Here is a 288,358-nt window from a genome sequence, read left to right on the forward strand (position 1 = left end):
TAGGATAAGGTACATGATACTAAAAAAAAAAACTTTAAGTAGACCACCTAGAAACTTTGTAATCTAGACAGTTGGCTGTACCTTGCTCTTATTCATTTAAGAATAAATTTTAGAGATCTGTTGCTTTTTTATAGCTGCACACTATACCAGTGAATGGATCTGTCATGTTTTATTTAGCCTGTCTTCTATTGATGGGCATTTGGATTGTTTCTAACCATTTATTACAAAGAATACTGCAATGAACATGCTTATATAATTATTTCACACATGCAAGTACTACATAGCCAATAGTGAGACTGTTCAGTAAGAGATTATATGCCTTTGTGATTTTGATAGCTATTATCTAATTGTCCTTTCCGGGAGTTGTACCAATTTACTTTCCCACCAGCAGTTAACAAATATAGTTTTCTCATGCTTTGTACAACAGTCACAGAAATTTTGGATAGTTACAGATTTATTTTAATTTGTCCTTTTCTTTTGTAACATTATCACAGTAAGTACCAGAGCTAGAGTAACTTTATACTTATCATTTTTTGGTAGTCATATCAATAATATTGGAAGCCATGGGAAATTTTTATCATTCAGAACTATTGACATACTATTTCTTTGAAGCAGAGAATACCTAAAATGGGACTCAAATACAGAACTAATTTCTTTAGCTGATTTTTAGTTACTTTGTTTGAAGAAGTAACTTACTGGCAGTATTATTTTAGACACTAGAAGTAAAGTATGAGGCAGAAGGATCACTTGAGCCTAGGAGTTTGAAGTTGCAGTGAGCTATAGCCAAAATAGACATAGAATTTGTTTCTCTGGTAAGCTTGACTAATGGAATGAATGTACCTGTAGGCACTAACCATTGGGGCAAGCTTGGAGGAATGGGATTCAGAGATCAGACAGATGACAGATAAGATGGTCTAACAGAAAGAATACAAAATTAGGATTCCAATACTAGGATTTTAGTTGTGTTAATAAATTGCTATGTGACATTAGACAGCAAATCTTAATTCTCTTACTAACACTTACTAGATAATATATACCTTAAGTACCTTGGTTCTTCTGGAGTTTTTATTGTTCAATCTGTCAGATAAAATTGTCTTATCTACCTAAATACAAGAGTATGCACCAGAGGCTTTCTTAAGGTGTTTTCTAGCTCTAGATCCTTTAATTCTACTGTTTGCCCTATCTCTAAACTGACTGTACTGAGTTGGCTAGATTTCTACCCTGACTTGTTATTAACGTTATAGCTACTTTTAAGTGTTATTTTAGATTTAACTATTCTTTTTATTACATATGTACATATATAATTATACATTATATAACATTATATATACCTTCATATACACAAAATACATACATATATAAGGAATATAGTAAAATACTAAAAATGAACAGCTATTACTCACCACTAGCTTAAGAAATAGAACATCTAATATTGCTGAATCTTCTGGTGTGCCTCTCCCTAATTACATCCTCCTAAAGCTGATTTTTATAAGTACATTCATCCTGCAGTATCCATGGAAGATTGGCTCCAGAACCCCAACCCCATACCCAAATCTGTGGATGCTCCTGATATAAAATGGTGTAGTATTTGCATATAACCTATGTACATCTTCCCCAAAACTTTAAATCATCTGTAGATTACTTGCAATATCTAATAAAAATGCCTACATGTCGCTTCATGGATTTAACATAGTACTTGGCACATAGTAAGTTAACATTTTGCTTTTTTGGAACTTTATGGAATTTGTTTTTTTCCCCAAATATTTTCAATCTGCAGTTAGTTGAGTCCACAGATGTGGAACCCATGGACTCACATACAGAATGCTGACTGTAATATTAGTATTTTAATATAATTTTTAGAACTTTTGTTAAGTATTAATCATCTTCTATGAAAACATTAGGTAACTGACACAGAATGGGCATCTAATAAGCTATCAAAGTAGAGAAAGATTCAAAACCAACTACAGACTGAAACCATTATTGTGACTTTATTACAATAGTTACAAACAATATTTTAGTGGTATACAATCATATCACAATTACTCAAATTATATACAAATAGGTATTTATACAAGTCTACATTAAAAAAAAAGCAATTAATGACCCTCCAAAAATCACATTATCAACAAGATTTTTTCTAGAAGTTATGGCCAATAACAAAAAAATTCACAGTTACTCTGCAAATACTTTAAAGATGCAGGAATCATATTGCACATAATACAATTAATTATAAACCCTAAAATGCAGATTTATACATTTTAATCTAGTTTTTTCACAAAATTTACATTATCATGCAGTACTTCAATGTACAAGGATGGTGGAACAAGAATAAACAGGTTAACTTAAAACTTACAATGGCCACAAAATTAGAATTATTTTAAAGTTATATTTAAAATTATTATACTAAAAAAACCCTCCAGTGTAATAAAACTTAACGGACACAATCATAATTTGTTCACAGATAAAGTTACTCTTTTAGTGTTCTTCTTTGTCTTTTCCTTTCTTTTCCTTTTCATCCTGTAGTGCAGTACCGAGCTTTTTGATAAGAACTGACAGAACCTTGTCCAGTGGGTCCATAACTCCTCTCTGAAGCCATTTCGGAATAGTAGTCCTGGCATGATGAAAGCCCAATTTTTGAAGAATATAATCAACACCTACTGGATCAATCTTTCTTCCAGTCCAAGAAATTAATCTAAAATAATAATTGTAGTTATTAAGGAGTATAATGTCCTAGTACAGTCCTAAAGGTAGGTCAAGAACATCACTAAGCCTCCATAATATACTCAAGACAAAATATTTTCAGTAGGATATTTGAATAATTAAGCCTATAATTCCTGGATTCACTATAATAATAGCATTGAAAAAATAATATATGTGTGATTCTAAGTATCCTTGACAGCCTACACGGCAATAGTGTTTACTGAATTTCATCCTGTTTATTTTAAGCCTTTTACATGGTGATCTTATATAAAAAGACATCTGGTTAATTTAAAAATATTCCACAAGCATGTGACACCATAGGGGGAATAAAAGTTAAAGTTTATTGAATGCTGTGTGCTAAACATATTTGATGGGAGATCCATTTTCTCCCTATTTCTGATATGTCCTTCCATATGGAAGGAACAACTATCAGTGAATTACTGCTGGATGTCTTCTGCCCCTGCATCAATGATTTATCTGATTGTTAGCGTTAACAGAGGAACTATATAGTATAGTTCAGTACCCACCTGTCTCCCTATTTTCTCTTGGGAGCCACTCATTTTGGTCTGTTCCTCTGTGCCATAGGTTTTTCAAGGGCAGGCCCCTAAATAAGTTAATCTGAGGGCACTGTGCTATTTGTGGCTGAGTACACAGGGCTTCGATTATAAAACTCCAGGGCCTCCCCTTAAGTTCTGCATTATTCCGGCCCTGTAGGTAAGACCAAACCTGGACTTTGTAGTTGAAAGCAATTGTTGCCATACATCCAAACCACATTCTCTGTTATCAGCATTAAAACTATAATTCTGATTTCCAGTTGCTTCTCTCCCACTATTTCAGTTAGTCTTGAACTCAGGTTGGAAGGGGGTGTTTAACCACTGATCTCAAACTCAAATAGTTATAAGCATTTGGCATTAATTAACTCATTTAATCAATGTAACAACCCTATGTTGTTACATTGGAAGGGGGTGTTTAACCACTGATCTCAAACTCAAATAGTTATAAGCATTTGGCATTAATTAACTCATTTAATCAATGTAACAACCCTATACTTTCCAGATTTTTCATGAAGTACCTGAGGCAGACAGAGGAGTTGGCCTAGCTCAATCAGCTACTGTGCAATGAAGCTGGGCTTAGAGCCAGAGCTCTTAACCACGCTTTCACTATACTATACTACTTAACTAGTTATTCTCATTAGTTTTCTAAAAATTGAATATGGTATTATTTACTTGAACCTAAATTCATTTTATATTCAATTTAAATGTATTCATTCTAAAAGATACTCAATTACATTATAATTAGACTTACAAATACAAAAAAGATTTTACAAAAAGTTTTCTGCATTAGAACCTTTGTAATATTTTAATATTGTTCCTGAGTATTCACGCTGTCAACATTTCTCATGAGTATATGTACTTATTAACCCCAAAATGTTTTGTTGATTGGTTATAACAGATTTCACTGAATACAAATTATTTACTAACACACAAAGTCACTACTTTCTGCTTATACAAGGGTCCACTATATAATGGAAATTTTATTTTGGAATTATTTTGTGGCATAACAATGTCAGAATAACAACCTTATCTAAATAAAATCTATATCAGTTATCAGAATGTTGTACTGGGGTGCAGTAGACATTTTTTGACACTATTTAAGGATTTGGACAGTTATAATTTGATTAGCAAAGCAGATGGAAGGAAAGGGAAAAAATAGGAAGGCTTGAGTGTTTATCACAAACAAGGACACACAAAGGCAGTATATTAGTTATAGCAACTATTATAACTAAGACTAGAAAATACTTTTGAAATTTTGATATGAAAAGTTTATATAATTAGGATCATGATTGTAGATCATGACTCAGCAAGGCAACCTGAGTCTGACAGTATTAAATTGAAGATTTAGGAATGGTTTTATATTACTTAGTATGCAGACAGGAGGACACTATGACACTGCAGGTTCTATTACATTGTCATAACATATATCCAGTGAGAAATTATAATGGTTCCTTAATGATGATGTCTGACTTCTACTGCATCTTCCCAAATTAAGTAACAAAACAGTTTACTGTAGCTACTTCAAACACCTGAAAATAACATCCAAGCGGGAAGGTGCAAAAAAATGGCAACAGAGGAAGCTGATCAGCACCAAGCTATTCTGTGTATGTACTTCTTTCACCTTACCTAGAAGCACTTACAAAAGCAGAGAGGAGGAGCAAAAATAGCAGTCGGAAGCTGTAGAAGTTACAAGTGACAAACTTCTGAATATAATTTTTGGTATCATATTTAATTTGCATTATTCATAATCACCTTTTTCTCATAGTAATCCCTTAGGATATGGGTAAAATGTGTACATCCATTACTTACCTAAGAGTGGGTTCTAGATGCCATGTATTGCACATAAAATCTCTCCAGTCCACAGTAGTATAAGTGATGCTATCTTCTCTGTCTTTGTCAGAGGAATTGTCATCATGTATAATAATTGGACTTTTCTGTCCTGGTCGAGTGGATAAAATCCGAGGTGGAAAAATGGCTATAATGAAAATGATGGATTAATTAAATAAATATATATCTTACAAATTTATTTTAAGTCATGAGAACAGAAAATTGGCTCCATCTCTCATTTTATCTATGTCCTGGCCAAAGCCTCATTTAATTACATTTCTTAAAAAGTAATATTTTAAAATAAGCCATAAATAAGTACTAATTATTGGTATTTCTTGGAGAAAAACAATGTCAACACTAATGATAAAAAATGCTGAGGTCATTTATTTGATAGCAGGCATAAGGCACTGAAATTGATAGTTGTAGTTTTCCTAAAGAATGACTATAGGTAAATAACTTTTTTGAAACAGCTTTATTGAGATATAATCCACATACCATACAATTCATTATTTAAAGTATATAATTCAATGGATTTTATATGTTAATCACTACGAATTTAGGAGCTCTTTATGTTAAGCAGCCTTGTTACTCTTTACAGTGAATGCCCAAGTAAATGTTTTATAAAAGACAAGTATAGCAGGGCTGTCCGGAAAGTATTCACCCATGGATACAATGGATACAATGACTGGATACTCTCTGGACAGCACTCCTATATATAAAATTGAATCTAAAATTGAACCTGAGACATAAGTAACTTTCATATTCTCTTATTTAATAAATATAGCATTTCTCTTAGGCAGAAGTTTCAAGAAAAACTGAACATAAAATAACTGATTAATTGGGTGATATGATATACATCATGTAGCTTTGGTTATAAGTTGATTGGGAATGAGCCTAGGAATGAAGATGCAGTACCATACTGCATAAGAACACAGTTCCTGCCTTTAATTACAGCCTTCTCAGATGCTTTGCTTTTATATATTATTGATGCTAGTTAAAGCATATAATCTATCTTGATATTTCACAAATTTGTTGATTCTAGTCTAGTCTTACATGCTGTTAAGAATTTTCTTAGGGATGTTTGAGTATTTTGGCCAAAACTAATTACTTCTAGTTTATAATAAAATATTCTTACAGCTATTAAAATATCTTTATTTAAAACTGAAATCCTCACAGATAATAATACTTTGTTATTATAAATCCACTCTTCTTTTTCCCATTGAATAATGTTTCACAACAGTTAATATTAAAACTTTTTTGTTGTTTTAGAAATATACATAATTCATGGCTGGCCAAAACCAAAATAATATTTTATAAAATGACAAAGGTTTCACATAAATAAATAAATACAATAAATCTGACAGGTTTTCAAAGCTGGGTGGACCAGAAAATCATTCTGAATTTTACAAGTTTATCTAGAGTCTGTTTTTCTCTACATTTAAATATTAAGGCAAAGGAAAAAACAAAAGGTTACCAGTGACTGGTATATGTTGGTGCTGTATGTGAAGAATGGATTTACTTTTACATAACATTGCCTTTTATATGGTTTCAGTCATTTTACTTGAAATTTCAACTAAGGTGTGACAGATTTCTACCTGTCATCATTACTGATTTTATTCTCTCACTGAATTTTTGGCACATCTTGATTGAATGGTAATATAAGAGCAATTCCTTCTATGTTATACTACTTTTGTACTCTTTCAACATAGTCTTTTAATGATCTTTTATTTTTGAAATAATTACAAGACAAATGTTATATTTTTTCTTCATGAAAAAAATGAAACAATACTTTAGTGTGGCCTGAACAAATTAATTACATTTATTCCAAGCAATTTTTTAAGAATGACATCTGTGGTTTTACCATTGTATATTTATACTTGAATAATTATTCAAAAATTGTGCAATATTTATTGAATAAATAAGTGGACATATATTTTGAAGCATTCCAAATTACAGCATTCTTTTAAACAGCTACAGAGTACTATAATGCATTCAACTAATTCCAGATAGATATTAAGGTTATCATACAATTCTTAATGGGCAAACATTTAAGTTTCTAGTGAATAAAGCAATGTTAGCTATCTCATGAAAACAAAATACCACCACTGAGGCCTAAATAATTTATTTATAAAAAGAAAATGTTCTCTGCATACCAAGTAGATTTATCTTCTTATTCCATTCAGTTTTCCCAATTATGCATATAACTCATGCTTCATTATGTAGCTGTTCCTTTAATCACTTCACTTAGACTTATAGTATTTCCTCATATTTTCCTACTTTGCAAGAATCTCCTACAAAACCTAACTGAAAATATACATAATGTATATAGAAATACTCTTTAAAGCATAAAACACCATTCAGTATGAGTTATGATTAGAAAAAGAGTGCTATCTAGCAAATACTCAGAAAGTCTGTCACATAATATATTTACTGATATTTGCAACTCACAGGAGACATATTCCACTCATTTTCTCACTAGACCATAAAAATCCATGTAAATGGCATTAACAGCTGCCCTTCCTGTAGCTTGAAAGAAAAAAAAATTCTACCCACCTTTTTCTTTTTCTTTAAGATAAGCTGACACTAAATCATGAAGAAACATGATGAGCTCAGCATCCATAGTCACACAAATGTGGTCAGTGAACTCTGTCACCACACTACATTCTACTTTTGGCTTCAGGTTGGCATCTGCAATGACAAAGTTCTTTAACAGTAAAAAATTTAATGAAATGAATCCTTCTCTTCCTATTAATAAGGAAGAGGTCCATGTAAATGTAACCATTTGAAATGAAACTATAGAGAAATGAATAATTTTTGTATGTAATTATAGAATGATGATAGTTTATTAAGTACTTTCCTAGTATAGGCTGAGTATCCCTTATGTGAAATTTTTGGGACCAGAAGTATTTCAGATTTTGGAATATTTTGCATTATACTTACTGGTTCAGTATCCCTAATCCAAAATCTGAAATCCAAAATGTTCCAATGAGCATTTCTTTTGAGCACTATTGGTCCTTAAAAAGTTTTGGATTTTGGTGCATTCAGATTTGGGAAGTTTGGATTTGGGAAGCTCAACCTGAATATGCCATTTATTCCTCATAATAGCTCTATACATGAAGTCCATCATTCTTAATTTTACTGAGGAGAAAGGGGCACAAATGCATTAAATAATTTGCCAGAGGTCATATAGCTGGTAAGAAAATCAATATGACCAAAAAAGTGAAATGATTTCATTAGATTATATTAACATTACAGAGATAACATGTGGGAAGGCAGTAGTAGTTTGAAGTTACTTTAGTATTTTCTTAGTAATTTTAGGTTGTTTTTTCACATACCCTGTAATGAAGGTTCTTGTGGTTCTTGAACATGAATGGATTTAAAGTCAAGCTGCATCCTTGGTAATGCAAAGATAGTCTCTGTTTCATGGTTGTAGCTAGAACCTCCTCTGAATCCACTCAGTAAACTAGAATTCTTCACAGTAGTGCTATTCTCTGTGTTATTAGCATCAACATTACGAAGTAGGTTTAGCTCTACATGCATAACAATAAAGACAATAAAAGTCAAATTAAACCAACAGTTATTAATAAGTCTATAGCTGTCAGGAAAACTATGATACACAAAACTATTATCATTTCAAAAGTTGAAAAGAATCACATTAAAAAATACACACACACATACAAAATTAATCACTGCTGTCAAGACCAAAGTTTTATAATGGGGTTTGGGTAAATCTAATATATTAGTACATTCTAGTTTTGGCTTCTTGGATATTAAAATGAATACTATTCTCAACTGCATTCATGTCTGAACTTAAGTGTTTCATTAAACCCAGAGGTTTCCATAGATTGAACACTTCACTTTTAAAGAATTTGGGATTAAATAGGATCCTAACCTTGAAATTAGGTAGAAGTCCTAATTTTCTCCAACATATGTGCTATGATTACACTATAGATGTCTTATAAAAATCAGTATTTTTCTAGGTGCACAGACTGCAGTTCATTATATTAATAGGCCTTCCAAAGTATCTCAGTCAAAAACACCCCTTCCTCCAAATCCCTATTTGGAAGGTAGAATAGTCAATACAGGCATCATATTCTAATTTACTTTCTTATCCTCCTCTGTTCTCAGAACATTTTTAACAATTCTTATTTAATTCCTGAGGTCACCTATTCCATGGTAACTATTCTCCATGAGGCCCAAGTCCATTTTGATGGGCAGCAAAGCACTTACTTTAAACTTATGATGTGATGGAATAATATGACTTAGTTTTATTTTGTTTTAGCCATCCTGAACTTTAAGTTTGTGGCATTCATTATTTAGTTGTGTAATAACTTCCCCAAACCTCCACTTTTTAGCATTACCACAAAAATATTTTTCCAATGTTATTTTCCAAAAATTTCCTAAATATTTCCCAATAAACTTAATTTTATTTATTTAAAAGCAATTTTATTTTGAATATTTTTAGTTACACCTAAAATAATTTGCGTCTATGAGATGTAGCACTACCAGGGTGGTTGAATCATGTACTAAACAATAGTTACTTGTGTCAGCAAGAGTAAAATGAAAATTGTTTAAAGAAATGAAAACTCCACCTTTACTTAATCTCTCAACACAGTCAACAGGACCCAAAATAGAAAACAAACAAATTTCTCCAAAGACTAAAAATTTTAACCTTCATTCCTTGTGGCTGTAACATAATTGAACCATTCTTTCACACTTGCTACTCCATGGGGTGGATTTTCATGGCGGCGCCTTGTTATCTTGGTTATTGTCGCCATAGGACTTTCCAAAGCACCACATGGTTTGGTAACCATGGTGTTATGACCCAGATGAAAATCTAGGGTTTGTACAATGTATGTAGAATGTTCACTAGAGCCTAGAGCAAAAGAAAAAAAAGACGTTTTTTAAAGTAAGAAACTATATTTAGATTTAAGAAAATAGTTGTGACCTCAGAGCAGTAGATTTAGCTAAGTCATACACAGATAGGCTATAGTCATATGTAGATAGAAAGGCTATAAAAATGAAGAATAAATGAGCAAAACTATAAATAATTTACAAATAATTCTTCTTTCTTTTAGTCATAATTGGATTTGTCCCAGTAAGATGAAGAGCATCAACCATGTTTTCCTTCATCAGTAAGAAACTACTGAGTAGGAAATTAAAGCTCAAAGGAACTGAGTTCATCACTGTAATAGAGGTAAGAGCTCAACTTTGCCTATAAGTTTTATAATATAGTCATGATGGGCAAATAATTTCCTCACATTGCCACTCTATGTCTTTGTGTTTACAATAACTATCATCATGATTAGGGCCAGCCACAGCAGTAGGAACTTTAACTGCCCAAGTAAGAAACAGGGAGTAGGATAGAAAGTTCAGAAATAAGCCCTTTAACATGTTCCAGATATTATAGATACTGACTCATTGGCAGTGAACTCCTTAACATGTCAGATACATGAGAACAAATAGAGATGGACTTCAGAAATATCATAATAAAAACAGACAAAAGATATGAGAAGGGAAAATTACTTTCTTAAACAATCATAACAGAAGATAGGAAAAAGTAGAAGCTGGAAATGTGTCAGTTTACCATCTTCCCAGATTTTCTGAGCTTCAGTCCAAAAAGCAATATTTGGTTCTTCTAAATGAAAAAGGGCCCAGGATTTTGAACGGAAATTTGGACCATGAAAACATGCCAGTGTCATATGATTTCCATGTAAGCTCATTGATCCTCCAAATTGCATTCCATCTTCTGGTAATGGAATCTGAAATAAGGATATGTGGCATCCTGATACCACCTTCAATACTCCAGGCCAATGTCGATGATGAGCTGCGTCAAGCACTGCAAGAAAATCAACAAACATATTTCCTGAAGTGCATCATGAGTATCCTAAATGGGGCAGGAAGGCAGGAGGTAGCTACTTTCTGCAGCTGAAAGTGACTCATGTAGGGGACGAAAACAATGTCCGGCACCTGGTTAACACTAAGTACTAGCTAATAAAGAGATGGTCTGGGGAAAGATGCTGCATGAGGATGGACAGAGCTAAGCAAAGCAGGAACTTACTAATAAAAATAACAACTAACACTTCTGCAATGATTAATGATTCGCAAAGTGTTTGCATGAAATTTTACATAATTCTCACAATAACTCTGTAAACTAGGTATGTCATCTTGACTGATTTCAAGTGAAGAAGGAGAACAAAGAGGTTAAGTGGACCAGTGAATGGAAGACAGAGAAATCAAATGCAGACCCCCTGATTTTAAGTAATGCTTTTTACTATATACCCTTGCTACTCAAAATGAGGTCACACAACTAGAAGCATTAGCATCACCTGGTAGCATGTTAGAAATGCAGACTCTTAAGTCCTCCCGTATCTACTGTATCAGAATCTGCATTTTAATAAGATCCACAGGTGGTTCAGATGCACATTAAAGTTTGAGAAGCATTAATCAAACATACAATTTATATTTCCCACTTATTCCAATAATGTCCTTTTTGGCTTATCTCCACATCTCTCATCCCAGATCCAAACAAGGATCCATGCATTGTATTTAGCTGGCATGTCTCCTTCAATCTAAAACAATTTCCTAAGCCTGTTTGTTTTTCATGACAAGGACTTTTTTGAAGAATCCAGGCCAGGTGTTTTGCAGAACATTACCTCAATTTGTATATGCCTGATATCAATTCTACTTTAAAGGAAATACATGGACTAGAGGAACAAGGCAAATGACACCACAAGGAAGCAACTAAAATCTAGAAGGTAGGACATTCTATAGGACAATTGGCCAGGTCTCTTCAACAAGTCAGGTCATACAAAAAAAGGAACTATGCTAAATTAAAAAAGAATAAAGGAACATAACCAGATTAAATCTGTGATCTTGGATTGTATATACTGGTTCGGACAAACCAGTTATAAAGGATATTTTTAGGTCAATATGGAAATCTGAATGTGCTCTGAAAACTAATGGAAATAAACATGAGCAAAATGGAAAATTGGAGATTGTTGGCTGGAAAAGTATATCAAAACAATATGATGAAAAAAGTACACATATATGTTTAGATGCATAGAAAAATATCTGGAAAAATTAATATATGCTCTATGGTGTTCAGAGTTATGATTTCTGGGTGGAATGTGATGTTTTTATTTTTTGCTTGTATGTATTTTCTAGATTTTTCAAATGTACACATATATTGCTTCTGTGATAATAAAAAGTTATTAAAAAGTTATTTTCATTCTGAATACTTCTCAACACTTTTACCTCTATCACCCTAGCCACCATCATCTTTTGCCTGGACTCTTCCTATGGCTTCCTAGTATCCATACGTCGCAACTATGTATGTAATAATGGTAATGGTAACTATTGCAATGGTTTCCTTATTTCCATTATTAACTGCCTGTAGTCTTTTCTCCACACAGTAGCCAGAGTAATGCTTTAAAAAGGAGTATTTTAAGAAAAGGTAAATCAGATATCAAATCTATTCAAAACTCTCCAATAGCTGCCCATAATATTAAAAATCTTATCTGTGGCGAACCTCTCTGAATTCATGTCTAACATTTTCCTCCTTGCTTATTCTGCTCTGGCCACAGTGGCCACGTTAATGTTCCCCAAAAGCCAAGTTTGTTTCTACTGCAGGAGCCCTGCACCCTTCAGTGGCCCCCTATGTCCAGAACTCTCTAGCCCTAGATCTTAGCCTAGTTCTTTAACTCAAATTTCCACTAAAGTCACTTTAGAAAAGGCTTGTCTGATCACCCTTTCTAAAACAGCTATCCTCACACCTATCATTCTCTGTATCCTTCCCCTGCTTTGTTCTTTTGATCAGTACCTCTAACTGAAATGATCTATTTAGTTAGTAAATTAATTATGGTCTGTCTCTTCCATTGGAATGTAAGTTTCATGAGGTAGTGACTTTGTCCACCACTAGATCTCCTGTGCCTAAGCAAATGGCTACTGCTTAATAAATATTTGCCAATTGAACCACTGAGTGAAAATAATGCCTAATATCACACAAATAATAATGAATCCAAAGTCAGCTATTCTAACTCCATAGCCTATGCTCTAAATCTACAATACAGTACTGTCATAAATTGTATTCAAGAGCATGAAGCTAGAATAGTTATAGATGCACTGTAGCAGGGGAATAGATGATAAGTAATAAATTCCCAAATGATGGCCTCTAATTCCACTGGTAGGTAGGAAATATGGTCCTTTGCTGAGTGAATTGGATAAAGAGCCTACAGCCTGTTTTGTAAGTATAGCATATAGATTATTATTTTTACTATTATTTTTAATTAAGAACACATATTTAATGAAAGTTAAAGTATATATAAAGATTTAATTCTAATTCTTACTTTGTTCTTGTGAACTTTTCTCTAGGTTGTTAGTCATTGTCTTTGGTGGAAGATACGGAACTGGTCCCCAGGTAGACAGAGCTCGTTTGCTGGTGTCAAACTGTTGTGTGAAAAATTCCTGGAGCTTCATTCCTATTTTTATTAGGTCTGGCGTTGTTGATCTTGATATCATGACTTGGAAAATATCCCACTTCAAATCTCCATGGACAAAAATCTCACTAGAGCATAAAACAGAATTTTTATCATATGTTTTACAGAATATACTTAAAAAATACATGAAAAATTCTCTTCCCCACCCAGCTTTTTTATTTGCATTAATTGCATAATATAAAAATATTTTGCAGGAAAAGTGAATTGCTTGTGTTTTCTTACTGGAAAATATGTTGAGAGCAGTCATGTAAAGTATCCAAAAAGTAATGTCTTAATAAATACCTTTTATCAGTTATGCTTGAATCCAGTGTATTATACAGGTTTACTTTCCATTCATCCTGAAGCTTAAGATCAGCATTACTGAAGATACCCATGAGGATACTTGAGCCCATGTAATCAACACGAGCTTCAGTAGAACCCATAGTAATCTGAATTTTGTGATTGGGTTGCTGATTTGGATGTTCAGAAATATGAGCTAAAATAGAAACAATAATTTTCACAGAAATGTCCATGGGAAAAACTCATCACAATCAATTTCTAAAATCTTTTTCTTAAGATTTCTGTTTTGCAGATATATTAGATCAGCTGTAAAATTTCAACATACCAACCATCTCCAAAGCATTGACATCTATGGTGCCTCCAACTACTCCTCCTTTTGAATCTAATTGTGATCTTCCCAGACCAACAGACATGCTAATCTCTCGATCACGGTTACTTCCTACTGAGAGACGGCCCTGGCTCTTCAAACCACTAGTTGTCCAACTTAAAAAAGGAAAAAGGGTTATTAATTAGATATATGACTTCTAATGTCATGAATTAAAACAGGATTTAAATTAAAAAGAAGTTAAACCATATTATTTAAGTAAAAGGTCGAGTTTGACAATGAAACAACACACTTCTTACAAAAACAATGTGGTAAATATTCAAATGGTAACATCAATGATGAAGCTTTCTTCTTAGCTAGAAAATTAATTTCCTTATAATTTTTACTCTTTTTAGAACATATATGCTTTTATATTATAATATCCTTAGGATCGAGCCATTTTCAGGATAAAATAATTTATATCTTTTATCTACTATCTTTAATTTCTCAAAAATTTCAGCTTTAAGAAAAGGTTTTGAATTGCTTTACTACGATATAAGAAAAGTTACAAATAATAATTATATTTTCTTTGGATAAGAATAGCTTACGTTGTATTGCCCATGACATTACTCATATTCATTTGAACGTTTAATTGCTTCAAGTTGATAGCAAAAACGACAAGTGTTTCCCATGGGGTCCCTTGTTGGCTTGCTGCTTTGTTTGATTTGTTAAAAGGAGTTGATGTTTTTGAAAGTGAATCTAAAAATAGAAAAATCAAATATATGTTCATTTGCATAAATGTCAAGCCAATTATAAAGCAAAAACAACTTTTATCACTATAATCCACAAAGTGGAAATATGATATTCTTGTATTAGAACCTAATGTTTAGTGGTTGTCATATTGCCACTAAATAATAGTTACCATTTACTGAATGGTTAGTACGTGCTGGCAGCCTTATTTCTTGAAAGTTCATAAAATCTGTATGGTCCCCATTTTATATGAGGAAATTCTGAGGTGCCTGGGATATAGTAGCAGAGATCATTCATCACCCTAAGATTTTCATCATAAATGAGAAAATCATAAGATGCTGCTGCCAAATAGAAGCCTCAAAGGCAGGGACTATTCTGAAATGCAGAGGCCAGCTGAGGTGCCTGTTGTTTATGTTGTTACGGACTCAGTGTATATCCTGATACCTCACTAGCTCATTATGCTTTAATCTTGCCACAAGAAATATATCATTCATTGTTATAAATTTGGGCACAAGTACAGAGCCAAGGCTAAGTATAAAACGTTCAGAAAAACACTAAGTAAAAGAATGACTGAAATGAATACAAACTTTTGTATTAACTTTAACTTTTTCAATATCAAAGTACCTTCTGGGACTTTTACAATGCTGTAGGTTTATTTCTAAATATAACTGTACTATATGGAGCACACTAACAATATGCTAATTCCTCTTTCTCTATCCCTTTGCAAAGCTACTAGCTATCTAGCTGTCTCTTCTGCTGGCAATACTTTGAAGTGTTTGTTATTTCTTATTTTATCTGTTTTTCGGCTTTTCCTCCCCTAATATCACAAAAAAACAAAATGTGTATCTTCTTACAATTGGGGCTAAAATCTGGGAATAACTAAGATTTTTTATCATGGGAACACTGGAGGGCTATTGATAACAAAAAGAGCAGTGTTACCTCTTTGAGGAACTGAAGAATCAGATACACTTCTTGATCTTACGGAAGCTGGAGATTTTAGGCTCTGTGCTGCTGTCCCTGGTGACATTGTGCTGTTTGTCATATGCTCATTGAACACATTAGGTGACTGAGGCATGTGAGTGAAGGAGGCTGACTGACTTGGCTGCTCCCAGGTCTTGCAGTAAGCTTTTCTTGATGATTCAGGGGAAAGATGCTGGCTTACCCCTTCGATGGAATCAGGTGTCCCTGGACCAGATGCTAGTAGGAAAGTAGAAAACAGAAACAAAAACAAAATCCAAACTAACTGGGTAAAAATCATGATATAAAATAATTGCACCCATCCACCATTTATTATCATATTAAATATTTCCTCTAGTTCTATATTTAGCAACTGTATGGCAATATACAGTGGGCAAAAAATTATTCCAGTATTTTATTTAATTCTCACAGAAACTTCATGTGGAGGGCAAAACAGGTATTCTGGTCCCAGTTTACAGGTGAGGGAACAGACTTATACCTAGGACTTCTAATATTTTCCACTAAATGATGCTGACTCTACTTTTCACTTCCATAACTGTCTCTTTATCCAAGTCTGAGAGACAAATACAGGAAGATGGTAGCATGTCCCCAATACTTTCTGTTTTCCATGCTTATCTAACCATGATTAACTTGGATGGTTAAATGTATTTCTGCATTTCTAGATTTTACAAAGATTACAGAGTAATCATTATAGAATGAAATGTAGCTAGAATGTAATCTCCAAGAGAGTAAGACTTTGGTCTGTTTGGTTCTGCGATACATTGCCGGTATTAATGTCTCCCCGCAGTGCTTGGCATATTAGAGGGGCCCAATAGACATTTCTTCGAGAAGCAGACAAATTGCATGGTACAACTTATCAAATAAGACCAAGTTTGTGTTCTCAATCATAGATTTTGCTACTACTGAAACCAAAATTTAAAGCAATCTGATTATAATTACATAACAAGCTTACTTGGCAAATTTATAGTTTGGTCTCCGAGGAACAGACGTCTTGCAATACTTCTCCTATACCAGGCTCTTGGAAATGCCAGAATTTCACTGAGTCGACGCATATCATATTTAAAGGAGGCAGATCCTATATCACAAACAGCTGATAACACAAATAAAATTTGTTAGAACAAGTTTCCAAAACCCTTAATGTTTTCACATAGTAAGTATAAGACAGAATATTATACAGCTGAATTACATTTATATTATAATTCATGAAATACCAAAGTAAGTTATATATTATGATAAGCAAGTGATGCTATGTCCTTTCACAAATTACAGAAATAGCATATTCTAACATTAGGTTCATTTTCTTTTTTTGAGGTGATGGCAAGTTGGAATTCTATTATCACTTTATCCTGAAACTCTCAGAGAGGTTCCAAAGATCAGTTGTAGTGTCAGCTCTCAATTTTAACACAGGGCTCTTCTGAAATATGGAAAATGAATCAACAGGATGAGTTGGGATACAAGCTTTTTCAAAAGGAGTTGCAAACCAAATAGCTGTGTGTCAGGGACTACTATTTTCCTTTTAGACAAAGAGCAGTAACTTTTACAAAGACAAAAAGCATCCTGATGGCCAGGCTTGTGCTCTGAGCATTCTTCTACTCCTGCTTTATGTGCTCTTCTGTTCTTCTACCATAGCTTCTGCAGGATTTACATCCCAATGATTCCCAAAGCTAAAGTTTCTGTTTTTGCCTGAGACCTTACCTACATAGCACATCAGCCAACTGCCTACCAGACCCTTCATCTAAATGTCCTAGAGGCACTTCCTTCTTTATTTTCTACATTAATGGTTTCACTGGTTTTTCAGTCATCTAAGCTAAAAGTTTGAGGCATTCTTGTCTCTTCTACTGCCCCTTATGCAACTTAGCCTTAACCTTGTGGATTCTCTTATCTTTCTCTTGAAATCACTCCTTTTTCTCCTTTTTTACTGTTGTAATTCAGGCCTTTACCCACTATCGCTTGATCTATTTCAATAGCCTCCTCAAACAACTTTTCTCTCCCTCTTTTCAAACTCTCTTTCTAAAACACTAATCTGAAGCCTCACCCCATTTCTTAAAAATCTCTAATGGCTTCTTACTGCCCACAGGATCAGTACCTGATTCTTGTGCCTGGCATATTGAGTCCCTCCACAATCTGGTCCTGATCTATTTTATCAGCTATATCTCTAACCATTCCTGTCTCCGGGTCCCACCTACTTTGTACAACCAATTAAATATTCAGTTATACCCTATGCTTCAGCCACAGCAAAACAAAGTATGACCCAAAAGCATATTTTGATGCTTCTGTGCCACTGAATGCCACGTTACTATCTCCAAAAATATTCCTATTCAATTTGCAACATCTGGCCAAAATATTATTTCCTTTGTGAGGCCTTCTCTGATCTCCCAAAATAAAACATAATTTATTATTTCCTCCTCTTTATATAAACCTCCATTATATTATAGCATTTCATTTTTAATCCTGTACTCATTTATTTTCTATACATAAGACCTTGACTTATTCATGTTTACTAACCTCAATCACCTAGCAATTTCTGACAAAAGGTCACTGTGAAACACAGGCTTAATATTTGTTTGCTGAATGAATACTGGGTTAATGAACATACCATATTTATTTGATTATTATAAAATTTTCACTCATTTAGTACTCTGAATTCTTTAAAATGTTCCATATGCATTTAACTTTAAGTACTCAAACCACAATGCAAAGAAAACAAGTAATTTGCCCATAGTTATATAGCTACTTATAAAGCCAGCAATACATATGCATACAACTCAAGATCTTCTGACACCAAGTAAAAACTTTTTAATGTCACTCACCCCTATTTAGTACTATAAGCATTTACAATTAGAAAAACAAAACCAAAAAGTCAGAAATTTTACCCATTCATGGTAGAGAAAAAGTGAAGAAAAGCAACTTTTAGTGATTTAATTGGGCATATTTTGGCCCTTGGGTAAACTGTCTATCCATTTACCTAGAAATCATATTTCTAACACTGGACTGGACTGAGATAGTACAGTAGGCTGGAATGTTATTCCTCTCTTTTAAATTAACTTTATAACTGAAAGCTTAAGATTAAATATACTTAATACTTAAACACTGTTAAAACAGAAGCCATTAATTAATTCTGGAAAATATTTTAATTAAAAAACTATAAAATTGAATACCAGATATATTTATTAATGTAGTGTCCATTTTGCTTGCAGTCTTGCTTACAGACGGACTTTCGAAAAATGAGGCACCTCCTGAACGCCTTATCCGAGACAGGCTCACTTTTACAAATTCTAGATTTATGCTGAGTGAATCTTTTCGACCAGTGACTGAAGTGGGTTCCTCATCCACATTCCCTTAAAAAGAAAGCAAACAAAAACTCCCACATCTATATACACATACATATACACAGCTAATTATCCAATACAGTGTAATATGCCATCAATTAAAATCATTTGAGGTAAAAATTTAAGCAGAATGATCTAATGAGCATTAGCATTCCTAGTTTAATAGGTTCAAGCCCATAAATATAATTGGTGATTTTTACAACCCTTTTCCAACAACAAAAACTCACACTGACATGGAGTATGTGCCATCATTATTTGTCTAAATACAAGTCAAGAGATATTCACTAATAACAAGATTTGTGCATTTTTAGTGGTTCATTTGCACTTTAAAATGCCAAAAAATTTAATTTCACTAAATAACTAACTTAAATAATAGTCTCATTTAAATTAACAAACATAACCCACACACTTTAAAATTTTATTTTTTAGATTATCTTGTATAAATAGGTGATGATTTGGTGAGACATTTAAACAGATAAGTAACATAAGTAACTTCTGATATCTAAAGAGATTACTGTGCTGTTTCTATCATTTAGAAAATATTCTGAATTTTTAAATTCTTGAATAATTAATATATCTGAATTGCTTATTGCATATTTCTACTTATGTAGGGACAGGATAGATATTATCAAAAGGGAAAAATATAAAAAGGTTATGATCTTAGATTATATCCCTTATTAAAAATATTATGATTTATGAAAAGAAAGCTTGCTTGAAAAGCTTGAAAAAGCTTTAAAAGATGCTAAAAACTTTCAAAAGACACAAATATGCAAAGTATACCTAATCCTCCTGATCCAGATGTTAGGCCAGAAACAGCAGTTTTTTGTTTTCCTGCTCCATATGGATGAAATACATAAAGGGAAAAGTCAGACATGCATGCAGTGAAGCTCAAGCCAGATGAACTACTGCTGGAATTGGTCAGATCTGACTGACTACTACTGTGTCGACTTCTGCCAAGAGGGCTGCCTAATCCTGATGAACCTGTAGTGAACACAAGAAATTCACAATATTTATAAGCAGCAAGAAAAAAAACAAAGCAGTCATAATATGTTCTCAAGAACCAACTATAATTTCAGAATAAAACAGAAACACTCAAATATTAACAGATCAGTAGATTTAAATCCTAAAGTTGAAATGAGGACTTAGATGTATTTTCTAATTAATTTATGTTATAAACTAGGGTTGAATACTCTGTTCATCTTTAAAACAATCCTTTATACGTATATTGGCCTACTGCATGTTTTCCTATTTCTATTCTCCTTTGTTCCACTGGAAGCAGGCAGTGGAAGAGGCCCAAAAGAGTTGGGGTTTATGCAAAGGGGAAGGAGAACAAACTAAAAAAAATCATGCATATACCTGGATTCCACCTTTCACTAAGTAGCAGTGGAAACAGAGCAAGGTATGCAAATGCAGAAAGTAAAAGATCTTTTTCTCTTAGAGCAAACTGTCCTTACTGGCAACATTTACCAGGGATGGACAAACAAATTCCAAATACACTTTAAGCATAAAAAAAGAGAGAACATCTGAAAAGAGCATTATAGAATTTTGCTGCTGATTCCAAAATTTATCTCAAGACCTCCACTGGAATTATATATTACAACTGTCTACTTAACTTCCTACTAGAATAGGTCAGAGGCATTTAAAGTTTATCATGTCCCAAACTGAACTCTTATCTTTTTCCTTGAATCCGCTTTTCTTCCACTATTCCCCATCTCAAGTGAACACTTCCATGCAAATAGCTCAACCAGAAGCCTGGGAGTTACTTTTACCTGTCATCCTTCCTACGCCTGACTATCATATAATTTATCACCATGTCATTTCTATATCTCATATAAAATAAAGTTCTATCCTTTTCCCTCCATCTCACCGCTGCCACTCTAATTTAAGTTATCAACTCTGCCTGAACTACTAAAATGGCAAACTGCTCTCCTGGCTTCTTTCCACTCTAACTGACTGTCACACTACAGCTGGACTGGTGGTCTCAAAGTGTAAATGTGAATCATGCCCATCCACTTCCCTGCTTAACCTATCTGTCAATGACTTCCCCACATGATCTGTCTGGCTCTTTCCTCTCTCTCTAACCCTTTCTAATGCCAATCTCCACTTATAATAGTTTTCTTTTACTTTTTGTTTTAAAAGTTGCCGAAGTTTTTCCCATTTCATGGTTTTTGTATTCTCTATCAGGAATGTTCATTCCCCCAACTCTCTGCTTAACTAACTTATACTCACCAGCTTCACATTTCCATTTAAAATAAGGTTGTTTGCTTGGTTATTATTATTTGTTTCTCCAAATCTGGTTTAGGTTCCACATTAGCCAGGACCCTGTCTATTAACTCAGTTCACTATACTATAACTCACCCCTAGCACTGACCCAGACCACACAGACATTCAGTAAAGATCATTTGAAAGAATGGATATTGTTACAACCTATATATTTCTTATATATTTATTTCCATCATCATTCCTTGAATGTTTTATGATGATAAAATGAGGGGTGCTATTCATTTTTGTTATTTTCTAAAGAATCACAATATGTGGGCATAAAGCAGAGTTCCTAATTTTATATTGCTTTCACTGCCTACTCTTAGCGTAGTGCATATATACTGCTATAATAATTTAAGTGCTAATAAGTTATGTGACTTTTATCATTAAGAAAAAGATGAACATTCCAAAAGAGAAATGAGCATGGCATATATTTATCCCCTCTCCCCCCAAAATAGGCAATAAAGTAATAAAATACAAATTAAAATAAATAATAAGAGTCTCATTTTAATCCATCACATTGACAATGATTAAAAATAAATTTAAAGCTGCTTTGGTAAGAATACAATGAAACGCTGTACATACACACTGTGGTGAGAGTATAGAAATCTTACAGTCTTACCAGAGAGTAAAAGTATAAACCATTTTAAAAATGGTCATACTCTTTAACCTAAAAATTCCACTTTTAAGAATTTATCCTGGGATTATGTTTTTGTTTATAAATATTTACATATGAAGATGTTCATTTTAATATTACTTAAAAAATAAAAAACATTTTTTGTTCCCTGGGTTTTTCCCAGGGAATCTCAAGTATATGATTGAAATGATGAACTATCATACAGCCATTAAAGTTATTTTAGAAATGCATATTTAATAATTTGGGAAAATATCTATGATATTTTACATTTTAAAAAGTTACAATTTTGTCTGGGAAAAAGATCATACCACTACAAAAATGCTAGAGAGTAAGAACTGATAACACTGGGTACCTATGATAAAGGGACATTATTTCTTATAGTTTATTTCATCTTTAGTAGTTTTCTGCATTTTCGATAATGAACAGTGAGCTACTTTTATAATCAGAAAATGTGTTTATAAAAACCAATACTACCATTACAATACTTTGTTCACAACACAACTCCAGCAACAATATTTTGGAGCTAAGAGCTGGATGATAGGTGACCATAGCAGCAAAAACTTTATTGCTAAGAAATCAATCTTCTTGCTTTAAATTACCATTTAAAAATATATACATACTACTCGACACAATTTTATTTCAGTTTGATGAGAAATCCTTGTGAGATAACACTATGTCCCTTATTTTCCATATGCAATGCTAATTACACCTACATGTAAAATATAACTTAATGTAAAACATTCAAAAGTACTTGAATGTGTGGATTATTACACAACAGTTACATCATAGTGCTTGGAGTGTGTACATTCGAGCCAACACCAACATGCTGTCTAAATGCCATTCAGTTAAAAATAAAAACTAAAGGGCACTCAAGTTCAGTAACATATGAAATATACTCAAAACTTTGGTCTACTACAGATTTTTTTCTTATAAATACTCTAATTCTCAAATATTCCAATTTTCTACATGTATTTAAAAATATCTATTAATTACTATCAAAATATCTATTTAAAAATAGTATTTGGCTTTATACCAGAGGAATAAAAGGATGTTTCAAACCTGGTATTCCAGTTTTGCTAGCAGAGGTCTTTGTTCCACTCTGAGTAGCATTACCTCCAGGGGATAAAGTCTCTGCAGGATATGTACTCCCTAAAGTCTCCAGTTCTCCTCGGTTTGAAGAAAACACCAAGTCCAGGGATGGCAGCTTTAGCATGCATTCTACTCTTGATACTGGTAAACAGCTAAACTTGATCTGTGAGGGCTAAAAATAACAGCCAAAAATAAGTTTTCTAGGAACTGGATGGTTAAAAATTTTCATACTGGATTCCAAGTTACATTTAATTTTCATCTTGGTTCAATATACTAAATCTTTTATTTTTTTATCATTTGACATCTGTTTTATTTTGGTGATAGGGTCTCACTCTGTTGCCCAAGCTAAAGTGCACTGGTGTTATCATAGCTAACTAACTACAACCTGAAACTTCTGGGCACTAGAGATCCTCCTGCCTCAGCCTACCGAGTAGCTGGACTACAGGCACGAGCCACCATGCCTGTCTAATTTTTCTATTTTTGTAGAGACAGGGTCTTACTCTTACTCAGGCAGGTCTTGAACTCCTGGCCTCAAGTGATCCTCCTGCCTTGGCCTCCCAAAGTGTTAGGATTACAGGTGTGAGCCACTGAATCCAGCCTTCATTTGACACTTAAAGCTTTATTTTGTGTTTAATGGCTTAGTGTTTTCAAATAGAAGCATGATATATAAATCAAAATGTATTATCAAAATGGTATCATTTTGAAAAAGGTAAGTATTTGAGGAACTGTCTCTGAGCAATAAATCCAGTTGACCCTTGAATATGGGTTTGTTCTGGTCCACTTATACACAGACTTTTCCAACCAGAGGTGGATTAAAAATACAGTATCCTAGGATGTGAAACCCACATATACCTAAGGCTGATTTTTTGTATATGGACCATGTGACTTTAGTATGCATGGATTTAGGTATATGTGGGAGGGGGAGTGGTTCTGGAGCCAATCCCCCAAGTATACCAAGGAATAACTAGACATCTAGATAATTCAGAACCTTAAAAATATTTATGCTTATATAAACTTGTTCATAATCATGTCTTTTAAGGGAAGTAATTTCACTTATCTTAAAATTTAAAAACATTATTGTATTAATAACAAAGGTTTTATAAACCCTTAAGTCCTCCTCCATTATATGTTCTCAGCAGACCTTCCAAAAAGCTAATGCAAAACTCCAGAATATCAAACTGAAGCTCTTTTGGCCAAATTGCTATTACAGAAAATAGTTGGAACAGTTGACCATTAGTGTTTCTTTTATTCTTAAGACTGATTATTAGATTTTAATTGAGAGTAAACTAAACCCTGAAGTTTGGATACAAGTAATTTTTAAATATTCCTTAATAAACAGATTTAATCACATGTTAATAGATATTCCCAAAAGCCTATTGATAGGACTGGATTTTAGAATAAAATATTAAATGAAAACTACATAACTCTCTGCAAAACTTTTAACAAAGGTACTACTGTGACTTTATATTTCAATTACACTTTATATTTGCTCAGAAGGAATCCTAATAGCAAGAAATGAAGGTGCCATAATAAAAATGGCATGAAATGCTTACAAAAGGGCTTTAACTTATACATTTTTATTTTTGCCACAAAAGCATGAGATCTAAAATTTAAAAACCCAAATATCCACAAAACTTCTCAGTAGAAAAGTGAATATATGAAGTTTGTCTGGAAAGTATCCAGCCAAGTACTATAAAAATAGAGACATTTATTGAAGGAGATACAAGAAACACTGTGCATAGGACAATGACGCCTCAGTCCCCTTCAAAGTAGGCACCTTGGGACCTCACATAGTTCTCCCAGCATCTCTTCACTGTTCAAAATGCTCTGCAAAATCCTTTGTTGGAATTGCCATCAGCTGCCTCATCATATTTTCCTGAATCTCCTGGATGGTTTGAAATCTCTTCTTTTCAAAGGTGATTTTAAGTTTTGGGAAAAGCCAGAAGTCACAGGGTGCCAAATCTGGGATGTAGGGGGGTGAGTCACCCAGGTAATTCGATGTTTTGCCAAAAACCTCTGCACCAGACGTGATGCATGGGTGGACGTGCTGTCATGATGAAGCTGCCCATCACCAGTTGCCCATAGTTGCGGCTATTTTCGTTGCATTGCATCTCAACCAATGAAGATCACTGAAGTAGTGCTCCTTATTAATTGTTTGGCCTGGAGGAGTTAACTCATAATGAAACAACACCTTCTCAGTCAAGAAACACAGTTAACATGGTATTGATCTTGCTGTGACTTTGCTATGCCTTCTTTGCACATGGAGAACCAGGTGACTTCCGCTGGAATGACCACCTTCGTTTCTGGATCATAGCCATATACCCACAATTCATCTCCGGTTATGATATTCTTGAGGAAATCTGGTTCATTGGTAGCAGTCTGAAGCAAGTCATTAGCAAATGCAGCACGACGTTCCTTCTGCTCTGGTAGCAGAAGCCATGGAATGCATTTTGCCACAACACATTTTATGCCAAAACACATTTTATGCCTGCATCAAAATCTTGGACACTGTAGTTTTTGGAATCCCCAGATCAGCTTCTAGTTCTCACACTGTCAGTCGCTGATCTTTGTTGATTGCGGCCTGTACACTTCAACATTCTCAGTCGTTCTGCTTGTTGCAGGCCTTCCAGAATGTGGATCACTTTCAACAGGTTCAACCTTTGAAGCCTTTGTGTCACAGTTTTATATGCGCTGTACTCATTGCATCGTCCCCAAAAGCCTTCTGAATCATCTGAATAGTTTTGGTGAAGGAATGTTCAAGCTTAACTCAAAATTTGATGCAGATTCATTGCTCTACTCGCCCAGTCATTTTGAATACAATGGCCACACGATACACACCACTGACAAGTATAGTGAAGTCATTGTTCACATATGTGCATTACTCTCCTTGGCTGCCAGGTTATATCAATGTCACTCAAACAGTTCTTGTTATATTAACAATGGCTGGATACTTTCTGGACAGACCTCACAGATGATCACTGAGAGGATAGTTTGACTTGCGTTTTCTATTAATATTTCACAAACGTGTAAAATTGATACTCATTCAATAGCAACTATATTTCAAGTACCCATAAAACCATTCTGTTTTCACTTTCAGGACAGTATTCAATAAATTACATGAAATATTCAACATTTTATTATAAAGTAGTCTTTGTGTTAAAAGATTTTGTCCAACTGTAGGCTAACGTGTTCAGAACACATTTAAAGTTTGCTAGGCTTAGGTTAGGTATACTTAAATGCATTTTTGACTTACCATATTTTCAGAAAGTAACACTATCATAAGCTGAGGAGCATTTGTATATTTTACATGTTTTTACATGTAAAATTTTAAAATTTTACATATACTTCAGGCAACCTCCAACCCATCAAAGACATACTAAATAAAGGTCCATAAACCCCAGATTAAGAAAATTTTAAAGGGAAGTAACATTGAAATGTTCAAATAAACTTAAGAAAAACATTTTTCTTAAAAAAAAAAAAGGAATAAATGAGGTATATCACCTGAACTCGAACATAAACCACAACATCTACAGGGAAGGAAGAGTAAGCAGATGTTGAAGATGATACTAGTGATGTTGTTGATTCTTCCAACGGATCTGGTATTTCAAAATGTCCCATATCTTCATCTTGTGAGCTTACAGCTGTTAAAATGTTTAAAGTTTCACTATTAGGTCATGGACAAATTAGTTATTAAAAGATTCTCATCTCTTATACTAGTGAGATTAGAGGTATGAACACCCAGAAACATTTGCTTCTGTAGCCCATCTTGCTACAATTCTTCCCCTATTCAAATCTCTCATTTATTTCCCCAAATTCAAATTTGCCTGCTGCTATACTAAACACTGTACAAAGAAAACAGTGATTATGTTCTTGCCCTCAAGAAGATTTCAGTCTAAGATACACATCTTTAATGTAGGACCTAAGGAAGATAATTTTGTCTTTAACTAGCTATGGCTATGGGAAAATTATATAACCTCACTAGGACTTAGTTTCTTCATTTGTGAATGAGTATTAGATGATCTCAAGTTCTTTTTCAGTTCCATTAATTCCTTTATATTTATAATTGAATATGTTATATAATAATGTAGAATAGCATTAAGAAAACTATCTAAGTAATAAGAGCTCAAAATATATGTGATGGGGAAGTAAGTATATAAGGAGGATGCTTACCTGTGTAATTCCTTTCAATTGGTGTAATTGGGATAGTTTCCAGAGCCTTTTCCAGAAAGTCTAACAGGCAGGGACTAATAACCATTTCTTCTGGCAATGACTGAAGTGCTACCCAGGCATATAACTTAGCTGTTTTGACTCCTCCACTTCCTTTTCCTTTGGCTAGAACATTTATAAATGTGAGGTACATTTAATGGAATTTAATACAAAGTTCCAATTAAACATAATTTTGTGAGAAGTTAGAATTGTATGACAATTTAATCAGATAAAGCACCTCATACTTAAGACCATACAAGAAAGCAAAAAATAGCAGGTTGATAGAAATGATATAGTAATGTTAGAATACAAAGATGATGAATGACGTATAAGATGATTATACCTACTTGCTCCAGGTCACAAATTTTGGTTCAAATTTTTCAACTTTATACTTTGCTAACTCTCATTGGCATTAGTCCTTTTTTTCATTTAAGAAGATACAGAGAACTTTAACAATTACTTAATGGCAAGTGAGGGAAAAGAAAGTGATTGTTTTCAGGCTTTCCAGACTATCCTTAGCTTATTTACAATGCTTCTCTACATGGTATGCCATCTTTCTTTACTTCTACCTAACTAAATATTTCTGCTTCAGTAAAATGAATAGAATATCTAACAAAGACTTAGCTAACTTTGGCTTAGGTTTCCAACCCTAACATTTATTAGTTGTGTAACTCTAAGAAAGACATTCAACTTCTATGAGCCTTAACTTTCCTCATTTATAAAATAGGGTAATAAAATCTGCGATGCACTTAATGGACACAGATGTGCCTTGTCAATTGAAAAGTGACATAAAAATATCAGGCATTACCATCATGGTTACTATTTTAGAACGTTCATATATCAAGTTCTGTTTCCCAAATGAAACTTTTTCAAATTATCCCCCCCCTTTATTTTTTTGGAAATTCTACCATGTATGTATCATTCATGTGCTGTGGTAGCCAGACTTCAAGATGGCTTCCAATGATGTTTGCTTCCCAGTATTCATGTTCTTGTATGGTTCCCTCCCACACTGACCTGATGATCATCAATAAGATACCGTGGAAGTGGTGGTATGTGACAGTATATGGCTTTTGAGGTTAAGGCATAAAAGATATTGCTGCTTCAGCCATGTTCTCCTTTGGGTCACTCCTTTCAAGGGAAGTCAAATGCCTGGTCAGGAGAACACTCAAGCAGTCACGTGGGGAGGAACTGAGGCACCAGTTAGCCAGTCATGTGGCACATGATGGAAGCTGATTTTCTAGCTCTAGTCAAATATTCAGATGACTGCAGCCCTAGCCAACCCAATCTCATAAAAGACCACAAGTTAGATCCACTGAGCCAAACCGCTCCTGCATTTCTGGTCAACAGAAACTGTATTTGACATTATAAGCCATTAAATTTTGGGTGATCTGTTATGCAACCACAGATAATTAATAAATGTGGTTAACCCAATGTAGTCTGTCTTAAATGTATAAGTTTGATATTTCCATCTGAAAATAAGCTCCCAAATTTGAACTACATAAAACTACCCTTTTCTAAATATACATAGACTTCAAGTTTAATAAAGCAAACTATTTGGCATTATTAAGTTTATTTTACCACAGATACTCTAAAAGTAATATCAATTTGAAAAATGGCCAAAAGTAGGTGGCCCCACATATCTATATATGAATTTTATATAGTCATTATTTACAAGTCTATGTCCTTTTTTCTTAAACATATGAATTTGAAAGTCTTGATAGAGCAAGTAGGTGATAACTAAAAATTAAGTTAATAAAAAAATGACAAAAAATGGAGTATATTCGCCTTAAATACCTGAGGGAATAGGTGGGGGCTGGGGAGGAAGTAAGGTGTTAGTCTTGCCCTGGACAGTGCAAGGTAAAGGAGGAGAAGGAGGAGATGTTGCACTATCTTTCATACCATACAGCTTGGACTCTTTGGAGAGTGTTCTTGGCAAAGAAGATCCCCTGGAAGCATTAGGTGATTCCATCTTTAGCGTCTTGGAATTGTAATGCAACTGAAACAAACAAACTTTCACAATTAAAATTATGCAGATGAAGAAAACCAAGAACTGTAGAAAAATGTAGTAGAAAGATCACTGGTCCAGGAGTCTGATGACTGACTCAGTTCTGATTTTTACAAGTTAGCTTTGTGATCCTGGTAAGATTCTTTGCTTTTTTCATTTTTTAAATTAAAAAGGTCATTCCAGATAATCTTTAAAGTTCTTTCCAGCTCAGTAGTCTTGAGTCTATAATTTTGGAATCTAAAAAATAATTCTTTAATGAAGTTGCATAAGGTAAGGTTTAGCAAGTATGTTATGAATATCAATCTATAAAAAAGAAAACTAACTTCTTTATGCCAAATGTTCATGGAAAAAGCTATATAAATGAAGTGGCAACATGCAATTTGGATATTCTGTGGAATGTATTCGACAAAAAAGTCACAAAGTCTCATTTTAATATAATGAGCAAAAGATATTAACATATATGATAGAAAATAAGCATTGTTACTAATAATCTAACCTCTTATCCTAGCAACTAGGCTTTTACCTTTACATCAACTCCAGGAATATAAAATACTGTTGTTTCTAAGTCACTAGGCTTTGTCTGTAGAGATGATGGCACTTTTTTGCCAGTCATTAAATGGGTGGTAGAGGCATAATTTGTTTGGAATTTCTTCTTTTTTGAAGGAGAATCTTGGTCTAAGCTCCTGGAACTCCGATCATAACTCCTATGAATAGAAAAATGTTTAATCTTTTTTTAAAAAAGAATACATTTAATCTCTTTTTTTGCTTAAAAGCAGAGTGTTATTTACATAGTAAATAGAATGTAATCTTTCCTTTAAAAAGGTGAAAAAGTAAAGCTCATCAGTATCTCTGGCTAGACTGGTACATGCCTGGCACGAGTGATGTAAATGCTGTACGTTCCATAACTACAAAGGGCAGTTATCTTTATTTTTTCCTAAGTTCGTGACTATTAGGCTGAACCCAATGAACTTGCCTTTTATATAAGTAAAAAAACCCACTTAAATATTAGCCATTTATTATGGATTATTGTGATTATGGTTCAAACAAAACTAAACAGTCATTCTTTTTTTTAAATCATCACTACTATATTTGTAAGAGATTTTAACTGTTTAAATTGCCTTTTTATTTTCTCTCTCATTTTATAAAAGCCTCAGACAGACCATTTAAAAAATCTTTTATTATGGAAAATTTCAAACATATAAAAAGTAAACACAATACTATTATTAGTGATCCCTATGAACCTATTACCCAGCTTCAACAATTGTCAGTATTCTGCCATTCTTCTTTTATCTATATCTCCACCCATCCACTCAATTATAAATATTATTAATTTTTATAGTTAATTTTTAGATGAGGAAAGAAAAGCAAAACAAAAATTCAAATAAAAAATAACTTATTGTTAAGGCTGTTTATATCATGATTTAGTTAACGATGGAAGCAAATTGTAAAGCTGCAATTATATCCTCAACATTTAGTCTACGGAGGCCCCTCTATGCAACTGTCTCCCAACCTTTCTTATTTATGAAGTCATCAAAACTCTCAATCACAATATGTCTAAGCATCACATTATTATTTAAAACAAAAATGTGGACAATATCAGGTCAGAGATTGATAAATTCATGCTTATTGAAAGAAAACTTCCAAAGATATAACTATTTTAATTAACAAATTTGCCAGACTCTAAATCAGACATCTATTTCTAGTTGCCAGAAAATACTATGTACTTGTTTAAGGAAATTGTATGCTATGGAATATCAACTTGACCATTACAACCATAATTAAATCTACTCTTTAAAGTTGCATTTTGGGGATGGGGAGGAAGTTTGTTATAATTCAGTGATATAAGAATACTATCTCTAAAAGACAAAGTTACAAGTACTCTTTTTCAACCAATTTCATACCTTCTCAAACTTATATCATCATGTTCTTGTAAAAGGGTGGTTGGATGGAGTACACATTTTCCACTATCAATTTCAACCCGTATGTCAAGTTCAAAGTCAATATTTCTCTCTGTAGCTGTGCCACTAAGACTTCGGTTGACTGGTGTTGTTGGCCAGCGTTCTGTAAATAGCTGATGAACAGCAGCAAAACCTGTTGCTTTTTTACGAGAGGTATGTCTAGAAAAAGAAGGATTGATTATTATGTTGGAGTAAACTAGAAAGTCTTTTTAACAAATTATTTTCCAATGTGTTATGTGAACAATAGTTTGTGAATAATTTTACTATTTTACAAATTCACATAAATTACTCAACTAGCTCATACTAATTGAAGTTTTTCCTAAGTTTTGAGTCACATTTCATTCAACATGTACGTTCTGAGTAACTATTATATGCCAGGCAATGTGCTAGGTGATGGGGACACAGGTATAATCATGGCTATTAAGGAGTTTGATACCAGTGTATGAAGTATATCCTGTATGTGGGAGAAGATTTCATTTTCTCAAATTATAAAACTTAAATGCTACTTTCCAGATTGTATTAAAAGACAGAAGAACAGGAAAGAAAACTAGTCCCATATACTTTTCACCAAATGGTGTTGGGAAAACTGAATATCCACATGCAAAAGAATGAAATTGGACCGCTATGCTATACCTTACAAAAAAATCAACTCAAAATGGATTAAAGACTTAAACATAAGACCTGAAACTATAAAACTGTTTGAAGAAAACATAGGAAAAAAAATTCATGGCATTGTTCTTCACAATGATTTCACGAATATGACACCCAAAACACAGAAAACAAAAGCAAAAATAGACAAGTTGGACAACAAACTAAAAAAGCTTCTGCAGAGCAAAGGAAACAATACAGTGAAAAGGCAGCCCATGGAATGAAAGAAAATGTTTGTAAACTATATATCTGATAAAAGGTTAATTTCTAAAATATATTAAAAACTCTTGGCCGGGCGCGGTGGCTCACGCCTGTAATCCTAGCTCTCTGGGAGGCCGAGGCGGGCGGATTGCTCGAGGTCAGGAGTTCGAAACCAGCCTGAGCAAGAGCGAGACCCCGTCTCTACTACAAATAGAAAGAAATTAATTGGCCAACTAATATATACAAAAAATTAGCCGGGCATGGTGGCACATGCCTGTAGTCCCAGCTACTTGGGAGGCTGAGGCAGGAGGATCCCTTGAGCCCAGTAGTTTGAGGTTGCTGTGAGCTAGGCTGACGCCACGGCACTCACTCTAGCCTGGGCAACAAAGCGAGACTCTGTCTCAAAAAAAAAAAAAAAACAAACTCTTATAACTAAGAAGCAAAACCTCCTAATAACCCAATTAAAAATGGGCTAATGACTTAAATAAACATTTCTCCAAAGAATCAGTCAGGGAAATGCAAATCAAAATCACAATGAGATAACATCTTACACATGTTAGGATGACTATCATTTAAATAAAGACAAAAGGCAACATGTATTGGCATGATGCAGAGAAAATGGAACCCTTGTACACTATTGGCAGGAATGCAAAATGGTGCAGCTGCTAAGGAAAACAGTATGGAGATTCTTTAGAAAATTACAAATAGAACTAAAATAGGATCTGGCAATCCCACTGCTGGTTATTTATCCAAAAGAACTGAAATCAGGATCTCAAAGAGACATTAGCACTCACGTGTTAATTACAGCATTTTTCACAATAGCCAAGATGTGAAAACACCCTAATTGTCTACTGACAGATAAACAGATTTTAAAAAGTATATATATATATACACACACACACACACAATGAAATATTATTCAGCCTTAAAAAAAAGAATGAAATAATGCAATATATGACAACATGGATGAACTTGACATTATACTGAATGAAATAAGCCAGTCACATACAAATTCTGTATGATTCTACTTATATGAAATAGCTAAAATAGTCAAACTCATAGAAGAACAGAATGGTAGTTGCCAGGGGTTAGGGAGAGGGAGGTTGGGAGTTGCTAATTAATCAGGTATGAAGTTTCATACCTGATTATTCATCTTATGCAAGATGAGTAAGTTATAGAGATCTGCTGTACAACATTGTGCCTACAGATAACAATACTGTATTGTACACTTAAAAATCTGTTTAGAGGGTAGATCTCATGCTACGAGTTCTTACTAAAATAATTTTTTTCAAAAACTTATCCAATTATATGCCTGGAAAATATGATTAAACTAATATAAATTATATCTCAACAAACTTGACTAAAAATATTTTTTAAAAAGGCAATGTAAAGCATGAAAGAAAAGCAAAGAGATATAGAACATTTGTCCAGGAATACAAATGTCTGACTTTCAGGATTACTACCAAAAGAGAAAACTCAAAGGGAAGTATTTATCCACGCAACTATAAAATAATTTTCCTAAAACTAAATTCAAAATTTATGTTTTAAGAAATACCAAAATACCTAGAAAAACTGTTTATAAGAGACTCAAACCTGGACCACTGTGAAATTAAATGTAAAGATAATAAAAAGACCCTAAAAATTTCCAGAGAGAAAACAGATATTAAAACATCAAACAAACAAAACCAAGTCACATTTACAAAACCAAAAAGGATACCAGCATATGCTAAATGTTGATAGTGAAGATAATGGAGGAATTTTTTTACTTAGGAAAAGACATAATTACCAGACTAGAATTCTGTACCCAACCCAATAATCAATCAAATATAAAACAGAAAAATTATTTTAGGCATGAAAAAAGGTAGATCTGCATACATAACAGCTTTCCTTATAAGTTATTTAAAGATTCCCTCAAGAAAAATGAGCAAATAAACCAAAAGATGATGATATATGGGATTTAGGAGTCAGTGGCATCAGTCTAGGCAAAGGAGGAAAGAATTCCTACAGCTCAGAATGGAGACTGAAGATGGGGAAGTTTCTTAAAGACTAACTTTCAATTATTATTTTTGGGCTCAGCCAATTTCTCATTATTATCATTACCTGAAACTCTTAATATTATTGTCACAACCTTACTTGAAGGTGGTTTAAGTAAATCAGTTCCAAAGATTGTTATAGCTCCTTTTGAGAGCATATTCAGAGCAAGGTTTTGTATTAATATATGTCCTTTATTTCATTAACACCTTCTCTTCTTATTTCTTTCTTCCAAGAATTTATTGAAATCTTCCATTCAATGCCAACCATTTCCCTTTACTACTTTTCTTAACTATACCTCGCTATTAAGTGTATCCTTATAATGTATTACTTTTTAATGCCAGGAATAATATAGCCCTCTCCTTTATTTAACTCGTAATCACATTTTTATTTCCATTTTCTTGACAAGGATTATCTTAGATGAATAAAGTTAGCTATTTGATGAAATCCATTTAAATTTTTAAAATGCCAGACAGAACCAAATTAAATTAATAAACTAGGGATATGTCTCTTAGTCTCTCTTGAGCTAGGCATATTAAGAGATTTTTTTTTTTTATAAAAATTAAGTCTTATATATAACACTTTAAGCTCATTTCTAAATTCTGAAATGTTACCTAAAGATCTTAAAAAGGGTACTCACGAGGGTTTCCTGTAAATGTAAAACCTTTCCCTCTCATGGTCTTCATCCTTTTCATCCTTCTCAGAATCTTCACTTGAAGAAGACAAACTGTCATCCCGTCGGCCCTCTTCAGGTTGGAAAGGAATGCCTGGTGAAAAGCCTCCTGGAGTTTTGGGAGAACTGAACACGGAACATGATCCTTCACTGTTTGATGAGTAATGGGATGGACCTTCAATGGTTACTGACAAAAGGTCCAGTTCTGTCTCCTCTGGAAACTGATTTGTAAAAACAAAAAACATGAATCAGATTTGTATTTCAAGTTCCTTCTCAACTAAAAAAAGAAACAGAGAAACTAAATAAGTTTAAACATTTAAAAATTCTCTCAGAGTTGAATTTCCTCACTCTGAACTGAAAGAAAGGTCAGATATATGAACATATAAAATGGTACACTGAAGAAGGAAGCAGAAGGTCAAACCACAGAAAGTTACATCACTGACACACTAAAAATCACAGTGAAATTTTAGTTTATATAAACATACATTATCATATTAATTAGTACACATTATAATTCTTTAAAGCAGAAATTAAATGTGGAAACAAACGTGATCAACTGTAAATCAGAATGGCAAGAGCAATTAGTGATCAAAAAGCATGCAGTGTCAGTACAAAATGTATTATTAGTAATATCTCATCATGCTAGATTTTTTTTGGTATATCTTTTTAAAATGAGCCCTTCATGGATTGAAGAATTATGTATAAATATTAATAGTTGAGTAATAAAATATGTATCAATCAATGACTTAAGAATGCTGTATTTTAAGGTAAATACAATCAGCTCTCTGTATCTACCCATGGATTCAATCAACTACAGATTAAAATATTTTGGGGAAAAAACAATAAAAAATAACAATACAAGAATAAAAAAATACAAATAAAAATGTAGTATAACAACTCTTTAGGTAGCATTTATATTGTATTAGGTATTATAAGTAATTTACAGATGATTGAACATACATGAGAAGATGTGCATTGGTTATATGCAAATACTATGCTATTTTATATAAGAGACTTGACCATTTGTGGATATTGGCATCTATGGGTATCCTGGAACCAATCCCCCAGAGATACCAAAGGACAACTATAGTTTGTATTAAACACCATGTCAATAACTGACAATTTCACCAGGAGGTCACTGTATTTAAGTAGGTTAAAAAAAAACAAACCCCAAAACAAAAAAATAAAACCAAACAAAAAAAAAAATCAAAAACCCCTCAAAACTTTGTACAACTTGATTTTGATCCCTAGCTTCATAGAGTTGCTTGAGTATTGTTTGAGAATAAGGCTCTGTAAAGTATAATGTGCAAGGTAATTTATGTGCGATATATTACTGAAAACTATTGGATGCTATTAGATACATAGTGAAATCCTGCAATCAAAATTTCAAACATTTGCAGAATCCAAGTGTTATTTTATATAGTATACATGTTATTAAGTAAACAAGTAAATCAGATTTTGTTAGAACATTTTCCAATTTTTAAAACTGTGGTAAGAGTTTATATAGATTACTATCTCTTTGTTTTTATATTTATTTCATATTTAACCATACCTTAATTACCTATTTTCTAATTTATGATTAGAAATATCTAATATATTAACTCATATCTATTATCTAATTTATAATTTTTAATGCCATTGTTTTAGAAGCAGGATATGCTATTTAAAAATAGGACCTGAATCATTTCAAATATTAATTCCTTTAAGAATCACCTAATTAGCAAAATCCATTCAATTCGTGTAAATGATTTCTTTCCATGATTTTTTTAATAAGAAAAAAGATGTCCTAAATAGTTCTAAAATAAAATCCAGTTTTGACTGAATTCAGTAGAACTATAGGGTATGTGTTCAGACTCATGCTTAAAAAGAGTGAGGAAAAGGGAACAAAATATATTAGAGTAAGTGCCTTTTTAAGTATAAATTGACAGAAAAATTCTAGACAAAGATTTATATATCTGGTATAAAATATGTTAAAAGTTAATTGTAACTTTTTATGGTTTATATTCAAAGAAAATATTTGGCTTATAAAAATGATAAGTGATTGTATAGCACATTTTCTACAGTGTTGAACATGAGAATAATTTTTAAAATGAATAGTTTTATAAATGCTTTTATACTAGTGGCTCAAAAGAAATAATATTCAGTGATTAATATGTTCTGAATTAAGTTTGATTCTAATTTGAAATAAATAACTAATCTTTGTTTTTGAAAAGATTCATTTTGTAGTTGAATGTAAGGAAAACCTGATTCACTTAGGGATTAGCAAATAGCTAATAAATTGCAGTTTTTTGTTTATGATTTGGTTGAACTGATTTGATAAGCTGATTTAGACTTAATTATGAAGATTAAAATAATATTAAACTGTATAGAAGCATAACACTAAAGTAAATGCATGCAAGACCTTATGAAATATACATGATCAAAAAGAATTCAAACAATCTTAAACTTTTGAGCTCTGAGTTTAGTTTGAAATGAGAGGAAGACATTTTGAAAGCAGATTTTCAGGGTGGTTAATTAGTTTTAAAGCAAATTTATGTTGTTCTTAACAAGTACCTGAAAATACCCTTCCCCAGGACAGCTGGATTGTGGTGTACTTCCCCATACTGTATTTTTCAACTTAATTAAAATAATAAGAAAATTAAAAAAAACTTATGAAAAATAAAAAACAAGCAATGGTTTAAAAGCAAACAAACATACAAAAACTAAAAACATTCTAATATAAATTTTAACATGCTATGAATTAGAATACAACTTTGATTCTGGTTTCTGCTATTATATATATATATATATGTTGAACTAAAAGACATGAATAAGTACAAATATTCTATGTTTATATTGTGTGGATCCCCACTTGAAAGAAAAATTATTCAATAAAAACAATTCTACCTAACAGAAAGCAGTTATAGAGACTTTATTGTGCATGTAAAACACTAACACCTGATACATGGCTCTCAGATGATGACACGAGGCAGGACCCCAGTGGTTGGTAACAAATAGCTTAACCATGACAATCTACTATTTCATTGTAGGCAACATTTAGGATTTTGAAACTGTATAATATCATAATTTTGTAATTTGTAAAAACTATTTAGTAATGCATATCTCTAATAAATGATATCTTACTGTGTCCTGGATATTAAAAGTTACTCTGGGTCCAGGAGATGCTGCATCCACACGGATTTCTGGGAGCTCTTCAGTTTCTCCTACTCGAGAACTATAAGTAAAATATAAAGTTATAAAACATTAATATTCTCATTTAAAAAATATTCATGGACTTTACAAAAGTCTGATTAATGGCATTAACATTCTGTTTATAAATATTTACTGTAACAAAGGATTGAACTTTGTGCATTCCATTTCTTAACTTTTAGCATCCCATAAAAAAGACTTAATGTTTTGATTAACTCAAGATTTTTCTAAAACTAAGCCACACAAAAAAATTTATGCATCTTACTTTGTAGTGCTAATTTACTAATAAGACAGTGTTTTACTTCAACAATATGTTAAATTTCCATATGTTAAATGTGTGTGCAATCATACCTTTTCTAAATTGACAAATTTAGAGCAGTTGCTACCAGTATGCATATTTTCATTTCTTTGAATAGTCTGTACATTTACACACAAAACTTGTCTAAACAGCAGTGTACTTCATTACTAAAAAGAACACACTCCATTGTGGTATAAATGTGATAAAGAAATTTCTCAAATAAATTTCTAAGTTTGATAATATTCATTATTATTGTTATTTTACTAATAAGGTCCATTTTTATTTTCTGAATTTTATAATTAGAACACAATAAAAAATGTAGTGTACCTTGGTAAAAGAGTCAGCAGTTTTATTACTTGTTTCATTGACTGAAATATACATTACCTTGCCCTTTCCATTCGTTTAAGAGGTGGTCTTCCAGAAGCAGAAATGGTTTTTGATCGGCTATAACTTGGTTTGTAACCCAAACCCCACTTATCCTTTAGTGAAGCAGCCTAACGAAATGGGAGAGAAAAAAGGTGACTGTGGTAGATTGTTTACTATTGTAATATTTGACTTTAGATAAAAGAAAATTCTACTACTAAGTTATTTAGTTCTTTGCTAATTTCTTTTGTCAAAGTTTTGTAGTTTTTTTGGTTTGTTTTTTCAGTCTCTGTTCTCTTTGCTCTTCTGTTTTTGGGGTTTCTATGATACATTCTCAAGCTCAGCGATTCTTTCTTCAGCTGTGTCGAGTCTACTAATAAGCTCAAGTCATTCATTTCTGTCAGTGTTTTTGATCTCTAGCATTTCTTTTGGATTTCCATCTCTCTACTTACATTACCCAACCATTCTTGCATGCTATGTACTTTATCTATTAGAACCCTTAGCATATTAATCATATGATCCAATAATTCCAACATCCCTGCTATGTCTAGTTCTGATGCTTGTTCTGTCTCTTCAGATTGTGTATTTTGCCTTTTGTATGCCTGGTAATCTTTTCTTGATGGACAGAAATGACTTATCAGATCAAAGGAACTGCGGTAAATAAATCATACCAATCTACATATGATTGGTATGATTCTAACTGTATGACATTATGGAAAGGGAAAACTTATGGAGATAATAAAAAAAATCAGTAATTGCCAGGGGAATGGGGATGGAAGGGATGAGTGGGCAGAGCACAAAGAATTTTTAGGGCAGTGAAACTATTCTGTTTGGTATTATAATAGGAGATACATGTCATTGTACATTTGTCCAAACTCAATGTACAACACCAACAGTGAACCCTAATATAAATTATGGTCTTTGGATGATGATGTATTAGCGTAGGACAGGAGTAGTAATAAATGTACCACTCTGGTAGAGGATATTGATAATGAGGGAGGCTATACATGTGTACTGGCAGAGGTTATATGGGAAATCTCTGTCCTGTTAATTTTGCTGTGAATCTAAAACTGCTCTAAAAATTGATTTTTACTAAAAAAAATGGGGAAAATGGTTTAAAAAAAAGTTTTCCACTACTAGACTCAAACTTTAGTGAGGGCAACTAAACCTGTAAAACATAAAGATAAGAATAAAGTGCTAAGTGTATACAGTGGCTGAAAGGTAAATTCTGACCACGGAGAATGGGATAAGGGAAGAATGGACATCTCAAAAGATTTCAGAGTTCACATTTTTTTTCTGAGTTCACATTAGAGACTAAAAAGCAAGTGTGATTTCATGAAAGGCAGACAAAACACAGTGACTAAGGGCATAGACTACAGAGTCCCACTACCTGGGTTTGAATCTTGGCTCCCCCAGGATTACTGGCCATAAAATCTTGGTCAAATTACCTGACCTCTCTGTGTGTCTGTTTCCTCATCTTTAAAATGGGAAAATAATACAAGCTGCCTCATAGGGGCATTGTGAGGATTTAATGGGCTGTTAAATGCAAAGTGCTTTAAACAGTGCCTGGTAAGTAGATACGGTATGAAAAAAATTAGATGGTATTATCACCAACTTTGGAAGAAAAAAGAGAACAAGATAAGCATCATCATAGGTAAGTTTCATAAAGAAAAACAATTTTTAAAAGTCTACTTTAATAAAATTCTTAAATGTTTACTCACTCGCATACTGGATCTCCGTAATTTTTTACGAACATCTCTACGAATGTCATTCACAGCCACAGATTCTAACTGTTGGTAACGTTGAATTTCCTGGTTTATGGTTCCTTCACTTGCACCTAATTTTCTGGATGCAAAACAAATTATTGTAAAGAAGTAATGAAATAAGATTGATTTTTATTTGCTCCTTTTTAATTCTTTGACTCGTTAGAATACCAAAGATTATATATGGACAGGCCAAAATCCTCTATAAGTTTAACCTTCATATCTGGCAAATTTAAAAACCTCTCTCTAACGTTTGAGGAAATGTTTCTTGCCCATTGCTGCATCAAGAGTTTCTTTGGCAATCTTATGAAAACCAAAGACCCACTCTGCAGAAAAATGTCTATATGTAAAATTCTACATATAATAAAAGCCTCAGGTAAGATTTTGGAGGAAGAGTATATTTTGCTACAAGTCACTTTTTCCCTGGAGAACAAAACTCAAATTATAATATAACTCAATAGGAAAATGTGAATCACAGTATGATAATTTACAGACAAGGTTTAGGCAAAATTAAAGCCTAAAAAGTTCTAGGCAAGTTTTACTGTACAAAATGTGCATATCTGTGTTATAGTCCATGAATGTAAACACATACACATACACACACACACACAAAGGTGTACATGTATACAGATTAGAAAAGATGAGGCATGACCATTATCTTTTGGAAAAACAAAAATTTCTAAGTTTAGGAAGAAGAATGTTTATTCTTAGGAAGTATCAGTACTATCCAATGGGCAACAAATATAGAAAAAAAATTACTACCACCTACTATCCCCTCATGACTCACCCTACTCCCACACCTCAGTCTTCAGAAATACTAATATAGGTGACAAATAAATAAATAAAAAGCATAAACTTTTAATTCAGACACAAGTTTAAACTGCAATTCTTTAACTTCTCTCAGCCAATTTTCTTATCAATAAAGTTTGGATAATGCCTTCTAACCTCACAGAAATGTTATAAGGATCCAATTGAGATAACATATGTCAAACTCACACACACAATAGATAGTTAATGCTGTTTTCTCCCTCTAAAAAACTGCCTTCTGGAAATACTAATGTTAGAAAAAGAATAATGCATATATTTATAAATGCATGTGAAGATATGTGTAAGTATACATATACATGTAGAGATAAATATTTGTGATGTAAAATCAGTCATAAAGTTCTCAGAAATAAAGAGTTGTGAAAAGAACTAGATGAAGATCTCAGGTCTAACTTTATCACTAATGAAATATATGATCTCAAACCAATTACTAAACTTCGCTGGACCCCGGTGATTATCACTGAAAAACTAAAGGGTTTGTATTAGTCCAAATCATTTCCTCCACATTTAACATCCATGATTCCATTATTAGGGAACATTATATTAAATTAAAATCACTATACATACTTAAGATCATCTATTACTTTGGCCTGTTCATTCAGTTCTCTGATATCCACTATGCGCTTCATAATTTTTCTTCCTCTAAGTTCTCCTGACTGGCTAGAAGATGCTCCTTGTCTTCGATAATCTACAGCTTCCTGAAAAAATTGAAATCATATCTGTCAATACCATCATCACCCTCAGGTAACCCAGCAAATCTATACTATCACAAAATTAGTACCTTAAATCAAAGTAAGCATGCAAGAATCAAGGTCATCTATATTAAGTAATATGATTGGAATTCCCCATTGATTCAAATCTCTTCATTTTCATAAGGAATCTATTGAGTTGCTACATACATTTCCCCATGAGTGTGCTCTGCATGCTTTCAAATGAGACTGGCTAGACTGAGGGGAGCCCCACATCTCTGGGTCACACAGATACTCTGCAGGAACAGAATAGCGCTGATTTGGGGGCTTCAGGCCTAGTAGATGATTTACAATTCGCTGCCCAAAGGTGAGCTTGTGGCCATCTCCACTTACTGAACTTCCATCTGAGTTCTAAATAATAAATGGTGATATTAATTTTTTAAAACCTTCTTTCCAAGAAAAAAACTATTTCATGGTACAATAGTTAAAAGAGGTTTAAAATAATTAAAAAAATCAATATCAGAATGAAAGCAAAACTTTCTTCTTGGCTACTAAATAACTTTATATCATAGAATGTATAGATGTATAATATAGCTGGAAATAAATACTTTAAAAATGTATACTTTCATTTTGTGTGTACTTTTCTTTTTTTGAGATTCATTTTTTAGCATCTTATTGAGATTTAATTCACATGCCATAAAATTCAACCATTTAAAATGTACAATTCAAGTCATTTTTAGTATATTCACAAAGTTATACAACCTTCATCACAATCTCATTTGGGAACATTTTCATCGCCCTCAAAGAAACCTCATACCTATTAACAGTCTCTTGCCACTCTCCTCTCCTGCCCTACTCCTTACTCTCCCAGTCCTAGGCAACCACTAGTCTACTTTCTGTCTCTCTACATTTGCCTGTACTTCACTTTTAATATTATTACATTACCTACAGGTTAAGGCACAAGTTGGAAAACAGGCACTATGAAACACAGAACCTGATTAAAAGATAATATTATGAAATGTAGACACAGGGAACCACTACTCCCTTCTCCTTCCTCCACAAATAGCAAGTGTAATATATTAAATAACACTGAATTAATAATAACCCTGTCTTGGGGTAAAAGCCAGTCCTGAAAAATTTTAACAATGAGTTTACTTACAGTATGGATAGTGGGAGACATAGTATCAACTTCATCCTCATCTGACAGGTCAGCTATGTTCACTGAATTTAAGTCAGCAATGTCATCTATGTCCTCCTCTCCTGTTAGTGTTGTAAGGGTATTGCCCAGAGCATTGAGCCTTTTGCCAATGTTAGGATCCATGTGGACGTCAATCCCACACATTTTCCACAATACATTGAGTGTCCAGGTTCCAGCACTACTACTTTCTGTTTAAATACAGAAATGGCATATTTGGTAAGTCCTGAGTATAGGAATTTAAATAATTCTGCAATTAAGTGATAAAGTGGATAATGGGCATATATATAAACTAATGTCTTTCACAGCTAGATTTGTCAGAAACATTAGAATACGGGATTGATTTTCCTATACGTATAGTGTACATCTATTGTTTTCTCTGTTTAGAACCCTTCTTTTTCCTTCAGATTCCTTCCCCTATCCCCAAGCTGATATACCATCCCACAGCTATAGTAGGAATTGCCATGACCCTAGCTCATTAGACAGAATTAATTAAGTAACTGGTCCAGGTAAAAGTCAAAGCTAGAAAAATAAGAATCTTTCCCTGGACTTCAGAAAAGGTTGGTCCATCTCTAATGACTGAGGATGGGGAAATGAAGCTCATGAGCTCAAGGCAACCACGCTTCCTGCCATGTGTAAGGAAGAGGTCATCAGTTTTTTTTAAAAAAAAATGAAGCGGCCATCGAGGAGCAAAGACAAGAGCTGGAAAGATCCTGGTGACAGTTGGGATCTTGATCCCAGCAGTTCCAAAGGTCTCTGAATTGACTAGTTCTTTCTCTTCCCTGAAATAGCCATTCCTAAGTTTAATTTTAATCTTCAAATATCATTTAACCCTTTGGTTAAGCTGACTTGAGTGGGTTGTTGTTACTTATAAACAAGAGTCTGGACAAAGACTTTTATGTGACCTCTCTCCCAATATGTTTGTTTGCTTCAGTCATCACCCTTTCCTTCTAAAATTGCTGCTGGAAATTTTCTAACTTTTTCAGTTCTCTGTCAATGGGGACTATCGGCCTTGGTGCTTTCTGAGATAACTTACTTAGGATCAGCACTGAGGCTAGGAAGATAACATGGAATAGTAGAGAGAGCCTGTAAATCTACTAACCTTAATCAGTTTCTACTACTCTCAACATTTTAAGAGCCCTTAAATAAGTATCTCTCTTTAGCTCACCCTGTCCAATTTTATAAGAGTGAAATAAAAATTTACATTCCACTATCATTTTAGTCAAGACAAGTTACTACTTCCATAGTTATGTTCTAACTAGTTTCCTCGGTTTTTTTTATCCTCTAAACATTGAAAGTGTCCCTTTGATAGTGTCACCATCTGCCTTCAAAATCATGCAGTGGCCTTCCCACTGCCTACCAAATCAAGTTTAAACTCCTTAATTTAGCATTTAACATTTTCCCATCTTACTTTTCACATAACTCTCTGTTTCAGCCCAATTGGAAAACTCTAAGTAGACGCTGTGCTTTAACATCATGGTTGATGTTATTCTCTCTGCCTGAATTTTCTTTTTATTATTATTATTTATTATTATTTATTTTATTGTACATAATACTTACTTTAATGTAATTTTGCTGCATAAACTTTATATAATCAAAATTTAAATGTATGGAAGATAGAAAGTATATTTTACTCACCTTCATCTTTCCCAAAACATTTTGCAGTGTACACATTAGGTGTCTAATTTAATAATTGTTAACTATTACAAAACAGTTTTTTATTTTAATAGATTTTGGAGGTACAAGTTGAATTCTGTTACATGTATATATTGTATAGTGGTGGAGTCTGGGCTTTTGGTGTACCCATCATTTGAGTAGTATACATTGTACCCCATCATCCCTCAACACCTCCCAGCCTCTCCCTTTGTAAGTTTCCATCACTCTGCGTGCAAAATAATTTTTTAAAATATTAGTGAACACCAGAATTAGCTTAGCTAAAAGATTATTTTGCCACTAAGATAAAGGCAGAAGTCTATCTGATACATGTAACAAAAGTAATACTGAATGTGAACCTACCAGCTGCTGCTTGTCCTGTAGTTCGTGAACATACTTCATAGGTGCCATCTGGAACTACACCTGCACAAAGATAACCCCAGCAATAGTTTTCAATAAAAATATTCTTGTGACTAAATATTGTACTCTAAAAGAAATGATTCTGACCTTCCTGTGAAGGAGAGGTGCCCTACCTATCTAAATCCAGGGAAAAGGAGTATTCTTATCTCTGAAAGGAAGGGATGCTGAACAATGGCCTGAACAAATAGGCCTTGCTAAGTTTCTCCCAGTTTACTGCCCTTGACTAAAACCCCTTTTTGTTCTCTTGAAGTTTTCTACAACTGTTCATTCTTCATCAAACCCAGTATAAAAACACTCAAGTTTAACCATTTGTTTGGGACTTCACTGTCTTATAAAAGTTCCCATGTCACATAAAACTTGTATTAAGTCAGTCGGTTTGCTTTTCTCCCATTAAGCTGTTTTTTGTAAGAGGGGTCCCACAGAGAACCTAAAAAGGTAGAAGGCAAAGATATTTTTCCTTCTCTACACATCAAAATCAAGAATTTCACCTATAATTTTAGCTAAACATTGAATGTTAAAACTTCAGTTTTTGGTATAAAAACAATGAAAAGGTTTCTGGTTCTTCAAAGAAAACCCAGATGGAAAGATTTCCCTCTAGTGGAGAGAGGGAAAAAAATTGCATAAACAATGGCATAGCACCTTCTAAGATGTAATTAAGTATGACTTAATTTACAAGATTGGCTGAGGAATTTTAGTTCACAACCTTTTAATTCCCCAATTATAATTTTTATTCTTTTTAAAGATTAATGATGCTTTAGCAATTATGCTATTAATATTTAAAATATTAAAACAGAAACAAATAAATCCCTATACCTTCAAAATAGCATGTAAACACAGCTTTAGCTATACCTCTAACACTGAGTATAATGGAATTGGAAGAATTCACATGTTACACGCTGTATTCCTACAAATTTGGACATGTGGATTTTTTCATGTCAGTATTAATTAAGGATGGAGTTTCTGGTCCTAGCTATTATACAACCTTTTCTGTGTTTTATAAGGAATTAGATCTTAAGCAATTATCACTTTCTTTCAAGATCCCCATGGAACCAAGATGTTTTATCTTGTCATTCATGGATCAATCACAGGAAAAATCAGGGAGTGAGCAAATCTTTAAATGTTAAAGAATGCTTGGTTTACTTCCCAAAATTACTGAAAGCTGCAGTTTTTCACAAACATGTTTTGTTACCTTTAACTAGAAATAGCCCTTCTTTCTCAAAGTCTAAAAACCCTCCTATATCTGAACATCCTTTAGTTTTACAAATGTAGACTTACTATATTACTTTTTAAAGTTCTAACCTCATATAGAAAATAATGGATACTCACAGGCATTCATCACTAAATCTCCACGAATTTCTGGTTTCCAGTCATCCCATGATGTCTCAAATCCATCAGCAAACCGGATACAAAAATTTTTGAAATGCCCTTTGCTAACCAGAGACTCTGAAGAGCAAGCAGTGATGAGAGTACTTTCAATGGTCAATACTAAAGCAGAACCAGTGTCAAGGTCTCCAGTGTGATTAGACTGCAAAATACATTAAAGAAGACATAAGATAAAAGGTGACAAGTTTTGAAATTTAGAAATCCTCACTGGATTTATAGGAACAAAAATCTAGAAAAGGTCAAGCCTAGAAATCTTCATTAAAAAGCAGCTTAGAAAGATAACTTTTAAAAATTGAATCACTCAAGTGAAATGCACTTGCCATGTGCATTTTTTCTTACTTAATTTGCAAAGGGCTAATTACCTACTTTTCTCAAGCCTCTCTTTTAGTGATGGGGAGCACTCTCACTACGACAAACCCTTGGTGTGTACAGCCTTCCTAAGCCCTGTCTGGCACACTATTAAAAATTACCATATTTCATTTCCTGAAAAACAAACATACCAATGTTGCCCATCCTCAACCCAAAGTTTTTCTTAACACCATCTTACCAAACAGGATTCTAAAAGATAAATTCATTCAGTAATGGATTACAGGTTATTTAAAGTAAATTCTAACAGTAAAATATAGACCTCTTGTATTTGACTATTGTAACTGTTGCTTCTTGGCCTGACAGGTATTCATAGTACTTTTCTCTCTTGTACGCCCATATACATGCAAATATATATTTCTGAGACTTGCTTCTAAATTATGAAGAGAAAATGCTTAATTTACCCAGGTGTATTCATAACTTTGAAGTTTCATTAGCATTAAATACTATAGTTTAAAAGCATTTTGGAATTCCCTACTCTACTATAGATGAGTTTATTAAATAGTATTTTTAAATATCTTTTTATTTCCATTTTATAAACAAGTCTATACCAAAGATTTATTTCCTAAAAAACAAAGATTTTGAAAACTAAGCTTATTTATTAAAGTAAAAAATAAGTGTTATCAAATGGGTGTTAATTTTATCACTGTTCTGAAGCATATCAGAGTGCTTCAGAGAAAAGTCTCATGCAATTCAGATTTAACACACTAGAGATGAATAATAGTTGAAGGAGTTCAATCTTACTTGCTATCTACTAAAGTCTACTAAGCTTCCTATCTATTATACCATTATAAGCTGTCATCCTGAAAAAATTATTGTGATACTCTATATACTTAGAAATGGTCAAGTAGAAATGCTTGGCTCTTAATTCTGGAATATGACTTGATTTTTTGTACCTGTGCAGTATTTGTGATAGGTAGGCAAATTCCCAGATCATTGACAGTGAGCTGGAGGAAAAGAGTCCCAAAGGCCTGGGCTGATGTTTGCTGGATGCCAGGTAGCATATCTACTACTTCCTTTGTAGCCATATGAATATCCTTATGTAAAGCCATTCGTTGTTCATTCCAATTGTCATAGGCAGCCTTATAATTCAGCCAAAACAGCACAGCTTTTGATAATTAAGGCAGGGCAGAAAAAAATTAAAATCAACACTGTAAATCTTTATGGTAAGTAAATTCAACAGCTGCAAAATCCTGTTGATTAATACAAATTACTCTCAGAAAACCATCACATTAGAATTAGAAAGGATCTAAGAGGATATATAGTCAACAGTTTTCATTAACAAATGAAAAAGAAAGCAGGCAACTGAAAGATGAAAATCCAGATCCATTTCTTCATTCATTGACTTCTTTGTGAAATGCCTATTATATGCTAGGCATTGGGATGGAATACCAAACAAAAACAGTACGGTAATTGACCTTATCTGTAGAGCTTACTCTTTCTACTTTTAAAAATTCTTGAAGGAGAGGTACATAATGCTAGGGATATACATTAAAAGGATTTGATATAAAGAGAAAGATCAAGGATGTCTGAGCTTGTCAACAATAAATAAATCTGAAGGAAAACCTTCATTTCATAGCACTGTGTAGACAGAGAAGCCTAAAAGAAATAAAGATGATGGGGCCACAGAAGCAGAAGGAAAAGCAAGTACAAGTTGAGCAGCCCCATTTTGAAAATGTGAAATCCAAAATGCTCCCAAATCCAAAACTTTTTGAGTGCTAACATGATGACTCCACAAGTGGAGAATTCCACACTTGACCTCATGTGACAGACAGCAGTCAAAAAGCAGTCAAAACTCTGTTTCATGCACAAAATTATTAAAAATGTTGTATAAAATTATCTTGAGGCTATGTGTATAAGGTGTATATGAAACATAAATTAATTTCATGTTTAGACTTGAGTCTCATCCCCAATATATCTCATTATATATATATATATATGTAAATATATATATGAGTATATATATATATATTCAGATTCTAAAATCTGAAAAAAATCCAAAATCTGAAACACTTCTAGTCCTGAGAATTTTGGATAATTGATACTCTATCTGTACTGTGTCAAGGACACCAAAGGTAGAAAGTACTTTAAAGAGCTGGTGAAAGCTGATGAGAAGTCAGTAAAATGAGAAATGAAAAACATGTGCACAGGACTTGGCAAAATAAACCGTCATCTGTAACATTCCCAAATGGGCAATTTTCTAACAAACAGATCTTATTATTAATACCAGCTTATGCTCTCACAGATTGGAATCTTAAATGGTTTCATAAATGGCTCATTACCTTTACAGTACAATTCAAACATATTTGCCCAATCTACATTAATTAGACCCTGTCTACCTCTTCAGCCTGCTTTTCCATTATTTTCTTTTATGAAAGCTACTACTATATTTTCTAAGACCTGTGTGCTCACAGACACATTCACATCTCTCTCATTTTGCAAATGTTTATTTAGTTCTTACTGTACGCCAGGGATTATTCTAGGCTCTAGGATACAAAGGTAAACTAGAGAAACTTTCATTTCCTTGTCTACCTGGTGAACTCCTAACTAAAAGTCGAATCTGAAGAATTAGTTTCTCCTTTGAAAAGCACAGGCAAAGTTAGAGACTTCCTCAGATGCTAGAACATACATCTCTAACTCCACTTTCTATTCTACTTTGGTCTCTTTTCCACTGGACTGAAAGTTCCTTGATCCTTTTGTCCATCTTTTAATTCTACTTTTTAATATTTACATTATAAATATGTATTGAACAAATAAATAAACATAGTGCAAAAACATAAATAGGTGCATTAGTTATCAAAACAAAAAATTATAATTAAAAATTTTGAATCAGAAACTCTTATGCATTAGTTATCAAAAAAATTATAATTAAAAATTTTGAATCAGAAACTCTTATGTATCTATATAGAAAGCAAAATAACTTTAAAATATAAAAAATTTTTAAAAATTGAAGGGAATAAGCAAAAAACTTTTTTTTTGAATGTCCACATTTTAGATTTAGGAGACATTCAGCTGTCAAGCATTTGCACTTGTAAACTAGAGATGATTTTTATCTAGCATTACCAAAACATTTCTAAATCCTATAAGATAGTTTAATCTTACCTCTATCAAAGGCCACAGGCTGTGCATAAACAATTGGTCTATTCAAAGTAATAAGCACAGCTTCCCTATCTGAAGAACCACTGATTTCTTCCCGGAGGGCATTTCTTAATCCAATTCTGGTTTTAAAATAGGCAACTTGATGAAAATCAGAACCAGCTTCCTCATAAACCTAAAATAAAATTTAAAGCTCAATAAAATCAAATAATGGAAAATATTTTAATAAAAAACTAAATACCATTAATGATATTGCTCACCAAAAAAACTAAAATATATTCTTCTCAATTTTAATTGTTAATGATATATTCCTTATACTCAATACTTGAAATTAATATATAATATAAATATCCACATAAAAGGTAAATATGAAGTCATAAATAAAGTTTATATAAAAGCTAGGAGGAGATTGAATGGCAATGTGTTAAATGTTTTAAAACAATTAGAACTTCTCAAAATGTGTTTCCATTAGAAGAAATTACTTTTTCTAGAAATGATAAGAAATTTTAGTTCATTTTTTCCCCCACATAATATTTACTGTAGCAATTCAATTTTGAAACTATGACTGGCATTATTGCATTTTGGCCTCCAATCAAAGAGGGAAAAAGGTTAAAATCTATGTAATAATTTTTAGCAAAATAAAAATGAAACAAACTCCAATGAGCTGCAAAATTTTTATAAAATAGAGAATTTGACTAACTGCTATTTCTTTAACTTTATATATGTAACATTATCATATGCAAAACTTGCCAATATTCTATAGAGAAAGTATAAATTTAACATTTTAAGAACTGAGTAATGTTAGTACAAGGCATTGAAATAAAAAATAATGTTTAATAACATAAAACAATTACAAGTAAAATATTTATAAAGATACTAAACTATAACAATATGCTGCCATAATATTCAATGAACTGCCAAGGTAAAATTATAAAAGCTTTCTTAAATGAGTTTTCATTAGAATTTACAATCAGAAACTTTAGGAACTTAAACTAAATATTTTTGTAGATATAGCAATGCATAATTGATATACAAAATTTAAAACCACAGTTCTAATATCAATATATTCTGTACTCACTTGATGTTTGACAATTTGTCCTAAAGCCAGATTTAAATCCACTTGGCATTTACCAAATAGTTTCAGATAGCTACTACTTCCTGGTGAAGCTTTGGTTTGAAGTCGGTTAGAAAGTTCCAGTTCAATCAATCCAGTTTCAAATCTCACAGCTCTCATTGATGGAGTAGTGGCCGTTACTTGAATACCCTAGCAGATTATACATCAGGAAGAAAAAATAATCATAAATCAATATACACCTACTCAAATGCAATCTTTCAATATACTATAAATAAAATAGCTATGTTTTAAAACACATAGGCATACTTCAGAGATGAATGCAGGTTCAGTTGCAGACAACTGTAGTGAAGTGAGTATTGTAAAAAAGCAAGTCACACAACTTTTTGGTTTCCTAGTGCATATAAAATGCTATGGTTACACTGTACTATTGTCTATTGCATTGCCTATTAAGTATGCAGTAGCATTATGTCTAAAAAAACCAACTTATCTTAATTAAAAAATGCTAACAGTCATCTGAGCTTTTAGTGATTTGTAATCATTCATTTATTCATTCATTTATTTATTTTTAGAGATAAGGTCTTACTCTGTCCCCCAGGGTGAAGCACAATGACACAATCACATTTCACTGTAACCTCAAACTGCTAGGCTCAAGGAATCCTCTTGTGTCAGGCTTCACAGTAGCTGGGACTACAGGCATGGGTCACCAAGCCCAGCTAATGTTTTTTATATATATTTCATAGAGACCGAGTCTTGCTATGCTGCTCAGGCTGGTCTTGAACTCCTGGCTTCAAGAAATCCTCCTGCCTTGGCCTCCCAAAGTGCTGGGGTTACAGGTGTGAGCCACCATGCCCAGCCACGAGTTACAATTTTTTTGCTGATAGAGGGTCTTGCCTTGTTGTTGATGGCTGCTTACTGGTCAAGGTGATGGCTACTAAAGAGTAGGATGGCTGTGGCAAGTTCTTAAAATAAGACAATAATGAAGTTCGCCATATTGACTGACTCTTCCTTTCATGAAAGATTTCTCCGTCACATGCTATGCTGTTTGATAGCATTTTACCCACAGAACTTCTTTCAAATTGCAGTCAGTCCTTTCAAACCCTGTTGCTGCTTTATCAATTAGGTTTATGGAACATTCATTTCAACAATGTTCACAGCATCTTCAACAGGAGTAGATTCTATCTCAAGAAACCACTTTCTTTGCTTATCCATAAAAAGTAACACCTTATAAATTCAAGTTTTATCATGAGATTACAGCAATTAAGTCCCATCTTCAGGCTCCTCTTCTAATTCTAGTTCTCTTGCTATTTCTACCACATCTGCATTTACTTCCTCCACTGAAGTCCCGAACCCCTCAAAGTTATCCACGAGAGTTAGAATCAACTTCTTCCAAACTCCTGGTAATGTTGTTATTTTTACCTTCTCCCATGCATCTTAATGACATTTAGAATGGTGACTCTTTTTTAGGTTTCCAATTTATTTTGTGCAGATCCATCAATCACTATTTATGGCTGCTATAGTCTTATGAAATGTATTTTTTAAATAATAAAACTTCAAAGTCAAAAGTACTCCTTGATCCATGGGCTGCAGAATATATATTGTGTTAGCAGGCATAAAAACATTAATCTCCTTGTATATCTCCATCAGAGCTCTTGGGTGATCAGTGCATTGTCAATGAGTAATATTTTAATGAGTAATATTAATGAGTCAATGAGTAATATTTTAAAAGAAACCTTTTCTTATGGGTAGGTTTCAACAGTAGGGTTTGAATATTCAGTAAACCATGCTGTAAACACATGTGCTGTCATCCAGGCTTAGTGTCCATTTATACAGCACAGGCAGAGTGGGTTTAGTATAATTCTTAAAGACCCTAGGATTTTCAAAATAGCATATGAGCATTGGTTTAAACCTAAAGTCACTAGCTAAGGTACTCCCCAGCAAGAGAGTTAGCCTGTCCTTTGAAGCTCTGAATCTAGGTATCAACTTCTCTTCTCTAGTTATGAAAGTCTTAAACGGTATCTTCTTTCAGTAAAAGGCTGTTTCGTTTACATTGAAAATCTACTGTTTAGTGTAGCCACCTTCATCAATGATCTTAGCTAGATCTTCTGGATAACTTGATGCAGCTTCTCCATCAGCACTTGCTGCTTCACCTTGTACTATGTTAGGGAGATGGCTTCTTTCCTTAAACCTCAGGAACCAACTTCTGCAAGTTTCTTACTTTTCTTTTGCAGCTACCTTCCTCACCTCTCTCAGCCTATTTGACTATAGAATAGAATTGAAGAGACTTGTTAGGGCCTTGCTCTAGATGAGGCTTTGGCTTAAGGGAATGTTGTGGCTGGTCTGATCTTCTATCCAAGCCAGCAAACTTTCTCCATATCAGCAATAAGGTTGTCTTGCTTTGTTATCATTTGTGTGTTCACTGGAGTGGCACTTTTAATTTTCTTCATGAACTTTTCCTTTGCATTCACAATTTGGCTAACTGGTGCAAAAGACCTACATTTCTGCCTACCTCAGCTTTTGACATACTTCCTCAGTAAGCTCATCATTTCTATTAAGTAGCTTTTGATTTAAAATGTGACATGTGACAATATCTACTGATTAAATTCCCCATCTTCTATGAGTGTAGTTCCTGGCACACCAAAACAATTATGACAGTAACATCAAAGATGACTGATCACAGATCATCATAACAAATATAATAATATTGAAAAAGTTGGAAATATTGTGAGAATTACAAAAATGTGACACAGAGACACAAAAGAAGCACAAGCTGTTGGAAAAATGGTGCCAATAGACTTGTTTGATGAAGGGTTGCCATAAACTTTCAATTCGTAAAAAACTCAATACCTGTGAAGTGCAATAAAGCAAAGCATGATAAAACGAAGTATGCCTATATAGGACATATCTAATGAACTGATAAAACTGGCAACATTCTTTAATTTCTTATGTTAGTATGACTTTCTTAGCTACTAAATTTCATTTCAGTATTTCGTATTTAAAATTTACAGTGTTCTATGGGTTGAATGCAATAGTTATAATTAAATAACTAGTTGGTAAGAATGATTTTTACTTTTATGAACGCTAATGTCTTAACTATTGAAAGTATTAAGGTTTCTTTAAAGTATTGTTAATTAGACAAGTACAAAATATTTCTTGCAGAGTAAATTATAATAGCAATAATTGGAAAAAACCAAAATTTCATAAGAAGGGAGTCATTAAACTGTTATAAGTGTGTAACATATAACACAGAGATGTTCAATAAGATGATCTAAATATTCTGATATGGAGAGGTATCTATAGATTTTTGAAATGCATAAATATATGCATAAATAAAAATACTAATATAAAAAGTCCTAAAAAGGCCAGGCATGGTGGCTCATGCCTGTGATCCTAGCATGTTGCGAGGCTGAGGGTGAGAGGATCACCTGAGGCCAGGAGTTTGAGACCAGCCTGGGCAATAGTGGGACCCCATCTCTACAAAAAATTAAAAAAAAAAAAAAATTAGCTAGGTGTGGTGGCGCATGCTTGTAGTCCCAGCTACTCAGAAGGCTGAGACAAGAGGATGCTAGAGCCCATGATTTTGAGGTTGCTGTTAGCTATGATCATGCCACTGTATTCCAGCTCGAGCAACAGAGTAAGAAACCTGTCTCAAAAAAAACCCCCAAAAAACGGAAGGAAGGAAGGAAGGAAGGAAGGAAGGAAGGAAGGAAGGAAGGAAGGGAGGGAGGGAGGGAGGGAGGGAGGGAGGGAGGGAGGGAGGGAGGGAAGGTAGAAAGGAAAGGAAGGAAAGGAAGGAAAGGAAGAAAAGGAAGAAAAGGAAGAAAGAAAAAGTCCTAAAACAGTCAAACAATTTTTAAAGCTTTTTCTCTGGGTAGATGGAATTGTAGTCCATTTTTACTTTCTGTTTGGTAATTTATGTATTATTAATATATAAATTTTCTATGACAAACATATTAATTGATTAGGAAAATACTTCTATAAGTATCAATTATTATTTATGTTACCTTAAACTGCAAGTTTAGGGAATAGAGGAGAATTTTAGGCTTATCTCCATCTGCTGTTCCATCATGTTCATTCCAGAGAGGAATAGGCTGCTCCCCACCTAAAAAAAGTTAAATAATTGAGGGTTTGGGGCAATTTCTCTAAAAGAAAAAAAAATAACTATTTTTTTGTATTAAAAAAATCCTCACAACATACATATTTTCTTTTTACTGACCTTTAACTCAGTCTTTAACAGAGCTCTTTAGCCAAGTTACATTACAATGAGGCAGATGTATTTAAGACATTGTCTGCATGTATAGACATTAGGAATAATTTAATAAGACTTAATTAAAACATTCTACACATAATTGAACCAAATGTGACTGTACATGTCAGAAAATATATATGAAGGAAAATAAACCAGATTAATTTCTTCAACTAACAATGTGAACTTTGTTTATCTTTAGATGTGCTGCAAACAAAAAGAATGAACAAAAAATAAAGGTGGGGAAATGAAAAATAAGGTAATACATGCCTAATAATAAAGAGTGTGACAATAAATGTTTGTCCTACAAATTAAAAAATATTAAGGGTAGGGAGCCATGATAGTAACGTTCCTATTAACAGAGCATTTTTTGCCCAGGCAATATGGCATTTGGAAAATAATGTTCTGATATTTTAATATCTAACTTCTATTTGTACTTTTCTTTATGTTGATTTGAAAATTTTTCTGTATGTTTATCTTTCAAATATTCTATCTTAAAATGATTAATTTTTTTGTAAATATGTGGAGTTTAGCATTACCCCAGGGAGTCTGTATAGGTGGGATGGGAATTTTCTTTTTTCTATTAGGGACTACTGATGTATTAAAAGAACTAAGAACCAAACAAATAAAAAGTAGCTTTTATTTGTTTTGACATAAAAATTAATCTTTTATGAGTTTTTGAAATGTATACTAGAAGTCAAAATCTATTCAATTAGTATTATGATAGAAATGTATTTTGGTTTTCTACTAGAATAGAAAAAATAGGATGAAAGATACAGAATGAAGCAGTGATCAACAGAAGGCACATACCTTACCTGTAAGGTAAGACACAGGAAATGTAGACAAGGATATATAACTTGGCCCAAAGAAAGAAAAAAGACATTTGTACATAAAGATGAATAAATACACAGGAAAGAGAAAGAAAGAATGATATGGATGAAGAGATAGGGAGCAAAGTATTCAAGGTGTGTGGATCAAATTCCAGAACACATTACTAGTCTCTATGTTTTCCAAAGATACAGTGACATAATTTCTACTCTGAAATACACACTGAATTATATTCAAGAAAAAAATATCATACAAAATAATGTCTACATTTTGAGGATTTGTTAGAATACTGTTACTCAAAATTGTTTATGACTCTATGCCTATCATGACACTTTCTAACAGGATAGATGAAATTAAGTCAGGAGAGTTCTTAGTTTCTCCCCTGGTTCTACAGGCAAGAGCATGAGATACAACAAACACATCATTATATGTGATCAAATGAGATCATATAAGATAAGAACTCCATTGATTCTTATTTTGAAAGTTGGCTGTCTCTTCTGTTTGAGACAGAAGAATGAAATAATAACTAGTTATTTTTTATAAATAATAAGAACAAAAAATAAATCTGAGGAAATTCTGAATCTGCTTATATGGTCTATCTAGCTATCTAATCTTGGCTGTTTTTGTGTCAATCAAGTTTTATTTCAGATTATGGCATAAATACATCATTTTAAGTGCATCTTATCCCTTACACTTGGTTAAGCTATTAACTTGTTTAGGCTATTTGGAAACTATAACTAGCCTGACAATTTTCTGAAAAATATTAGCATGACTTAACAAAGCCTGTGTTTAAGAAGTGTTGTTACACAGAATCTTTCCCCAAGAGTTAAAGACTATATTAAGGTGTTTCTCTGGATTAACCATCAGGCTTGGTACTTCTTTCCTACCCTTCTTAATAAAATATGTTTCTGGCCCAATTCTAAGAAGGTAATTTCCTTTTATGCTTTTCTCTAAGATGGCTGTACATACTCAAAAATATGTCTTTTCTGTTTGCTTCGTCAGTGATTACCTACATCTCTCTGAAACTCAAGCACTCCTATAAATCCTCCATGGACAAATAAATGATTCTTTAGAAAAGCATTTTCCTGACAAACTTGATGACTGCTGTGAACATATGTCTTCCTATACAATAGAAAATGTCCTAACACTAAATGTAACATGAAGGAAAACCATGAATAAGAATAGAAGAAAAAATAAGAAAAATAACTATGAAGATTATGGGAGAGTAGAGAAGCAATACAGAGATCAGAGTACTGAGAAATTTGAGCTACAAGGGCTCAAAGCATTCCCTCTTAACATTCTGTTATGTTCTCCAGTCTTGAAAGAGTAACAGAACACCTCTGCTCCATCAGGCCCTGTGGCCAGCTAAATGATAGGTAACTTACATTTCAGCCATTTTCTCAGGGTTCATGGCTGTCTCTGCAGTCAAGAAGAAATACTTCAAGGAGCAGACCTAGCCACTAAATGACTTTGGCACTATAATCTGATCTCTTTGTTCTTCATAGTGATTAAAAATCTTCATGTTTAGAATATTTATTTCCAGTCCTCCTTTTCCATTTCATTCTCAAAGAACTTGGGATATACTTGTATCTCCTGCCTGCAATCTAAAGGTTAAAAAAAGCCTTTCTCTTTCATCAGGAGCACCTTAAGGAAGGCTTACGGTGACAATCTGATACTAAGAACTCTACCATATGCCAGCTTTTTACCATGAGAAATACAAGATTAATGTAACATTCTATTTTTTAATTATACATATACAATAATGAAATATTCCTTAGAAATCATAAAAACTTACCAACTTGATATATTCTTAACAATTTTCCTATCACAGATAATATACTAATGTGATTTTAATCAGGTAAATGGGCCACACCAAAATTTGTATATGTTTTACAAGTAGAGGCATCTTCAGCTGCAGAAAGGAGTAAAGGAGTTTTGCTACATATTTATCTCTTCCTCAATGGTTTCTAGTAAACCATTTTCAAAAAATTTCCATGGCTACCAATGATCTGACCTTCTATGACCTGACTTGTTAAATTTTACAGTTCTGCTGGACTTCTTCAATATGGTCATTAAGTAGCTTCCTGACCTCAGAAGCAGCTCAGGAAAACTAGGGAAGTCTGTTGCTCACTTAGTGGCTACATAATTCCCTCATCCAACAAGCACTGTCTTCCTTCAGAGTCTTATCAAATACTGGTCCATATATTCTGCCTACATCCTTGCTACCTCACCTTCTCTCCTGCCACACTAGTCTTCATTCTTAAGGTTTTGGATACAAATTCCTCTGAGAAGCCTTTCTGATTCCTTAGACTAGTTTTTCCTATGACACAGAATCACAGCACCCCATTCTTGTTGTTCACAGAACTCATCAAAATTGTAACTGAAAAACAAGATACTAAATAAATTTGTGAAATGGATACATTAACCCATGAGCATAAAGGAAACTCCTCTTTATGTCATTTGACTTAAAACATTCTTTTAACACAATAACACTCACACTGGAAATACTCAGCATTAAGAATTGTCATATAGAACTTGTTTTTCACACTAGTTCCTCTTAATACTTTATCTCATGAATTAAAAATCCATTAAATATTTTTAAATCATACACATATTTCCTGCTGAAATGTATAAATGAGTAATTAGGAATCTCAATTGCAATCTATTCTTGAGGCATAGCAAAAATATAATGAAGGTTGCTATAGACAATTTACCATGCAGCCGGCATAGTCACCATGGTTGAAACATGGTACAAAGGTTGGAATCTTAACAGTTACCTAAATGTTGTTCCCAAATGAATAAGATTAGTTTGTTAACAGACATACTTTAAGCTATTCTTTGTTGAGGGAAAAACACAAAGGAGCCTTTTGAAGTTTATGAATCTTAAATGTGTATATTACACATAAGAAAAATAAAGCAAAGATTATAGATGGGAAAGCCAGAAAAGGAATGCAGTTTTGCAGGAGTTACCTGACAACTATATCTAAATACTATAATCAGTACTCGTACCACAGACACATGGGATGTGATGGAGTCAATGAGGATAAAAACCTATACCTATACTATAAGGTAACAGATCATCTTACCAGAAACTTTTTGTATTACTTCATTGACTTCCTTCATGAACACTTTCTGTACAAATACCAAGTGGTTTAGAAGATCAGTTGTGAGATTATGTTCAAAGGAACCAACCTGTCAAACAAAATTATATTAGATTAATACTACTGATTATATTAGTTTTACATCTTTTTCCTCACATAGATCATCCAAAACTCTGAGGAAAAAGAGATAATTATCTACATATTATTTGAAGTCAATATACTGAAAAAAGGTTAAAAATACTCAGAATTCCTAATACTTTACTGGCCTGACTCTGTTATGGGCCATTCCCAAATTTTTTTTTTTACATAATATGTCCAAGAAGGTATGAGAAATCTTTCAAAGACAAATGAAAAATATACACATAACTTGCTAATTTTGAAACTAAAATTTTGCCTAGATTAAAATTTATTTTTTAATGATGACTTTTGTGGTCTTAGAAGCATAGACAAGTATCATTATAAGTAAAAATAAATTTATTTACTCATTAAAATATATATTGATCATCTATTCTATGTACCACGCTAGGTGCTAAGGACACAGCTATGAATAAAAACAATAATCCCCAATCCCTAAGCCACAGCCTGGTACCAGTGCATGGGCTGTTAGGAATAGCGGCATGCATCACTGCCTGAGCTCTGACCCCACACCCACCCCAGCCCACCCCTGTCCATGGAAAAATTGTCTTCCATGAAACCGGTCCCTGGTACCAAAAAGGTTGGGGACTGCTGCTCTATATAGATCTTTAGATTATCATTAATAATTATGTATACCTGTATGAATTATGTAAACTTGTAAAGAAAGGCTCAGTTTCCCTACTTATAAAATGAGAACAAATATTTCTACTCATAGGGTTGATTTAAGGACTGCAGAAGTCAATGCATGTAAAGCACTTGACAAAAGTTAGCTGCTATTCGCTTTTTATAATTAAATGAACCATGAAAATATTGCAGAGATGGATGCTAAATACAGTGTAAGAAATGTTAATTAAAAGATGACTAATATATATTTTAAAAAGCATGTTTAAATAAAACTACAGGGAGAAGGATAGGCAGGCAGGAAGATAGACAGACAGACAGACAGACAGACAGACACATGCGCAGACACACACCCTGATTTGGTATAGAGTTCTTCTGTGGGAATAAATGACTTAATGTTTTTCCTTAAAAGTTCAGATCGGTACTTCTTTTAGTAAACCTAAATCTTGAAGACTCCTAAATTACAAATAATAAGAAAATTTAAAAGACTTACTTCTGCCACACAACGGAGATAATTTCCCTGTAAATAGTAACCTTGTTTAGAAGGCAGTTCATCTATACTCCACACTTGATCTGAATAACTATCATGTTCTTCCATTATATATTTCCCCGACATAGTAACAGGAGGAAGGTTAAGACTGGCAGAAGGAGGAATGGTTGACATATCTGTGGCAGAAACTTTTGAAGTAAAACGCAGTCTGTGATTTGGCAGCTCAAATGTAAATCTTGTCTGTGCACCTGTAAGAAATAAAAAACGTTACTGTCTGTGCAGATAGATGCTCATTCATTCCTCACTTTTTCCAAAAATGGTATGTAAGAAAGATGTATGGATATCCCAAAACTTACCTTAAACTATATTAAAGGATAGTTTAAATTTGCTTATAAAATGTTCTCTATCTTTAAGTATATAAGTCAATCAGCAAGTATAATTAAGCCAGTAAGTTTTATTTATTAAGCCTACTAGATGCTTGGCATTGTGCTAAAAAAACACCTATGAATGTTCTTTATTTCACAGAAGGCAAAACAGAAAAAATTTGCCCTTATTATAGACTATTTATAACAAGAGAATTAGTCAAATTCAAAAAACAATTTCCCTAATCCACACAGTGCTTCTTTCACAGAGAACAGTTAGCAGTTAACAACTTGTCTCCTGGTCCTAATTTAGTGTGAAAGGAAGTAGTGAAAATTGTCAAATTAATTCAATTGTACTCACTGAAACATTCACAAAGTATAAAGTTAACTACCATATGTATCTTTAACCTTAACAATAATTATTAATGAGACTACATATACCAAACAAGAATACGTTATGAATTTTACTCTACTGTTGGCCTTAAACACTTAAATCAACAATCTGGCACACAGTTGCTCTAACGAATAGAAATATACAACCTATACTATTATTCAGCCCATATTTCTCCAACTGTCCATGACAGCACAAAGGAGTAGAAGCCTTATTAAAATCAAGAGCCACTATTGTCCATTACCTATATAATATATGTGCACATGCTCCTCTCAAACTAACAAAATCTACTGTTATTCTTCTGCATGTTACCAATTCTCTCCACCCAAACATTATTAAATAGTCTATTTTGCCTACACATAAAATTTATTATATACTCCTAGTGCTCTCAACTGAGCCAGAAATAATTCTCTTTTTTCAAAATACTAATCAAAGGTCACTTCCTGTATGTCACATTCACTAGATTCAACTAACTATAAAATATGTTTACAATTAAAATCTGTTACCCATAAACGGAAAAATGCTCACTCACCAACTGGGGTATCTGTGAATAGCCAGATAGGTCACAACTACCCACTACTCCAACCAGTGAAATCATTGACTATCACTTCCAAGCTGCAAGGAGTGGGGACTGTCTACCACTGTTGCTACTGTTACCATTACTGCCAACCCATCACCAAATAAAAACACCAAGATTGAAGTAATCCTAGGCCTCAGTTAGGGTCATCCCTTATCACTTGTACAGTCATTCTTTTACTGTTTTTGTCTCTTTGTTTCAAATTTCAAGAAGAATTTTGGGTTCTTAGCTTTCTAGATCATTTATTTACTATTCTCTGAAATATTTCTATCTTTCTAGTTCTAAACTGTCTATATGGCTTTTGACTTCCTGCTTCTGTTGACCCTTTTATTTCATGGGTGCTATGAAAAAATGACCAAAATTAGTCTAATTTATTGTCAGCCCTGACCTATAATATCTGAAAGCCTAAGACTTCTGACTCTGCCAACTCTGGAAGCTCACTCTGTTTCTGGTAATATAAAGGTCTAAATGTTCAGGAAAAAAACATTCTTAATAAAGAAAGCCTAAAATGCTACAGGTGGGAATCCATATAGATCTCCAGTGGATACCTGAAACCATGGACAGTACCAAACTCTATGTATACTATGTTTATTCCTGTACATACATATCTACAATAAAGTTTAATTTATAAATTAGGCACAGTGAGAGATTAATAATAATAAAATAGAATGATATACTGTAAAAAAGTTATGTGAATGTGGTCTCTCTCTCAAAATATCTTACTGTATATAATATTTTCAGACCACAATTGACCAAATGTAACTGAAACTGAAAAGAAAATCCATGAATAAGGGGGGGCTACTGTATACACATACGTATATAAATACATGCATGTATGTATGTATTCATATATATGTACATGAGTGTTTTTAAAAATTAGTGTAATTTATCATGTTAACAGAATAAAGGAGAAATACAATTTCATTTCAATTAATACAGAAGAAAGAATCTGATTATATTCACCCATAATTCTTTACAGAAAAACTCTTAGCACACTAGGAAAAGTAGTACATTTTCTTAACATGATAAAGAGAAACTAGCAAAAATCTACAACAAACATCAGATTCACTGGTGAAATGTTGATTCCCTTAAAAAATGGGACAAGGCAAGCATAATAAGGCAAGAAAAAGAAATAAAAAGTATAAAAACTGAAAATAAGAAACAAAAGTATCATTATTTGCTGTTTAAACAGTATGACTATCTACAGATAAAACTCCAAAGAATCTACAACTTATCAGCAATAATAAAATAGTTTATATTGCTGGTGAGTATAAGATTAACATAAAAGCATAAAGCATATCTGCACATAGTACAAAAGAGCCATTTTACAAAAGATAACAGTAGTAGCTACAACAATACAATAAAGTATCTATATATCTAAATAAATATATCTTGCAAAAAATACACAAAAATCGTTAAGTAGAATTTCATATAGTATCTATAAAACCAAATTTACTTTTTCATCAAAATATTATTAATTTCTCAAACAAATCATACATTTTAGGAGAGTGAATTCAAAATTCAAGCTTACCTGTCATTCCATGACTTCTCATTCTTCCCATCTTGTATTCTGCTTTCAGAGATGGTAAAAGTGCTGCTCCAATGGCTATACCATCTAACATGGCACTGAATTTAAGAACAATAGGTTTTTTTTCTAAGCCTTCTGGCAGCTGAGGAAATTCATTTGTTTCGATAGGAGTTTGATTAACACTTGTTGGGGTTTTTTCAGAAGGTAGTGGCGTTGCAATATCTTCTTTTACAGGCTGAGGGCTATAAAGCAAAAAATTAATTAAAAAATAAACACAATTAAGAGCTACCATTTTATTGTATAAAATAATTGGATTTAGTGAAAAATAGCAAATAAATACTGTGAACAATGATTTCTTTCCAATATCAGATCATATCAAGACTTCCTAAAAACAGCCCTTGAACAAATGATCTATATAAAAGTTGACAAGAAGTTATAACAATATAAACTCCTGCCAAGGCAATTCATACAATTCACGTAAAACTAGGATTTAAACTCAGATTTCTCTGATTTTGAACTCTATGACTTAATTATTACGCACTCTACTGCTGACTGTAATACTATTAATACTACTGCCACTACTATGATTGCCATTGATAAGAATAATAATGCCAACACTAACAATAACTATTTGAGTGCCAGGTACTATTCTTAGTGCTTTGTGTATTTTATCTCATTTACCTCTCAAAACCATTTAAGTAGGTACCTCACTTTGTAAATGAGGAAGCATAGCTAGAAAGTAGCGAAACTAGAATTTGAACCCAGTCCATCTGACCTCAGATGGGTCTGATTTTTATCTACTACACTACTGATAATAAGGAAAAATTTCTTAGAGAATTTTAAAATAAGACTCATGTACACATTCTAGATTCCATATTCTATCCACAACATATTTAAATTTTTACTACTTAGGTCAACGTCAGCCATGATTTAATATTACATCAAAATTAAAGATTGATAGAACAATTGGAAAAATCACTATTTAAGGACACCATAAAAAGACTCATTAATGTTTTCCCACTTTATAGGATGGGGAAAAGAAGACATAATATGACAATATTTTTACCTTTTACATATACTTTTATTAGGTATAACTTTTGCAGACCAAGAATAAGGCTCTGCAGTGCAGACACATGAATAAAGGTTGTAGACATAAGGAATAAAGATTAATATGCAAAGGTCTGATTTACTGCCCTTTGAAATATTTATGTCATGATTGAATGCTGGCTTGAATCACATACTATACTTTTATACAAAGGACAGCACAAGACCATGCATGGGACATAAAGACATAAATGACTATTGCTATTTCTTAAATGTATGCAGTCATAAATTTCAGTGAATTCAGAGTAAACAAAGATTAATATAGTCCTAGAATTCATTAATTTGCTTTTTATTATTACCTCTTATTATGTCCACAGATCTCTAGGATCTCTTAAGCATTGTTTATGCAATACAGAAGACTGACAATTGCATTTATGACATAGTACTTTGATGATATCCAATATGACTCTCCCATGACCACGTCTGGCTACTCTTTACCTGCCCCACTGTCCATAAGTAACCCTTCATCTTCCTCCAAACTTTTGTTAACATAGCAAAGAATATCCTAAGGTATCATATGGAATTGTAGAATGTGAACAAATAAAATAACTTACGCTGTAGAAGGTTGTCTGATGAGGTCTGAGATTTGTTTAGACAGTTGGTGAGAACTTCGAACCATCATGCTGTGTAAGGTGGCAGGGTGCTGAGGAATGTTGATGCTGATAGCTCCTACTTTGAACACAGCAGCATTGTTTGTCTTCAACCCTCTCTGGGCACTATAGAGGGCTTGGGATTTGGCAATACTACATTTCACTACAGTTCTATCAATAGAAAAGGACGATCATTAAAATATAGCCAAATAAGGAGAAATTTTGACAAAGTGTTAAAAGCAAGATATTTTTAAATAATTTAAGGAACTAAAACAACTTAAGATTTTTCATGTGTTTAAATCATATATTGAAGAAATACTCTTTTCTAAAAATATTAAAATATATTTTACATTGTCTGCACTGAATAGTATTCTATTTCTTTAATAGAATTTATAGAAGAAAATAACTATGTGTTCACATGTAAGTAAAAGCATGAACACTAACACATTACACATATACATACACACACAAAATTCTGTTTCGACTTTTTTGCCTATTCAGAACTTTTCTTCTCCAACTTATTTTAGGATCTATACAACCACTATAAGGAACAGACGCTGAATATAAAAAGAAAAAAAATACACTGTAGTTCTTGAAATCTAATCAAGAAGTCAAAGAAATCTTACCAACAATCACCCACTATGTTAAAAGAAATTGACAGGAAGGAAGGAATAAAGTAACTTGCATTTTCTGCTTTTTATTTTCAGTTTATATTTTCAATGAGTGGCAAAGAAATCACAGAAGTCTGATTCATAATGAGCAAGGCCACTATTCTTAGTTAAGCATTAGTATACTTTACTAGTGTAGACATAAAGCAAAGATATTATCTTTCTTCTCTTTCCAATGCCTACAACAGTACCTGGAAGATGATAGGTACTCATAAAATATTTTTGAAATGAAAAAGCAGAAAGAAGTAAAGCAGAAGAATGATTCTTAACACTACAACTGTGGAATTCCACAGATAGTATACAATAAGACATGTATGTAGAAGCCATGATACAGCAGTCTTTGACATACAATAGAAAGGTGATGAACTGCGCCATTAAAGACCTACATAATAAAAGGATAGCTTCTAATATAAATGTCCTTTAAATGGGCAAAAGATTTTTGACAAATAGATTTGGCAAAATACACAAAATGCAAATTTCATATTAACTATAAGTTAGTTTACAAATTTTAATCTCTGCTTTGGTTGTAGCAGATTCACTAATGATTTATTTATAGTCTCAATGACAGAAAGAATCAATTCATCACATTTAACTTCTTTTAGAATAAGTCTTGAGAGGCATAAAAGTAGCTCTATCAGAGGTCTTGATTATTAACTGACAGTGTAATCCAGATCTTATATAAAATTAAAAAAAATGATTACTAGATAACTATACTCCCTTCTTCTACAAGACACTATTTTCAGAGATGATCACTGAAAGGGATGGGGTGGGGGGAGTAGTCTATGGAATTGGTCTAGTCAGCATGAGGGCAGGCTCAGGAATCCTAACTACTTAACTGAATTTTGAATCTTTTATAACATTATAATAATTAAAACCACTGTTTATCAACAATGATATTTCAAGTTCAGTTTCAACATGAGCCATGACATACCCAGATAGTGCTTAAATGCAAATGGCTCTTTAGTTGTGAATAGCATCCATCTATTGAATAAAACTAAACACACATTTACAAAAAAAAAATCTGTATTGCTACCATGGCAGTCCAAACATTCTACACCTATCTTGCTACATACCCTTATAACCTGTAGAAGTCTTCCTAAATATTGCTTTTGATAATATAAGCACATATGCAACACTGAATTCTCAATTACATACCAAAAGTCTAGAATGGAAAGCTAATGGGGCTGAAAACTCCTCCACTATAGATCTTACTGTGGTATTTCCAGTGAAATTTTGATATTAAGGACTTCAAGGGCTCCGTGTTGCCCAACTTGAGAGAGCCCCATTCACACTGTAGTCCATGTAAATGATGCCTACCACTACTATGTGATTGCTGCTGGACAACATGGTGGTCCTACACTGATTGCATTAAACCAGAAACTGTAGAGCTACAGATTTGCCAACAGAGCAGCAACTCTCCCCATGTTAAAAACAGAATTGTATGGCTGAGTTGTGCAGATGCTTTCTTCTTTTTTTTTTTTTTTTTTTTTTTTTTGAGACAGAGTCTCGCTTTGTTATCCAGGCTAGAGTGAGTGCCGTGGCGTCAGCCTGGCTCACAGCAACCTCAAACTCCTGGGCTCAAGCAATCCTCCTGCCTCAGCCTCCCATGTAGCTGGGACTACAGGCATGTGCCACCATGCCCGGCTAATTTTTTTATATATATATCAGTTGGCCAATTAATTTCTTTCTATTTATAGTAGAGACGGAGTCTCGCTCTTGCTCAGGCTGGTTTTGAACTCCTGACCTTGAGCAATCCGCCCGCCTCGGCCTCCCAAGAGCTAGGATTACAGGCGTGAGCCACAGCGCCCGGCCAGATGCTTTCTTCTTAATGTTTTAATAATCATTTTTGCAATTAGTGAAAACTCATTGGCAAAATGAAATTTTTTAGCTTTATATTATCATATCAAAAATTAACAAATAATTGTGATAATAGAAATTTTAGCAGTAATTTCTCTAAAAAAGCAACTATAGCATTACATACCTGTCGACAACAACAAAACAAGGCATGAATTACAAAGGTAGCCCTTACCTGTGTTTTCCTTGAATACCAGTAAACTTCAATCTATAAAGGGTCTATATTAAAGCTACAAAACAATAACTACATACATTCATAGCAATGAAGATAATTTAAATATCTAAAACTACTCAAAACTATGTTAATCACAAAGCCAGGAAAAAGAATGACATACAGAAACTCTTGTTTGGCTGTACTTGTAGGAGATGTAGGAAAATCCTCCAGTCTACAGATGAAGATTCAAGAGAAAGCAAGAAAACAAAAAGGAAGCATAAACATTCATGCACAAATTGGTTATAATATGACCAATTATCTGGAAAGCTTTTCTAATTTCGCACTCTTAACATTTATTTTCCTTCAAAGTATGTTTTGAACCATTTTATTTTTTTCCATTCCATTTCCTTTTAATTGTAACTGGAAATGAAATACCAAAGAACACATCCAAAATATCTTAACAGGAGGAGTTTGGCAGTGACTAATGAATAACTTATTTTTCAAATAAAACAGTTAAGGCATCTTTAATTGGGGAAAGAAAAGGCAAGAAATACCAACTATATAGTGATTTTTTAAAAATCTATTAATATTTCATAAATACTACATTTTGCAAGTTTAGAGACCACTTGAAGCCCTTCTCTTAAGAGATAATAGATAAAGGAGATAAGAGATCCAAGAGGATAGAATAAATAAAACATAGGGAACATCTAAAGAAATTTAGTTTACTTTCTGAATAGTTTAAAGTAGCCACAGTACTACAAATTTAGAGTCAACAAGGAATCATGGAATCCATGGTCTGTGAAGACTTCCTGCAGGAGCATCATGCTGAGGTGGAAGGAGTGCAGGTTCAGGCACCTCTTCTTACTGACTATATGATTTTAAGCATTTTAGGCAAATATATTGATCTTTCTGAACCTCAATTTATTGTCCTGTAAAGTGGGAATAAAATTACCCCAGTTCACAGGATTGTGGTGAGAATTAAATGATCTAGGTGAGGCTTCTGGCAGAGAGTAGGCACTTATAATACTGCCATTAACATATAATAATGCCCCTTCCCCCCACATTGAATGAACAGAGAAACATCACATCTCTCACAGCCACTGCAATTTCCTGGTCTTTCTTTCTTTCTTTTTTTTTTTTTTTTGAGACACAGTCTCACTTTGTTGCCGAGGCTAGAGTGAGTGCCATGGCGTCAGCCTAGCTCACAGCAACCTCAAACTCCTGGGCTCAAGGGATCCTTCTGCCTCAGCCTCTCGAGTAGCTGGGACTACAGTCATGTGCCACCATGCCCGGCTAATTTTTTCTGTATATATTAGTTGGCCAATTAATTTCTTTCTATTTATAGTAAAGACGGGATCTCGCTCTTGCTCAGGTTGGTTTCGAACTCCTGAACTCAAACGATCCGCCCGCCTAGGCCTCCCAGAGAGCTAGGATTACAGGCGTGAGCCACCGCGCCTGGCCTCCTGGTCTTTCTTGAAAAGACTGTTTAGGAAATGTGACGGACACTAGGCAGCTGTAATGAAATGAATACAGAGTCTTTGGTTCTAGACTTAGAAGTTCGAACTACTCCAGCAAGACTTAAACCTGAGAGGGTCTCCAGGAAGTCTTGAGACTGGGCTCAGGAGTTGCTGATTTTAACTAAAACTCATTGCATAAAGCTATGACCCATTTATAAACATCCATTTCAGGAAATGTTCCCCTAGATAGCTATCACATTATTCAGATTCTTAAAATATTATGAGTAGAGCTGTAACGTATCATACTTCTTAGTCAATCTATGACTAGTAATTTTTACAGCACTGAATCAGATCTATTTAGTCAGTATTTAGCATGATGGATGCATTACAGTACAAAAGTAGCACAACATTAACTGGTTATAATATCAAGAAAGAACAAATTCTCAAAATCTGACCTAAATTATCAAAACCAATTTTGTAGTTACAACATAAAACTGTTCCATTGAAAAGAAGTTAGGAAGGAAGGTTATACTACAAAAGGTATGAATAAAGTCAAATGGTTAAATATATTGATAACCAATTAATCATATGAATATCATGTATAAAGGTAATCATTATCAGAGCAATTTTTAGCAGACCCAGAAACAGAACTTATAAGGAAAGGGTAAGAATAAAGTATCAAAAGTATATGATATACTCACTATAAAAGGCTTACCTATACTATTACAAAGATTTCATAGGCTTTACTGTTAAATACATTAAATGCAAAAATGACAAGTGAGAGTTTTGAAATCCAGTGTGAATATGGGTAATGCTTACTTAATATAAAATTAAGTGAGTCTACATTCTTTGCCTGTAATTTTATTTTAACTGTTTGAATTATGTGAATATTGGCCTCTTGTATGTTAAACTGAAATTATTATTGTGATCATTTTTCTTGCTAAATAATCTTAATATACTAGGAGTCTGTTTTTGTCTTTTTGTGGGGGATAACAAGTAAAACAAATTTTAGAAAGAAAAAAGTTATTTTTCTAAAAACATTTTATCTGGTTATATTCTTAATGACAGTCAGAATCTAAGTATTTGGGAACTGAGATTGTGCGTATAAACCTCAAAACTCAGCAGGCATGGGTTCATCCAAAGACTTTTAAGTTTTTTCTAAAACTCTAACAATTATAAGAAAATAATAAAAATGAACACTTACTGTATATTTGGTGTAATCCCCTCAAGCAGCACAATATTAACCCCACCAATATGAGCAGTGGCACATGTCTCAGTCATCTTTTGATGTAAAACATCTTAAAAATAAGAAAAAATAATTATTTAAATTCTGGAAATAAGATAACTGTACTTTATAATAAAATTGCATTTTATTTATAAAATATTGTGACAAAAGATAACTTTAAAGTTATGATAAAATTTGTTCAACTATTTCAAGCCTACTTTTTAAAAAAATTTTCTTTACAGTTTATTTCCTTGCATTCATATATATATACATATTACATGTCAAAATTGGAATAATACAAAATACATATCTTAATATGCTATTCATGCATTAAATAGTCTACTGGCATTAAATAGCCTAATGGCATTTTAAATCTCAGAAATAATACTTGGTGCAGAAAACTTGGAAAATCAAAAAAAAAAAGTAGGAAGAAAGAAACTACATAAACTAGCATTCTTGGTCTATATAATTCCTGTGATTTTAATGGATGGCATAAACATTTTTATTACTTAACAAAACCAAATGAAATGACACATACCATTTTGGCTACTTTTTTCATTCAGCATATTTTCACATCACTAACTTCTGAAATATAATCTTAATGGGTAAGTTGTAAACTGTCATATGTCTATAAAAATAACTACCAATTCTTTAATGCCAGACTGGCTACTTCTTTGTACAGACAACTTTTCACACAATTCTGATTAGTTCGTCTACCTAGTTTTGCAAATGTAGAGTTGCTGAGTTGAAGGATAAATGTGCTTTAAAGACTACTGATAAAAACTATTAACCTTCAGGAAGATTAAACCAATTTATATCCATTCATTCATTCATTCATTCATTTATTTTGTGTTGGATTTTTTTCTTTTCTTTTCTTTTAGCGTATTATGGGGGTACAAGTGTTAAGGTTACATATATTGCCCATACCCCCCTGCCCCCACGAGTAAGAGCTTCAAGCGTGTCCATCCCCCAAATGTTGCACATCTTACTCGTCTGGTTGTATATACCCATCCCCTCTCCCCTCCCACTCGCCCGACACCTGATAAATGTTACTCCTATATGTCCACTTAGGTGTTGATCCGTTAATACCAATTTTCTGGTGAGTACATGTGGTGCTGATTTTTCCATTCTTGAGATACTTCACTTAGTAGAATGGGTTCCAGCTTATCCAGGAATATACAAGAGGTGCTATATCAACATTGTTTCTTAAAGCTGAATAGTACTCCATGGTATACGTATGCCACATTTTATGAATCCACTCATGAATTGATGGGCACTTGGGTTGTTTCCATAGCTTTGCAATTGTGAATTGTGCTGCTATAAACATTTGAGTGCAGGTGTCTTTTTCATAAAGTGATTTTTGATCTTTTGGGTAGATGCCCAGTAGTGGAATTGCTGGATCAAATGGTAGATCTACTTGTACCACTTTGAGTTATCTCCATATTGCTTTCCACAGAGGTTGAACTAGTTTGCACTCCCACCAGCAGTGTAGGAGTGTTCCTCTCTCTCCGCATCCACGCCAAAATTTGTTGTTCGGGGACTTTTGGATAAAGGCCATTCTCACTGGAGTTAAGTGATATCTCACTGTGGTTTTGATTTGCATTTCTCTGATGATTACAGATGTTGAACATTTTTTCATATGTTTGTTGGCCATTATTCTGCCTTCTTTTGAGAAGTTTCTGTTCATGTCCTTTGCCTATCTTTTGATAGGGTTGTTTGATTTTTTTCATGCTGATTTTCCTGAGTTCTAAATAGATTCTAGTTATCAGCCCTTTATCAGATGTGTAGCTTGCAAAAATTCTCTCCCATTCTGTGGGTTGTCTATTTGCACTCTTGACAGTTTCTTTGGTTGTGCAGAAGCTTTTTAATTTGATCAGGTCCCATTTGTTTATTTTTGTTGCTGTTGTGATTGCCTTTGGGGTCTTGTTCATAAATTCTTTCCCTAGGCCAATGTCTACAAGGATATTTCCAACATTTTTCTCTAGAATTCTAATAGTTTCACACCTAAGGTTCAAGTCTATTACCCAGTGTGAGTTGATTTTTGTGAGAGGTGAAAGGTGTGGGTCTTGTTTCAGTCTTCTACACATGGCTATCCAGTTTTCCCAGCACCATTTATTGAATAAGGATTCTTTTCCTCAGTGTATGTTTTTGTCTGCTTTGTTGAAGATTAGTTGGCTATATGAGGATGGTTTTATATCTGGGTTCTCTGTTCTGTTCCACTGGTCAATGTCCCTGTTCTTGTGCCAATAAAAAGCTGTTTTAATCACTATAGCCTTGTAGTATATTTTAAAGTCTGATAAATTTGATACCTCCTATTTTGTTTTTGTTGCCTAGGATTGATTTTGCTATACGGGGTCTTCTCTGGTTCCATACAAAGCATAAAATTGTTTTTTCTATATCTGTGAAAAATGATGATGGTATTTTGATAGGGATTGCGCTGACTCTGTAGGTCACTTTCGGTAGTATAGACATTTTAACAATGTTGATTCTGCCAACCCATGAGCATGGTATATTCTTCCATCTGTTTACATCTTCTGCTATTTCCTTCTTCAGTGTTTCACAGTTTTCCCTGTAGAGGTCTTTTACCTCCTTAAATATATTCCAAGGTACTTTATTTTCTTTGTTGCTATTTTGAAGGGAATTGAGTCTTTGATTTGGTTCTCACTTTTACTGTTGTTGGCGTATATGAATATCTCTGATTTCTGTGTATTGATTTTGTATCCTGAGACTTTACCAAATTCATTTATCAGATCAAGGAGTCTCATGGTTGAATCCTTGGGGTTTTCTAGGTATAATATCATGTCATCAGCAAAGAGTGAGAGTTTGATTTCTTCTGCTCCCATTTGGATGCCCTTATTTCCACTCTCATGTCTGATTGCTGTAGCGAGGACTTCCTGCACTATGTTGAACAGAAGTGGAGATAGTGGGCAACCTTGTCTTAATCCAGTTCTAAGTGGGAATGCTTTCAATTTTTCCCCATTCAGTATGATATTGGCTGTGGGTTTGTCATATATAGCTTATATCATTTTTAGGTAAGCCCTGTCTATGCCTATTTTGTTGAGCGTTCTTATCATAAAAGGGTATTGAATTTTGTCAAATGCTTTCTCTGCATCTATTGAGAGGATCATATGGTCTTTGTTTTTGCTTCTGTTTATACGGTAAATTACATTTATAGATTTGCATATGTTGAACTATCCCTGTATTCCTGGGATGAAGCCCACTTGATTGTGATGAATTATTTTCTTGATTTGATTGGCTAGGATTTTGAGAATTTTTGCATCTATACTCATAAGGGATATTGGTCTGTAGTTTTCTTTTTTTGTTGCATCCTTTCCTGGTTTTGGTATCAGGGTTATGTTCACTTCATAAAATGTGTTGGGGGGATTCCATCCTTCTTGAAGATGTGGAATAATCTCTGTAGAATAGGCACCAGTTCTTCTTTGTAGGTGTGGTAAAATTTGGGTGTGAAATCATCTGGTCCAGGACTTTTCTTTTTAGGAAGGTTTTTTTATTGCTGTTTCAATTTCAGTACTTGATATTGGTCTGTTCAGGAATTCTATTTCTTCCTGGTTGAGCCTAGGGAGGCTGTGTGTTTTTAAGAAATTGTCCATTTCCTCCACATTTTCCAGTTTGTGTGCATAGAGGTTTTTGTAGTATTCATAAATTATATCTTGTATCTCCGTGGCATCAGTTGTAATTTCTCCTTTACTGTTCCTGATAGAGCTTATTAGAGATTTTTCTTTTCTGCTTTTCGTTAGTCTAGCCAATGGTGTGTCAATTTTGTATATCTTTTCAAAGAACCAACTTTTTGTTTTATTAATCTTCTGTATAGTTTCCCTGTTGTCTATTTCGTTTAGTTCTGATTTGATCTTAATGATTTCACTTCTTCTGCTGGGTTTGGGGTTGGTCTGTTCTTCTTTTTCCAGCTCTTTGAGATGATTCATTAGGTTGTCTATTTGTGATCTTTTAGACTTTTGGATATAGGCATTTATGAAAATAAACTTTCCTCTCAGGACTGCTTTAGCTGTGTCCCACAGGTTTTGGTAACTTGCATCACCTTTGCCATTTAGTTCAAAGACTCTTTTGATTTCCATCTTGATTTCCTCATTTATGAAGTGATCATTCAGCAGAAGGCTGTTTAGTTTCCATGACTTTGTGTAGAAATGAGGAGTCCTGTTAGGATCGATTTCTACATTTATTCCATTGTGGTCTGAAAAGATACATGGTATAATTTCTATTTTTTAAAATTGTTTGAGACGTGCTTTGTGTCCTAGGATATGGTCAATCTTAGAGAATGACCCATGAGCTGATGAGAAGAATGTATATTCGGTGGTTTGGGGGTAGAATGTCCTGTAAATGTTAGTCAGGCCCATTTGTTCTAGAGTTCTATTTAAGTCCATTATTTCTTTGTTGATTTTCTGTTTGGAGGATCTGTCCTGTGCTGTCAGTGGGGCGTTAAAGTCTCCGACTATTATGGTATTGCTGTTTATCCATTTGTTTAGATCAAGTAGAGTTTGATTTATGAATCTGGGTGCACCAAGGTTGAGTGCATATATATTTAGAATTGTTATGTCTTCTTGTTGAACTGTACCCTTCACCATTATATAGTGACCACTTTTGTCTTCTATTACTTTTGTTGATTTAAAAACTAAGTTATCTGTAATCAGCACCACCACGTCAGCTTTCTTTTGGCTTCTGTTTGCTTGAAATACTGTTCTCCACCCCTTTACCTTTAGTCTATATGCGTCCTTGCAGGTTAGATGTGTTTCCTGAAGGCAGCAGATACTTGGCTTGTGTTTTTTTATCCATTCGGCCAGCCTATGTCTCTTGAGTGGGGAGTTCAAGTCATTCACATTGATTGAGATAACTGATAGGTGGGGCAGATTTCTGTTCATTATGTTGGGTGGAACTTTGTTGCTTTGTTTTCTCTCTTCAGCCATTGTGGTATCTGGGCTTTGATCTTTAGCTTTGAGTAGATTTACATTCGTGAGTGTTTACTGTGCTGATCCGTGGGTAACACTGTTTTGAGTACTTCTTGTAGGGCTGGTCTTGTCTTGGTGAATTCCCTCAGTCTTTGCTTATCTGAGAATGTCTTGATTTCTCCCTCATATACAAAACTTAGTTTTGCAGGGAATAAGATTCTAGGCTGGGTATTGTTCTGTTTCAGAAGAGTGACAATGGGGCCCCAGTCTCTCCTTGCTTGTAAAGTCTCAGTAGAGAAGTCTGGTGCTAGATTGGCTTTCCTTTGTATGTTACTTGCTTCTTTCATCTTACAGCTCTTAGAAGGGCCTCTTTAGTTGATATTTTGGCCAGTCTGATAACTGCATGTTGTGACATCTTCCTGTTTGCATTGAATCTCCCAGGGGTCCTCTGAGCTTCTTGAACTTGTATATTGAGATTTTGAGCAAGGCCTGGGAAATTTTCCTCTATTATATCTTCAAATAGCTTGTCCAACCCTTGAGTGTTGTCTTCTTCCCCTTCTGGTAATCCCATGACTCTCACATTAGGTTTCTTCACATAATCCCACATCTCTTATAGGCTTTGCTCTTTTCTCTTGTTTCTCTGCTCTATCTCTGTGACTGATTTATTTAATTGGAAGGTATTGTCTTCAATCTCTGAGATTCTTTCTTCTGTTTGATCTACCCTGTACTTGAGGCTTTCCACTGTATTTTGTACTTCTCTGAATTGATTCTTCATTTCCAGGAGTTAGGTTAAATTTTTCTTCATTGTATTGATTTCTTTAGTGAATTTTTGTTCCAGGTCCTGGACAATTTATATCCATTTAGAAAAGAAGGAAAACATCCATTTCCTTGATTCTCACCCAAACTGGGTATTGTCATTCTTAACTTTTGCTAAAGCAATGAAAAATGAAAAAACTCATAACTCTTTTTTTTTAACCAGTATAGTTGAAAAAAATTTTTATGTCAACTTAGTCATCTGAATTTGTGTGTGTATTGCCAATATCCTTTGCCTATATTTTCCTAAGGAGGGCTGACATGTTTGTATTGTTCTTATCAATTTACAATACATCTAATTTCTTCAGAGAATTTTCTTTAATAATACATAATTTTTAATTTAAAATTAGTTTTTGAGTAAATAATAAATGTTCAGAATACAAAACAGGTGAAGGGCATATAATGAAAAGTAGGTTCAAAATAACTTTTCATTGGACCTTATATATTTGGTAATCATAAAATTAACAATAAAAACACATTGTGATTCATAATTTTCTTTTCTTGTGTAATATAACCTGTCAGGTAATTTTTACAATCAGAAAGAAAAGACACTGGTAATACAGAGTCATCGCTGCAAGGGAATTCCTGCAACATCAGTTTCATGTTGCCATATCCACTGATTCTGAGAAGCCTTTTTGTTTTTTTAATTTTAGAATCACTGAAATTGGGATGCATTTTAGAATCAGTGGCATCTTGCCATATCTGGCATCATTATTTTCTTTCTTTGTGAAATATAAAATAATGGTGTACCTTCAAATTGATGGTCTCCTAGATTTGATAAAATGTCATCCCTTGTTATCTGTCTCAAGATGAATGATATGTTTTCATTAACATAGAAAATATTGTATCAGCTACAGGGACTTCTTTTTATAGATGTACTAAAATGAGTACTGGAGTATAAGATTTCTTTAGAAGTAAGCAAAGAAAAGAAAATTTTTCACAAATTTCATTATTTTGGTAAAATTTTCAGCCATCACAGACATCTTACTAGTTAGTATTAAAAGACAGTAAAAGAACACATGCTACTGGGTATTAGGTACATTAGCTTGATATCTATGTGCCCAAATATTTTCATTAGATATCAAAACTGCCTCAATTCAATGATCTTCAATTGCATTCAAAGTTCTTGGTACTATTCTCCTGAAGAATTTGGGAAATCCTGTTTTCTGAGGAAAAACTGCCAAGTAGGAATTTCAGAGACATTGCATAGTGCAGAAAAGTAGCCCTACGGTATTAAAAAATTGTCATACCTTTCATTTTTTCCTTAAGAGTAAAACTGCCATGGATCCTCTTCAGTTCTGATTCCATTGTTAGTCCACCAATATCTGCCTCTAAGTGTGTGCGATTCACCATGCCAATCCCAAACACTATTAGAGTAACATGCTGAGGTTCAGAAGTTACCAAGCTACGTTTCCTCTGTGTCTTAGTCAAACTGTTGCTGTCTTGTTCATTCTCAAACACAACTTTACATGTTGGCTCTGTAGGGCTCCGAACTCCTTTATAAGTAAATGGAAACATACAGTTTTAGATATGAAAACTGCAAAATGGATAGACAGTCCAAACATCATCTTACCTTTCTTCCCTTCATTCCCAACCAGTCCTCTTCCTCCTCTTCCCCATCAAAATGATTTAAAATTATTTTCAACATTTTCCCAAGTTCCTACCAAAACTAAATAGTAGAACTAGATATTTTAAATCATGTCTGTCTGAATTTTTTAAGAACATACGATGTAAAGGCTAGAAAGGATGGGAAATGAGGTGGCAGGATATCCGAATGCCATTACTATTTTCTCTCCTTGGTGATTGCGAGTTTCTCCGCATTTCAATTATCCACTTATAACATTAAGGAAACAATGCACAACCTGATGTCTTTTTTTGAATTACTGCTATTCTAAACAAAAATTTTAAAAACATGAAAATGTCTATTACCTGCTGGTCCAAATGTTTCTGAAGATTTTTCCAATATTCCTGTTGGATCAGAAATAAGTGAATAGAAGTTCAGCAATTTATACATATTCTGCCAGCACTCAGCTGAAGGCTCACTTTGTTCTGATACTGTAATTGAATCCGAGTCATCCATATGAATAGTCATGTGATCTACCACATCTTTGGAACCTTTCCTAGATACTTTTGAAGTTCTTCTTTCAGATCTTCCTAATGAATTTTTGTTTCGAGATTCCTTTTTGTTATTCTCATTGTTGGTCCGTTTGTTCTTTGCATTATTTACTCTATTGCCACCATTAAGACTTCCTCTAGAACTGCGGCTGAAGTCAGATGAACGAAAATCCCGATGTTTTCTGGTTTTGAAGGTGGGTGTTGGGGAGGCAGATCCAGCTGTATATCTGCTAAGTTTAATGTCAGTCTGAGTCGCTTTGATGTCATCTATCATTGTACTAAACTGATGAATGAGACGAACCAAAGCCATATCTACATGTTGGCTTATTGACTGACAGGAAATAGTAAAGTTGCAGTGAAAGGTATTGTAATAACGCTTGTTGAGATCATGAAAAGAAAAGGCACTGGTAGAGTTCTGAGGGGTGCACACTGATTTTTCCATTACAACAGCACTGATGCTAAAGGTTTCCAACATTAATGCTGGTTTGAACTCAAGGGGAGGAAGATTCACGTGCCCTTGCCTAAAAATGGAAAACAAAAAAAAAAAAAGAAAAAAAGAAAGAAAAGGACAAGGTTTTACTTCCTTTTTTCCAGAACCATGCATCGTTATTAATTTATGAGCTAAATAATCTCTAAGGTGAAATGTAAGTCATTTAAATAATTTGGAGCAAGAGAACCAGTAGAATATACTTTTTCACTAGGTTAGTCTTTATACAAGTTGGAAGATGGGCCTTAAGTCTTCCTTCTTGATCTTACTCTAAAACTGAATAAGTCAAAATCATTTTATGTTAAGAAATCATTTCAGTGAAGTGATAAAACACCTTTTCTTGCCATCTGATGATATAGCCCTACAGTACTGAACCAATTAGGATACTAGACCAATTAGGATACCTACATTAATCATCCCATCCCCTCTATAACCACATATTTAATTTCTTCATATTTAATATAATTGTATTTGCTATTAAAAAGGAGACCAGGACAGGCATGGTGGCTCATGCCTATAATCCTAGCACTCCTCCCAAGGCAGGAAGACTGCTTGAGGCCAAGAGTTGAGACCAGCCTGAGGAAGAGTGAGACCCTATCTCTACAAAAAATAGAAAAATTAGCCAGGTGTTGCGGCACATGCCTGTAGTCTCAGCTACTTGGGAGGCTGAGGGCAAGAGGATCACTCAAGCCCAGGATTTGAGGCTATGATGATGCCAATGCATTCTAGCCTGGGTAACAGAGAAAGCAAGACTCTGTCTCAAAACAACAAACAAAAGAAACCACAAAGGAAACCCTCATGGTATACTTTGCCATGTTCAAGGTATAGAGGAAAAGCAACTGAAACAAAAACAAGAAACATACCAAAAAAATCCTTAAAATCTTATATAAAAATCATTTTGGCAAATTCTCCTGTTTATCTAAAGATTTTCATGTAAGAATATTATAGTCAATTTAATTAATAAAAAACCAAAAATTTCTCAAATTTCCCTAAACCGACTACCAACAATAAGAATAAACCTCAAACAGCAAAACTGTAAAAAGGTATTTTTTCCCCTCTTTTTCTAGGTACACTATGAATGTATAGCTATATAGGTCAAACTAAACCTAGGAGTTTTTTCTGTAAAAAAAGAAAAAAATCAGAATCTGCTTTGATATTTTCAATCTAAAGAATTTATAATTACAGAATAGTAATACCTTTTTTTTAGACAGAGTCTCACTCTGCTGCCCAGGCTACAGTGCTGCAGTCAAGCTCACAGCAACCTCAAACTCCTGGGCTCAGGTGATCCTCTTACCTCAGCTTCCCGAGTAGCTGGCACTACAGGCATAAACCATCATATCCGGCTAATTTTTTCTATATGCTTTTAGTTGGCTAATTAATTTATTTCTATTTTTAGTAGAGGCAGGGTCTCGCTTTTGCTCAGGCTGGTTTTGAGCTCCTGACCTTGAGCGATCTGCCTGCCTCGGCATCCCAGAGTGCTGAGATTATAGGCGTGAGCCACCACACTGGCCAGAATAGTAATATCTTAATGAATACTAGTTTTTATTTAATAAGAAAAATGCTATATTGTAGTATGATTTATTTGAATGCATAAACTCACAGGAAGCATATAATCAATGTGGTCAGTGAAAGAAAAACTGGATTTTGAGAATTAGAGCAGATAGGAGACAGAAGACTCAAAAGAGATGAAAATAATCCACAACAGCAAAAATAAGAATCTAAAGCATGTATGGGTGGCAAGAAAAGTCTTAAAGAGGGGAGATTCAAGTAACAGAGAAAAAAATTGGGATATGAGAAGCAGTTATTCAAGGCAAAAGCAGCCAGACAAGTAAAGTTCTGACATAGGCACTGTAGAGAAACAGTTATAATTAAAATTTGAAAATATTTAACAAGTCCTGGATATATGCAGCTATGTTCACTGAAGACAGTAAAGACACAAATAAACTAATATTTATAAGAACTTATTACATGCCAGATTCTATGCTAAATGGTTTAATAACTGCCTTGGCTTTACATTCTAGCAGGAGAGTTATACACATTTATGTAAGAAACTATAACCCAAAAGTAATACATAACAGTTAGCAGAATGAACAATGTGCTACAAAAATAAATAAACAAACAAAAAATCCAGACAAGACTGAAAAGACTAGGAAAAGCATAGTGTGGAGAAGCTCTCCAAATAAATAAGAGTTAGAGGAGGAATTATAAGAGATCTGGAAAATAAAATCTAACCATGAGTTAGTTGTAAGAATGTGGAGCATTCTTACCACAGAGCTGATGTGATAGTAGGAAACTTAAAAGGAGTATTAAGTTTGGCTAGCTAGACCAAAAGCAATTAAGTTCAGAGAATCACCCAAATAACCTCTCTAGGAACAAAAAAGAGAAGTGGGGTTAGATGATGGTCTAGTCTGTGGCAGGACTGCATGGCATTTACTATGCCAATAAGCAAGGTTATAATTACATATATAATATATATATTATATAATCTATATCTCTATATTTAATCTATTATATATAAATTATACTGTATATAATTATAGATACTCTAATTATAGAATGAAGAGTATACACTGTATGTGTACATATACATTTATATATAAATATATTTATATTTATATATAATATATAAATATATTTATATTTATATGAAAGCCAGCTATTACAAATAGAAATATGAGTTTATCTCAGATATTTTAACCCTAAATAGGGAGTATATGTAGGTTTTAATGTTTTGAGTTTAGATTTGATGGTTCCAATACAAAAAAATTTCAGATATGTGGTTTAGTTAAGTAATAGTTTCCCAATAATATGATTAAAATTTTTAACTAAAATTTACTGTGAATAATTGCATAAAGTACAAACTTGCTGCTAGCTCTTCAGTCACTAAACAGGTGTACACCATGATGACTGACCAATCATATCACTTCTTGCAAAGTTTGTCAGTGATAGTGATTGGTTAAAGTACATTTGTTATTCAGTTCCCTCACAGACACATAGTTATTTGTGTTGCCTCCTTATCTCCCAGTGATAAATCCCCATGATATTTTACAAAAATGAATAATCAAAAAGAAGGAATTAGACAACAAAGATGAACATTAGCAAAAAAACAAAAAATGATAATACTGGTAGTGAAAATCCATTGTAAATGGAATTACTGAAGAAACAGCTGATTGTGGAAATGTCGACGCTTCTACTATTTAAGACTCTAGATATGCAGTCAGAAAAATTCAGTGAAGCCTTATTGACATAGAGGAAAATGGCTATGACAAAAGGGATGAAGATATCCCAGTGGAAATGATGCTGACAAAAAACTCCATAGTGAAAGGAACTCCAAGTGTTTCATGATGTTGAAAGTGCAAAGGACAAAACATTCAAAACCGAACCATGCTTACAAAGGAGTATGACATTTTGCCAAGCACAGAAAAAATGCTTGTTCTTTATTGTGAGTTATATCTTAAGAAGAAGAAAAGGACAGTTTAAACTACCCTTTGGTAAGTTTTTACAAAGAAATAAAAAAGTTTAATTCTCAATGTTTCTAATGTTTTAAATACAGTATACTAAATATTTGTTTTACTATTTTTTAATAGTACATTTATTCACTGTACATTTATAATAAACAGTATGTTTTGATGAACACTGTCAAGGTTACAAAATAAAAGTAATTTTCCCACTGATGATTAAAATCACTTTGCACTGTTTCAGCTTGCATGGTCATTATTATGATACCACACTGTTGTGAAATGCAAGGACACCCTGTATTTAATAGAAAAAACAATGTGATCTCCATGTTCCCATGTCATTAGAAATTCCTTAGACATTTTGACCTGAAACAAAATTTAAGAGAACTATATTTTTCTATACGTGATTCCATGAAATTTTATAAAAACTAATTTTGTTAAATTTAAATTTTTAAATAGAATATTTCAAGTGAAAAATATAATTTACCTAGCTATATATTTAATATAAGTATTTTAGTTTTAATTTACCACCTTGCAGCAGCACAAAAAAGATTAAAGCAAGAATGTTGCAAACACCTCTTGTCATAAATGCCATCTATCTCCATATTCTACTATTCTGTCCACTAAAGACCCATTCAAGGTAAAATTCCAAATTCTCAAAAGATTAGTTGAATCCTATTAGTGGGTATATAATTACCTATGTAAGCAGTGAAAACACCTGAAAAAACATCCATGGCACTAAGCATCAAAAGATGGTTCTTAATCTTCACTCTCTACACTTAGTATTCCAGTTTGTTTTTCATGGGTATACTCTCAATATAATTTCTACCCTGTTCCTAATACAAAATACTACCTGACTCAAGTCAACTGACAAAGAAGGTTAGGAACAAATTCTAAATAAAAAAATACTAAATTAGAATGCTTAGGATCATAAGAATTCCACTCTTGTCAAATAAATAAATGCTGAGTGTGTATACCAACATATGTGTTTCAGATGACCCTCATGTATGTCTTAACATGTTACAAAAATATGACTAAAAATAGGCCTCATAAATCTGTTGATAAAAATCAACTGGTTATTAAGAAAATGTGGCTACCACTTCTATTAAATGGTAATTATCTTCTCAGTAAGAAATCAAAATTATTTGCTCATTAGAAACAGAAGAAACCAAAGTTAAAAAAAAAAAAAAACAGGTACTATAATTCTTGCACAAAATTTTAAACAAAAATGCAAAAGCCACCTTCTTGCTCTTTTGCCTTTTCTTTCTTTGGCTGTGTCTGAGTCCACAATATCTGCTCTGAGGCAGTCCAAAGTCCCTGAAAATGAAAGGTGTTCTCCAAAGTACATTCGGTAGCAGAGTGGCATTGTATCCTGTGACTGGATCCCTGTATGACTCAGAAGAGGTTTGAAAACAACCTAAAAGACATAAACATCCATATTAGCTCAACTTATAGTTCATCATTTACTGCAGTAATTATATATAGAAAAATACAGCTTTTTTTCTTATCCTATTACATACATATCATTACCATAATGTGAAGCAAAAAAAAAAAAATGGTCTCATATAATTGGTTCTAATTTTTACTAGAAACTTAACTTTTTTGAGCACCTATTATGTGTCACTTATCCTCACTTTAATCCTAAGGACAAAGATTTCTTGACCTGCCTAGTTGTGTGAAAGTACAGGGAAAATTATGAATTAGTATAAATCATTCTACCTCTTGCTTTCAAAAAAGGCATGAATATCCACTGTGTTTCTGTTTTTTTGTTTTTTTAAAAAAAATAGCTTGTATATTTGGTTCACAGGAAGTTGTTATCAACTTCCTGTGTTAATATAAAAACATTTCAAATGTTATGGCTATCTGACTTATTTTAAAATGATATTCCTTGGTTTTAATAGTCATTTTACATTTATTTTCTGACAAAAAACTTCTTTTACATTTTAAGTATCATACATGCTTACACAAATACGTTACTCTGGTTAAATCTCTACTTAACTGAATTTCATAATCACTGAGAGCTAACCCAAACAGAAGCAACTACAGGTGTTCAATGCTAGAGCACTATATTCACTCTGACTACTCGTCCTCTACTGCATAGTTCCTTTTCTTCCTCCTCCATATTAAACATAGGTGCTAACCAGTGCTTTCCTCAGCCTTCTTTTAACTCTTTCACTATATATTCTCTCTTAGTGATATTTTCCTGAAGCTTAAAAAACCCCATCTCAGTGGACAAGTGTCATTTATGCAATGAGATCCAAGTCTGCATTTTCAACTGTCCTAGGTCACCTTATGTTTTCTGTGCTCGGGAAGAGAGGCCACTCTTTTGACAGTCTGAAGGGCTAAAATGAGAGAATTCTAACAATTTTACTGTAGACTGGAAACATAGGGAGAAATTTTTGCTCCCTTGCACACTTGCTTGGCATATTCTTTCTTGGCATCACTCTTCCTTAGGTTTGCTCTTTCATCCCAATGGAAAAACTCTTTCCTCTGCAAAATTCAAATCATCCTCCACCTTCCAAAATTTGTCATCAACTTATGTTCCCTGATTAGTCTTTCATACCTATTAGGGACTTTCATTTCTGACTTTCTTTCTTTTCTTTTCCATCCCAGTTGAGCATCTTGGATGACTTCAACAGCCATGCAGATGACTCAATCAACATTTCAGTTCCAAAGTTATGTGACTTCCTTGTCACCCACAACCTTGGCTTAAATTCCACCTCAGCAACTTCCTAGACTCTATATTATATCTCTTCACATCATTTTTCTTGCTATATTTACTTTGGATCACTCCTCTTCTATTCTTACACCTGAGCTGCTAAGGACAATAAGAGAAAATTACATAACTGCATTCACTATCACTTTAACACTTATATAAACCCTTAACATGAGCCCAGAAGTTAGATCCTCAGCACTATTAAGCAATCCTTATGCAGGTCTGTGGTAAGCTCTCTTTCCCACTCAGTCCAACCTTTATACATGTCTAAATCATCTTACATAATTTTTATCATATTATTTAATATTCACGTTCCTGGTGATTTTAGAGTCTTATCTGTAAAATAGAATAGTTATCTCTAAAAGTGTATATTGAATGCTAATAAATATGAACTTATACAAGCCAAAACATTAAAATTCTTTCTTTTCCCACTCTTCCTTTTTTAAAAAAAATAAAGGAGTCCCTAAAAACTACTCTAGAGCTAGGCACAGTGGCAGGTGTCTATAGTCCCAGCTACCTGGGAGGCTGAGGCAGGAGGATCAAGAATTTGAGCCAAGCCTGGGCAACACAGTGAGACTCAATCTCCAAAAATAAAATAAAAACTACTCCAATGTATTGAGGAAGTATACCTCATGAAAATTTAAAAACACCTGATACATTTCTTAACATAAATTATAAATTTCCTCCTTTTGTAAGACAATTGAAACAATTTGAAAACTTATCTCTATATTATAGTTGTAAACTATCCTTATTAACTTCCAAAAAACTCTTAGAGGAAAAAGCACCTTTTATATCTAAAGCATTTCTTTCTATAATTGACTCTCAATTCTAATACTTCTCATTTCTCTACAAATATTGCTCTAACCATTAACCCTTTTTGCCTCTTTTTTTTTGTGACCTTCCTAACTCCTTACAAATTCATACAGTCTGCCCTTCATACCCATGAGTTCCACATTCAAGGATTCAACCAACTATGGCTCAAAAATATTAAAGGGGAAAAAAACAATAAAAAATAAGCCAAGTGTGGTGGCACACATCTGTAATCCAGCTACTTAGGAGACTGAGGCAGCAAGATCACTTGAGCCCAGAAGTTAGACACCAGCCTAGGTAACATAGCGAGACACCATCTTGCAAAAAAGAAAAACAAGTCAAGACAGTTAACAACTATTTACATAGCATTTACATTATATTAGGTATTATAACTAATCTAGAGAAGATTTAAAGTGTATGGGAAGATGTGCACATGTTACATGCAAATACTACACCATTTTATAAAAGGGACTTGAGCATTTGCAAATTTGGAGATCCTTCGGGGGTTCTGGAACCAAGCCCCTGTGCATACAGAGGGACAATTGCCTGTAAATATGTTTGAGACTCTTTCATCCTGAAAAGAATGACACTTCCTCTCACTCATGTCCCACTCTACCACTTGCCTTCTGGTCACTCACACTAAAAAGTATGTTTCAAAGGATTTTACTCTTCACTCTCCACATTTAATCAATTAAATAAGACCTCCACAATAGTCTCCTTTACTTTTGCAAAGCCACAACCATCTAAGCTTATAGTCTCATTATCACTTGTGTGAACTATTTCAATAACTCATCTTTTCACCTCTAGTTTTTCCACTTCCATTCATTTAACACATTGCCACTTGTATACTATTTCTACAGGTACAGTTTTAGTTACTTTATTACTCTGTTCTAAAATCATCAATGCCTCCCCATTGCTCACTCAATAAAGTATTAAGGTAGCATTAAGGACTACAGGATATGACTAAATTTGATTAACATGATTAAATATGATTAATATGATTAAATTTAACTTTAACACATTAGTTGGCCAATTTGTTACAAATAACAAAAATGTTACTATATGAGACTGTTCTGTTTAATGATCATCTATAGATGCTTAATTTGCATTTATAATTAATCTATGTACTTTTTGCATGAAGACTAGAGACAGGCACAGAATAAAGACTTTTGCTGGAATTCTAAGATGCATACTGTTTGATGGTTTTATAACAGTTACTAAGTACTGCCTTAAGGAGGCATTATTATAATTAGGGGAAAACAGGCTGGCTCACCTGTGCATCAGCAAGTTGAACAGCAGGAAACCCTTGGTTTGCTTCTTCTACACCTGCCACATCATCCTGACTAGTGCTATGCTGAGAATGTGTCCCATCCAAAGTATTCTGGTCACTAGACAAGACAGTGTTGAAATCTGAGGCTGAGGGTATTGTAGGAAGATTGGGTGCAACACCTAACAATAAATTTTCAAAAATAAAATGTAAATTATTAGAAAATAAACACATAAAAGCATATACAAGGTAAACTTTTGAAGTCTATACTGTTGCATCAATATTAGACTCTAAAATGAAAAGAAAAAAATTAGTACTTTTAGGTTATTTTACAGATATGATTTCTTAATGAAAAATGAAATTAAACTAAATATTCATAAAATTAGTCATCCTTATATATAGTCTATATTAAAGCCAGTTAGTCCAAAACATAGAATTTTATGGCTGAAAGATCTCTGAAAAGCATTTAATGCCCCATCAGCTTTGCACTGAGGTAGAGAATTACAGGAAGCAGCAGGTCAAAAGCCACAGGTAGCACAGAATAACCCACATGCTTTCCTGAGGCAGAACAAAAATGAAATGGCACTATTTATTTCCTCTCCGCTCCCACTATCCTTTAGTTCCCCAGGCAAAGGACCCATGACAGAGGGCAATTGTTCCTTTCTGGTTCCCCTGAAATTTAAACCGTATGTACCCTGTGTCATATTATGAGAAGAGTACCAGAAAGTTGCCAAGAGCTGGTGGAAGCACCATCTTTCTATCTTCTTCAGCCAAGGGCCCATGCTAAGAACCAGTATGTGGTTAGAATTAGAATCAGTACCAGATTCAAAGTGGTCCACACAACAGCAAAAAAAAAGAACTAAGTAGTTACATATCAACCATTTTTCATACTTTCATAGTCTCTGTCTGAAATAATTTAAATAGCTGTCCAAACTATAATAGCTGTTACACAGATTAATTTTGGCTGCTTTCAGTAACCATCACCAAAGGCTACTTCACATACCCATTTTTTAAAAATATACATAAGAAAATAATATATATGTTTAGTAAACTTGGAAAAATACAAAACAATAAAAAAACACAACAGAAAACAAATGGTGTGTCCACTTATATTTGTGGATATAACCACCATTACTTCTTTTGAAAACTTCCTGCCAGTCTTATTCATATTCCTTTAAAATTAATAAATGGCCCTCCTTTGTCTCCCTCCCTAAGAAAAGGAATCTTATTCTTAGTACTTCTTTAGATTTAATTAAATATTTATTAAGTAACTGTAAAGAGTATAAAATGATAGCTATTATGCCTCAGAGGGATCTGGGGAAACTAAATATACTTTCCATAACTTACGTACATGACGTCATATTGTGCATTTTTTCATTTACCACCTTTTGTTGTTTTGAAAATTAAATCAGCTATATTAAAAGGAAGTTTTAAACTCTTTACATATCATCTCATATTTGATAGATTTGCCTTTTCACAAGAAAAATGAGTGACTGATTACTCTCTCAATTGCAAAACTGTTAAAGGCATTTACAAATGGGCCAATTTCAACCAAGTAGTACTTAAATGTTTGAGATTGTTTAGCCATCCTCTGAAAAATAGGATTTTGCTATATGTGTCCTTAGATAGTTAAGCAAAATAATGAGATAACTTAATACCTGTTGGAAGACTATTGTGTCCTGATTTTGTAATAGGAGATTCTTGTACCACACTTCCTCGATTACCCACAGCATTTGACATCCAATTATAGAAACTCACAGATGATGGCTCAGATAGCAAGGGATGTTCAGATAGCATATCAGTGGCTACTGTATTTCCTGAAAATAAAATTTTACTGAGTATAGTGTTACTTATGTACTAAGGAGCAGAAAATGTAATTCATATAATTATTTTTAAAAAGTCAGATTAAAATGTTTGTCTTTACAGAGGTTTTTAAACTCTCTTTGCATGATGCTGATGTTTGAATAATAAGGTAGTAATAAATAATTTATTTTTATTATAATGGGGGAGAATTCTATGTTGGCTGGTCTGGACAGCACAGCACACTAAATGCCTAGATTAAATTAGTCAGTGCTGCAATGTAAAAATGCAAACTAAGGGCACAAAGACACCATAAAGTTACAAACAGAACAACTGTTTCCTAAAACATTTTCTCAAAGATAAGGCATAATATGAAAGGTTATGCAACCAAAATATGTATCTAACTAAAGTCCCGTTTTTTTAATTCCCCCATGAAAGCAAACATGTAATTGTCAAATCTAGAGGATATACCTGTTCTTGTTAGAGAGCTGCTTTTCACAGCTGCACTACTTCTCTGAGGTGTCCCTTCTAGGAGGTTGTGCAAGCTTGGGAAGCTTCCAGTCAAGTAGCTGAGTAGGCTCTCCTTCCTCGGACTTTCCTTTACTGGCATCCCAGTACGTCCAACGTGTACTGGAGAATCTGTGGCAGTGTCTCCACTGGTGTAGCTCAGAGAATGATACGGGTGAATGCCCTACAGGGAAAAAACAACTTAGGGTTCTTTCTTATGCATATGAAAATGACTGCTGGTAACTACCACTACTACCACTATTGCTATTACTGCTAGCTATTCTGCACATTAATACCCAAACTGATTGCGTCTCCTAGGATTGTGGTGGATCTCAATTGTACCTAAAAATGTTTTATAACTATATAACACAAAGGCCCATTTTTATTATCATTATTATATTGAAACACATTCACTTATTTTAACCACGGATCACTAATTCCTTTCTAAATCTGATGAGGGAGTCTGGTGGAAAGACATAGAACACAGCAGAGCATATCAAACAGATGGTGAGAAATAAAGCACTATTAATACCTAAGGATCAGACAGAGCATCGTAACTATGGATAGGGTATTTCTACAGGGACTAAGGAACGATCTCTATGGGTACCGAAGAAAAAAGCCTGAAATAATTCTTTATATCACTGCTTATTTATTGAACCAGCAAACTGATACTCCGATACTATCTCCCTTATACAAAATGTTCCTTAAAAAAACTAATTAAAAAATTTATACCGTGAAAACGATCTGTAACATGAGCGTAGGGAACCTGAGGCCTCAAGGCCACATGTGGCTTCCAGACCCCCAAGTGCGGCCCTTCAACTGAATCCAAACTTACTTCACAGAACAAATCCCCTTATTAAAAGGATTTATTCTGTAAAATGTGGATTCAGTCAAAAGGCCACACTCAAGGATCCAGAAGGCCACGAGTGGCCCCAAGACTGCAGGTCGAGCCTATGATCCTAGCTACTCAGGAGACTGAGGCAGGAGGATTGCTTGAGGCCAAGGAGTTTGAGAACAGCCTGGGAAACATAATGAGATCTCTCTTAAAAAAAAAAAAAAGAAAAAAAAGAAACAAAATGAAACTAGAGAAAAGAAAGTTGTCTACCTTCTGCAACCTTCCCTTCAGTTTCTTAATGAAGTCAGCATAGACATCTACGTGGGAGGAAACTAGAGGCTTTATGATGAGAGCATAAAATGTAGGGGCAAAGGCCATCAGTGCTGTGAAGCCCTCTAAAGTCTCAGCCCTCTTTGGAAAGCAGAAAGGTCTGCACTCTTTCCATGCCCTACCAGTCATCCTCACTTAGGTGAGGAAAGGTGGAAAAAGGATGCCAACATAAGAGGTCAAAGAAGATTTACAAAATATTAAACACTTGCTAAGCACATTTCATATATTATCTTCTTTAATCCTTAACAAGTTCTCCAAGGTAAGAGATTATTTCTATTTTATGAATAAAGAAAACTCACTTATATACCCACTAAGAAAAAAAACAGATATTTAACCTATCTGCTTAACTTCTATCCCAAAATTCTTAACACTATACTATCCTTCCTAGTACCCTAATAATAAAATCTGTATTAAGATTTAATTCTCTGGAGAACTCTAAAATGCCAAAAATACCTTTTATCTATTCTTTAATGAAAAACAAAAAATCAAAAATTATAGAATTTTTCAATTTCTATCTTCTGTCACATGTAAGATTCGAATTTTGGATCAATTTAAAACATAGTAAAAAAAAAAAAAGGACTACACTGACAAAAAGATCTTGAAAAGCAAAGATCTGAAACAAAGCATTTGTAATTTCAAATTTTTGGAGGAATTTTATAACTTATAAGCAAAAAAATGTTTTAAAAAAATTCTGAAAAAGAACAGCATTAACAGCAAAGTACCTAAATTTGATCAGAAGGTTTTCTTAAAACATAATTAAAATCATAAAATAGTCTAACCCAAACTATACATTGATCACACATTGCCTAAAAGGCTTAAGATTGATGATTACAAGATTATCAGTATTTTCAGTATTAGATTTTATTGAATAGTCAATTGAAGGGATCCCTAAGGCTTGGTAGTTAAAGTGGTATAAATTACTAATGATATAATTTTCAAAAAAATATGTACATTAAGTTACAAATCAAGTTAATTTCAACATAAAAATGCTATCTGAATATTTAAGGTAGATAACTAATACTTAAATAATTATTTTAGGTCTTCTAAATCTGAATAACTCTAACCAAAAATAGCAATAATATACCTTTATTTTTAATGCAGAGTCACTATGGGTATGTGTTTTAGAAAGTTTCCTCATTATCTCAGCTCCAGTTACAGGTCCAGAGCTACCAGGTGGGGGCCGGTTAGCTGTTCCTTCTAGTAGCATTGTATGTTCACTAACAGTGGCTGAAACAGTTCAAAAGAATATGTAAGAAACATATTTATCACATTTTCTTCAAACATCAACCTCAGTGTTCCTGGTTGTATAACCATACTTAACTTTCATATTCCTTGACAAACTATTTGTGGAATTTGATATAATATTTACTCTTTTTCTCTTTTCCTACCCAACCACCAATCCTTAGGCTCAAGAAAGGACCAATAGCTACTATTCGATTGCCATGCAAATGATATACATAGTAAAAGCCAATTCCACTAAACTCAAGAAAGTACTGAATGCTCACAGATTAACATAGGTATTTACAGATAAATGGAAGGGATATTCAATGCATTGTTTTTTCAATTTTGGTGTAGACTTGAAATTTTTCAAAATAAATAATAAAATCCAGCCTATTCCTCATAATACATTTATTAAATATAAAGTTATTTTAAAAACTAAGCTGGGTAAAATATTATATATCAATATTCTGAAATCCCTTACTTTAAAACTACTATATTTCCCATGGTACTTTAATATTTTGCTAAAAACATGGTAAGATAAATGCTTCCTGAATATTCATGTCATGATAATAATAACCTTTGGTAAAGAATTAAAGTATGCATGTACATTTCAGAAATGCATATCCACTGTCTTTGTTCTAACATAGCCATTTTGTTGACAGAATTATAGGCTGAGTGCAGGTCCCCAAATTTACATAAATTCAGGATCTAACAGGCACCAAGTAAAAAGACAATGGCCCCTTTAAAAGATTGTGGCATATAGAAGATTATAAACAGACAAACACAAAATTTAAAAGGAGGTTTATATGTTTCATTCAAAACATTCTAGTTATATAAAGATGTCTTTGTACTGGGTAGATCAGAAGTCTACTATATTTCAAAGAATTAAACTTATAAAATCAGGTCAGTATAAAGATTCCAACATTATTACCACTTACTTAGACTAATAAAATCATACTACTTATATAATTAAGCCATAACATTTCCAAATTTGGCACACAAATTATTAAAATGGTCACAAGTATCATGTTAACAAGTATGTAATACTCAGCTAAAATGCTGGCTTGTATTAGCAATTTGTTAATAACAGTGGGGAAAATCAAAGGGTCCTGGTGTTTTTTAAAGAGGTATAATAGTATTATTAATAGAAGATACACATATCTAAGCAAAAAACAAACAGCAACTGTGCAGAGTAAGAAAACATTCAACAGAGGCTTACAAAATTACCTGCATCAAATTCAAATTCTGCTCCATCAGCACTGGTATCACTTTGAAGACCACCCCCATTGTCCAGCCCCAGTCCATCCTCATGTTCGGGGTCCATAGCTACTTGAGGTTTCATGGGCTGAGCTGGTCTGTGTAAGCTAACTCCTTTAAAAGCTGGTGTCACCACAATGAACTTCATCCACTGCCTTGCCAGTGCAACTAAACCTTTCTTTAACGTTACCAAAGCAGGAAGTCCATCACTCTGTAACAACAATGATGTGGTTAGAAGTAACCTAATGTAATAGTAACAGGTACCAAGTAAGTGCTTTGCATATATTTGTTTATTTAAGTATCATAATCCCCATTTAGAAATGAAGCAACTAAAACTTAGATGTTAAGTAATTTATCCAAAGTTACCCAAGAGAGTTAGGATTTCAGTTATAAGCTGACTGTAGAATCCAGTCTCTCAACACAACAACACTTCATCTTTCTGTCATAAAACAATACTGCAGCACCAGTCAGTATGATATTACATATGGGATGAAAAAGTGGGATTCTCCTTAAGAAGCATTCAATCCACTTTACTTTTTTGGCCAAATAATAAGTCAAAATGTATTTTGAGGTACTTAGATTATTCACTAAGCAAAGATGAAATAAAATTATTTTCTTCAAATATTAGGTAACTACCATTATTTTAACATTTAAAAAATTAAATTACTATAAGTTAACTGCTAAACACAGATGAATTTGTAAGTGCCTTGAAAGTTAAAGGAATTATTAGTACCAATTATATAATTTAAAATATATTTTATTCTACGTGGTGATATAAGAAAGAAGCTTTTGGCTGGTTTTCTAACAGAACCTTAGCCTAAAGAGAAAATACCTAGCTAATTTGATTGAAGAATACTATTTATTAGAGGACAGGAATCACTCCCATTTAGTTTCGGAGGAACATCAAGTCCATTAGCCTGTCCTTTCATTCCTAGACTCAAGTAAGAAAAGCCATCTTGTGCTTCCTCCTCTTACAAGGAAAGCACATCTGACAAAGCGTCCATTCATGAGAAATATCTGTCATTCTCTCTGTTCTATCTTCTGTAACTAGATGAGCAAGTAGGCTTGTACTGTGGATCTTCCAGTCTTCGATTCACAGGGAGGGAGTAGAAAGCACTACACCAGCCTTAAGTCCAAGTATCTTAATCAAATACATCACAAGATTTTTGACTTGCCTGGCCAATGGCTTGGCTGGCCATTAATAATACTGATACACTGGTCCTTAATTTGACTTAAAATTCTCATGTATGCCCAATTGGCCAGAAGCTTAGAGAAGAGAAGGGAGATAATTAAAGCTTTAAACACCTAATCTTGATGTGTTATCTGCTTTTCTAGGGCAGAGATGAATTGTATTTATTTTGTACAGTTATATATTCTTCTCTCCATCATTAAGTAGTCCTTATTTTATTAAATCATATGTGAAATTTGACTCTAGTGATTACTCTTCCTTGAAAACTCTTTATACCTTTAGCTTACAAGACATCACTCTTTTCTGATTTTTCTACCTCTTCCTTCCTACTCTGTGTACCTCTATCCAACCTCTCTACCCTCCTTTAATTTTGGCATTCTTCAAGATTCCATTTTGACCAGTTTCTCACTCAACATATCATCTCTAGAAATTTCCTTTATGTTCACAGCTTCTACTAACACCTTTATGCTCGCAACTCCCAAATCATTCATCTGAACACAATCTTGTCTATTGACCTGTATTTCTAACCAGATTTCTCCTTTGGACTCCCCACATGCATCTCAAACACTGTGTGTCAGTGGTCTGCAACAGAACAGAGGCTTCTTTAAAGCTAACACAGTTTCAGTAACTCACCATTGTAGCATCATCAATGATAGAGTAATTTGCCTGGTGCAGGTAGTGGTGCAGTATATTACACAGCAAACATGAAGGATTTTCTTGGAGAAAGCGGGCAACTTTTGTAAGTCTGTTGTATTTACTTCTTAGGGGAAAATGCATACTTTTATTCTGAAACCAAGCCACAATAGATTTAGAATGGTATTCATAAAAGATTCTACAAATAAAAGATATCTGGTAATTAAGAACTTGCAAGTCTGATATCATCCAATGATGATTAATAATAAGGGATCATTTTCAATATGAAAGTTTGTCTGATACTTGTAATATTTAAAGACATACCTCTAATGCTTCTGTCATTATGCATCCCATAACAGCACAAATTCTCAAGGTTCCTTCGGTTTCTAACTTGTTTAAGGATGACTTGAGTTGATCAATGGGAACAAGCCAGGCACCAACAGCTGGAGTTGCAGTACTTAAAAGGTTCAGCTGTCTTTTTAAAAAAATAAGAAATTATAAAAATAAGTGTCAAAATTTGTATTTTAATTTCTATACCTACTGTACTCAGTGGCTATTTCACTGAGGCAAAACTACTTTCTTTTCCTTTGACCACTGATAAATTATGGAAACATAACTAAGAAATGTAAAAAATGGACAATAGAAAACAATTTTTTAAAAGCCTGTCAGACGTAAAAAGAGTAAACAAAAATCTAAGGCAGAGAAACATGTAAACATAAAACTAAAGTACTGGGAAAGAAATTGCCATCAAACAAGGTAAGAATAATGTCCACAGAAAATATAAGTAGGAATGATAGAAAAGGTGGCAACTATGATACTAGAAATAACCCAAAATTTAAAATACATATTAAAAAGAATTGTATGCTATTTGAAATAAAGAAGAAACATCAAGGGATAGCACTACATTTCAAAAACTTTTTACCTAGAAAATGTATGTGTAGCAGATCTAACATTGGTGGGAGCTGCAAAACTAAACCAAATTTCCTTAATGGTCAATTTCATGCTACATGAATCTGGAGGTGGAGGCATTAGAGGTAGATCTTTTTTCAAATCATCAGATTCAACTCCTTCATCCTATAGAAAACACCAAAAAAATGATTAACATACAGTCTCTTAAAACTACTAACACAGAGGTTTACTAATGTCCTAGGTGCAAAACCTATCAAATCAAGTCCTACAGATAACACTCTCACATAAAACAGATAATATGAACCTTGCTCAGCTTAAACTTCCCAATTGTGAGAAATATCTATGGATCCTTGAATCTCCAAAGAGCATAGGCTGAAAAACCACTGCACTAGATCTTACAACTAAAGGGTTTCAATTGATCACTTCATGTGATCATTTTTCTTTAAGGATGCTGAATATTACTTTTTCCAGATGAAGTAAGAGATAAAGAGGTCTTTGACTAGCCAGAGCTCATATAACTATTAATATTATATATTTGTATAAGTTATATTAATATTATAAGTTGCAGAATGGGAGACAGAATTAAGGTCTTCTGCTTCCTACTGCCATCTGCTTTCCACTAAATTTTAACTGAATATTTCAAACTTCCAAAGAGAGTGTCATAAAAAATACTACTGTAGCATATGTTCAAATAAATAACACTTTATAATAAAAAAATCTTACTTATCTTACATGCTACTTATTGAGAAACAGGAATAATATTTTTGAAATATGCAATCACCACTCTTCAAAATGCAGAAAGGTAAGAAGCATACTATTATTTTTTAAGATTATAAACCAAGTTTTCTCTTATTTCAAATCTAAAATATGTGCTACAACACCACATTGGTTTCTTTGGACATTTTTTTCTTTCCTTTTCAGTTAATCTAATTTTCAAAATGATCACAAGTGTATGTATATATGTGTGTTTAAGAACAACATTTACTAAGTTCTTTTTATGTGCTAAGTACTGAATCAAGCCTTTCATATGTATCCTCTGCTTCAATCTTCTTCATAACTCTGTAAGGTCAATATTATTACCATACTCCTGCTACAGGTGAAGAAACCTAGGAAAAGGTAAATAACCTGCCCAATACCACCAATCAGTAACACAACTTTTATGCAATCCAGAATTCTAAATATTTTTGTTGTCACTCTTACTGTACTCATCACCATGAAATTCTACCATAACAAAATTAAAAAGTGAGTTAAATATAAGGTATTATTCAGAACTCTAGTCGAAATAAGCAGATACTGACAATAATATTTAAAACTTACATAAAATACTACCAATAACAAAACTAATTATTTAAAAAAATGACCTCTGCTAAAATCCTTCAAAGCATACAAGGCCTGCCTTTCTTAAATTCTACTAATTCATTAATTCAACAAATATTTATTAAGTGCCTAATATGAGCAAGTTATAATGGTAAGTACCAAGATGGTTATAAATACACTAATACTTATGATACCTTTGAGAAATTATATTCTAGTAGTATATTCACCAACATTCTTTGACTAACATTTAAACAAATATCATAAATCCAAAATAGGGAAAGATAAGCAAATATACTCCAGAAAGTAATTTTGAATTGAGTGTGTAGTTTTCTAAATTATTTTTTACAAAACATTATTATTATTAAAGATTCACCAACTTGTTCATCTGAAACTGAATTTCCATTTAAGTCTGAAGAAGGGCTTGTCCGGTCACATGGAAGATTGTCATCAGAGACATCAGTATTATAGCCACTGCCAGTTGGAGAATCAGAAGAATTATTGGATGTCAGCACTCCGCCCCTTTCTGTGACATTAGCTTTACCCATAATTCCAAAACTATTATATAAAACAGCACCAGACTGTCTTCCTCCTATAAAAATAAAGGAATTTATTAACAACAGTGGATGAGTGTCTCACTACTGTACTCTAGAGTATCCGTATAAAATTTCATAAAGAACATTTTTTCTCAAGACTTTGGCCTTATCTATAAAAGTGATGTATAACTGAACTATCAGCTAAATAATCATAGGCATATGCAATTACTATTAGTATAGTAGCTACTACATTATAAATGACCAAACCTAAAAAACGTCTTATGTACATTTCAATTTTCCTATTATAAACATTATTCAGTAACGTAAGAAAGCAAATACACTTCTTAAGTCGGTATTTTTCACTGAAAAAAGGATTTACAATGTTTAAATCCTATATGGCAAATCTCTGCTAATAAAAGATCCAGTTGTCAAAGATGCAAACTTTCAAAAAACTAAGTGACTTTATATTTTATTTGGGAATTTTTTCTGAATCACAGATAGTGTTCTTCAAGCACCAAGGTTTGGTCTGCATGCTTTGCCTAGTTTTGAATCACAAAATGGAAGAAAAGCTCCACTTAAGCAATTGGGACAAGGTACCCTTCATAAATAATCCCAGATAGCACATTTTCTGTTTTATTATGTTGATTCAGGTTATTGAAAGTTAAAATTTTCAAAACATTTCAGTAATATAAGGCCAATTAGTCCCCCATTTGAGGAGAATTCAACAAAAAAATGCTTACCTTTTATGGTTAAATTTTCAAGTCCACATTCAAACATTATCCAACCCCATTTTTCTTGGCTAGGACCTATTCGAGTTACATCTGGAACAGCTTGCTGATCAGTTTCATCCACAAAAGTAAATTCATCCAACTCCTCTAGAGTAAATAAAACTTTGGACTTCTCAAAAGGAATAGCAGTGATGGCACAGGTCCCAATGTCTATTATCAAAAGAAAGCAAAATGACCATTTTTAAAGACAGAAGTTTATATTTAAAAAAAAACAATTTAAATACTTGGCATACTAGTTGTCTTAAAAAGATATCTTAGTACTGTCAAAAAGAAAAATAAACAAATGAACCAACTTTTAGAATAATGATGCCTAAGACAGAGAAAAGAAGATTCCATAATTACCAAATAATTGCTCAAGGGTAGCATGTATTCGTTTCTGAAAGACTGTAAGATACTCTAAAATATATAAAGTTAAAAAGCTTTTAAATAATTCAGCTGTACAGCAGTTTTAAATACTTTCATCATTTTACAAAATAAAGATTATTTTAATTAATTACTCAGCTTTAGGAAAAATATTTTTTATAGGAAAATCACTACCTTTACTAAAAGACTGCTTTATGCTAACATATTTTATCCAACTATAATTTATCATAGACACTGTTATAATTCCATTGCTTATAGATACAATATGGAAATTAACAACATCCTGAGTGCCTGGAAGTTTTATTTTATCTTACTTTTCATTTCTTTCTCCGATTACAGAAAATGAATACAGAAAAAAATATATACAAAACGTAAACTTACCACCCAGAGATAACTTGTTTACATTTGAAGTAAATTGCCTTCTCTAGCCCTTTAGAGATTATTTTGCAAACCCGGCTTTGGTTCTCATTTTTCATGTGACAGTAAACCATAATAATTTCCTCGGATCATTAACAATTTTTCAAAGATATCATTTTAATAGCTATATAATTTTCTACCATATGGAAATACCATTCTTTCCATTTATGATTAGTATTTCCTGCTGAGGCAGTAAATATTCACCTGCATTTCTTATAATTTTCTCATTATTTAATTTTTTTATATTGTCTCTAATCCCATGAACTTATTCTGATATATTGGTATAATGTGAGGATTTCTTTCTTTTTTTTTTTTTTAGAGACAGGGTCTCACTCTGTCACCAGTGGTATCATCATAGCTCACTGCAGCCTCTAACTCCCAGGCTCAAGTGATCCTCCTGCCTAATTCTCCCAAAGTGCTAGAATTACAGGCATGAGGCACCACGCCTAGCCAAGGTGAGGATTTAACTTGAATTTTACCTAAATTTCTTGTTTAAGTAATATTCTCACATAGATCAAAGTTCCAAAAATTATGAAAAAATATACCACAAAAAGTCTCTAACACCACCATCCAGATACCTACACTTCCCTTTCCTATGTGGGTAACAAATGTCATAAGATTATTACTTAATAATCTTTTGACAGCTATAATGTACATATAAGCAAAGACATTTACATTTTTTCCACATTTTTACACAAACATCCACCTTGGAATTTCATTGGGAGTTTTGTCTTTGATGATAGTTTTTTCTGGACAATACACCTTTCAAAATTATACAAGGTACTGCCTTGTCTGTACCCACGTGCAAGCTGATTACCAGTGCAAACTACAGAGATGAGAAGTCTTTTTTTTTCACTCAAGCCACTATATTTTGCACAAGTTTTAGGACTACAGATCTCAGCTAGTCATGAAAAGTCTCTTGAAAATCTCTGGTCAAATATCTTTGGCTTCATAAACAGAATGGTAAAATAAGCCTTGAGAAAGTCACAACAGTTATATAGACCCAGAATGCAGACTGAAACCTGGAACCTTCAGAACCTATACAATACAGTGAGCAAACTCAAGGAATTCATTTATTCATTCAGCATTAGTCACCTGTCCACATAAAGATTTCAGCAGAGTAATCATGTCAAATATAATTGACAAACCCAATATTTTTCTGGATTGAATACCTTACAATCTGAGATGATTTAAGCCTCTAAATGACAAAATGTACTAGAGTCAAAAACATTGAAATGGTATGCAACATCTCTACTTTTCTGTTTTATCTCACTGGGGACTTTAAGAGGAATGTCTATCACTGTTATTGTTGCTATATTTTACAGATTAGGCTGTCTGGTTTTGATTAATGTTACAATTAATTCTTTTTAATAAAATGTTACAAACAGAATAATTTTAAAAATAAGACTATAAAGATCATACTCTCTCTGTTCTATAATGAGCAAGCAGATAACATGAAGAAAACACATAGCAGATAGAAGCAGTTCTTAATCTGAGGCCATGCCACTTACTTTCTTACCAAAGTTTACCCTCCATTCTGCACAGGACGTAGTTAGTAGTTAGATATCACGTGTTTGATATATGTAGAAATATCTTTCTCTTTCTTATAAAATACTTAAACTACAGCAATATTCAAAGGAAAAAAATCATGTTCCCTTTTGCAAAATCCTCTACCATGCTTTGCCATACATGCCAAGGAAAAACATGTTTGTTGTAGAGTCCTACCTGTTGTATCAAGACCCCTAAGTTGCCCATGAACTCGATGAATGTTTAACTTGGCTGCAATTTCTTTGCCTTTTTCTGCTCCAGCATTTGATCTGAGAGATCCAGATGACTGAGGCTGCATCTTAGTGGTATGAACATACCTATCAAAATTTGATGTTCTACCTGGTTCTGCATTGTTTGAAGTCTCTTCAACCACACCTCTTTATGAAAAAAGAAAGCAAACTGGTTAACAATTAAATAATACAGTTCCGTGAAAACATTTACCTGAATGAATTTTACTATTGCATAAAGGCAACAATTCATATACTCTGTTATTTTACATTAGAAATTAGCAATGAATTTAAGCTCTTCATTTCAGCTTAGTTTAGACTAGATTACAAAAGCAGCAGACTTTGATTTCAGAGTTATAAAAACACTAAGGTTCAAGTTATTTAGTAGGACTATAGCTTTGGACAAGTTACTTAACTCTAATACTCAGTTTTATATCTGTAAAATGAGGTTAATGAATAGGATCTGATGAGCGAAGGCAGATTCCAATGAGTTGTTTATCATAAAATTACATATTGGAAATGATGATGTAATCTAGCAAAAGGGGTCAAATGTATCACTTATTTCCTGGTCTGGGCATGCATGATATTTTGATCCTTAGGCTGCAAGTTACAGAAACCCAATTCAAACTTGCTTAAACAATAAGAAACACTTTTTGGCCACAAGCATTAAGGTCAACTTATTCCAAAGGATTGAGGTCTACTTTCTTGCCAATATTTGGCCTGGCTTTCCTCTGTATTGGGATGTTGTATCCTAAGGCAGGTAGCAAGATAGTTGTAGCAGTTAGTTCTGGACTTCAACCGTTTTAACATTATAAGCTTCAGAAATGTATTTAAAAGATGATCAAGGCTTGCTTTTACATCCAGCAAGATAATCATAGCTCAAATTAACAAAAGCTTTATTACCTGTTCATACGCACTTGTGTAGCAATTCTGTCAAAACACAATGCCACTAGGGAAACATGAGTCACACTCCTACTAGGAGCTGTAGTTGGAGATTCTTCCACTGAGGCTTGTAACAAACATAAGTTTACCTAACACAAGAAAAGGTCGTAAATTTCAGAATTGAAAAGTGAAAACATATTACTTAAAGATAAAATATACAAAGAAATGAAAAACTACTGTTAAGATGGCATATTTATGCAACTGAGAGTGATGAAGACAAGGATTATAAATACAGGCTCATAAAATAATCATAATTAAATTTTTACTGGATGGATATGGGATATTTGACTATTATCTAATATTGTGCTTAAGTAAATTATATTACATTAACTCCACATTAGATCATTAAATGAATAAAATGTATTCTTTTGATATTACACACTGTTCTACTATCATTCACTTTGGTAGATACAAAGGATAAAAGACCATCAAAATGCTCTCCTCTTTCAGGAAAAAATTTTTAAGATATTAAATTGTTACCTTTGGTATGCTAACATTAGTCTGAAGACCTTTAATTGTTACATTATCTTGCTTCATTATAAGATTTGTCTGTGCTTGTCCTTGGTTAGTTGTTCCTATTACAGGGTGCTCAGTTTTTGTTCCTCGAACATCTTGTTTGGAAGATAACTAAAATGATTGAAAGTGGAATTATTTCACAGAATTTTCATAATTTCCACATCATCCACAACAGCACCTTGTTTATTCACTATGCCCCTCTATGCTTCGGTATGTGCCAGCTGCCACTGGTTTAATACCCCATTTAAAATCTAAACTTTTGGGGGGATGGTCACACTTGAAGCTCTGACTCGAGATAGGGGGGGACATGGGCAATATACATAACCTTAACATTTGTACCCCCATAATACGCTGAAATAAAAAATAAATAAATAAATAAATAATAAAATCCAAGCCTTAAAAAAGCTAGGAAATAGCTTCAGAATTGAGAAAAGTAATACATATTAAAGTGAAATCAGCCTATAGAGAAGCAGACAGAAAAAATGGTAATAGTAATTATAAGCTTTTTTTTAGGATCACTAAACTCTGACTTAAAGGCAGACTTGGTCTCTGATAATTGGCTCCTTATTGGCTGGAAATATTTTCAAATTTCATTTTGTTTTGTTTTGTTTTTTTAATCTCAACTACCCTAACTCCCTATTCACATGAAATGTCAATATATATTCAATAATTGGTTCACTAAAAATAATCAGCCTCACTTTCACTTCTCCTCTAGTCCCTGGTATAAATACGATCCAAATAAATTTGAAAATCAAATAGAGAATCACCAGAAGAGCAAGAGGATGTGACTGCAAAGCACCTGGCTTTGTGGCTAGAACCACAGCATCAGTAGAATATCACATAATAGGAGGTAGTGATTTGATTCAATAAAATTAACAATAATGATCTCAAAAGTAATATTAAGAGACAAGTCATCTAATTGCAGAGGAAAGTCAAAAAGTAAGCAGCTTTGCTTTCTTAGAAAGGTAAAGTACTAGTCCTAAAGAATGTTCATTCACTCATGGCCAAAGCTCTTTAGAAAAAGCTTCAAACTAAGCTACTTTCGAAATAAAAGAAAAAATAAAGCTATTTTTTAAATAAATATTTTTACTACTTTTCAATCCATAGTACAATTATATATGCTAGGTTTTATGGAGCCAATACATATAAAGGCTTTTGGAAGATGTCTATATATTTTGATTTAACTTGCAAATAAAATTTTGATACATTCAAGTTTTTTCAGCTTTGGATATTCTGTATACATGATACTAAATTTGCTATGCTCATGGAATAAAAAATTCTTACATTTTCTGAAAAGGTGGTCTTGCTATTTTGGACAGCTTCCCTAAGGACTTTGGCATGAAGATCATCTACAATTGCAGCTGGATGTCGGGTACTAGCACAGTGAACCATTGCTTCAATGTATCTGAGGGGGGAAAACAGTAAATGAAAAATTGCAATATCACTAATCCTATGACCTAGTTTATCTAACTATATCAGTGAAATTGAGCACATTTGAACATAGATAATAATTCTTCAACATTAAAATGAGAATTTCTAAGCTGCATTTTCAGAAATTATACAAGGGAAACAGTGCTGAGATTTTATTCCTACTGTCACTATCCCTACCCCAAGATGAAGTGTTCCAGATTGGGCAATGGTATTTTCTTTTACAATCTCCTAAAGATGATTTCCTATATTCTTCATTTGTATGACATCTCATAAGAATTTTAACAATATAAGTTATCGCAGAAAACTATACACCTTTGTAATGAAAGAAGACTTTTCATGAAAATTGGTCCCCACTGAACCCCTTCTTTTCTCACCTCATTCAGCACTTTGTGTTTTCCACACAACTTCCATTATGTTCCATTCTCATTTTTATTCATGTTAGTTTTGTCTCCCTCGATAGACCATAAGCACCTTGCAAGACAGAGCCTCTATTATTTCCCCCTTTATCCCTTCATTAACTAGATAATAGTGAGAATATGAAACATAAAAAATAGTTCCTAAGTATTTGATCATTTTATTCTCATTAGCCCAAAAGCAAAAATTAGAAATATATTGTAATATAATTATTATAATATTATACAGTCAGTCTTCTGTATCCATGGGTTCCACATCCACATATTCAACCAATTGCAGATTGAAAATATATTATTCAAAATACAATATTCATGGGATACAGATCCCACAGATATGGAGGGCCAACTTTTTGTATTCACAAATTCCTCAGGGCCAACTTTTTGTATCCACAAATTCCTACTTGAGCATCATTAGATTTTAGTATTCATAAGTGTCCTGGAAACAACCTCCCACAGATACCAAGGGACAAATGTAATTATTTAGGCCAAGAAAAAAACATGATAACTAACTAAAACAAAGAATTCTTTGAATACATTTTCATTTTTAATCAACCAAAATGGCTATCATCAACAATCTTCTATATGAATATATCATATTATGTATACTTATATCACATACAGTTGTCATTTTATAAAGTAATAATTACATTTTTTAGACAAAGTCAATACCTGTCTAAAGCTTCAGCAACCAGGGGAGTCAGAACAATATCAACGGTTCCTTTTACTTCAACTATGGCCGTTGTCCTGGTCTGGGAGACTGGTTGATCCAGGGTCCACTCTTCTGTTAATGTTTCATCATCTGTGTTATCGACTTTCTTATCCAGTGGGGTATATGGTGTACTACACAATTTAACAAGCAAAGCGTATAATTAAAAAGACCATGAACAAGAATAGAAGTTGGAGCTTCCTTAAGATGAGTAAACACATACATTTATTTCAACTAAATATTTCATGGAATTGGATTTGATATTTTATGTCTCAAAGACAGGCCAAAAGAAGCACTAAAATGAAAACTAACCAAAGTTAGTTATGGTTAATATATCAAATGAGAAAACTTTTTGATATATTTACTGGATCTTTTCTAAAATGTAAAAAATACAATACTGAATTCTTATTAGTCCCCAATTTTGATATGTCAAGTTATGGCTTACACAGTATGTTTCATAGAAATGCTACCGATTACTTATTAAAAGTAGCCAAAGCCATGACAGACAGAAGAACTGAATTATTTAAGCTAATTTATTCTTAAAATACAGTCCATACTCAAGTAAAGAATAGTTATTATTCAGAATAAACTCTACCTATCTCAGAATCAAGGAAGATTGACTTTAAATGTTAAAAGTATATTATTCTTTACTTACTTTGAAGTTGATCCTGAAAGTTGCATGCCTCTGTCTAGCAAAGAATTAGCTGTAAGTCCCTGCTTGATAACCTAGAATATAAAATATTATAGTCTAGGATTTTTATATTATTTCTCCAATTTTATATAGCAACTGATATTTGTGAATATCCAAATTTCTTATTAATATGATTTTGGTATATTTGATATAAATACTTAGATAAATTGAGAAGAATCACAGAAAATATTCAATTGGTAATTTCATTTTGTTTATTCAATAAATAGCAGAGCAGGGTTGTGAGGGATGAGCAGTAAGAGTAGTAAAGGACTACAACTAAGACTTAAAAGCAAGTATTTCAAATGTCTTTCCTCCAGAGTTCCTTTTTGAATTGAGCTTTTTACTCAAGCTAATTTTAGTCTAATTTAGCTAATTTCTCCTACTACAATCTTTTTAATTGGAAAAGAGACTCACAGAAATATTAAACTATAGGAAAACCTAGACTTGTATTTTACATCCATAAAAGATAATAAAATAAACAAATGAACCTGACTAACAAACTGAACCTTTATAAATGCTAGTCAGTTATCAGATTTAATGGAGAAAAATAACTTTCTCACTTCCTATATTCTGTTTCTTTTTTCCTAACAGCTCAGCCTCTGGTAACTAACTACCCTCTACTCTCTACTTCTATGAGATCAACCTGCTCAGATCCCACATGAGTGAGACCATGAGGCTTTTGTTTTTTGTTTGGCTTATTTCACTTAATATAACACCTTCCGGGTTCATCCATATTGTTGTGAATGACAGGATTTCCTTCTTTTTCATGGCTGAGTAGTATTCCACTGTGTATAATACCACATTTTCTTTATCTATTCATTCACTGATGGACACTGAGGTTGATTCCACATCTTGGCTACTGACAATAGTACTGCAATGAACTGGGAGTACAGATATCTTTTCAACCTACTGAATTGTCTTTGGATATATACCTAACAGTGGAATTGCTGGATCATACGATAATTCTATTTTTAATTCTTTGAGGAACCTCCATACTGTTTTTCATAATGGCTATACTAATTCATTCCTACCAGCAGAGTGTAAGGGTTCATTTTCTTCACATCCTTGCCAATACTTGTTATCATTTGTCTTTTTGGTAACAACCATTCTATCTTATATTCTATTTTTGAAGTTGTCTAAATATATTAATCCCTTGACTTTTCTTCTCCAGAGATTTGACTCCCTAATTAAACTAAAAAGAGTTACTGAAAATACTGAGAAATTTCTATCTTCTCAGGTACTGCTCTACACAGCAAGTACCATTCAGTTTTATCCTGGAAAACTCATATACCAACATATTTCCACATGGAATAAAGAGAACATTTTGAAATCTTAGCCTGGGCAATTTCTTGGGCAAGATAAGAAATGAACACAACCTTAAAAGTTAAAACCACAACTTTGAAACTGTTACTAATGTTTCTTCATCCTTCAATACATATTACTCAAATGCCTGCATATATCTGTGAGGATATTCAACTACATTTGTCACATTTCCATCGTTACTAATACATCTTAAATCCAAGCCCCTGTCATCTCTTACACAGACTACTGCAACAGCGTCCTAAATGATCACCTCATTTCCTCTCTTATTTAATGACAATTCAGTTCCTCTTAGTAGCCAAAGTACATATGATCACATCACATTGCCTTAAAGTTCTCACATGTTAAATAAATAAATAAATGAAAAAATAAAATTCAAACTCCTGATGCCAAGGTCTTATTAAGGTCTCAAACTTCATCATGAGCAAGTCTCCTCACTCACTATTTCTCAGGCACACTGACCCCTTTTGCTCCTCAGGACTTCAGGAAGACTGTAGCCTCTGCCTGGAATGCAGTGCTCCTAGGTCCTCCCATCCTCAATTCCTCCTCATCCTTCAAGTTCCAGTTGAAATATTACCTCCTCAGATAGACCTTCCACATCAATACAATCTAGGTAGCTCCACCCTGCTATTATTCTCTATTCCAGCATCCTCTGATTACCTTTTTAAGACTCTTCTCAATTTGTAATCATATATCTATCTGTTTACCTATTGTCTGTCTTCCTCCTCTAAACTATAAGCTCCATGTCCACTTCCCTCACTACTGTACATCAAATGCCTGGCACACAGCCGTGTATAATAAATACCCAAATTAAGAAATAATTAAATAAATTAACATTTAGTCACTTCAAATAAGTATGGTATATGAATATACACACATATATGCATATGTATATAAACTATATACTAAGATTCCTGAGAATTATTCATCAGCTCCATAAGACATTATACACTTAATTTTTGTCTCTAACAACATAAAAATTTTTCTTATAATTTTAAAAATAGTTTTCATGTTAGCTATTATTGCTAAATTCATTTTGAGGTGCTTTTAGCTTACCTAAGAAAGCCATTTTCAGAACACATTACAGAAATGCACAATAACCACATTCATACTAAATTATAAGCACTCACATGTCAAGTGAATGGAACTGGCTTTGCATGGAAGCAGTTATGGATTAGGGAAAAGAACTATTAAGAACTCCAAAATTTTATTTTTAAGACACAGAAAATATGAATTCAGAGACTTGATCCTAACCTTAAGAGTATAATGTCGACACAGAATATGTGTTAATTGATTAGATTAATTAGTGACAATCTAATCTTAGATCATTCTTCAATTTAATTTGCTTAAATTTATAATAACCCTGAGATCTGTCATATATAAAACTATGACTTCAGAAAGTCTATCTTTCAGAAAAGTAGCTAAAATACATGAGAAAGTAATTTTGAAAACAATTTCTTAGAAGTCTATTTTTCTAAATAAATATAGCAGTGAAAACTAATGATTTGGTTTATACCTTGAAAGTTGGAACAGAAAGCTGTTCAAATGATGAGGAACTTTCTTCACTGGTTGGTGTATCCAGATCAAGGGGACGATGCAATGAGGACTTAGAGGTTCTTTTGTTGGTTGGATGCTTAACTGACCAATTAATAACCTGGAACTGAGTAAGGTAAGTCTGATAACAATTCATCACAGGTTGTTGAGAAGTAATCTGTTCACTCTCTACTGTTTTCTCACCTTCTACAATATATAAATGTTCTATAACATCATCTTCTCCACCTAATGCAGAAACAAATGAAGCCTGGGAAGGATGAGTTTTGAATGGCAGAGTTCGGGAATCCTGAATGCTTTCTCCGTGGCCAATAAGTGGTCCTTCTACACTGTGATATATGGAACCCCTACTGTAGTCGATCTGCTGGGTTTGCTTTTTCTTCTTTTTTCTACCTGGATAAGTTCCAGGGCCTTCATCACTGCTAATAGGCTCAAATTCCTCAGCTGCAGAAAAGTAGGCTTCACTATCAGCCATTGACATGCTGGAATCCATTGATCGATATTGATGAAATGAATTAGAGTCTGCTGATGGTGTATACGGGAATGAACCAAAACTTCTCCTCTGCTTTGGTGAGTCTAGTACATTCTCATCACTTCGAGAGACATCACTACTAAACTGAACTCCAACTGTAACAGGCTGCTTGTCCCCATAGAAAGCAGCAGTAAGACTCTTAGTACTTCCAAGTCGGGTAGAACAGATAGAGGCTTGTCGTTTTAAAGGAGATCTAAGAGGAGACTGACCTACTGATTTATCCTGAGTATTAGGAGACACGGGGCTGTTTCCTGAAATTTCTGTAGGAACACTAAAACAGAAAGGAAAGCTATTACTATTTTCTACACATCAAATAATTTACTCTAAGCATAAACATAAGTATGTATAAAAATCCTTTTAGTAATTTTAATCATTCTATAAATAAAAGAAAATCTAAAATTTTACAGTATAATATCCATTCAAAGTAGCACATATAATGTGTTCATGCCCCACAAATAGCTAAAAAAAAAAAAAAAAAAAGACTGAGGCAGCTTAAAAAACAATAAAAACTTAAACCCAGAGTATAATCTTCTATCCATAATCCATGGACACTGATGCGTTTATAAGTTTGTTTTTGACAGAGTCTCATTCTTTCACTTGGGCCAGAGTGCAATGGTGTGATCATGGCTCACTGCAATTTCAAACTGCTAGATTCAATCAATTCTCCTGGTTCTGCTTACTAAATAGCTAGAACTACAGGCACACACTACCATACCAGGCTTTTTTTTTTCCTAAAGTTTTTTGTGGAGACAGGATTTATGTTACATTGCCCAGGCTGGTCTTAAACTCCTGGACACAAGCAATCCTCCTGCTTCAGCCTCAGGATGATATACTAGAGCCATGGCACCTGGTCAAGAGTTTTGTTTTGTTTGTTTTTTCCACATCCTTTAAAAGCTTGTACAACAAAAAATATCAGGAGCCTTGTAGAGGGATTGAAAGAGAGGAAGAAATTATGAATAACTCCTATATTTCTGACTTTAACAACGGACATAGTAGCATCATTTACTGAAACAGAACAAGCTGAGAATGATAGAAATAAGGCCATTTTTAATATGTTGAGTTTGAAGTCTCCATGAGACATCAAGTAGAAATATCAAGAAGGTAGCTAGGCTGGTAGGGACAAAGTTTCGGCTGGAATTTTACATTTAAAAAGTGTTAGTTAAAGATCATGGTTGAAGCTAAACAGTTATTGAGGTTGTCTAGGGAAATAGTACAGAATAAATGGACGAAGTGATGCAGAACAGAGTCCAAATAATTAACAATAGTCAGTAAGTGGCAGGATATGAGAGGAAGAGAAAGAAGGAAGCAAAAGTGGAGGACATAGCAATCGAGATTAAAAACACCAAGAAGGTGGGAGGAAATTTTTAAATGTGCCATCAAGTCAAAAGGAAAATGTTCTTCAAGAAAGGAGTGGTCAACCATTAAGGTGCCAAGAGGGGAACCAAAAAATACCCACTGTAAAGATAATATCCAAATGTTAACAGTGATTCATTCTGAGAGGTAGGATATCAAGAAACATTTATTTTCATTATACTTTTCTGCATTTTCCTCATATTTACAATAAATATATATGTATTCTATAATCAGCAAGGCAACAGTAAACTGACATTTCAAAATATGTTCATGTACATGAAAAATTTTTCTAAAATGGAGGAACAAAGAGGGAAGAAGTTTTTCTTGCCACAATTTTAAACAACTATAATCCTATTATGATCAAGTTTCTAAATCTAACTGAATACTGACCTTACTTGACAATCATCTCTTTTTGTACCATGCAAGAACTCTTTTTGAACCAAATGGTCATCAGCAACAGAAGAGGGACTTTCCTTTTCACCAGCCAATAAAGGTTGTGCGGCACTAGAACTACTATTCTCTTCTGAGGAAGAGGATGAGCTGTGAGATCGTAATGGTACTTGAAGACTAAGGTGTTGAGTTTTTCTCTCTACTTCTATTCCCACTGGTTTGTTTTCCCATTCTTTCCTCTTCATGCCATTCACATTACCTAAAACAAAAAGGTGGGTAAGTGAACATAAAAAATTCAAAACAAATTTATGAAAAACATGACAATTTAATTCCCTGTTTTTAAGTATAATCTTTTTTTTTTTTTTTTTTTTTTTGAGACAGAGTCTCGCTTGTTGCCCAGGCTAGAGTGAGTGCCGTGGCGTCAGCCTAGCTCACAGCAACCTCAAACTCCTGGGCTCAAGCAATCCTGCTGCCTCAGCCTCCCGAGTAGCTGGGACTACAGGCATGCGCCACCATGCCTGGCTAATTTTATATATATATTAGTTGGCCAATTAATTTCTTTCTATTTATAGTAGAGATGGGGTCTCGCTCTTGCTCAGGCTGCTTTCGAACTCCTGACCTTGAGCAATCCGCTCGCCTCAGCCTCCCAGAGTGCTAGGATTACAGGCGTGAGCCACCGCGCCCGGCTAAGTATAATCATTTTTAAAAAGCAAAAGTATCTCATTTCACATAGCAATATGTTAAACACTATAGAAATACCTATAAAGACCATGAACAGTGAATTTTTTCTTTTTCTTAACCTTTTATTTGAAAATTTTTCATGCCTGTAATCCTAGCACTCTAGGAGGCTGAGGCAGGAGGATCACTTGAGGTCAGGAGTTCAAGACCAGCCTGAGCAAGAGCAAGATCCCATCTCTAATAAAAATAGAGGCCGGGCACAGTGGCTCACGCCTGTAATCCTAGCTCTCTGGGAGGCTGAGGCGGGCGGATTGCTCAAGGTCAGGAGTTCGAAAGCAGCCTGAGCAAGAGCAAGACCCCGTCTCTACTATATATAGAAAGAAATTAATTGGCCAACTAATACATATACAAAAACTTAGCCGGGCATGGTGGCGAATGCCTGTAGTTCCAGCTACTTGGGAGGCTGAGGCAGGAGGATTGCTTGAGCCAGGAGTTTGAGGTTGCTGTGAGCTAGGCTGACGCCACGGCACTCACTCTAGCCTGGGCAACAAAGCGAGACTCTGTCTCAAAAAAAAAAAAAAATAGAAAAAGTAGCCGGGCACAGTGGTGCACACCGATAGTCCCCGCTACTCAGGAGGCGGAAACAGGAAGATTACATGAGCTGAGGAGTTTGAGGTTGCTGTGAGCTAGGTTGATGCCATGCACCATGAAACTCTAGCCTGGGCAACAGAGTAAGACTCTGTCTCACAAAAGGAAAAAATAAAAAAAAAAAGAAAGAAATTTTTTAAATTTACAGAAATTCTTCAAGAATAGTATGAAGGACATCACATATCTTTACTAAGATTTACTTATTTTAAACATTCTTCCCTATTTGTTCTAAAAGTTCAATGAAAACAGGGATTGTATCATTTTTCAGTACATTTTTATTGATGTACTTCCAGTACTTAGAACAGTGCCTCAAACACAGAAAACGATAAACGGTTTTGTAAATGAATAAATAATGACTTCACAGCCAGAGTGAAGCACCACTGTTTCAAAGTTTCATAAAGGACCATGTGATGTGAAATTAGGGGTGGCTGGGGGAGGAATATAAGGAGAGTCCCATTGCTGCCTACATCCAAAAAATAACTCTTGCTCATCTTCCCCTCTCCTCCAGCCATCCCTGTGTTACTCATGTTAAAGGAAAACCTGCTAGCAGAACTAGCAGACTGAGAAGGAATAAACAAGAAGGTGGGAGGAAATTCTGAAACGTGCTATCAAGTCAATAGGAAAATGTGCTTCAAGAAGGGAGTGGCCACTGATTAAGATGCCAAGCAAAGGACCCAATCATAATACAAGCATCTCCCTGAACAGAATGTAGTTCTTGATGGAATTCAAGGGGTAAGAAGACTTATGAACTTACAATATAATACTATTTACCTCTACTGCCACAAACGTAAAACAGAAGTAAAAGAAAAATAGTATTAATTCATTTCTAAGTGATATACTAACCTAGTGTTCACTGACCTCCAAATAGATCCTTAATTATACCAATATGCCCTCCTCGATTCTATCAGACACTGTACAACTGTACTCAGTTTCTTAAAGACTCAACAATCAGAAACTCACTCACACACGTAGGTGCTAATTCCAATCTTCCCTGGACAAGAAACTTAATGCAATTTAGCATTTATTACTCACTACAGAGCGAATCATCAGGAGGTATAAACATTGTCTATTAAACATTATAAGAATTATATTTAGCTTTGATTTGTTCAATGTTAGAAAGGGAATTTACTATTTTTCCCCTTTCACACCATGTAAAAATTCCCTGTAAATTTTCTTCCTTGAGTTTGTTATAGTTAAGGTTTGATATGCAGACTAGAAAATCAAGCAGTCTTTATAATTACTGCCAGCTGTACTACAATAGAAAGAACACCAAAGTCACTTCAATGGCCCTGATTCTACAGGGTTTCCCCAAAGTTGCCATACATAGGGAAAATGGGAAATTGTACCTAAATGTACCTTTATTTACAAAATATTCATTACCAAATTTTACAAAATTTTTACTTTGTATGGAGACATACTTGCTATATAACTTTGTGCAACTCAGTCTCAGTGATAAGCCTCAGTTTCCTCACTATAAAACAGGGATAATATCTACCTCACGTGGTAGCTTGGGGGTTAAATGAGAAAATGTCAGTGTAAACCTTTAAAAATGAACTGTATTCAAATGTAAAAAAGTAATATAAGAATACAGCTAAATTATTAGCATCTACCTTATCCTTTAAATGCCAACAAGTTTGGTGTTTGCTGTTTTTATAGGATAATCTACCCTTGTTCTGGCAAAACTGCTAAAGTTAAATGACCTTAAAATAACATGTACACACTTTTGTATTACTATTCAGGAAAAAAATCATTTAAACAGGAATTGAGCATGTGTGTCCATCTATTTCCTCTAAGAGCTCCTACACATGGGAAATCAAACTGGGAAATTCTTAAAGTTAAAACTACTTCTTTCCTATCTTTCTTTGTCTACTGACAAAAGGCAGAGCTAAGTTAATGTTATTAATTGGATCGAGGTAAAAAGGCTAAATATTGGTGAAATATCAACACTTTTCTACATTTCACATCTCTGCAGCATGGTAACTTAAGCAGTAAATATTGCACTTAATCGTGGAAACACACAAGAAGAAAACCCAAGGGAAAAATCCATTTCTGAAGTCTTTGAAAGAAAGACACTAGATAAATCTAAATCTATCAATAATACACTCAAAGCCACCTTCCACTGCTCATACCAAACTAATGTATTTACAAAGTCATCCTAAAGACTAAGAAAAGACCAGATTTCTCTTGGCATGTTTAATTTTAGTGATAAAATATTTTATGAACGTAGCTGGTAACATGGGGCCAACAGTATAAATATTATTATTGGTAAGTTTTCCTATAAATGTAAAACAACTGTTACTTGGAAGCACAGCTACTCCTAAGTATATCTCTGTAAGCTGAGTTACAGGAAAATAATGATATATTAGGAAATATTTAGAATAAAGCCTTGTGAGGAATGCGACCCATGTCAATAAGAGGAAATCTAAATAGCAGACCTCCTGCCCTGTGTTACTTTGAAAAAAAATCACTGGTCTTTTCTGGCTTCAGTTAAGTCCTCTGCAAAACAAAAGTGGACTGATTATACCAAACCATACCCATAAGATGACAAAAAATTAATTGAGTAAAAAAAGTAACATTGAACTTCTCTCAGAATGCAGTAGGGCTAAAGATAATAAAAGATGAGCACATAAGACAAAACAACACATTTTCTTACCATCTATAATTTTGGGAATTTCTTTAGTAATAATCCATTCTCCAGGCTGTAGCAGAGACTGTCCATAATACATATCAGACTCTGCACTCGTGCTTGAAAATGCAGAGCTACTGGAAGGTGTCAACTCCTCAAGTTTGAAGAAATCTAGGCCAGTTACTGTGCCACCAAAGAACTTGCAACCACCAAGACAACCACACTTGTTTCTACACCTCTTATTCTTCAGGGTATCATCTGGCCACAAAAACCACAACCTAAATAGAACCCAAAACAAAACAAACAAAAAACAACATTTAAAACAATGCATTAACAAATGAAAAACTTTTTGGCAAATAATTAAATATAAATTAATCTTTAATATTTTTAAAAGACAAAGTAAATACAAGGGTTTATTCCTACTGTAGTTATGTCTTTTTAATCATTTTACCTTTCTAAAGAAAAAAAAAGAGTATTACCACAGTAAATGAGATGGAAGTAAGTAGGGAGCAACGACGAAAGAAATATAGCATACATTTAAAAAAAAGAGTTAAAAAGGAGCAAATATAAAAATCAGACATTGAGGCTGGGCACGGTGCCTCACAACTGTAATCCTAGCACTCTGGGAGGCCAAGGCAGGAGGATTGCTCAAGGTCAGGAGTTGAAGACCAGCCTGAGCAAGAGCAGGAGTTGAAGACCAGCCTGAGCAAGAGCAAGATCCCATCTCTACTAAAAATGAAAAGAAATTAATTGGCCAACTAAAAATATACAGAAAAAATTAGCCGGGCATGGTGGTGCATGCCTGTAGTCCCAGCTACTGGGGAGGCTGAGGCAGAAGAATCGCTTGAGCCCAGGAGTTTGAGGTTGCTGTGAGCTAGACTGACGCCACGGCACTCTAGCCCAGGCAACAGAGTGAGACTCTGTCCCCCCCCCCAAAAAAAATCAGACATTTAAATTCAGTTTTAAAACAGTAGTATACATTCTCAAAAAGACTAAAGTTTTAAAATAATCTAAAAATGGACAGAACTATTACTATAGATTATGCTTATCTAGTCATTACTCTTAAAATTTCAGAAATTATTTCACATTGCAAATTTAACACACCAAAAAATCATAAATATGTGGCAAGTAGGAAACTATTTCTCAATAAAACTAAAATAATGAACTATTCTATACTGTAGAGAAAAACAGTTATCCAGTTCTACTCTCTTTTAATAACATCTACAAATAAAGTATTAAGAATATATGTAAACATCTTTGGGTTCTGGTAAAGTGACTCACAAATCTGTCAGTATTAACTCTTCTTCTTTCTTAAAAATATTATACAATATAAATCTATGCGATATATCTTTATTCTCTTTTTTTATCTTATATAATAAAATCATCTTATACTTATAGTCCATTTTTCTAAGTATTTTCACATGTATTATCTCCTTGAATTTTTAGGACCCTCACAGACAGAATAGGTATCATCATCTTCATTTTACATTCTTTAATTTTTTATTTCTTAAATATATTTATTAAGTACCTAGTATCATGCTAAGTAAAACTGATACAGTCCTTATCCATATGGTTTATAATACAGAGACAAAGCTAGGCCATAAACGATATCTAATCAGAAATTGTAGTAAGTGCTATGAAGTAAACAGGGTGTTGTGACAAGGGAAACCTTTAAAAAAGTAATATTTAAGATGTGAAATATAAGGTGGAATGAATAGATCAAGTTAGAAGGAGAACATGAGTCTAGAGAAGACAGAAGGAAAAATGTACTTCAATTAGATGTTATCAATTTCAAATCACTTCTGTATTGTCATTCAGCAAAAATTTCTTGAAGCACTATCAAAATTAAAAAATCTTATAAACACAATAGACATTTTTACTTAATTTATGCAGCAAAATCTTAATAGAATGAATGCCTTCAGAGTCCTATAGAAGAACTGAGTTCAAATTCTAGCTGTGCTGCTTACTAACTCTAGAAATTTAAGCAAGTTAGTTAACATCTTTGACATTTCCTCATGTGTAAAATGATGGTATGATATATCTAAAAAGATTGTTCTGAGAATTAAACAGTGTAACACACATAAAGCACCTGATGCAAAATCTGGAATACACAAGTTACACAACAAATGTTAGCTTCTTTCCCCTACTGTTGTATAATCAAAGCATTAGTTCTCAAACTTTAGCTTATGTTAGAACACCTTAAGGACTTCTTAAAATAAGGGTAGCTGGGCTCCACTCCCAGAGTTTCTGACTGAGGTCTTGGTAGGCTTGATTATGTAAATTTCTAGCAAGTTCCAAGGAGAAGTTGATGATGGTGGTCTAGGAACTACACGTTTAAGAAACATTGTTCTATTAATAATGAAACTAATGGCCTATATAATCTGGTAGCTTTTCCAGTCATATCAGGATTTATAAGATGTCAAGCCACCCTAAATTAATTTAAAAGATTAATGTAATCTCAATATAAATCTCAACAGGTTTTTCTTTAACTAGAAAAACAGTCTTCAAGTTCTTCTGGGAAAGTTAAGAGATAAAAATAACTAATTATTAAAATAGAGAAATGAATATGTATTGGGTGTAAATTTTTTTCTCTATATTTGAAAAGCTATTTGAGGAAGAATCTATTTACCACCTTACCTAGATTAATACACACACACACACACACACACAACTCTTATTAAATCCAGATGGATTCAAGTTTTATGTTACTTCAAAAAGTGAAAGAAAAAAAGAAGAAAATACAGTTGCTCTTTGATTACTAGCAAAAAAAGAGTTTTCTCAACTACAAGAAATCACAAAGGGAAAGACTGACATATTTAAACACATAAATTTAAAATCTGTATATGAGAATAAAAACAAAATTAAAAAAGGAAACTGCAAAATACTAGCAACAGGGATCACAAAAGGGTGATAACCTATAAAGAGCTTTTAAAAATTGGTAAGAAAAACACAAAACCCCAATAAATAAATGTGCATAGAATATAAACAGGCAATTCACAAATGAGGAAATCAAAAGAGCTAACAAATATATTTTTTAAAAGTATTAATCTCAGAAAGAAATAAATGCAAAATAAAATAGAAATACCACTTTTCTGTTATCATAAAATGCTTAAAAGTTAGCAAAGGTGCAGTGAGACAAGGACTGTCCTAAAAAGCCATTGTGGATATAAACTGAAGTAGTATTTCTGGGAAATTTGGGAATGCATATCAGAAGTCTCAATATTTAACTCATTCATACTTCCTTCTGGGAAACTATTTAAAGGAAATAGCCAGAAAGTGTTGAAAAAGATTTTACATGTGAAAATGTTCCTCTCCCTATTATTTATAATGGGATATTTAGAAACTAAATATTTAAAATAAGGACAATGGCTAAGTAAAGCATGGTGTATTTTTTTGATGGTGTATTAAAAGAATCTTTATAAAACTACCAATCATGAGGGAAAATGCTTAGGATATATGTTTAACACAAAAATACAGAGTTTAAAAGTGTAAATACAGGATGATTTCAAGTGTAAAAAAACATAGCAAAAATCCTGGAAAGAAGTATCACAAAATTCCATGTGTTGGGGTTATGATCATTATTGACCTTTGTTTCTTAATAGTTTCCTATATTTTTAGAATAAGCATATATTAACTATATAATGGCAGAGATGAGGATGGAAAAAATCATACTGTTATTTAAAAAAGAAGTGATTCAGCAAGAGGCTCTGACAACCTTTTAAAAGACAGATAAAATCATTTCTTAAAGACCAGTGGAGTTTGTTTTTCCATTCCTGTGACACTACACTTAGAAGAATGGGCTCCAACTCCATCCAGGATAATGTAAGTATCATAAAAATAGAAAAACAAATATCACATGTACTCACCATTAAATTGGCACTAATTGATCAACACTAATGTGTACATATGGGAAGTAACATTCACAGGGTATTGGGCAGGTAGGAGGGGGAGGGTAGATTGGGTAAATCCACACTTAACAGATCCAATGCTTGCTGTCTGGGATTATGGGCATGCTTGTTGGGCAATTCATGTAACCAAAGCACTTGTACCCCTGTAACACTTCAAAATAAAAAAAAAGTTTTTAATGTACACTTTATTGTCAACTATCTCGTAATAAAGCTATAAAAAGTAAAACAAAACAAAACAAAATAGAAATACACACATTTAGTCTTCCCTGTAGAGTTTGGAAGGCCCATAAAAGGAAGAGTTTTGTACAGTATGTGATGATAGAATGGTAGTTTCTAGGAATGATGAATTGGAATGAAGTGTTGGGGTGAGAAAGAGTTATTTGGGGACCAGTAATTTAAACTTGTTTCACTGTTGAGATACATAGCATGGACTTAGAAACATATCAAAAAATAATGTTATTACCAGCAACCACATCATTGTTAGAGATGAGATATTTGATATATTTGCTTAAATATCAGGTCCTTATATATTCATTGAGGTACACCAGCACAACTATATTAGGTCTTTATTTAAAATGTTCTTATTCCATTCCCACAGAATTTCCTCTATAATTATCTAGCAATATTCACCTGAACCTGAGACTACTGCCCTTCTTAAAATTTTCGCTTACCTCTTAGTTCTGGCATCATGAGTTTCTAAGAAATGTCTTTGTGCCTCATGTTTGGAATGATGATCAGCAGCTAATGCAATATCAACGGTAATGAGTCCTAAATTGGCTGACCCAGCTTCAAGCCAATAGGCCCTTCGCAGCACTGCCGGCTGAAGTCCAACTCTGCAATTATTTAATTGCTCAATGTACTGTCTCACTTGGAAATCCTGAATTGCAGCACTTATTCCTTCCCCAACCGATTGATTATGGAGATTACAGTTTGCAACCCGAATTGCGCCCATCTAAAGTCAAATGAAGAAAATGAAACAAAACTGTAATTTCTGTATGTTTAGGTAGCTTAGCCTAAGCTACAGAATAGGTGATCATTTCAAATAGACTAAAACATAGGCAGAAAAAGAATGGAAAAAAAAAGAAATAGGAAAGAAAAAAGAAAAGGAAAAAATGAAAAACAGAAAAAAGGGAAAATCGAAAAGTTAAATACAGTAACAGAATAAAAAGACATTCAATAAAAAACAAAAAAAGGAAAAGGAAAATGAGAAGTAATGAAATCACAGAAACTTCACAAGGCTTGATGTTAAATTGCAATCCATAAAACAGAGTGGCAAACAAATGTTTTCAGGAGCCAGGAAGGATATACAAATGTATTAATACAAAACTTAAAAACATTTAAAACCAAATCTTTTAAAACTACTACCGGTTTATATCCCTGCCATAAAACAATGTTTTAATAATTCAATTAGGGTAAAAAAGTGGTGAAAGTATGCTTTAAAAAATATAACAATGGAAGAAAACATGGATGAGTAAAAAGTAGAAAGCTGTGTTTTAAAATTTTGTGGTAGTTTATGAGCTAAAACATAAATGAGTATTGTATTTCAAGAAATGGAGGTTTGGTTTAGTAAAGAGGAAAAAGAACTACACTGGCCTAGAAAAACACTTACCTTTACATTTGTAGCACAACCATGCTCCACAATATAAATATCAGCTCCATCTACTGCTAAACGAGTCATTGTATATTTCAGATCATCTGAAGTTGGACAAGGCCCAGGAATACAACTCAACTAAAATAAAAAAGGATTATATACTTAATTCATCACAAAAAACTCATTATTTTGCTACTTAAGTAAATTTCCTTATTTAAATAAAAAATTTGGTTATATGTGTATTTTTAAAAAATCAAATTTCATTCTTTTATAATAAATGAAATCATTAGCAGTTAAAATGTTACCAATTAGAAAACTAATAAGAAAGCATATACCATTTTCATTCAAAAGGAACAAGCAAGTCTCTAATTGATAGAATACATATATAACTTGTTATTGAAACTCACAAAGAATAAAGTAAACTGATAAAAAGACAATGTCACAGGTCTATAAGAATTACATAAGAGTTTAGAGTTGTAAGATTTTCTTATGAGCACCACACCCAAGTACATTTGTTTTCATACATACCCACAAATATTAATATATCAACTGTAAATTTTATGATGATATCCAGACAATCTACACCAATTTAGTTTTATTTATAAAACATATATTTGGTAATGTTTAGGTTGGAAGAAAATGTGCATATCACCTACTTCAATGGATTTCTTGAGGAAATGGCAGCCCTGAGTAAATTACTGGCCCAATAGCATATAAATGCTCATTAGTGGCACAGTCAGAACTAGAAACAGGTGTCTTGCAGTATAGTCAATGTTTTATACTGATATATTTTCTCCAGGCAAAAACAGATTTTAACAGACAGGAGATCACTGGTTGCCTACAGCAGAAGCTGACTACAAAGCAACACAAAGGACTTTTCTATGATGATAGAAATGTTCTATATCTTCACTGGTGGTATTGGTCACACAGGTATATACAGCATTTGTCAAAACTCAAACTGTACAACTTAAAAGGGGTGAATTTGCTGTATGTATATAATGCCTCAATAAAGTTTATTTTAAAAATTTTAATGCAACATAAAAGCTTTGAGTTAAAAAAAAAAAAAGATGAAGAAGGTGGAGGCATCTAAGAGCATGTTTGAATTACCCATAAGAATCAATTGCCTGACATATATAACTAAGAAACTAATTCTGAGGAGCCTGGCAATATGTTTATAACAAGAAAAAAATAACTTTTTTATCACCAATTATATCTGTTTCCTTTACTGTCAGTAAACAAGCATAGGTTACACATTTTATTTTTGGACATAAAATTAAAAGCAGGATTAGTTACTTTCAATTCACAGTAATATAATAGCAAACAAATATAGCTTGATTAGTAAAAGAACAACAACAAAAAAGGAAAGACACAAACAGGAAAGAACTAGAAAGAAAAACTAAGCTGTTAACAAAACTTATGTCTGTGTTGTAGAGTAAGTTATTTTTCCTTTTTGAAACTGCCAAGTTTTCCAAGATTTCTGAAATGAGCATACTTCCAGAATCAGGGGAAAAATGTGTTCTTCATAGTTAAGTACATTTGATTTAAGCTGACACCTCAATTTTTTATTTTTAAAAAATGCATAAATGTTTATAATATTGCTAATGTATTTTAACATACCTTGGATTCACAGAACCGACGATCAATTCCATGCTGACATATTATTATTGATTTCGGTCTTTCCAGTTCATACTCCCGACATACCACATGAAAAACAAATGTCTGTCCCCACTCCAAGAGGCATGCCAGCTACAGATATCAGTGACAGGTTGACATATTATTAGCATTCTAAATAAGCATTCAGAGTTCAAAAGCTTATAAAGAATATTAACATGGCTCAAAAAACCCTAAATGCTGCCTTAAAACTGCTGCTAAATAATCCACTTGGTTAGCCAATGATTTTTCTACCTTCACATCATTTATAAGTTTGTGTTACCTTTGATTTGTGAATGACAAAATGCATTATCAAAATGAAAACTCATTTCAACTGAAAATTTTCACTGAGCAACTCTGAAAGCAAATAATTTTATTCAAGGTTGTATCTTTCCTCTTATACAGCTAACAAAATTCCTCCACATAGAAAAGCACCTAAAATTCTCTAATAATAAACCAAACTTTATTATGAAATTTGAGTATCTAATTATCATATTGAGTTGTAATTTTTTAAAAACTAGGTATTTTGAAGATTAAAGTACTTTTGTTTATGTAAAGCTTAATATATTAATTCTTCAAATCTTGAATTTAAAAAAAATCTTAATTTTATAATTAGAGTTGTTAAAAATAAAAACATTGAGGGACAGGTATACAAGACATTATCCCTCCAAAGAAGCATACAATTTAAACTCTTGAAAAACAAATTTCACTTTGAAAACATACAAAAAAAATAGAATAAACATAAAAGTACCTATGGATTCAGGCACCACATAGAAAACAGTGATACCAAGATTCTATGCAGAAGAAAGAAATGTGTCATCTTATCAAGACAATTTATAAACATATGAGATTCTAGCTGTCCTTAGAATAAAGGAATTGTGTCCAGTCTTGCAAGATCAGCATGGCTTTATTCCCTTGTTAGGAAACAAGCTGCTTTGTTATATGCTTAAGTTTTTACTTGTATACTTAGGGACAGGCAATGGGAGATAAGGAGAGGACTTACTACAAGTTACAAGCCCAGTTGAGCAATTATTCCATTGCTTTTCTATTCTTTTCATCCATTTTTATACATTTCATTATACATTTATTTTCACCCATTTTCAAACTAATAATTATACATTCTAATATTATATTGAGATGCTATTCATCTCCTTAATATCCTTTTTCAATTCCATTCATTTTCCTAGAATATTAATTTTTGCTGCCCTCTGATAATTTCTTCCAGGTATACAAGGTACCTGGATTCTTCATTTACCTTCTTGTTGCTACTACCCAATCTAAATTGTATGTTTCATATCCATTCTGTAACTTTTTGTCAAAATTGAATATATACATTTCTAAAACCACATTTCAGTCTTCTGAAATGCCTAGATAAGCACTGATATTATAATAAATATATGACTCAACAGATGAAATGTTATAATAATATGGCAATTCAACTAAACTTCAATGGTCAATTAGAACTAAATAATCCTTAAGGCCTCTGAGCCTTCTAAGGAGTATATGGAACAGGGAGCCTGGGAGAAATTTATCTAAAGCATCACACTCTTAGCACTCTAGACCAGATTTACTTACCAGTAAATTCACTTTTATTTTTTTAAAACAGCCTCCACATCTCTAAATAGCAGGTACAAATCATGTTATCTTGCTTTAGGACATGATAAGTAAAGAACTGTGCTACTCAATTATTAGCATCATTAAGGGCTGCTTTTAAATTCAACTTAAGAAATATACAAGAAAGCAAAGTTCTCAAAAAATTATTCCATATACTAGAAAAAGAAGATTATTTCAACAGTGGAAGGCCAACTAATATAATTTTAATAATACATTAACTTGATTTCTAGAACAGTTCTTTCCCCAAAGAAAGTCTTGGATTCTTATAAGTACTATAAAGAACTACATAACAGTACACCCATCAATTATATGTGGTTCAGAAAAGTAAAACTTCTCTGATTCATCTATAGCTAAGAAAATTTCAAACTGCAAGAATGACTTCCATAACAATGTCATCAGTGGAAAGGCACCAAACATTCAAACATGCATACAAGTTATTCTTGGGAAGGTGGGTAAAGAAAGGAAAAAGAAAGTCAGTCAGGAGATAGTACTCTGAAAATCATACCTGTGGTGTTGTGACCTTAGCTGTAAGGCTCCCAGCCTGCACATCAATTAGCCACGCATATTCTAAGGAATCACTTCCTAAAGGAAGACCTTCTGCTGAGAACATAGCATGTGCTCTCAGCTGGAGACCTGACAAATTGATGTGACCTTCCCTGAGAACTTCATCCACAGGGGGTCGCTGCTGAAAACAATAACAATTAGACTGTAAGAAGCACAAGAAAATCGCATTATAATTTCTAGTTGCTTATCTCCCCCCCCCCCACACACACACCGAGATGAATAATAAAGTCATGCTATCTGGAAAATAAGACTTCAGAATCCATAAGCTCTGAACACAACCTTGGACCCACAGAAGGGTATATCCAAAAACATTAAGCTTCTTTAGTGACAATATCTATGAAAGCCCAACTACAATGCAAGATAGCTAAGTCCTAAAAAGTATACAGATCTCTAATTGGTAACTACCTCTATGAATAAAAAGAAACTACAGTAGCACTATGACAGGGAATATGAGAGGCCAGTCTTTTGTAGGAAAGCTAGGAATCATGAGATTAAAATATTAAAAAGAAAAGAGAATAACAAAGATCCTTATAAGACCATAAAATGAAGAACTGGGGGTAGAGGGGAATCAACATCTACATAGATTCTGAGGACTATGTAAATAAAAGAAGGATAGTTTTCTCTTATAGAGAATAATTACACACTCACTACTAAAAAGTAGCATACATTTGAAAGAGAAAATTTCTAACACATATTCAGAGAAATAAAGGGGATGGAACACTAGTTCCATAGAACATTAAGAATACAGCATCAAATAAGTTTGGAAATGCCCTATCCATCAGTCACCACTTTCTGTTGAATCTACCTCCCAATCTCTCACAAATGCACTGACTTTCTTCCATCTTCGCTGCTGTCATCCTGGTCCAAATGTCATTACCCCTTGCCAGGACCACTGCAAGGCTTCCGAGCATTTACTTTTTACATCTCTCTGCTTCATACTCTACCACCAACCAGAGATCTTTTAAAACTGCAAATCTAAACATGTCCTTCCCTCTAGAACATTGCATGCTACCAAAGCACTGCCTATTTCTCCTTGCAGCACCTTTTACACTTGAATTTATCTTAACTTTAATTTCCTCAATATTTAATTTTTCCATCAGGTTCATTGTGGTAAGGACCATTTCTGTCTTGTTCACCAAGTATCTCACTGCACCTAATAAGAGTGACCACAAAAAAGAGATGGTGCTAACTAGACAGATTTCCTTATAGCAAATGTTCTCAGAGCCTCTAATACATAAGTATCCACTAAGACAGTTCACAGATATTTCCCAACCTAATATTACCATGGTAGTCCTCTTCATGTGTAGGCCATCTCACAGGGTTAGTGTTCCCTGCTTTCAACTCATCTTTGGACAAATATTCTTTATTTTTGAGGATAAGCAGTGAATCTAATTTATAAGGAGCTTTTAAAAAGAAATTTCAAGTAGTGACAACAATAATAGTTCTAGAAGCTCTTTGATAGATTTTTTTTATTGTCATCCAAGCTGAGTGACTTTATATAAAATCACCTAACTGTCCCAAGCATTAGTTCCCTTACCCTTTATCTGAGGGAATTGGAAAGGATCGTCAATAAAGGTCTCTTCTGGCATTGAGATTGCATAACTCTCAGTATAAAATTTTTATGAATTTTTTTTTAGTTCAAAAATACATGTGGACCTTGGCCTGTCCTCCTAAGATGTAGCCTACATAGCACACCAATAAGGATTACACTCTGAAGTTTTCTTATGGTTTCCATCATGTTGTGGGTTGAATTGCGTCCCCTCAAAAGGTGTATTCAAGTTCGAAGCCCTGGAATCTGTGAATGTGATCTTTTATGGAAACAGGGTTTTTGCAGATATTATATAATCAAGTTACAATGACGTTACAATGAATTAGGGTGGGCCCTAATCCAATATGACTGGCATCCTTATAAAAAGAGAAAAACTGGGACACACAGACACACAGAGAGAATTGCATTAAAGATGGAGGCAGCAATTTGAGTCATGTATCTGCAAGCCAAAAACAACAAGGATTGCTGGCAACCACCAGAAGCTAAAAAGCAGCAAGGAAGGATCTTTCCCTACAGCCTTCAGAGAGCAAATAGCCCTGCTAACACCTTGATTTAGAACTCTGAGCTTCCAGAACAGAGAGAGAATAAATTTCTGTTAAGCTACCCAGTATATGATACTTTGCTATAGCACTTCTATAAAACTAATACATAAGATGACCACAAAGTAAAAAGTGTGTGGTTTCATAAGTAGGACACCATAATCCATCCTTTACCTTAGATCCTTCACCTTGAAGCCCTGAGTTAAGACTAATGTTACCAGGAATAAGCAGCTACAGGTGTGTGACCCAGATTTGAGCCTTGGGAGTAGTCACAGTGTGAAGCCTCCTACCATGTAAGAACATTAGAAAAAATTGGGGGGGAACAGTCACATCAACACTATAAAATGTAAGCAAGTTAAGTAAATAAGCAAATTTCAAGAGGATATATACACTGTCTTTGGGGTAAATTATACAGTGCTAATGACCTAGGAAACAAAATATCACCAGACTCCTACCAACACCTTGATATCTCCACCCCATGAACTCCTTCTCTAATTCCCAAATAAATCTTACTTTATAATTCAGTCTCTCCAGAAGTTTGTCATACCTCTTTAATAAGCATTAATGTGAACCTTCATAAGGAGCTCAATAAAAATGTTTTTTTATGTCTGGTAAAGCCTTTTGAAAGTGTAATGATTAAAATAAAAGTTGAAGTTCGACCAGGTAATCATAAGAAACCAGGGATACTCATCTACAATTCTCAGAACTCACCCATAAGAAGAGATTTTTCCCTTTTACCTTTATTAATTTTCTCAATAGACTGAAAAAAGGAGATGAGTTCCCCCTCTACACACCTGGCTCCCAGAATAAAAAACAACCAATTCTAATGACCCACTAATTACAGAGAGAAAGACAAGTGTTATTTTTAAGATTTCTATGGCAAGTTAAAGTATTATGCAAATAAAATCTTTGTGATGACAGAATAGTTCTGTATCTCCATTTTGGTGGTGGTTACATGAATCTACACATGTGATAAAATGACCCAGAATTATGAACACACATTATACCAAAGTCAATTACTTTGTTTTTATACTGTACTGTAATTACGTAAAATATTTACACCGTAGAGACAACTAGGTGAAGGGTGCACATAGGATTTTTCTGTACTATCTTTGAAACTTCCTGTGAATCTATATATATTTCCAAATAAAAGTTTAAAACAGGAAACACATTCTGTGTCAAAACAAAAACAATGCCTCATTCATATTAAGTTTTACCTATTACTTTCTCAGCTATGCCAAATATACATATATGAAAAAGAAGTCTATGAAGAAAAATATAATCAGCTATGATAAAAGAGTGAAAAGAGAGTATGCTATTTTAAATTAGATAATCAGTTACTACTATAATCCATACTAAATGGATCATCCATTAATGATTTTTGAGTGTCAGATACATCTTCCTGGTTATAATTTTACTCTGCCTTATATTGGCGCAAAAGTAATTGCAGTTTTAGCATTGTTGAAATTTGCTGTTTGATGTTGTAATACATTCTTAAATAAATGTGGTTCTGTTACACATCATTTTAATGTGCATTTCTCACTTTACGTTTTTTTGTTAATAACATTGCTTGCTGTTTATATTTATTTTAGACTATGGAAATCATGTTAGACAAAAAGCAAATCTGAGCAATTTTCTTATTTGAGTTCAAAATGGGTTATAAAGCAGAAACTTCTTAATACAGTTAAATTAAAAGTCTCTAATTTAAGAAGCTATTTATTCCAAGCACAGAAGCTAACACATTGTTTTGACTCCACAAATCTGAACAGTAAGTCTCTTAAGTCTCTATTACATCTCACTTTCACATTACCTGATAGTTATCACTGACAAACACATTGAGGGGTGACAGGATAAGTTGCAGCATGGTCTCCCTAAATCCTTTTTTCATTTCAAAACACAGTCTTTCCAAGAAAGCTGTAGGGCATTCAGGACCATCAGTAGTTCCATGCTAAAGTCAAACAAAATACCATAATCAAGATATAGAAAAAGTGGAGAGTTAAGGAAGTATAGGACACTAAAGATTACACTTATTATGATTAAGAGAATTTGATTTTCAAAAGGAAAAACAGTGCTTGCTGACAAAAATAACTATTCCGTACCCCAGTATGGACATTAGCTGCACTAAGCAGCCAGAGTGACTCTTCTCTGTACAACACTAGGTACCTGACATGGAGTCAGTATGCAGCCCAATGCTCTAGGGTCACTACGCCCCAACCAGTCTGGCCCTGCTCCACAGTCCCTGCGTTCTTCATTCCAGGTCAGCCCCAATAGGCCCAACAGGCATTGTTAGAGTGAACCAGGGTACTGTGCTGGATCCAAATCACACAATTCAACCTTCAGGGTCAAGCCTAAAACTTTTCTGTAATAGGTCTACGGTAAGGCCCCAGACTGGTCTGGGGTCTGTAGATAAAAAGCTAAGAAAATATGAAGTCCTGAAATATCCATCAGGCTCATTACAACTCAATGCAACAACTCAATGTCATGATACAACATCCTGGTAGTTACACAGAACAACAAAGAAGGAACTAAAGTGAAAGAAGAAAAATAGTAAGTAAAATTATCAATGATCAATTAATCATATTATGAGGGAAAATAAGTTAGAATTAAAACAATAAAAGAGCACAAAAACTTTTTAAGCTGAATTTTTTTTCTTTTTTAAGTGTGTACTGTATGCATGCACACATACACACAGAGTTTCCTGTGCTAGGTAAATGATATAATATATTGCAGATTATTTTGATATGTAAACACTTACAACGGGAAGACGCCCATGAACTTTGTATAAATTAACAAGTACAGTAATATCCCAAGGACGCAAGGTAAGTGGATGAATTGACTTGGCTGAATTTTCATTTTCCTTCTTGTCATTTTCCATTCCAACAGCAGTCCACCCAGAGCTGGATGATGTTGACAATGACAGAACAGGACTTGAAATAACCTCTTCAAAATCCATATACATGTCATCTTCTCCAAAGTAGTTTTCCTATAAATATTAAGAAAAAACAAACTGCTATCAAGAGATATGTAATAGGTTTACACCATAAGTCCAAAATTTGTAAACTATGTATTTCCCTAACCTATTGAATTTGATAAATAGTACCAGGTCTATTTCCTTAAAATAAAAAAAAAATTACATATATATTTAAGGCACACACATAGCTGCTTAGCAAATAAATATTGTGTAACAAAAAACACAAAGTGTTACAGAAGTTTGTAGTAAAGCTTCACACTACCACCCCAATTACAGCAAAAACTCATAAGTTAGGTCCTCAAAGAAACCTTTGACAGTTTGTATGATTCAACAGTTTCAATCTTTGCCTCTCAGAGTTTTGATGCAATACCCAAGGACATTCTTTGGGGAAAACAGATCAATTCATAGAAAATCAATTTGGCTAAATCCAATTCGGTATATACTATGATTCACATATTCCTGTTGTAATATTTGTAAGGACTGTTGTAACAGCTTTAATAAAAATATCCAGTTTTGGTTATTAATGAGATAAAAGCATGTGCTATGAACAGTTATGAAAAAAAACTTACTTTTAATAGCTTGTCTTGTTTTTTAATGCAAAAGTATTTCAACTGTTTTTTTTTTAATATTTTTTATTTCAGCATATTATGGGGGTACAAATGTTAAGGTTACATATATTGCCCATGCCCCCTCCCCCACCCCAAGTCAGAGCTTCAAGCATGACCATCCCCCAAACATTGCACATCTCATTCATTATGTTTGTATATACCCACCCCCTCCTCCCGCCTACCACCTGCCTAACACCCAATAAATGTTATTCCTATATGTCCACTTAGGTGTTGATTGGTTAATACCGATTTGCTGTTGAGTACATGTGGTGTTTGTTTTTCCATTCTTGGGATACTTCACTTAGTAGAATGGGTTCCAGCTCTATCCAGAAAAATACAAGAGGTGCTATATCACCATTGTTTCTTAAAGCTGAATAGTACTCCGTGGTATACATATAACATATTTTATTAATCCACTCATGTATTGATGGGCACTTGAGTTGTTTCCATTCAAATTTTTTTTGCATCAGAATTTCAATTTACTTTTAATTTAAATTCTTCTGCTTTCATATTAATTCTGAATTTAAATTTTACCTATTTGATCTCTCAGTAGTAAACAAAAGTTGTTAAATATTCCTGTTAACATTGTTACTATCTGTGAAATATTTGAATCAAGTATTCTGGTAAATTCTGCAGTTTGTTTATCAACAAATCTCTTTTCTGGCTAGGTTTATGAACATCAGACCATAATATCTTTTCATAGGAAGGGATGGTGAAGGGCTTAAAGTCACACTATTAGTGGGAGGACTAATACTAAAATCCCAAATCTACAGACTCACAAAACCAGTGCTTTTCCTTCTATTCTCTACTGCTGTCTACTTCTAAATATTAAATAATGCAGATGCAACATTAAATTTGCCTGAAATCTTGATAACTGTCCTTATAATCCAGAATCCATAAACAAATTTTAGTGTAAAGGTAAATGAATAACATAAAAATAAATAAATAAAAAGTAAATGCTAAATTCCAACATTAAATTTTTAAAACTAAACATAAATGTCTACTTGAGCTTGATATAATTAAAAACCTAAAGTTATTCACAGCAATAGTACTTTCTTAGATCATCTGAGAAGCCTTTTCAAAGTATACATGCCATCCCAGTCCTGGAGACTGTTTCAGTAGGTTTGCACTAGGCATGGAGTTCAGAGTTAGGTGTAAAATGGAAAATTTCTTCGTGATTTTATCTGCAAATAGCCTCCAGACACAATCACCTCTGTCCCATGTTCCCTCTAAACAGCACATCTAAGGAGTCAATGTATACTGATTATGTTTCAACACACTAACATTTACCACAAAACATTTACCAGCACTTATTTTAGCTAATTGTTTTACAATCCTAGCCTACAGATCTCTTATTTTTTTTTTTTTTTTTTTTTTTGAGACAGAGTCTCGCTTTGTTGCCCAGGCTAGAGTGAGTGCCGTGGCGTCAGCCTAGCTCACAGCAACCTCAAACTCCTGGGCTCGAGTGATCCTTCTGCCTCAGCCTCCCGGGAAGCTGGGACTACAGGCATGCGCCACCATGCCCGGCTAATTTTTTATATATATATCAGTTGGCCAATTAATTTCTTTCTATTTATAGTAGAGACGGGGTCTCGCTCTTGCTCAGGCTGGTTTTGAACTCCTGACCTTGAGCAATCCGCCCGCCTCGGCCTCCCAAGAGCTAGGATTACAGGCGTGAGCCACAGCGCCCGGCCAGATCTCTTATTTTTTAAAAATTCTCTTGTAGTCTCTTACAATTTTAAATCTAAAAAAAAAAAAAAATGCATATTCCTGTAGATTATTACAATTAAAAGAGAAAAGATTCTCTTAGGTCCAATGTTAAATTTGCTACTAAATCAATCTCCATTTAATTATCTGAAACAGAAAACAATTCACATCAAATCCTTTAGTAAACACTGACTGACCAACATAGTAAGGGATATTTACTAATTTTTATTAAATATGTCAGTGACTATGTTTTTAAGTAGTTTTAAAACACTAGGAGTCTTTTATGAGTTAACACGTTCACACCTATTGAATATTATCAACAAAATGTACTTTTAAAATGGTAACTCCTTTAAAAATATAGTCTCATGTTAAATGTTTAATGCTGGGTGTGTGATTTTTTTTTTTTTTCAAATATGTGAATTCCAAATCTTTAAGAGTTAGTTTCTTAAGAAGTCACTAAAAAAAAGAAAATTCCAAACAGTTGACCAAAGTATAAAGCAAGTGGTAATACATTATGGCAAACTTTTATGGTACTTTAAGACTAATGAATGTACACAAATATTTACAAATATAAATAAAACTTCCATTTCCATTTTATGGTAGGTGGAAGGCAAAATTAAATTATCTTTAAAATAAATTCTAAGCGACCCCAGAAAAAAATTATTGTATGATAGAACAGGGAAAATGTGTTCCTTTGTCAAGGTTGCAGCATGCTTGAATTTAGGAATGATAAAGTATATTTTCAATTTATTTACTTAAAAATGATCTTAAATTTTATTTTCATAAAGATATTTTGTTATGTGAGTGCCAAGTAACCTTCCTCAAGTAAGAGGAGGCTGCCATGTTTTCCCAGGTAAAAATTTGTAGTTATTCAGTGACACTCATTTATCAAAAAAAAAAAAGAAAAAATTAGTAATAGTTTACAAGATGATAGCTAATAAAATCACAGAAGCAGGTAAAAAAGCCTACAAGTACTGTTTTCAAAATTACTTTTAAAAAAAAAAAAGGAAAATAGTCAGATTTCTGTCCAAGACTATTAAAACTATTTTTTAGTAAGAAAGGCACATATGCCACGTATACCTTTAATCCACAATTACTATTTGTTACCACTGACATGCTGTCACTGTGAAGAGTAAGATTTCTTTTCTTCCATTAACAAAAAAAGTAATAAGACTAAAAGAAGTCAATTCAGAAAAGTAATATACATGGTATTGTTATTCAACCTTATATCCATGACAAAAGAAATGACAAAGTTTTTTAATATAACTGAGATGACTTAGGGGTAATATTTAGAGTTGCTATGTTGTTTAAATTGGCAGAAAACCTCTCATTTCCATAAATTGTCCTAATAAATTTTAATGCATATTCAGTACATTTTCTTCTTAGAATCCGTTACAGTGAAAATGCCAGGCCCAGTTTCTCTTGTGGATTTTGAAAATCAGTTTTTCATATAGTCAAACAAATATGCAGTGACTTTTTTTCCAAGTTTATCCTTTATAATTTCTTAATGTTTAATTTTTATGTCTAAGGAAACACAATCTCAGGTACATGAACTTTCACATTCCCTTAATTTTTTTTTCACATATACAGTCATCATGTATGTGACGTTATATGATATGACCTTTCCTTTTTGGGTCCTGCAGCAGAGTGAGGGGTGCTCATACTGTACAATCCCTAACTGCAGGCCCTCCCTAGTGCTGCCTACCCAGTGACTCCAACAGAGCAGGACACACCCTAACGTAGATGGACACTGAATCTTCATGAGATGGAATGAGAGAGACTTGGGACCAATATCCTTCTCCCTGGCATGGTCAGGGTTTGACCTCTGGGGCCCAGGGGGCAGACTCGCAGGCCAGATCCTATACACCCAAATCTTGATCAAACTGCCTGGGGGTATAGAAGGGATATTTGTGAATTAGTCTTGCGACTAATTCCTGCAGGGGCAGATTGGGGTGATAGTGTAGAGTGGGTCCTTGCTGCAGCACACTTGTGGGGAATCCCTCCTACCATGGGAGGGCCACACTCCCAGCTCAGGCCAGGATCCTGAGCAAGGAACTTTTCAGCCTGCATCATAGACTTTGGGGAGCTTGGCTGGCCTGAAGTCCTCCCTGCTAGCAGAGGCCAGGGAGAAACTGTGGAATAGAGGAGGGTGGAAAGGAGCAAAGCCTGCTCCAGACTGTGTCTCAAACAGCCCCACTTCCACATGCAGACTTTTTGGTTGAGTAGGGCCACTTCAGCTCCTCCCTGGCAGCTTTTCCCAGAGTAAGAAATAGACATTTGACCACTGCTAAAAGCATTTGTGGAGCTTGAGGGCAGGCTCACCCAACCCAGACCCACCCAGCCTCACTCCCCCACCCATCCCTGCTGAGGTGGAGAATAAGGACATATCTGGAAATTCCAGGGCCCCACACACCACCCAGGGCAGTAGAGTGCTTCTCCAGAGGAACCAGAGCTGGTCACAGAACTCCAAAACAACACTGTAGCTTGTTCTTCCTGGCAAACACTATCTTCTGATGGGGAGGTCAATTAGCACACCCTTTTAATGCATTTACTGATTCATCATAGAGCCTGGGGTTGATTCTCACCCACACCACCTAGTGCCTCAGACATTAAACTGGGCGTGTTATCTAAACAAAAGAAAATCCAAAGGTAAGAAGAGCTGCTCGAGATGGGAAGGAATCAGTAAAGAATTCCAGAAGTATGAAGAATCACATGAAAGGACATCCCCAAATGGGGACAAAAGCTCTCTAGCAATGCATACCAACCGAAATCTGAATATCAAAATGATAGATGAAGATTTATGAACATGGATTGGAAGGAAGCTCAATGACATGCAAGATTAAATGGAAACCCAACACAAAGAAACCACAAAAGGAATGCAAGAAATGAATGAAAAATTCACTAAAGACATTGAAATATTATAGAAAAATAAAATAGAAGTTCAAGAAATGAACAATTCATTCAAAGAATTACAAAACACAGTGGAAACCCTTAAGAATAGGTTAGAGCCAGCCGAGCACGGAGGCTCACGCCTGTAATCCTCTCACCTTGGGAGGCCGAGATGGGCAGATTGCTTGAGGTCAGGAGTTCGAAACCAGCCTGAGAAAGAGTGAGACCCTGTTTCTACTATAAATAGAAAGAAATTAATTGGCCAACTGATATATACAGAAAAAATTAGCCAGGCATGGTGGTGCATGCCTGTAGTCCCAGCTACTCAGGAGGCTGAGGCAGTAGGAATGCTTGAGCCCAGGAGTTTGAGGTTGCTGTGAGCTAGGCTGACGCCATGGCACTCACTCTAGCCTGGGCAACAAAGTGAGACCCTGTCTCAAAAAAAAAAAAAAAAAAAAAAAAAAAGACTAGTTTATATCAAGTAGAAGGAAGAATCTCAGAACTTAAAGACAACACATTTCAAGTCAACAAGTTAGTTGCAAATACTAGAGAAATAAAAGAACAAAGCCTATAAGAAATATGGGATTACGTGAAGAGGCCTAACATAAGAATTACAGGAATCCATGAAAGTGAAGAAGAAAACACACAAGGGTTGGATAATTTATTTGAGGAAATAAATTAAGGAAAATTTCCCTGGCCCTGCTAGAAATCTAGATATCCAGGTACAAGAAGCTCAAAGGACTCCTTGGAGATGCACCATAAAGAGGAAAACACAATGACACATAGTCATAAGACTGGCTGAAATAAGCACAAAAGAGGCCCTCCTATGAGATGTAAGATGACAGCAGCAGGTAGCATACAAAGCAAAACCCATCAGACTAACTGCAGACCTCTCAACTGAGACCTCAGATACCAGAAAGAACTAGGGCTCCATTCTCAGTCTTCTGAAACAAAATAATGTCCAGCCTAGAATTCTGTCCCTGAAAAACTAAGTTTTATTTATGAGGGGGAAATAAAGTCTTTCTCAGACAAACAAGCACTGAGGGAATTTGTCAAAACAAGACTTGCCCTTCAGGAAGTACTCAGAACAGCATTACACACAGATCAGCACAACAGACACTTACCAGTGTAAAATCATCCAAAAGCTAAAGTTCAAAGGCCAGATACCACAATGGCTCAAGACATAAAACTAGGCAACAACGTTCTACTCAACAGGATAAACAAAAATCCACCCCACTTATCAATTCCTTCAATAAATGTGAATGGCTTGAACTGCCCACTGAAGAGACATACACTAGCAGAATGGATAAATACAAACAAGCCAAGAATCTGCTGTTTTCAGGAAACACATCTAACCCATAAGGACTCAATTAGACTCAAGGTGAAGGGATGGAAAAAAATATTCCATGGAAATAGAAACCAAAAGAGAGCTGGTGGAGCAGTTCTCATATCAGATAACTTAGTCCTCAAATCAACAAAAGTAATGACACAACAATTCTACATATCTATGCACTGAACACGAGAGCACCCAGATTCATAAAGCAATTCCTACTTGAACTAAACAAAATGATAAACAGCAGCACCGTAATAGCCAGGGGCTTCAACATGCCTCTGACAGAACAGAACAGATCCTCCGAACAGAAAATAAACAAAGAAACAATGGATTTAAACAGAACTCTAGAACAAATGGGCCTGACTTAACATTTACAGAACGTTATACCCCAAAACCACTAAATATACCTTTTTCTCATCACCTCATGGGACATTCTCTAAGATTGACCATATCATAGGCCACAAAGCATGTCTCAACAAATTTTTAAAAAATAGAATTTATTCCATGCATCTTCACAGACCACAGTGGAATAAAATTAGAAATCGACTCCAACAGAAACTCTTAACTTTACACAAAGTCATGGAAACTAGACAACCTTCTGCTGAAAGATTATTACATTAAGGAAGAAATTAAGATGGAAATCAATTGTTTAAATAAAACTACAAACAAATCTTTGTCCATTATTTATCATAAAATTTTCCTGTTTTTAATGGGTTCACTTGAAATATACTTTTCCTGGTACCAATTATTCTCAGATAACAAGTACTTCTATTGCTGCATTAATTAAAATGTGCTAAAATTGTACATATTCTTCTAGCAATTACTCTAGCTTATCTACTTGAGAATAGATGCTATATCATCTTTATCTCCAGCAGGGCTAGCACCATTCCTAGATATAATAAATGCTGGGAAAAAATGAACTGAAAAGTACTATTTTTAATATAAAATTTTGTAATTGAATCTAGCACCCCAAGTCTCATCGCCATACATAATATGTCCTCAACCCTTCAAATCATCCAACTAGCTATTTCAAATGGTCTCAATTTTTAATTAACTTCTTTGCCTATGTTTAAATGTGTAAGTTCTCTTTAAAGTCATACCTTTATACACAAAAAGGCATTCAATAGAGGTCCATAGAGAGTTATCTGAGAATCTGGGGAAAGCTCCATTTCTACATGAAGTTTATCTGGTGGAAGTTCTGAAGGATCAATAGGTGGGCGTGAAGAAGTAGAGGGAGAAGAAACAACTCTGTCTGATGTTTTCTGGGATGGCCTTAATACAGATAGCATTGTTTCTTCCATTTCTGACACTAGAATAAATTGAGGGAAAGAAAACATTAATGTTTGAGAGGGTGAGCAAATGACTTCTTAGATGTTCTTCAAAGAAATATTCACTAAAAAATTTTATCTTGCAAATAAGAAATCAATTAATCTTTAACATAAATGTATAAAGCAAAAGCAAATCTGAAAGATCAATAATTAAGAAAGCAAAGAATAGACTTCATTGAAATATGGAGAGATATACATAAATCAGACTGCATAGAATCAGTGAAAAGTTCCTGTTAACATAAGTAACACTCTCATTGAGTCTCTACAATATAAATTTGGGTCACAACTAAACCTTAACTCTACTTGGGCATTTAAGCAACAAAGTTGTTATCATATAAATAGCTATTCAAATACAGTGTGACATTATCAAGCCACCATACAGATAAACAACTATAGAAACTATTCTTTGAAACTTAACCCACTGGAAAAATACCAAATAAAAAAAACCAAACACTTGACTTTAATTCCTTTTAAGACACAGGTAATAAGGCAGATTACCTTCAGGAAACTATAAATTATGTGATAGTTGTCTAATGCATTAAAGAAACTAACATTTCATATAATCAGGCCCCTTAAATTTACAGATTCACATACAACCTGTTTCATATTTAAACTTTGCTGCTTTTAGTTTAGCAGACCTTTAGAAAACTATCTACCTTCTCTGAACATATTTTCTCAACTCTAAAATGAGAATAATATCTATCCATAGAGCTGTTGTTAGGATTAAATGATATAAAATAAACCAGGAAATTGCTTGGCCCAGTACTGATACATAGTAAATGCTCAAAAGTTAGCTATAACTATTCCAAAATATTTAAAAGATTATAAATTTATATTATTATGTCATAAGAATAAATGCATTTCTAAAATTGTTTTTATTTCCTTCTTTGTATCTTTGGTGATTATCAATCAAAACAGCAGTTGTTTGAAAGTACATATTATATAAAAACACTTACATGACTGTTTCAGTTGTTCATCTGCTTTTTGTGGATAAATTGGATGCCATGTATAATCAATTGTAAGCATGACACTTGGGACAGTCCAGCATTCAACCCAACCAGCCCTTTGAAGAATAAAAAACAAAGTTTCTAATCAGACACTTATTCCTATAATTATATACAGATACAAGTTTCAGACAATAAAATTAGTTTTTGAAAGAACAATAATTTATTCACTCATAAACACAAAACACTTAGGATACTAATTTTATGTACTCACTTTTCCTGGGTAATGTTGCGCCATTTTGGTTTAACTGTTTTCTGGCCACTTTGACACTCAGCAGGAATACCAGCATCGTGAATCATCTTATTTGGGTGGCAATTCTTTACCAGCATAAATAAGGAATATTTACTAGGGTGGCAATCTGGTAGAAACAAATGAAGATCAACATCTTCTCCCTAAAAAATAATTTATAATGATCCAAAGTAATAAAATTGATGTATAAATATGTTAGGTTACTTTTTACAGCCAAACCTATCTACACCAACGTTGAAAATAAGTTTAAGAGAAAATAAGCAAATTTTACATTGAATAGTCAGTTAAGTAACTGGAGTAAGATGTTACACAGACTAAAACTAAATTTGGATTGAAAAATAAAGGAAAAAAAATCAGGAAAAGAAACAGCATAGTTTTCACATAGCAGTGAAAAGATTATGTTCCATGGGTATCTATGGAAATTTCATATGAAAGTCAATTTAAAACAAAAATTGAGTATAAGTTCAGGTGAAATGTATTCTGTGTTTTTATTAATTTCTAATATAGTATTGTTTCCTTTGATTCCAGTATGTCTCGTTTCCTCAACTGGCTTTTAATAATTCAGAATTGGCATATCAAAGGGTCTTCATTTGCTTTCATGTTTTTCCTTACAGGCCTTCTATTCTTTGTTCATCTTGATGCCTAAGGCAGCATAGTAGAGTTAAAAGAATGGAGCCCTAAGCTCTACTGTCCAGCAACTCACTATCTACATGACAAGTTACATAAACTCTCTTCCTCAGTTTTTTAATCTATTAATACAATTCTAACTACCTCAAGAAGGTTGTTCTGAGAAATAAATGAATTACTACACAGAATGCACACAGAACAGTGATTATCTAGCATACAAAAATTGTTTAATAGGTGTTAGCTGCTCCTATTATTGTTGCTGTTTTACCGCCATAACCACCATTAATACTACAATTACTACGGATTGCCCATACCCTACAATTAGGTGTTCTGCAGAATTTTGAGCTTAGAAGTACATAAGAACTGGCTTTCAGAGGGGGAAAAAAAAGATGTTTGTGATTATTCCTTGAATCAAATATAGGAAAGTGTAAAATTAGTTCATAGACATAGTACATATTAGAGCTAGAAAAGGTTCTTAGCATATAGACCAGCCACAGAGATCAGAAATAAGCTCTAGGAAAATAATCAGCTCAGGGTTTTATTTGAAGTTGCCCAATTTCATAGGGATATTTAATTACACCATGGACACGGCAAGAACTTTTGGAGGAAAGAAAAAATAACTTTGGGTGGCAATGGGCTAGCCAGAGAAGAGCAAAGATAAGCTTTGGGAAATCAAACTTAATACTAATAAACCTTGTGGAATAAACAACGCATCCAATTATACATACTCTTAAAGAGAACCTGGTATTACATGTAGCTGGAACAAAGTCCGTAAAAGGCAAAGAAAAATCAATGTTTAATGTTTCCCCACAGGCAGCCAGATATACTACAAAAAAAAAAGAAGAAAAAGTAAATTAACTTTCATGCCAGTAAGTTTAAATCATAAAATTGTCTAGAATGCACACCTACACAAAATTAAATTGAAGGCAACGTGTTTAGTCCAATAAAACTGAAATAGTCTTCTAAGAGTCTCACAAGATAATGAGGTTAAAAAAAAATCACTACTAGTATCTATTAAAACTAAAAAAATTAATATTAATTTTCCTTGTTGGTATTTGTTTTAATGAGACTACTTAAACTAATTTTTAAAAATTTCTTACCATTTTCCTGTTGTTTAGTAGAACAGTCAATCCAATTATGTTGATTAGCAGCCCATATCATTTCAAATTGATGAAACATGATTTTAAAATTCCATGTATATGGAACAAATGAAAAAATGTCTGGAGCACTATCACTAGACCAGTCTTGAATTAAATCTAAAATTGTTGGGGTAGGGCAGAGAAAGTAAAGTTAACTGAAATTCAGAAAACAAAATAAACAGATTCTAATATCAGTCAGGAATTAATTTTTCTTTTGTAAATAAAAATTTTATACTGAAATATTTAAAGATGATTGAGATGTAGCTAAATAATCTGGCAGTAAACAGAAGCTTACCAAAGTTCAAAACCAAAAAAAAATTATATATTTAACATATCTGTTATTTTTTTCATGAAATTTAAGAAGACAAAGAGAAAATAATCACCTGATATTCTACTACACATACAACCAAGATTGTGGATACATTTCCCCAGTTATTTTTCTATGTAGACTTTGATACTATCCCATATGTACATGTTTTATGTGCTGCTTTTTCATTGAACTCAAATATAATATTTTTCCATGTTATTTCATACATATTTACATAAATTTTGTAAAATAGTTCATTTAAAAGATTTCCAGGATTTACTTGTTTTCCTTCCTTTTTCTTCATACTATACTAACAAGGATATCTAACCATTTGCTATAGTTGGATATGTAGACTCTTTCCCAATTTTTGTGTTATATATAATATTACTTTGTAATGTATATTTTTGTACAAGATATTTTACATATTCAAGACTACTTTGTTAGTAGAGATTCCTGAAGCAGAATTGTTGGGTTCAAATTTAGAAATTTTTTCCAGTCTATTATAAATTACAGAATTGCTTTCCAGGAGAGCTGAATCTATTTCCATTCCAACCAGAAAAGTATGCTTGCCTATTTATTTCATTATACCCTCTCCTGCATTATATTTATTTCTACCTATCTCTCTGGCTTTGCTTTGTTTAGATATTTAATAAATAAAATATGGTATCTTTCACTGAATTTTCTTTTTAAGTTATGTGTGTCCATGACCCAGGTAGTGTACACTGTATAGGTTAGGTATGGTTTCACCCATCCTCACCTCTCCCCTCCCACCTGCATGATTTCTGTTGAGTTTAACTTCCATCTGTGCTCATGAGTGCTGACTGGTTAGTTCTAACTTAATAGTGAGTATATGTAGCAGTTGTTTTTACATTCATGAAATACTTCACTTAGGAGGATGGCTCCGGGTCCCATCCAGATTGTTGCAAAAGGTATTAATTCATTTTTTATGGCTGAGTACTACTCCATGCTATACATATACCACATTTTATTGATCCAATCATGAATTGATGTGCACCTGGGTTGATTCCACATCTTTGCAATTGTGAATTGTACTGCAATAAACATTCTACAGCAAGTGTCCTTTTCAGAAAATTGCTTTTTTTTCTTTTGGGTAAACATCAAGTAATGGGATTGTGAGATCAAATGGTAGGTCTACTTTTAATTCTTCGGGGACTCTCCATACTATTTTCCATAGAAGTTGCACTAGTCTGTAGTTCCACCAACAGTGTATAAGTGTTAGTTTCTCTCTGCATCTATGCCAGCATCTATTGTTTTGGGACATTTTGGTAAGAGTCATTCTCACTGGGTTTAGGTGATATTGCATTGTGGTTTTGATTTGCATTTCTCTGATGATTAGTGATACTGAGCATTTTTTCATATATTTATTGGTCATTAATGAGTATATCTTCATTTGAAAAGCTTCTGTTCATATCTTCTGCCTACTTTTTAATGGGGCTGTTTGATCTTTTCTTGCTGATTTGTTCAAGTTCTTTGTAGATTCTGGTTATCAGCCCTTTATCACATGTACAGTATTAAATATTTTCTCACATTCTGCAGGTTGTCTATTTGCTCTGCTGATTGTTTCCTTGGCTGTGCAGAAGCTTTTTAACTTAATCAAGTCCCATTTCTTTATTTATGTTGCTGCTGTGATTGCCCTTGGGGTTTTCTTCATAATTTTTTTTGCCTAGGTCTTTATCTAGAAGAGTTTTTCCAATGTTTTCTTCTAGAATTCTTATAGTTTGATGCCTTAGGTTTAAGTCTGCTATCCATCTTGAATTAATTTATGTGAGTGGTGAGAGATATAGATCCTGTTTCAATCTTCTACATGTGGCTATGCAATTTTCCCACACCACTTACTGAATACGGATTCTTTTCCCCAATGTATACTACTATCTACTTTGTCAAAGATCAGATGGCAATACATGGATGATTTTAGATCTGGGATTTCTGTTCTGTTCCATTGGTCTATGTCTCTATTTTTGTGCCAGTATCATGCTGTTTTGGTTACTATAGCTCAAAGTCTGGTAAAGTGAGGCCTCCAGATTTGTTTCTTCTGCTTAAGGTTGCTTTAGCTATTCAGGCTCTTTGCTGGTTCCAAACAAAGCACAGAATTATTTTTTCTAGACTTACGAAAAATGGCATTGCTATTTTGATAGAGACTGCATTGAAACTGTAAGTCACTTTGGGAAACACGGACATTTGAACAAGTTTGATTCTGTCAACCCATAAGCATGATGTTTTTCCATTTGTTTACATAATCTACAATTTCCTTACTTAGTAATTAATAGCTCTCTTTGTACAGATTGTTCACCTCCTAGGCTAAATATATTCCTAGGTATTTTATTTTCTTTGTAGCTATTGTAAAAGGAACTGAATCTTTGATTTGATTCTCAGTTTGACTGTTGGTGTATAGGAATCTTACTCATTTGTGTATATTGATTTTGAAACCTCAGCCTTTGCTGAATTTATTTATCAATTCCAGGAGTCTCTTGGTGGAATCACTAGGGTTTTCTAGATATAAGATCATATCATCAACAAAGAGCAATAATTTGACCTCCTCTTTACCCGTTTATATACCCTTAATTTCCTTCTCTTGCCTGACTGCTCAGGCTAGGACTTTCAGCACTATGTTGAATAGAAGTAGTGACAGTGAGCATCCTTGTCTTGTTCCTGTTCTGAGTGGGAATGCTTACTTTCAACTTGTCTCATTCAGTATGATGTTGGCTGTGGGTTTGTGATATATGGCTATTATAATTTTGAGATATGTTCCAACTATGCCTATTCTGTTAAAGAGTTTTTATCATAAAAAGGTGCTGAATTTGGGCAAATGCATTTTCTTCATGTATAGAGATGATCATATGATCTTTATTTTGCTTCTGTTTGTGTGGTAAATTACATTTATAGATTTACATATGTTGAACCATACTTGCATCCCTAGGAGGAAGCCCACTTGGTCATGGTGGATTATTATTATTTTTTTTTATGTGATACTAAATACACACTGTTAAGTTTTAGCTATTATTTTTTCCCATAAATTTCAAGTTAGAAGTGCTCAATCAAAGCTCAGCTTCACTAGCAAAAGCTTAACTTGCCAGGGACTCTGTTAAAATTTCTATTACTGGGACACTGACTCAAGTCTTGAAGTTTACAACTCTAGGAAAGCAGAAACACTGTATCTAATCCCCAAGATAAGGCTCCTAATCAAACAAGAAAACAAATACAAAACAATATGATCGAACATATTGCAGTAAAAGGCATTTTAAAAGGCAAAAACTCTAGCAATAGCAAAATTAGGGTAGAAAATTTTTCCCTATTTCAACAATAAAAATTAAGCTTAAACAGTGAGGTAATTTACCCAATATTATACTAATAGTATTACCAGAATAGGACTATCCATGCATACCTAATCACCACTATACCCCTAAATATCTAATAACAGTCAGCACAGACTAGATGCTTGTAAATGACTGTTGCACAGATTGATGGATGGAGAGATAAATGTAGCAAGCAGTCAAGCAAAGATTAGGTTTCTGTTGAGGTAGCCACTGACACTGGAGAATCAGATAAACTCTATGGGGCTAAACTTTTTAGAGGAAGGCTCAATAAATGCCACTTATTTTTATGTAGTAATATTTGTGCTATTCACAGACCAATAATACAAGTTCTTACATCCACAAAATATGCACAGCCATCACAACATGCTGCAAGAAATAAAGGAATTTTTTTTCAACTAGTGATAGCACCAATCAACCATCCATGCCAACGGAAAAGATTAAATAGGAACTCCGAATATAAAAATAACATTTAGCTATTTAAATATAGTGTTGTGGATTACAATAATTAAAACAAAATAATGAAGCCATGTTGATGCCTAATTCAAGAAGAGAGAGGAATTGATTCATCATCCCCATCTTATCCCCCACTAGACTGATATAAAGCACTGGCCTAAATCAATTCTTTCATTTCCTTCTAAGTCCAACTTGGGGTTTATATTTTCCTTGTTTGGCTTAGAACATAAAATACCTATATTTAAATTTTCTCTTTGATATCCTCATCCCAAAATGAAGTATAAAAGAAGGTATAAATCATGTCATCAAATCCTTTGTTGAATTTAAAAGCAAAATTTATTGAATATAAGTTCACTGTAATAAATCGCACTATATTTATATTCATTAGAAAATTACCTGTAAAGAAGTTCTTCTGTGCAAAGATGAAATGATAAGTGGCTTTATATACCTCTAATTCACACTGCCATGTCTGCGGCATGTTCCATATTCGGGGGTAGCTGGCATTGATGTGGAACTTGCAAAACAAATGGTAAGTAACAATGTTAGAGCTTAAAATATGACATTGTGTGAACAGCATTAGAAATTAAGTCACACACACTGGTGAGTAATTAAAACTTATTTTCCTACTGAGCTGAACAGGTCTCTTTGAGATTTCAATATGTGGCTGAAGGTCAACAGCCATGGCTACATCCAGCTCCTTGAAATATTAAGCCATGATGTAGTCAAAAGACTCTGAGAACAACAAATTAGGCTACAGTTTTGACTCTGCACTCCAGCTAAACTAATGGAGTAAAAACTAACATCCTGAATTTCTCCTTAAGCCTCATCTGTTAAGTGAGAGGCTCAGAATAAGGGAAGATAGATTGCAATGTATACTGTCACACAAAGTGGCATTAGTATTTCTGCAAAGCTTGGCATTTCTGCAAAGGCAAGAGCTGCCTGCCCAAGAACAGCACTGTTGCACAGCACTATTTATCAGCAATAGCTCAAGAATTCACTAAAATGCTGAATATGCCAGCTTAATATATATTTATGGTATTCTATGTATTCTTGGTAATTGAAAAATTTTCCTAATTTTCATATATGTGTAAGATGTGTAAAATGTTTCACGTGTAAGATGTGTGCTTAAGGCAAGTAATTCAGGACCTTCTGGCACCATCTTACATAAAAGAATCTTCTCTAAATATCAACCGTTCTATACAGTGGCTTTTGTTATTATTATTGTTGTCCCTGATAAAAATAATAATAATAATAATCTGCCTGATTATAGCCATGAGATTATAGCCATAAGACTGAGTCCTCAATCTGCAATTTCAATCATGGGCATTTCCATATTGCTTTTGTTTCAAATATGGAGCAATCCAGGATATCAATAAGATTTTCTTTCTTTTACCTTATTCATCAAGTTAAAGGCACAATAAATCACATTATTTAAGCCCTGAGAAAGAATCCAATGGGGCTAGAAAACATAGAGTAAAGAATTATCTTATTTACAACTTAGAAGAGATTTAGTCTAGCTATATAATGAAGTTTAAAAACAACTTCTTAAAGGCCAAAAACATATGTATCATTGCCTTTTATTCACTTCCCCCATACTAGACGTAGAGCAACAGAGAGATGCCAAAAGGAGTCCATACACACTGGGAATGCACTCCTCTTCCAAACATAGGGTCAAGGGCATTTACTGGTCCTTGAACTAGAAGATGGACCATTCAATGATTTCATGCTTAGTAAAATTTTATGTTAGAAAATTAAAACCAGATTTGTATTTCATACAAGTATGCTTATCATCATATTCTACGCACTTACTGCTAACATTTCTGCTTCTAAAAGGGTCCGATATTGCATGCTGGTAGTGGCATCAACATGTAAGAGCTGTCCTTTAATTGCAGGGGTGTAACCTAATAAATAAAAACATAAAAATTAAGAACCAGAACACAATTACATAATTTAAAAATCTTTGAACTGGAACCAACTCCTACCACCACCCAAACAAGGAATCTTTGGAAAATGATCAGTCACTATTTATATGTACCCCAATGATAGAGAGCTTGCTAACATCATAAGTGATCCTTCTCATTCTGGATACCTCTGAAGGAAGAAAGTTTCAACTCCACATGACATATATCCTGATTTTTCTTTTCCATATGAAACTACAAGCCTATTCTCTAAGTGCCAGAGACATTTAGGACAACTCCCATATCTTTTCTTCTTCCTCTGACTCAAGGGTACATATTTTCATCATTTTCAACTACCCCTACATCATAACAGTTTCTAAACAGTATCTAGCCCTCATATAATGACAGTTTCCCAACAATATAGCCCATTGTCAGCAAAAGCAGAAAAGTTTACAGTATTACACTTCCCTTCCTGATGAGGCCCCCTTCCATCAACACTACTTCTATGGTCATTATTACAGGGTAGTTCCACAGGCATCCTGCTGTGGGAATTTTTTCCCAAATACATGAATATCTAAAAAAAGTTTTATATTTATTTGTTTAGAGTTATATATTGTTCTTGCCTGAGACCCAAGTCCATTTTTCCCTTCAGACAATCACCTTAAAAGCCACATAAACCTTTATCTCCAAGAACCTGAAAAGGCGCCGGTCATGGGGGCTTATGCTTGTAATCCCAGTACTTTGGGAAGCTAAGGGAAAGGATCACTTGAGGCCAGGAGTTCAAAACCAGCCTGGGCAACATAGTGAGACCCCGTTTCTACTTAAAAAAAAAAAAAAAAAAAAAAAAAAAAAAAAAACTCAGAAAAATTAGCCAGGCATGGTGGCATGTGCCTATAGTTCTAGCTTTGCGGGAGGCTGCAGTGAGAGAATGGCTTGAGCCCAGGAGTTGAAGGTTGCAGTAAACTATGATTATGCCACCGCATTACAGCCTGGGTGACAGAGTGAGACCCCATCTCTAAAAAATAAAATAAAATAAATAAAAAATGAAACAGGTAAAACCACTTCCTTAATTGAACTATTATCAATTTTGTGCAACCCCTGATCCATTATATACCTGTAATTAATACTTTTCTAAAAGATGCTTTTTTTTAACTGCCTACTCTGAATTAGCAGTCCTAGAGAATCTCAAGCATCTGCTTCAAGATTTAGCATGGTGGCGCATGCCTGTAGTCCCAGCTGCTCGGGAGGCTGAGGCAGAAGGATTGCTAGAGCACAGGAGTTGGAGGTTGCTGTGAGCTAGGCTGACGCCATGGCACTCTAGCCCGGGCAACAGAGTGAGACTCTGTCTCAAAAAAAAAGAAAAAAAAAAGACTTGGCATGATTATTCTTTTAAAGGTAGATAAGGTTTAGTTCTTCACTAAAATAGCCCCAATTTTATGGCACACCGTGCATTCTCAGTCACTTTTTCAATTGATTATCTAATCAGGCAGGACCAAATGCTACCACTTTAAGCAAGCTAATGAACCTTATCAACCCCTCTCTGCCTGTTTTCTCCTTATAGTAGCACCAAAATAAGTGACAGAACCATAAACAATGGCTAAGAATTACACACAAAAAATAATTATACTCAGAAGCATTAACATTGCTAATTAGTGATTTTAAAATGTGGGTGAGTTATTATTCTGTTACTTTCAAGAAAGTGAATAAGTAAAGCAGAATTTTATCTTAACTGCTATCAATTACAAATGTAATAACATGGGAATAAGGTGGCAAAATTAAGAAGTTTATATAATAATTTAATAAGTTTAACAAAATGTGTCTATTCATGTTACTGATTAACTTGCATTTTATTTTTCCCCACATTTCAAATGCATAATGAACTTAGATTATCATAGCTCAGGTGAAACTATAGGTATAAGGGCATTATTTAATATTTTCATTGTGAAATGTTCTGATTTCAAAAACTTATGCTGTTCAAAGTACTCAATTTACTCTCTAACAAAATCTACTAACAATATCCAAGGGTACAGGTTCCCCGCTGCTGAAAACTGTTAGTCATTCAATCAAGTACTGCCCACATGACAGGTACTGGGTTCAGCCTAAAAATATACTAGAGAAAAGACAGACAGAACCTGCTTTCATGGTGCAACAATCTCACAGGAAAAACATACATTAAGCAAACTGTGCTCAGTCCTATAAAAGAGATGTATAAGGTATGATAAAAGCATAGAATTATAAGACTGAACTTGATTAGAAAATTTTTCTCTTCACTCTAAGTGCTCAAATAACTTAATTATGCAATATTTACCCTTAATAATCACAGGCACATCAAATAAGAAAATGAAAAAAAAGCCTTATTAATGTTAGTCTAAAAGGACTAACAAACTATATTGTTTATATTTCTCTAATCATTTAAAACAGAAAGGTTATATTATAGCTTACCATTTTCTTCAACTGTCATTGGAATATTAATTTCTAAATATGAGCCAGCTCCTACATTGACATGTACAGCATTTGTTTCCTACCAAAAGAAAAAAATTAACTCATATAAAACATTCATTATAATTATACTCTTATCTTTACTTTTCAGTTACTATCACAAAAGAAACATAATTAATAATGATATTAAATATTAAAAGTTTCTAAGAACAAAATTTCAAATTTTTACCAAAAATACACTAAAACAGTTTAGCCAGATATAAAAGAGAAAATGAACCAGAACACAGAGTGAAGATCTATTATTAATTTCTTTCCATTAAGTAAAGTATGACGACAGTAACATACATATAATTATTTGGAGGGGGAAAAGCTCATAGAAATGAATCTAAGTATAGGACTAATCACCAGAAAAAAACTCTGGAAAATAATGTTCAAATTTTAAACACTATTTTCTACTATATTATTACAATAATTACCCTATTTTTGGTAAACAGCAAGTCAATCGTAGCATCTGCAATAATATTCATTCGTAGTTCAAAAGCAAGGATCTGTCTTGGTCTCCCAGGCTGTGCAATTTCAGAAACTTTCAGAACTTGATAATCAGGTGGAAAGAAAAATTTCCATAAACAATCTCTGTAGAAGGAAGTAGAAAGAATATTCACATGTCATTCAAACAAAATTGCCTCTGATAAGGGACCAAAATCATTATTCTGACTTTATATTATCATTGCTATCTCATTTGACCACTGGACTATTCTCTCCAATGCTTTACACTTCCAGAAATCAAAAACTTTGAGCACTTAAGAGATATAGTATTATAAAATGAAACATAGCTAAGACCTAATTTGCATTATTCAAGTGTACTATGAGAAATTAAAGACTGTCTACAAGAATATCAATTGTCCAAATGGCAAACAAAAGAACTACAGAGGATAGCTTAATTAGAATCCACATTCCACCCTGGGCAAGTTACTTGACCTTCTGAGAAAACTTGACCTGCTTCCTCTTCTGGAACAGAGGAATAACATAACTTGTCTTATAGAGTGGTTCTGAAGATTATATGGCAGCACACATGGAAAAGATTTAGCAGTATATTGCCAATGGAAGAAGTGGCTATTATTAATATTTCTACTATTTTCATAATCACAATTTTTAATCAATATTGTATCAATAAGAAGTTAAAGAGCAACAGATTTATAAGAAGTAAATAGGTATTTGGAGACTAAGGCTTTAACTTATTTGCTTCCCCTTATCATTTGACAAAGATGAACAAACTCAAGAAATTTTCAATTCAGTCTTCTATGTGAGCCAACATTAGTACTATATTTTGTTACTTGTATATTCAGAGAAGGTGCCAGTTTGTGGCTTTTAAGCAGCAAGGGCAGAGGAAGGAGTCAACAGTGACAGAAAATGCTTAGAATAAATAAGACTGGAAAAATTAGATGAACAGAAAAACATCTGCAAACTGAGTATCAGAGACTGTAACTTGCTATCATTAAACTCTATGAAAGAAAAATTGTGCAAATATTTTGACTAAGACATACAAATATATAAAATTAAGAATATTAAAGACAGAGAATCCAATATGGTCATTAGATGATCATGGACCACAAGGGTGGTAGGTAGCAGGATATAATGTAAAGAGCAGTGGACTTGAAGGGCTGGTTTGAATCCCAGCTCTTGATGCTATAGCTTCAGTACCTTGACCAAATTACTGAACCTGTCTGCATCTCCATTTTTCTCACAAGTATAATGAGATCACTACACCTATCCAAAGTACCTCACTGGGTTATGAGGATCAAATGAAACAACACAAATGAAAGCACTTTAAGTGAAAGCAATAAAATGCCAGACAATGTCAGGAATGTCTGTATTATAATTATCATCTAAAGACTAAGTTTCATTGTAATAGTTATTATTTCAACTCTACCATGAAAACTCGTAAAAAAAAAAAAATCAAGAAGGAAAAGCTGAAAAATGTCTTAAAGATTCAGACAATCGTAAAAAGTTAGAACATCAAAATCATAACCTAAAATAATGCTGTGATTTTAAAAATCTGTAAGCTAAAAATCTTAAATGCTCTCAGAGATCAGTAACACCTTACAATGCTGAGTGAACTATCCAATAACAAAACAGCTGAGATTTCTGCATATATTTCTTATATTAATAGATGGCTGCTAAGAAAACTGACCTTACTGCTCAGAGCTGATTGCAGTTCATATCTGTGCAGAAACTCAATATGGGTAAGGAGAAAAGGAGATGACTACATCAGACCATTTGTACATGTGAGGAGATAAATATTACTTATATTAGTGAACTAAAAACATTGGAAAAATAAATTTCTTTCCTTTTAATTAACCTGAGTAGGCTTTTTTTAAGTCCAAATAAAGAAATGTATTGCTATTCTCTGGTAGAAGAATCTAAGGAAAGGAGTTGTTAAAGCAAATTCTATTTCACATTAACTTCAATGTCATATCTCTATACAACACAAAGACTGCTCTCAAAGTAAATACAACTAAGAATTTTAGTTTGGGTTTTTGTGTAAATATACCCTAATACTTTTGAAAAATATATTAAAAACTGAATATAGTTTAAGAAGAATTACACTTTATATAAGTGCTAAAAACACAAAAATATTGGCTAGGAAGAGGCAAGATAGCTGACTAGAGACAGCACTTCTCGGACTGTCCCAGCTGGAGAGTGAAAGGCTAGACTGAGGAGAGATGAGAGCAGTTGCAGCTGGGTTGTAGATCTCCCTGAGAGACAACAGATGTGTCTGAGGATCCCACTGAGAAGGGCTGTGAAGATGAGAACAAGGAAGAAAGAAAGGAGAGGACAGTGTCGGCGCAGAACAAATCCAGAGAAGGCAGGAGCCAGGTGAAAGGGTAAGGGTGTTCCCCTCCCCAGTGTAGGTGCCTTCGGCAAGCAGCAGGGCACAGAAGTTCTCACCCAGCCAGAGAGTGACACAAGGGACTAGAGAGCTGGCTTTCTTATTCCTGAATGTTTCTGCCTCTGCATCTCCCCCATTTCTGATACCCCAGAAAGCAATTATGGATTGAGCCAGCTTATAGCCATGGCCCTCCACCTCCCACCCCCTGCAATAGCAACTGCAAGAGTGCTCAGCACTGAGAGAACTGTTTCTCCCTATGCTGGTGACCTGAAGGATCTCCCCTTGGCGGCTTGGTCAGGTGGGCCAGACCAGTGTCCCCCAGATACAAGAGTGCTACAGGAGACCATAGCTCCTCCCTCCAGTAACAACTAGTGAGTGCTCAGTGCTGAAAGGCCTGTTTCCATGCAGCATGGGATCACCCACTGGAGGCTTGGACAGTGGGGCTGGACCAGTGCCTCTAAGACATGAGAGCAGTGCAGGAAGACAGACTGGGGCCCCTCCTCCCATGGCAACTGTGAGAGTGCTCTGTGCTGAGAGGCTTGTTTCTCTGAGGCAGGGCATGTGCCTGGCTGTGACTGCCACTGAGAGCAGAGAACAGGCCAGCGAGTCAGACACATGGACCATGAGGTGGCTGGAGAGCTGGTTTTGGGGAGCAAGGGAACACAAGCACTGAGACTAATCTGAGGGGAGAGGGCTGTGGAGTTCCACGGAGCAAATAGGGAGAGAGCTCGCCTCACCCCTACAGAGAAATTGGGCAAGTGGACAGAGATCAAAAGAGCCTGGCCTGGGGCCTCTGCAATCACAGAGATAAGCTCCTCCCCCAGGGACAGCCCTCCTGACTTGGAGAGATTACTCTAACCCCTATATCAGTGGCTCCCCCTAGCTCCCGGATAAGCAACATCTGAGACCCACTGAGGCTTAGCAAAGCTCCTCAGGCTTTCACATTCTAGCCAGGATCTGTCTTGCTCCTCCCTTGTGTCAGGGGGAGTAGGGATAAGCAACCCCCTGGGAGCTACAGGGTCCTCCTAAAGCTTGGGGCATTTATGCACCCCACTTGGGGAACCAGAGCATACCACAGGCACAAAAGATCACCTCAGCAGCTGACTCCTCCATGCAAACTATATTCAATGATGGGGAAACAACCCCATAGCTAAACATAGTGCCTTCCAACTCAAGCAATTAGGGAACAGGGGATTCATACCCACAAGTATAAGCTACCAACTCCAAGATTAAGCTGGGGGACCAAACTCACTACATTCCACTGGGAAGAGGTGAAGACAACAGGTCAGAGGTAACCTGAGAGGTTCATCAAACCTGCTAAAACACCCCAAAGGCAACTCAGGACCAGCACTCCTCTACCCAGCACAGTCAGGGATCAAGTGTTGGGGACTTGGAGACAGGGCCAGAAACCAGCCCTAGCACCCTCAGCTCTTAAGAGGCCAGATGAAAAGGAATCAGTGAAAGAACTCTGGAAACACAAAAAATCAGAGTGATAGGACGCCCCAAAAAGAAATTGATAACTCCTTACCAATGGATACCAACCTAAACGAAATGGTTAAAATGACAGATGAAGAATTTCGAATATGGATTGTAAGAAAGCTCAGTAAATACAAGAGAAATAGAAAAACCCAACACAAAGAAGCCACAAAAAGAATGCAGGAAATGAATGAAAGTTCTCTAATGAAATCGAAGAATTAAAGAAAAATCAAATAGAAATTCTGAAAAATTCATTCAAGGAATTACAAACACAGTAGAAATAAGAATAGGCTACATCATGCAGAATAGAGAAACTCAGAGCTTGAAGATAACAGCCTATGAGCTAAAGAAATCAGTCAAAGAGAAAGAACAGAGAAATAAGAGGAACAAACAAAGCCTACAAGACACATGGATCATGTAAAAGGCCAAATACAGGAATCACAGGCATTCCTAAGGGTGAAGAAAATACACAAGGGTTGGATAATTTACCTTAAGGAATAATTAAGGAAAATTTCCTTGACCTTGCTAGAAATCCAGATATCCAAGTACAAGAAGCACATAGGATTCCTGGGAGATTCATGGCAAGGAGACAATCACCATCACAAGTAGTCATTAGGCTAGCCAAAAGAGGCACTCCTACAAGCAGTAAGGTGAAAATAGCAGGTAACTTACAAAGGAAAATCAACCAGACTAATTGCAGATTTCTCAACTGAAACCTTACAAGCCAGAAGGGACTGGGGTCCCATCCTCAGTCTTCTAAAACAGAACAAAGGCCAGCCTATAATTTTGTAGGCCACAAAACTAAGTTTCTCATATGAGACAGAAATAGTTTCTCAGACAAGCAATCACTGAGGAAATTTGTGAAGACCAGATCTGCCCTGCATGAAGTGCTCAGACCTACATTACACTCTGATCAACACAATAGACACCCACGAGTGTAAAATCATGCAAAAGCTAAAGTTCAGTGCCCAGATGCCACAATGGCTCAAGACATAAAACAAAGCAACAAGGGTCTACCTGACAGGATGAACAGAAATGCATCCCACATATCAATTCTTTCAATAAATGTGAATGGCTTGAGCTGCCTACTGAAGAGACATAGGCTAGATGAAAAGACGAAAAATTACAAGCCAAGTATCTGTTGTCTTCAGGAAACACATATAACCCATAAGGAATCATTTAGACTCAAGGTGAAAGTATGAAAAACAATATACCAAGCAAATGGAAACCAAAAGGAAGCTGGTGTTGCCATTTTCACATCAGATAATATAGGATTCAAATTAACAAAAGTAAAGACAGACAAAGATGGTCACTATATAATGGTGAAGGGAACAATTCAACAAGAATACTTAACAATTCTAAATATTTATGCACCTAACACAGGAGCACCCAGATTCATAAAGCAAATACTACTCAGTGCAAACAAAATGATAAACAGCAGTGTCACAATAGTTAGGGGCTGTAACTGGTTCCATAAGCAAGAAAATATTTTCTCAATGCTTTTAGTTTCTTCACATTTCAAATGAGTTTTCAGTGTTCACATTATGGCTGGAGCTGGCAGCTCTAAGTGGTCTTGTCAACAAGATTTACCGCAGCACTGGTGACTTAGCAGCTACAGTCTCAAATTTAGGGAGAAAATAGAGAACTATTTACTAAAAGTTATTGACAAGAACTTTAAAACTTTCTGTTCTACTGATGCATTCTCTCTTGAATTTGTTTCCCAGGAACAGCAGAACCTCTTACAAGGTCTCACACCACCTGTTTGTCTGGAGAAAATACTTGATCTCCACCACAGACCATGCCCAAAGACACACTGAGCTTGCGCACAAAGGTGAAAGAACAACCAATATTAACCCCTAGTTCATTATAATACTAAAATCTCTGCCCTCAGAGGAACTTATCCATTTTTTGATCATGGGACATATGTATTAGCATGACTTCTCACTACACTTGCAAGCCCTGCATTCCACTTCAAACACCCAACAATGCTCACACCCCTCATGCATGATTCATTTCGCCTACAAAAAAAAAAAACCCAACCCTGTTGATCAGGGAGGCGGATTTGAGGCAATTCATAAAGTCCCCTTCCCTTCGACGCATCCACAGAAATAAATCCTTTCCTCCTTAACAATCCTTGCTGTCTCAGTAATTGGCTTTCTGTGCAGTGGGCAACACAGAACCCCTACTTGCCTCTAGTATAGCACTTAACAGCACTCTTGTTTTATTCTCTCCCACTAAAACTGAACTATATATGTCTTTTATTTCTGAATTCCCAGAGCCCCAACAATCCCTGACATATAGTAGGGATTAGAAATCACTGTTGATTAAATGCAAAAAAAAAAAAAAAAAAAAGAACCAATAAATATGCTGCTCATTCACTATCTTTTTAATGAATTAGCTTCTCCTTTGGAACAAATTTGTTTGTAGTTTCTCCACAAGTAAGTTATTATTTGGATCCAAGTATTTAGTGATATCTTACTCTGCCATAATAGAATAATTTGTGAAACATATTAAGCTAATTTTTAATAAAAGTTATAGTACTACATCGATGCATTTGAAAGACTTATTAGAAATATAATTTAGTCAATTACCTCTGCCTATCGGCCCATGGTCCATAATTAAAATCTGTTCCTTTACCACAAACTATATCCAGTCCCCAACATGGAGGCAAGTCTTGTAATTTGCAATCCTCGCTGCTCATTTCTCCTTCAATATTTTCTTCTGTTTCTTCTGGAACAAGTCCTATATTCCAGAACACACAATATAAAGGTAGTTAGTCAACCATTAAAAAATTTCCTTAGATCAGCAGTTCTATACTCTTCAAAATTACTGAGAACTCCAACAGGTGTTTTTTTTTTTATTATATCTTTCAAACCTTACTGTGTTTGAAATTAAAATTCAGCAATTTTTAAAATTATTTTTATTTTTAAAATAAACTCACTACATGTTGACATAATGAAATATTTAATAAAATGTAATGAAAATATAAAATGAAAAATACAAAAATTAAAAATGACTACATTTTGATAAAAATTAAACAAAATTTAATTTCATTTTTAGTGAATAACTATATTTTCTAAAACAAAATAATTTAGTGAGAAATGTTGGTATTGCTTTATTTTGGCAAATCTCTTTAATATCTAGCTAGCTTAATAGAAAACAAGTGGATTCCGATAGCTGCTTTAGCATTCAATCCATTATTGAAGGATTAATGACAGTCTGGCCTCATATAGACATATAGATAGAAAAGGGAAGAGTACTTTAGTAGCTTTTTCAGATAATTTTGGATATTATTCTTTGATACTATACCAAAATTCAACAAGTGGCAGTTTCTTAAATGTCAGTTCCAATGACCATATCGCTGAACTGTTCATATATATTATGCTAAAATCTACCCATCTCTCTTATTATTTTGAATAAATCTTTATGCATGCATGGCTTTGTAAGATCATGCATTGGTCATTTGAACCATCAGTTCAAATGAATAATGCAGATTTTTTTCCAAATGTTGACCAATTTTACTATTAAACATTTTAAAAATCACATTTATCATATCACTAGTAGTCTCATCAGAAAAGCTGTTAATTATTGTGATGCTATAAAGCTCACGGTGACAGACCCAAATTTTCCAAAATTCTAATTTTCACATGAAAGCTCATAACTATAGTTTGTCTCTACTCTTTGAAGTAACTGGTGCTTCATGAAAAAGCAAATAATTCAGCTTACAACTCAATAACACAAGTGCTTTTTGTCAAGACACCAGAATACCTTGATACAGAGCAGAAATAACTTTATGCATACTTCCCATTTTGTCACACAAAATATTCAAAACACTTCATACAAGGGTCAATATTTTATAAAATTAATAAGTTTTACAGTTAATCAAGGAAATTTTTGTTATACTGACATTTTTTGTTTCACTGTGAATGTGTGGCAGTGAAAAGATTTATAATGACTACTAGTATAGTTAGGAGCCGCTGCCTTGATTAGTGTTAAAGCACCAGCAGTTTTACCCACCACTGCTTTTCTACCATGCATGCAAACATCAACATGGTGAAAACGAAAATAACATCTTAGTTTTACTTTCAAAATACTTTGACCTTGCAAACTCCCTGAAAGGTATAACAACATCAGAAGTATGAAAAAAGAGCTAAAAAGTCTATGTTTAGATACTTTCATAAAATGGAAGCCACCTTTCAAGCATTGTAACAAGCTGGATTTTAATCTTTAAGCCTCAAATAGAACATACTGTCATCTTTTTATTCCTAAGCTAAGATGAACTACCTTAACTAAAACCACGTTCTCTAAAGGTTTTCACTCATGGTCATTTGCATTCTGAACTTTTTAGGTATATCTGTGAAAATGAAATTTGAGGGAAAGATTACTATATTATTCTCTTTTAGTCTAACATACTAAAGTAATATTCAAGTTTTGAGAAATTTATTTTTCACTCTCATATCCACATTTAACATTTGCTGATGCTTATTCATATCCTATTATTAGATATCAGCATTTCATAAAAGGAACAGAATTGCAGCTGTGAAACATACATTCAAAAACACAATACCTGGCTCATCCATGTAGTAGTAGATGTCAACATCATTTGACTGCATCACCACAAAACCTTCTCCCATTAATCTTGGTGGTCTGTAAGAAGATGGGAGGAAAGCAAACTAAACACCTCTCCAGAATATAAAATGTTCTGTATCCTAGTTAATAGAACAGGTGAAAACAAAAAGGAAAAAAACTAAAAAAGCACATCACAAGTAGCATCTTGAAAAGGGAAAAAACATCTTTCACATAAACAATCATCCTAACAAATTGTTCCATAGTGATATTCTATAGTATATTACACTAACTAATAAAATTGTACTAAAAATTGATCATTAAATTAGTTCAGGAAGAAAAATAATTTTAGTTTTATATTTTTCATTTTCAGTGCTAAAGCAACAGAAATCAATTTTTTTTTCTTTTAATTTCTGTATATTTTGAGCATCTGCGTATAGATAGGTGGAGGCTGAAAACGGTGTCCACCAAGAAATCAATTTAAAACAATGTTTAAATACAACAGAACAATGATCATTGGCATAGAATAATCATATTCTGCATTTATGACAAAATTAAAATTCAGCCATTTTATATAAATAACACGTAAAAGTAAATAATAAATATAATTTTATCTATCTGTATAATAAAGTATAATCATTCAGAAACATTAAATAAGAAAAAATATTTCATTTTTATCTTTAACAACTTTATTTTACCTATTTCAAAGAATATTTAATCAACTTGAAATAAATTTAGAGCAAATACCTTGAACTCTAACTCTGGAATGGGTTTTCTAACATCAATTAATTTCCCATAAGCTACTAATCTTTACTTACTTTAACAATTTTTCTTTGTCATACACCACGATATCTTCTTACACATCAAAATTAACTTCTCAATCATTAGATAATAATATAGCGAACACAAACTCAGCAATTTTTAAAATCATATTTTAAATCACAAAGACTAATGTTTAATCTCATCATTTAATCTCCATACTTTTGAAGAATGGAAAATAACAATTTTATATCTTTTTACACAAATTAGCAGCAAGACACTTTTTCATCTTACTCTCTAGTAATTTTCAAAAAATTCCATATTCAGTATTATCCCTTTACCCATATATACAGAATTATGTGCACAGTCCACATTCCAGAAGATGCTTAATGAAGTCCATGATCTTAAAGAGTGAGGCCTGGTAGACCCACAGCCACTATGGTAATCAAGAAGGAAAAACTCTATCATTCTAGCCAAGCTGTGGAATAACTAATAGCAAGCCAACCAAGAATTAGAACTAAAAAGGAATAATCTTGCTTCTCATAACTCATAAGACTTTATATTGCCTAAGCAATATAAAGGTTGAGATATTATACTGAAAACTCCCCATATGAAAACTTAAATTACATAAATTCAACCTTAGTGTCCTTCACAAAGAGAAAAAAAAGATTGAGAAAAAACATAAAGATCACAAGGGCAATCATCTCACTCATGAATGTGTGTCCTGGTGTTGGATAGGAGTTACGCATCTGCTGGTCCCTCAGGGTCCCAGTCTACTCCTGTGTGACCATCCCAACACACGAAGGTGAGTCTAATGTGCATCATTTCTACAACATGTTTTCTAAATACAAGCAGCTACTTCACTGAAGGAAAAAAAATCTGGAAACCTAAACAGAAAACTGACAGTTTGTGACTTGAAATGTCAAGCGGGTTTCCAAAGTGTACCATCCTAACTTTACCAATTTTCCAAGAGTAATTTTTACTCAGTTTTCAACTTTCATTGACTCAAAATGGTACTCTACTATAGCGAATCTGTTCAATTTACTATTTATTCATGCCTTCCAGAAACAAAAACCCACCTGTGATGTGTATCTCTTAACATATAAATATCAGGGCCTAATTGCCCAAAATAAATTTCCAAAGTAAAAGGAGAAGAAGATAGAAATATTATAGTTACAATCATACAGAAAAATACTTGGTTTATCACTAGACAGCATGTCCATTTATACTATAAAGCACTACTATGCCATTAATTGCTTTAATAGAGACATATACCTAATTATTACACAACTTGTAGCAAAGAAATTGAAAGGATGATAAAGATTCTAGTTGATATCTATATTACCTCTAAAGAAGTTATTTATTATTTTTATAAGACTTTCTTACTCATCATTTTGAAGACCAACATATCTTGGACTAGGAACAAGCATGACTCGAACATTTTCAAGCTTTCCTTTCACAATATGCATGAATTGGTCAAGATGACTTGAAGGTGGTTTGGTAGTGTAAGTTAAGAAAGCATCATCAAAGTTGATGCACAGAGTTTGAGGTTGGTAATGATTCCCAAAAGCCAAACGTCCCTAAAAAAAAAAAAAAACAGATGAAAGAGATATTATACTGTGTTATTCTGGCCATATTTTTTTCCTTAGCTGACCCAATAACAAACCTTTTCAAGCAACAACTAAATGACTCCACTTTAGCACTACATGTTATTTAAATTATTCTGCCAGTCAATTTAGACTAGTATTTAAGGAAATTTAAAGTATTTACAGAAATTTAAACACTTATGAATAAAAAGTCTTTATGGTCTAATAAATTTGCCTTAAAATAGTATCGATTTTAAAATAATTCTTTCACACTTTACAGAAATAGAAACTAAAAAACTGCACAAAATTTCTTTCTTTTCTTACATGAAAATTATATTTACAAAAATTAAAAAGTTCCATATTAGTAATCCACCAAACAGTAATTGTAGTAGAATTTACTTACTGTGCTCACATTGACCTTTATGACTGGAATAAGTGATCTCCAAGAAGACGTGGGGTCTTGAGATTCTGTTTTTACTTTAACTCTGACAAGAAAAAATAAAACTGACATGAATAAAAAATTTAACTTCAATACCAGAAGGCACAATTTACTTCCTTATAATAAACATTATTAATACCAGCTGTACCTTTCCAAATACATCTAGTGGCTACTCCAGTAAACAAAACAATGATCATCTGAGCGAATACTAATATTTCTAAATATGTCTTTTGGAATGCACTCTACGATATCAACTTTTTGATGGACAAGCTATAACAAAACTATGTTTTTAGAATTTCAAGTTTAAATGAGAAAACCATAAAAGTATGATACGCTGTCATTACGTCTACCATCACACCTATTACATTACCACACGACATTTTACAAGACAGCCAAAGTTATTATTAAAACACAAATGATCAAGGTACAGCTCACTTTGATGTTTTCTATTGTTTTATGCACTTCTGAAAACAAGCCAGTTGATATCCTTCCTTCCCACCCCCTACCACCTTGAGCCAAACTAATTTCCTCTCAAAAAAATGGAAATGTTAGGCCAAAAGTAAGAAAATTGGCCATACACAAAGTACACAAATTTTAAAAAATGAAAATATCATAGCAATTTACTAAATATTTCAGATGAAAAGCAAGGCATATTTCTTCAATAACCAGATGCCTCCTAAATCACACTTCTGAGGCCATCTCCACTAAGGTGTACCTCACTACTTTTCTACTTACCCTTCTTTCTCCAAAGTTTCCTGACTCAGTATGATCACTACTACAGTTAGAAATTTGGTTTTTTCCTCCTTATTTTTTTATGAAATGGCTAAATTGAGCTAATTAACATATACATTAACTCATATACTTATTTTTGTGAGGTGAACATACTTAAAAATATACTTTATTAGCAATTTTCAAGAAAGATACTGTTATTAACTAGAGTCGCCATGTTGTACAATGGATCTCTCATTCCTCCTGTCCAACTGAAATAATTCTAACTAAATAATTTGATATATTTTGACCAACATCTCCCTAACCACCTCCCGCCATCTCTAGTCCTTCGTAACCACCATTTTACTCTAATTCTATGAGTTCAACTTTTTGTACATTCCACATAAAAGTGAGAACATGTGGTATTCTCTTTCTGTGTCTGGCTTATTTTACTTCATTCATGTTATTGTAAATGACAAAATTTTCTTCTTTTTAAAGGCTAAATAGTATTTTGTTATGTATATATACATTTTCTTTATCCATTCATCTGTTGATGGGCACTTAGGTTGATTCCATATCTTGGCTACTGTGAATAGTGCTGTAATGAATATGGAGTGCAGATATCTCTTTGACATAATGATTTCATTTCCTAGGATTTCTAGGTCATATGGTAGTTCTATTTTTAATTTTTTGAAGAAACTCCATACTGTTTTTCATAATGGCTGTACTAATTAACATTGCCACCAACAGTATGTAAGGGTTCTCCTTTATCTACATCTAACACTTGTTAGTTCATTACTTCGATGTATTTCTATGCCAGCATTCTCTTCTCTCTTAAAAACAGGTATCCTCTTCAACCTCTGCTTGCTTCCTTTGCCTCAAAATCCTTCCTCCATCAATCAATATGAACAGCCCTACCCTTCACGTTAACAAGCACACACATGAAGAACAAACCACTTCCTTGGTTTACTAACTCCTAGAGTAAACATTTCAATTTCATTTTTCTATAAATGATGGGGCTAAGCAAAGTGGGAAAAGGAATTAAAACTATGACCTACGATTTCCTCAGCACTGACTTATTCCTAAGTCATTTTATTTAAGCATTCTTCCCTACCACTCTACAAAAGTATTCTCCAAGGATCTCCTAATAGTCAAATCTAATTGCCTTAAGATTTGGTCTTCTCTGCATTCTATAATAAAGGACATTACTTTATCACTGCCTTCTTGAAACTTTTTCTTTGGTTTTTTGATAGTTATTATTTTATTTCTCTGTCTGCCCATTCTCTCTTGCACTGTCACACTGTCAACCATATATGCCAGAGATGTGCCACAGTGCATCATTATTTTGGGGGGAAACAAAACTTTCTTTCCTTTTTGTCTCTTGTAAAGTTTTTTATAATCAAGTTACTTTTATTGATTATATTTAAGGTGTAGGATATGATGTTTTGATATACATTTACATAGTGAAATGATTACTATAGTAAAGCAAATTAAGATATCCATCGCCTTCTACTGTTCATTTTTTTTCCTTTTTGGTGGTAAGAGCACCTAAAATCTACTGTTTCAGGCATCCACTGGGGGTCCTGGAACATATCTCCTGCAAATAATGGGGGACTACTGTATTATTAACTATAGTATTCATGCTGTACATTGGATCTTTAGACCTGTTCATCCTACACTGTAAGTTTTTACCCACTGACCCATGCTACATCATTTTTAAGCATAAAATACAGTCATCAAGGTCAGAATAGTTATTTAAACTTTGGTGAATCACTTGATGAATGTTACCTAACCATTAAAAATATCGTTATCTGAAACAGATGTTTGGTATGTTAAAAAAAATAAATAAATAAAATAAATAAATAAATAAAAATATCGTTATCAACACTACAAAACATGTCAGAATGCTTACACTACTTATTAAGTTCTAAGAGTAAAATGCATGGTTCCAGTGTTATTAAAAGTTCAAAAAAGATAACTTCCAAGTCAGTATCTAAAATTTTGACCTCTTTTCCTCTCTTTTCCTGAGAGCTTCACATCTTTAACTGAGAGCAAAACAGTTTCATTTGGATATCTTTTAGTTACTCCAAGTTCACTGCAAACTCTAAAACTCAACTTATCTTTACCTTCAGAAGAGTTTCCCTCTAGCCCTACTATAATTTCTTTTGTTTATCCTTTCTCCACCCAACCACTACAGATAATCTCTATCAATAAGCCCATCTTCTTCATAGCATCTCTTATACTTTCCCTCACAGTCCTTTCTCAACTCCCTTGGGTCACACTTTGGCCACCAGCATTGTATCTCAACAAACTGTCTTCAGCTCTTTCTCATTTATTCTATACCAGTAGTCAGCAAACATTTTCTATAAAGGACTAGACAGCACATTTTTTAGGCTTTATTGTCCATATGGCTTCTGTTTCAACTATTCAACTTTGCCACTATAGCCAAAAGCAACCATAAACAATATATTAATATAAAGAAATGGGTGTGGCTATATCGCAATAAAACTTTATTTACAAAACAGGCAGTAGACTATTAATAGATTTATCCCATAGGTCCAAGTTTGCTGACCCTGTTACAGAATATTTTTAAAAATGAGAAAGACCTATATATACAGATATTTAAAGATCTTAAAGACATATTGCTGCATAAAAAGCAAACATGAGACCATACACATTGTTTAGAAACATACAAAATAAAATCTTACATTTGTATATGCACCTTAAATATGTGTATATATGTATACATGCATTCAACAGGATAAAAACAAAACTGCTGACAATAGTTATTATATTAATATGGAAGGAAGTAGGACTGATGACTGGGGGAGTGGGACTTTTTTTAGAATACATATTCTATATTATTTGAATTTTTAAAAACTATATATTTTATACAGAATATATTTTATACAGAATTTTTATAAAGAATATAATTATTTTATAGTTAAAAGGTTTTAGTTAATTTATAAAGAATTATTAGTGTGCATTTAGCTGAATAGTCCCAATGATATTCTAAGAAAGGCAAATGTTTAAATGCTAGAGATTAATAAAATTCAAGTATGCCATGGAACCTTTCAATTTTGGACTGGGTTCTTGTTCTTCCATTTTCCCGTGTTTTATCATCCTCTTTCTTGGGTGGAATTATTGTTGGCTCCAAACCAAACAATTCTTGAAGGCGTCCATAAAGATCCGAACGATTATATACATGAAATTCAAAGTCATTGACTGTGATGTATAACCTGGTTTCTGCCTTTGGATCTAAAGACACCAATTACAAAAAAAGTTTTTAGTCAACTTTTTAAGAACTTTAGTCAAAACTTTTTCCACAGTTAAATAATTCAAATGATGTATTTTAAAAGAGAATTCTATGATATAGAGAAGTATATTAAAATAAATACAAAACACTGGCAAAAGAAAGAAAAAGCTGAAGTCACTGTTATATTTCAAGTTAGCACTCTAAAAACAATCTGAATTTCTAGATTCTAGTTATATAGTGACAAAATTTAAAGATTTTCATGCTAAGAACAGTAAAGTAACATTTAAAGAGTAAAAGTAAAACTTTAATATAACTATAATTTTATACTGAAATATACATATTAAAGTGTTTAAAGTATGATGCATTTAAATATCACATTAGCATTAAAGTTCTGCATCATATAAACTAAAATTTCTCATAAACACTAATTTTTGGTTAAAACTATATAATACTACAAAGTTTTTATGAACTGTAGACTTCAAACGATCTTCTAAAATAAAAGACATAATTATATTACATATAAATATCAACAGTAATTAATGACTCCATCTATGAAGTGATGGGTAAGGCACTTGTTTCTATTGAGGAAGTAATCTAAATCAGTGCATCACATGTCAACCAAAGAGTGTTAGAAGAAAGGTACCATAGCAAACGCTTTCCTTCTGTTATCAAATGAAATCATGCATGCATTTTCTTTCTTTTTTATTTTCCAATAAGACTAAATTTATTCAATACCCTAGTAAAAGTTTTGATTATAGGCATCTAACAGTATAAAAAGTACAAAATAGATCTGTAGATTTCTAATATATTAATACAAAGTGCATGACTACATACAGTATATCCTACAGGCAAAGAGACATGGAAGGGAAAAAAGATGATTGTGGTTGAGGTCTAGTAATAAATAAATAAATAAATAAATACAGAAGCAGAGATGATCCATATTATAGTATATTCTACTACCAATACTGTAGCCAAAATGTACAAAAAAAATTTCAAAATAATTCAGGAGCATGATAATGGCTAGACTCTTATAATTCACCTCAAAGGCTGTAAGAGAGCCGAGCCAACTGTGTAGCCTGTGCATATCGTGGCTTGTAGCATGCAGATTTTTTCCAAAAGGAGGAAATATAAATTGCTTAGATTAAGAACTATAAAACTTAGGGTGTCCATAAAAAGTGGCTCACTCCTTATTATTATACTATCCAATTTTTAAAATCCAGTTTAAAAAATAAGCACTATGACATTAGAAGGCAGGCACATGCTCCCCCCTCATTATGAAAATAAGTATGTACTGGTGATATTTTTCTCCTGAACTTTTAGAAAAGAGGCAAGAAGAGTACTTTGGAACTACCCTCCTCTCCACTCCATATCTGTCTGACATAATCTTACTCACTATCATCAATGCATGCTGCTTAAGGAAGGGGGCACTCGAAACAGCCCTCCATGTACCATTCTGCCTCCTGACAAATGGGCAAAACCGTAAACATCATCAAACCATGACTCTGCTGGAACCATACCAAGTGGTCCATATGAAAGTTAGAAATTTTGAGGATGGTTTTTAGTATTTTTCCTCAACCTACCTCACTGCTCCTTCTATCCTTTAACTGTGGTTGTTTAAATGCATCTATTACACCAAATAGGTTTAGTAGCACCCATTTCCCTCTTTTTGTTTTAATCCCAGCTTAACACAATGATCAGTAAAGTGAATGCCAAAGAAATATCTGTTAAATAAAAATTCTTATCAAAAACTACTTTCATAAAACACTTAGGTCAATTACTCTAGACTTCATGTATGTATGTATTCTAGTGATGTGCAGTTCACTTTAAGCAGATGTAATAATATTTCATGACAAAATGAAGTAAATACTTCTCTCAAAAAAAAAAGTTACAAACAATTTAAGATTCTAGTCTGCAAGTCCACATTTCTAAGAAAATTCCAAAGGGGCAATCCCATTAAGCTTAGCTTTAAAACTTTCAGTTGCCTCTGAATATTGCAAATGTCTTCATTCCTCCCATAAGCTGCAATCAGTATTTATGGTAAGAATTTCCAAGGACCCATTTGGGCCACATTTGACAAGTCTGTTTTATAACATACAGAGCACTAGATGGGAAGTTAGCAGATCTAGGTTTTTGTTCTGGCTCTACAAATTACAGTCACGGGAATTTTTGTTTCATCATCTGCAAAATGAGGGGTTTTGAAAGCATTAGTTATTTCCAAATTGATGAGAGGTTTTGAGAAGATCAATTGTTTCCAAATTTTGTCCCTTGGAATTCTGGGGTAAATAGCATGGCGTAGGGGGTATTAGGTCAAATGGGCCTCCTCTACTTCCCAACCTCACTACCCCCACTACAGCTTCATCTGTTCACATGAACATCCCAAACACTAAAAATAATTTAGAATAAAATTTCTAACATAAATGTACAAAAAGGGATATTTTTCTTTTAAATCATAAACCAGCTCTATAAAAAAAGAAGATTTTTGTTTCAGCTCCACTGCAATCTTGTTAACAATATAGCTTATGTTAACTAAACATGTAAGAAAAAATAGAGCAAATCATTTAACAAATAGATTGCAAGATTAATAGAAATATCACATGTAGGGGAAAATATGCTCCTAAAGTAAATTTCTCTAAGGAACAAACTAGATAGACCTTACAAATGAAATTAAAGGTAGAAATATTGGGCCTTCTCAAAGTTGAGTGAATATGTAAAATGTTAGGAACAGAAAAGGACTTGGCTCTTAGGTATGACTTTTAGCCATGTCTGCAGTATAAGCAAGTAAGGTGTCATTATTTAAATGCCAGCTTTAAGGCTTACAGCCAAATAAAATATAAAAAATATAAAAGAATATTTCCCCCACAAATTTAACATTAGATAATAGTGTGAGTAGTGTAGATAATAGTGTAGATAATAGTGTTACTAAAATTTATAATTTATTCATATTTATGAAAAGGCAAAACTTAAAAGATTCTCAATGCACTAACATACTGAATACCTAAGAACAATTTTTTCCCTTGGTAATGCTTATAGCGGTGTTAAGAAAAGATGCTGGTTTAACAACTAATATTCAAAAATCACAAACTGGAGACGATTCATAACATGCTGCCATTCTAAATCACGGATGAGAAACTGCAAAAGGTCTATTTCAAACTCCCTCTGAATATTCTATTATATGATAAAACTTAGCCTCTGCTCAAACTTATCTAATGAATAATTCTAGCTGTTGGAATACTTTTTCTAAGACATGAAATTTGCCTGTTATTTTAATTTCTAATCATTCTGATTTCCTTAATTCTATAAACACCAAATACTAACCCATTCATGCCAGTCTCCTCAAGGAAGAGTATATCATGTATTGCATAAGAAAGGGAAAAGTTATGGGGGACAACGGAATGATAGCAAAAAGAAACAACACTAAATAACAGTTGAGTCCATAAAAAAATTGATTTTCAACCAAGCAATGATAAAAATCACAATTTTATAAACTCTGGAACTTTTAAAAAGTAAAATGTGAAACATTTAAACATCCATAAATGAAAATTCTGATTATATGAACATTTTAAACACATGAAAAAATGAAAACTCACCATGTTGCTTCTGCTTTGGGTTATACATTTTCCACCACCGAAAAATTATAAATCCATCTTGAATTCTAACAAGGTAGATTACAAAATGAGAACTTAAGTAATAATTTACTTAACTCATCTCTTAGTTATTATAAAAGGCAGGCAATTGATAATAAGGAAATACAGAAAACTGTGAAAAGGATACTAGTATACACAAACGCACATTTTTTGAGAACAAAGAATTAAAAAGTATGTTTCACAATCTTGGGAAAGATACTTTGCTTAGCTTTAAATTAGATTTTTTAGTTTATTTTTTAATTGACAAAGATTGTATATAGTTATCATGTACAACATATTTACTTGAAAGATTAGATTTGTCTAATTAGGTAAAATGTAAAGCTAAAAGACATTTAACAGGAAAATGAAGTCCTAACAGAGAAATTTTTTCCTTTGTAAATTATATTTTTTAAAACATAAAAATTATATAAACAATAAACCAAATCTTGAAAAGGGAATGTTAGCATACTAAACGAAAATTTTAAGATATTCTGGTCAGACAGAGTGGATCATGCCTGTAATCCCAGTACTCTGGAAGACCAAGGCAAGAGGACACTTGAGGCCAGTTCAAGACCCTGAGTAACAGAGTAAGATTCTGTCTCAAAAAAAAAGAAAAACATATTCCTTCATTTCTGTAAATGCTCTATCACCTCATATCCCAGAAAGAGGGATTTATAGTCTAATTTTTTACTTTTGATTTGGAAATAATTTTAGACTAGTATAGAAGTTGTCTCCTACTTAATGAGGTTTTAAATGAGGTATAAGTATTGCCAAACCTTAACATCTCTCAATTAATTCAAACTGAAATTCTATCTAAGTCACAAGTTTTAAGAAAAGCACAAAAGTAGAGTAAGCTTTTCTTTCATGGCTTACAGAAGAAGAAACACTTGAAACATCATTTCTTGTTATATTAAGATTTGTTTTTCCTTCTTAGAGTAAAATTAGAGTTGCTAACAGATGGTAAACAATTCCATAAACTTACTATGTCTAATAAGTCCTCTAATGGATCCTCATCCTCTAATGGATGAGGGCTATCAACAAACCTGAACCTTGTTGTATATAACAAATGACCACCATAAACTCTATGACAGAAATGGTCAGGTAATTTAATGGTTCAATTTCCCAACCAGAAATGAAATGAGATTATTCATTTCCATAAATTGCTATTTGATAAACTTTTTACCAATCTAATCCTTAGCTAAATTAATCCACTTACAAAAACATTTTAAAACATCAAATCACCAAGTATGCTTTGCTGGAAAAAAAAAAAACAATCCTTTTTATTTATGGCTTTATTTGAAGAAGCAAGTCATATTACATAAAATGTCATAACCAGAACATTTTTACAATATTTCAAAAGTGTGTTTAAGAGAAGTCCTTTTTTATTTATTTATTTTGTCACCTGATAGACATGTCTTCTGTAATATAATAGATTTCACGAACCATGACTTTTCCAGAAAGAACAGAGAAAGAGAAGGAACCTATTATAGGAAAACAAAACAAAACAATTGTTTTAATATATAGTAGAGCCCTTAAAGCTTAAAATAATCTTAGCATTCAATTTATTCAATAATTAAATTATCTCTTCCTGATATCCTTATTGCCTAATTTTCCATCATTCTTTCCCCAAAATAACAACAACAACAAAAAAAAGCTCGTATGGACTGAGCTTCTAAATAACTATATGAGGACATTAGTTTAAGTAGCCACTTCATATGGATAATTCCTTCATTTATGCATAGTGACTAATTCACCACTTTCCTCCATTAATTTTGGTGACTACAAAAACTAGCCATTGCCTCAAATTAATAGAAGACTACTTATGTCTGAGAGAAATTTTATTATGTCCACTAAGAGGTATTCAACTATAAAGCAGATTAGAATGGTTCTAATCTCTCACCTCTCCCCTGCTTTTTCCCACTGGTTTAGGGTTTTCCAAAGCACAGAGCTAACTAATACACTCTCCTATCTTCCTGCAAACCTCCCAGTTATAAGTAATATTATAACTTACTTATAAGTGGATGGGAAATCTGACTATGGTATTTAAGAGGTGAGACCTTTGGAAGTAATTAGAATTAAATGAGGTCATGAAGGTGGGCATTAATGGCTTTATAAAAGGAGAAAGAGATCTGAGCAAGCATGCTTAGCCCCCTCACCACACAATGCCCTGTGCCAACTCAGGACTCTGTAGACAATCCTCACCAGCAAGAAGGCAATCACCAGATGTGCCCCCTCAACCTTGGACTTCCTAGCTTCCAGAACTATAAGAAATAAGTTCCTTTTCTTTATAAATTACCTAGTCTCAGGTATTCAGTTATAGCATCAGAATATGGACTAAGACAACATGTCAAGATTATGTTGAAGAAACAATACAGTGTAACTCTTACCAATATGGATATAGCCATGCTTGTATAATCTGTTAAGAACCAGTGTTAAAATAAGACCAACATTCCGAGAATTATAATATGTGAGATAAATAATCCATCCACAGGACAAAATGGTAGCTGTTGGGAGAAAATGAATTCAGAAATGACAGGATTTATTTCTATATGGTAATCTGTCCTCTCCTAATATAATACCTGGAATTTTAAAACCAGAGGTGAACTATGCTATATCCAACTTTCTTCCTTTTCTTCACTCATTATCCAGAAAACCATAAATTCCAATCAGATCAATTAGAGCAATGTTTCAAGTATGTCTGCTTTCCTTTTTTTGGTTTCCTTTGTCACTACTTTGCACTGTTTTAGTTACTAAACAATGTAAACACAGTCCTGGAAGAGAAAGCCTATATTTTTCTAAATATTGTGAAACATATCCACCTTTATTAGGTCAAAAACTCATACACAAGTTCATCCCCAAGCTGTTTGCTGAAACAGGCTACAGCCACTTGAAAAAAAAACAAAAGTGATGATTTTTTAAATCAGAGAAAAGTCATTGCTTGTTAAATCAGCAATCTTTGCTTTAAAAAAGTAATAGAAAGGCCGGGCGCGGTGGCTCACGCCTGTAATCCTAGCACTCTGGGAGGCCGAGGCGGGCGGATTGCTCAAGGTCAGGAGTTCAAAACCAGCCTGAGCGAGACCCCGTCTCTACCATAAAAATAGAAAGAAATTAATTGGCCAATTAATATATATAATATAAAAATCAGCCGGGCATGGTGGCTCGTGCCTGTAGTCCCAGCTACTCGGGAGGCTGAGGCAGCAGGATCACTTGAGCCCAGGAGTTTGAGGTTGCTGTGAGCTAGGCTGACGCCACGGCACTCACTCTAGCCTAGGCAAGAAAGCGAGACTCTGTCTCAAAAAAAAAAAAAAAAAAAAAGTAATAGAAAGGAAGTTGGAATTTTAGTCTAAAGGCATATTAGATAGGCTACCTGATACTAGATATTTTGCTGTAATTAATAAGACAATAACTTACTTCTGAGCATCAATGAATATGCTCCAGTAAATTATATTCTAAATTTAACTATTTTCCATGAAAAGTTTATAGTCACCTATAAAATTAATATTCTAAAAAAACCCAGTTCATAAATATACATGATGCAAAACACAAGAAGGAAAACATTGTTTTTACAATAAATTTTCTCTTACTGATCCTTTTTAAAAGTATAGCTACTTCTAAATTATGAAAAATGTGAAAAAACTAAACGTGTAACCTTTTAGCAACATCACATTAAGTCCTTAACTTTTGAAAAAATTATGTAATACAGATAAAACAAAGAAGTCACTAAGAACCAAAATAAAATACATTTCTCAGGATAGCTTAGATTTATGATAAGAGCTCTGATGTAGCAAGTGCTATGATTTACCCACAAAAATTATTTCTAGGGCAGGTGCAGTGGCTCATGTGGTGGCTCACGTCTAGCACTCTGAGAGGCTGAGGCAGGAGGATCACTTGAGGTCAAGAGTTTAAGACCAGCCTGAGAAGGACAAGACACTGTCTCTACTAGAAAAAATTAGCCAGGCCAACTAAAAACAGAAAAAATTAGCTGGGCATCATGGCGCATGCCCATAGCCCCAGCTACTCAAGAGGCTGAGGCAAGAGGATCTCTTAAGCCCAGGAGTTTGAGGTTGCTGTGAGCTAGGCTGACATCACAGCACTCTAAACCAGGTGACAGAGTGAGATAGATAAAAAAAAAAAAAATTATTTCTACAAAAATTCTTTTGAAAAGTTATTTTGATGATAAGTCATTGTGTTTTAAGTTTAAAGTCTCACCTCCCCTAAGTCAGATAAGAAGGCAGCCTAAGAAAAAGTAAACAGCATTCCAAAACAGTTTCTAGAACAAATATTCAAGAAACATACATTAAAATGTTCTTGCCTAAAAATAAATAAATGGTACTATAAGTGTTCCAACTTCAGTCAACTACTGCTTAAAATCTCACAGTTGTTAATCCATACATAAAACACAATAAAGTTGTGGCGGCACCTGCCTGTAGTCCCAGCCACAGGGAAGGCTGAGGCAGGAGGATCACTTGAACTCAGGAGTTTGAAACAAGTCTGGGCAACACAGCAAGACCCTAGCTCTTAAAAAAGAAAGAAAAATACCCCACAACCACAATAAAGTAGAAGAAAATTTTTCTATTAATACTTACCAACAAGGAGCCAAACAACATTGGAATTGTGTTCTGTAAGAAAATCTTCTAATTGAGTGATACTGGGGACAATACTGTCATTCTTCCTTTGATCCATTGCTAAAGGTTTTCTAGAAAAGCTTCTGTTAGCTTCTAAAGACCTGAAAGAAGTCAAAGGTTAAATTCATAATCATAAATTTATAAAATTGCAAGAGAAATCATGTGAGAGGGGAAAAAGGTAAATTTAATTTTTAAAAAAAGTATAAATCACTTTCTGTTTCCTTCTATGACAAGAATGCAAAACCACAACAAACAACAAGAAAATACGTCTGCAATTCTACAAAAATGTTAAGACAATGGATCACATCTATAATGTCCTGATTTCACCATTATAAATATAAATACAGACTAAGGTTCAGTTACTATACTCTGGCTCAAAAGAAGGGGAATGTGATTATTCTTTAATCAAAAACATCTATCTCAACAATGAGAAGTAAGTATTAACCATCAACATTAAACAAATTCATCCAGACTTGTTCCAAAAATTACCACTTAATACTATTATATTTGTATATTAAATTTGATAAATCCCTTTTAACCTCTATCACTCTTATATATTTCCCATCATTCCATGGGGAAATAATCTTCCTAGTTCAGATGCACGCTAGGCAGAGTTTGGACAGTAAGCACATCTCCTACTATCAGATGCTCAAGATAAAGTACAATACACCATTGAACTGTGGCCAGACATGTGACAAATGTATGTATGTGCATATATATGTGTGTGTGTATAAACACACACTAGCAGAATGAGTATGAATATTTATATATACCAAGAATGAATAAAAAGGAACAAAAGTTTGCATTTTATGATCCAAGAAACAATAAAAATATTCCTCTGATAATACAGTAGTATCATATGACTAGCCCAACCTACCTAAAACAAAAGTATCTCATAATAAATTAGAAAGAGGAAAAGAGCTAGACTTAAGCACAAAGAGAGCTACATAGTTAATAATACTTTAAGACCAAATAGCATAGGTAATTTTTATAGAAAACTAGGAAAACAGTGAATTTTTTTCTAAATGTAAGAAGAATCTGTGAGGACAACTTTCTATTATAGTTGAAATTCAGTATATATGACTTGTCAACTATTTAAATATGTTTTCTGTTTACTCACAACTCTTATCTTTGAAGACCACAAAACAAGTTTAAAAACTGGATGAGACAACATTGCCAAAAACCATTTACAACAGATTACAATGTTTCATATTTTTACATTGTTGAAATCTTAGTACAGTTTAAGAGGCAAATTAAACAAACATCTGTTTAAAAAAATGAAGAGCTTAATAACAAAAAGTTTATTATTAATAATGATATGAAACCTAAAGGCAAAAGAGCTAGAGAAGATTACAAAAATTTTATTTTTTAATAATCATTTTATCACTTTTTTCTATAGTTTAAAAACTGAATAAAAAAATGTTCCCATATTTTTCAAAACTTTGAAAAATCTCTGCCAACCAGCAACTTAAAGTGTGGGGGCTAACTTTACAACATGAGCATCTTCTTTCTTCCATTTTTAGGTTTTAAATTAAAAAAATAAAATTTTAAAAAAAGAACAAACAACCCCATTAAAAAGTGGGCAAAAGACATGAACAGAAGTTTTTCAAAAAAAGATAGACAAATGGCCAAAAATCGCATGGAAAAAATAGTCAACATCACTACAACATCAAGGAAACATCAAGGAAATGCAAATTAAAATGAGATATCAATGAGATATCACATTACCCTGTCAGAATAGCTCTCATTAAAAAGCAAAAAAACAGAAGATTCTGACATGGATGCAGAGAGAAAGGTATGTTTATACACTGTTGGTGGGACTGCAGATTAGCACAATCTTTATGAAAAAACAGTATGGAGATTTCTCAAAGAAATAAAAATAGACATACCATTTGAGCCAGCAATCCTACTACTGGGTATCTACGCAAAGGAAAAGAAGTATTTTTATCGAAAAGACACTTGCACTCAAATGTTCACTGCAGCACAATTCACAATTGCAAGATGTGGAATCAACCTAAGCATCCATCAATTCATGAGTGGATTAACAAAACTTAGTATATATTATATATACCATGGAGTACTACTGAGCCACAAAAAGAAATGAATTAATGTCTTTTGCAGCAAGATGGATGGAACTAGAGACCTTTACCCTAAGTGAAGTATCTCAGGAATGAAAAAACAAACACCAGATGTACTTTCTAATAATTTGGAACTAATCAGTGGGCACACATGGGCACAGAGAGAAGTGATCAGAAATTGAAAAGGGACAGGGATAAAAACCTACCTAGCAGGTACAATGAACACTATTCATGTGATGGGCACACTAATAGCCCTCACTTAAGCATTATAAAAGCTATCCATGTAACAAAAACATGTGTATCCTCTTAATATTTTGAAATTAAAAAAAAGAAAAAATACTTCAAAGATAAAGGCACACCTATAAAAAGAAAGAAATTCTACCATTTGCAACATGGATGGGCCTGGAGGACATTATGCTAAGTGAAATAAGTCAGACACAGAAAGATAAATACTGCATGATATCATTTATCTGTGGAATCTAAAGTAGTCAAACAGAGAGAGTAGAAAGATGGCTGCCAGAGGCTGGGGCGAGGGGGAAATAAGGTAGTATTGATCAAAAGCTGCAAAGTTTCACTTATGCAAAATAAATAAGTTCTGGGGATCGACTGTAAAACATAGGGCTTATAATTAATAATAACGTATTATACACTTAAAACTTTGCTAAGAGGATAGATCTTAGCAAAAGACAGGGGAAACACAATGGGCAGGTGGAAAGTTTTTGAGGTGATGGATAAGTTTATGACATTGGTAGTGATGATCTGATGGTTTCACAGGTGTGTACTTATCTCCAACCACATCGAATTATATACATTAAATATCTACAGGTTTTTGCATGTCAATCATATCTCAGTAAAGTGGGTTTAAAAAAAGAATAAGTGCAGAATAAAGACATTTTTATATAAAAATAAAAAGATTGTCACCAGAAAATCTGTAAACATAAGAAATGTTAAGGGAAGTTTTTTTTTTAAGCTGAAAGAAAATGATACTATATGGAAACTCAAATGTGAGAAAAGAATGAAGGACAGGAAATATTAAGTATCTGGGTTAATAAAAATAAGTTTGTTTTCCTTTATTTCTCTTCATTTGTTTGTAATATATATAAATTGTTTAAAGCAAAAAAATAAAAAGAGAAAAATATTAATACTTTGAAAAAAACCTATAATCTAAAACCAAATATTCACATATTATATAATGGCTGTCATATTAAAAAATAACATGTGTACCTATTTTGTATTATTTTTTACCAATTAACAGATGTCTAGCCAGCACACCACTGAGGATAAAAAGACCGTGTGATTCCTAGGTTCCTAGGTGGTTCAATGAGGGATGTATTCTGGCATTCAGGTCTCCACATAAAAAGGGAATCTGTTTCTAACAAAACCCAACAGGAAGTGATCTATCCACCAAAATAGACCTCATCCAAAATCACCACCACCTACCACCATAACATCCCATAGTCAAAGATGACATAGAAAGAGGGTATTCATGCTATAAAGACAAAAAACTACAGTACCACACAGTTTTAACTAACATTTTCCCAAATACTAGATTAATGCAATGCCTTTAGGAGAAATCAACAAATAAAAGCTCAATATTTAAAAGAACATATTTTGAGCAAGCACAGAAGTAAAGGTCAAGACTTAATAAAGCCCCCAAAGTGGATATTCTATATAAAGAAAGCAAATCAAGGCAATGCTGGACACAGAGAACCCAAATGGAACCATGGCTTTATGCTCAGCCACATTAAGTGGTACATCGCTAATTCCTTAAGAGTGAGAAAGTGAAGACTGATATAACAATCTACTGCATAATCTTCATGGAGCAAATGATGGAATAAAAACAAATTGGTTGTTTCCTCTTCCTTACCCTTCCCGAACAGTTCAGGCATGCATCTGCAAGTGGAGAAGAGAGGGACAAGAGTCTCAGTGGCCTAGAACAGATATCAGAGCCTGCTATGGATAAATTAAGTATCACATGTGATGGAGAGGCTTGTGGAGCAGTGGCAGTACCTCAGGGTGCCAAAGCCAGAGTGAGATGAGGAGAGTACACTTGCAGAGAAGCCAGGCACAGGACGCTGAAGCCTGGGTGGAAGGAGAAGGGCATGTGCAGCAAGGGGAGAAGAAGCATCCAGCTTAAGGTCTCAGAGGCTGAGAGAAATGAGAGCCTGAGGAGCAAGAAGAGCATCTACACAGGAAGGCCAACTGGCACAGAGTGTCAGAACCCAAGAAGGTAGCACTAAACCCAAAAGTGGTAAGTAGAGCTTCCATGCAGGAGAGCAAGCTGAGTAGTGTGTTGTAGCGGGAGCAGGATAAGGAGGGAGATGACCCATGCAGAGTATGAGGGAGTGGGGTTAATCGCGTAAGTAAATATATTAAGGATAATGGGAGCCAAGTTTCTCACTGTTGGAGGATATATAAGGGAAGAAAATTAGAATGAACCCTGTGCTGATGGATAAGAACTGGAGGTATGGTTTTCAATATAAATGGATGCCGAAATAAACATAACTTGCCAGGCACGGTGGCTCACACCTATAATCCTAGCACTCTGGGAGGCCGAGGTGGGAGGATCGCTCAAGCTCAGGAGTTCAAAACCAGTCTGAGCAAGAGCGAGACCCCATCTCTACTAAAAATAGAAAGAAATTAATGGGCCAACTAAAATATATAGAAAAAATTAGCCAGGCATGGTGGCACATGCCTGTAGTCCCAGCTACTCGGGAAGCTGAGGCAGGGGGATCACCTAAGCCCAGGAGTCTGAGGTTGCTGTGAGCTAGGCTGACACCATGGCACTCTAGCCCGAGCAATAGGGTGAGAATCTGTCTCAGAAAAAAAAAAAAAAAAGAAAGAAACATAACTGTAAATGTGTATATATATGTACTATACAGTACGCATATGCCCATGTTCACTAACTGGTCCCGAGAGCAGCAATATCTCAATAAAAATGAGAAAACTTTGATTCTAAAAACCATTTTCAACTAAGAGGAACAGAGCCCCTTCAAGAAACGGCTGATTTGATAACTTTGGCAGAGAAAGTAAAGATGAGCCTTGTTTCCAGAAAGGAAAGAAGTACTCTAAGAATGATGAGAACATGTCAAAAGGACACACACCAGCTCCAATAGGCTCCTGCTAGCAAAATCTAAGACAGGCTAAGCATAAAAATAGGTGATAGTAATGGATCATAACCCATTTAATAAAGCAGCACTCTATGTGTCCATATCAATATAATTAATTAAATTTTGATGAGCAACAGAATAGTCATATCATCTCAAAATAATGCCCCCCTGAAATACTTATTTTAATGACAAAACGGGAAAAAGGGAACTTTCAGAAAGCTAAGTTAATTAAGTGGTCAAAGTAAAGACCATTAGTAATAGGATAAATCAAAACTGTGCGCCTCTTAACAGAAGAACATAGCCTCACTTCTGTGATATTTGTGCCAATGATGCACATAGCTTGAATCTAATCTAGCTTCTCTCTGATAGATGATCAAAATAGATTGTTTTATTCATCTTTTATCCACAATATCAATGACAGTGCCTTGAACACAGCCACTGTATACAAATGTATCATTTTTACATGGTATTTTTATCTATTATATAGGAAAGTACTGTATTCAAATGTATCATTTTACATGATATTTTTATCTATTCTATGGGAAAATAACAACTGAGTTGCGTGTTATCTTCATATACATCTTCATTCTTCCTTAAATCCATGGTATTCATTTCAAAGCTGCTATCTATCATTAGAAAAGAAATTGTGGCACTTATTTTAGTGAGGTATAAAGAAAAGCAAGAAAATATTAAGTAGCTTAATCAAACACAACACAAACCAGAGATTTATCAAAGTTCCTAATTTACCACCACTACTACTACCACCATTTTAAGAAACATCTTTCCATAAAAAGATTATTTTTCAAAATGAATTATCCATAAAATCTTATAAAATACTACATTCAAGCTATTTTATTTCTCCTCCCACTGGCATAAAGAAAATAAAATTATCTAATACCTAAGTCTGCATCAACAAACTTTTAGAAACAAAATTCCAAATCTTTATTTGGTCTTTCAAAAATGGAGGAAATCCTACAAATCAATATGAAAAATACAAATAATCTAACCGAAAAATGAGTAAAATGTATACACAGGCAATTCGCAAAGATGATAATTCACATCACCAGCAATTAGGAACAAACACCATTTGTCACACATCAGCGAAATAAATGGAAATTAAGACTCCAAACAACTATGTTGGCAGAGGTATGGGAAAACGGGTACACATACACAGTTGATAGGAGTAAAATGCTAGGCTCTGAGAGGAACAATTTACCAGATACTATTAGGTCATTAAAAATGAAATGTCCTATTTCGAATCAAACATGTACTTTATTGTATCCCAAACAAGAAGCAGTACAATTAATTAAAATATGCCCCTAAACTAGTAGCTTATTTATGCCAGCAGCAAAGAAGCCTAGAGAGTGAGTGGCAATGAAATCATGAAAGGCGTTTTCCACAGCTTGTTGAGAATTGAATATTTCTCCTTGCAAGAAGTGGTCCTAAGCCTGGAAGAAGTGGTAATCAGTTGGTGCAATGTCTAGTGAATATGGTGGACGACAGAGTTTTCAAGTCCAGCCTCCATAGTTTGAGCAGCACTGTTTTTTGTGTCATGTGGTCTTATAAGAGGATTGGCCTATCTCTACTGACCAATCTCAGCTGCTTATCACAAGCATCCTCCTCATTTCATCCAACTGGTTGCAGCAGACATCCACTGTCATCAATTGACCAGGCTTCATGAAGCTGCAGTGGATAATACCAGCACTGAACCACCAGACGCCTTTTCTTGATGAATATATAGTTTTGGACTGTATGTATTTTGGCACTTCATCTTTATCCAACCATTGTGCCAAATGCAATTGCAAAAAAGAATCCATTTTTCATTACACATAATAATACAGTGTAGAAATGATTTGCCTTTATGTCATGACAGCAAAGAAAGGCAAGCTTCAAGATTATTTCTCTTCTGACACTTGTTTAATTCATGCAGAACCCATCTATCCAGCTTCTTTACTTCGCCGATTTGTTTCAAATGGTCCGATATTGTTGGAATAATAACATCAAACCTTGTTGCCAATTCACACGTAGGTCGAGATAGATTTGCTTCCACTACGGTTTTCAGCTCATCATTATCCACGGTGGTCTCATTGGTCTCACGTTGCACACGAGGCTCATTTTCAAGATTAAAATCACCAGAACGGAACTTCTCAAAGCATCAATGCACTGTGCGTACATTAGCCACATCCTTTCCAAACACATCATTTATATTTGGAGCTGTCTGCTCCACATGGGTTCCACGATAGAACTCATATTTGAAAATAACATGAATTTTTGACTTATCCTTGATTTCACAAAAATTGCTCTACCAAAAAATTTGAAAGATAATCACAAGCCAAAACATGCATTTGAAAGACTGAAGGTATACCTTCGCAAGAAAAATAAAACTAGAAGCGTCAAAGTGAAATGTTAGAAATATCTATCAACTGTCAAATATAGTACTTAAGGAAATCAGACATTTCATACTTAATAGCCTAAATATAAAAACAATAAACGTGTATGTATATCTTCTGTCTTGGACGTTTCAATTCTAGAACTCTATTCCTCAAAAATACTTTTTCAGGCACAAAGATGTTTTTGTTTTTCTTTTTAATTTTTTGTTTCATATTATGGGGATACAAATATTGTTAGGGTTACATATATTGCCTCTATCATTCCTCCCCATGTCCCCCCACCCCCCCACCCCCCGCCTTACCAAAACATCAAGCATATCCTACTCTCAGGTGGTGCTCATCGCACCTATTTTGTAAGTGTAAATTCTTCCCCTCCTTCCCCCTCCCATTTGCCCACCACCTGATAAAAGTTTGTTTGTTTGTTTGTTTGTTTTTTCCCTTTTTTTGACCTTTGGGTTACACTGTATATCTTAGCCTTTCCCTTGGAAGGTTTAGATGTATTCCCTCTCCCCCCTCCCACTATGCTCACCACAACCCTAAGATGTGTATCTCTCCCTCCCCCAAACCCTAGTGGGCACTATCCCCATTTGAGCATCATAGTTTTAATCAGTCGGTACCAATTTGATGGAGAGTGGATGTGGAGCCCGTTTTCTTGATCTTGTGTCACCTCACTTTGGATAACGGGTTTAAGCTTAGTGCAGGATAGCATAAATGGTGCTAATTCACTGTCATTTCTTAGAATTGAATAGTATTCCATTGTGAGCATATACCAAATTTTAGTTATCCACTCGTGAACTGACGGACACTTGGGTTGTTTCTATGATCTTGCAATAGTGCATTGTGCTGCCATAAACATTCAGGTGCAGATGTCTTTATAGCAGAATGTCTTATGCTCTTTCGGGTAGATGCCCAACAATGCTATTGCTGGGTCGAATGGTATTTCTATATCTAGCTGTTTGAGGTATCTCCATATTCTTTTCCACAGAGGTTGTACTAATTTGCAGTCCCACCAGCAGTGTAGGAGTGTTCCTGTCTCTCCACATCCTTGCCAGCATTTGTTGTTTTGGGATTTCTTGATACAAGCCATTCTCACTGGTGTTAGATGGTATCTCACTGTGGTTTTGATTTGCATTTCTCTGATGATTAGAGAAGTTGAGCATTTTTTTATATGTTTGCAGGCCATTATTCTGTCTTCTTTGGAGAAATTTCTGTTCATTTCCATTGCCCATTCACAAAGATGTTTTTTTCAAGGACAATTACTGCCGCATTGTATACTGTATTTTGAGAAACTGGAAAAAATGTCAATTAATAGGAAAATAGTTAAATTATGGTATACTCTTACTATAAAATATATAGCCTTTTTAAAAGAATGAGATAGCTCTAATAGGCTGACATAGGACATGTCTAGGCTGTATGTAATATTAGCAGGAAAAAGGCAAGTTGAGAAGCAAAATGTATAATATTCCACTTATGTTTTTAAAAAATCCACTATTCTAGTACGTATAATGTATGTATTATATATCATTTACTATCTATATTTTTTTATTCTTCGAAAACATTAGCAAAGCCTCAAGAGTGCTTACCTCTGGGGAGGGCAGGGGGAGACTTCGGAGGAAGGAGAGAAGCAGTGAAGCAGGACTTTCATTTTTACACTTGACACTTAGGTACTATTTAAATGTTTTATAGCTGGAATGTATACTTCAACAATTTAAAAAGCAAAAACGGAAATTGATGGCTGGAGGATAGAAAACAGCAGGCAGGAAAGGAGCTTTTCTTACCCAAGCACACATCTCTTGGCCTGTCCTTATAACCCTGGCCAAGGAATAGGTGACTCCCAATGCAAAACTACCAATCTGGTCATCTGTCATTCTACCATGATATCTTTCTTTCTATGGTTCTTAAATACTTGTATTTAAAAAAATTAAAATGCAAATACTTACTGAGCAACATCAGACTCAGAAGCCTTCATCACATACCCTCAGAAAAATCAATTAACACATTTTAGCAAGAATTATTTAATATGACAGACTTGAGTGTAAAATGGAAGGAGGAATGTCTATAATGTTCTAGAATTGGGAGAGGGATAGCTAAATAAGGAAGAAGATAAAGAACACTAAAACAAAAGAGACTGGGGAGGGAGAAAGAGAAGGTAGTTATCAAGGAAAAACAGTACAATCAAAAAGTACTGCTTCAGACTATATTGTTCCAGAAGCAGGCCACTATATGGATTAAAAAGATAGACTCTGTACAGAGTCCAAATGTCAGTTCTGAGATTATAGAACTATGTAATTGTGAGCAAAATACTGTGCCCTGTTTCCTCATGTGTAAAATGTGGGCACTAATACTACCTGTATCATAGAGTAGTATTATGGGAATTGATGAGTTCATATAAGTAAAACATTTAGAATATCTGGTACATCATAGATATTACACTGTATAAACATTTGCTATTAGCAGCCAATGCTATTGGTATTTCACTCATCTACTGTTGGCATTCACCTCTACACAGGAAGACTGCTCATTATGAACATCTGTGACACTCGGCTGAAGGCTGCTTTCTGACTGCAGGGACATACATGCTCAGCTTGCATTCTAAGGACAAGCCAGAAATGCCAGAGTGTCAATGTCAACGATGGCTAGAAAGCTGGTGGATAAACACTCAAATCTTCCTTGCTTTTGGCTTAGAATATTTTCCCAGTAACCCAAAAGGATGATTTTTATTTGGTTTCCGAGACTTCCCCAATATAAGTGAGCTTTAGATGTCCACAGTGGTAACTGCCAGGACAATGTCCTTTATTGGCTTTCATCCTTTTTCTTTCTTACTTCCCCATTCTCCAACCAGAGTTTCCTATGATTGTTTCCCAAATAAACTACCTGTCCTTGAATCCTTATATCCAGGGTTTGCTTCCAGGGAAACCCAAACCAAGGCTCAACTTTGTTATTGTTTATAACTAGTCCTGTCTAATCTGAGGACAATTTTCTTTACAAGAAAGATGGCTCGCAGCATGGTGGCTCACATCTGTAATCCCAAAGCTTTGGGAGACCCAGGTGGGAGGATTGCTTGAGGCAGGACCTTGAGGCTTCAGTGAGCTGTGATCATGCCACTGCACTCCAGCCTGGCTGACAGAATGAGTCCATAAAAAAAAAAAAAAAATAAAAGTGAAAAATAAAAATAGAAAGATGGCCCAAGATGGACCCATTCTTTGTAAGAGACCATGAAACCATACAATCTAAAGCACACAAAATTTAAGATTTTAAAAATCTCACTTCAATCCAGAGCATATATATGTGCAAGAACTAGATTTTGACAGAAAGAGGAACATTTCCTTTATCTGCACAGGAAGAACAAAGAAAGGAAAGAATAAACTCAGATGCAGGGAGATTCTGTGATGGAAAGATGAAGGAATGTAATTGCTTCTATATACTTTTAAAGTATGAGTCAAGTTTATATTTATTTAAAACCTCTTCTATTTAATCTTTTTTTTTTTTCTTATGATCCCCAGGTTTTTTTGGTTCTATCCTCATTACCTTCTACTGTCCCTTTTCCTCTTCTATTTTTCTTAATGTTTAAATTGTGTCAATAACAGCTAGTAGAAAGATGGCCACAGGGTGGTAGCTGAAAGGAAATATAGATACGAGGTCCTTCATCACCACCGCTTATCCCAAATCCCCAACTCTACTTCACCTCAGAGAGAATTATTTGATTAACTCAAAAAGGGGATTTGGAAGGAACTGGTTGATAATGATTCCACCCACACTCATCTAAATCCGCCCCACAGCTCCTCAAGAGAGTTCAGACCTCTGGTTAATCCCCTCCCAGGGCTACACTGCTCCTCTAAAACAATTATCACCCCATAAATTGAATAGAATTGCAGAAAATGAGGTTTTCCTTTATCAGGCTTAAACTGGAATACGTCTGTATAACACTACTTATGACTTGAGAAGACCTAGCTATGAAGAGCCATAGCTTACCCTGGCATTGTCACGGAAAAGTATGTATTTGATTTTGATTACTTGGAGCAACACAGTAAGACCGTGCAAACATACAAACTTTTTTTTTTGTTTATTCATTCAATAAATATTTATTGAGCTTAAAAATTCTACCACCCAGCTAAGAAATTCTGAGTATTAATATTTGGAATATTTGTAATGATCTTTAATAGAACGTTTGACAATATAGAAGATGCTGAATAATGCTATTTGAATGACTACCCATATCTTAGCACTTATCACACTGTATTATAATTATCAGTTTAGAAATCTATCTTCCCTACTTAACAGCTACTTCTTAAGGACAGGCTTGTCCTTTTCACTTAAATGTGCAATATCCAGCAAAGTTCCCAGCATACAGTAGTTTCTCAATAAACATTTGTTCCATAAAATGAATGAAATAAATGCATCATTATAAAAAGTACATAACTATGAGCTATTGTCAAAGATAAGCAAGTATTTCCAATGTAGTCAGGACCAAAGAGACTCTTCAATGATCTTTTTACCCTCAAGAAAATTTGGTTCTCATTTGCTGGAATTTAAGAAGTAAAAAAATCTCAACACAGTATTCCTAGCCAACAACAATCACCAAAAAAAGTAAAGAGGATATTCAACATTTTAATAACCGAATTCCAAACATAATAAAATGAAAGAAAAAAATTTTAACATACTCAAATCTCTCCTGCAAGAATGAACTCACAAATCTTTGTGTAAAAGCTAGTCACATATCTTCAGATCATTATATTAAAGTTTTCTGGATTTACACACAGCTCCTTTTCCATAAAGGAAACTCCAAGAGTTTTAAGAGTTGGAAAATAAATCAACTTTAGCGCTCTCCTTTGAACTCAACATACATTCTCTTCATCATCAAGTAAGATTAAGCACTATGAGCACACAGTACCATTGTTGTATGCTAGAAATTCTGTGAATTATATACTTTGGACAATCACATTTGTACATTGCTTACTCATAGGCCAAACTTTACTGATCTATATTAACTATCATGGAACATATACTTACTTGGAAACTTTTCAGCTGCATGGTTTCTGAATACATGTAACAAATTACCTTGAGATATTTTTTGTAGGATTCCCAATTTCAAAATCCTTTATCTCTTCCTTAACAATTAAGAAGCCAGGTAATTGACCCAAAGATCTCAGTAAATATCAACACAAAAGAACTGCCCAAACAAATTGCTTATCCTCTCTATGGCATAAGGACATCCCCAAACAAAAGCAAAACACAAATCAAATCATAGAACATTTTCATCCAAAATGAAGTTTCAAGGAGTGTTTAATTCTTGTAAACTGCTTCTAAAGTGACACAACTAGTCTGAGTACTCACTAATCTAAAGACATTAAATAGAAACAAATGACTTTGTGATGTCCCAACTCTATGATGCTACACAAAGAATACAAAATACAGAAGTGTCTACTGTAATTGACCATCTTACATAAAATAAATATATAAATGTATACATTTAAGATTTCATCAGAATGTATAAAAACGCTGGCATTACCCATCGAATGTATAGTCATTTGAAGGGCCCTTTCAACCCAAAAACTTTTTCCCAACATGATACAACACGGCCTAAAATTCCACCACCATTCCTTTAAGTAGAATACTAATATTCTCTTTTAAAATGCAAAGATATAGTTATGGTATTGCCATTAATTATTATTGCCATTAATTACTGCCCTGTGTTATTAGTATAAATTTTATTAGAATACGTTTCCCATTAGCATGCAGGACCTATAAATATCACAAAAAGCCTCAGATCCCTGAGGATGGAGAAAATCTTAAATAGGAGATAGTAGGCCAAAAAAAGAAAACCAAACTTAAGACTCCTTAACTATTTGGGCCAGGGCCAACAGCTCTGTGTGTAAATCAAAATTATATTGTGTTCTATTCTGTTTCTTTAAGGAAACAAAATAGACAACTATCCTCTTAGGTCAAACAGATTATCTATACAATAATACTTATAAAGCATTTATAACAATACATGGCACCTATAAAACACTCAATAAATATAAACTCTTAATAATACATTAGCTATAATCCTTGCTACCCTAGGAAAACTCATTCCAGATCCCTTTCAATCCCAGGATTCTATACACAACAAACGCAACTTCACTAACTCTAAAGTCCAACAGAACAAAGTGGTAAAATAACATTCAAACAGAAATAATGAAAATTGTCTATTATCCTAAAAATAGAGGATAAAAATTTAAAGCTAAATTAAAAATTAAAATTTAAAACTAAATTTGAAATGGAAAGTTGGCTCCATACACTCTATCCTTTCCTTAGCTGTGAGACAGCTTGAGCAAGTTACTGACTCTCTTTTAGCCCGTTTCCAAGTAGTAAAATGGCCATCTCTCTCTTGAAGAGATGCTGAAGGCATTGAAAACACAAAACAAACATAAAACTTGTAGCACAGAGCTTGACAAGAAAACAAAAAAACCACATTATAACAGTGGTAGCTAAGCTAATATTGATTAATGTTCTTTTAAAAAAAAAACAGTTCAACCAAAAAAACTGAAAGCTAAAAACAATAAAATGCATGACAGTAAACAATTACCAAAATGTGTCTCATTCCTTATTATAATATGTAAGATAAAAACAGAATTTTATAACCAGAAGAAATTAGTTGGCATAAATAACAATCAAGCAAGCATTAAGGTAATATGAATAATATAGTTCTACAAATGCCAAGGAATATGATTCTTTGAAGCAAATCAAAACCCAAGCAGAAGAAATATTCAGATATGGTGAATGACAACTCAAACACTATAAATCAGCAAACTCAACAAATGTAAAGTACTTTTTAATATCATAAAATAATCTATGCTACAAAAATGGTCCTTCATGTTCTATGTGGAAGAATTCTAAATATCTAAGAAGTGATTCCAAACCTTACATCTCAAGCTGGGTCTTTTTCTTAATTTAGATCCATACATACAACTGCTAATGATTTCTTAGACATTGCAGATGCCTCAACTATAATGGCCTACATTGAACTCATCTTCTCCAAACATGTTCCCCAAATCTATCACTCTTCCTATATTCCCTACCTCAGTAAATCGCCTCAGAATCCACTCAGTTTCCCAACGCGTATATGAGAATTCATTCTATTGATCCCACAAATATTAATCATTAATTATGTGGATAATAAGCATGTTAGTGGCTAGAAATTACCCTCACTTCATTTTTCCTCAAGCCCACTAAATCCTATGCATTCTGCCTTCTTTGCATCTATCAAATCCATCTCTATCCCTTAATTCCAATTTGCACCGCTGTACTTTTAGATTCTCATCTCCCATCTGGATTATGCCAACAGCCTCTAACTGAACCCCATGCTTCCAAGCTCACCTCCCTCCAATTCATCATCCAGACTATTAGCTATCTGACCATGTCACTGTCATTTGTCACATATAAATTCCCTGAAATTTTCTCAAAGTAATTCTGCTAACCTACCATGAAATTTTTAAATTCTGTCACTATCTTTAATGTGAAAAATGGTATGCTAAAATACAGTTTATAAAAATCCTATTTTCACACTGCACCTTAATGCAGCGAAAACCCTGCTTTATTAACTAAATTAATATGAAAAATTTATTATAAATACAAACATTTGCCATGTTGGTAACGCTCCTTTCGTAGCCTGTAACATGAACCAAAAACCAATCCTTGCATATAAAATCAAGAAAATATATGAGTTCACAAAATTGTTACCTTCTAGAAAAAAATTCACTATTCTAGTACTCTCCAGAGCCATGAAGACCACTTGCCTATTACTATAAGCATGGATGATACTTAATAAATATTTATGAAATGAAACTGCTTCTTAATCATGTTTAATCAAGTTTTCTATGATTCTCCATAGAATTTATACTAAAAAATATACATGAGTTCAAGCACACACAATATTCTATGAAGAACAATCCAAAAGTCAACTACTTTTCTTCATCTTCTTCACTTCTTTTTAAAACCCTTTATAAAACATGGTAAGATTAAAGAGTAAGCAGAAGAGAGAAAAGCATGTTGACACCTGATAATCAAGCAAATGATTACTTTGGCTTTCTCCTGCCAACGTACAGTCTAAGTACATGACTAAGCTGTCAATCAGATATCAATAGTTCAAAAGTCAGGTAAAATGATTATCTAGTCACATTATACATTACCACTACCCCATCCCCATTTACTGATCATATAGGCAGATTAAACCATAACTGAAGCAGAAAGAAGACTTTTCCCTGACCTTTAAATGGAAATCTGATTTTTTAAAATCTTAGCCAAAAATATTTACCCAAGGGTTTTTTTTCCACAGTCTGCAACGTCTATTTTTTCTTTTCCTTATCTTCAGAAGGCCCTTCTGCAGTGTTTCATCTTAACACACCTGAAAAGAACAGCATTTTAACCAATTATTCAAAGTATTCTGTCTTTATCAGCAGTGTAACCATTTCAGAGTAAATTATTTGATTAGATATGAAGCACAAGAGGAAATTCTTTAATGTTAGTCCAATATTGCATTTCCTTGTTTAAAGTTTCCAAATAAGAAATATTCCTAAATTTAGAATAGGACATCTTCCCAACTAAAGTCTTCCAAAGGTTTCAAAAACCACTGTACTTATGGAAAGAGTATGACTTTGGTGATCAATGGGTTCTGGAAGTCAAATCCTACCTTTAAAATATATCCAAAATGTGGCCCTGAAAAAGTTTTTCTCTCAAATTGCTGGGTCCTTGCTGGCAAGAACAGTGCCTTAGTTTACTTCCTATTCCTAGCACCTGCCACACTTCTTATCAAATGAAAATCATCTTTGAGATGCCTGGGAGATGAAACAGCTTACTCATTAAGGGACTATAAACTCAAGTCAGATTTCCTGGTTGGAATCACAATTCTGACTTTGAACAAGTTACTTTTTAGGGCTACAGGCTTTTGTTCTTTCATCGGTAAAATGAGAACAGTAATAGCCTAGATAATAGGATTGTTATATTAAATGTGATAATATACACACATAAAGTATGTCCCACTCAATAGTTACATAGGTAAATATACTGCTTAATTCATCTATTTTTATACTTTGTCTACTTAACTTAGAATATCAACTACATTTGCTATGCACAGGGTGAAAGCGTCAACATGAAACCGGTTGAAACATACATGCAGTTACAAAGCCCTTGACTTTCTTACAGAGGAAATTGACAATAACTTTTTCCCTTTAACAAACGTCCCTAACAAATGTCAACACTAAGGCCAATGGGGAGGGGAAAAAAACAACTAATACTCTCCGGAAGGAACATCAACTTCCCTTCACCTTGTTTTGACCAAAGGGAAAATCCGCTGAAGTGTACTCTTCCATAGTGTAGTGCAGCCAGCACCAACTCAGAATACAAAACACATCAAACCTGGGGAGGAAAGCGGCGGGGTGGGGTGGGGTGGGGGTGGGGCGGAGGGTTGTAAGGCTTCGCCGCCCTCGGTCAGCCGCCCCTCTGTTAAGCAGTACCGGGATATCGCAAACCGCAGCTAGCGAGGGTGAAGCCCAAGCTTGCGGGTGCACAGTTCTTCCTGCCTGCGCGGAGTCCACACACCCGCAAGTGGAGCGCCGCCCGCCCGCCTCGCCACCGCCCGCAGGGACCGCTCCTGCATCCGAGTACTCGGCCAACCATCCGACTGTCATGGCCCTTCCAGGCTTTCCGGCTGACCTCCGACACCCTGTCTATTGGTCCCCGCGCTGCAGGTACGGACGGCAGAGGAATATGAGTCGCAGCCGACAGCCGCGACGAAGCAAACCCTCTCGGACGCTGACCCGACTGAGGTCTAGAGACCCTGGAAAAAGGTGCACCCAATCTCAACCCCGCCCAGCCCGACCCGTCCCCCTCACCTGGCGAGTGCCGAGGCAGCCCGGAACCACTCTGGCCTCTCTCCGGGGAACGCCTAGGGCCTTGGGCAGGGGCGGCGGCGGCGCAGGCGGCAGCAGCAGCAGCAGCAGCAGCAGCAAGCCAGATGCGGCCTGCGGAGCTCTGCCGGCGCCCACACCCTCTACCCGCACCGCCCGGGCCCGCCGCCCCAGGTCCAGACCCGAGCGGTGGCCACTGACACCCAGGGGGGCGGAGGAGGAGGGGAGGGGTCCGAACTGAGGCCGGGCGCCACTGCGGCTGCGTCAACCGGTAACGTCACACGTCAGCGGCGCCGGCGCCTCGAGGCTCGCCGCTCGAGCCCCGCCCAGGAGTCTAGCAGCGCCCCGCCCCTTTGCCCCTCCCCGGGCTGAGGGCGGAGCCTGAACCGTGACGCCGAGGTTAGGGTCCAAACTGAAAATCACTTTGGTACCTGTACTGAGAGAAAGTTCGTGGCCTTCCCGACTGCAGGGGACGGGTAAGCCCACGTAGGAAAAGGAAGCTTATAAAGGAGGAGACTCAGATGGGTGTATGATGTGACATGCATTTGCACGAAATGGATATATTACCCGATCGATAAAGGGAGCTCGATTATGTGAAATGCTGCAACACTGAAACTCTCAACTAACTCTATTATTACTATATTAATAAAAAGTGGTTTGATGCTCACCGTTTTTAAACAGAAATGCGGGCTAACCAAGGGAAACAACTTCCTGGAATTAGGTTTATCACAGATGTTTATTTGTGCACCTGTTATGTACAAACTGTATTAGGAATAGAAAAGTGCAAACCAGTCTTAGCTCTTGGAAGCTTTCAGATTGCTTGGAGCAGGTTGGAATATGCACTTAAAAGACAACTAGAAATGCCAACAATAATATACTAGCAATAGCAAACTGTCAAGCAGGGGTCATTGATTCATTTAATCCTCCCAAACGCCCGTGAAGGGTATTCTCATTATCCCCATTTATCCCCATGTCACAAATTGAAAAATTAAGGCACAGAGAGTTTCAGTAACTTTCCAAACAGCCAGAGTTTGAACCCAAGCAGTGTGGCTCCAAAACATTACTGTATACTGCTCCTCAAGTTCTAAATGTCTAAATCTCTAGTTCTGACTTCCTTCAGGAGCTGAGGTACCATATCTCAACATTTCCACATGTGAGTTCTGCTCTTACCACAAAAGGAACAGATACGAAACTAAGATAATGCCAGAAAATATATGAGGTACCATAAGTAATTTTTATTGCATATTAGGAAAAGGAGGCCCAGACAGAAGTGGGTTATGAAAGCCAAAAGGAGAAAAGCATACACTATGTGAGTTACTTCCATCTGCCACCTGGATTCTCTTATTGCCCATATATAAATTAACTATTTATTTCTGCACCTCTACAAAGAAATTAATTTCCATAATGTTTTTCAAAGTCCAGAAGATGTTTAGTCATTCTCAATTTTTGTTAACTAATAAGGTTCCAGAACCCCCACAAGGATTCAAGTTTGCTATAGCCAAACTACCGGCTTTGCCAAAGAGGGAAATTGCTCCAGTACAAGTTCTCTGGACTAGAAATTACCTAGATATGATTCAGGTTCCCCAAATCAACAACTAAATCAAAACTAAGTTTCCCTGGAACTAAGGGGGAAAAGTTATGAGGAGAGAAGGGAGAGATAGGTGAAATTCACTATGGCCTTCCTATAACCATGTGAGGGAATCTGGAAGTTTCTGCCTCTCCTTCCCCATGACTAAGAGCCACCCTGGAACTACAAATGTGCATTAGATGACATCCTAAAAATAAATTATTTGTTTTAGAAGCCTTTCTATTCTAAAGGCCTTTAGTCTTGTGAAAATCATTAAGCTCTCTGACATTGTATGTGGCTCAGTAAATTTGCATGGCAAGGCTTACTGCCTTCTCCAGCCTCCCAAATTTAGCTGCTTTCTGTTTACACTTGTAAACAGTATGTAAGGGTGCCAAAGAAACTGCCTCCAGAGAGTTCAATAAGAATTGCTCTAATGATAAAAGCTAATGATGTTTTATGGTTTTTTAACTTTTTATTTGAAATAATTATAGAGTCACAGAAAATTGCAAAGATAGTACAGAGTAGTCTTGTATACCCTTCACCCAGTTTCCCCCAATAATAGTGCAATACAAAAAGCAGGAATTTGAGTACAATGAGTACAATGTCTGTATATAGCTCTGTGTCATTTTATCTTGTGTAAATTCAAATAACCATCACTGAAAAAAAAATACAGAACTCTCTTTTATAACCACAAAGACCTCCCTCATGCTACCCCTTTATAGACACACCACTCCCCTCCCAGTACCATCCCTAACCTCGGCAACCACTAATCTGTCTTCCATTATTATAATGTTATCACTTTGAGAATGTTATATAAGTGAAAGCATTCAGAATATTACCTTTAGAGACTAGTTTTTTTCACTCTATATAACCCTTTGAGATCTAGCCAAGTTGTTGCATATGTCAATCATGTGCTCTTTATATTGCTGAGTAGTATTCCGTGGCATGGATGTTCCACATCTAACCAACCAGTTACTCATTGAGGGACATTTTGTTTGTTTTCAGTATGAAGCTATTACAATAAAGCTACTATGAAAAATTGTGTGCCAGTTTTTTTGTGTGGTCTAGTGGTTTTAAAAAAAGAAAAACAATGAAATTTTCTTTGTCTGCCATATCTTTTGGGCCACTGTGAGGAGGATGCTCTGTGGCTAGTGCGTGCTCCAGCACAGCCTTTAGATATTGGAAGAAAAGGCTAGTGGCAGCAGGCAGGTGAAACATGCTCTTTATTAGGGGCAGGGCGGGACACAGCAGTGGTGAAAAGCATGGCGGAGAGCATGTTGAACACTCATATGTAGCTTTGAACAACAGTGGCAACATGCCATGGGAAAGCGCGATCTCATGGGTTCACACAGGAGAGGACACCTTGGTTACATGAGTGTGCTGACTCTTGTCTCCCCTGAAGGCCCACTAACCAGGGGGGCTGCGCTGGAATAAATAACTGCAGCAGTCATTTTAGTTTGGCCTAAGAAACCTGTTGCCTATACAAGTGCAGTTTCCCTTACATTCCACCCCCTAGGTAATAGGTTTTACAGCCGACACACAGGCCCATAGGGAGGCCTGTTGGGCACAAAGGCCACAACAAAAATACAGGGAACAACAGAGTATTATTAGACCACAGCCAATAGCTCCTAACACTAAAAGGGTCCAATGCCAGGAGGATAAGAGATGTTCCTACCATGGCTGTAGTGGGTCTCCAGTTAACTGTTGGATGGCCTGTATCTCACCATGAACTTCCTTCAATGCAGAGGAAATACCCTCCTGGGGATCAGGTATATATATACACAACATTCAGTAGGTATGACGGTACATGTGCCCCCTTAGGCTGCAGTACAAAGATCAAGGGCCATGTGGTTTTGCAAAACCACTTTTTTGATTTGGGTGACTTCACCCACCAGAAGGGTTAAGGCCTGCCTGGTTTGATTCAGGGCTGGGAGCAGTATGCTCTGCTAGGGCATTCACTTCTATCTCTACCTTAATGGAGCCATTGCCAGGAAAAAGGATGACTATTGGGTAAAACTGCCATGGAGTCCATTTCACCTGATACCAGCAGGAGAACACGGCATTCCAGTTATGTGGTTTTCAGTAAAGGTGGGAAGGACCTTCCCTGAGATGTATGGCCATCCCCACGTGCACCTCAAATGCACCTTCCCGTCAAATGAGCAGGAAGATAAACCCACTCATACCGGGCGGTGCCCTACGAGCCAACCTTTGGCTTTTTATGTAGGTAACCAGACAGGCCCTTAAACGTAGCCCAGTTATCAGTGCAGACATGCAAAGGGGATGGCTCGTGTATGATCACGGCACACAATTCAGCCCATTGGCTGCTCTGTCCCTGCTCTGTTTCAAACCAAGTTTCATTATGATTCATGCCTCCACAGGAGGGAGACTCCATCCTTCAATATACAGGCTCTCTTTTCTAGGTATAACCGTGGTCTAAGGGTCAGCATCATCACACACAAATTCAACAGGACCCAGTTCTGTCTACAACTCTGCAGTTAAAGGGCTGGAGCCGAACTCTGCTCGTTGCTCCAAGTAAGCTCCCCACTTTGCCAGAGTTGGTGTCTGGGCTACCCTTGATGGTGGACTGGTTATCCATGAGCTCACCCATCCTGCTATGGGGTATGTGGTGGGCACCAGCACCTTAGACTGCTCAGTTATAGCTCCACAAGCTTGAAGGGCAGCATACACACCCACCAACTGCTTTTCTAGCAAGGCACAGCATTCCTGGGGGCCCTTCCAAGTCTGGGACCAAAACCCAATAGGGACCCACCACTTCAGCTGACGTTGCCACGAAACCCGGCCCATCCCCCTTGAGTCGACTATCACATTGAGCTCAAATGGTTGTGAGCAGTATACTACTTGTAGAATCTGGGCCTGTGCAAAAGCCCTCTTGGCTGCCATAAAAGAGGCCTCTGCCTCCAGGGACCAGTCCCACTGCATCCCCTTTTTACCCAATGAATGCAATGGCCACAACAGTTGGGACAAGTGGGGAATGAATATATGCCAATACCCTAAAAGCCCCCCACACACTTGTAACTGTTTCACCATAGTGGGGAAGGTTTGAACCTTATCTAAAACTTGCCTTGGGGATTGCTTTTGTCTTACCCGACCAGTCAACACTCAAGAATTTGACCAACAAGCCAGGTCCCTGGACCTTGGAGTCATTCACCGCCCAACCCCATTGTTCCAACAAGGTTTGAAGACTGGCAGTGGCTTCTTCTAGATCTGTAAGGGAATCAGAGGTTAACATTATATCATCAATATAGTGAAACAGAAACACTGAGGATGGCTGACTCCATGTGGCCAAATCCTGTGCCACCAAACCATGATATATAGCTGGGCTGTGGAAGTAACCTTGCGGTAAGACCACAAATGTCCAGTTGTCCTTCCCACATGAAGGCAAACTGGTCTTGACTGTCCATAGCTATGTCTATGGAGAAAAAGGCATTGGTCAGGTCCACTACATAGTGGTACCGCCCAAGCACCAAAGTCAGTTGATCCATCAGATCTAGTATAGACGGCACCATGGCATGCAGTGGGGGAGTCACTTTATTCAGCTCCCAGTAGTCTACTGTCATTCTCCAAGTTCCATCCAGTTTCTTAACTGGCCAGACTAGAGAGTTGAATGCACTGGTGAGCCGGTGCACTATGCCGCCTTTTTCCAGCTACAATATGGTTTGTAAAATCTCTTCTTGTCCCCCGGGCAAATGATACCGTTGGGTGTATACAACACTACAAGGGGTGGGCAGAACCTGTGGTGGGTGACGGGGGTGGCCATGTACCACCAGCTTCACAACCCTAGCTCAGAGGCAGAACTCACCCATGGAGGTGGTTAGGGTTAAGCCACACAGAATGTCAACACTCAGAATATATTCCTTCACAGGGACACATATACAGTATAAGGCCTGGGAGCCACATGCCCGATCCCCAATGGAATAGTCACTTGCTTAACTTCGACAGTTTGCCTTCCATAGCCATCTATGTAGGCTGTCTGTCCAGCAAACCACTCAGGGTTTCCATAGATTAGGGAGCAATCAGCTCCCATGTCCACCAAGGCCAAAACCCACTGCATATTCATAGAGGAACCAATGAATAGCAAGTTTCACATGCACCCTTTGGTCATCCGGGGTCCCCTCCAACTGGGTGCCTTGGCCTAACCCCTAGTCTATGTCAAAGAGGGGGGTTTCAACCGTAAAATCTTGCAGCTGCAAGATTGCGGGTCTCTCTGAAGGGCGTCTCAGTTCTCCACTTCTTGGGTGCTTTCATGAATCGCTGGTGGGGAGCCAGCTGATTCCACAAAGCCAGCAATACTTCATTAGGCTGTTTATCTATCTTCTCTTTATCTATTCCTGCTAATAGGAGGTTGAGCCACATCTGGGTTCAAGAGAACTTCTGGGCCCCTTGTACTGACTTCTTCTGTAGGGGGCCCTGAGCTCGCAGGTCCTTCTTGGGTCCTTGTAGCACACATTCTCATCCCTTCCCCTCTTTCTGCTCTTCGGCGTCTCCCAGAGCCTCCATGGCAGTGGTGACCTCATGTATCCACTTCCCCACATAGGGAGTGAGCACAGGTGCCAGTGAGCCAAAGGAACAGCGGATGGGGGGGGGGGCGGGGAGCTGTGGCTAAGATTAGGTCACACGCCTGTAGTGAAGCACTGGTCATCCGGCCCCGCCAGTTATCTACTATAAAAATGGCTTGGCTGGCCAGGCACAGTGGCTCACACCCGTAATCCTAGCACTCTGGGAGGCTGAGGCGCGTGGATCACTCAAGGTCAGGAGTTCAAAACCAGCCTGTGCAAGAGCAAGACCCCATCTCTACTAAAAATAGAAAAAAATTAATTGGCCAACTAAAAATATATAGAAAAAATTAGCCGGGCATGGTGGCACTTACCTATAGTCCCAGCTACTTGGGAGGCTGAGGCAGAAGGATCATTTGAGCCCAGGAGTTTGACATTGCTGTGAGCTAGGCTGACACTATAGCACTCTAGCCTGGGCAACAGAGTGAGACTCTGTCTCAAAAATAATTAATTAATAAAAAAAAAATAAAAATGGCTTGGCGCATTCTCAACTCCCACAGAATCTGAATTAAGTTCCTGTATGAAGTCTGCTTACTTATGGTTTCGGGTAGTTCTCTGGCATCATCCCATACTGTGTGGGCAGGAGCCATAAACCATTCAGGCAAGGAGTGTGGCCCTTGCCCCAGCGACCACTAGTCTGTAGCCTCTGCCTGAGGGAAGGATGTGTAGTTATGGATGCCAATGGCTCCATCTCCCTTGGGGAGCACAGGACGCTGTCCGTCCCTTCATCCCATAAGCACAACAACCAGGCAGGCAGCAGTCTCCCCAGGACCCGCCTGCACTGTTTCCTCAGCTCCTGCAGCTCTGTGGGGTGTAGGCAGAGTAAGAGATAACTCCGTTATTGCAGGCGCGCCCTGGGGCACCTCCCGGGGCCTCATGGGTTGCGCATGCTCCATTCTCTGCTTTGCGACCAGGTGGGCACTCAGCAGAGGGGCCCTGCCCTCGGTCTCCCGCATAGTTAGCGGTTTCCTCAGCATCCAAGAATGGACCACTTGTTAACTGTTTCTCCAACTCCTGCAGGCGGGTTTCCAAATCTTCCTCTATCTCTCGTAGCTCCCTTACCTGGGCTTCTCGCTGCAAGGCTTCTTTTTATGCTGCTCCGGGAGGGCTGTAAGAAAGAGCCAGCCCACCTGACCAGCCTCTGCTCGCTCTTTAGACTGCAGCGACTCCAAGGCCTTTTCCAGGGCAGCAGGCGAACCTTCTACCTGCTCCCACCCCATGGCAGGGGCCCACAACATGAGGACCACTGCCACTGGCTGCCACCAGACTGTAGGAGGCCACATGTCCTCCCCTGCTGGGGTGGAGGGGACACTTAACCTCTCTGGATCCTGCCAGACTACGCCAAGTGTGAGGAGAATGCTTTGTGGTTAGCACGTGCTCCGGTGCAGGCTTCAGAAACTGGAAGAAAAGGTGAGTGGCAGCAGGCAGGTGAGACATGCTCTCTATTGTCGGGGAATACGGCAGTGGTGAAAAGCATGGCTGAGAACATGGCGAGTGCTTATATGTGGCTCTGAACAACAGTGGCAACATGCCGTGGGAAAGCATGGTCACATGGGTTCACTCAGGAGACAACACCTTGGTTACACAAGGGTGCTGCCTTATTCCTCCCCGGAAGGCCGGCTAACCGAGGGGGGCTGGGCCAGATAAAACACTGTGGCAGTCATCTTAGTTTGGCCTAAGAAACCTATTGCCTATAAATGCAGTTTCCCTTACACACACTGTAGAGCACTATATTTTTAAGGTGGGCCCAGGGTGAAAAGCTGAAGTTTATCTCGTTCAGCTTCCTCTTTTCCCCCAGGTCCTCTCATTTTCCACTCACAGGGTAACATGAGTTAACAAAGATTACTCCCTGAGTCAGATCAAATCTGGCCCTCAGGGTCCCCCTGAAGTTGTCTTCCTCACCAATTTCTGAGGAATTATTTCAATTTTATATAAAAACTCTAAGAATAAATCAATGAAAACGTTAGAAATCTTCAAGTTTAAAGAAATTAGATGTAATGAGTCTCTAATGGCATAATTTCAAGCCCAATACAAGGCTTATTTAGGAATAAAATGAATTGCTTTTAAAATAATCTATACAGGTAGCTGCCAAATGAACCAAATTTAGCTGCTTTCTGTTTACATTGATATTTTCACCATGAAAATGTTTTACACTAGAGTAAAATAAAACGTTTGAAAAATACAGGCGGGCGCAGTGGCTCACGCCTGTAATCCTAGCACTGTGGGAGGCTGAGGCGGGTGGATCATTTGAGCTCAAGAGTTTGAGACCAGCCTGAGCAAGAGCGAGACCCCAGCCCTACTAAAAAAAATAGAAATTAGGTAGACAACTACAAATATATAGAGAAAAATATTAGCTGGGCATAGTGGCACATGCCTGTAGTCCCAGCCACTTGGGAGGCTGAGGCAGGAGCATTGCTTGAGCCCAGGAGTTTGAGGTTGCTGTGAGCTGGGCTGACGCCACGGCACTCTAGCCTGGGCAACAGAGTGAGACTCTGTCTCAAAAAAAAATAAATATTATCCCAGGGATGCAGGGATGGTTCAGCATATGTAAATCTATAAATGCAATTCACCACATAAACAGAAGCAAAAACAAAGACCACATGATTCTTTCAATAGATGCAGAAAAAGCTTTTGACAAAATTCAACACCCTTTCATGATACGAACACTTCAGAAAATAGGCATAGAAGGGACATACCTAAAAATGATACAAGCCATATATGACAGACCCATAGCCAACATCATACTGAATGGGGAAAAATGGAAATCATTCCCACTTAGAACTGGAACCAGACAAGGCTGCCCACTATCTCCACTTCTGTTCAACATAGTGCTGGAAGTCTTGGCTACAGCAATCAGACAGGAAAATGGAATCAAAGGTATCCAAATAGGGGCAGAAGAGATCAAACTTTCACTGTTTGCTGATGATATGATATTGTATCTAGAAAACCCCAAAGATTCAACCAAGAAACTCCTGGAACTGATCAATGAATTTAGTAAAGTCTCAGGATACAAAATCAATACACAGAAATCAGAGGCATTCATATACGCCAACAACAATCTAATTGAGAACCAAATCAAAGACTCAATTCCCTTCACAATAGCAACAAAGAAATTAAAGTACCTAGGAATATACTTAACCAAGGACGTAAAAGACCTCTACAGGGAGAACTATGAAACACTGAGGAAGGAAATAGCAGAGGATGTAAACAGATGGAAATCCATACCATGCTCGTGGATCGGCAGACTCAATATCATCAAAATGTCTATACTACCCAAACTGATCTACAGATTCAATGCAATACCTATTAAGATCCCATCAGCATTCTTCACAGATATAGAAAAAATAATTTTACGCTTCGTATGGAACCAAAGAAGACCCTGAATATCAAGAGCAATTCTAGGCAACAAAAACAAAATGGGAGGCATTAATATGCCAGATATCAAACTATACTACAAAGCTGTAGTAATTAAATCAATATGGTATTGGCACAAAAATAGGAATATTGACCAGTGGAACCGATGTGAGAATCCTGATATAAAACCATCCTCATATAGCCATCTAATCTTTGACAAAGCAGACAAAAACATACGCTGGGGAAAAGAATCCCTCTTCAATAAATGTTGCTGGGAAAACTGGATAGCCACCTGTAGAAGGCTAAAACAGGACCCACACCTTTCACCTCTCACAAAAACCAACTCACGCTGGATAACAGACTTAAACCTAAGGTATGAAACTATTAGAACTCTAGAGAAAAAAGTTGGAAAAAAAATAAATAAAAATACAGTAATAAAAAAGTACAGTAATAACAGTAACCATTTATTAAATATATAGTAAGTACCAAGGACTTAGCTAATGCCTTATCATTTAAATCATATAACTAACTGATAATGTAAATACCATTTGCAGGTGAGAGAGAAGTTAAATGGCTTGCCCGAGGTCACACAAGCTAGAAAGTAGAATCAGAATTTGAACACAAGTGATTCTAACTTCAACATCCATTATTTTACATTACTTCATAATAGATCCAAGTAAGAAAAATTATTTCTCAAACTGTTGTAGTACAATAGGATAATAATGTAAAACCACAACTACTTTACAGATAATAATAAAAGTAATGATGTTAAAGCAGCATATTGTCTACAATTTTAACACATAACAGAATTTAATGCCACCGTGTTTAACATATTAAAGTTTGTCTGAATGCTTAATTCAGGTTTTTATTTCACTATCATTTAATAATTTCTTAAAATCATAATTTCTTAAGCTGGGCAAGGTGATGCATACCTGTAGTTGCAGCTACTAGGGAAGCTGAGGCAAGGGGATCGCTTGAGCCCAGGAGTTGGAGGCTGCAGTGTGCTATGATGATGCCATGGCACTATAGCCTGGGCAACAGAGCAAGACTCTGTCTTCAAAAAAATCAAATAAGTATACAAAAACAATTATAGCACCATTCTAAGTGCTAGTTATATAATGGTGAGCAAATCCCTCACCTTCATGGAACTTACATCCAGGAGTAGAAATAGCTGATATCCAGGTAAACAAATAAATTAGATCATTTTAGATAGACACAAGTATGAGGAAGGAAATAAAACAGAGTAATGGGGTAGAGAATGACAATTTTGAGACAGAGTCTCATGTTGTTGCCCACATTAGAGTACCATTGGTGTCAGCCTAGCTCATAGCAACCTAAAACTCCTGGGCCCAACCAATCCTCCTGCCTCAGCCTCCCAAGTAGCTGGGACTACAGGCTTGTGCCCCAACTCTGGGCTAATGTTTTTCCTATTTTTAGTCACCTGGCCAATTAATTTCTTTCTATTTATAGTAGAGACGGGGTCTCACTCTTGCTCAGGCTGGTCTCAAACTCCTGAGCTCAAGCGATCCTCCCACCTTGGCCTCCCAGAGTGCTAGGATTACAGGCATGAGCCACCTGGCCCAGGTGGCTCTGAATTTAGTTGATTCATACTTTGTGTCTTTGAATTTAGTTGATTCATACTTTGTGTCTTTAAATAAAAATATGATATTTTAGTTTATGTCATTTCATTTTTAAGGAGACCTTCTACACCTTAAACCAGGGATGTACATTTGATAGTTATATACATATAGTTGATAACTAGAGACAAGAGAGTGAATTAGATCACTCAGGCAGGAAATTAAAGGGTAGCTCAGGACTGAACTACACCATCTTCTAGCCTGATTCTATCTCCAGGGGGAGGGAGAAAGAAGACTCAGCCAAAGTGGGATAAAGTGGCCAGGAAGGTGGCAGGGTTTCACAAAAGGATGATGGCAAGGAAATCAAAAGAGAGTAATGTTTCAAAATGGAGCTATGTTCCATAGGCAGAACTAAAAAAATGCAATCACAACTGAGAGATGAACTTTTTCATCCACAATAAAATGAGGTAAGGGAAATATGAGTATGATTTATTGGTGGAAGACTATAAGTTATTGGGAAGACAGTCATTTTAAAGACAAGGAACTTAAGAGAGAGCATATCTAGACAGAAAACCTACAGCATTGATTCTATTTTTGATGAGTTAATAAATACACAAGTTAAAATTGCAAATTCCTTAAATTTGACTTAATTTCTCATCATTTCTGCTTATCAGAATCAAAACAGCAAAGGGGTCCAATCTTCTTCACTCTATAAATGGCACAGGAAAAATACATTTAAGTTAGTACAAATATACTCAATTTCATTATTCTAGAACTAACCTTTTCTCTGTTCCAATCAGTTTCAAATGTTAGATATCCTCAATTGAATTATTACTAACATTTTTCAGTATTACAATTCTCAACAGCAGTTTTTATGGCCCCACTAAGTAATGTCAGGGTCACAAATCAAAGTGTTAATCTTCTTCATTATAATAAAATATTATAATTTGTTTATTTCTCACTGTATATAAGGATACAATTCCCTAATGTACACGTTTCTTAAGCTCTAATCATATTTTCTTTTCCAAAAACTCCCACTGCAATAACATGTAATTGAATCATTGCTTCATTTGTACAGCTATCATAAGTAGCCGTATACTGTAATTGCAATTCTTATAAAAACCAAGAATTTATAACATAGTTTGTCTCTATGTAAACTAATTGTCTTCCTAATAGCTGACAAAAACATTGGTAAGATACTGAAATCAGGCTGTGTACTTCTGGATCTGAAAACTGGAAAGCCTTGCTCTTTGACTTAAGAAATGTCAGACAAGGCTGGGTGCAGTGGCTCACACCTGTACTCCTAGCACTCTGGGAGGCTGAGGCGAGTGGATCGCTTAAGATCAGGAGTTCAAAACCAGCCAGAGCAAGAGTGAGACCTGGTCTCTACTAAAAATAGAAAGAAATTAATTGGCCAACTAAAAATACATAGTAGCTATGACTCTTGGCCGGTGTAAAGGCAACTTATGGAACCAAACCACTTAAACCCCTGTAATATTCTGAAATAAAAAATAAATAAATAAAGGATATAAAAGATCTGAGTGTAGAGATAACTATGCTCATAATGTTTCAGTTTAAAATAGTATGAATTTATATGTAAATTCAAGGCAATCACCCCAATAAATTCAGCTGCCATTCTGAGAAACCCAACACTCATATAAATTTTATATTGATAAATATAAATACCCAAAATGCCTAAATCAATTTAAATAAACAAGAGGAAAGAGCAGGGTTGTGTCTTACTAGATATTAAGACAGAATGAAAGCTTTATTAGGAAAAGACAGCATAATATTGGAGGAGGAACAAATAAATGGGCTAGTGAAACAGAACAGATAATGTGTGTGTGTTTATGTGTGTATTGAAAATTGATATGCAAAATTCATACCCAAAACAATGGAGAAATGAAAGCATCTATTGTCAGGGGTGTTAGAATACCTGATTAGTTAGAAATATACAATTGAGTCCTTAACTTATGCATATAACTAGGTAAACACACAACAGGTAAACAATGGAGATAATGGAAGAATATAGAGAACATATATTTGTGATATGTAGTTGGGGAAAATTTTCCCAAACAAGACCTTAAAGGTAAACACAATAAGATGAACAATGAATGGTGACTACAACAAAATTAAGGAAAAAATTAACAATTTCTGTTCAGGGTAAAACATGACAGGTATCATTAATAGACAGGTGACAGACTAAGAAAAGATGTTTTCAGTATTTAAAGCCAACAAACCATCATTATCAAAATAAAACAAAGGAATTTAAAATTAAGTGGATATATATATAATTAAAGTGGGGGTGTAATTGAAAAATGGCATAGGACATGAATAAGCATTTACAGATGAGGAAGCCCAGTGTCCAGCAAGCATGCTAAAAGATTCCAAAATTCACTAGTAATCAGAGACATGGGAATTTTTAATAAGATGCCATGTTTTACATCTCTCCCCAAGCACAAAGAAAAAAAAAAAAAATAAGATGCCATGTGAACCTATCATGTGGCAAAAATTATAAAGAGGAATGATACCAAGTTTTGGTGAGTAGTAGTGCACTGCTGGTGGGAGTTCCATTCTGGAAACTATCTGTGCTCAAAGTAATTAGGTATGTGTATGCCCTATGACCCTGTGATCCAATCATGGTTGTCTTCCAAAGAAATGCTTTTTACAGGTCCTTGGTGGGATGTTTTTGCGGATATTCACAGTGGCATTGCTGCTGATTGTGGAGAGCGGGAGCCTAGAGGAATGGATATGCACTGTTTATATTGAATAGATTTTAAATTCAGTTCTTAAGCTAGTTGGAGATACCATATATGGGTTTCAGGAACCAAGTAAAGATTGCACTGAATGACCTCCAAGTCTCCTTGTAACTCTACCATCTTACGATCTTCCTTTTCCTCCCCTGAGTTTCACTGGTACAGTATTGTGCTATGTTCCAATGAGAAAAATGATAAATTAAAAAATAATTGGCTATGTCTTCTGAATGAAATAAAAATATGTTTTTAAAAAGTCAGACATTCTCTAGACAGCAACAAGGTGTTTTGCTAAAGCAGTAATTAATACATATAAGTGTGAGACAAGAGCGGTAAATTTTTTTTTCAATCCTGAGAACAACTGGAAGAAACCTTATTTTCGAAATCTATTCCTGCCCAATTGTGGCTTATCCTTGTTGGAGAAAATATAGGAGTTTTATCCCACTTGTCTTATTTTTATACCTTCACTAGCATTTCAAGCATCTAAAACAATTGCGGGATTTACCACAGAAAACAGTTTGGAGGCTGGGCACAGTGGCTCATGCCTGTAACCCTAGTACTTTGGGAGGCTATAGCAGAAGGATGACTTGAGGCCAGGAATTCCAGCCCTGCCTGAGCAACAGAGTGACACCTGTCTCTACAAAAATTTTAAAAGTTAGCCAGGTAGGTGGCACATGCCTGTAGTCCCAACTCTTTGAAAGGCTGAGGCAGGAGGATTATTTGAGCACAGGAGTTTGAGGTTTCAGTGATCTGTGATCATACTATTGCACCCTAGCCTGGCAAGAGGGAGACGCTGTCTTTAAAAGGGGGGGGGGAGGGCGGCACGGAGAAGAAAGAAAACAAAAAAGAAAGAAAGGAAAGAAAAAGAAAACAATTTGGAAAACTTGCCTCTCAAAGCTCTTACTTGTCTCTTATTGGAAATGGGTGACAGAGAAGTTAAAGGAGAGGAAGTGGACAGAAACATTAAAATAGAAAAAAAGAGGAAGAGGATGTAATGTCATAAACCTGTAAACAGCACATAAAAGACCTGCCTTGAAAAAGCTGATCCTGCAGGTAGAGAGTAGAATAATGGTTACCAGAAGCCGGAAATGTTGGTGGGGTTGGGGAGGAGCAAAGGTTGGCTGATGGGTATAAACATATAGACAGAAGGGTGACTATAGTTAACAAAAATGTATTGTATATTTCTCTTATTAAAACGGTTTTACAATAGTTTATTGAAAGTATAGTTGGCCTTTGAACAAAGCAGGAGTTAAGGTTTCCAACCTCCTGCACAGCTGAATATTCGCGTATAACTTTTGACTCCTCCAAAACTTAACTACTAAAAGTCTGCTGTTGACTAGAAGCCTTACCAATAACATAAGCAGTCAATTTACACACTTATTGCATATTTCAAAATAGCTAGAAGAGAAGATTTGAAATGTTCCCAACACACAGAAATGATAAATGTTTGAGGTGATGGAGATCCTAAATACCCTTGTTGGATCATTACACATCGTAGGCATGTATCGAAATATCACATGTACCCTATAAATATGTACAATTATTATGTATCAATAAAACAAAAAAAAATTAAGGGACAATTTAAAAAAAGACCCGTCTATATCTGTTTTCTCATTTCAGTGAAGGGAAGTCCAACATCAGTTATCATACTGGGTACAAACAGAAGCATTAGGAAAACTCTTATGAGAGTTGAGATAAAACTTGGAATGAAAGAACAAGGAATGCTGAGCTATTGGTATTTGTCTCATGTATCCCAAAGGCTTGACCAATAAATCTCTTCTTCTCTGCAGTGGTAGAGAAAGCCATTCCTTATGCACAACAACATAAAAGAATACCAACTGGAATTACCAGACTCAATGTGTAACAATATTTCATCCAAAGAAAAGCACAGAAAACTAAAACGATAATTGCTGGGCTATAAAGAGTTTTTTGTTTTCCTGAAAAATAGCATCCTCAGGATGGAATACCAATAGTAAAGTACATGACAGAGTATTTTGTGTTGTTGACTCACCTTGATTTGTTGAGAAAGAAACAATGAGGCAGAAATGTCAGAACAAGAGGAAAGTAAAGTAGACACCAAGTGACCATATTTTCTTTCTTGTCTGGAGAAAGCTCTGCTTGTTTCCAAAACTTAATTGCATAGTTATGACTGCTTGGAAAAGGCTAGGTTTTCAATCATTTGTTTCTCACATCCAATTCATATTATATTTCAGTCTCTCTTTAGGGCTTGTGAAAGAAGGACCTTGCTACACAAGCTTAAGAAAAAAGGATGATCCTAGTGTTAGGTAGATAGTGAGGGATTCCGGGTCTCCTGCGGACAAAAGTGGGTGCTGCTGCCCCCATCTTGTTCCTGCCCCACCCTAATCTCCCAAGTGGCTGCCATGTCCTGAGGAAGAGGGAATACCCTACAAATCTGCCAATTATAATTTAGTGTGCCAGTTGCAAAAGAATGCACAGGACTCTGTAGCCCATGGGCCAAGCAGCATAGGTACCATAGAGTCCGGTCCCTAAAACAACCTGCGTAGGTAGTTAAGACTCAGGTCATGTGACTCCCAACTGTCCAAACAAAGTGGTTCCATGGTGATGGCTGAGACACTAGGGAGGTCTCAATCCAGGCACTATAAAACAAGACACTGACTGAAACCAAGCCCCTTCTGTGCCCTTCCTTTTCCTCTCCCTTTGCTGTGACGATGGGTCCAGTCATCATCTGTGGCGTATGTATCTTGCTCTGCAAACCTAAATCTTGCTCTTGCTATATCTTTCTCTTCAATGAATCTCATTTTTGCGCTTGCCTTACTTTGGTAAGGTCACTGTTTGGCCATGAGCATGCCAAGAACCAGCATGTCAGACTAAAACCTGACACTAGATCTTCTGGTGGCTGTACAGTTGGAACTATAATCACAATATCATTTTATATCTAACAAACTTAACATTAACAAAATAATTTTATTGAATATATTGTCCGATACTCAATTTTCTCTAATTGTCCCCCAAATGCACCTTTTATTGTTGTTTTTCCTTTTACTTTTGACCCAGTATCCACTCAGGGATCATAACTCTTTGGTTTTCATAACTCCTTAGTCTTCTTTGATCTAGAGGAGTTCCCCTACCTTTTATTTTGCTTTTGATTGGTGTTTTGGAAAGCGTGTTTTATTTTAAGTTGTCTTATAATCTGGATTTGTATTATTATATTCTCATGGTAGATTCAAGTTAAACATTCAGGCAAGACCATAGGGAATGTTGTGTCCTTAGTACATCACAACAAAAGACAAAAATATATATATATATATCTACTCAATTAATGAGGAGGCAAAGTTTGATCACTTGGTTATGATGGTATCCACCAGATCTCTTCGTTATAAAAGCACATCTTTTTCTCCCTCTTTGTAATGAATAAGTATCTATGGAGTGATCTTTAGCAATTGTGTGAATATCCTATTCCTCAATAACTTTTTACCCATTGGTTTTAGCATCTATTAATGATTCTCACCTATATCAACTGGTGGTTGCAAAATGGTGATTTTCCTATTTATCATGTCTACTAAGTCTCTTAGCTGGTATTCTTTTGCAAGTAAGGGTTTTTCCTTTTTCCCCTTGCTCCAGTTTTTAAAAAGAACACTTTAGACTTATAACTGTCTTTTTAGTCATTGTGTTATTAATATAATTCATTAACATCATCATTCACATTAGTGCTCAAATTGTCCCAAGTTTGATCAGCAGGAACTCCTTCAAGCTGGCTTTGTGACCTTTTGAGGACTTCCTTGCATTTTCGGTATAAAAATATGTTCCAGTCTCTCCTTGCACATTTTCCATCCCAGACCTAGAATTATCCATTTGTCCAAAGAGCCTGGCTTCCTTTTAACAACGACTGGTGTTTTTAAAACCAAGATTGGGAACTAGATGTGTTCATTGATACTGGATTCTAATTACTTCTAGGTCATTTCAGTGGTCAGAGATAGAAAATAAACATAGTTTATATCATGACTTCATACTGATATTTGTGCCTGTTGTACCAGTACTTAGGCAATGAAAAAGACTGGCAGACTTCTACTGGCAAAATCATTTTGTCTACTTGGTTGTCTTCCAGAGTGGATGCTTTCTGTAGACATTAAGTTGTGATATAAAAACCTTCACACCTGTGTGCACTTCCATATTTCCATCCACATGCCTGGAGCCAGGCCTCCTTGTCACTGGAGGCCTCTGCCCATTGAGATAATTTTCCCTCATTACTGTTGAGGTCACCTCCAAATGAGACTATAGGGCAGCCATCCCTCCATCTCAGCTTTCACCCACACGTGGCACTAACCCATCCATCAACCAAGATCAGGCTTTTTCTTCACCCTGGACCTGCAAGAGGGGCACTGGTATAATCATGGTGGGTGCCATGGGAGTCTGCGTTACCTGCACATGTGGCTTGCTTTGTGCTCACTGGTCCTGCTCATGCTCAATCCTGGTATTCTACTTCCATCTCATGAGGGTTTGTTGCTGGCCTGCTCAATCTTATGAATTTGTGAGTTTGACTGTTTGGTGTTCATGAGAGGCAATTTCAGATGCATGGCCACTTGGTTTCCCATGGTGAGGCCTTCCATCTCCACAGGGACCAAGTAACACGCCAGGTACATAATTTTCTGCTGCAGATGGCATGGCCTTGCTCCAGAACTCCAGGGATCTTGCTTCATGATTTTCTTCCTGGGGCTTGCTACAGACTCCACACAGCACAATTTCCCACCACTGATATCCTCACCCCACAAGGTCTGCAGTTCAGTTGGTTCCAGTGGCAAAGCTGCTTGTTTAGCAACTTGGACCTGCTGCAGAGCCCTTTCTTGCTCAGGGCTGCATTCAAAGCCGACAGCTCTTCATTATTCAGTAGATGGGCCAGAGAAGTACCCCTAGATATGAAATATGCTGCCTCCAGAACCCCCAAAGCCTACCACCTGATATACTTCCTATTTTGTGGAAGTATCAGAGGCAATAATTTGTCTTTTACTTTGGAGGGAATGCCCCAACACAACCCTGATCACTGAAACTTTAAATATTTTACAGAGGTAGCAGGTCTCTAAAATACTGCAGAGTTTATCTTACGCCCTTTCGAACACGTATGTCTTACTAAGGCCTCCAGCATGCCAGCCAATTCTTGCTTATGTAGCTTTATCAACACAATGCTATCAATGTAACAGACTACTGTTCTGTACAATGTCCACGTGGTCCTTCTGACTCTTCTGACTGTTATGACAGAGAATAGGAAAGTTAACAAGTATCTAGGGCAAACCTGTTCTATGTGGTCCTGACTGGGATAGAAAAAAGTGCATTCACTGAATCAATGGCTAGATACATAAATATGAAGTCATATTAATCTTCTGTAGGAAAGACACCATATTGGGCCTGGTAGCTGTGGTTAAGCTTGTGGTGGTTCAGCTGTCCTCCAGAATTCATCCCATTTCCACAGGGGCCAGACTGGTGAAGTAATTTAATGGGCACCACCACTGCTGTATCCTTTTAGATTCTTAAGGGCAGCACTAATTTCTGCTGGTCTTGGGAAGCAATATGTGTTTTATATCTACCATCTTGGTAAGGGATGGTAGTTAGAGAGGCTTCCAATTGGTCTTCTCCACAATTACTCCACAGACCAAGAAGCCAGTGTGAGGGTTATGCCAACTTCCAGGCATATCAATCCCAATTCCAGGACTGGGGAAATGACCAACGAGTGTGAATATGGACTCAGAGAACCCAGCATAGGCCTGGGTTTGACCAGGACTTTATTACCTGGCCCTAATGTGTTCCCACTCTAACAGGGGCCCATAATGATGCTTCAGCACTCCAGATGTCAGTAACAACCTAGATACTGATTTCAACAGTCCTTTAGATGTCTGGATATTTCCCTAGTGCATAGTTACCCAAAAAAGAGGCTGTAAGGCTCTTTAGGGACAGACTGGGGAAATCACCGTGTTTATTTGCTAAGGTGTTGCAGGATCCTTCCTCTCTCTATATATGTCTCTGTATATATACAGTCCCAGGTGTCTCCATCCCAAAGGCAGCTGTCCAGATTTCCCCCACAAGAGCCCTGACTTTGGTGAAACAAATCTGACATTGTTAGATATTAACTTTTTTTGAAATTTACCCACTCATACTAAGTCCTCAACAATATTCCAGAGCTTTCCACCAGGATGGCCAAAGCTTTGTATTGTCTGCATCACACTTGTCTTCTCCCTTTCCCTAAATCCTGTTCCCTCTCCCTTATCTTTACAGGTATTGATCTCTAATCTTATATCCCAAACTCCATTTCAGCTTCTGCTTCTGAAGAACCAAGTCTGCAACAGTTGCAGCCAAGGGCCGGATTTCTAACCACCTGGCTGGCAATGAGGACCCCTTCACGGGTGGTAGATGGCACATAGACAGCCTGGGCACAAGGTGGTGGGCCAGTTATCAACTGGTGATGCCTTGGAAGGGTGCCAGTGAAAGGAAATGGCTATAGGAGATAAGCTTATTTGTATGTAAACAAAGAGGGCTTTTGGTTTCCAGAGGCCTTTATAATTGTCTGTTACTGGCCCTCAGCTGCTCACTATCTTTCTGTAGGGCATCAATGGCACTTAGCAACAGACACCAAATGAATGCTGTTATCCTTAGAGCTATTATCTTCTCCATACTTCTCAGGCAAGAGATACACGGCACCCTTTAATGCATTTCCTTTCACTGGCACCCTTCCAATGCATCACCAGTTGAAAATTGGCCCACCACCTTGTGCCCAGGCTGTCTATGTGCCATCTACCACCCGTGAAGGGGTCCTCATTGCCAGCCAGGTGGTTAGAAATCCAGCTCTTGGCTACAACTGCTGCAGACTTGGTTCTTCAGAAGCAGAAGCTGAAATGGAGTTTGGGATATAAGATTAGAGATCAATACCTGTAAAGACAAGGGAGAGGGAACAGAATTTAGGGAAAGGGAGAAGACAAATGTGATGCAGACAATACAAAGCTTTAGCCAACCTGGTGGAAAGCTCTGGAATATTGTTCAACAGAGTTGTTCTGCATTGGGCCTTTATGCCACTGCCTCCCTTACCCACAGGATGTGGTTGCCTCCAGGAAGGGTGTGACTTCGCATGAGGCAGTTATGCAGTGCAGGCAGACCTGAAAGAGCTGACAGCTGGAGGCTGGACATGGTCTGTACTCCCCCAGCGGGACAGCCAGCGCTCCCTCAAAAGAAGACATGGGGGGCACATTTCAGTATCTACCACATTACTTACTACATTGTTTTAACTTTATTTTTTTAATTATTTAAAATATTTATATAGTCTAAAGGCAAAACCATGTAAAAAGCTATACCAAGGGAGTCTCATTCCCATCCCTTTCTCTTCTGTTCCATAGGAAACCATTTCTTATTTTATTTCCTGCTTTTTTTTTTTTGCTTGAACTTTTGCCTTGCAAACACACATACACACATATACACTCTTATTTCTCCTTCCTTGTTTTGTAAAAGTTAGCATTCTATGTATATCCATTCGCCTCTTGCTTTTTACTTCATATCCTAGAAATCATTCCATATCAGGACACAAATATCTTCTTCTTCTATGTTTTTCAACAGCTGCGTAGAACTAGAATTTATTAACTAATTGCCTGTGAATGGGCATTTAGGTTGCTTCCAATATTTTGATGTCACTAAAAATGATACAAAGAATAAACTTTTGTGGTTTTCATACTTTCACATATTCAGAGTAAATTCCTTGAATTAGGAATGCTTGATCAAGTGATACATGCATATGAAGTTTTGTTAGATATTGTCAAATTCCCCTCCATAGAGGTTATGCCCTTTTATTCTCCTGCCAGATATATTTGAGAGTGCATGTTTTTTTACACAGCCTCACCAACAAAGTAGATTGTCAATCTTTGGAATATCTGTTAATCTGATAACCAAGAAACCTAATCTAATTTTTAGAACACTAAGAGTTTGGTAGTTTGATTTCTTCCCCAATAATTTGATTTCTCTCCTGACTTAATTTGTTATTTGTCATCTCTTCTGTAGATTCTGGCTTTGTGGAATTACAAGGCCTAAGATAGCCTGCCTCTTTGTCCTCATTGCATATCTCTCTCCCACCCATCTACCCCTCCTCACTCCACTTCCACTGGGCTCCAGTAATTCTGGTCTTCTTTCTGTCCACAAACACTCTGCATCAGTCAGTATTCTCCAGAGAAACAGAATCCATATGATATATATCTTCTGCAGGCTGGGTTCTTCATAAAGCAGTTGCTACAGTGAGATTTGAAATGGGATGCTGAAATGGTGCTGAAAGAGATTTCTCTCACTCTCTCTCTCTTTCTCTGTGAACTATATATAGAGAGAAAACTCTATTTATATAAATATAAAATGTATTAATTTTTATATTAATAAATTATATAAAATATAAGTACATGAATTTATCTATCTTTGCATATCTATATCTCTACATCTAGATGTATATTATGTATCTACATAGATATTTTTCTATATATTTCTATCTATTGTTTGATCAATCAATAGAGAGAGAAAGAGATTTGTTTTGAGGAATGGGCTCATGGAAATGTGCAGCTGACAAGTCCAAAATCCACATGGCAGGCTGGCAGGTTGGAAACTTAAGCAAGAGTTGTCAATGCTGTAGTCTTTTGACAGAATTTCTTCTCTGGGAAACCTGTTTCTGCTCTTAAGAATTTCCAACTAATTTGATGAGGCCCACTCACCCACATTATAGTGGGTACTCTCTTCATTTAAAGTCAACTGATTATAGATGCTAATCACATCCATCTATAAAATATCAAAGCACAGCAACACCTAGATTCGTGTTTGATTAAGTAACGGGGTGCTACAGCCTAACCAAGCTGACATGTAAAACTAACCATAACACCCTCCAAATTTATGCCTGTTTCCTAAGCCTAAAACCTCTGCTAGCTGATCCTAGAATGGATGACTTCTTCTTATCATTCAGATCTGTGTTTTTAAAATATTGATCAAATGAATGAAGCTGTGAATCCCCCAACTCAGACAGTTTTAGTGCCCTAGAAAAGGGAAACCCAGTGCCACTTCTGGCCTCTGCAAAGGTCCTATGGAAGCTAAATTCATGAGATTGTTTCTTGAGCTTACTAGACCCTTCTACTCAACCTTCTAGTAACCTTTTAAGGAGAAACTTCAGGGGTTTCCCTCGCATCCTCTATGCTTAGTACTACCTCTGGGACAGGGTCAGGGAGGCAGGGTTTGGAGTCTGTGCCTCATCACACCAGGATCTTCTCTCATGGAAAGCCAGTTTGTGCCATAAGCTGTTTCCCTTTCCATGTTTGCTTGCTGCTGGGTGAATTTCGGACTGCTGTTAAATGAGAGCAGGAACTTTGTTTTGTTTCATTGCTGTAGCCCTAGAACCTAGAATAATATCTGTTGCATCATAGGAAATTAATATTTGCTGCCCGGTGTTTAGACTACTTTTTAATTCATTTCATTAGATATGAGAGGAAGAAAATTCTGCGATTCTGCTTTGTTCTAGTACTTTATCCCTACGTTACTTCTGTAATCAGAAAATGTAATGTTAATTCTTACTAATAACTAGAATCACTATTGATACTGATGCTAAATATATTTTTGAACTCTCATTTCATGCCAGAAAATAAACCAATTATAGTGCATAAAATAATAATTTGCACACAATTCTCACAATACCCAGAAAATGTGCTATATTATGTGATTAAGGCACAGGCTTTAGAGTCATACTATCTAATCCTAACCTTGCCACCTTTCAGCTGTGTGATTTTGGGCATGTTGCTAATCTCTTTAAGGCCCAGAGTCATAATCTGTACCATGGTTAATAATAATATCTAACTCACAGGGTTATTGTAATGATTAAACAGTTTATGTGAAGTACTTTGCATAGAATAGGGAATTCTTACTTTTTTTGTTGTGTGCCAGGAGCCACTTTGACAGTCTGAGCCTATAAACTGCTTCTTGGAATACATTTTGAAAAACATAAAATGTATAGAATTTCAAAGAGTATAAATTACATTAAACAGTTATCAAAATGTATTTATTTAGAGACAAGGTATCTCTCTCTCTCTCTTTCTCACTCAGGCTAGAGTGCAGTGGCATGATTATAGCTCACTTTAGCCTCAAATTCTGGGGCTCAAGCTATCCTCCTGCCCCAGCCTAACTGGATTCCTAACATCATTTTTATCTGAGAAGAATCTACAGGCAGATGGGAAACAGCTTAAATTATTTTTATAAAAACTGAGGGAGAGACAGATATTTTCTCTTTTCATTGCCCTGGCAAACATAGCATGAGCATTTGACCTAACAGTGGCCAATGAGATGCTTCTGCCTGGAACTTTGGGTCTTAAACAACTGACTTGAAGGAATAGGGTCTGTAAAGGGGTTTTCAGGTGGCTGTTGTGGAGTCTAGAAGCCAGTACTGAGGTAGAAAGTCTCCCGAGGCAATAGCACCAGAGGCCAACTCCCAAGCAGCCATAACAGGCTAATCTCAGCTTCATCTTAGTATCTTGGGTCTTGCCCAGTCTTTGTTTTCCAGCCTTCTCATCGGTTTTATGAGCAACTCTTATCCCTTCCAACAAATTCCTTTTACTGTTTAAATTAACCAAACTTGATTTCTGATGCAATGAAAAAATCCTAAGAAGCACATCCTCTAATTTCAGAGTTTCTCTCTGTCCCCCAAAGACATATTATGGTTCAATAATCTAGAAAGAATAAGGGCATTCAAGAACAAATTCTGACAATATGATTCTTGACAAGTTTTATCAGACTGGTTTAGAAATAACGTAAGAAGCCTCTTTCTTCTTCAACGTGGGCTATAGTGATGTCTGGGACATTCTACCATCCATCCAGGTACAAGCTGAGCTGGAGCAGAGTAGAAAGGGGTTCTTTATTGTGCCTGGTTTAGTAAGCAGGGAAGCTCCCATCTCCGTAGAGAAAGAAAAATGGAAGTCATAAAATGTCTTAGCTTGCTGGGGGGGAAAGAAAGAAAAGAAAAGAAGGAAGGAAGAAGAAAAAAGAAAAGAAAAAAAAGAAGGAAGGAAGGAAGGAAGGAAGGAAGGAAGGAAGGAAGGAAGGAAGGAAGGAAGGAAGGAAGGAAGAAGAAGAAAGAAAGAAAGAAAGAAAGAAAGAAAGAAAGAAAGAAAGAAAGAAAGAAAGAAAGAAAGAAAGAAAAAGAAAGAGAAAGAAAGAAAGAGGAAGGAAGTAAGGAAAGAAGAAAGGAAGGAAGGGAGGGAAGGACAGAGGGAGGAAGGAAGAGGGTTTCTTTTTCTAATCATGGTGGGGGTAGTTTGTTAGAAAAACTTTCTATTCAAAGGATTTTTATAAATGAAAATCATTTACAGGACCATGTATCAGATAATGTTGGTTGGACTATCTGTGTCTAACCCCCAACCCCTTCTCCCTTACTTGACCTATTTTGGATGCTGTGGCAGACTGACAATTTTCCTATAATAACACCTATTTCTTTCTTCCATATGAATAGAATTTTTTTTAACACCCTTGGGCACCCAGAAAATGGACTGCATTCCCCAGACTTCCATGTGTGGCCATAAGACTAGGTTCTGACCAACTGAAAGAGTGACTCAGTAGCTTCTAAACATGTTCCTTAAAAGACAGCTAGCATGCTGTTCACCCAACATCTTATTTCTTTTCTCAAACTGCATCCCGGATTGTGGATGCAGTGACTACTATCTTGGACAAAGAAGACAAGCATCCCACCCTAAAAACAGCAGAGCAGTAAGCTGAAAGGAGTAGAGTCATTGCTGTGGTGGATTAGTTTGCAAAAAACAATCCCAACTATTCCCCTCCCTGAGTTCATGATCCTTGCAACTTGACTTTGCTTCTATGCTCATCAAGAAGTGGATCTTCCTCCCTCACACCTGGGCTGGACTTGTGACTTGCTCTGGCCAAAGGGATGTAGCAGAAGTGGCCATGTGCCAGTTTCATGTCTTGATCTTAAGCATCCTATCCTGCTGGTGGATAAGAGACCATGTAGAGGAGAGCTTAAGGGTCCAAGCTGACAGCCAGCCAAGCCCCATAGCACAGTTACCTAGTTATAACACAGCTGCATATAGACATGAAGGATCCCAGGGGAGACCAGCATAAATTACCAACTTGTAGACATATAAGTTCAGTAACTGATTGTTGTTTTAGACCATTAAATTTTGGGGAGATTTGTTATGCAATAATAGGAAACTTTGCTTGTTCTTCTAGACCAGGCGTCCTCAAACTATGACCCACGGATGTTTTTTTACTTCAAAATAAGATATGTGCAGTGTGCATAGGAATTTGTTCATAGTTTTTTTAAAACTATAGTCCGGCCCACCAACGGTCTGAGGGACAGTGAACTGGCCCCCTGCTTAAAAAGTTTGAGGACCCCTGTAATCTAGACATTTGCCTCTGAGGTAGGAGTAAGCCCAGGCTAGTCGATTTCAAGTTGAGAGACAATGTGGGATAAAGAGCTAAGTCAGCCTATATCTCTCAGTCAATATATGAGGAGACCCACCCACCTTAAATAAGTCTAACCTCTGGATGTCTCAACCACTCATTGCAATGCACAGAATAAATCCAGCCAAGACCAGAAGAACCACTTAGTTGACCTTTGGCTTCATAAGCTAAATAAAGGTTTATTGTTTTAAGACATTGAGTGGCAATAGATAACATATTTTTATGTGGGTAGTTTTTTCTTATTTAAACCTCCATGACTTTGGATCTCTGTTACACACAATCAAATTTATTCTTTTTTTTTTTTCAGCATATCATGGGGGTACAGATTTTAAGGTTTCAAGAAATGCCCATTTCCCCCCCTCCCCCCAAAAGTCTGAGTCCCCATCATGACCATCCCCTAGATGGTGCACATCAAATTTATTCTTAACTGAAATAGTTGCCCATCTTTTCCCTTATGAGCCTCAAAATTAAATCTTGCTTGGTCTAAATTAATCATTAGGTTATATTTGCCTTATCAGTGATGGTTTAACAGTGGTCATAAAGAAAATAATGCATTCTGGAATATGGTTCTTTCTTTTAGAAAGAGAAGAATGGGAAGAGATGGCCACCTTATCCATCCAACTTTGACATACCTGCGTATGATTCCTAGGATTTGGCAGCCATCTTAGAACCAGGAGCAAGGCTGGCCTCTAAGCAAAAGCTGACATTCCAAAGGTAGTACAAGAAAAGGATGGGAAGAACTTGGGTCTTTGACAATGTGATCGAGCTACCTGATAACTTCCCCTAACTCAGAACTACTCGATATATATCAATAAAATAATACATATCTCTGTGAGCAGTTTGAGATGAGTTTTCTGTTAATTCTAGATGAAGGCACCCTAAGTGACACAAAAACTCCCTGCTTATTAAATACTATACCATCTGGGGAAGGTCATTAAACAAAATGTGCAGTCATTGCCCTTGGACTTTATAATCTAGGGATAATGATTATAAAACAGATGGAGTGTAATGAGTTTCTTGTTAGTTACCCAATAAGGAAAAGTTATTCCTTCAATAGCAAAGAGAGTTCTGTGTTACTGTCAGATCTACCTATCTGTTAAATATGATTTTCTAAAAATTTTCTTTGTTGTCCCAGAGGAATGTGATCCTTATAAAAAACAATCCCTTTTCGTCATACATAATATTAAATGATGATTGTAGAGGCTTATACTTTTACTCTTTGCTCAGAGCAATCTTGCCTTCAGATGCTACAGTAGGTTTATATTTAAAGAGTAATATGGTGATGATTTCGTATGATTTATTAATCATGTATGTGCATAACAAGTCACAAGTTACTTTGAGCTGTTTTAAAACACTAGGTTAGAAATAAACACCTCATTTTAGATTGAGGACCAAATCTAGATTTCTCATCTTCCTCATCCAGTTTTATGTAATTAAGTGGTTTTGGAATAGACATGGTGAACTCAATAACCTTGTCCATTTGGCTCTTGTGGGTTGATGGAAGCAGGAAGACCTTTGGCTGCTCTGAGAGGTCATGTATGGGCACTGTGAGGTGGATGGAGCCTGGCAAAGACTTACTCTGGATTCAAACTTTAAACTTGTGCCATGGACTCACCCTCTTGACCCCAGAGACGTTTCTGTGGTGGTTACAGTCTCTGCACATGAGGAATTTGAGCTTTCTGTATGTCTTTTTAAGTTGTTTTTCATAGACACATTTTTTCCCTCCAGTGTTTTTTTATAGCTGCCCACATGCTGTGTCCATTGTGTACATTACAACAGGAACTGTTGCTTCCATTCCTCACAGTTTGAAGTATTTCTATGTTGTTAGTTCCCTGCAGTGATTTGTTTCTAATTCTCATGAATATCCCTTTTCAGTCTCATCTTTTGAAGCTATTGTTGTGTTTCACCAGAGATGGGGGGAGGCATGTTCACATGAGGGCAAGTGAGGACTCCGGATATCTGCACATCACCCAGGAACGGCACTGCCAACCAATATAGGTGGCTTTCACCCAGGACCCAGATTCATAGAATGATGGAGTATAAGGGCTAGTGGAGGCCTTACAGGCTGAATTTGGTTCTTTGCATGCTGCAAGCTATGTGGGACCTAACATCCAAGGAGAGCACAAAAACAGATCAATGGCACATCACTGTGACAACTTAATGTGGAACACATGTTAGAGCCTGTTAATGTGCTATGGAAAGATTTCCTTCCTCCTCCTCCTGGAGTCCTCATTCCCTACCATCCACTCCTATATAGGGGGAGTGTTTAGAGTAAGGCAGAGTAAAGATATGAAGGTTTTAGTAGCAGAATAATATGTCAAAGTTTCGTTATGAGAGGATATCAATATTAGGGACAGGAGGGTTTGTTTGTCGTGATGTTGCTTCACTCTGGAGAATTTGAAGGACCTAACTATTTCTGCAGATTCATAGTTGGAATTTCTTTGGTTGCACTGGGATGGATCCACAAATGACACCAAGATGGAGGGTGAAAAAAATAATATGGAGATTGGCTCTGGCACTCTAATCTCATCTGCCTATCAGATGGTCACATCAGGTCTAGTATGGGAAGAATCCTGAGGAAAGTATAGAATTAGTTGTGGGGGGAGATGAACCTGGTGTTCTCAGATACTTGCCTGTTTTCAGGGAATGCAAAGTTCAGTTTATGTGTGCCCCAATGAATGGCTTTATAGATTGTATCATCTAGCTTTAATTAAACTAGTTCTCATAAAATATACAAGAGGCCCCTAAAATATTCCTGCATCACATATCGTGAGCATTCTAAAAAAAAAAAAAAAAAAAAAAAAATTCCTGCAAAGATATCTCAAAGATAGAAATAATACAGCAAGCACAGATAAATGAAAAGGACATGGCAGAGATAAATCTTCTTTTATTAGCAGCACAAGGTTTTGGGGCCACTTTACAAGGCTGAAGCAGTTCTATCTAATCATACCTGACTATAGCACTTATTTAAAAAAAAATTTATTAAATTGATTTGTGACATCAAAGCAAAGGTGATGTTTGAAAAAAAAATGAATGAGAAAAGAACTCCTTTTTGAAAGAGAAGGCATTTTGAAAACAGATATGAAAAAACGCTTCCATTATTATATCATTTTTACAACCAAAAAATTATGTAATTCTGTTCCCTATTAAAAAATCTTGTAACTGTCTACTTAAAAAACTTGGAAACAGAATTTTCTAAATGAAGATTAGATGTCTTCCAAATGAAGAGTTTCAAATGAGTTTTGTCTGTACACGTTAAAAACGTAAATATCCAACATTTGGGAAGCTATCAGAGGAGGAGGTGTGAGGCCAGCACTTCGGTAAACATGACCCCATACTGAGCATGGACAAGGGCTTACGGGTAGCAGTTCTACCACTTCTGCTTGTTAACTACTCAAAAGTTGTTGAGTGCATAAAAATTACACAACAGAACAACCGAGTTAAGAGCAATACTTTTTAAAGTCCAACACCAAATTAGAACAATAATTGAATTCATTCTAAATTGACAGAACCCATTAGCTAAAAATGAAAGTCTCCTGGCTCTGCCCCCTTCTTATGTCTTGAAGGATGATGACACACAGTCAGAACTGAGATTGCTCTCCTAACCCAGGAGGTTGCTGCCGGCCACTGAACTCTTTATGCCTTTTACATACATTATGGACATTTTGTATTCAAATGAGAGTGGCCTCTTATTAACTCTTATTAATGTTCTCCTTCAGACAACCTTGAAGTTCTGAAAGCTTAGAAATTAACCAAGCCTAATTTTTATTTCCATCTATGTTGAAGCTACCCAAGAGGAAGTTATCTTCACAGGAATAGTCTGTCACCTATTTAATTAAATATTTTATTCATAGAATTTTATGTCCTTAGATGTTCAATTAGCAAATTTCAAAGTAGCAACATCTCTTAACTATTACCTACAATAGACAATTACAGCAATAGGACACCGGGAGGTAACAAAGATACATAATAGAGGTAATAAATTAATGATGATGACCTGATACTTCCTTTAGTAGGGATAGTCAGGAAAAAAAGGTTTTGATCCTTGGTTTTCTTGTTTGTCCTCCAAAATGACTTTTAATGTCTTATAAATTCAGTGAATGAGCTTTCATTTATTCAACAAATACTTATGGAGTACCTACCATGTTCCAGGCAATGTCCTATGTACCAGTATATAGCTTAGCCATATTGTCAGGAGCATGTAAATAAGAAAAGCAAAACATTTTTTAGGTTAACCCTAAGTTAAGGATTAGCAAGGGCTTTCTGAAAGAACAAAGGGGGAGGGATGGGTGGAGACTATGGCCAACATCCTAGGTTACTTCCTCCCTAGTTCTTCTATATAGCCTTTGCTAATCCTTAACTTTCTGGCAAGAGTCCTATAATTATGCTATTTAGTACTTACTACTAAAAATTCAATTTATCTAACCCCAGCTAGGCTCTGAATGTTCTGGTCAATCTTTTTATTCATCTGTCAGGAAATGGCTTCTCTTATTAACACAAAGCTTTGTAGTGCACAAAGCTATCTGAAGTTTGATCAGGGAAGCATTGAAAAAATGATGTGGATTATTAGGGTGGTGCCACTACTCTGTATGATGCTATAATAGTGGATACATGTCGTTATACATCTGTCCAAACCTATAGAATGTGCAATGCCAAGAGTGAACCGTAATGTAAACTAGTCTTTGGGTAGTAATGATGTGTCCATGTAGGTTCATCAGTTGTAACAAAGGTACCACCCTGGGGGGATGGTGATAATGGAGGAGGCTATGCCTATACAAGGGTAGTAAGTATCTGGGAAACCTTTTAGCCTTCCTCTCAATTTTGCTGTGAACCTAAAACTACTCTAAAAAAAAAATTCTATTAAGGGAGAGAGAGATTTGTTTCTTCCCCTGCATCCCCAATGGTGCTATCTCTTTTTAATGCCTTTTACCATCTCATGAGATGGTCCAACATCAAAATCAGAAAGAAATGATTACAAAATTGGAACAGAGCTGGACCTATGGTGAAACAAGTGAGGCACTCCCCTTGGGTGCAATATTTAAGGGGGCGCCAAAACCTCAGTCATCTAAATATTTTAATCCAATACTAAAAAAAGAAATTGGTGCAAAAAAATCTGTGATGAATGAAGTATCAAAATCCTAAATAAAGACATGATCCAACCCTATACTTGCACTACCCTGCCTCACTTCCCTCACCCTAATTTCAGCACTACTGGAAACCCTAGGAATGCCTCTGCAATCTTAAATTAACCCGAACCTGAACCTGAACCCTAACCCTTAAGCTTTCCAAGAAAGCAGCAAAGACCTTTACTGAACCACAACTGTCTCATCCCAATGTAATAGCACTCTTGCACTTTTAAATTAGCACAAGTCTTCAGGTACCTTTTCATGGCTTGCTTCCTTCCCAATTCCCTGCCTGCCTATTCCAGTTTGGTTAGTTAAGGTCCTCACAGCTGCTTTAAGTCACTTTACCTAGATGTTGTCTAGGTTATATGTCTCTCACTTTGATCCAGCAGTTTAAACCTTCCACAGCACTCTGAGTCCACCCACTTGTAAGGTTTTTCGGCGGTGGTGAAAAGACAGACAGAGAGAAAGAGTGGGGGCCAAACCACGTGGCTTTATTTAATACTCCTGGACGAGGTTCTGGGACCCCAAGAGAGGGGAGCCCCAGAAGTCACCTCCGTTTGAAGGGGATGAGGCCTATTATACCCTTTGGGCCTGGCTAGGGACTTTCCGCAGAAAGAGCTGGGGATTTTCCATTGTGACCTTGGGTGGTCGTTGAGAAATAGGAGGGCCTTGGAGGTATTTGTGGAATCCAGGAGCAGAAACGTTCTTATCCTGGTGGACTTCTGGGTGTGGTTCCTCTCAGCGGGGCCTGGAAGTTTTGGCCTTGGCGGGTCTGGTCTTGTGAGCCTTTTCTTTTTTGATCTAGGGAAGGGAAGGGGCCCACCACCAGCCTTACACCACTTAGGTCTAATTTTCAGCTCTATGTCACAATAAATTAGAGATCAACAAATCCTCCCAGGCGAAGGTTTCCAGCTTGGCCCATCTTTGGAGCATTCATCAGGCACTCTTTTGGGCGATTTTCTTTCTTCCAGGAAACTGGTCTTGCAAAATATGTGTTCATTACATGCTCACTGTGTAGCCATGGAAATGTGGCCTTCAAATTCCCTGCTGCAGAGCAAAGTTGTGCTGCCTTCCTTTTGGATCAGCCCGCAAGCCCACTCCCTGCTTCCCACAGGCTGCTCCTAGCCAGTGACCGACCATGGTAGGAGTACTAAATACTGACCCTTTCTTGCAAAACAGAAACCTCCACTAACAGGTGGCTTTGGCTTGAGGATTCCAGTATGGCTTGGCCAAACTTCCTAGAATCACACTGCCGTTTGAGACTCTACTTATCCAATCCTTTTCTTTAACAGTAGTCAGACCCTCATCACAGTCTGAAGGCTTTCCTGCCTCTGATTCCTTTCCTCCTGTCTTCATATAAGCACCCCCCCCATAAATCTCTTGCATGTTTACTCCTGACTTGGCATCAGCATTTTGAAGGCATTTGAAGCCTAACATACTCATGATGTGCCTGTTCTCTTTTCTGATCTATAAAGAATTTGAGAAGTTCATATGCACTACCATCATTAACATGTACACACAATCAGGTATTTATATATGCAAGAATGCTGCCATATTAGTCCTAGGCATATTTCCCTGCTTATGGCCACTATTTAAAGTCATTTCCACTCTTCAAAAATCTCTGAACTCATCCTTTTTCCTTCCCTGTGACTACACAGAGAAGATCGGTGATATTTAGCCTGAACATTGTCTTCCCTCAACAGCTGTCCTCTTCACTTCAAGACTCCTCTACGCTTTCACCCATTCTTCTCTCCAGGGTCCAGGTAGAGCAAGACTTTCTGCTTTCCAGCAGCAACCCTTGCATTCTTGATCTTGTCCACATTTATGTCCTTCAGCATAAAGCAATGATCAGGCCCTCTCATCTAAGAAAAATCCTCTTGTTCTCGCCTCACCCAAAGGCAGTCTCCATCTTCCTTTCACCGCCAAACTTTCTGAAAGTGTAAATTCTATTAACTGTTGTCACTTCCTCACCTCACCTTGCTCACCTGTAAATTGGTTTCTGTCCACACTGTCCTATGGAGATAGCTCCCTTAAAGATAGCACTGGCCTGTCCCTTCATGGTCTCATCTCATCCTTCATTCTATTCAGCCTCAGAGTTTGGCTCCATTGATTACCCCTTTTTCCAATTGTCTCTGGACAACATTTTGATAATAGATAGAAAAACTCTTTTTGATATTTTTATTTTCTACAGTTTCTTTCCCTTACTCCACCATTCACATTTTTTTTCACCACTGATGTTCTAATTGTAGATATTCCCTAAAATTGGTCCTCTTCTCTTTTCTTTTCTTTTAGCTTTATACTTCTGCTAAATGAGCTCGTTAATTTCCAAAGCCTCAGTCTTTGACGATTCCCAGATCTACTTTACTGTTACAGTAGTCCCCACCCTTATCCATGGTTTCAGTTACTTGTGGTCAACCACAGTCCAAAAATATTAAATAGAAAATTCCAGAAATAAACAATTCATAAGTTTTAAACTGCATGCCATTGTGAGCAACATGATGAAATCTCATGCAGACCAGCTCCATTCCTCCCCGGATGTGAATCATTCCTTTGCAGCATCATGCTGTATATACACTACCTACCCGTAAGTCACTTAAGTGGCTGGCTCAATTATTAGATTGAAAAAACGTCATGTATATATAGGGTTTCGGGCATCTACCAGAGGGCCTTAGAATGTATCACCCATAGAGAAAAGGGGGATTACTGTATTTCTTTTCTGAGCTCCAGGTCTCTATTTTCAAGTGCTAGGCATTTCCTCACAGAGGTATACTTGGAAACTTGAACTCCACGAGTCTAAAACTAAACTCCTTGCCTTCATTTGCGACCCTGACTCTGTATCCTCTGCCTCTGCCTGTGGCACTGCTACCTTCCCAAGTACTCAAGCTAAAACCTCTTTTTCCTTTACCTCTACACCCAGTTTCTAAATCCCATTGATTATGCCTCACCACAGTCACTAAAATCCATTTTGTCCTTTCTATACCCAGTTCTCTCCTTAGCTCTGATGGTTTCCTCCACCCCTTGTCCTTTGTGTTTCTAAAAAGCTTCCTTTACTGAGCTACCAGCATTAGCACCATAAACCACAGCTCAGATTACCTTACTGCTCACCTCAAAGATTTGCAGTGGGGCTTCCACTAGCCCAAATTATTTGCGCATCAAAATAAACAATGATAGTACTAGTTTATAATTTAGTGAATAAAATAAGAATTCATGAATCTATTTTACATAAATAGACAAATAAATAGGCAAGAAGGAAAGAGTTCCTCCATACAGTAATGAATGTAGACAAAATGATAAAATTAGAAAATCATCATTTGGTAACCTCCATAGTAATAATTGTTTCAAACAAGAACCACCAGGGTATGATACAATTACTGGTTGAAAGTTTAGTGAGAAAAAGGATATTACATAGTCTCAATGTGACTTCACACAAGATATTGATTAATGACAAAGGAGAGAAAATATAGAAAATGTACAGTGAAGAAACCCAGTAGGTACTAACTTAACCAAGTATGCAAGGTTATTATCACCTGTAATTAGACAAACTGATACCATGTGCCTCTGATATGACATCAGCACTGAGACAGGGCCGAACATCACTCTGAGGTCTTCCTGCCCAAAACACAGAGTGTGAGTCTAATTATGAGCAACTATCAGAATCTACAAATTGAGAGGTATTTTTCAAAATAAATGGTCTGGACTCTTCCAAAGTGTCAAGGTCACCAGAATAGAGATTCCAGACTAAAAGAAACTAAAGAAAGAAGAAAACTAAATGCAATTTGTGCTCCTAGATGGAATCTTGGACCATAAAATTTTTTCTTTTCCTATAAAGAGTATTTGTGAGTTGATTGGCAAAATTTGAATGAGATCTGTAGATCAAAGTTAGTTTTCTGATTTAACTGTATCAAAGTTAATTTCCTGATTTTGATAACTGTACTGTGGTTATGTAAGAGGATGCCCTTGGTTTCAGGAAACGCACAGTGAAGTATTTAGTGATAAAGGAGCATCATGTCTCTAACTTGTTCCCATGTGGTACAAAAACATAATTATATGTATCCATCTATCTCTATATCTACTTATACAAAAATGATAAAGTAAATGTAAAACATTAACTGTTGAGGAATCTGGGTGAAGGATATATAGAAATTTTTGCCACTTTCCTGTAAATCTTAAATCATTTCAAAATAAAAACTTAAAAAACAAAACCTGCAGCAGAGGGATGAATTACAAACTGTTTTGTATGGCATTAGGGGGCTCCACATTTTAACTAAGGCAGATAAAGCATTCTCTGCCCTACTCTTTCTCTATACTCTTGATTAATTACTTCCCATTTTAGAGGTTTCTCTGACAGCTTAGTAGAGTATCATGCCAGTGTATTTCCAATAGGCTTTTATCAGTAATGATGATGATGATGAAATAAATTGCTTTACAACTGTATCTCTTAGAGATTTTCTTATTGTAGTTTATGTGCATTTTGTCTTTTTTCTTGACAAATTCATTAATAACTGTAATATACATGAAATATTAGCACATGGAGGCCTAATAGATAATTGGTCTTAGTACTCTATGTAATATTTAGGAAAGAAATTACATACCATATTTTCTGATGTTGAAGTAGTTTGTTCAATTCTTGGCTATTAGCACTAACACAGGGAAGTGAGAACAGGTCTTGTTCCAAAATTTAGATTGTTCCAAAAGTTAACTGGGTTTTGGAATATATGTATATATTTACATTTGGATATGGATCTGATTAATTTTCTAAGAATGCGTACAGAAAAAGAAAATAATGGATACCATGAACCAACACAGTAATATTTGGGAAATTGCCCAAATTGGCCATCTTGCTCCTGTTTAAATCCTCTGGGCAACGTATTTTCTGTTGAGAACAGATGGCTATCTTCCAAGTTATTGTAAGTTTACCAACTGACAAACCTGTTTTCAAGCCAAAGAAGTAAATATTTGAGTTTCCAAAGCATTCTTTGTACATACAAGATGCAGAGCAGATATTGTCAGTAAATGCTAAAGAAAATTTAAAAAGAAAGCAGTAATAAGGGGTGATGTGAAAGTTATATTTGTTTTCCTCATCTGACAACATATTATTTTGATTTTCCTTAGTCACAAGAGTACCAAGGGGTATAATACTCTTGATAAGTATTATGTCTGGGGTCAGGCCAAGAATAAGTCTCATCATGGTGCAGTTGGGAGAGATGAGTATCCTGCAGGTGACACACTTCAGCTTTGAGGGTAGCCTGGGACAAAGAAGTGGAGCTGTCTGATTAGGGGTGAGGAGGAGGTGCTCATATCAGCTGCACTCGAGAGGCTGCATCTGTGGATTCTGCAGTTACCGTGCTTCCATAATTGAAGCTTTTTGCAATTGAAATTGAAGCTAAGAAGCTTGGCTGTCCCTAACTGTTCAAAAACATGAAAATTGCTCTTTTTTTTTTTTTTTGGTCTATAAAGCAAAGAGACATCTAGTCAATGAGCCTGCTCTTTGAGATAGTCAAGGAACCTAGATTCAAGTTGCAAAACCTTGTCCTACCTGCTGTGTAATTTTGGGCAAGTCATTTAATCCCTTAGAACAGGAGTCAGCAAACTTTTTCTGTAAAGGGCCAGTTGGTAAATACTTTTAGCTTTATAGGACATACTCTGTATTGAAACTACTCACTATGCTGTTGTAGTTTGAAAGCAGCCATGGATAATATTTAAATGAATGCACATGGTTGTCTTCTAATAAAACTTTATTAGTGGAAACTGAAATTTGAATTTCATATAATTTTATGTAATGAAATGTTATTCTTCTTTTGATATTTTCCCCAACCATTTAAAAATGTAAAAATCATTCTTAGCTTGCAGGCTGCACAAAATCAGTGGTAGGCTGAAGTTGTTGATCACCGTCTTAGAGCTTCATTGTCCTCAGATGTAAATAGAAATTATGATACCTCCTTCACTTCATCTGATGATTGAAAGAGAAAGTAGATGCAAGAGTCCATTTAAAACACTTAGCACTATATATGAGGGTAATAGGACGCTAAGTTTTCCTTGAAGGTACTTTTCTTACATCTTTACTTTTGCTTACAGAATCCAGGATATCTATGACTTTATGCAATACACAAAAAATATTCATAGACTTGAAGTCAAAGATTCCACAGTGTGGCTTTCAGGAGTTATGTCATATGTAGCATAGGCTTGTGATAAAATATTTTTAATGTATAAAGAGAGTAAAGATTTGGTTAGTCAAAGTAATGAAAAAAATTTTGCTCTGTGAAAGAAAATGTCCACCCTCATGCCATTGGGTGATGCATCTTGGATGAGAGGACAGACGATGATTCAAGATTTATCAAATAAAATAGGAATATCTTCCTGTAAAACAATAAATAAACATCCTACCCCTGAGCAAAAATCCTAAAGCAGAATCACTTGTTAGATAATGGTAATGAAGAAGATGACAGTGATAAGAGAAGTTAAGTAATTTGAGTAAGGTCTGCTATGATTTCAATGTGGTTCTTCCAAAATTCAGGTGCTGCCAATGTGATAGCATCAAGAGGTTGGACCTTTAAGAGGTGATTTGGCTATGAAGGCTCCTTTCTCATGAACAGGAGCTCTTATAAAAGAAGTTTCACATAGCAATTGGCTATCTTGCCCTTCTGCCTCCACCATGTGAAGAAACAGCAAGAAGGCCCTCACCAGATACCAGCACCTGGATCTTGGACCTCCCAGCCTCTAGAACCATAGGGGAAAAAATTCTGTTCTGTGTAAACTACCTAGTCTGTGGTGTTTTGTTATAAACAGACTAAGACAAAGCCCTAATCTGGGAAGTGGCCAAGCCAGGATTAGAACCAGGTTGTCTAGCTCCACAGTCCATGCTCTTAATCACCAAACATGCCTTGTACAGATTCTTCACTTCCCAGATTAACCTGTGCACTCTGCTCTGCCACAGTGTCCATGTCACTCAAGTCAGCAGAGCTGTGGAGCCTGCCCAGCTGTAAACAATGGACTGGCCACAATGTATGCCAGATGGTGGCCCATAGATAGGAAGCAAGTGTTTGTGCCAGTATGCTGCCAACTTCTAGGCCTTGGTGTTCAATTAACACATTATAAATATACTTTTAGGATGTGGGTTGATACACAGATATATACTTCCCTTTTATAGCAACTTCCTTTGTGTGAAAGAGAAGGGACAAACCTAATCAACTAATTAGCTGGGTACAAGTCACAACCTTTCTGGATCTCAGTTTGAACATTTATTGAACAAATTATGTAGAAAATACTTTCTATGCACACATACGTATACATGTGTGTGTATGTATGTATACACACATTTATGCACATATATAAAAATGCATACGAAATACACATATAACCACATTTATAAATGTATTTGTGTGTGTATGTATGTAACCCTTGAGTTTAAGAAACAAATCAATTTGTGGTAAAAATATATAAATATAGTATAAAGTAGTATGCCGGAAGTACTATATGAATTCAGAGGAATAAAAGGAAGTTATTTTACAGATGTTTTTACATAAGTAATGACCTCATTTAATCTTTAAAACAACCCTGTTAGCTAAGTGTTATACCCATTAGATATATGAGGAAATTGAGACTTAAAGGACAATTACGTTTTTCAAGCTCACCCAGTTAATAAGTAATAAAACGGAAGTTCGAATTTTTGGTCTGCCAACATTCAGACACCATGTCATTTCCACCTGAACTCTTATGACAGGTTTCTTGGTGAAGATGGCACTTTGGCTGGATTTAGAAAGGTTTTGTAAATGACAGCATTTTTTTTAAGAAACAGAAAAACAGAAGAGAGGGTATTAGGCTTTTGTAAGAAACAGAGTAGGGTTTTGTAAGAAACAAGGAGAAAAAAAAATTGAAGAGAGATGGACAATTCCAGAGTAAAACAAGAAAAGCAGAAAATACTTTCTATGTTCTTGGAGGCGGAAGTAGGAAATCAGCTAATGTAATCATAAAAAATACCAGGCAGACAAGCTTGTAAGACAAGCTGCAGTGTAAAAAGCACGGAAGCCTGTAAGCAGGGGAAGGATTGCGGAGGGTTCTTGAATGCCAAATTTAGGAATCGGTAGCTTGTACAAGATATTTTTTTGTGATAGATACATACATGCCCTCTTCTGAAAAAACCCAACTGATGAATAGCCCTTGGTAAGTGGGCAAGAGATAGGGTGACCACATAGCTTATTGTCATTCCTGGCACACTGTTTTGAGAAGAAGAGGGCTAGGAAAAAGTATGAAGGGTCACACGTTGTATACTGGGGCTGACACTGGCAAACCAGGAGGTGGGGTTACCCCAACAGTTAGAGGTTGGACCTGGTCATAGCCCAGATCAAGGGCCTTCTCAAGCACAAGCTGGTCTGGAGTCTGTGTTGGAGGCCAAAGGGAGAAAGGTCATACTCTTTCTCTGCTCTGTATTCTAACAAATTAAGAATAGATACAATGGAGATCAAGTTTAACGATGGAGGCTCAGTAACTCTCAAAGCACAGACTCCCTGGTAAAACTGTGGGAACTAAAGTAAAATTTCAAGCCCCCCAGCCAACTGAATGGACCCCTTCTTGGTCAAGGGGATTCCAGAAAAACCTTAAAGCTGAGTTGCCCCCCCATGAGAAGAAGGGAGGTCAGACATGCCTCGTCATGCTCCCTGCCTTTTGGAGTTACTCTTTATAACAATAAGATACTAAATCATTAACAGGTAACTGGGTGAAGCAAGATAAAGCTTAAACCACTTCTACAGGTCATCAATTTACTTAACAGATCACATGAGTTTCAGTAAATGCTGGTGGTTTAACAGATTAGGATTAAGGGACATCCTTATCTGAATTTAAAACATTCCAAGCCAGGCCGGGCGCGGTGGCTCAAGCCTGTAATCCTAGCACTCTGGGAGGCCGAGGCGGGCGAATTGCTCGAGGTCAGGAGTTCGAAACCAGCCTGAGCAAGAGCAAGACCCCGTCTCTACTATAAATAGAAAGAAATTAATTGGCCAACTAATATATATATATAAAATTAGCTGGGCATGGTGGCGCATGCCTGTAGTCCCAGCTACTCGGGAGGCTGAGGCAGAAGGATTGCTTGAGCCCAGGAGTTTGAGGTTGCTGTGAGCTAGGCTGACGCCATGGCACTCACTCTAGCCTGGGCAACAAGCGAGACTCTGTCTCAAAAAAAAAAAAAAAAAAAAAAAAGAAATAAAACATTCCAAGCTTTTAGACAAAGCTTCATCCCTTTAACTAATTACAAATCAAAGAATCTTTAAACCCACCAAATCCAGTAAGCCTCCCCCACCTTGGTCCAGACCAAGGCACACCTTCTACCTATTGATTTGTGATTTTATGTGTAATTCCTGTTTCCGTGAGTGTATAAAACCAAACAGTAACCTGGCTACCATGGGGAACATTTTCTCAGGACCTCCTGGGGCCATGTGCCTGGGCTGGTCACACACATTCGGCTCAGAATAGACCTCTTTAAATTATTTTACAGAGTTCAGGTTTTTATTTTTATTTTTTTCTATTAATAGCTGGATTGAAGAGCTTGAATCTCAAGCCAAAATGGAGCCCTCACGTAAACCGAAGATCATCGGCTCCTAAGAAAGGGTAGCTCTGACTGACTTGGGTGCAGGCAGAAAACTGGAACTGAAGAGTGGAGATCTGGCGCGGCGTGTTGGTTTGCCTACTTCACAGAGACTAGATGTACAAGGTGAGCCTACCTCTGCAAGCGCAGCCGAGGGGAAGAAGGGATAGGAGAGAGAACAGGAGGATGAAGAAGGGAAAGGAATGAGAAAAGAAAGAGGAGGGAAAGTGGATGAAGAGGAGAAGAAGGGGAAAGGGTGGGAGTCAGGGTGTGTAACTGAGAGAGTGGCCTGACAAAAAAAAAAGAAACCGGCAAAAATATTTTGTGTCTCTTTAAAACATCTCCACTCTTTTTTGAGACCTAAAACCTGTATCCCTGCCTCAGGCCAGTGGCTGGGATTTATGACACTTGAGAGTTCTTTTGTGAGGCTCTGCTTTTAGGCAGATAAGGGAGTTCAGAAAAACAAAATGCCTCTTCTTTGGTGCCTTCAGGTCAAAATCATTTTTGTGCCACAGTGGCATATTCTAGACACTTTCACCTACATATTATGAAATTTTAAAAATTTTAAAAAGAACTCTGGATAATGGTAGAAAAGGAGATGAGACTGAGGACTTTAGTACTTTCAACAGTGTGTTATGGGGAATTAACTAGTTACTCGATGCTCCCTAACAAGTTCTAGAGCCGCTGCAACTTTATGAGCAGCTAAGGGAACATAACTTGACATGATTCTGCCTTTACTCTTTGAAACTTCCTGTGGATGAAAGAGCCAGTAGCAGGCAGAGGGTCCCTGATGAAGAAGACAGGGAGACATGAGATGAAATGTGAAATGTCCGACGGAAAGGGCACAGACCTGAGAGAGCCAGTGCAGTCCCAGCTGCAAGCTGAAAAGCTCCAACTAAGCAAAGTCAAACTCAGAAAGCAGTGTGCCTGTCGTGAGCAGCAAGGAAATCATACGAAGGAGCCAGCACAGCTTTCTCACGAGAAGGAAAGAGATTCTAGAATTTTCTTTTTCAAGAAAACCTTTTAAATGTTCTTTTTTAACCTCTCTTTATCGCCATTAGTTTTTTTTTTTACTTCAAAGTTTATAGTATATTGCAAAATTTATAGATAAAGTATAGTTTATCTATACTAAAATATAATGCAAAGGTCTCATTTGAATTTTCATTATCCTCTATAGGTTCTGCCTTCTTGGCCAGTTAACTTCTCAGCCAGTTTCCTGACCTTTTGGCCATGGGAGCTATTTTTATAAAATCATCAAATTCAGTACCCTGCCTCTTCCGCTGTGCCTTGCAATAATTCTACATCCTGTGCTGGTTGTTGATTTCCCTAACCCATCTTGTGTTTTCCTTGCTGTCCTGCCCTCTGGTGACACTTCTCAGTTCTTGAGCTCTCCTCTTTCCTTCCTCCTCCTCTTCCTCCTCCTCCTGTTTCTCTCCCCCCATTATTTTCTTGCTCTGCCTACTACACAGCAGAGCTGCTTACTCCTCTCTTTCTCTCTCTGTCAACTTCCTATTCTCATGATGGCAGTTGTCCAAAAACTCCTTTATGGTCTGCCACTTTATTTATAAATTTGACTGCAAGCAAATTAAACAAAGAATTAACTCTCCAAGAACTGAGGGCTACAGCTATAAACAAAGGTGGCTTGGAGAGTAAGGGAAAGAAATTTAATTTGAATTTTTGATTAGGTTTGAAGACATCTAGTAAATTACACTTAAAATATCAAATTCATGCCACGCACAGGAGCTGACAGAGGTAGAAGGTTGAGTGCAGTATTTCTGTCACTGTCAAAATCCATGCACATGGAAAAGATCTGTCAAGCTTAGTCTTTTTTTTCCCAACTCTGTTGACCTTGGACAAGCGACTGTTTCTCTATGGGCTGCAGGCTTCCTAATCCAGTGATGAGAAGTGGACTCTTGAGAAAAGTAACCAAACACATTCACAACATCAATGGTCTCAGCATGAGCCTTTTCCCTTGGGTGTAACTTTCTAAGCAGTCCACATTTTTCTCATGGTTTTAGGAAACAAACAGACTCAATCATGTTTATTTCCTGGGTAATATTCCAGCATCCTGGGAAATGAAAAGTAGGAAATGTATGAATTTCAACCAACTTGTCCATAACTTTCAGGATAGGGAAAAAAGGATGAATTCTTCCCAAGACTCTGTTCTACTTTGGTAAGATAATTAAGTGATCTTAAACTGATCTAAGAATAATTATTTTTGTAATATATGTTGTTAGGCACATTCTGTGAATAACTTACATTCTATTTAAGAAATTGTTCACCTGCCAATTATTTAAAATCCCTTAGTCTTTTGGAGAAAAATGAATACTCTAGTAGTTAATATCTGAAAACTAGTTCTCTGCTTTCCTGTCTCATTATTATTTCTAATACTCCTTCAGGGTCAATCTCTGATGCAATATTAGTTTAACATGGTAAAAGTACATATAATACAATGAAAGACATTAAGTAACTCATTCATGCTTTAGAGCAGCGGTCCCCAACCTTTTTGGCACCAGGGACCAGTTTCATGGAAGACCATTTTTCCATGGACCTGGAGTGGGGATGGTTTGGGGATGATTCAAGCACATTGCATTTGTTATGCAATCAGACTTCTCTGCTAATGATAATCTGTATTTGCAGCCATTCCCCAGCACTAGCATCACCTCCTCAGCTCCATCTCAGGTCATCAGGCATTAGATTCTCATAAGGAGCACAGAACCTAGATCCCTCAAACGTATAGTTTACAGTAGGGTTTGTGCTCCTATGAGAATCTAATGTTGCCACTGATCTGACAGGAGGCAGAGCTCAGGCAATGGGAGTAGCTGTAAATCCAGATGGAGCTCCTCTGGCTTGAGCACCACTCACCTGCTGTGCAGCCTGGTTCCTAACAGACCATAGACTGGTACCCGTCTGTGGCCAGGGTTTGGGGACCACAGCTTTAGAGCATTAGTCATGCATGTTAGATAGTCAATATCAATTTATTCAAACAGAAGACACAGAAAGAAACTCAAAGACACATAAGCCAATATCCAGAATGTGGATAATTGTATGAATAGAAGATGAAGTGGAAAATGAATTAGTGAGAAAAGAGAGAAGGATGCAAGGATAATGCATGCAGCTCATTTGAGTCAGTTTTTCGTTCTGTTACAACTCAGTCTGAGGCAGAAACTCACTTTTATTTGGTTGATTTTTTCCCCCAATCTTTATTATTTCTTAGAAATGTTGATGGGTTTTAGATTTTAGATTCCTCTGAAGGAATACATATTCTTTCGACTTCATCTCATGAGTATAAGAATGATATTTGTCAAACCGATATTTTAAGTTTTTCCAAAAAGACAACTTTATCTTCTCTAAATGACAGGAAAAACAGAGATGGAGGAATGCAAACCAGGTGTGTATTGTGCCATGAGCAGCTACTCTATTTTCCCACTTCCCAGCTGGGTCATGCAGACAGTAGAATAAATGGAGATGAGAAATAAGGAGCATACTCATCCATTCATTTATTTATTCAGACTTCAATAAGTATAGCATTTGGGACACTGGGAAGTTTTCCAAAGCAAAATCAGTTGAGGGGCAGCTAGAGACCAGGGCTCCACTGTAAGGAGAGGCCCCACCACACCCCACTCATCCACACGATCCCTTCCTGCTGAGCTTCGCTTTGACATACGACCTCAGCTTCTCCTTTTCTGCCTTAGCAGCTATCATTCTGCCAGTCATTTCATATTCACAAAACCAGGGAGGCTACTGTCACTTCCTTGGTTATAGTTTTTCCAATATTTTATTATAAAAGTTTCATAATTTTACACTGAACACCCATATAACCACCACCTAGAGTCTCCTTGGTTGTAATTTGGCCCTAAATTTGAAGAATTGCCAATCACACTCAGCAGGTGTTTTCTAATAGAGAAAATATAGGCTTTTCAAACACAATAAAATGATGCAGAATATCCAAAATCCTCACGCTTTAGACCAACAAATGTATGGATTTTCAGTGTTTAAGACTTTTTAATACCCAAAGTGATGAATGTAATTGCGTCCTACACATGTTGTATATAACTCTATCTTATTCGTGTGATTAGGGTATAAAAGGAAAACTTTGTTTCTCTACCGACAAATGCGTATATTTTCCTCACCAAGCAATTCTTCAGTTCTCTGTGGGCACCAACTGGCTGTCCTAGACCTTAATTTAATTCTGACACTAACTATCTCAAGTTTGTGCAAACCCCACGAGTTAAGGGCTCACTCCCACAAGACCACATCCCACTTCAGATGCCAATTGCAAGTAGTGGGTACCCCAGTTACCTGCACTTCTATCTGACTGGCTCACAGAACTCAGGAAAAGACTTCACCTACTTCCCAGTTTATTATAGAGGACATTATGAGGGTACGAATGAAGAGCCAGATGAAGAGGTGCGTGGGGCAAGGCATGGGGAAGGGGCGTGGAGCGCAGGCCCTCTCCAGCATGCCACCCCTCCCAGCACCTCAAGGTGCTCACCAACCTGGAAGCTCATCAAATCTCATTGTCTAAGAGTTTTTATACAGCTTGATCTCCAGTGCCCTTCCTGGAGGTCAGTGGGTGGGGCTGAAATTCCAATCCTCTAATCGCTTGGTCTTTCAGGTGACCAGTCTCATGTTGAGGATATCTAGAGGCCCTACCCTAAGTCCCCTCATTAGTTCAAACTCAGGTGTGATCAAAAGGGACTCATTAAGGGTGACAAAAGACACTCCTGTCACTCATGAAATTCCAAAGGTTTGGGAGTTCTGTGCCAGGAGCCAAAGACAAAGGCCAAATACTCTTCTTATTATACCATGGGGTACTTCAGAGACAGACCTGGTTTTCTCTTGAGATGATCTGATTGAATTATCTCATTTATAAATGAAGAAGTCAGCATTCAGACTTCGCCCACCCGACCCAGTTCTGTTCTTCCCTAGAATTCTCTCTCGTAAGGGAAGATGCATGATGAGAGAGATTGAGGAAAAACCTGGCCAGAAGGACCTCAAAAAATCTACCTCTTCCCCCTCCCCATCAGCAGTGTTCAAGATGGATGAGTTTCCAAAGTAGGTCTTATACTTAGTAGGCGTTCTGACTTTTCTAGTCTATCTCCCAGAAACCAATGCTATCAGTTTCTTATTGCTGCTATAAATAATTACTACAAACTTACTGGCTTAAAACAACACAAATCTATTATCTCATGGTTCTAAAGGTCAGAACTCTGACCTTTAGATAAGTCTCACCAGCTAAAATCAAGGTGGTGGCAAGACTGTGTTCTTTCTAGAGGCTCTGGCACAGAATCCATTTCCTCAGCTTTTCCATCTTCTAGAGGCTGTCCACTGTCCTGGGTTGATGGCCCCCTCCCACCTTCAAAGCCAACAGCCTCCTGCTGCCATCTCTCTGCCTCTCACTCTTCTGCCCTCCCCCAGCTTCTCTTTTAGGGACCTGGTAATTCCACTGGGCTCATCTGGATAATCCTATGATAATTTCCCCATTTTAGAGTCTGCTTATTAACAACCTTCATTCCTCTCATCAGGTAACCTAACAAATTCACAGGTTCTGAGGATTTGGAAGTGGCATTTTGTGAGGAGCATTATTCTACCCACCACACCTACTAATGTTAAATTCATGTTCAGAATAATTTTTATCACTATCAAATTGGAATTTTCAATTTGGAAAGTTTTCTCTTTCTCTGGATCCTTTAGATTCCTATGACATGCTTCCTGGGAATTTTTACTGCTATATGAAAGGGAAGATACTGAAACAAGTACCTGGATTATAATTCAAACATAGTATAATGATAGCAGTTTGTGTTTTAGTAGATCTCTTAGTGATTTTAGACATCCCTGTGAGGAAATATGATGTTATTCCTACACTGTTGTAAATGACAGAATGGCAATGCAAACATTTAGCCCAGGATGTGCTAAATAAATCTCTTTGAGGAAATAAAAGACTTAATTCAGCCAGTTTCTATAAACTTCATTGTGTTGAAATAGGGAGTCAGTTGTACTAAATTCAAAAGAAATGTTAAAAAGTTAGAGTTATTTTCATGGGATTAGAGTAAAAAAAAGTTAGAGTTCAAGATCTCTATTTTTTTATTTTTATTTTTTGCTTCTCAGCATCTACTGTCTGAGGCAAAATAATAAGGGATCCTTGAACAAGGTAAATGTGACTCAAGCATCAAGCACTGATGTCTTAATACAGCAACCTCTTCAGCCTGGGCCATTAGTACTAATGTCTTGGCAGGGAGCTCTAGGTCAGCGCATTTAAACTCCAGGAGCTTTAAGAACTTTCTGGGATGAAAGAGGGAGTACATAGGAGAAGAGTGACATAGGGAAACTATAAAGATGAGAAAAACATCTGGGTTAATTCAGGCCAAATCTGAAGACTTGGAGGCTTTGTGAAAATTTAATTCCTGGTTACACTTGTTGAAAAACTTTTATTCTGTGCATTTAAAAATACATGTTACATTTTATACAGCTGAAATTATATTTAAAAATGTTTTTAAGTTAACTTTGTTCTTTTTGCTCAGGTGTGGAATAGGCAAGAAGAGAGGGGGGACTTTTGTCACAAGGAGAAGTTTTGGCTAATATCATCAACCTGCCTTACTCTGGGCCAGTTTAACTCTCCAATTGCCACTAAACCCCCTTGCCCCCACCTGCAGTATTGCCTTTGGTTTGCCCCAAGTGGGAAGGGAAGAAGGAAGGAAAGAAGGAGAGTTCAATGGCCTGGGCATTTCAGCATCAAGTCAGCCTTGCTGTGGCTATTAGCCCACAACTTAAGTGGACCCCTGCTTGGTAACACCAGCCTCCTGCTATGTTCTTAGTCTAAGTCTCCATTCCATGTCTATTGCTATCAAGATCCTTGCCGTATTATCCTGTCCCAAGATTTCACCTTAGTGAACTTGCCCAGCACCATTCCTTTTATTTATTTATTTTTATTTATATAAATTTCAGGGGTACAAGTGCAATGTTGTTGCATGATTTATTGCACAGAGGTGAAGTCTGGGCTTTTAGTGTATCCATCATCCAAATAACATACATTGTACCCCTTAAGTAATTTCTCATCTTCCACCCACCACCCCCTCACCCTTACCCAACTCCAGTGTCTGTCACTCCACACTCTATGTCCATGTGTGCACATTATTTGGCTCTCACTCATAAGTGAGAACATGCAGTATTTATCTTTCTGTCTCTGAGTTTTTCACTTAAGACAATGGCCTCCAGTTCCATCCATGTTGCTTCAAAAGACATAATTTCATTTCCTGTGTGTGGCTGAATAGTATTTCTTTGTGTGCATATACCACATTTTCTTTAATCAATCATCCATTGATGGACACTTAGGTTGATTCCATATCTTTGCTATTGTGAATAGTGCTGTGATAAACATACAAGTGCAGGTATCTTTTCAAGAAAATGACTTCTGTTCCTTTGGGTAGAATGGTAGGTCTACTTTCAGTTCTTCAAAAAAATCTCCATACAGTTTTCTGTAGAACCTGTATCATTCGTTTCAGATGACAGTCTTGCCTTCCACTTATTTGTTTTAAGCCAGGCTTTGCCCACCCCATCCCTTGCTCCACAGGGCACCAAGGCCCTATTCCTGAAACTCTGCCTTATAACCAGACCAATCAGATCTCTGCCATGGCTGCCTTCCACCAATACCCCTGCCAGGACTCTTGCATCACCACTGTGACACTTTGAAAGAACAAAGTACAAAGAATACTCTATTACTATGGTTCTCGAACTTTATTGTGTACCAGAAATCACCTGTAGGGCTTTGTTGGGCTCAATCTCCAGAGTTTCTGATTCAGTAGGTCTGGGGTAGGGGGGCTGAGAATGTGCATTTCTAGCAAGTTTGCAGGTGACTCCGATGCTGCTGATCTGGGGACCACACCTTGAGAACCACTGTGATATTATGTATACATGCATCCACTACCCAGATTTAACAAATGTTCATTTTGCTGTATGGTTGGCATTAGATTTTTCCTTTTATAGAAAATGAAATGCTATAGATACAGTTGACTGCCTCCCTCTCCCTCCTTTCCTTATTTCTTCTTTTTCCTAACGATAGCTAGTGTAGGCCAGAACTACCTCCTCTGGAGACAGTGCACCAGCACTTGGCTGCATTTTCTGCCGTTTGCAGCCCTGTTTGCAGCTAGACGTCTTCATTTCCATTTCATAGTATTTCTCATTCTATCCCATCCTGTTACTCTTAATTTTTCTGCCCCTGCTGGGTTATGAGTTGAAACAGAACATACATTAAACTTTCATTAGGAGAAACAGAATTTGGTTTTTACTGTGAGGAAGACTGCTCTACCAGGCAGAAGATGTTCACTCTACTAATTAAAGTTTAGGTGGATAGAACAAAAATCAGTAACAGGGCACCTAGAGGAATGTCCCTAAGTAGACTAAGTCGATAGAGCCCAGGCATAGTAATTTGGGAGACTAGAAGCCTTGATGCCTAAAGACGGATCCATCCCAGGCTTTGGTATCCTGGGTTCAAAGCCAGGATCAGTAGTTAAAGTGACACATCATGCTGAGGAGACCAAGTATTCAAGCTTGCTAATTAAGGGCTCTCAACTGAGCTAAGCCAGCACCATAAATAATCAGGCTTTAAGTGGACAGAACACACAGGAGCTTTCTAATTTGGTTTTTCCAAAACTACAGTTGTTTGTCTAACTGATAATTTTAAATCATCTAAAATTAAAATTATCAAAATGACCAAAGGTACTTATAACTGCCTAGGAATTTTTTTTTTCATTCTTTAATCACCTTTACCTCATTTAAAGAATTAGCATTAATTAATTAATTAATACATATAGAATTTGACTTGGTCCAGTTAATATACTTGTGAAAAGAATGCCTTTCTCCAGGTCCTCTTCTCATTGTCTGTCCTCCACCCCTCTCTCTCTTAACACCCTTGCCAGCCTTTCCTATAAGCATTGCCCTACTTCCTCAGGCCTCCTCCCCCCTTTTATATAGGCAATTTTGCCAGCCCCTCTTAGTTGATATGACCCCCACCAGCTGCTGTGGCTGGGTGAGAATTTCTATCCATCATTTCTTCTCCCTTTCTTCATTGGGAAAATATCTCTTGACTTAGGTCTCACCCAACTCCCAACCCAGCTGAGCGTCTCTGGATTGAGCAGCTGTTAAATTAGCTTACTTAACTTACTCGTGGTGCTCCCTACCTTTCCCAAGCCTTTCCAAATTCCTTGGAAACGAGGCAGTGTGTGTTATAAACTGGATAGACACCCAAATGCCACAGGTATTTACTTAAGGGAAAGGTTAATCCTGATGGGGAATTAATTTGACACTAAATTATTTTAATTACTATGAAATCTAATATAAGCACTGAGTTTACATAGTCATACATTATGATTATGTAAACACTCAGTAAAATAAGTAAATACCTACTTTTATGAGATTAGGATGATGTTTATGCTTCAGTATTTATCTTGTAGCCATCAAATAATTCTATCTGCTGGATGCAGTGGCTCGTGCCTGTTATTCCAGTGCTTTGGGAGGCTGAGGTGGGAGGACTGCTGGAAGCTAGGAGTTTGAGACCAGTCTAGGCAAAATAGTGAGACCCTGTCTCTACAAAAAATTTAAAAATTAACTGAACATGCTGGTGTGTGCCTGTAGTCCCAGCTACTCAGCAGGCTGAGCCAGGAGGTTCCCTTGAGCCTGGGGGCTGGAGGTTGCAGTGAGTGTGATCATGCCACTGCACTTCAGTCTGGACAACAGGCTGGTTCGTAAAGTAGTAAATTTGCAATGATGTTCATTATTTGCACTAAATTATTTCTCTTATGTCTTCCAGAAAACTTCATATTGTTCCTCCCTCTCTCTTCATCCCTTCTCCACTCTCCCCTCTCTCTATCTCTAAAAAAAAGAAAAAGAAAAGGAAAACAACAACAACAAAGAAAACAGTTCTATTATTGTCCCATCAGATAAAAGGAGAAGCATCTAGGCTTTAGATAAACAACATCAAAAATTCAAAATCACTCTAAACACAGATATATACACAGGATCTTTCTCTTAAGGACAAAAAATTTTTACAAGAACAACAACCTGGAGAAGGTAGATTTGGTTATTTGAAATTGAATATTTTATTTTATTTTCTCATTCCAATTCTGATGTTATCATTATTTTTCCATAAAATATTGCATTTTGTGAATTAGTTAATTTAATGGATTGACTGGGAAGAAAAAGAAGAAAGTAAAGAATGGAACTTTTACTTAAGTAGGAATTTAGAGCTTCCTAAATATGAGGAGAATATTTTGGACTAGTTTCAAGAGAGAAATGCTGGAAATTCAGTTTTTAAAACAACTGTAATACGTGAGTGCTTTTATCCTCTTTTTTCCTTTCTAAATCTAAGGTCTGAGCCATATACAGTTAGGAATTCAAAACCTGATGAAAAGAAAGGAATGCTGATATATATTTATGATGATATTATTTTTCTTCTGCATTGAATCAGGTTATTAATATCATTGCTTTTTCCAACAAGATGATTTTACCAAATGACCATCCATCCTGAGTGAATTATCACAAATTAAACATGAAAGTAAATGACCACAGTGCACACAAAGATCTGTAAAACACTCAATACTGGGGAACTGCAAAATGTTCAAGTAATGGGACTAGAAATCTTTTGGTGTAGGAATCCTAAATCCTAGGCCATTGGAATCTAATTTAATATATGTTACTGCCATGCAGTTAGGCATATATTGCTACAATCAATAAACTGAATCACTTTGCCTATGGGACAGATTTGAAATTCTGTCTCCACATTCTGTTACTATTCACTAATGATATGCAGCTTTGTTGCCATCCGTACCAAGATCTCCATCTCTCTTTTTCTAACTCCCAGAGTGAAATAAGAGCACTTTCTCAAATTTTAATCAAATGTTTCTTACAGCTTATAGAACAGATTCATATTTTAAATCATGGTTTGTAAAGTAGTAAATTTCCAATTCGGTTCATCATTTGGCACTAAATTATTTCTCTTACATCTTCCAGGAAGATTCTCATTGCTCTTCTCTCCCTCTCCATCCCTTTTCTACTCTACCCACCTCTCCTCCTCACTTTCAATTCCCAATTTCAGCTAATGCACTAATATATATGATCCTCATTTGTGGGGCATATTGTAAATGCAGCATTTGGTACCTAGAATTCACAGATAGCCTAAAATAATGTACTTTTGTGCTTCTGGGTTTTTTTTTTTTCCATTTTTGCTGGTTTTCTGTACTATAAACAAAAACATACTTCATTAAAGTCAGTATCTGGACTTAACCAGCACATATCACACCATAAAATCTGTCTTGTTGGATACCTAACAAGAAGAGTGAATATGCATATCAAACTGGAAACTGGTGAGCATTAGTTAGCTATATTTTTAATCTTTTTCCTGCTTCTTATTCAGGACCTTATATTATTCCAAGCTGATATGCAAACCATTCTGTCTTATTTTCTAAAAGTATAAAAAATCAATATCCATTCCTTTGTTCATAGCTACTAAGTTGTATTAAGATACTGTGAGGGACATGTTAAGTTCACCAGAGATGATCCAAGAGCGTGTTCTGATAATGAAGCCACAGGCAAGACATAAGTGCTAGATAAATAGTAAAATAAATTGATCGCTCAGCCTGAGGATCTAGAAAGGTATTACTAGGTGATATGGTTTGAATGTTTGTCTCTTCTGAAACGCCTGTTGAAACTTAATCTCCAATGTGGCAGTACTGAAAGGTGGAGGCTTTAAGAAGTGATTGGGCCACGAGGCCTCTGCCCTCATGAGTGGATTAAGCCATTAATTGATTGATAGATTATCACAGGAGTGGGACTGGCTTTGTATGAGGAGGAAGAGAGAGCTGAGCTAGCGTGCTCAGACCCCTTGCCATGTGATGCCCTGTGCTGTCAACTAGGGACTCTGTAGAGAGTCCCCACTAGCAGGAAGGCTCTCACCAGATGTGGCACCTCAACCTTGAACTTCTCAGCCTCCATGAAGGTAAGAAATAAATTCCTTTTCTTTTGTAAATTGCTCAGTTTCAGGTATCCTGTTATAAGCAATAGAAAATGGACTAAGACGCTGGGTCTTAAAAGGAGTTTGGGGCAGGGGAAGCAGGAAGAGAGACATTCCAGGGGAAGAGTCACTTCCATGAGTGCCACATGTTTGAAGACTGATGGGCAGCTAGATTGGCTGACCCTTCGAGCATGTGGACAGGAGGGGTAGGTGACGAGTCTGCCCCGACACAGTGGGGCTGGATCACAGAAGTCTGAACAAGTGGGAGCAACAAAAAGCCATGGGAGTTTGGCAAAGGCCAGTGACACAATCAAAGTGGTGCTTAAGATTAATCTGGTGGCAGATTGTTCTCAGGACCTCATTCTGGGATTTAATAACAAGTAATAAATTCCGTTAGAAATAACCTATCCCTCGGTTTCCTCACATCCGGTACTTATTGGAGGTGATGAACAGTTGGTTAATATATTCTGGATAATAATCCCTTCCCAGGCTTGAAGAGGAAGTCTCATTTAAAATTAGAGAATTTTAATTGAGGCGTAAAGGTGCCTTTGACACAATTTGGCCAACCCCACTGAAGAGGAAATGGACACTTGCCCATCAAGATAGTGGGGACTCAGAACTTCTTATGCCTAAGCACTTACTCTTTTTCTTACTTTGTGACTCCTCCGCTCAACCTACCTCTTTCTCTCCAAGCCTCTCACGGATCCATTTTTCTCTCCTATTTCCTCCCCGCATCAACAGGCTTGGATTTTAGCTGGAGGCTTCTTGATTTCTCCAAGCAGGAGAGTACTTCCATCTCAGAGATTCCTGGCAAGATCCGACAGGTCCCTTCTCTTTCCGCCTTCCTTTCTTCTGGGGAAACCTTTTTTCTAGATTAAACCTAAGCTACTCCTGAAGACTTGCCCCGAATTAGTCCAATTAAATCTGATTATTTCTCATTTGTAATCTCTTAATACTTTTATTTTTTACAAACTTATTTTTAAAAAATAAATAAATCTGATTGTTCCTATACTATGTCCCTTCAGCTCTTAGTAATGAAAACATAATGCTTCATTTTTATGACTTTTTTGACATGGGAAAATTTTAAAGACTTAAGTTTATTTCTTAAATTGCTAGTGTTTAGGCACCTACATTTTTTTTAAAGGTAAATTTTCTGTGATAATATATCATCTCTTTTTTCTGCCTTTTATAAGCAAGTCTATTGGATATAATTTTCTTGTCGATGCCAAGGCACCGTTATTAAAAAGGATCAATCTTTCTGTCCAAACTGCTCCTCCGACCATCTCTTCCATTTCATTTATTAGTGATACCATACTTGTAGTTGCCCAACAAAGACTTTGGAGTCATCCTTCTCTTCTCCATATCTCTCAGTCCCCACATGTATTCCAACAGTAAATCCTGTTGACTCTACCTGCAATATATTATATATCCAGAATCTGACCAATTTTTACGGATTTCACTATTTCCACTTAGGTCCGAGCCTGTCTTCTCTTGCCAGAATTACTGCAATAACCTCCCAATGGGTCTCCCTGCTTCTACCACCCCACTCCCCTGCCCCTCAGTGTGTTCTTAACATGGTAGGCAAAGTGATCCTGCCAAAGGGAGTTAATTCACACTACTCATCTGCTCAAAACCCTTCAATGCCTTCTATTCTCTCTCAAGAATAAAATTCAAAGTCCTTAGAATATTCAGTATTGTTGCTAAATTATTAGATGGTTCTGGTAAAGTGCATGCATTTTCTAAACTTGTAGTTTTATTATTCAGAAACTGTTTTGCATATTCAGGATTTAAGACTGTGTTCCAGAATTGAGATCGGTAGATAAGTGATGGCTTGATAAGGCGTAACTGTGTATTAATTTGCATTTGATGTATTACTTTGTAGGGATGTTTGTCATTTTGTTTTTTCCTTTCTTCCTCTGCAGCTAGACTGTTCTTGAAGTAACCCTTTGCCTCCCCACTATGTGGCTCTTTGCACTGTAAATGTTGGCTTATTGCCGCTGCTTACCTCACACTTTGGAAAAGTGAAAATGAACAACAGAATCAATGATTCAGTGGCCTATAATATGCCTGTAATAATCCATTTGAAAATCTGTTCACTCTTTGGTTTTCCATTCACATTAAACAGCCAGACCTTGAGGGTCCTTGAGGACCCTTTCCCCTTCTTTTATGCTAGGGCTTACCTTCTTTCCATGAAAAGGAATGTAATTATTAAGTGATCATGCTGTAAGTAGAAGAATCTCCCCTGTGCAAATGCTATTTCCCACAACTTGTACACCACAAAGTAATCCCCAAGCCAAACCTAATATAATGGTTAAATTTTACAGACGTGAAATCTATATGTGCTAATGTATTAGTAGAATTTTTTTTCCAGAAAGAGAGGGCTAAATTGTGTTACGATTAACTTAAAAAAATGAGTATGTGTGTGTGTATGTGTGTGTGTGCGCACACACACAGGAGCTCAGGAGCAAACGAGAAAGAGAGAGATGGAGAGAGAGTATGTGCTATGGTATAATAGAAAAAGCATGACACTGAAAGTTAAGAATTCTAGTTTTTAATTTTGCCTTTGATATTAACTTGCTGTATCATCTATAGAATAATCCAATCCCTTTGTCCTCACTTCCTCAACTATTAAAAAATTAGGTTGAAGCAAATCGGTAATAGGAAATATGTATGTACTCCTCATACTTATGCTTGCAGTAGGTATAACTGTCAGTCAAGTACAATTACCTACTAAACAAAGATTTGTCATCTGAATCATTAATATAACACTCTGGAAGTCACTACTAAGCAAGAAAAAAATGGGATATGAGATAAAAACATTTTGCCTTTAATGATCTTTAAGGCCTCTGGCTCTATTATTCTCTATATTTATAGGGATGATCATTTCCCATGTTAGCAAGGGTTATTTGTTAAAATAGAATATAAATCTATTGCCTACTACATACATAATAGCATTAATAAAAATAACATTTGTTGAGTATCTATTATGTGCCAAGTCATAGATTTTTATGTATCCCTGAATCTATATGTTATATATGGATTTGGTCATAGTAACAGCCTTTTAAGACGGGCATTTTTATCTTGACTAGGAAACCCAGGCTTAGAAATACTCATAATTGAACTTCTAAATTTAAAATATTTTTTAATTTATAATTTCTTACCTGTGAGTTTGGTACCCAGACAATATACTCCACTGGGCAGACATTAGAGAAAAAGAATCTTTCATCCATTGCTAGTGGGAATACAAACTATTATAACCCCTATGAGGGAGAATTTGGCAACATCTAACAAAACCATATGGGTATTTGCTTTATGATCCAGAAATTCTACTCCTAGGAATTTATTCTTAATATACAACTCCACAAATTCAAAACAATATACGCAAAAGTTTATTTATCATGGCATTATTTGTAAAAGCAAAATAGTGTAGTAACCTTAATGCCCATCCCTAAAAGATTGACTGTTTGGCTAGACAATAGGGTGGTCTACAGCTATGAAAGAATAGGAAAGATATCTGTGAATTGATATGGTATCATTGTTAAGTGACGAAAGCAAGAAACAAAGGAATGTATATAGTATGCTACCTTTTGTGTAAGAAAGAGGGTGTACTAAGGATATCTATTAATATCTATCAATAGATAGATAATCTATAGATCATTTATTTATCTATATGTGGTTAGATCAAGGGCGAGGGGATTGGAACAAGACTTCACTGAGTATATCCTTTCATAACTTTTGACTTGTGAAAATAAAACTAAGTAAAAGTATGAAAAATCAAGCACTAAAATGGAATATAAACAGAAATAAAAGAATTTAGCAGTATATGAAGTTAAAAATCTATCCACACAGAAAATAATTAATTCAAGTGGCTTTTAATTATACTCTCTAGACTGTATACTTTTGTGGAACATATAAGGATGTTACAGGTAACTTTACAATTTTACTTACTAGATTTATTATTGGTGGTAGTATTGGTGTTGTAATTCTGAGACTATTTTGTGTGTTTGTTAAGATAGAACTAATGAGTAAATATTTTGATGTTGATGGAAATCTCAGTTGATTTCACTGAGCGAAAAGTAATACAGAGAAGGAGATGATGAGAGAGAATCCTATAGTGTTGGATTCCAATTGTGAATATTAGTATTGACTCATGATCTTGATATATATATATATATATACACACACACACACACACACACACACACACACATTTAGTGAAAGGGCTTAGACGAAATTGTAATTGTATCCACCAGTAATTGTATCCAGAATCCAGATCTTCATAGCCAAAAATTATTTCTCATTAAAAGGAATCAGGACTCCTTGGAGAAATGGAAGAGTCTAGGTCTGAGTCAAGGAAGGTACAAGTACAAAGTGAGCTTAGAACATATTGTGCCAGAAAGCAATGAAGTACTCAAAGATTAATGAGGCCATGTCAAAAGGACCCGGGAGCCAACATGAAGTGCTACCCGCTGACCAAATTTGGGACAAATTCAGCATCAAAAAGAAAAATGATGGTAATGGATTATAAGACACTGAATTTTAAAAAATGAATCATGTATTTATGGTGATGTGAGAAGAGAGAGAGGAAAGAGAGAAAGGGAAAGCTCTTCCTTATAAGAGAATGACAGCTAACAAGTGTAGAAGGAATGGTAAGATTAGAAAATGCCAGTTTTGTAACATATAATATAATGACTGATTCAGGCATGAATTATTAACCAACGGCTTTGAGACATAGAATGTTTACATGACCTCACATGATCCCCCCACAAATTACTTAGTAATTACCAGAGAGAAAGTGTGCCTTTGTAAAGAGAAGTGCCAGCAGTGGGACCGCATGACATCATGGTGTTCTGTTCCTTCTGTTGTGATGTGGAGGGAGATGCAAGACATCACCATGGTGCCGTTTTTGCTGGAAATTTTCCATAAAGAAAGTATCTGAAGGGCCTATAATCCCAGCACTCTGGGACGCCAAGGCTGGAGGATTGCTCGAGGTCAGGAGTTCAAAACCAGCCTGAGCAAGAGCGAGACCCCATCTAAAAATAGAAAGAAATTAATTGACCAACTAAAAATATATATACAAAAAACTAGCCGGGCATGGTGGCACATGCTTGTAGTCCCAGCTACTTGGGAGGCTGAGGCAGCAGGATTGCTTGAGCCCAGGAGTTTGAGGTTGCTGTGAGCTAGGCTGATGCCACGGCACTCACTCTAGCCTGGGCAACAAAGTGAGACTCTGTCTCAAAAAAAGAAAGAAGGAAGGAAGGAAGGAAGGAAGGAAGGAAGGGAGGGAGGGAGGGGGGAGGGAGGAAGGGAGGAAGGGAGGAAGGGAGGAAGGAAGGGAGGAAGGGAGGAAGGGAGGAAGGAAGGAAGGAAGGAAGGAAGGAAGGAAGGGAGGGAGGGAGGGAGGGAGGGAGGGAGGGAGGGAGGGAGGAAGGAAGGAAGGAAGGAAGGAAGGAAGGAAGGAAGGAAGGAAGGAAGGAAGGAAGGAAGGAAGGAAGGATGGATCCAGAGTGTGCAGCAATCTCCCAGAATAATTGGCCAGGACTTTTCAAAGAACTCAATGTTGTAAAAAAAAAAAAAAAAGAAAGAAAAATCAAGGGAGGTGGAGAACCAGTCTGGATTGAGCATAACGAGACCAAAAAAAAAAAAATGCCCAAATTTAATGCTAGATTAGGAGCAGGGGCTGCAGCAGAGAGTGGAGGAAGTTGTATATTTGTTAGTATGAGGAATGAATCATGAAATTCTGAAAGTATTAATTTGGAAGATTATCTTTCAATTACTGCTTCCTTTATCTGAAGAGACAAAAGTCCTCAGAAATATCAGAAACATGCAAAAAGAAATAACAGTTATATCATCATCCAAACTGTGGCCTCATAAAATAGAGAGATTAATAACTCAGGATTCTAACTGTTCATTTTCAAAACATAGATTGAGAATATATGTGAATTGATTACAAATACAGGTATTCCTTTGTATATAAACATGTGAAGTTCTTTTTATCCATCAATAAATATATAGCTTGCCATTTTATTTATTTTAAAATACTTATTATCAATGTAGCTAATTTTTTATTCTTATTTTTTTAGAGTCAGGGCTTCACTCTGTTGCTTGGGCTAGAGTGCATTGGTGCAATCATAGCTCACAGCAACCTCCAACTCCTGGTCTCATGCGATCTTCTTGCCTCAGCCTCCCAAGTAGCTATGGCTACAGGTGTGTACAATTATGCCTGGTTAATTTTTTAATTTTATTCTGTAGAAGTGGGGTCTCACTATGTTGCCCAGGCTGATTTCAAACGCCTAGCCTCAAGTGATCCTCCCACCTGGGCCTCCCAAAGTGCTGAGATTCCAGGTGTGAGCCACCATGCTTGGCCCAATGTTGCTAATTTTAATTGGAAGGCATCTGGTGTTTATTTACTGTTATTTTTGTTTTATGATATATTTTCTAACATTAAGAAAGTTTCCTTCTATTCCTAATTTACTATGAATTTTTTTTCATTTGTTAATTCTAAACTTTGAATTTTAGCAAGTGCCTTTTCAGGCTTTATGAATATGATAATACAATTTTTCTCCTGTATTTTATTTATGTAATGAATAGAATTAGTAAACTTCCTAATTTTGAACCAAGTTCATATACCTGGGTTCATATTCTAGCTAGTGATTAACAATCTTCCACTAATGCAGTGTGACTTTGGGCACGTCACTTAACTTTCTGTGTGTTTTTTCTTGTATAAAATGGAAATAGTGTTGTTGTGAAGAATAAATGAGTTAATAGGTATAAACTGCTTAGGATGTATGTTACCTTTAATGTTAGAAAGAGAAAAATAAGAATATATTGCTTGTATTTGCATAAAGAAATACTGAAAGAGTACAGAAGAAACTAGGGTGTACTTGACTACACATTTTGGCCCCATGCTAAATGGCCAAATGTTAAAAATCAATAAGTGGCTAAGCTCAAGGCTGGAGTCAAATATCACCATCACAAAATAACCTTCTGGGATGCAGGAAAGTATATATAAACATGTATATAAATGTTTGGTTATAATTACTAGTTTGCTATTGAAATTTATTAGTCATAGTTTAAAAGTTTGACATTATAGTCCAGAGGCAATAATTCTTTTTTAGCACTGTCACCTGCTATGGGATATTCTGCTGGACACTTTAAATACCAAATAGTTTCATTCTGCTAACTGCAGTTAGTGTAGGAACAAGAGCCTGTTTTAGCCAGGCCTGGCAGTACAAGGTCCTACTGATGGTGCTATTGCCATTGTGCTACTTATTTTGTCTTCTTCCCTGGTGGTAACTAAATTAAAGACTTACCTCCTCAGCTCCCAGACCTGAAGGTTTGGAAAATGATGACGGTGCCCTTTCAGTGAAGCAATCCCATCAAGTCCATACAGAGACTTCAGATTATTATCCTCACTTACATTCTGTATTCTTAATACATTCACTTGGGGAAAAACACTTGTCATTAAACATTGGATCTAGAAATGTAGCATTAGAACAACAAAACTGGCTTCCCAGATGATAAATTGCATCTGAATTTCCATCTTATTTCAGCTTTTGCTTTATGCACATCAATTTCAGCAGTCTCTCTAGGGGAAAATAATAAATGACATTGAAGTAGGTATTTAGTTCCTCAGCTTCCACAGTAGTGAGGGCCACGCAGAAGCCAAAATGCATGTGTTGGCTAAATTCTGAGGCCCAAGACAAACCTTGATGCATATCATATAAAGTTATTCAAAGTAGAACCTTGTGTATGTATTATATGTTAATAATTTTTAAAATAATAAAATCTTTTAAAAATAAATCTGCATCACTTATTTACTTATAATATTATGCCTTTACTTGTTTAAAACAAAGAGGTACTTGTTTTCTCATAAGAAAAAAAAAGGACTGTCTTAATCTATACTTTCAGTCCTAAGAAAATATGTGTAGTCTTTTATCACAAAAGCTGGGTTAGTGCCAACTCAACAATGATATACCAATAGTAGATTATTTATCACAATTTATTTATTGGTCACTAAAATTTATTCCTAAACCAGAATTCACAGTGAGCAATCATGGTTTTCTATGAAAGACATTCTAAAAAATCTGTTCCTATAGCAAACTGCCCTAGGTCTCATGGTCTCAAGGTCACAGGTCAACCATCTTTGGGATGATTAAAATAAACTGTTCGACATTGTCGGAAAGCTCTTTGCCCTTTGTTGTAAATAAACTTAGAAACTCAGTTTGAGGTTGGCAAGATACACAGTAAGCGTAAACAAGAAAAAATCTTGGCCTTAATTTGACTAATGTTTATTTTCTTAGTGTCCTTAAGATAAACGTTTTGTAAATATTTTCAGTTTTCACATTTATTCCTATTACAGGAGGTAATGGCTAATTCACCACTTTGCATTCATTTTCATAGCACCTATGTTAAACAATCTCCCTGATTTTCGAGGTTCTTCACTAAACTGCCCATTTGAGACTTTTGGCCTCTGGTGTCAGCTTAATTTTAATCAAGGATGAAACAGCAATAAATGATAATTATAATTTTCTACTGCTACACCTTGTGATATCTATTAATATCTTTATTTTCAAATCTCCTGAATTGTTTTTTATAAATATAAATATCTCTTATAAATAGCTTGTAGCTGGATATATTTCATACAGTCTCTTTCTTTTAATAAGCTGGTTACATTTAATAAGCTGGTTACATTTATACCATGATTTATTGAATTATGTTGAAGATCATTCCTCCAATTTTATTCTGTGCTTGCTACTTAACCACAATTTCTAATTCTTTCTTCCCTTTGCGTTCCACCCACTTTCTTGCCTCTTATTGCATTGTTTTAGTTTTCTCTGATCCAACTTTTTGTTCCATGAGTTTGAAATTGTCAGAAAGATCTGAAGCTATATCACATTTATAAAAAATAATTAATTAGAAAAAAATCACATATTTTTAAGGACTGATTATTAAATTAGAAAATAACAATAGATAGCTTGAATAGAATAGACACAACTGAAGAATGAATTAATGAGCTTAAGATCAAGACCAAAGATTTTCCCAGAATGCAGCAAAGGGATAAAAAGATCTTAAATCTGAAGAAAAAGAAAAAAGTTAAGAATGCTTTCTGATATTGTTATGTGTATAGAGAAAGGGTGACTCCTATACTTTAGTCAAGCTCCAAACGTTCCAGCTTTGGCCTAGTTGGAATTCCAGAAGGACAGAAGAGGGAGGCAATAGTAAAAGAAACAGTAGTAGAGAATTCTTAGCATGAAGGAAGATTTGTGTTCTCAGGCTAAAAGAACCCACTGAGTGCCAAAAATAATACAAAACACCGCCACCAAGAACAAAAACTATATCTAGACACACTATAACAAAATTTTAAAGCTTCAAGAAAATCCTAACAACTTCCAGAGGGGAAATCTTAAAGAGAGACAAGAAGAAGACTGATATCAGATTTCTCATCAGCAACGTTAGATGGAAGATGACCTTTAAACATTTAATGAAACTACTATAATCTCGATACAAAAACCAGACAAGGACAGCATGAAAAAGGAAAAAAAATACATGCCAATTGCGTTTATTAACACAGATGCAAAAAAATCATAAGCAAATGCCACCAAACCAAAATGAGAATTCATATCATAGGAGATCCATCTTACATTTCATAGATTAGGAGAAACTAAGAGATCTGATAATGCAAAGGTTGGGGAAAATGTGGAATAGTGAGACCTTTAAACATTGCTGTAGGATTTTAAATTGGCATAACCCCCTAGGGAAAAAAATAGTGTTACCTAATAAGCTTACAGATAAAGGTATCTCATGAGCCAAAAATACCAGTAGTAGGTACATACCTTAGGGGGAATCTCTTGCACATCCGTACCAGTAGATATATATAAACATGTTCATAGCACCATTGTTACTAGTAGCAAAAGAAGAAAAAAGTATAGGGGTCCAGGTGCAGTGGCTCATGCCTGGAATCCTAGCACTTCGGGAGGTTAAGGTGAGAGGATCACTTAAGGCCAGGAGTTTGGGACCAGCCTGGACAACATTGCAAGACCCTGTCCCTACAAAATATATTTTTCAAAAACTGAAACATATGTGCCTCTGTAATATTCGGAAATAAAAGAAAACATATTGAAAGGAAATTAAGCAAAGTAGCAAAAGTAAAAAAAATAAAATAAAAAAAAATAAATGTAGTCATCTGATTGGATGAGGAATATTGCTCAATGTTGTGTAATACTCCAAAAAGATACCTTAGGAGAAACACATGGGTTCCTGGAAGCTGGTCTAATAGCCTAAAGACAGAAAAATTCACTCTTTAAACAAGACATTTCATTTAAAAAACTTGTAAAAACAGGCTGCCCTAACTGTGCATGAACAGGAAAACCAAGAACCCAGCTCAGATATGCAAGTTTCAGCTAACATGGCACCCAGAAAAGGGAGGACTGCCTGTACAGAAAGAGAAAATAAGCACTGGGGATTTATTTTTTTGGTATTTTTGTACACTGTCTTCACAACCCCAGTGAAAATTAAAAAGAATGCAGAAAAATGTCTCATTAAAAAAAAGCTGCCTGAAACATTTTCCTGAAATGAGTACAATGGGTTTAAATTTAGGCAAATCCTGTAACATTTCAGAATATTCTCAACTAAAACCCACAAAACCTTTCTGATAAAATTAAACAGCAACTAAATTAAAAACAAAACAAAACAAAAAACAAAAAAAAATTAGCCAGCCATAGTGGCTGTCCTAGCTGCTGGGAGGCTAAGCCAGGAGGATCCCTTGAGCCCAGGAGTTTGAGGTTAGGATTGGGCCACTGCACTCCAGTCTGGGTGACAGAGCAAGACTGTTTCTAAAACAAACAAACAAAAAAAAAACAAAAAAAGAAAAAAGGAGGGGAGGGGAGGAAGAAAGGAAGAAGGGAAGAAAATGTAAAGGAATGGTAAATACAAATTTCCGGACTATTTGTGGGAGTAGACAATGAGAACGGAATGAGATCAGGAGTGAGGCATACATGAACTGCTTCAATATTATTGGCAATATTTTGGCTTTTAAGTTGGGCCCTGGTTATGAGAGTGTTTGCTTTATTATCAATTTAGTATTATACTTACTTTATTCTTTATACTTTTAATAATATTTAAGAATAATTTATTATTTATGCTTTTCCTTATTTTAAATTTTACTACAAATTCAAAATACACACACATATATGTACAAAAGAAAAATATATATGAAATAGCACAGAAATAAAGATAGTTTTTAAATGGATCTGAGGGAAAATGACATCCTATTCCTAAACAAAGTGGGAATAATGACATTTTAAGACATGCAGGGACTCAGAAAATGTATCATTCACAGAATCTCCCTGAGATAATTACTAGGACATGTTCTCCAGGAAGAAGAAAATAAAAAGAGAAGGAAGATTAACTGGTATGTAAAGAGCAATGTGAGCAAAGATATTAGTAAATGGCCATTATCAAGTGTAAATAAGAGGGGATGAGGACATTAAATATCTGGAACAAAAAACAGTCAATGCCTCAGTACCCTCCGTGGGATTGGTTCCAGAAGCTTCCACAAATACCAAAATCCTCAGATGCTTGAGTCCCTTTTGTGAAATGGCATAGTACTGTATTTGCATATAACCTACACATAATCCTCCTGGACACTTTAAACCATCTCTAGTTTACTTAGCATACCTAATACAGTGTAAATGCTATATAAATGATTGTTACACTGTATTTTATTTGTGTTATTTTTATTGTTATATCATTATTTTTTATTTTTTCAAATATTTTAGATGCACCATCAATTGAGTCTGCTGATATGAAACTCATGGACACAGAGGGCGAATTGTATTCAGGTGAGATCAATATAATTGATGGAAAAGAGAGGGAGTAAAGTGAAGTAAAGGGATGTATGTTAAAGAATTTTCTTTTAGGGGAGATGCTATAAATGTTGATTTTAATTCTATGTGCATTACAAATTTAAAGTTGAAAATACAGTGAATACAACAAGACCTACAACTTTTCAAGCCACTAGACCAAAAAACCAAAGGAAACTCAGTCTAACAGAAGGCAGGGATGAAAATTCACATTGGCTTACTTATAGTGACCTTTTTCTAGCACTTCACAAATTCTCGATTTAATGGTTTGTCCAGAATGTGACTGCCAATTAATAACAATAATAATATATCAATTAAAATAATAGTTGTTTACTAAGTATATATTATCTCCCAAACATTACATTAAGCGCTGCCATGCCATTTTCTCACTTAATCCTTCTAATGACTCCATAGGCTAGATCATGTTACAGAAGACAAAACCAGAGCAGAGAGTAAAAATATTTGCCAAAGATCATGCAGCTAGTAGGAGGCGTGCAGGAGTTCTAATCCAGGTCTGTCTGATTCCTGCCTGAGATTAGACTCTTTACCAAGTACTACATGTCCTGTTAACTCTCAACTGAAAGTCAGATTTTATGTGTTCTAGCCTCTTTCCTTCTGAAATACCATCAATTCATCATCTCACACTTGGATTATGCATCATTCTCTCTGTTGCTGTTCTTTCTCTAGTTTTTCTCCCTTATAACGCACTGTTACATTCATCTTTAAAATGTCATGTCATTTCCCTCAAAACTTTGAACCAGGTCTACCTGTTTTTCAAAAGCCTCCAGAATATATAAAGCCACATCCCAGTATAATTTGACACCATTATCTATTACTAATACTCACCTTCCTTAGGAGAGCAATACCCTTACTCTTCTCCAAGTGTCATGGCCCGTTTATAGGACGGAGGATGAACACAGAACACAAAACACAAACGCAGAACACAAAGAAAAACGCAGACACACGTACAAACAGTTGACTCGAGTAATAATACACCGGGTCAGTTTTATTTTTATACTCTAAAATATTAAAGTTAGTTCCTTGTACGTAACCACCCAGGCATTGCAGCAATGGCCATAAATTCCGGAATACGTAGCCTTAGGGAAGCAGATATCCCCTGGCTCAAGGTTTCCAGGTGGTTGCTGTAGGAGCTAGGCATAGATCATGGACTGAGATTAGCAAGGATGGGCAAGGCAAGTCACAGGGGGCATTTCTCATCCCCAGCTTTTCTTAGGGAGATCCCCTAAGATCTTTGGCTGAACCCCGGCGGCTGTGGCTGGCTTAGGTCGCCCCTCCCTTGAGGGGTCTTAGCCGTCATTGACTAACCAGCCATCTTATGGGGTGTATGCAGCAATCACAGGAACAATGTGTTTATCATATGGCCTCCAGATCCCCAATGCCGTGGGGTGGGGTAGCTCTTGCTTACTTGCAACTCAGGTCCTTTGTTATGCCTCTAGGCATCAGCTTTGTTTATCACAGGGAGCCTGTCGGAACACATTACTTTTAAATGCTCTGGGCAGAGCACGTACATTACTAAATTTAATTCTTAAACTAGGAAAATATATGTCAGTCCCCTACACACCCAAGCACCTGATTTTTGTGTGTTTGTTGTTTCTGGCCAGTTTTACCCCACTTCCACCTTTGTGCTAACCACTCTGTGAATTTGCCTCTCTTTCCTGCACCATAGCTGCATATTCTGTTTTTCTCTTTTCTAAATTCCTGTTTAATCATCTTTTCCACATGATTTGGGTGAAGCAAATATAATATTGATTAAGTCAATAATTGTGGGGTTCTATCCCCTTTGTCAATGATTGGTTTAGGGTTGAAAATTTAACTCAATTCCAGCAAGTGAAATGCGAGAGGAATCTGATGTGGGCTTCTGGGAAAGGCATCTTTTCTGGTAACAGTTTCACAAGGATACAGAAAGCTTTTTCAGCCTCTGGATGTTGGTGGCTGAAGATAGAGCTCTTGGACCTCCTAGTTGATCTCTGATCCTGCAGGAAGCAAGTTGACATGAGGATAACTGAGTAGAAAGATGGAAAGAATGGATTCTCCTACTTTATTTAAGGTAGTAAATATTCTAACTGTAAGCCATTTTTAAATTTGGTTTATAATTGCACCCAAAAGCCGCAGGAATGACCTGGGAGACTCTCTTTCTTATATCATGTCTCACCCATTAGCAAATCATGTTGACCTTGCCTTTAAGAATCTGCTCAGAATTCAGCTACTTTTCATCATCTGCTGCCACACAGGCTCCAAAAGCCATCATCTCTCTCAGGGATTATTTCCACAGCTTCCTTCCTGCCTTCTCCCTCGTTCCCTTTCAGTTCATTCACCACACACTATCCGGAGTGTTCCTCGTAAAAAGTAGGTCAGATGATGTCACATGTCCCCTTAATACCATCCAAAGGCTCCTGTTCTCACTCCGAATAAAATCCCAAGTTCCCGTTATGGCCTGTGAGGCTGTGCGGGCTCTAGCTGTCAGCTGCCTGTTGGCCCTTTCACTCTCTTTTGCCCACACAGGCCTTCTCGCTGGGCCTTGTACACCCCAAGCATGAAATGCGGAGCCTTTGCACTGACCGTTTCCTCTGCATGAAACTCTCATCCCAAGACATCTGCAAGCCTCATGGCCTCCAGACCTTGGCCCAAATGGCTCCTTGTCGGGGAGGCCTTTTCTGAGTGTCCTACCTAAAATAGCACAACCTTCCTGACCCTGTCATACTCTATTCCCATCATTTTTCTTCATCGTGTTTACCGGCTCCTGACATATTTTGAATTTGCTTATTTTTTTATTGTCTAGAATACAATTAGAATGTCTGCACTGTGATGCAGTGACTGTCTATTTTATTCTCTGCTCCATCCCCTTTGTAAAGCACCTGGCACATAGTAGGTACTCAACAAATATTTATTGGATGAAAAAATTAATGAGAGCATCCTGAATTATATGATTTTAAAGTGTATGTTTAAAGTAGGCTTGGCAGGTGTATACAGTTTATTAAAATGCATCACAGTTACCATTATTATCTATGCAATCACTGTATGTGTATGATTCCTCCATAAAAACAAATCTAAAAAAATAACAGAACAGTAGTGATGTCAGCCCCAAATAAACCACTTAATGTTCATGGATATTTGTTTTTTAGACTATAATTAGGAGCCTATGATTTTATTATTTTCAAAGGTATATTATTCTATCTTAGCTAGACTTTGCCTCATTTCTGTGAGGTATAAAAATTTAACACTAAAGCATCTTATACACATATACAGACAACTAAGTTAATTATCTTTTCTATACCCCAAGAGGCTAACAGGGTATCACACAAAGAGCTCAGTAACTATTTGTGGACTGAAACCAAATGGTAAAAGGGAAAGTGAAGAGGGCCAGCAAAAGTCCCTGGCAGTCACGGATTCCAGGGTCCTCCCACTTCCCTCCTCATTTCCTCCCATGATGACTCAGCAGCAAGTGTGTGGTTGGGAAGAGGACTCTGTGGCCCCAATCCCTGGTCCAAGTCATAGACAACCACTGGCGAGCCGTGTGACCTTCAGGAAGTCACCCAGTCTTTCTGGGAAACCTCATTTTTCTTCTCCATGAAATTGAAAGAGGATATTCAATTTCCCATTCATTCAACAGGGATGTTGTGAGGAATAAGAGCTAAGCAAAGTCCCTAAGCATAGTAGGTGGCACATCTGAAGTGCTAAATGCATATGAGCCCCTGTTGTAATGGGAATTTCCCTTTTTTTTCTTCTTTCTACTGGTGTAGGAATGTCGGGGTTCTAAATGCACACAGGTTAGTGACTTCCTAAGAGACACAGAGGAATGGAGAGGCCTGTTGGTGGGGAGAGGGGAAATGCCCTCTCAATGGAAGCAAGGGAAACTGGGTGAGGTGGGAGTAACCCATGGCGCCTCTCTCAGACCTTGTAATCCTTTGCCCAAACAAATGGCTGGGGCTTGGCTGGGGCTTGGGGGATGCCCAGTCCTCCCCCAAGTACTACCAGTGGGAGTTTAGTCATGTAAGGGTTAATGGAGGGAAAAAACCAAAACACGTTTCCATGAATACGTGCCCCACCTCCCACACCATCATGTGATCAAACGGACCCTAGAGCCTCCTGTGAGGTGCTGGCATGGATCACCCGACATGGGACCCACAGCAACAGGACCAGGCCCATTCCCAAAGGGCTACCTCCTAAAACCAAGGAATCCACCCAAAGACACACTAGATTCTGATCCTGCTCTAACCCAGGGGACCAGAGGAAGAAATTCTGGGCCATTTTAGAAAAACCATTTCGTCTCAGCTTCTATTAACCAAGAGGTCAGAATTGAAAGTAGCAGACTTTTAAAATCACTAAGAGTTTCTTAATGATTACAAAAAAAGGATATTTATCTGTCCTGGACAAATTTTTCATTTCACTGGGCAAAAAGCTAAAATGTCCATTTGGAAGCCTGACATCTGTGGTGGTCAAGGTTCACTCAGTCCCAGAAAGCCCCTGGGTCTGCACCCTGCCACCTTTGCCATTGCAACGAATTGAATCTCCCTCTCTTGAACCTCGTGTTTAGTAACATTGTCCTTGTGCAACACGATAATAATACTGCTTTGCTTATTCTCAGCTTATTAAATGTGGTTTTATACAGAATGTGCGGTTACTTGCATTTTGCTGGATTGAAGTAGATTGAAGGTGATGGTGTGAGCTATGGGGACTATAAGAGGCAGTGACTGAGACCTCAGAGTCCTAGATAAAGTAGATCAGATTCTGATTTTACACAAGGCACTGTGCAGACTGCTGAGAGCTGCCCCTGGCCTTACAGTCTAGTACCACAGTCCTCAGCCCAGGCATTGGCCAGGATCACAGTCTATTATAGCAGTACAGCAAGAGAGCTTAAAAAAAATCTGCAGTACCTTTTTTCTGGGGTTGAAACCATTTTTAGAAAGGTTTTGCTTCAGAGTTTTGAATATATTTAGAATCGCATAAAGGCCTTACATAGACCCTTTGGTTACATGAAAAAAATATCACTGGTGGCAGCCCATGGGAAGAAGTGGCATTGATAACTCACACTCACATAGAGCAGCATTTTGAAACAGGTTTGTCTTCTGGGTTGTTTGGTTTGGTTTTGGTTTTGTCTTTTGCTTTTAATATTTACATTTTTAAATTTGTTTTTCATTTTTTATTTAAGATTCATTTTGGGGAGGAGTGAATTTTTCATTTTGTTTTGATCCCTTGCTTTTTTAAGAATGTACTTTATCCTAGTTCTTCAGGAATGTTTGTAGTTCTTCACGATGAAATTTTTTACGAATATTATTTTAAAGCAGAGGGGCAGTGAAGGAGAGTTCAGAGATGTTTATTTATCACAATCTCTTTTTTATGTTTCAGGTTATGCAACTCACTTTTCAATGTCATAGAAGCATTTTGCGTCCCAAAAATGTCATCATAGGCACTATATGCATATAGACGATATATATGGCATAATAGTTTTGCAATATTAGCTGAATTTTTCCCCTTCAAGATATCCTCTCCATTTCAAGGAGATCCTATTTTCATTGCCAAATGTGTGAATGTGTGTGTGTTAGAGGAAGTGGGGAGGAGGGAGAGGAGTATCACAGAATAGAGAGCTGGCCAAAAAGAAAACAAAAATCTCTTTGCTTCTGGGCAGAGTCCCAGGATGGCAGCAGAAAGACCCAGATAGGGAAAGAGTGTGTGGGCTGTTAGGTACATGGGCCATAGGCAGCTTTACAGAAATTTCTGTGACTCATGTGGCAAGACAGCAATAGAAATGTTTCTGCATCCTGAAGCTGTGATCTAGTGTGATCTGGCTTCTGGTGGTCCTGAAAGGTCCATGCAGACACGGAGAAAGCATCTCAGTGGTGACCTCCCTGGACCGGATTGCACCTTCTCACATGCCCCTTGGCATTACGAAGGTCCCCACTCTAAGACACTATCCTTAGGAGGTTGGAAGGAGGTGGGTGGGAAGCAATGAATTGACAAGGTTAAAGTGCTGCTATACCTCCAAGTGGAATTAGAGGTTAAGCTGAATAATTGAAGCCAAATGTAGTTAAATTTTTGCAAAATTGAATTTGTTGCCTGAGGTTTATACCCACTCTATGTGCCTTGATTTTTTCAATGTATATATTTTTTAAATAATTCCCTTAAAATAAGTTGTATTTTAAGTGCTTACAAAGTTAAATAGTGTGTTCCAAATAAAAAAAATGGCAGAAAACTTTTTCCCCCCTCATTCTATACCGTTTCTAGCACAAGAATTGTGTCTGACACATAATAGTGCTCAATAATTACTAAATTAATAAATAAGCTAGATATTTAAAGAAACGGTTTCATTAAAGTGACTATACTTTGTAAAGAAAATAATCACTCCCAAATTTATTTAATTTTAATATTCTGCATTGGCTTTTCTTGAAGAGATACATGCCTAAGTAAAGGAGTTTCATTTTTAAATATAACAATGAGTAGTTTATGGCAATACACGAACTTGGAGAAGGTACTTGAAAAACATACAACTACAATGTAAATGTAACATTGCAACAATAAAAGTAGTATAAACCCTTCCAATAAATGTATTTTTGGAATTCATAAGATTTTGATTTGGAGTATTTTTGACCTGATTACATTGGAGAAAAGCTGAGAGTTAGAGTAGAGTAGATGATTTGGGAGTGTTTCCAGGAAAGGACCTTAGAATAGAGAAAGAAAAGAATTGGGGACAGCAGAGCCTAGAGCCGTCACCATTTCCAAGATGAATTTTTGTAAACATGAAATAGTTTCATATATGGTTCTCCTACTACCACCAGTCACTTACCTGTATACTGTGCTAAGTCCATTACAGTCATTAGAGTAAGTACTGTCATTAGCGCCAAAGAGAGGTTCAGGGATTACTCAGGATCACACCACTAGTCGGCAATAAAGCCAGGACCCCAACCTAGGCCATCTTACTCCAGAACCCCTATCAACCTGACATTAACCTTATATAGTGGCTTATATATTCAAATATAACCCTATATATTGGGAACATTCTCATTTTAACTCAAAATCGTGTTGTAAAAATGCATCTCACTGGCTCCAAATAATAAGCTTAATATTATCAGTTGAGATCTGGAATGACATCCAGTCAATGACTTACATTTTTCAGCTGTATCGGCTCACCGGAGCTGACTATGTAGATCTCTTCCCACCTCCACGTTCAGTAATGTCATGATAGTGGCTTGAAATTGCCATGGTGGGGGCATGTACCACATAAATCAGCAAATGCTAGAAATCAGGGATTCTCAAGAAAAGTTTTTTTTTTCAGAGAGCTAGTTGTTAAACATTTACCAGCATACCAATAGGCCGATATATCTTCTTCTTTTATAACAATTATCCTGAAATCCCAAGTAGAAAAGTTAATGATTAACACTGATAATATATTGGTGCCGGGTTATAACCACTGTTTCTCACTTCAGGATTACTTTTAATTCCTGAAGATTCAAAGAAATGAAGGAGATGACACTGACTAGTTTGTTCACAAATAACTTAGACATCTCGTGTACCGGATCCCATTCACCCCACCTACTCTATCTGTACTGCATCTAGTGCCGACTGAAGATAAGATCTGACACTTTTGGCGGCTTGGTCTTTAGCAGCCTCTTGATTTACCGTCTCCTATTCATCCATCACGTATGTGGGGGCCTTTACTAACAATGTTGAAAGGAAGTATCAGCAATGTCACCTCAGCCTCTGTGCTTTCATATCTCAGGATAGAGAAGAACGTAGATACTGTAGGATACACGCAGCTTTTAAGGATTGTTGATTGAGTAGAATAATGGAGTCGAGTATTTCGTAAGAATACCTGTCCCTTAAAAGAGAACAGCTGACCCAACAAATGGAAAGAAGACTTAAATGAATAGGAAGTGTCAGTAGGGTCCCCAAAAGTTAAAAATGCTCCTTAATTGTGGCTATTACAAGAACTGGTTTATAGTTTGCTGAACTGACAAGATATCTTTAACCATTTGTAAGTTCATCACTATTTTATCATCTCAATCTCTTTTAATCAAACAGCAAAATGAGGGCTTTATCCTTAGCCTATGTGGTTTCATACAATTTTTGCCATTTTTGAAAGAACATCTAGATCTACAAATTCGAGGATGGTGTATTCTGAACAGGGTGAGCTCTCATAACAAACAGAAGGGGTGGCCACACCCCAGTGGTCCTGAGACCTGGTCATCTTGCTGAAAACATACGTGAGCTCAAACATCTCTCTTATTCCCCTGGATTTGACTGTCAAGAAGGCAGTAAATTTGTGTTTAACTTAGTTGGGCAAGAAAACATTTAGTACACATTCTACAATTTGGCTCAGAGAAAATTGAATTCCATCTGAATGCCATCTGTCATCCTGTGGAAAACAGATGAAGATGCAGGTTGAGTTCCTCGAGTCAATCTGAAAATTGGTGAGAGATACTGCATGTAGAAGTGGTTGAACAAATTATTTGTCTGTCTTCAGGACTTTAGTCATACCTTCTAATAATTAGCCTTATATAGCATTACTGTGTGCCTAGCATTGCTCTATGTGCTTTACATTTATTAACTAATCAGTTTTCAAATCACCTATGAGATGAGTACTTTAAGTATCCCATTTTTACTGATGAGGAAACTGAAATTCAGAGAGGCAAAGTATCTTTGCTCAAGGTCACCGGATTATTAAGGATGCAGTGGGCTTGTAGAAGTCGAATCCTCCTAGTTGGCTCCAGAGTCTATGCTAACTTCTACTTTTAGTATCTCTGTAAGTCAAGCAGTCATAAGTACAGGTGATTGTTAATAATAAATGCACTCCTTAGGGTTAAAATTTTTGAAAAATTTAAGCCAGGAATAACATGAAAGCGTTCATCATTTCCAAGAGGCTTAACAGAAGCAGGGAAAATGGTGGCTTGGAGAATGGAAAGGCAGTGCTGAGCCTATTCTATTTTTCTTCCAGATGTACCTGTTAAGTGCAATGATGAAGAATTTGCTTGTTAAGAGAAGTTATCTCATATAGAATCTACCATTTACCATATTTCATAATTCTTCTTTGACTCATTCACAAGGACTCATTCACAATCTTAGAGTCTTGTTTCTATGTCTTTTATATTCTGGAAATTATCAATAAGAACTACAAGGACACCCTCTTAGGTAACCTTTTTCATCATTCGGGTTTTCTAACAGAAGGAAATAATCTCTGCACTCATATTAGTGCATAGTCACAGTAATTGAATGGCAATTCCTAGAGCAGTTTTTCTTTCCCCTTTTGAGAAACATACATTTTTTTAAAGTAGAAGAAAAAGGATTTGTTCAATGTTTTCAGTGTCCCTCACTAAATACACCCCTATACATGCACATAGACAATCAGGATACTGGTCCTGAGACTCCAGCAGTCATGCTCTCCCAGGCCTGTTTCTGCTCCATGCTGGCACCTTCTGCATCTGTCTTGGACCACCCACAGAGCTCATTAATACTCATAGCCAAAGGGTAATGAGATTGGGAAAGGAAAAATTGTCTCTTACTCATCTTAAATGTGCTATGACTTTAATCTTTTACATATATTAAAATTCAACATACAGCAGAGTTAAATCAGTAATATTGCTCTCTCAACAGCAGCTCAATAATTAATTTTCTACTGCTGAGAGTAAATGTTAAAGAATCAATTCTTATTTACATTTAATTTTTCCAACAATGTATTAACCTTATAATGCCAAAAACTTAAGGAGAATAATGTAGCAATGGAAGGAACAGAATCATAGAATGTCAGAATTGGAAGACACCTTAGAGATTATCTAGCACAATGTTCTCCCCAACACAGGAGAAACCAAGGCCAGAGGAGAGGTGAAATGACTTGCATAAAGTCACAATGAATGTTTGTGTTGATCTTCAAAAAAGTCAGTAGAGGTAAAATGTCATTGTTTCTAGACCATGGTTTCTCAACGCTGGCAATATTGACATTTTGGACCTGATGGTTCTTTGTTGTGGCAGGGGGGCTGTCCTGTGCATTGTAAAATATTTAGCAGCATCCCTGGCCTCTACCTACTCGATGCCAGTAGCCTCCCTGCAAAGTTATGACAATCAAAAACGTCCCCAGACAGTTGTAAAATGCCTCCTGGAGCGGGGAGCAAAATTGCTCCCCGTTGAGAGACACTGGAGTTGGCATTATTTAAAAAGCAAAGTTCTGGGCCTTATTCCAGGCTAAGGATTGTATTAATATTAATCTTATGAGGTTCACAGAAGTCTTTGCTCCCGGAAATTGTTCACATGTGTTTTATGCAATTGTAGCCTACACAATGATGGACATGAACTAGTTAAATGGTAACAGCCCTGCACTGTATGTTACCAGGACATAAAGCATCATTCCGTTGGTTCCCAGAGAGGAAAATCCATTCTCAGCTTGGATCCCCACAAGAAGGTAAAGCTTCTTGGCCTAACGGGATTTAAAACCCCACCTTTACATACCTGTACTTCCAGGGCATGGAATATGCTGGTTGTAGCAAAAAAAAATACAGCTGACACATAGTTAGAGGAAGTTCTCTGATCAGAAAGCTAAATATGGAGTTCTGCACATTATTTAGTCATTAGTGAAGTAGGAAACCAGCATTTCATAGAGTGTTTTGAAAGAATCTGAAGACTTCTGTTGACCTCAGTTAACAGAAAGTCAGAAGGAACCCAAAGACTTCATTTTGAGCAAGGGTATAAGCAGAGATTGAAAGCAGAGGACCGAAGGAAGAAGCAAATATCTTATTGTGGATACTATGGGGTGTGCATGCAAAGGTGCACACACCAGATGAGAAGTGAGACCCTTCTCTCAGCCCTGGTGTCCAATGACTATCATCCTTCGCTCCATCCTTATGGAGGAGCCATTGATTGCTGAAAGAAGCCCTGCAGCTGACCTTGGTGCTTGTGTCCCTCCCCTGGGCCTGCTTTGATAGAAAGTGGCAGCTGCAGTGGACAGTTCATTCTCCCTGTCACTTTCTGCCCCATGACCATGTCTGTAGGAGGTGGTTTCCTACTCTCTCGTGCAAGCATACGCCCCAGAGTTTGGGGGTCTTAAGGACCTTGGTGGCAACCATCAAACTATAACAATAGGAGACACCGCCAGTGAATACATGTTCCAAACTCCTGTCTTCAAGTGGACAATTCTGGAAGACATTCTGCAGATTTCCCAGTGGGATCAAGTTTCTTTCTGCTCACAGCAGTGACCTCTATAACATGCCACCTACATTGGGTTTCTTTCTTCTCTGTCTCATTCTCTTGCTCCTCACTCCTGCTTCTTGCAATCACCTCCCAAATAAACAAACTGATCCAGAGTTCTTGCCTTGGGCTTTGCTTTCAGAGGAATACAGACTATAGAAACCCACTGTATAATATTCATATTCATTATAAATATTTGAATCCAAATTAACTAATGGTAAAATGTACCTTATTCTCACTCCAGAGTTTGAGTTCATTTATTCTCAATAGCCATTTTGTCATCCTCACATAGCCCAGAATTAAAGAACTTCTATTTTTTTTACACATAAACAATATATTTTAATTTTCAGACCTCTTTCCTACCTCTTCCTACACTCCCCTCCCTTATAAAACAAAAAGGAAACAGGTACTTGGAACATTTAAAAAACCAGTTTCACAGAACATCTACATAGGAACTAGGAACAGTTTCTGATACATTCAGTTATTTAACAGTATGGTATGGGTTAAGCTCAGTAATTTTTACTAACAAATACTTTTGTTCTCCCCACTATGATTCCTTTCTTCTTCCTTAAGACAGGACAACTAAGGCTCAGCAGAAATACTCATTAGGTTATACACATTCTTCTCTCTCCTTAAAGTTGCTGTATATTTACAGAATTCGGGATTCCATCACTGCTTCGATTTTTTGATCCCATTTTGCATATAGCACTTAATTATAGAGAATAGGAAAAAGCACAACTAAAATAAGGAAGAGGATCTATGATTTACTTTAAACAGTCTGCTTTGTGATTCTCTGCCAATCAACCAAGACCACATATATAATAGATTTCACTTTATCACAGAGTATATGAAAAGACTTAACGGTGTCATGCGTTTTATTTTGTGTACGTCGATTTCTAAATTTGACTCACTTAAATAAACCCAGAAAGACTCATTTACAAGGGCACATATTCTTCTTTGTTCATCCAGAAGAAAATCCAAAGCCAATCTACTTAGGAAAACAATGCTGCTAAACCTTTTAACTTCAGATCGTATTAATATGGGGCTAAGGTCTTCTGTAAGAAGTTTGTTTAAAATTAGAAGCATTCCTGAGAAGTTTGCAATGGATGTGGTAAGTGCACAAACGTCTGCTCCAGGAAATATTATACAGATGAAAGAGTTTAATCCATTAGCAGTTAATACTGAAAGCATAAATGCTCTCTTAATCCCTTCCCATTATCTTTTGGAATGTATTACATACTTGCTCTTGACAAAATTCTGAGTGCCAAGATTCAGGAAATATATTCCCTACAGAGCAGGTGTCTGTTTAATCCCTAGGGATGATCTTATAGGCCAATTTAGCCAGAGACAGCCTGGTGGGAGCCTAGGATATAGAATGTCCATGCTATAATTGCTGATACACAGTACCTAAATGGGTTTAGAGTAGTGTAAGCTGGGTTTGAAACTGCACTCCCCCATAAAAACTAGGAACCCCTATAAAGTGTTATATGTAGGCATAATCTATATATAATCTGGGAAAGAAATCCATATTGCCACCATTTTCCTTTGTGTAGTTCTGCAATTTAATTCACTTCCTGAGAAATGAATGTCAGAGAAGAGTATGCTCAGAAAGGTATTATTGGGTGTAGCCAACTTCTCTTGCTTTCCACAATGGCTGTTCTGAAGGTCAGGTAACAAAAGGGGTGGCCAGTCTACTTTTTCCTTTCCATAACTAGATATCTAGTTAAAATCCATTCAGAAAGGCAGAGTAAATTGAGGTGGATAGGGTGAGTAGCGTGAGTAGGGAAGAACTGAGTGTGGATAATATTCAACTTATCTTTTGCAATGTGGTCTCTTTTGACTAAGTCTCTGTTGAAGTTCCCATTTTATCTGCAGGGTTTGTCAGATGGTGCTCACAATGCACATAGTTGAGTTACAGGATCCTCGTGTATATGTAATCAGTACTTGGTAGCACTTTGGCTTGCCAGGGCATGGCATAATTTGGTTGAGAAGGTGTTGTTTTCCCCACTGTGGGCTGTGTGATGATTAACTTTGTACTCCTTTCTCAACTAGCAACATCAATGCTATCAGAGCAAATGGTGGATCTTTATAGGGATGCAATTAGGAGTTTGTTAACTGATTTTTGAAAGTTAATGTAAGAATAAGTCATGTGGGCCAGGCATGCTGGCTCACATTTGTGATTTCAGCACTTTGGGAGGCTGAGGCAGGAGAATTTGCTTGAGGCCGGGAGTTCCAGACCAGCCTGAGCAACATAGCAAACCCCCATCTCTTCAAACAATTTTTTTTCTAAAAATTGGCCAGGTGTGGTGGTATCCTCCTGTAATCCCAGCTACTCAGAAGGCTGAGGCAGGATTGCTCAAGCCCAGAAGTTTGAGGTTGCAGGGAGACATGATCTTGCCACTGTACTCTAGCCTGGGTGACAGGAAAAGACCCTGTCTCAAAAAAATTAAAAAAATAAAATAAAATGAAAAGGAGTAAGTAATGTTGATGGGTTCAGTGCAGGTTGTTTCCGTAACTATTTTAGTTAGCCAGCCACAGCAACCAGAAACACATGAATTAGGGATCTGTTTTAGGTATTCAGGTATGGGGATGGCTCTATTCAATGTTCAGCTTAACTGTTTTGTGGCAAATTGCAGTGCTCCATTTAGGCCGGCATGATCTCTAGAGAGCAGACTGGGACTTATAAAGGGCTTTTGAAAAGGTGGGAGGGGGCCATTCAGGAATTGGTTCTAGTTTGGGGACATAATGGGAGCAATGGGAGAATCTTAGACCTATCTCTCAAAGTGTATGGACTGGTGTGCTTGGATCCAAGAGTTTAACATGATATGACTGGGAAAGATTTAAAAGTTTCCAAGTTGTAGAATATTTTAAAAGGCACTTAACCTGCCAGGCAAGACGCTTAAGAGGCATTAAGTTGGATACCCTGGGGTCCTCCTCTTCAGAGAAATCCCACTCTTCCCCAGAACTCTCATTTAAGTAGCTAATATTTTCTTCTTCACTTTCTGATTCTGATAATGGGCCAGGAGAGAGATTTCTGGGACCCATTAGAATAGAACAGAGTAAGGAACCAGAAAAAGGTAACAGTCTAAGCCAAAGAACATTGACTAACACTGGCAAATAAAAACAAGAGATGAAAAATTATTTCACCAAGATTAATTTGTCTGTCTCTCAGTCCATTATGCATACAAAGTATGCCTCTGGCCCATACCACTGTGCAGTTCTTCAAGATTATGTTATACATTCTTCACTTACAAAGAAGCTGGCATAGTGGCTCACACCTGTAATCCTAGCACTCTGGGAGGCCGAGGCAGAAGGATCGCTTGAGCTCAGGAGTTCGAGACCAGCATGAGCAAAAGTCTATTTTCTACTAAAAATAGAAAAATTAGCCAGGCACAGTGGTGCGTCCCTGAAGTCCCAGCTACTTGGGAGGCTGAGGCAGGAGGATCACTTTAGCCCAGGAATTTGAGGTTGCAGTGAGTTATGATGATGCCACTGCACTCTACCCAGCAAGATTCTGTCTAAAAAAAAAAACAGAAAAGAAAAAAACTAAGAAGGTGTCTAATTTCTCAGAATGAGCACGGTGTATAAAAGTGTTAGTCACTTACTGGTGGCACAGGTTACAGAATATCTCTTTCAAATCTTTGCTACCCAAGGAGGGAAAGGGTCCTCATCTAGGCAAGTAGATTTTCTAGGGTGGTCTCAATTGGTAGTGGTACTGTGAAGAGACACTTTGTGCACTCTGTTTTGTTGGCAGTGATATTATATCTACTCAGTAATGAAAAGAAGCTCAGGAGTCACCTTGGTTGTTCACTGGTGCAGCAACTTTTGTGCAGGGGAATGATGGCATGAGCTGTCAAAGGCATCTTGTGTGCAAGATCTGATGTTTTCCATAGGTGATGCAAATGCCCTTGAATACTGGTGACTTGGCTGTTGGACTGCATGGAAAGGTAGCCTTCTCCTTTAGATGTGCTTGCTGGGGTTAGTTTCAGGGGGCCTGTCCTGGTGGTAGAGTCCTAGATGTTAGGACTCTTGCTGGGACCTCAGAGGTTGAGGTCATAAGACCAATGTTATACAAGCCCTTGTCTCGGGATCCTCTGCCCCTTCCGCCAGAGTGGAGATTGTCCTATTCTCACCAGATTTCCTATTCTCACCCATGGAGGGTCCTTTCTTCTTTCTCACCTCAAGCCCAGCTGCAAGACCCTGCTGGGCCTAGTGCCACCGGCCCTGTTCTGACTGTCACAGCCACCCAGCCCCAAAGAACCTCTTCTGATATCATCATAAATCAGTACTCTGGATGGGTGCCTCCTATATTACAGTCAACATTTGTGGCTAAGAAAATTTATTTCTGTCTGGATGTGCTACACATTAAAAAATAATGTCTTGATATTAAATGAGCTTTAAAGCCATAAACTAACTGTATTCCTAAATGCGTTAGCCTTGAGAACCCAAGATTTTTAATATTTTTCATTGAGGCATATGACTGGGCATTGCTTCTCAGATTATTAACCTCAGTTGTTCTGGAAAAACTGACCTCTCTATCTTAGTGAGGAAAGTGACTCGATGCTATCCTTTTAGAACTAAAAGTGTCTGTGAAAATCACACTGTCTTTGAAGCACTGCCTAACAAATTTAAGTATTTTCCCCTCTTTTATTTACATCATTCAAATGTTACACAAAGTGTTCCTTTCTCTCCACATCCACACCAACATCTGTTGTTTTGGGACTTTTTGATAAAAGCCATTCTCACTGGAGTTAGGTGATATCTCATTGTGGTTTTGATTAGCATTTCCCTGATGATTAGAGATGTTGAGCATTGTTCAAACGCTTATTGGCCATTAGTCTGTCCTCTTTTGAAAAGCTTCCGTTCATGTCTTTTGCCCACTTTTTAATGGTTTTTTAAAAATGTTTTCTTGCTGATGTGCTTGAGTTCTTTATAGATTCTGGTTATTAGCCCTTTGTAGGATATATAGCACATGAATATTTTTCCCTATTCTGTAGGCTGTCTGTTCACTTTATTGATTGTTTCCTTGACTGTGCAGAAGCTTTTTAATTTAATTGGGTCCCATATATTTATTTTTGTTGCTGCTGTGATTGCTTTTGGGATCTTCTTCATCAATTCTTTGCCTAGGCCAATGTCTAGGAGAGTGTTTCCAACCTCTTATACACTGTTGGTGGGACTGCAAACTAGTAGTATGGAGATACATCCAAGAACTAAAAGTAGACCTACCATTTATCAAACAATTCCACTACTGGGTATTTACCCAAAGCAAAAAAAAAAAAGACATTTTATAAAAAAGGACACTTGCACTCAAATGTTTATAGCAGCACAATTCACAATTGCAAAGATGTGGAAACCACCAAAGTGCCCATCAATACACGAGTCCGTCAGTAAAATAGGGTGTATATGTATACTATGGATTATCACTCAGCCATAAAAAAATGTTGAACTCACACGTTTTGTAACAACCTGGATGGAACTGGAGACCATCCTTTTAAGTGAAGTATCACAGGAAGGAAAGAACAAAAACCATACGTACTCACTACTAAACTTAAACTTATAGATCAATACTACATGTGCCCATATAGTAGTAAAATTCAACAGAAATCAAGCCGGTGGGGGGAGGGGTTGCATAATTCACACCTAACAGGTACAGTACACGCTTTTTGGGTAATGGACACATTTATATCTTTGACTCAAACTATACAAAAGCAATTCATGTAACCAAAACATTTGTATCCCCATAATATTCTGAAATTAAAAAAAAACAAATATTATACAAAAATCTAAGTACGAGTCAAACAAAAATATTTTTATCTTCCCACAGTCTTGTGATTAACAGTTTCCTGGAGGACTCTGTGTGCATGTGTGTGTGTGTGTGTGTGTGTGTGTGTGTGTGTGTGTTGCAAGAAGACTGGTTGTACATGTTACTGGAAGGAGGATGGGAATAGTTCCAGCCTGTGATCTCCTCACCCTTAGGAAAACCTCTGAGCTTTCAGAGTCATGGATGATGGGAGAAAATGGACAGATGTCAAGCTCCATGCTTTGGGGACTCCTATAGTAGAGTGTATGGTAGAGAAGTTATGGAATTGCCTTTTGTGGCGCCCTTAGATTTAAATCTCCAAGAGCTCAGGCCCATTTCTTTGTCCTTTGTATCCCACAGCATCTAGCTTGATGCTTTGCATTTAGTGAGGGCTAGCAAGACTAATGCGTATGCTTATCTGATTCCTTTGTGCCAGGCATTAATCTAAGAGCTGTACATCTGTTAACTCTTCTGATAAGAGGTGCTCGAAAATGTTTTAGGATATTAAATATAAATACATAATAATTGTTTACATACAATATTTAGGTAAAATCTGAAGCAAATTAGGAAACTAAATTCAGTGGATTTTTGAAGCCTGTTCAACTCTATGACTTTGTCAACCAACAAATGATAGATCAAATTCTTATTTCTTTGTTATCAGTACACTTTTTTTTTATTGCTGACATGTTTTGACTCTCATTTCTACTTCCTCTGCTCTTTCTCTGGGCACAGGTAGATAACTTAGATCACTTTCCCTCTACCTCTTTACCTGAAGAGGTAAAGGGATCTAAGTTTCAAGCCGTTTCAATTGTATTAAATCCAAATAAAATTACAGTGGTCACCAGGAGACTGAGCTTCCCCACTTTTCTGTTAGAAGTTATCTCCCTCCCAAATCTTCCCAAATCTTTCTCCAAAGCAGACTACGTATGGCTTCACCTGTAAATCCTGTTTACTTTATTTCCATACATTTTTTTTCTCATTATAATGTCATCCTGTCCTGTTGGCAGGGTACCCAGAAATGATGCAGACCCAGTTGATCTTCAGTGGAACCCTCTTCTCCTTGGGCCAAATTCCAGCTGGGTATCTGGGTACTTATGGGGTCACAAAGAATGTAAACATCGTGCAGTTTCTCTCTAATCATCTGTTTTTTCCAGATCATATTGGTGACCTGTGAACATTCCTTTGAATTCATTAATTTGACATTTTTCCTACAAATTAATCCATTTTTCTTCCTCAAATACATCATACTAAACGCTCTCTCTGAATTTATCCTCTGATAAATACGGCCCTCTCAGTGATAATCTTAGGATCTCTCTGTTTAAAGGAGTTCACTATGCTCATAATAAAAAAGAAAAATGTCATCAACAACTTGCCCTGTTAGTACAAAATGCCTACTGACTCAATTAAAAAATAAAGTTGTGTGTGCTTTCCAAAACACATTTAGACATGCTGGTTTTTTATTGTGATGGGAGCAGATTAAGTAGATGGTGACCAGCTGTTTCTTATGGAGACTGTGAGACTAGAAAAATAAGGAACAAGTTAAACTGAAGCTTGGAGTAATTTAGGTTCAATGTGAGGAAAAACTTCCTGTAAATATAAGATGTAAAAATTTGGAATGGATTTCTAAGGAAGATAACTCAACATTTTCTGGAAGTCTTCCAAAATAAAATACAGTTGCCCTTGGGTGATTAAAATAGTGCCCTTTTATTTGATATAATGCTCCAAGATCCCTTCCCTTAGAGAAGATCCCCAGATCTCTTAGAGACCCATTTTTTAGATAAAACAAAACATAAAGAAAAACGGACATAAAGTATTACAAAAATGATGCAATGGCATTTTAAAATAAAATAATCACCAGATTATTTCAAACTAATTCAATTTCATGATTTGATTCTGGATCAATGTAAAGTAACAAATACTTTTTAGGTATTTGCTAATAAGAGGAAGATAATCGAAATAAATTCCTCGTTCCAAGGAGCTCCCTATCTACTCAGTCTACAAGGTGGGTTGCAAAATATGTTTCCATCAGAGCTCTAGAGGAGTGCTATGGGAGAAGAGATTTATCCTACTGCAGCGATATCTGAGAAGGCTCCGAACACAAAGTGGCTTTTGAGCTGGTCTTTGAGGGATGGACAGGACTTTGGTGGGTAGGGTTAGAGCAGAGAGACTCATTTCTTTCAAAGGATCAGAATTCATAATGGTCTAGAAATCATAAATGCTTGAACAGGGTGGAGGGTGGGAGTACAAGGCAATCGGAAGTGCTGATAATAACAAAAAAAAACAAAACGGTCTATGCAAGAGCATGACACTCCACTTCCCTGTCATAGAGGCATCAAAATCCAGACTGATTCATTAAGACCATGACAAGGATACAGCCATGCAGGTACAGTCGGGATGATGGGAGTGCCATCTTCAGAGCTAATTCATCTTGGAAAATCCATCTGAGATGACATATGAAAAAGATCCCCATAAATAATTTCATTGGAAAATCACATTTCAGCCAGGTGGCGATGATATATGTAGGATTTTTGTATCCTCTCTACTCCAGTAGTTTATCAAACATCCTAGGCTAGTATTTTCCAACTTCAGGCATCCCTGGGCCACTTCATAATTTTTGTCTTATCTATACCCCAGCTGTACTAATATTTACTTGACATCTATCTTTAAATCAAGTAAATTCTTACTTTAAAAATAGAAACTTTATATTGTTACCAAATATAAAAATATAGCATCATTTGCCATTAATAGAATGTAACCATTCAAGTAAGTTTAACTAAAGCAAAATGATATTACTAAATTCTAGCTAATTCCATTGTCTGCCTATGGCTTTGAGCTTGAGGCCTGCTCTCTCTTTATTAAAAATTTAGGCTGAAAATACTAGATGTTAAAGACATCCTAGCATTAAACAGAGAATTTTTTCTAGACCAAACAGAAGGATTGAAAGAAATTAAAGAGGAATATGATCCAACACTATTTGGTATGGTTCATAAGGACCATCTTTTAAAAAGAAGTCTTCTTTGTAATACAACTCTTGTATGTTAATTCATTGCTGTTACTCGATATTGAAAAATTATCCTCATTCTAGGCACCTGCTGTCCCTTTAGTTTCTTAATTGTTCTGTATGCAAATATTTACTTAAGCAACAAAACATGGATTATCAACCAAGATGCTTTAGGCTGTAAGTAAAAGGGAAAAAAAACCAAAAAAACAAAAAACGATGACTCTATGGATTTAAAGGGTGAAGAATGTTTATTTCACATAACTGGTTCATGTGTAGGGTGGCTGCAAGGATGGTTAATTCAGGAAGCTCATAACATCATCAAGGATCCAGCCTCCTTCCATATTATGTGCTGCCAACCTCAGTGTGCTGACTTAATTCTTGGTCTAATTTCCAACATGGTTTAAAGATGACTGTCAGTTTCAGGCATCCCCTGCAGATGTGGCAACATCCAGCAGAACAAAAAATGACAGCGTTCTTTTGTATCACTTTTAGGAGTGAATAAACTCTTCTTAAAAGACTCTTTCTTACCCCAATAAGTTTTCCCTTACATCTCATCAGTCCAAATTCTGTCCCATGTCCACACCAACCAATCTCTCTAGAGGAGTGGCTGTCCCGTGGCCTGCCCGAGATCCCTGCTGACAGCCAGCACTCTGGCTTGGAGCCTTAGAAATGAGTCCTCCAGCCCCAGGTGAGCCCCTCAACTGCCATGTGGAACAGAGACACCAGCAGAGCAGACCCTACTTCAAATTGCAAAATCATGAACACATAAGTGATTATTGATGAAGGATTCTAACTCTTGGGTTCATTCATCATACAGCAATAGAATAACCAAGACACAAACAGACACTTTTTTAATATGAAAATCACATGGGATTATAAACTTTAAATTTTGCCAAGGCCATGAAAATGCCATTATCAACTATCATCATCTCATGAAAGAAGAAAATGTTGACACCAACACACACACACAAAAAGACAATCTCAGACTAGAGAGATTAGTTCTTTAAATTTAATACATTTAACTTAATAAAAAAAACCTCACAATGTTGCCCTATTTTTCTCAGTTGTAGAGGTGTATATAAAAAATATCATCAGGAATTCAAGCTTGGAAATCATTGATCTGCCATCTCACAGGACAATACCACAGCAGGACTTCCTTGTTTAAGAACACTTTACAATGCAAACAACTTTTCTTGAGGAAATACATACTTTGCACAAATGAACAGCGAACCTTCCTTTTCTGGATTGTCACCTGTCTCATCAGTACATTATTACACCTAGATAAAAGATCTCACTAGCTAAAACTATAATTAGGATATCCTTTTTAGGGTCATTTATAGCATATGGTTACGTTTATACTTGGAGGATACAAAACTATTGACACAATTGTTGGATCAATGATGAAGACGTGGTTACCGTGGATGAGAAACTGTGTCACTTGCATAGCACGTTCCCAGGCTTGCCTTGATCAGATGTTCCACAACAGTGGCTGCAAGAGCAAGACATGTTCTGGACTCCTCTCCCAATAAGTTATCCACATTTTTTATGTTGTGAGGCCACTAGGAAGTGCGTGTGGGGTGACATATCTGATTTCTCCATGACCAACATACATGTGCCCCACAGATCTGAGGCTCCACCCAGCAACTGGCCATCCCTGATGAGTTCTCAGTGAAATACAGAGTAGCCATCTGAGTGTTACGAATTAACTTCTTTCTATAACTGACAATAAAATTAGTAGGACCTACACGAGACTTACTGAGTTAATCAAGTTATTTTTATGATCAACACTTTGCATATATTAGAGCGATAGGGCTGATTATTATGTTTTAACATTCAAGCTGTTTTACTCTTGACATTTATTTGTACATGTGTTATAATTTTGAGATGGTGAGATAATGAGTTTCCCCATTTGTTGAGCAGTGGAAAATATTTTCACTCATGTTTGGATTCTTATAACAGTTTCATAGAAATTAAAACAGAGTGGGCAAAAGCATTTTGAATTAAATTCTAGGAGATGTTGGATATAGCCAAACTAAGAATGCCTGAAATAGAATGAGGTGAAGTTCTTTCTTTGGCCGCATTTTAAGTACAATTAAAGTTACAAATGCATCCTTAAAATTTATAAAGAAACTTAAAAATACCTTTAAATTAAAGCCAGACTTGTGATATTTAAGAGTAAATGAATTTCCTGGTTTGAATAAACCAACTCTAAAGGACTTCTTAAGGACAATGGAGAGAAGTTGAATATTATCTGGAAATTAAATGCTAATAAGGAATAATTATTACTTTCATAAGGTGTGATAATGACATTGTAAATTTTAGGAAACTATCCTGGTTTTTAAGGGATGCATATTGTAGTACTTAGGAGTGAAAGGTCATGGTTTCCATGATTTATTTCAAAATGCTTTAAATTTATGAAACAAATATGCCCCAATGATAACAATTATTATTTAAAGGTGATGGGTGTTTATCATGCTAGTCTTTCTAACTTTTCTATATGTTTAACATTTGTCATAATAAAAGTGAAAACAAAAAAAGGATGCATGTATTGTATGCTTGTGTTTTCCTTTGAGAAAATATGAGGCAGGAAATTTAACAAATCTTGAATTGCACTTTTAAAAAAGAGATGCTAATCCTGAAAGAAACATCCACTCAGGCACCCTGTAAGCCTTCCCTTCAGAAAAGCTCTCTTTTGAATTCTGATTCAATCCTACATATTTATCTCCCTAACTCCTATCTGTAGACACACTTCTAGTAATCAGAATAATTTTGATATTGCTGTGATCTGAGCTCAAGCAAGCACAAGATTCAAATTTTATTTTGCTTAATTTGATGAGTTTCAAATGTGTGCACTTTCATTAAGCAGCGATTTAGAGATCAGATAATGAGGCTGACACAGCCTTCTGAATGAGGAAAAGCACAGCATAATTGAAGTCAGCTAACAGGATTTCCAGCAGGGAATGATTTCCCTGAGTGTGTGATCTGATTTTCTTTGATGTTTGTATTACAGTAATAACATTAACAGCATCCCAAACAATACTTAATGAAATTTTAGACTTGCTATACGTGAGGACTCCTCTGTAATCAAACTTGGCTGTTTCTATACAGTTTCAGCAAAGGACACATTTTAACTTCAAATTCTGGGGCCAGATATTCCTGGTTTCTTTGTTATACTAGCTGTTATTCCTGCCTAAACCTAGGCAAATGTTAAGATGGGGAAGTGGATACTACAACATCAACCTGACAGGAACACAGGACTAACGACTAAGTCGTGCTCATGATTGGCAGTGACAGTACCTTAAGGTAAAAGGAAAAGTGCATTTTCACATTTCCAGAAAACTGCTTGATAATATCACTTTAAAGTGATCTAGAAATAAAACAGTGCTATAAGGAATCAAGGACTCTAATTACAACTTGCAATTTTATTAACAGTGAGTCAGTAAAGAAATATTGAACTGTGTCTTTAAAAAGCTTTTCAATGAATAATTAACACCCAGAGAGAGAGAGAGAGAGAGAGAGACAGAAAATCATCCTGACTTCACTGTCATATAAATTTGGAATCTGAAAATTCATCTCTCTCCAGAAATGTTTGGAAAACGGGAGAATAGATTCTTGCTCTCTATTAACTCATGCCTAACTGTGACTGCTAATCCATAGGAGTCAACTGTATGTAAGTACCAAGGTTAAAATCTGTGTCTAATATTTTTCAGGTCTGATGGAAATGGCTTTATTCTTTTTGCATATATGGAAGAAAGGCCTTGGTTTGCAGGTCAGAACTAAAAATAGGGGGTGGGGAAAGGTAAGTGGGAATCCCTGGCTGATTGATGAGTCAAGAATATGTTTTCATGATTTCATAAACTAAAGTTACACTAAAACTAAACAAGTAATTATAAGATAAAAAATTAATAAAAGTAGGCAATTACTGACAATTGCCAATAAAAACAAAAGAAGCATTTGACCAGTGGAGCCAGAATTCATTTTAATATGGGCCCAAGTTGTAGAATTTTAAGACCAAGCATATGAACGTTCTGTATTCTGATACTTGTGATCATCTACAATTTTTATTAAAAGCACTTCAAGCAGTTCACTGAATAAACATGAGAGAAATGTTGTTGCCCTCTTGTTGATTTTGACGTCCAGTAAGGAGGATGATGTAGTGCAGGTTTCAAAAGCATAATGTATATCCATCCTACTACAACAGGTCTTTTTAGGGCCCTGATCCCACACGCAATCACAGTAAAGCAGTTAATTCTAAATTTAATTTAAAGTTCTGAAAATCATTTTTGTTTTCCTTCTGTTGAGGCCAATTCAGCTTCCACCTGGATCTGTTAGCTAAATCAGTATAAATGTAGTATAGATGATGGCTCTTTTTTTGGCTCCAACTGGAAGACAGACTATAAAATCAATTCCAAATTTTCTTATGTAATTTCACTCATTTTGGCCAACAACTATTGAGCCCTTCCAACATTCAAAGGATGCGCTTGGTTAACTTTGTGGTGTGCACAAATACAAGAGCAAGAAAGGCAGTCCTTGCCCTCCAGGTAATCTTAACATTACTGACTTCACAGTTCCTGATCCCTAAGTCAATAGAAATTGGCATGAGACCAAAACAAGAATGTATACAGGCAAGGCTTTGTTGGGGAGGGAGGCTTTTGCTAGAATAAAAGGGAGACAGTGATGCTTAGGGGCAACCAGACGGACCCTCCTAATAAAAGGCTGGGGAGCTTTTGAAGGGTAGAGAGAGAAAGTTTGACACTAGCATTGACCTCACAGCAAGTACAGGCAGAGTTTTATTGGCAGCTGGCCGTCCGGCGATCATGTGTCTTCACACATAGCATGTCTCGTTAGCATGTTAAATCTCCATCGTAGGCACATGATTTTTAGCATTAAGATGAGGCAAAAGGTCTATGAGGTGTTAACTTTGGGCTTTGTCTTGGCAGTATCCAGTTTGTGTTGGCTTTGGGGCTGTGGACCCCTGCTCCAATGGTTGCCATGTCCTATTAAAGAAAGCGGAACTACCTTCTGCTGAAGCTGGGTGTTAGTCATTTTCAAAGCTTTTGTTTAGTATTGCAAGCAGACTTAAGCTTTGGCTCAAGGCTCAGGCAGGTAGCCAAAGTCCACCTCCTATACTAGCTCATTTAGAGATCAGTTAATTGATGACTTGCAAATATCCAAAAGTGTACTAAACTTGCTGTTTAACATTTTTTTGCTAAGTTAATAATGGATTAATTCTTCTATAGAAATTTATCATGTCTAATAATTGAAAAATAGATTTTTAACATGGGCTATAAAAAAAAAAAAGTGACCCATAAGAATAAATGCTCCTGGGCACCTGAAAAGAGCAGGAAATTTGGAACTTGAATTTGGCTCTAGTTTTCTAGCAACTAAGATGAAAAATGAAAGCACAGATTATTTCTTGTTATGTTTGCTGTTGTTATGTTTCCTGAGAAAAAGGAGACATTTATGTTTATCTACAGTGGCAACATTTTTCCTGAAAGGGAACCCTACTAACCACGAGTAACTTACTGACCAACATTAATTCAACAAAGACTGGTTTCACCTTCACCAACATAAGATGAGTTTGTTTTTGCCATAGCAACTATTTTGACAAGAGATTATGGTAAACCACCATCATACATAGCAGAGGTAGTAATTTTTATTCAGTAAAAATTCAGAGTAAGTAGCAGGGTTATTTACATATCCAAAAGATTTCAGACATCCTTTATTTTTAGTTCAAAATATTTTACTTTTCATTATTCTGATAGTTTGCAAATCTGTAAAGAAAAACATTTCACTTTTCTGAGAATAGCTAACAATAAAACATAAAGAAAGATTCACAGGAAATATTTTATAACTATTAACTGTAATGTGTTCACAATGTCACTCAGGTTTAGTGTCATTAAAAGCTTTTGTGAGATGATTTCCTAACAGGGCATAATGGTTCTGTTGAGGTGGTCATATAACAACTTAGATATTTCTTCTTTATTAAAAGAGTGTGCTATGTATTTTTAAGAACATATTTGATCTTTAACAAGTAAACTGCATCAGAGATTATATTGGCAAAGACAAATTTTAGTGAATTATAGTAGGAATACATGTTTTATTTAACAATCCAAGTTATAAAAATAATTAACAATATAGCAATAATGTGATTTTGTGAATTCTATGGCTGATTTTTATAAATTTTCAATGTTCTGGGGACTTACAGGACAACTAACTAGCCAAATCAATGCTTGGTTTTGGTGAAAAAAGTTAATGTGAGGTTTGCATAGTTGTAAAATTATTTGGAAACTGAAATTCTTCACTAATCAATTTGAATTTAAATAACAAGACTGGGATACCATTGTATTATAATGTAGGAGCAATGGTTATCACTGGTAATTGAACATTCATTCAATTAGCAAATATTTATTGAGTTTACTCTAAGCCCAGCACTATGTAAAGTTCTGGGGATTATGAGTAGAATAGACACAGTCATGACCTCATGGTACTTAAAAGTGCAATGGGAAAGTAGACAGTCAAAATATGCCACAAATATATAATTACAAATTCCAATTAAGTGCCATAGAGCCACTTCTATTGCCTAGGAGATGCGGTAGGAGTGTATCATAGACAGACGCGATGCAATCTGTGAGGTCAGGGAGGGCTTCCCTGAGGAAGTGGCAATTTTGTTTCTATTTGAAGAATTCGTAGGTTTTAACTAACTGTGAAGAACCAGGTTGGAGGAGCATCCCAGGCAGGAGGAGAAGTGTGTACAAGGGCCCTGAGGTAGGAGATGCAATGAAGGATGTAAAAAATAAATAAATAAAATAAAAGGGCGATGGAATTGGAATTGGATTTGGATCAGAGAAAGAGTGGGGGAAGTGGCCTGAGATGGGAGAAGAGAGGCAGCAGGCAGAGCCAGATGGTAAGATGTTGGTGTTTATCCCCAAAATAATGAAAAGCCTTTGAAGTATTTTAAACAGGAGGATGACACGACATCCTCCTGGTCAGATTTATGGGATTTTTGTTCTTTGGGATTTAAAAAAAATTATTTACTTTTATTTTTTTAAATCCCCAAATATTTACAGACAATAAAATGTATCCGCTGTAAGTATACAGTTTGATGAGCTTTGACGAATCTATGCTTGTAACCACCATGAAAATCAAGATATAAATATTTCTATCATTCCAGAAAGTTCTTTCATGCCCCTTTCCAGTCCCAGTGACACCTCCCCAGCCTCAGGAAGCTGCTGATCTGCTTTCTGTCATTGTATATCCCGTTTTAGCCTATTCTATAACTTAATGTAATGGAATCTTACTGTATGTAATCTTATATCTGGCTTCTTTCACTCAGCATGTTTTTGAGATTCATCCATGTTGTTGCCTATATCAATAATGTTTTTCTTTTAATTTTTGCTGATTAGTATTCAATTCTTTGGTAAATCTCAGTATGTTTATCCGTTAATGTGTTGATGGACATTTGTGTTGTTCTCACTTATGGGCTATCATGAATAAGACCGCTATGAGCAATTGTTTTTGTAGATATATATTTTCTTGGGTAAATATAAGAGTGGATGGTAAGTGTTCAGTGCATATTTAACTTTGAAACAAACTGCCAAACAGTTCTAAGTGGTTTTATGTTCCAAATTACAATTTTTTTTTACTCCAAAGTACATTTTATATCCCCATAATTGGCATATGGCGGTTTTAGTTCCACTGTGTCCTCACCAACACTTGCTTTGGTCAGTCTTAATTTTAGAGATTCTAACAGCTGTGAAGTGATATCTCATGCTTTTAATTTTCTTTTTAAATAAATCACTTTGGCATAGTGAAAGATTGCAGGAAGGCAAAAGTGGAAGGAGGAAGGTCAATAGTTAACATGACCAAATTATCTTGGTATGGCTGGGATTGTTGCACTTTAAGACTGAAAGACCCACCTTCTGAGAACACCTGTATTTCTGGGCAAACATAGATAGTTAGTCATGCCTATTGCTAAGAAGAAGTGTTAGTGGCTATGGTTTGAGTAAAGTGACAATGGACAGAAATGAACAGATTTGAAAGTTATTTAGGAGACACAAATCAACAGAACTGAGTGATTCATTGGGACAGATACGGAGCAAAGAGGGAAGATGCCAGGATGACTGCTAGGCTCTGGCACGCACCATTGATTAGGTGGTGGTGCTGTCCACTGAGATGGAGAGCCCTGGAGGAGGACCACGTGCGGGGAGTGTGACCTTAAGTTCAGCTTTGACCATGTGGAATGTGAGGTTCCCTTGAGACATGCAAGTGGTGCTGTCAAATACACATGCAGCCTGGAGCCTGGAGGACAGGTCTGGGCTAGAAATACAAATTAGGAAATACAGGCAAATATTTATGAAGGGTATTGTTATTGCAGACATGGATCTGAATGAGACCAGAGGGATTTTATTACTGAACTTGAATGGAGGTTGCTTAGCTGGCTTTTCCAAGTGTTGTTCTCTGTAATTTTTGTAATATATAAGTCATACTACTTCGGCATAAGAACAAGAAATATAAGTTTATCACTACAACGCCACTTTTTATGGCAATTTTAAAATGAATTTTCATTCCTTAATATAAAAAATGTACCGAATGATGGATAGAAAACCTCAGAACTTGGTAAGCAAGGTTGAACAGAATAAGAAGAAAAGATTCTTCTTTTTAAAGTTTTTACTATTTAATTTTAGGTAGGAGGAAAACCAAATGAATGGAGAAATCCCATGATAACTGGCAGAAATTTTATTCCTTGAGATATTCTAAAGATTTAATAAAGGAAAACTCAGAGGGGGAGATGACTGTGTATGAAGATACTGATGAGAATTAGAGCATTTAATGAGATTCAGCTCAGACTTAGATGCCTATAAGGAAAATGCAGGAGAATGGTACAATGTGTCTCAAATGACTATTACACACAGCAAAATGTGTACCAGATATGTACCAATTATATGTCACTTGGTACACTCTTTATCAAAAATCCCCCTTTTTGAAAATTGTCTCTGATGATGGATTCGTGACCCCCTTTTCTCAATAGATAGCCACCATTACAGCCTCTATTTTAATGTAGGTTCTAGTATAGCTAATCTATATAACTTTATATAGGCAGGGCCTAAAACTTGTCTCATCCCCAGTTGCAGAAGTCCTGTGTTTCAGGCAAGCATTTGTTGTTGTCTTCCTATTACTGTGATTCAGTGGCATGTCTGTAGGGTGCTGAATGCATTACGTAGAGTGCATTGAAGATACGTGAATGTTTTCTGAGAGCTTTAGTACTCTGAGTTATTTAATACTACAAGATGCTAACACAGGGATGTGAAATACACAAAGCAGAGTGAAGAATGCCTTCTCTATACACTTTCCAGGACATTGAATGTCAGCTTGCTGTAATTGTTACATTTTGTCCTTTTTCCTTTCATCAACAAAAGACTTTAAACAAAGTGCAAATTTGCATATGATTTATTCTTCGTTTTATGCAATGAATGTAACACTGAACTATAATTCTAAGGGCTCTATGCCAATCTATACATTTGTCCAACTGGACACTGTTTTAGGCTGCTTCAAAATATGTATACCTTTAGAACAGGGAAAGAAGCTAGATAACTTAGAGTGTATCCAACAGAGAGGTAACTGCATTAATAAACACTCCTTGATACCATTGATTTAATTTCACATAATAAGTGTTTTTATTTAAGCTGTCCATATCCCCATGAAGTAATATTAAATGTTTCTCTCCTCCATCTGATTTTAATTTTATTAATGTTAATAATTTTTCTCCACAAATACAGAAATTCAAAATTTAACAAACGAATTACAAGTCTAAGGGAAAAGAAGAGATCAAGTTCTTTAGCATCACTTAAAAAGAAGTGTGAAAGACAGCAACTGGGGTGAGATTCCCATTCACCTGCATTCTTACATCCAACCTCATTTTTTTGCTGTTCCCTGCCACATTCACTTTGATTAGATCAAATCAGATGCAAGCCACCAGATTGCATTCATTCCTACTTCTGTGCCTTTGTTCACATAATTCCCATTTCCTCTCAGTTTTTTAAAAATTTAAATATTTGTTATTATCAAATATTTCCAATATACAGAAGAAAGAAGAAAATGAAATACGTGATAACTATATGTATGCATCTACCACCAGCTTTAATAGACATTAACATTTGGTCATACAGTCATGTGCTTCATAATGATAATTTGGTCAATAACAAACTGTATATACAACAGTGTTCCCATAAAATTATAATACCATATTTTTCCAGAACCTTTTTTATGTTTAGATACACAAATACCATTGTGTTACAGTTGCCTACAGTATTCAGTACAGTAACATGTTGTATAGGTATATAGGGTGGGAGCAAAAGGCTATACCACATAGCCTAGGTGTGTGGTAGGCTACACCATCTAGGTTTGTGTAAGTACACTCTATGATGCTCACGCAATGACAAAATCACCTAACAATGCATTTCTTAGAATGTATCCTCATCATTAAGTGACTCGTGACTGACTATACTTTGTTCTCTCCACTTTTGTTTTTTACGGTAAACGTTTTGCTCATAAAAACCTTCTCGTTCCTTTCAGCCTAACCATCTATTTGTTTTTGTTATTCAATAAACATTTCTTAATTGAGTGTCTACTATATTCACAGGCTGTGTGCTAGGGTGTGGAGGGGGCAGAGGCGGGGAATAAACCAGGCACACAATGATCTTCCCCTACTTAAATCCTACCTTCACCCTTTAAAGCTTTCCTAATAGTAGTCTGACTGGCTGGCCTCGCTTCTCCAGGCATCTGGAACACCTATAATCTGTGTACAAGAGCTGCCTCATACTGGCTCATGAGATAACCGTGCACATCTCTTCTCAACTCTGCATTCAGCGATGGTCATGGTGGGAGCATTTACACCACAGAAACCGGCAAACACTAAACAGCGTTTTTTGTTGTTTTTTAAGGAGAACTGATGTACTAGCACACCCACTGCATATAAACACACTCATAAACATAGCTATTATGCATACTTCAAATGCTTTATAAACAAGTCAAATATAAGTCCTATAATCTCCTTTAGGGATGGAATCAGGTTTTACATGACTTTCTTTTTTTTTTTTTTTTTTTTTTTATTCACTAGTGCAGACGATGATTCATGACTTTCTTAATCTCTAAGGTGTTGGGCATATAGAAGGCATTTCATAAATACTTTCTAATCACTTTAAAAAGAGTGTGCTCATTTCTTTGTTTGCCATAGTGATTCATTAATGGAATCCACTTTACCCTGTGTTTTTGTTGCCCTGAGTTTTAAAATGCTGTTATTTGAAATTAGTCTGATAGATAATTGCTTTTCCCTCTCTGTGAGGTAATTTCATACACATCAAAATATCAAGTGCTTGCAGCCCAGAAAGACACATCCCAGGAAATGATAGTCTCTCTGGTCTTATGCATCCCCCAGCAGTGCCACGCTCCATGACACAGACCGCCCACTCAGTCTGTTTCTCAGTTGCACTCTCTCTGCACACTCTGCCTCCCCCCGGCAGGTCTCTGTTGGAGGACTAGCTTGATGCTATTCAGTTATTGAGAATCTTGAGAAAAGGAGGGGTGGGGATAAGGTATGTGCTTCTGAATCAGCAAAGGGTCTGTGGCAGGCACCACAGGATCTATCAGAGTGAAATGGAGGCAGATGCTATCAGTAACAGTCACGTACACATTTCTCAGCATCTTAGCCTTTTTATGTCTTCATTTTCTTTCCTCTAATTAGACAACAAAGCTCACTGGAGAGACTGATGGTCTGCAATTCTCGTATTTGCAGACCTTGATCAGTACTCATACAATTCTCATGCAAGGAGAGAGATTCTCACAGATCTGGGGAGTGTCTGCAGAGAGGTTACAGTCTGTTCTGTCTCAGGGGTCCTTTGAGAGACCAAAAATAACCGAATTGTTCTCCTGTTTGGCTTCTTTTTTCAGTAAACCACTCTAATGTTCCATCACTTTGTCCATTTTTTAATTAAAAAAATATTTACCTCCTTTATTCTAGCAAAATAAAAATAGAGAGTAAATTCTGAGTATATCCTGTACACAGGGATTTTTAAAGAAAGTTATTCATTGGCTTTCTTTTCCATCAACCATATTGGGGATGCTGTAGGGAGTTAGGGGGTGCTTTATATTTGTGGTATGACTAGTTACTTAGGTTTATGTACATTATTGTGTAATATTATGTAATATTACATTATTAAGTGAAACAGCATCCACTTCCTTTTCCTGTCTTGCCAGAATTCCCAACATTCAAACTATTTGGCTCACTTTCAATCTGAAGATGTTCCCTCAAATACACTCTCCTGCTTTCTGCCCTTTTAATAAACACTAGATCCTAGGGGAGGAAGTAAAGGCAATCAACTCCTTTTCCCCATTTTGCTTGTCAAATGGTTTCAAATTTTTCACTTTGAAAAGAAAAGACTTTGCAAAGGTGACTTCTTTCTTATTGTGTTAATGCTGGTTAAGGAAAATGGGTCCCTGAACCACCTGGCTTAGTGTGTGGCCCATGGTGTGCCCAAGGTAACTTCCCCAGTCTGGGCCACCCATCGCTTTCTGTGGATTGTGCCTCCACATTGCTGCCAATACATTTCCACCATTGTTTGCCTAACACATGAGGAACTGTTACCAATATTATATAACAATAAGCAATACTAATAATAATAACTAAGAAAGATGGCATTGGCAATTCTGGTAGCAGGTATCATCAAATAATTTGGGCATATTGGAATTTATCTACAGCACCAAGAATCCAGAATTGGACAACTGAGATTGTAGGAGAGTCACACCACTGCAGAGAAGTATCTACTCTGGAATGCCAACAGCAATTCCATTATTCACTGAGTACAGCAGCTCACAACATAAATGCCAAGTGATGAGCATCCTTGTGATTGAGTTACACTAACTCTGTAGCAATGTTCAAGAAAACAAAAACAAAACCAGCTACAGAGTTTACGAGAGATGGCAAAACTCTTCAAATTGGGAAAATCAATAAAGTAATTAGGAATCTCATTTAATGCCATTTTACATTTTCCCAATAACACAGCATTTTAAAGATATTTTTCCAGTTTCTCAGGTAGCATATCAACCTTCAACTCTTTCTTAACAACTCATACCTAACATTTGAGGTTACGTGGTTTCTCCTGTCATTTCTAGCTCATTTATTTCTCTACTCACACTAATCACATGCCCCATTATAGTACTCCCTCTGGGCACCCTGCTGGCTCTTCTGATGCTTTGTAAGATTTTCACAGCAAGTCTTTTAACAAATTGCCTCTAAGTCTACATAGTCCAACTTCCTTTGTTTGAAACCAAACTTTTAGCATATCCTACATGCCAGGATTTTTTTGACTACTTCTTGGGTGACATTTTCTATTTCTTCAAACTTCAAGCATTTTAGTTAGTTTTTCCAATTCTTCAAATGGCATATCAGCATGAATTTTGTATGTTTTATAATTAGTAACTAAAATTCCTATTCACATATTACAAATATTTTTGCCAAATCAGTAAATTTTGGCAAATTGGCTATTCAATGAATTGATTTTTGTCTTTGAAAGCATTGGCTTTTGGTGGATCGACCTACAAT

The 288,358-nt window shown here is 35.6% G+C and overlaps 1 protein-coding gene and 1 pseudogene across 7 annotated transcripts; both read right to left on the reverse strand.

Moving 5' to 3' along the window:
* Nucleotides 1-1,409: 1,409 nt before the first annotated feature.
* On the reverse strand, nucleotides 1,410-190,223 carry BLTP1 (bridge-like lipid transfer protein family member 1). Of its 7 annotated transcripts, none has more exons than XM_012784187.2 (88): nucleotides 189,913-190,223; nucleotides 188,337-188,426; nucleotides 172,424-172,563; nucleotides 170,225-170,341; nucleotides 169,240-169,318; nucleotides 167,802-167,866; nucleotides 164,030-164,216; nucleotides 160,215-160,296; nucleotides 159,612-159,805; nucleotides 157,468-157,547; nucleotides 155,492-155,642; nucleotides 149,011-149,167; nucleotides 148,538-148,616; nucleotides 146,007-146,098; nucleotides 144,594-144,711; nucleotides 140,064-140,219; nucleotides 139,692-139,789; nucleotides 138,301-138,479; nucleotides 138,039-138,145; nucleotides 136,855-137,063; nucleotides 129,002-129,229; nucleotides 128,057-128,194; nucleotides 124,100-124,276; nucleotides 121,948-122,076; nucleotides 120,349-120,468; nucleotides 119,411-119,691; nucleotides 114,859-115,109; nucleotides 110,880-111,138; nucleotides 108,570-109,407; nucleotides 105,698-105,768; nucleotides 105,006-105,176; nucleotides 103,777-103,897; nucleotides 102,457-102,603; nucleotides 101,938-102,065; nucleotides 100,985-101,184; nucleotides 98,432-98,629; nucleotides 97,536-97,747; nucleotides 95,855-96,006; nucleotides 95,257-95,407; nucleotides 94,933-95,085; nucleotides 93,081-93,321; nucleotides 91,717-91,859; nucleotides 89,432-89,651; nucleotides 88,819-88,977; nucleotides 87,167-87,342; nucleotides 83,609-83,784; nucleotides 78,237-78,943; nucleotides 77,558-77,803; nucleotides 70,552-70,645; nucleotides 68,072-68,122; nucleotides 65,179-65,385; nucleotides 63,524-63,762; nucleotides 60,666-60,910; nucleotides 59,402-59,507; nucleotides 55,246-55,343; nucleotides 51,248-51,433; nucleotides 50,176-50,344; nucleotides 47,970-48,181; nucleotides 46,651-46,849; nucleotides 45,268-45,327; nucleotides 43,216-43,442; nucleotides 42,267-42,467; nucleotides 41,935-42,065; nucleotides 40,501-40,624; nucleotides 38,801-38,910; nucleotides 38,053-38,143; nucleotides 37,483-37,545; nucleotides 34,897-35,150; nucleotides 31,320-31,535; nucleotides 29,942-30,122; nucleotides 29,208-29,409; nucleotides 27,378-27,539; nucleotides 26,709-26,848; nucleotides 23,178-23,379; nucleotides 20,000-20,200; nucleotides 19,049-19,228; nucleotides 16,843-16,980; nucleotides 15,852-16,109; nucleotides 14,771-14,921; nucleotides 14,184-14,341; nucleotides 13,862-14,054; nucleotides 13,430-13,647; nucleotides 10,669-10,920; nucleotides 9,754-9,957; nucleotides 8,417-8,611; nucleotides 7,635-7,769; nucleotides 5,064-5,229; nucleotides 1,410-2,692 (listed from the first exon to the last, which is right to left on the reverse strand). In XM_012784187.2, the coding sequence occupies exons 3-88, from the start codon at nucleotides 172,518-172,520 to the stop codon at nucleotides 2,476-2,478; spliced, it is 15,276 nt and encodes a 5,091-aa protein (XP_012639641.2). In that variant the 5' UTR covers nucleotides 172,521-172,563; nucleotides 188,337-188,426; nucleotides 189,913-190,223; the 3' UTR covers nucleotides 1,410-2,475. The 7 variants fall into 7 exon arrangements, with proteins under 7 accessions (XP_012639641.2, XP_075866753.1, XP_012639644.2 ...); XM_076010638.1 differs by having other exon boundaries at nucleotides 124,100-124,279; XM_012784190.2 differs by having other exon boundaries at nucleotides 1,411-2,692; nucleotides 29,313-29,409; nucleotides 124,100-124,279.
* A 77,820-nt stretch (nucleotides 190,224-268,043) lies between these two features.
* On the reverse strand, nucleotides 268,044-269,002 carry LOC105882106 (DDB1- and CUL4-associated factor 16-like; annotated as a pseudogene).
* Between the last annotated feature and the right edge of the window lie 19,356 nt (nucleotides 269,003-288,358).

The sequence above is a fragment of the Microcebus murinus genome, chromosome 15 (genome assembly GCF_040939455.1).
Source record: "Microcebus murinus isolate Inina chromosome 15, M.murinus_Inina_mat1.0, whole genome shotgun sequence".
Classification (NCBI taxonomy): Eukaryota; Metazoa; Chordata; class Mammalia; order Primates; family Cheirogaleidae; genus Microcebus; species Microcebus murinus.

What these genes read in the sequence shown, in the direction of transcription:
- BLTP1 (XM_076010638.1), bottom strand. Translation starts at nt 172,520, where the DNA reads ATGGATCAAAGGAAGAATGACAGTATTGTCCCCAGTATCACTCAATTA. An exon ending in ACACAAGTGCGTATGAACAG is followed by an intron (nt 101,185 to 101,937) that starts GTAATAAAGCTT and finishes TTTTTCATAAAG; the next exon opens with AGGTGTGGTTGAAGAGACTT. An exon ending in AAACGAATGGAAAGGGCAAG is followed by an intron (nt 38,144 to 38,800) that starts GTAATGTATATT and finishes TTTTACTTATAG; the next exon opens with TTCTCGAGTAGGAGAAACTG.